The sequence below is a fragment of the Heptranchias perlo genome, chromosome 4, assembly GCF_035084215.1.
Source record: "Heptranchias perlo isolate sHepPer1 chromosome 4, sHepPer1.hap1, whole genome shotgun sequence".
Taxonomy (NCBI): Eukaryota; Metazoa; Chordata; class Chondrichthyes; order Hexanchiformes; family Hexanchidae; genus Heptranchias; species Heptranchias perlo.
The window spans coordinates 37,834,903-38,056,786 of NC_090328.1; the positions used below are offsets into that span (position 1 = coordinate 37,834,903).

At 42.1% G+C, this 221,884-nt stretch overlaps 1 protein-coding gene and 1 long non-coding RNA gene across 2 annotated transcripts; one reads left to right on the forward strand and one right to left on the reverse strand.

Moving 5' to 3' along the window:
• Window positions 1–1,551: 1,551 nt before the first annotated feature.
• On the forward strand, window positions 1,552–179,644 carry LOC137320871 (versican core protein-like). Its single transcript, XM_067982803.1, has 17 exons — window positions 1,552–1,881; window positions 4,581–4,758; window positions 17,973–18,048; window positions 32,145–32,549; window positions 43,622–43,796; window positions 46,526–46,653; window positions 51,987–52,280; window positions 64,967–68,536; window positions 126,311–131,941; window positions 134,834–134,950; window positions 137,110–137,223; window positions 155,042–155,200; window positions 161,031–161,113; window positions 173,537–173,681; window positions 175,593–175,775; window positions 178,246–178,385; window positions 179,313–179,644. The coding sequence occupies exons 3-16, from the start codon at window positions 17,979–17,981 to the stop codon at window positions 178,368–178,370; spliced, it is 11,199 nt and encodes a 3,732-aa protein (XP_067838904.1). The 5' UTR covers window positions 1,552–1,881; window positions 4,581–4,758; window positions 17,973–17,978; the 3' UTR covers window positions 178,371–178,385; window positions 179,313–179,644.
• Window positions 133,581–141,096, reverse strand: LOC137320872 (uncharacterized). Its single transcript, XR_010962658.1, has 4 exons — window positions 141,024–141,096; window positions 138,679–139,059; window positions 138,214–138,276; window positions 133,581–133,997 (listed from the first exon to the last, which is right to left on the reverse strand). It is a non-coding gene; the product is annotated as an uncharacterized lncRNA (long non-coding RNA).
• Window positions 179,645–221,884: the final 42,240 nt, after the last annotated feature.

The following is a 221,884-nucleotide window of genomic DNA, read 5'->3' on the forward strand; positions in this document are numbered from 1 at the left end:
TTGCGCTTTCTATCACAATACAGTGCGACATTACAAGGGTAGGTACAAATTTAATCGGGCATCTGATATTGAATGTCCTTAAGGATGGTGTGCGGCTAGTCCAATTTACATTTCCAAAATCATTATAGTTGGATTGCTACATTGGAACCCAGCAGTTACTGTAACTTGTGTGTGTTACGAGCTGGCTCTCAGTCTTAACCGCAGTTTGCAACCCATAAGTGATGATTACGTTTTAATGAAATTCTTTGTGTTCACGCGGAGGTTCGTGTTAATATTGCTACATTGATGTTTCTCTAGTCTCGGTGTTTAGGAACCAACCTCCGACAATTTGTTGGAAAATATAATGCTCTTTCCAAAATCTCGGGGTTTACACCTCTTCCCTGCACTGATTCATTCTAGCTAGAAGTTGGGAGGTGCCTGGCTGTGCTAGTTAGTGGTGTAATTCACGATTGGGAAGGGTATACTTCATTTTGTACGCATTGTGTTCTGATTGTTTAATGAGCCCAACCGAACTTTAATATTAATTAAGGGGACATAAATGGTGTCTGCGATGTTTGTATTGTATTGTATTGTAACATTTCTCACTAGATAACGCGTGTGGGGCGGCAGCGGGAACCCGTTCCAAAGGGTAGGGATGTGGAATCTACTGCCCGTTTACATACAATCCAAATCAGATATTGATCTTATGCTGAATGGTTTAGTTCTTTCAGTATAAATCAGCTCCGACAGTTGCACCCCACTGTGGACACTCAGTTGTATGTAATAAAAGTGAAATGTTATATTTAAAACCACAAGCTCCTCTTTGAAACTACCCTTAATCGTTTCGCAGTTTACCAGACTATAAATTAATTTGGAAGATTATGCCTTTCAGAAACACCGACGAAAATCCATTTTAAGAAATCTTTTTAACCGGTAGCTAATTATGTCTGTTAATATCAGGTGCTGTCTATTATCATTTCAATGTCCGTCGGCAGCTTTAATACTGCTTTGCACAGTTAACTCTATTACCAAGGCGATACGCAGTCAGACACAAAATCTTAATTTGCTATGTTTAACAAACAGTTTGACAATAACTCGACAACAACCGGTTTCTACCCTTAGTACCTGCTGGGCAACCCCAGCTCCTTTGAACGAAAAGAAAATCGGAGGAGGAGATGGTGAGAGGCTGATACCTAAATGTTCATTAACCTACACAAGATGTTCAGTGAAGCCATACGATGAGAAATAGGAACCGCTTCCTGTGCTACCTGCACTTCCCCGGTTATTTGCGGGCAGTCAGCCCTATCACGTCTCACCATTGGCTATAAGTGGTGCCGTTCTTTTTTTTCACTTATTTAAACACATCTTTGAGGAAATGATAGGCCAGATGCATTTCATCAGAGATCAGATATATCAAAGAGATCTCTTCATGGGAAGACGTGGCCTGCTGATTTAGAAAAAACAGCAGACTTTATCTAGTAGACAATGTCCTTTTAAGGGTTAAAGGTGGCCGTGGGAGTCTTTTCATCAATTGGCTCTTTGTAATTCATCAGAGATTCAAATGTCTTTTTTTCCGGCAATCCAGCCCCAAAGACATGGGGGCCCCTCCTCTGCAGTGCTGACGGAATAATGATAGGTGTCAAATCCCGCATTTGAACTTGCAGCGATTTAGATTTTTACTTCTTTTCCCCCCTCCGGCTGAGAGCAGGCACTGTTACCCAAGATTAAACCCTCTGCACCGGGACGAGTCTTTAAAGAGCGACCGGGGAAGTAGAGCCCGGGCTCGCATCGACACAGTAAGCATTTCTCAACGACCGGTTTCAGCAAGACCTACTGCAATATTGGTTCTGGGACTATAAATCACGTTTTTAAGGACTTCCTTGTGCATTCGACCTCTGCGAGGTAAAGTCGCTTTTTTAAAGAATAACCCGATTGTAACTCTATTTTGTTGGTGTTCTGTACACGGGATATTAATGGGTGAAATTGATGTAAAAGTTGAAACGGCTTTGACAAAGGCTGCAAGTATAAGAGATAACAATTAAAAGGGGAAGTAAGTATTATAGATAACTATTAAAAGGTGGAAATGAGCCGAACATAAGAGATGTCAGGAACGGATATGAAGAGAATTACACAGGAGGTTGACAGGAAAGGGGCCGATGAACGAAAGAGACAGGACAAGAAGATGTCAGAAGACTGAGGAGAACCAATGCAAAACATGAAAGAGCATGAGTGAGAAAAATGAGGAGGCAGGAGTGTGCGGGTTGTGTGAATGCGAGCGTGTGTCTGACTGTGTTTGTGAATGAGTGTATGTGGTGCGTGTGAGTACTCTGTGTCTATGTATATGGTGTATGAATGAATGTGTGTGCAAATGTGCATGTGATGTATACGGTGTGAATATGTACGTGAATAAGTGAGTGTATGTATGAATTCATGTATATTTGAATGAATAAGTGTGTACGCATGTGAACAGATATGCATGTATGTGGTGTGCGTGTGGTTGCGGTTGTGGCGGATGGGTGTGTGGGGTATTGACTAGAGTACTTTTAAACATTTGTGAAAGAGTATGGAAATAAAAGGGCAGAGAAATACAAACGAGGAAAAGAAAGAATGGCGATTGTATTTAATGTTTCAATCTTGGTCCATTTCTTGTGCGGTCTGGTGTATGGAAAGGCGAAGACAGTTCCTGGATAGCGTTGGCTCTGTTCAGAGTCACTTAGGGAGGAGGGGGAGGAGGAGAGGAGAGGAGGGGGGAGGTAGAATGCAAATGGAAATGTGATGGATGCATGGAACGTCGAGTCCGGTGGAGAGTCTCTTTAGCAGAAGCTTTCAGAGAGGGTCACTGGAGCAAACGGACCCTTGCAGCAACCAGCAAATTCTTTTGATCATAGGACAAAAAAAGTCCCTTTCATTACTACTGCATTGTTTAACTTTGGCAAAACAAACCTCAGCAACACAGCCATGGGGAGAATAAAACATTTCGTATTAAATACATTTCAGTCATCCATCCACTTGGTAAATGGCTATTTATGTTGGTGCACACATGCGGTTCCTGGTGGCAACGGAAATTCTAACTGAATACATTGTGCGAAAGTAAAACCAGTTTCAAATAAATCCATTTTGTTCAAATTCGGGCACGGTTCGCTGAACAAAAGGCTGTTGGGCGGATTTATTTGATTTTCCCCCTTAAATTTGAATCCAATACAGCCTTACCAGAGCTAATTAAATATGCGATTACAGGAGGATACTGGGCACGGTTTCAAGTTGTACAATAAAACTTTATTTAGCATTATCTCACGAAACTTTTCCAGACAGAACCTATACATAATTAACAGGATTCAGGGTTTAAAAAGGAAACGTGACTCAGTTGGAAGAGTTATCTAATTGAGATTTTATCATCCATAAATGTTTGGGTTTGGAAATTATGTATTCCGACACAATTAGGAAAAAAAATTACTCCTAAAATTTGCATTGATCGCCAGATGTTCCTGTAAACGGTGTCGGTGTTACTGCGTGAGCTGAGACCGTGTGTGTAACATCTGAGGAATGTAGTAAAAATCTGAACCGTGTCCAGCTTCTTAAACTGTCTCTCATTCTGTGTAACATTGTCTTTCTGACACCCAGACAACACTGGGGGTGAATGATCAGCAAAAGCGGGTAAAATTCCCATTAGAATGCAAATCAACATTAAAAGAGCACAGAACGGCGTCTCATAGACAGCAATGGGCAGGACTTTTAATAAGAAACCTCAGCATCTGAGAGGCTCATTAAAACTAAAACTAATTTCTTTGTGCAACTTCATTACTACAAGTCTCCCAAAATTCTTTCAGCAAGGTTTCCGACGGTGCCATTCATTGGGTTGGTGCTGGGTTGACACGAGCGCGGTAGTGTGTACGTCAGACTTGATTGCCTTTTAATAACTCGGTTCAGACGGTGTCTAGGAGTTGCAGAGGGTCCGGGTTATGGTGGCGTGTGGCGCCCCCTCATGGGCAATCCGCAGCTGCTCTCCGGATTCGCACTGTCCGTAAATTAAAACACATGCATAGCTTAAATATAGAAATATTAAGCCTAATTTGTACTTTTTAAAATCTTTTTTTTATAGATGGTACATCTTTTAAAATAAAAATGCAGTGATCAAGTCGGAAAGTCCAGAATTTCTCAACACCATGACTGGATAATTTCGTGTTTTTTTTTTACAAAAATCGCTTTTTAACGAAATATTTTATTAATGCTCAAAGTCACATGAAAAGTGTGAGTTTAAAAAAAAACCGAGGGTGAAGAGAGGTGAAAAGCCTCTCTTCACAGACCCCAGTGTGAATCAAATGTAATTGCCCGTCTTTTACAAAGTCTTTGATCTAAAGGAGCCGCGCGAAGGCAAATATGCCGGAGCCTTGGTTTGAACTGGACTTTCCATGTATTGCTTTCTTAAAAAAAACCTTCTTATCAATGTTCAAAGAGTGTCGAGTGACACCCGCGCCAAAAAATCACTGACCGACGGTATCCCCCGTGCTTTCTTCCGAAAAGAACAACGCCCCTCTCGGGTGACAAAGCGATACATCACGGTGTCTAATCGATAACGTTTCAATCAATTGTGTCTGTTTCAGTCTTCTTTCCTAATCCGGTTGGCAACGCCAAACGTTTGAAGAAACTGGTGGTGCAACCAGAGGATCACCCTACAAAAAAAAAGAGCCAGTTCGGGACAGGCGTGTAATCGCCTTGTCGGCGGTGCCTGAGGAAGAAAGAAGTTAGAAATCCCAACATTGGTTTCGGATCTGGTTTCAGGTAAGTGATTACAGATTTCAACATAACAAAACCCAGCTGTTAATCCAGCAAAACCTGTAACTATTCAATGCAAAATTAAATACATTCTGCGTGGGAGCACGCTTTGCAATTGTACATTAACATGTACAGTGGGAGCGTTGTATTATATTTAGGATAATATATACTAGAGTGTGCTACAAGCTAGTAAACGCACTCATGGATTCAGATAATGCCATAAACCACGCGTAATGGCTTAAAGTAAACTCCGCCTGTGCTATTCTACACGTATTTGGTGTTCATGGTGGGGATGAGCTTATTTTAGTTTTGTCAAGTTTTTCTCTCACCAGTAGCGCATGTTTTAGCGAATTTCCATAATCAATTCACATGGCATGAACTTTGGTGATATGGTACCATATGAGTTGAAATGAAATGCTTTTCTGCAACGTTATGTGAATTGCAGCGATATCGGGTTTTATCTTGGCGCGCACACACAACACACACACTGGATGTGACATAATCTAAATGTGCATTTCCATAATAAATCATTTGAGGAAAACCAGGTGACACTATCTCCCATATATATTACCTGGTCCACCACAAATGATTTATTATTGACGTAAGTTTAGATTATGTCATATCCAGGCCAGCTGTGACATGCCAGGGAAAGAGAAATCGGCATCATACCATAAGTCCTTTTTATGGTTATAAAAATGCATTTATTGAAATAACGATGAAAATTATTTTATTTTCTAATCATTATTATTAAACTGTTAGGGACCACCAGGCGTAGGGAAGGATGATGAGAGACAGTGGTTGCTGGATTTATACTCTGCCTTCCCTTATCTATGTTTTGGTATAGAAACAATTACTCTTAGCTACAGGGTAAGGTTGCATATGGTAGGAGGTGTCAGAATATGGATTTCTGCTAGAAGAATATGATGGTTTACAATAGAAGTATCACCATGCTTTGTAGTTGTTGGATGTCAGCCAATGCTGATTGCCAGCACTCCGCTGAGTGGTTGGGTCATGTTCATTGACACGAGTAGACCCACAGATCTGTGATCAAAGTGCTATTAACTGGTTTCCTGTTATCATCCAACACAGTTGGCCATTTCGGAACTTCCTGCTAATTCGATAGTCTGCTTTTAAAAGGGAAAAGGGTGATTAAAACCCATTCCAATGGTTTTCAAATGTTTCTATGATCACCTGTCATTATTATGTCCTTTGATTATTATGATCTGGGAGACACAAGAGTAACATGATCCCACTGCCCCCCCCACCTTTCCCAGATGGTACTGATCCCAGTCTATTAACCTCCTTGACTGAATTTAGCTTCTGTATACTCTGCTCTGTTAACACTAGCACACACAGAGCTATTTAACCCATACTAGGCTGATCTGAAACCTCAGGAATCATCAGCTATATTGTGCAAGTTACTTATTTTTAAAATTAATATTTCCACTTTTCTTCCCTTTAGTTTCTTCCTCTCAAGACTCTGACTCCTGCTGTGTACAGTTCCATAGGTGCTGGATGACCTCTCACCAGAGTGGGCATTCTTCATGTGTGGACTTAAGACATGGAGTGTTGGTAGGCTGTTTGATTGTGCAAGGCATCATGGCCTTTGCCCTCACCTGACATCTGCACATACACAACAGGGGTCACCTGAAAGCAATCAGGATCAGGAGTCCGTGCTGATTTCTCCCCTGTACACCCAGGATCTGAAACTAATTCCTGCTTTGGTTACTCATCACGCACCAAAAAGTTGTACCTGTGGTATTCCTGTCTATATGGCTCAATATCTGTGCTTACCCATTGGTACCCTTGCATCCCCAGCTTTGGACAGAGGTACATATACCTCGCTTTAGCAAAGGATTGGTTGTATGCGGAAGTTCCTCCTCTCAAGGTAGGTTGTCATACCAGTCCGTATATGATTTTTAAAGGCCTAGCTAACTGTAATGCAGGATAATACTTCAGAAACACCCCATCACATTGTTTTGCTTTACATGGTACTGCATGCTACTGTGATCAAGAGCCAGCATAACCTGATTGGCTACACCTGCTAAGGTGCCACCAACCATATCTGCATGTATTGTTGCACCTATCAGGCAGTGACCGTGGGGAAACCATCTTCATGGCTCTGGGCCAACAAAGAGGCAGATGTAGAGCTGTGCATCTGCTGCAAGGACACCTGCAGCTAAGATGGAGCATTGGGCTAGCACAACCAGTGTTGCTAACTATCAGCTGCAGCCTCCAATTTCTTTCCTTTAAGGCATGCGGAAATTTTGACAAATAGGGATGGTGCCCTGGAGTAGAAAGCAGGGCTACCCTCCTTGCAACCATTTCATGCTGTACCAACTTCACTTCAGGAGCCATCAAAGAGGGGGTTAGGTGCTAGGCAACTGATGTCATTTGTATGCTGACCCATGCATGCACATTGAGTTTCATTTCCTTCACGTTTCCTTGTCACTTCTTAGCCGTATCTCCCTTCAGCCTTGGCAAGGCCTGCCAATGGGTTGAGATACCTTTTTGAGCCTTTCAAAGGCTGTAAAACATTTTCTTTCCAAATTCTGACACTTTTTAATTGCCTGTAACCCTTTAAACTTCACATACATGCAATTTTCTTCTCCCACCACTAGTGTACCCACTGAACACGTCCAAATCGGGAACTGTGAAATTATACATATGGGCTGACCCGTGAAAATTGAGTGTTGTTAGCACATTACCATTCTGACAAAATTACCATTGGTTCTTAACCATTTAGTGTGTATTTGGAGGCTGTTTGATTATGGAGAGCATTACAGCTATGCCTGATATACAATATGTGCACTTTCCATCGGGGTCACAGGGTAAAGGTGAGGGGCAGGAGCCATGGCTGATTTCCCCCCCCCACCCCATGCCCTAGCTCAAATATAATATAACAAACTACGCCCCAACACTGACCCAGCTGAGGTCAGCAAGCACAGAACAGGGATCAAATTAAGGACCGTTGATTTGTATGGATCAGTATCACACATCTCAATACATTCACACACTGAGTTGTTTAAACAGCTCTGCTTTATGTGTTTAGCTGTAAAGCAATGTATGGAAGTTGCTAATGTTTTGAATTTTTAATGTCTAAAAGTTGCTTAACCACCTAAAATCCTAAGTGATATAGGTTCAGGAACCAGCCAGCCCATTGTTACAATGACGGTGCTATGTGCTTTTAATAATCTACATTTTTAAAAATATGTTACAATTTAATTTACACGGCAATCAATCAATCTAGCTCCATACACACCAGCTTTGTATTTCTTCATGTTGGAGGCTGCATATTCAGTGAATTTCACATCTTAAACTGGAGCAGTATAGAATTATCGCAAAGCTACACTGGAGACAGTGAATTCCAGTAGGAGTCGTAAGAGTCCTTATTAATTTTCACTTTGATCAGGCTTTCTTTTTAAAAGGAGCATCTTTCAATATTGCAGAGTTGAGAGCTCAATACAAGTTGTCAAATAGTGTGCCCCGTGATGTAGAATCATAGAATGATACAGCACAGAAGGAGGCCATTCAGCCTATTGTGCCAGTGTCGGCTCTTTGAAAGAACTATCCAATTAGCCCCATTCCCCACAGCCCTTCAAATTTTTCCCCTTCAAGCATTTATCCAATTCCCTTTTGAATTGATTCACTTTGTCAGCTAATACCGAGTACTCGGCTCCTTGATAGTGAAAATTGCTTCTTTTTGAAAAGTAAATAATCTAATTTTTTTTTAATGAAAAGTCCCTTCTGAGCACATCAGGACTCCTTGATTTCAATACAGCTTTCTTTTGGGATACATTTGCGATAACATTTTGGGATACAGTTTGAGATATGACGTGTGGTAAAGTATAACATGCTTGGGAGGAAGTAGGTGACTTTGGACCTATGGTTCCCAAAGCTCTCCACCACTGGGGGTTTTCCTCATGTCATGTCTGTCTGTTGTGGACTAACTGACAGAGATTGATTGCTATGATTAGTGAACAACTCCATTGTCGCTGTATCATGCGACTACCAGGATGGTAGAAGGCGAACTGGATGGACTTTGGTCTTTTTTTGTCTAGCAATTCTGTTTCTGATTGTATTTTAGTCCAGTGTGAAATCCATAAACCTTACTGTGACTTCTACAATTTATAAGAAAAACACAAGAAGGTGCATTCAGATTCAAAAGAAAATAATTATAACTATATTGGCAGCATGATTACAATTTGTAACATGTATAAAAACACACATCAGTGGTATCAGGGATTACTATCATCACACAGTTGTTACAGCAACATTCCGGTGGGTGAAATAGGATGAGTTCATTGAACTATGTTTCTTCTGCTGTTGAGCAGCTGAGTGCTCAACTTTTTAAAAAAAAAACATTTTTTTAAATTGTACTTCAGTCAAAATGATTGGATTTTATTGCATTTTGCAGAATTTTCAGATGTAGGGAGGATGAAACACCACAGCTGAGCTCAATATTGTTCTAGCAGGGTTCACTGAAAATCAATCAGGAGCGAAAACCTTAGGACAAATTCAACAAATCTCCACTCTCAGCACTCAATCTCACTAAACAGGAGTGCAGGTCAGAGAAACTGGGCTTAGGTGTTATAGCCTAATCTCCAGCTCATGTACTGTTTAGCAAGGCTTCATACCCGGAATGCAGCCTTGCTGAATTTTCCCTTTTGGCTATTTTCCCATTGCTAGCCCAGGAGGCCAATCATAGTGGTCCTATCTCTGCTCCAGCTGATCTTAGCTATTTCAGCACAGATTGGGAATCAAATCTGGAACCTCCCAGTTTACATGGCTCTGCTACACAATGGATTTAATTTGCTGAGCCATTGGGGAGCCTAATATTAGCTATTTGATGTAAAAGATTAATATTGGCCCTGTTAAACTAGCACTGTGATAAATCTAATATTTCTTTTGGAGCTGTTGCAGAGATTGTCCAGTGGTGACATTTTCCTGGATCCTTTGATGGTTCAGTGTGCTGTTGTGTCTTACAGGTTCCAACCCTGTGCTGTCAGTTGATCTGTTAGGATCTGTTAGGCCTCGGTTTGATGTCCCATCCGAAAGACGGCACCTCCAACATTGTAGCATTCCCTCAGTACTGCACTGGAGCATTGGCCTGAAATATGTGCTCAAGTCACAGAATTGCACTAATGTTGCATTGTACAAAAAGTTAGCATGCAGCTACAGCAAGCAATTAAGAAAGCAAATGGCATGTTGGCCTTTATTGCAAGGGGGTTGGAGTACAAGAGTAAGGAAGTCTTACTGCAATTGTACAGGGTTTTGGTGAGACCTCACCTGGAGTATTGTGTACAGTTTTGGTCTCCTTACCTAAGGAAGGATATACTTGCCTTAGTGGCGGTGCAGCAAAGGTTCACTAGATTGTTTCCTGGGATGAGAGGGTTGTCCTATGAAGAGAGGTTGAGTAGAATGGGCCTATACTCTCTGGAGTTTAGAAGAGTGAGAGGTGATCTCATTGAAACATATAAGATTATGAGAGGGCTTGACAGGGTAGATGTGAGAGGTTGTTTCCCCTGGCTGGAGAGTCTAGAACTAGGGGGCATAGTCTCAGGATAAGGGGTTGGCCATTTAAGACTGAGATGAGGAGGAATTTCTTCACTTAGAGGGTTGTGAATCTTTGGAATTCTCTACCCCAGAGGGCTGTGGATGAGTATATTCAAGGCTGAGATCAATAGATTTTTGGACTCTAGGGGAATTAAGGGATATGGGGATCGGGCGGGAAAGTGGAGTTGAGGTCGAAGATCAGCCATGATCTGATTGAATGGCGGAGCAGGCTCGAGGGGCCGTATGGCCTACTCCTGCTCCTATTTCTTATGTTCTTATGATGGCAGTAGGGATGCTACAATCGGCTTGAGTCTAGAGGGGGGAAAAGAAACAACCAGTGTTTCCACTCCTGATTGCTACCCAATAATCCTTGCTGTAAAGTGACAATGTGTAGACATAATGGAAATAAAAATCAGGAGAGATATAAAATGGGCTGCTGACTCACTTGGTGTAAAATGGGTGATACCATCGCACAAAGTCAAGATCTACCCCATGGTGAGAATACGAGTAGTTTCGCTGTAATGTCCCACTTCCTGTATGATCTAATAGCCCATTAACACTTACTGTCTAGAATAACATGTAGAATTGCTATTGAGTTGAGATGCTGGAGAGTTGGTGGGGCCAATGAAGCTGTATGCATGACTCAGCACCTTCTGGAAAGAGGGAGAGAAAACATAATTGGAAAGAAAGATATCGTACTTCTTGCCTCTCACATCTATATTACACAAATAAGGAAGTGTGGAATGACATGATTAATTCCACACCTTAGGAACATAGGAATTGCTAGACGAAAAAATTAATCTACAACAGGCCCAAACATGACGTGACAAAAATCCCAGTGATGGAGAGTTTTGAGAACCATAGGTCCAAAGTCGCCTGTTCCTCTAAGCGTACTACACTTACCACGTCATGTCTCAAATTACTCATACTGTATTCCAAAATATTTTCTGATGTTCTTTAGATGCTTAGAATCTTGTTATATAAATATGGCTATTTATCTCCCAGGTTTTTAATTATTTTGTCTACTTTTATACCCATCCCTCCCCTGCACCACACATTTCCTGTCTAAAAGGGTAGGAGCTGTAGAGGAGCTAAGAAGATTTTAGGTGTCTATGAACACATCATTAAAAACTACTGTACAGGTACAAAAAGCAATCGAAGAGGCCAATCATAGGAATGTTAGCCGTTATCTCAAGGGGGTTGGAATACAAAGTGAGGAAATGGTGCTTCAGTTATACAGAGCCTTGGTCAGACCCCATTTGGAGTACTGCGTTCAGTTTTGGGCACCACATCTCAGGAAGGATATATTGGCCTTGGAGGGGGTGCATCACAAATTCAGCAGAATGATCCCAGGGCTTAAAGGGTTAATTTATGAGGACAGATTGCATAAACTTGGGTTTGTATTCCCTTGAGTTTAGAAGGTTGAGGGTGATCTAATTGAGATGTTTTAAAAAGATAAATTGATTCAATAGAGTAGCTACAGAGAAACTCTTTTTCTCTGGTGGGAGAATCCAGAAAAAGGGGCATAATCTTAAAATTAGAGCTAGGCCCTTTAGGTGTGAAATCAGGAAGCATTTTCTCACAAAGGGTAGTGGAAATCTGGAACTCTTTTCCCCCCCACCCCCCCACCCCCAAACAAAAAAGAGGCTGTGGATGCTGGAACAATTGAACTTTTCAAGACTGAGATCGTTAGATTTTTGTTAGGTAAGGGTATCGAGATATGGAGCAAAGGCATGGAAGTGGAGGTACAGATAAGCCATAATCTAATTGAATGGTGGAACATGATTGAGGGGCTGAATGGCCTACTCCTATTCCTGTATTTCCTTCTTGAAGTGTTAACTCTTTGGGGTACGGATCCACATGGACCAGTCACCCTCCGATATTTCACCAAGTGGCCAAAATAATGTATACACCTCAATAGTGAAGTTTGGCAGAACTATCTGATCATTGGAGGGGGGTTCACAATTCAATGTCATTGTTTCCTCACCAATGTCCAAAGACATGCACAATTTCAGGAGTGGGAACCTGACTGATTTTCCTCTTCCTAAACTAGGGGCTGTGGCAAATTATAATGCTTCACCTCTGCCCTCACTGACACCAGCTACCTCAGCAGCAACCTCGATTCCAACTTGGGAGTACTCGCTGGATAAACTTTGAGCTATTAGGGGGATGCAGTACGTGCTGTTCAATCAGTCACTTAAGAGTGGGCCTCTGATTTCCTCCTCCTTTCTTTTAAGGAGAGACATAACATCCTCCCTTTGCTAACTATTCTGGATAGACCAACTAAGAACAGGAGCTTGCCACGTGGCAACTCTAGGTAAAAGCCCCAGGTTCCGAAAGAGGAGAACTTTCATTTATATTGTGCTTTCATGCTGTCTGTCCATCTCAAAGCATTTCATGCAATTAATTGCCTCTTGACTGTTGTGTTCTGATCCACAACCACAATATACCTTTCATTATTTTCAGACATTTCAAGTTTTGTGCAATGGTAAACTGTTTACGTTCAAAATTTTCCAGAGAGGTAAAATAAATCTTGGTTTTGGCAATTATATATGTTCCTTTCGCCTGTTTCCATTCCTCTAGTCTTCCTGCTTTATTCACTTTTCCAGCTGAGAGAATAAACTGGAGACCTGTCACTGCCGTGTTCCAGACAATTGCAAGAACAGCCTACATGCTGCACTACCGTACTACCCTGTCATGGTCCAAACCTTAAACATTTGAAATAATATGTATCAACGGCTATTAAAGCACCATTAAAACATCAGGAGGTTGATGCATTTATTATGGTTATAGATGTTTCTGATTTCCCTACATAAAATATGGTGATAATTGCAATAAAATATAAAAATAATGTCTAATCGCAGCTAGTAATCATTTAATTGCTGGCGTCATGTGAAGCACTCTAGGATACCTTTCATAGCGCACCCTTATAATAAATAGGACATCCTAATTATTGTTCCCATTATAGAAACTCTTTCAGCTATGTGAAAAAGAATCATAACTCACAAGTGCCTATTGCGTTCGTGACTTGTTGTCTTTTCACACTCGTGAATGAGTTCCCACAACATTGCCATCGGTATGGTGTCACAAACAAACTTCCCATTACATCTTGGTAGAGGTTCAAAGGTCAAATTACTGCTTATTCTTCAGAGCGCCCCATACTTTCTTTTGTGCCGATATACTGAGGGCTTTTCATGAACTAGTCTGGCATTAATGTGTTCCCGTGTTTGTTTTTCCTCCTGTGTCTAAAACTGATAATATGGTGTCCTCTGTAAAAGTCCAATAGATGGTTTTCAACATCTGAGTTCTTTCTGTGAGCTGGCATCATTGTAGCTGCTCTTGGACATTACAGAGCAAACACAATTCAAGATATTGTGGTTTCTTAGAATGTTAAGGGACATCAAAGTTTGACATCGGTAACTTCAAATTTCAAAGCTTCTGAATGATGCAAAGGTGCGCGTGCACACACACACGTTAGCAGCCTTTGTGTACCTGGAAGACCAACTCGGGTTCAAGTATACCTTTAGAATGGACCCACTGTCTAGTGGGTAGATTACCTTTCAGTCAATTACATCCTCTGGAGGTGGTTACATATCAAATTGAGATGCCAAGCTCACTGTCATTATTGTTCATTAGCTTGGTAGAAGAATGGGGTCTGCCCTGGGTGGTTTGGTGGAGCAAATAGAACTTGTATAGCACCAGGTTACCTTGCCAAATCTTTAATCAGGGGTGTCGGTAACAAATTTAAAATGGTATACACGTCCAAATGGCAGCCCACCTTACACCCTCTGCTGCATATATATATCTAAGGGAGTTTGGGATCATACCCTAGAAGATGTTGAAATTTTACATTAAAAATGGTGCTCTTTGATTCATTATTGCTCCACAATTAATATTTTTAGTCTCAAAAATTTATAGGAAAATTAAGTGACATTTAGATTTATCCATATTCAATAAAACAAGACCATCACTTCCCCAAATGCTACCTCATCTATCTCTGTTCTCCTTTTACAGAGGCAATCCCCTTTCCAAATGTCTCTCCCCTTCAGAGAAGTACTCCCCTCCTCTACCCTCAAAACGCAAAGGCAATCCCCTCCCTCTATCCATCTTCTCGATTTGCAAAGCTATCATGAGAATTCTCAGCCACAACAATGTTTAATCACTGGACCAGTAAAGAGTAGGAGCAGAGAGTGCTGCTGATAGGTGGGATGGGCAATAGTGCTCATTTTTGTCACCCGTGGGAGTTAAAAATTGTACCCACATGCATGGACTGTGTAAGGGCGCCTGGCTACACCCATGTCTTTAATGCACAAATGGGTTTGGGGGGGGGGTGGGGGGAAGAAGCTGAAGATGGGAAGCTTATCTATGGTTACATTTTTATTCTAAATCTTTGTCTCCATGTAATATGATGCTGTTCTAACATGATATAAAGACATGCATCACATTCTGAGAATGTGTATATGACACCATTCCAACAGTGTGCTTTAAATTAGTTCCAGCTTTAAAGGGTTCTCTGATTTTATAATTTGGAGCTGGCAAGCAATACATTAGGAGGAACATCTCAGTTAATCCCTTTAAGTCCTATTATAAATTTTGACAGGAGTTTTGTTCTAATGTCTAATCTCCTGTCGGAGATTATTAATACTATAAGAAGAATAATTTTTATGAGGTAAAACAGTTTTGCTTTCCTCTGTTTTAGTAGAGGTATTGAAATCATCTGAATGCATTTATCTTTAGTCTTCAAGTAATTCAAGAACACCAGGAATCTTAATGTTCTCCTAGGTATGTATGCGTTGGCAGCATTGGTAAACTATTAAAATGTGAAGCACTCAAGTTACATGCAATTTTCTCAATATTAAATTACAATATGAAATTCATGGCACATCCTTGCTTCCTTCAGCAACAGCAAACTACTACAGATGCTGCAAATTTGAAATAAAAAAAAGATTTATTGTTTCCTTCACCCTATTTCTAGTCCTATACTCTTCTAACTCTGGTTTTCTGCCACCTCCCCCCTGCCACCCTCCCTAAAGTCATCATGCCCTGCGCCCTTCCTAAAGCCTTCTACAATCTTGAAAACCGTCTCAAAATCTACCTCTTCAACTGTGCCTTTAATACTTCCCCTAACCCCATTTCCAAACTGTGACTCGGTGTCCGATCCCCAATTTGTAAAGCAGCTTGCAATCTTTTGCCACATTAAACGCACTACATAAATGCAAGTTGTTGTTGGATTTGTGTCAGAAGTAAAATAGCCTTGAAAGCATGTAATTTGGTCTGTCTGTCCTTGAGAATGTGGCTTTTGAGGTTTATAGCCAAGCCTCCAGCAAATGTGGTATCCTTCCTTTCCACTTTTAAGGTGAATCTTTTATGCTCCTCAGTTTTATTTAAACCAGCCAAGTGGCCAACACATTGTTGTGTTTATATGGACAAAGGAACAGTTCCTTTTGATAAATGCTACTTAAAGAACTGGAATATCAAAATAATTTGTCTTTCTAATTTGCATTGTATCATTCTGTACCTAGCCTTTAACACTTAGAAAAAGCCTTTAGCTGTAAGTCTGCTTGCCCCACTGTACTTGCTTAGAATGCAATATATACTTGCTTTTAAGTTGACCTGCCCATATGGTGATCCCCAAAGTTCTAGCCAAAAAACTGAAGGAAAAAAAATCCCATGACCTGCATATAACATCTGGTTCAACATTACTACAGTACACAAACAATGAAATCAATATGTAGAATGGATTTTGATGTCTCCTACTTTGCTGGATTTGGTTTTTGTACTTGTAATCCCATTCCCAGGACTCCCTGCAGATTTGGCTGTCTCATTAATCTTGGCCTATGGATTTGAGAATATCTGCCAGCTGATAACTGGACAACTGATATCATTGGTCATCTCCAGTCACCAGTGGCTTAGTTCTTCCTTTCCTTCTTGCCTCTTGGAGATTTTCAGGCAATTGCTTACAGATTGAGTTATGGGTTGGGGTGGGATTTGGGCTTAGTGGGGAATGGGGAGCCAGCTATCCTTGTACAGTGCTGCTGCTGGTTTGACTGACTAGCAGTTGGTCCTGGTTGCCAATCTCAGTAGAAAATATTTTTTTATATTAAAAAAAATCAACATTTAAATAAATGTATATGTATCATCAGGAGGGAAACCAGCCTGCCATGATTGCAATCCCTTCTCTTTCTTCCCTTCTGCCTGCCTACCTTCCTTTCCCCCCCACCCCCCACCCCTGCCTGACTCTCAGCATTTGATCAAAGACCTCCCTAAGTTTCAACATTTGAATTTTGGCACCAGAAAATACTGCCAGCCATTATCTGGAGGGTACAAACAATTTAGGGGAATTTCAATGTCAGATAAGAGTGCTGCCTGTGCCAGGGGCACTGAGGTCAATTTTAGCACCTGAGATCAGCTAACTCAACATAGACTTGCAATTGAATTTAGGATCTTCCTGTATGGCTCAGCTATTCACTGGATAAACTCGCTGGATCAGATTTTCTTGTTCCTGCACTTGGGCATATTGGATAGACTGGACGCACTGCATAGAGGGAAATCAGGTGGGGAGCATCGAGTGCTAGTAAGGGAGCCTGCCCAATTTTTTTTTCATCCAATTAGTCTCCCAGGTACAATAGAAATATTAGTTCACTGTAATAGTTCAAATTAAAATTCCAGCCAATCCTGATGATTTTTTTTGGTTATGGAACTACAGGCTATATTTTTCAACTAGTTTTCTACACTTTTTCAGTACTGCACTGAACATAGTTAGCAGAAATTTGGGTGTGTTTTCTGTTTTATACTGCTTGACTGGATTGGAAATGAAAGCTGAAATGTTTATATAGAATGTTTACATAATTTTTTTTGTTTGTGTTGAGAATAATCAGACTGAGCACAGGCTGGCTGAGATAGAAGGTCAAATTCATCAGTCACTTTTTATATTCTTCATTTTGGCAGGAATCCACACATATTGATCAAATCTTAAACACATGTACATTTCAAGATTGCTTTTTTTTCAAAGATTGTTTTTTTAATTGGTTAAACATTTTCTAACTAAATAACCTATTATTTTCATGGCCGCAGTCTTATTGCCTGCTACTCCGTCCTGTTATGATATCACACTGCTGTCATCAGGGTATCTACACTGGAAACTTGGCTGTATTTAGTTGACAAAGCAGGGAATGCCTTTTAGCCAGTTAGCTTTCAGTATTCAAATCAATTGTGACCGAAGGAGGAATCACTCGACTAGGTTGGGGGGCCCACAGAAACATACCTCACGTATTGGCCCACACAACAGAAGAACTGACTGTGTGGCAATTTCAGTGAAGTGCCTTTCAAGTGTATTCAACTGTTTTTCCCACTTCTTTCAGGTTTTGATTTATTTTGTACTTTGTAGTTCAGCTACTTGTCTTCTATGACCAAAAAGTTTAAAACTTATCTTACTGTTTGTTATCTTGGAGTTCGCAGTGTAGTGAGAGTGCTCACCCCTTACAGTTCTTTGTTCCTAGAAAGCGAGTAGTCACACACCACGTTCACTTTCATGAGGCAGATCATGTAGCTATCAACATTTTTCCAGACTTCATATGATGTGTGATGTTCTCTGTTACAGTGTTAATTGTTTAGAAGGGAATTCTGTGCAATCTGACAGACAATGTATTTTTTGTTCTCTTTAGGTCAAAATGATATTACATTTAATACATATCCTGTGGATATGCTCCACTTTGACGCTAGCATCATCAGTGCATTCAGGTAAGACTGCATTAGCTCAGTGTGCTCTTACTCTGTCCTATATTTCTGCATTGTGTGCATTAAATTTAAAAGATCATTATGCAACTCCAGTGAATTTAAAAAAAAAGTAATTATGCATCTGCAGAAGTTCCAGAACCTAAGGATCTATTATTTTGTTCTTTGCCATCTTTTCTTGATTGTAATTGTAATCAGTTTCAATTACCTTAGCAAGCAACTTGGAAGCCTTCATTGTATGTTATTAACTTAAGCACCAAGGCTTTCTGTGTGAGGTTTCACTATGCTCAATATGGTTAAGTTTAAACCTGCATAAAATCATTGATAACAAGTTCTTTGTTTCAATAGTTTCTCCCCCCCCCCCCCCTCAGTTTTGTCACTTCCTGAAGGTGCTGACTCATGGTGTCGTCTTGTAATTTGCACAAATCACCATTTTTCATGTGAGTCTAAACAGAGTGGCAGCTATTAGTTCATGGGAGGCATCACAGCCGAGCCCCATCCTGTCCTCCCTAACATTCACTGATGTCATCGTTCAGCAGGAATAGGACATTGGAATTGCTAGATGAAGAAACACCAAGGTCCATCTAGTTCGCCGTCTACCATCCTGGTAGTCGCATTGGAGTTGTTGACTAATCATAGCAATCAATCTCTATCAATTAGTCTAGAGTAGACCCAGAAATTACATGAGGAGAACCCCAGTGGTGGAGAGCTTTGGGAACCATAGGCCCAAAGTCACCCTTTTCCTCCCAAGCATGTTATACTCACCACATGTCTCAAATTACTCGTATACTGTATCCAAAAATATTATTCTGGGATCACCAACACTAATCAATACCAGGATTCCTTAGTGATCAGTTGTAATAGCCTTGCTTCCACCTCAGCCAAAAACAATAGCTAATATTAAAAGTCCATCTGTCTCCTCACTGGAAGTGGATACAAAATAGACTATGGGCCAGAAACCGCGCAGAGCGGCGTGACAACGGTCACCGCAGCTAATGCAAATTAAATTAACGAAAATATTACGGGCTCTGTGGCGTTGGATTGCTTAATTGCGCACATTTTTTTAAAGTTCGAAATCAAATTTGTGCCTCTGAGCAGCATGAGTTGACGCACATGAGCCTGCTCTGCCATTTAATGAGATCATGGCTGATCTGATTTTTACCTCAACTGATCTGATTTTTACCTCAACTGCACTTTCCCGCCCTTTCCCCATATCCTTTGCCTCCCTTGCTGATCAAGAATTTGTCTAACTCAGCCTTGAATGTATTCAGTGACTCAGCCTCCACAGCTTTTTGGGGTAAAGAATTCCAAAGATTCACGATCCTCTGGGAGAAGAAATTCCTCCTCATTTCCGTCTTAAACGGGCGACCCCTTAGTCTGAGACTATGCCCCCTAGTTTTAGATTCCCCCATGAGGGGTAACATCTTCTCAGCATCTACCCTATCGAGTCCCTTCAGAATCTTGTATGTTTTAATAAGATCTCCTCTTATTCTTCTAAACTCCAATGAGTATAGACTCAATCTTTCCTCATAAGACAACCCTTCCATACCCGGAATCAACCTAGTGAACCTTCTCTGAACTGCCTCCAATTTCCATCCTTAAATATGGGCATCAGAACTGTACGCAGTACTCCAGGTGTGGTCTCACCAGCACCCTGTACAGTTGTTGCATGACTTCCCTGCTTTTATACTCCATCCCCCTAGAAATAAAGGCCAATATTCCGTTTGCCTTCTGGATTAACTGCTGTATCTGTATGTTGACTTTTTGTGTTTCATGTACAAGGACACCCAGATCCCTCTGTACCGCAGCATTTTGTAGTATTTCTCCATTCAAATAATATTTTGCTTTTTTATTTTTCCTCCCAAAGTGGATGACTTCACATTTTCCCACATTATATTCCATCTGCCAAATTTTTGTCCACTCGCTTAACCTGTCAATATCCCTTTGCAGACACTTTGTGTCCTCATCGCAACTTTCTTTTCCACCTATCTTTGTATCATCACAAGACACTCTGTTCCTTCATTCAAGTCATTGATATATATTGTAAATAGTTGAGGCCCCAGCACTGAGCACTGCGGTACCCCACTAGTTACAGATTGCCATTTTGAAAATGACCCTTTTATCCCAACTCTTTGTTTTCTGTTATTTAGCCAATCCTCTATCCATGCCAGTATATTACCCCTAACACCATGAGCTCTTATCTTGTGCAGTAATCTTTTATGTGGCACCTTATCGAACGCCTTTTGGAAATCCAAATATACTGCATCCATTGGTTCCCGTTTATCCACCCTGCCCGTTACTTCCTCAAAGAACTCTAATAAATTTGTCAGACACGATTTCCCCTTCATAGAACCATGTTGACTTTCCTTGATTGTATTATGAGTCTCCAAATATCCTACTACTTCCTTAATAATGGATTCTAGCATTTTCCCAATGACAGATGTTAGGCTAACTGGTCTATAGTTACCTAATTTCTGTCTCACTCCCTTCTTGAATAGGGGTGTTACATTTGTGGTTTTCCAATCCGCTGGGACCTTTCCAGAATCTAGTGAATTCTGGAAGATTATAACCAATGCATCCACTATCTCTGTGGCCAATTCCTTTAAGACCCTCGGATGCAAGCCATCAGGTCCAGGGGACTTGACAGCCTTTAGACCCATTAGTTTACCTGGTACTTTTCCTCTAGTGATAGTGATTGTTTTTAGTTCCTCCCTCCCCTTTGACCCTTGATTTTCTATTATTATTGGTATGTTATTAGTGTCTTCTACTGTGAAGACAGATACAAAATATCTGTTCAATTCCTCTGCCATTTCCTTGTTTTCCATTATTATTTCCCAAGTCTCATCCTCTAAGGGACCAATGTTTACTTTAGCTGCCCTCTTCCTTTTACTGTCAGTTTTTATATTTCCTGCTAGTTTACTCTCATAATTTATTTTCTCCCTCTTTATTATTCTTTTAGCCATCCTTTGCTGGTTTTTTAAGTTTTCCCAATCTTTGGACTTACCAGTAATCTTTGCCATGTTGTATGCTTTTTCTTTTAACCTGATACCATCCTTTACTTCCTTAGTTAGCCATGGTTGGTTCACCCTTTTTGTGGAGTCTTTCCTCCTCACAGGGATATATTTTTGTTGCGAGTCATAAAATATCTTTTTAAATACTTGCCACTGCTTATCCACCATCATACCATCTAATCTGTTTACCCAGTCCACTTTAGCCAATTCCTTTATAATTGCCCTTATTTAAGTTTAATACAGTAATTTCAGACCCAAGATCCTCGTTCTCAAACTGGATGTGAAATTCTATCATGTTATGATCACTGCTTCCCAAGGGATCCTTTACTTTGAGATTATTAATTAATCCTGTTCCATTACCCATTACCTGATCCAAAATGGCCTGTTCCCTGGTTGGTCTAAGAAACAGTCCCGAATACACTATGAACTCCTCCTCAGGGCTATTTTTGCCAATTTGATTTGTCCAATCTATGTGAAAGTTAAAATCACCTGATTATTGCATTACCTTTTTTACAAGCCCCCCTTATATTTTGCCCTACAGTGCAGTGACTGTTAGGGGGCCTATATACTACTCCCACCAGTGATTTCTTTCCCTTGCTATTTCTTACCTCCACCCAAATTGATTCGACATCTTGATCTTCTGAGCCAAGATCATTTCTCACTATTATACCAATTTCATCCTTTATTAATAGAGCTACCCCACCACCTTTACCTTTTTTTTTATCCTTCCAAAATGTTAAATAACCCTGAATATTTAGCTCCCAACCTTGGTCACCTTGCAACCACGTCTCTTTAATGGCCATGAGATCATACCCATTTGTTTCTAGTTGTGCCGTCAATTCATCTATCTTATTACGAACGCTGCGCGCATTCAGATAAAGAACCTTTAATTTTGTCTTTTTACCATTCTTTCCTACCCCAGCCCCATTTGTTACTGCACTCTTATGTTTGTACGCTCTGTCCCTTCCTGACACACTCTGTTTATCATTACCCCCATCACTTTCCTGTACTACTTCCTTGTCTTTTCTCTTTATCAATCTAAACTTCGCCCCACATAAGCCCCCCCCCATTTAGTTTAAAGCCTTCTCTACCTCCCTAGTTATTCGGTTTGCCTGAACACTGATCCCGGCATGGTTCAGGTGAAGTCCGTCCCATTGGAACAGCTCCCTCTTTCCCCAGTACAGGTGCCAGTGCCCCATGAATCGAAACCCACTTCTCCCACACCAATCTTTGAGCCACGCATTCATCTCTGATCCGATTTACCCTGTGCCAATTTGCTCGTGGCTCAGGTAATAATCCGGAGATTGTCACCTTTGTGGTTCTGCTTTTTAATTTCGTCCCTAGCTGCTCAAAATCCCTCAGCAGAACCTCTTTCTTAGTCCTACCTATGTCGTTGGTACCTACGTAGACCACGACAACTGGATCCTCCCCCTCCCACTCCAAGTTTCTCTCCAGCCTTGAGGAGATGTCCTTAACCCTGGCACCGGGTAGGCAACACAGCCTTCGGGCCTCTCGCTCTTGGCTGCAGAGAACAGTGTCTATCCCTCTAACTATACTGTCGCCTACGACAACCACATTCCTTTTTACTCCCCCCACTTGAATGGCCCCCTGAACCATGGTGCCGTGGCCAGTTAGCTCATCCTCTCTGCAGTCCCTGCACTCGTCCACAAGGGCTGCAAGAACCTCGTATCTATTGGACAAGTGCAGAGGCTGAGGCTCCTGCAATGCTACCTCCTGGATCCCGGTACCTGCCTCACTCGCAGTCACACCCTCCTGTCCCTGACCATGTGCCAATTCTACAGTATTTAGTCTAAGGGGCGTGACTGCCTCCTGGATCAAAGTGTCCAGGTAACTTTCTCCCTCCCTGATGCATCGCAATGTCTGCAGCTCGGACTCCAGCTCCTCAACTCGGAGCCGAAGTTCCTTGAGCTGCAGACACTTACCGCAGATGTAGTCGCCCTGGACAAAACTGTCCAGTAGCTCCCACATATTGCAGCTGCAACACATCTCCTGCCCTGTCATAACTATTTTATTTAATTGATTACTACAATGCCAATCAAATTATTTTTAGGTTGAACCAAGTACTGGCCTTGTTTAATTTATTAAAAATAGTTAGTTTTATGCTATAAGTTATTTAGCCCACAGTCCTAAGAAAGAAGAAAACAGAAGAGATACTCACCACCAACCACCTATCTGCCTTACCTGTGAAGTCACACTGCAGTTTGCTTTTGTTGTTGCTGTGACCCACTCTCGGTTCGCTCCTCTCCGCTGACTAACCAAATGTACCCCTTGCTGCACCGAAACCCCTCACTCACCAAATTCCCAATTATAGACTCTGTCGAAACCAGACTCTGTCGATAGCTGCGACTCCATGTTCCCTCACTCCCTGAGAATAGACGACACGCCCACAAAATGTCAGGAAGAAAAGTCACGCCCACAGATTCAACCTGCTTTGCTCAAGCAGGCAAGCAGACTTCATTCATTTTAAGTTAGCATTCTGAATGTCATTGTAAATACAAATTTTAATTTTTTTTAATAAAAAGTCAAAGAAATAATTGAATTAAAGAGACAGAAGAGAAAAATAATTTTTTTAATTAAAATTTTTTTTTGATGACCAAATACTATCAAAATAAGAAGTAATATGAGACTCCACATTTTAAAAATGTAATTATTAGTCGTTTGGCAGTCATTAAGAATAACCGCACTTTTAAAACTTAGTTTAGACCTTCTATTTTTAAGCGAACCTATTTGGTGGCTTAATTTATTACTTTCCAGCTGGGCAGATAAGCAAGTTTACAATTTTTCAATGATTTCTCTGATTGCAGCGTATGATGGCCCTTTAATTCGTTATTTCGGGAGCAATTTTTAAAATTCGTTCGTGGGATGTGGGCATCGCTGATGAGGCCGGCATTTATTGCCCATCCCTAATTGCCCTTGAGAAGGTGGTGGTGAGCCGCCTTCCTGAACCGCTGCAGTCCGTGTGGTGAAGGTTCTCCCACAGTGCTGTTAGGTAGGGAGTTCCAGGATTTTGACCCAGCGACGACGAAGGATCGGCGATATATTTCCAAGTCGGGATGGTGTGTGACTTGGAGGGGAACGTGCAGGTGGTGTTCCCATGTGCCTGCTGCTCTTGTCCTTCTGGGTGGTAGAGGTCGTGGGTTTGGGAGGTTCTGTCGAAGAAGCCTTGGCGAGTTGCTGCAGTGCATCCTGTGGATGGTACACACTGCAGCTACTGTGCGCCGGTGGTGAAGGGAGTGAATGTTTAGGGTGGTGGATGGGGTGCCAATCAAGCAGGCTGCTTTGTCTTGGATGGTGTCGAGCTTCTTGAGTGTTGTTGGAGTTGCACTCGTCCAGGCAAGTGGAGAGTATTCCATCACACTCCTGACTTGTGCCTTGTAGATGGTGGAAAGGCTTTGGGGAGTCAGGAGATGAGTCAATCGCTGCAGAATTTCTGGCCATATATGCTTCCGAACAATTTTGCTACAAAGGTGGCAACTAACAGCACTCTCCCAGCTATTATTTCTTTACTGCTTGTTTTTGTTTTGTTTGACTGCACCTCGATCATTTGGCCGGTTTTTCTCATCACAGTATTGACCCTGTTGCATTCTATTTGGCCGTTTAAAACCTAGTTAGCTGTCTGCACAGCATTAGTTGCAATCATGCTGCTTATTATTTAACTTCCTAAGGAACAATCCTTGTTAATATGCCTCCTCGAAAATATAACTATATAAAACCAGCAAATTCCCTCAAAAATGGGTCAGGTGTTTTTCAGAGATAAAGGAATGCTTTTATAGTATTCAAAAACAAGTCTCTATTAAAATAGAGACAAAATTCTCCAAAGGCCAATAACCCATGAAAACTGAGAAAAATATGGGACTGATTAAATCTTTAAATCCAGGGCCTCATAAGACTCTCCTTGTGTGGCTTTAAATAAAATCCTGATGACATTTCGATAATATCTTGCAGTGGGTTATTTGGTCAGATCAGAAATGTAGTGATTTTTATGATTTTAGGGATTGGGGTAATGTATCAGTGGAGAGATTTCATTAGTAATTGGCAATCGGAAAATTTGTTGCATACTCTCTCAGATTGCTAGCTACTCAGTAGCACCTTTTGATCCCCAGTTACTCTCTCTGTTTAGGATTGGTACAATCTTGTAATCCACATTAACACCAAGTGTATCATATAACACTATTGATTTTGCTGAATTATGAAGTTTGCCAGACAGTGAGGCCTTGAGGACCAGGTGGCCTTGCATTGCCAGCAGCATGCATCACCCGATTAAACCTTATTCTTTGGTATTTAAATAGAATTCAGGTGGGCTACTTTACCGCCATACAACTTGGAATGGTTGAAAAGAGCTGACCATCCTGTCTGCTCCTTTCAATTATCAGAAGTCTCATAGTCAGCTGAAGGTTAGTAATCCATATAATTGAGGATACCAATGCAGAGCTTTTTTTCCCCAAAATGGACAAGAATACAAGTAGGTAGTGGGACTACATTACCTGTTCACATTACTGATTGCATTTTTAAACAGTAATGTGATGGTTGGTGCAGCATCACTGGGCGTAAATGACACTGACTCCAGATTTTAGAAACTCCCTGTTTGCCTACTTCAAATGATATTTTCTGCTGCCTGTCTTAATTTTCTCCTGCCTTTAAAACAGAGTAAAAGCCCTCTTCTTGCCCATACATTTTTTGGTCAGTTAAATATTACAAGATTGCTCCATATGTAGGTAATTTTACTACTTCAAAAAAACTTGTCATAGTAGCTAGAATAAGGCAGATGTTGGAAAAGTACACACATTTTTATATTCTAAATAGAGCAATATTGAAGTTTTTAGATGGAATGGTGTTAGATATTTCACAGTCCAGTAAAATTAATTTAAATATTTTAAGGGCTGGATTTTCCTCGTGCACTTCCCGCAGTAAATCTGCATACAAATTGGTCGCCAACCTGCTGGTGCTGTACTGCTGAGAACCAGCCCAATTCTCCTCACTGCATATTCATGGTGGGCTCCAGGTGCTATTCTCCCTTGGGGGTGGGGGAGGAAAATCCAGTGCTGCTGCTGCAGCTAAAGGGGCCAAGGTAGATATTTTGTGCCTGAAACAATGTTGCTCAATGCAGTGTCTGAGACAGGTGCTTCTTCGGGGCACTGAACCCACAATTTTAAAGAGTCTTCAGTTGAAATGCTACTGTCCGTAATCCAGCAAACAAAGACTCGGCTTTTAGATCCCGAGAGAAAAAGACCCACGAAAGGCATGATCTAAAACCTGTGGAAGGAGGTGGCCTTCGCACCTGACCCCAATGAAAAGAACTTTCTGAGACCTGGGGGCATGATTTTTACTTGGAGCTGGGAACTCAGTGTGTGGGTAGATTTTCGCGTGGGAAACCTGGAAGTGAAGTGAGTGTGTCAGGATCGCAGATTCTGACACAATCTCAATTAAAGGTAATTATTTTTGCTTCCGGGTTTCCCGTGCGACAGCCAGCCAGATTGACAGGCTGTCTGGCTGTCGGGAGAGAGGGAAAGGTGCCGGGAATCGGAGGGGAGGGAGGGAGTGAGAGTGGGCTGTGGAGGTTGGGTGGGGGGAGGGGGGAGAGACATCGTTGCAGGGTGTGGGTAGACCGGTCGGGGATTCCAATTGTGGCAGGTAAGCTTGTTGGGCCTGGAGGGAACACTCCTCCTCCTGACCCTCAAGCAGTGCAGTAAAGACATTTATGTCATGGATCGGCCCTTCTCGCCTCCTTTCATCTGATGAGATTCAGAAGCAATGCGAAACCCGTGTAGATGAATTTATATTAATTTTTTTTTATTCGTTCACGGGATGTGGGCATCGCTGGCGAGGCCAGCATTTATTGCCCATCCCTAATTGCCCTCGAGAAGGTGGTGGTGAGCTGCCTTATAGAATCATAGAATCATAGAAGTTACAACATGGAAACAGGCCCTTCGGCCCAACATGTCCATGTCGCCCAGTTTATACCACTAAGCTAGTCCCAATTGCCTGCACTTGGCCCATATCCCTCCATACCCATCTTACCCATGTAACTGTCCAAATGCTTTTTAAAAGACAAAATTGTACCCGCCTCTACTACTGCCTCTGGCAGCTCGTTCCAGACACTCACCACCCTTTGAGTGAAAAAATTGCCCCTCTGGACCCTTTTGTATCTCTCCCCTCTCACCTTAAATCTATGCCCCCTCGTTATAGACTCCCCTACCTTTGGGAAAAGATTTTGACTATCGACCTTATCTATGCCCCTCATTATTTTATAGACTTCTATAAGATCACCCCTTAACCTCCTGCTCTCCAGGGAAAAAAGTCCCAGTCTGTCTAACCTCTCCCTGTAAGTCAAACCATCAAGTCCCGGTAGCATCCTAGTAAATCTTTTCTGCACTCTTTCTAGTTTAATAATATCCTTTCTGTAATAGGGTGACCAGAACTGTACACAGTACTCCAAGTGTGGCCTCACCAATGCCCTGTACAACTTCAACAAGACATCCCAACTCCTGCATTCAATGTTCTGACCAATGAAACCAAGCATGCTGAATGCCTTCTTCACTACCCTATCCACCTGTGACTCCACTTTCAAGGAGCTATGAATCTGTACTCCCAGATCTCTTTGTTCTATAACTCTCCCCAACGCCCTACCATTAACGGAGTATGTCCTGGCCCGATTCGATCTACCAAAATGCATCACCTCACATTTATCTAAATTAAACTCCATCTGCCATTCATCGGCCCACTGGCCCAATTTATCAAGATCCCGTTGCAATCCTAGATAACCTTCTTCACTGTCCACAATGCCACCAATCTTGGTGTCATCTGCAAACTTACTAACCATGCCTCCTAAATTCTCATCCAAATCATTAATATAAATAACAAATAACAGCGGACCCAGCACCGATCCCTGAGGCACACCGCTGGACACAGGCATCCAGTTTGAAAAACAACCCTCCACAACCACCCTCTGTCTTCTGTCGTCAAGCCAATTTTGTATCCAATTGGCTACCTCACCTTGGATCCCATGAGATTTAACCTTATGTAACAACCTACCATGCGGTACCTTGTCAAATGCTTTGCTGAAGTCCATGTAGACCACGTCTACTGCACAGCCCTCATCTATCTTCTTGGTTACCCCTTCAAAAAACTCAATCAAATTCGTGAGACATGATTTTCCTCTCACAAAACCATGCTGACTGTTCCTAATTAGTCCCTGCCTCTCCAAATGCCTGTAGATCCTGTCCCTCAGAATACCCTCTAACAACTTACCCACTACAGATGTCAGGCTCACTGGTCTGTAATTCCCAGGCTTTTCCTTGCCGCCCTTCTTAAACAAAGGCACAACATTTGCTACCCTCCAATCTTCAGGCACCTCACCTGTAGCTGTCGATGATTCAAATATCTCTGCTAGGGGACCCGCAATTTCCTCCCTAACCTCCCATAACGTCCTGGGATACATTTCATCAGGTCCCGGAGATTTATCTACCTTGATGCGCGTTAAGACTTCCAGCACCTCCCTCTCTGTAATATGTACACTCCTCAAGACATCACTATTTATTTCCCCAAGTTCCCTAACATCCATGCCTTTCTCAACCGTAAATACCGATGTGAAATATTCATTCAGGATCTCACCCATCTCTTGTGGTTCCGCACATAGATGACCTTGTTGATCCTTAATAGGCCCTACTCTCTCCCTAGTTACCCTTTTGCCCTTTATGTATTTGTAGAAGCTCTTTGGATTCACCTTTGCCTGATCTGCCAAAGCAATCTCATATCCCCTTTTTGCCCTCCTGATTTCTCTCTTAACTCTACTCTGGCAATCTCTATACTCTTCAAGGGATCCACTTGATCCCAGCTGCCTATGCATGTCATATGCCTCCTTCTTCTTTTTGACTAGTGCCTCAATCTCCCGAGTCATCCAAGGTTCCCTACTTCTACCAGCCTTGCCCTTCACTTTATAAGGAATGTGCTTACCCTGAACCCTGGTTAACACACTTTTGAAAGCCTCCCACTTACCAGACGTCCCTTTGCCTGCCAACAGACTCTCCCAATCCACTTCTGAAAGTTCCTGTCTCATACCATCAAAATTGGCCTTTTCCCAATTTAGAATTTTAACTTTTGGGCCAGACCTATCCTTCTCCATAGCTATCTTAAAACTAATGGAATTATGATCACTGGTCCCAAAGTGATCCCTCACTAACACTTCTGTCACCTGCCCTTCCTTATTTCCCAAGAGGAGGTCAAGTTTTGCCCCCTCTCTAGTCGGGCCATCCACATACTGAATGAGAAATTCCTCCTGAATACACTCAACAAATTTCTCTCCATCCAAGCCCCTAATGCTATGGCTGTCCCAGTCAATGTTGGGAAAGTTAAAGTCCCCTACTATTACCACCCTATTTTTCTTGCAGCTGTCTGTAATCTCCTTACATATTTGCTCCTCAATTTCCCGTTGACTATTTGGGGGTCTGTAGTACAATCCTATCAAAGTGATCTCTCCCTTCTTATTTTTCAGTTCTACCCATATAGACTCAGTGGGCGAACCCTCGGATATATCCCCTCTCACTACTGCCGTGATGTTCTCCCTAATCAAGAACGCAACTCCCCCTCCTCTCTTACCTCCTGCTCTATCTTTCCTATAGCATCTGTACCCTGGAACATTGAGCTGCCAGTCCTGCCCCTCCCTTAGCCATGTTTCAGTAATAGCTATAACATCCCAGTCCCATGTACCCATCCATGCCCTGAGTTCATCTGCCTTGCCCATCAGACTTCTTGCATTGAAATAAATGCAGTTTAATCTAGACTTCCCTTGGTCTTTGCCCTGCTTTCTCAGACCATCTGTCCGGTCATGTTCTGTACACTCTCCCTTACTGCCTTTTGTTTCTGTCACCACTTTATTTCCCACTGACTTCCTGCATCGGTTCCCATCCCCCTGCCACATTAGTTTAAACCCTCCCCAACAGCACTGGCAAACACTCCCCCTAGGACATTGGTTCCAGTCCTGCCCAGATGCAGACTGTCCAATTTGTACTGGTCCCACCTCCCCCAGAACCGGTTCCAATGGCCCAGGAATTTGAATCCCTCCCTCTTGCACCATCTCTCAAGCCACGTATTCATCTTAGCTATCCTGTCATTCCTACTCTGACTAGCCCGTGGCACTGGTAGCAATTCTTGAACCGCTGCAGTCCGTGTGGTGACGGTTCTCCCACAGTGCTGTTAGGAAGGGAGTTCCAGGATTTTGACCCAGCGACAATGAAGGATCGGCGATATATTTCCAAGTCGGGATGGTGTGTGACTTGGAGGGGAACGTGCAGGTGGTGTTGTTCCCATGTGCCTGCTGCTCTTGTCCTTCTAGGTGGTAGAGGTCGCGGGTTTGGGAGGTACTGTCGAAGAAGCCTTGGCGAGTTGCTGCAGTGCATCCTGTGGATGGTACACACTGCAGCCACAGTGCGCCGGTGGTGAAGGGAGTGAATGTTTAGTGTGGTGGATGGGGTGCCAATCAAGCGGGCTGCTTTATCTTGGATGGTGTCGAGCTTGTTGAGTGTTGTTGGAGCTGCACTCATCCAAGCAAGTGGAGAGTATTCCATCACACTCCTGACTGGTGCCTTGTAGATGGTGGAAAGGCTTTGGGGAGTCAGGAGGTGAGTCACTCGCCGCAGAATACCCAGCCTCTGAGCTGCTCTCGTAGCCACAGTATTTATATGGCTGGTCCAGTTAAGTTTCTGGTCAATGGTGACCCCCAGGATGTTGATGGTGGGGGATTCGGCGATGGTAATGCCGTTGAATGTCAAGGGGAGGTGGTTAGACTCTCTCTGGTTGGAGATGGTCATGCCTGGCACTTATCTGGCGCGAATGTTACTTGCCACTTATGAGCCCAAGCCTGGATGTTGTCCAGGTCTTGCTGCATGCGGGCTCGGACTGCTTCATTATTTGAGGGGTTGCGAATGGAACTGAACACTGTGCAGTCATCAGGGTGGTGAGGGAAAAGTGGCTTTGCAACAAACCCTACGCACACAATGTCATTTATATGTGGCAGGGCAAGGGTGCAGTTGCCAAAGATGTCCGCCTGAGCAGAATTGGAGGAAGGTTGTGTCAGAATCTTTCTCAGTAGGAGACCCACCTGCCCAATTTTTCTCCATTGCCTGCCCCAGGCTTGCCTGAAAATAGGCAGCCAAATGGATGAAAGTCCAGTCCTGACAAATTCTTTCATTGAACTGCAATCTCATCTGAGATCAAGATGAACAGAATGAAATTTCACTGGAATAGAGAAAATTTAAATGGGAACAGTTGCATACAATACATTTACTACAATCAAGGTTTACTACAATCCTCACTTCAGTAAAACATTGGCTAAGATAAAAGAGACATTGAAATCAGTAAGAAAATTGCGGATGTCTAAATTGAAGTTTCATATTCATTATATGAGTATCTTAATTGGAGATTCAGGGAGGCTTTGTGTGGATAGATTCACGGCAATTTTAAAATGTAATCAGTATACCACTAGGCTAACTTTCTGGACTATCTGTGAATTTGTGGTTTAAAAAGAACTCTTGAGAAATAAAACACACACACATTCATCAACTTAAATCTAGGTTTTCAAATTGGGGTCCATGGTTTCAAGGAAGTTCTTCTCAGCTGTTTTCTGTATTTGGAACTCACTGGCATAGTGGGGGAAATTCTAACTCTCCCTGCCCGGCAGAAACCGGCCAGGGTGGCAATTAGAACGGAGGAGGTACTTACCCACTCCGTTCCCGCTCATAGTTATAGGCCCCCCTCTAGACAGTACATTTGACCACAATACCTGTCATTTTCCCATCCAGGCAGATGCACTGCCACTTTCCTTATTCCTATCGGATAAAAGGAGCCTGCCTCTGGGAGCTCAGATGAATAGATTCGGTTAGGATCCATCTGTTTGTCATTTTGTCACAGACAGAAAGACAGGAATACCACCATATAGATTTTTTTTCAAATAAGTGAGGTAGAAAATGAGTATGATTCCTGTTTCAAGGCAAAGGTTCTGTTTTTGTAGGGAATGTTTTTGTAAATTCATCTAGTTCCGAATTTAGTGATAATTCTTTCTTGCTTTACCCTCAGCACATGGTATTGAGAAGATGATGAGAATGAAGATTAAGAGGAACTCCCCTGTGAAAGGCTCTCTTGCTAGCTTTGTGTCTCTTCCTTGCCACTATTCAATGCTGGCCACACCTTCACCCTCCAACCATTCTTTCCAGGAGTTTCCTCGAATCAAGTGGACAAAAATAGAGGAAGAAAAAGATGGAAAAGTCAAGAAAGAAACCTTAATTCTGGTGGCACAGAATGGTGTGATAAAAATTGCTGCTGACTATGATGGTAGAGTGTCAGTGCCCAAACATCCACAGAGTCTGAGTGATGCAACGCTGACCATTTGTCGACTGCGAGCAAGTGATACTGGTCTTTACCGCTGTGAGGTAATGATCGGCATTGAAGATGAGCAAGACACTGTCTCATTAGATGTTACTGGTAAGTTTCTATACGCCGAGTAATTTTCAACTAATGGATTACCAGTTGTAGTGACATTGAAACTTGTCCAATGGCCAATTATTGGACTGACATCTTGCTTTTATTGATAGCAGGTCTTCTGATACAGGTTTTGCTGTGGCACATTTATTCATTTAGGGCTGACTTGAAATGACTACTACAGAAAACTGGTCTATACAGCTGGTCAAGTTTCACTATTAGCTTTAGATTAAAAGAAACACATACCTGACCTAGGAGCGTAAGGTTGTAGCGTTTGTCACAATGTTATCTCTTATCAACTTAATCCAGGACATGAGCACATAAACTGGTCTGACACTATAGTGCAATATTGATGGATGCTGTGCTGTTGGAGGTGACGTTCTTTGGATGAGACATTAGGTCGAGATCCTGTCTGTTTATTGTGGTGCTTAATTCCTATGAAACTAATTGAAGAAGAACAGAGAATCCTCCAGGTATCAAAGTCCTCCCTCAACCAACACCACCACAAGAATTTGCTCTTTGTGAGATCTTGCTGTGTACAAAAAATAGCTGCCTTGTTTAACATCTTAATAGCAGTCCCTACACTTCAAAATAATTTGTTGTATGTGAAGTGCTTTGAGACTTTTCTGAGAGATGTGTTAAGGTGCTATATAAATGCAAGACTTCCTTTTGTAAATCTGTCACCATTGTTAAATTTTTCCTCCTCTTGAGTGCATGTTTTTTCTGGAAATTAGTTCTGCTGATGGCAAAGGCACAACATTTTAAAGATTATAAAAGAGACATAAGTTGGAAACTGCTATAGTTCAGTTTGGGAGGAGAAGAAAATCAATTTGCCATGATCTCTACGGTACAGTTTTAATCTGTGGAAATGTGTAACTGGAAGAATGGAGGGAAATGCAAGCTGTCACCCCAGTATTTGTATGATGATAATTGTATGGTGTAGTCAGAGATTTCTTTTCATTAGTAGCAACAACTTGCATTTATATAGCATTAGGAGATATTAGGAAAGGTGAACGGAAAGGAATGGTCACATAAGTGATTTTAAGGAGGAGAGGGAGGTGGAGAGGCAGAGAGGTTTGGGGAGGAAATTCCAGAGTGTGAGGCCAAGACAACTGAAAGCGCAGCCACCAATAATGGAGTGAAGGAAAGGGGGATGAACAAGAGGCCAGAGTCAGAAGAACAAAGGGATGAAATGTTGGGTAGGGGGTTTTAGGTCTGGTGATGGTTACAGAGATAGGAAGGGGCATGTCCATAGATAGATTTTAAACATAAGGATGAAAATTTTAAATTTGGGGGACTGGGAGCCAATGTAGGCCCATGAAGATGAGGGGTGATAGACGAGCAGCACTTGGTATTGGTAAGGACATAGCCAGCAGAGTTTTGGATGAACTGAATGTTAATTGTATTCAGGTGGTGTCAACTGGGGGCTCTATTGTATCCTTTTTTTTAATGAGAGCTTATCTGGGGTGTGGTATGTGTAAGAGGGATCTGTGAATAAAGGCTTGAAAGCAACTGAAGACCAGGCTCTAGTATCCTTCGCCACTTGGCTATCCAATTTATAACACTGAAGTCTATGGAAGTTGGAGGATAGGAAGCTGACCAGGTTATTATTGGAATAATCAAGTCTGGAGGTGATAAAGGCATGCATATGGGTTCAGTTACAGAAGGTGTGAGGTAGGAGTAAAGGCGGACAATGTTACAGAGGTTGAAATAGATAATCTCTGAGGGAGAGAATGTGGAGTCAAAAATTGACCTCTGGATCAAATAGGACACCAAGGTTATGAACAGTCTGTTTAGCCAGAAACAATGGCTGTGGAGGGTGATGGTATAGGTGGTGAGGATATAGAGATTCAGCTGGAGGCTGAAAACGATGACTTTGGCAGAGAGTCGTGCCTGCCACGAGGCTGACTCCGTAACAGGGAGTGTAGGCCAAAGCACTCCCTCCCTGCAACTGTTTTCCGTTTTTCCCACAAATCCACCTCACAGTTTGTTCTGGATCTCACACATGGGCCCGAGGAATCTCTTTGATTTCATGAATGGGCTCTTTGCATATGTGTAATGTGCTTTGGGTCTTTACTGTCATTGAAGAGAAATGAGAAAATTGCCCTATGCCCAATTTCTGGTGGACTTCGTCCAGACTGAAATTGGCATCCACCACGACCCCCATGGTCTTCTGTATTCTAGGAATGCCCATCGACAACTTGTGGTTATTGGGATCAGGTCTATTAGATGCTTAAATTTTAGAGACATCAATGCTAAAATCCCCTAAATCCTATCAATATCTGGTATAAGTCTTTGTTGACGACTCTGCTGGAAGCCCTGTTGACATTAAAGCCTATTGGCCAGAATGTCCCAGGTTTGATCCCTGGTCTGTGTTGAGTTAACCAATCTCGGTTAGGGGAGCAGTTGGAATATTACAATTGGTGTGGGTACTCCTTTTTGTTCGGGAGGAGGGTTACCATTCTGATTGGTCTCTGATGTTGGCAAATACATGAGAGATTGTCAAGGGGACGATTTCCCTTGTGAGTTTTGTATGCAATAAAATTGTAAATCTGTTTATAAAGAATGAGCTTATGATTTTGTTGTACAAAGGAAATCTTCCTCCCAGAAGAGGAAAGAAAAAGGCTTTGCCATGATGGCCTGTTGGTGATTTTCTGCCAATGTGGTCTGGCGGCTCTGGGAAATCAGCAGGGGAGCCATTCCGTCGTCTCGCCATGATGACTGTCACTTCCAGGATTTAAATTGGAAGTGACCACAGACATTGAATACAATCATCCAAATGTGGGAGGACAGATTCAAATTGGGTAATAATGGTGACGTGAATTCATATGTCACATTTTCCATCCTTACTGCTATACCAACACTGGATGCAAGAAAAGTTAGCATGTTACTGACATCTGGCATCGTTATGGTGGGTGGGAGGGGATTTAAAATTTAATTCCAAAGGAGAGGAGTCAATTGTATTCCAGTATCCCCCGCTTTAATAGTTTTTTTTTAAAAAGCGGTCCCTCCTCTTCAGCTGCCCTGGGGACAGCGGGCCGTGCTCTACTGCTACATGTGCCTGAGGCCTAACCCAAACCCTAATGCAGCTACCATTTTTCTCCAATCTACACTCCCAAAATCTGCTCCCGAATGCAGGTGGGACTCCCCCCTACCAAGGAGGTAGTTAAAATTATGAAAATGAAGCTGACCTCAAACATTTTCTGGGATCAATGGCAGGGAAGACAGGTGGGCACGAAACCAGTCGTGTTGACATTACGCTGGCTTTATGCCAAGGCAGACAATCTTGCCTTCGTGCTCCAGAATTAAGTATGAAGAATGGCCACTTGGGCGACGTACCAGAGTGCTGCTAGAACCTGTATACCAATGTGAGTCAAGAGATAAGGGAAAAAAACATTGAAAGCAGAACAGACCTAACTTATTTGTCTTGCTAATTTTCTTCTGCTTTCTTGTGCTGTTCCTTGCCCAAATGGCCATTATTCATGTGCGGACTTAACAACGATTGATGGCAGTTAGTTGACCACGGAGGCATCACAGCTGAGTCTCATCCTATCACCCGACATCCACGCGTGTCTATTTTGAAGTTAGTTTATGTAGAGGGTAAACTCTGTACAGTGTAAGAAAGACTTGCATTTTTAAAGCGCCTTATCACATCTCTCAGATATCCAAAGCACTTCACATACAAGAAATTACTTATAAGCACAGTGACTATTGTTAGGGGACTTGTAAAATTATTAAGTAGGAAAATGTAGCAGCTATTTTATACACAGCAAAAGTTAATCTGCTTTTTCTTGGTTTTGATTGAAGAAATTATGTTGGCCAGGACACCAGGAGGATACCCTGCTCTTCTTCATTAGATCTTTCCTATCTATCTGAACAGGTAGACAAAACTGCAGTTTAATGTCTCATCCATTGCCACTCAGTACTACACTGGAGTGTTAGCATAGATTATATGCTCATATCCTGGAGTGGGGTTTGAATCCACAACTTTGAGTCAGAAAAATGTATTGCCAACGGAGCCGAACTGTATTTTAGTTTTATGTTTATACAGGTAAAGGATAGAAACATAGAAAATAGGAGCAAGAGTAGGCCATTCGGCCCTTTGGGCCTGCTCCGCCATTCAAAATGATCATGGCTAATCGTCTAACTCAGTGCCCTGTTCCTGCTTTTTCCCCATATCCCTTGATCCCTTTAGCATTAAGAAATATATCTATCTCCTTCTTGAATACATCTAATGACTTGGCCTCCACTGCCTTCTGTGGTAGAGAATTCCATAGGTTCACCTCCCTCTGAGTGAAGAAATTTCTCCTCATCTCGGTTCTAAATGGCATATCCCGTATCCTGAGACTGTGACCCCTGGTTCTGGACTCCCCAGCCATCGGGAACATCCTCCCTGCATCTAGTCTGTCAAGTCCTGTTAGAATTTTATATGTTTTGATGAGATCACCTCTCATTCTTCTAAACTCGAGTGAATAGTCTGTTTCAAAAACTTTGTATAGTTTCCCACCCTAAAAAAAGATTTCCTTTGGCTTGTTTATGTTCCATTTTTTTTGTCTCATGAACCCTTCCAGCTCTTGCGATGGACTGAAAGTATAGTAGGGTAGAACTTCTGTCTGGCTGAGTGGCCTGTCATTGACTCAGGTGAATTTCCCAGGGTTAGCCTCATGCAACTTTTTTAGGTGTGCACCTGGTGGTGTACGTGTCTGTGAGCTCGCCTCTGGGGGTGGGGTAAGTGGCTGCTGCTGTAGTAGTCGGATGCCTGCAGCAGTTTAAAGGGTAGGTAGTTTTCAGCAAACATAAAATGCTGTTGTCTCCGACAACCAAAATAAAATTTGCTGCCGTAGAGAGCAGATAGAAGACAGAGATAAAAGAGACAGAAAGAAAAAATTAAAAAAAAAAATATCCAACAACAATTAAAATCTGAAGGGATGAGACTCCACACTTGTAAAAGTAAATTTTCAACACCAGAGAGGTTGTTTGGCAGAGGAGATCCCATGATCAAGAAGGCGCCAGATCAAGTAGAATCAGCTATTACCAGTATAAGCTTTGCTGATGTAGAGGTGGATCATAATGCTGGCCGGAAACCGGTCTAACACCTTTTTCCAGCAGAGTGAAAACTAAATCTCAGTGGACATGGTGAAAAGGGCTATCCAAGTACCTGGGCACATAGTGCAAAATACCATCAGGCTGACTGCAAGGACAGGTGAAGGAACCTCGCCGTGGCAACAAAATGTCTTTGTGAAGAAGGTTCTTCTTGTGGTTTCAAGGCTGCGGACATCTTCTGCCTGGAATCAATCAATCTGCGAGGAGTGGATACTTTGACGTGACCTTCAGGGACATCGTAGGATGCCAGAAGATGCTCCAGGCCTTCAAGGAGAAGGGGAAGGAAGTGCCATTGTCGCTTCTCACTGTTGAGCCGCTCTTCAGGCTGCCACTGGAGAAAGAACGGATGCTGACGGTCCACATTTTAACCTACATGTGTCTGTTGTGGATGTGCTGATGTACCTCAGGAGATATGTGGATGGAGCGGATCGGAGCATCAATATTGAGGACAAGTTCGGGATCTGGACAAGCAAGAGAAGCATCAAGGCGACGCGAGGGTGGTTGCTGGTGGAAATATCGCTCACCTCCCAATAAGCTTTGCGATTGGGACGAGTCGTGGGTGTGTGGTGTACTGGGGCAGCCCAGAGTGTGTCGCTCCTGTGGCAAACCTGGGCATGATACAGTCTCCTGGAAGGTGGTAATCTGCAAGAAGGAGGGCCACCAGATACTGGACTGTCAGGAGGCCAAGGAAATTTAATTAATTAAATAAAATCTGGAATAAAAAAACTAGTATCAGTAATGGTGGCCATAAAACTACCGGATTGTTGTAAAAACCCATCTGGTTCACTAATGTTCTTTTAGGGAAGGAAACCTGCAGTCCTTACCCGGTCTGGCCTATATGTGACTCCAGACCCACAGCAATATGGTTGATTCTTAATCGCCCTCTGAAATGGCCTAGCTAGCCACTCAGTTGTACAATCTCGCTACAAAAAGTCACAATAAGAATAAAACCGGACGGACCACCCGGCATCGGACCACTAGGCACCGGACACGACAAAGGCAAACCAAGCCCCCAGTCGACCTTGCAAAGTCCTCCTCACTAATATCTGGGGATTTGTGCCAAAATTGGGAGAGCTGTCTCACAGACTAGTCAAGCAACAGCCTGACATAGCCGTACTCACAGAATCATACCTTACAGCCAACGTCCCAGACTCTTCCATCACCATCCCTGGGTATGTCCTGCCCCACCTGTCCCAGAGGTGGCGGTACAGTGATATACAGTCAGGAGGGAGTGGCCCAGGAAGTCCTCAACATTGACTCTGGACCCCATGAAATCTCATGGCATCAGGTCAAACATGGGCAAGGAAACCTGCTGATTGCTACCCTCAGTGCTTCCTTCAAGTGGTTGAGCACAGAATGTACTCTGGGTGGGGGACTTCAATGACCATCACCAAGAGTGGCTCGGTAGCACCACTACGGACCGAGCTGGCTGAGTCCTGAAGGACATAGCTGCCAGACTGGGTCTGCGGCAGGTGGTGAGCGAACCAACACGAGGGAAAAACCTACTTGACCTCATCCTCACCAATCTACCTGTCGCAAATGCATCTGTCCATGACAGTATTGGTAGGAGTGACCACCGCACAGTCCTTGTGGAGATGAAGTCCCGTCTTCACACTGAGGACACCATCCAACGTGTTGTGCGGCACTACCACCGTGCTAAATGGGATAGATTCAGAACAGATCCAGCAGCTAAAAACTGGGCATCCATGAGGCGCTGTGGGCCATAAGCAGCAGCAGAATTCTATTCCAGCACAATCTGTAACCTCACTCCACCATTACCAACAAGCCAGGGGATCAACCCTGGTTCAATGAGGAGTGTAGAAGAGCATGCCAGGAGCAGTACCAGGCGTACCTAAAAATGAGGTGCCAACCTGGTGAAGCTACAACTCAGGACTACATGCTTGCTAAACAGCGGAAGCAACATACTATAGACAGAGCTAAGCAATTCCTCAACCAACGGATCAGATCAAAGCTCTGCAGTCCTGCCACATCCAGTCGTGAATGGTGGTGGACAATTAAACAACTAATGGGAGGAGGAGGCTCCATGAACGTCCCCATCCTCAATGATTGCAGAGTCCAGCACGTGAGTGCAAAAGACAAGGCTGAAGTGTTTGCAACCATCTTCAGCCAGAAGTGCCGAGTGGATGATCCATCTCGGGCTCCTCCCGATATCCCCACCATCACGGAAGCCAGTCTTCAGCCAATTTGATTCACTCCGCATGAGATCAAGAAACGGCTGAGTGCACTGGATACAGCAAAGGCTATGGGTCTCGAAAACATCCCGGCTGTAGTGCTGAAGGCTTGTGCTCCAGAACTAACCACGCCTCTAGCAACACTGGCATTTACCTGACAATGTGGTAAATTGCCCAGGTATGTCCTGTCCACAAAAAGCAGGACAAATCCAATCCGGCAATTACCGCCCCATCAGTCTACTCTCAATCATCAGCAAAGTGATGGAAGGTGTCGTCGACAGTGCTATCAAGCGGCACTTACTCACCAATAACCTGCTCACTGTTGCTCAGTTTGGGTTCCGCCAGGACCACTCAGCTCCAGACCTCATTACAGCCTTGGTCCAAACATGGACAAAAGAGCTGAATTCCAGAGGTGAGGTGAGAGTTACTGCCCTTGACATCAAGACAGCATTTGACCGAGTGTGGCACCAAGGAGCCCTAGTAAAATTGAAGTCAATGGGAATCAGGGGGAAAACTCTGCAGTGGCTACAAAGGAAGATGGTCGTGGTTGTTGGAGGTCATTCATCTCAGCCACAGGACATTGCTGCAGGAGTTCCTCAAGGCAGTGTCCTAGCCCCAATCATCTTCAGCTGCTTCATCAATGACCTTCCCTCCACCATAAGGTCAGAAATGGGGATGTTCGCTGATGATTGCACAGTGTTCAGTTCCATTCGCAATCCTCAGATAATGAAGCAGTCTGTGCCCGCATGCAGCAAGACCTGGACAACATTCAGGCTTGGGCTGATAAGTGGCAAGTATCATTCGTGCCAGATAAGTGCCAAGCAATGACCATCTCTAACAAGAGTCTAATCACCTCCCCTTGACAATCAACGGCATTAACATTGCCGCATCCCCCACCACCAATATCCTGGGGGTCACCATTGACCAGAAACTTAACTGGACCAGCCACATAAATACTGTGGCTACAAGAGCAGCTCAGAGGCTGGGTATTCTGTGGTGAGTGACTCAACTCCTGACTCCCCAAAGCCTTTCCACCATCTATAAGGCACAAGTCATGAGTGTGATGGAATACTCTCCACTTGCCTGGATGAGTGCAGTTCCAACAACATTCAAGAAGCTCGATACCATCCAGGACAAAGCAGCCCGCTTGATTGGCACCCCATCCACCACCCTAAACATTCACTCCCTTCACCACCGGCGCACTGTGGGCTGCAGTGTGTACCATCCATAGGATGCACTGCAGCAACTCGCCAAGGCTTCTTCGACAGCACTTCCCAAACCTCTACCACCTAGAAGGACGAGGGCAGCAGGCACATGGGAACAACACCACCTGCATGTTCTCCTCCAAGCACACACCATCCTGACTTGGAAATATATCGCCGTTCCTTCATTATCGCTGAGTCAAAATCCTGGAACTTCCCACCTAACAGCTCGGAGAGAGAACCTTTACCATACGGACTGCAGCAGTTCAAGAAGGCGATTCACCACCACCACTTCAAGGGCAATTAGGGATGGGCAATAAATGCTGGACTTGCCAGCGACTCCCACATCCCCTGAATGAATAAAAAAAAAAACCTTTATAAAGCACTGGCTGGGCCTCAGCTGGAGTGTTGTGTCTATTTCTGGGCACCACACTTTAGAAAGGCTGTCAAGGCCTTGGAGAGGGTGCAGAAGGGATTTACTGGAATGATGCCAGGGATGAGGGACTTCAGTTATGTGGAGAGATTAGAGAAGCTGGGGTTCTTCTCCTTAGAACATAGAAGGCTAAGGGGAGATTTGATAGAGGTGTTCAAAATCATGTACGGTTTTGACAAAGTAAATAAGGAGAAACTGTTTCCAGTGGCAGAAGGGTCGGTAACCAAAGGACACAGATTAAAGGTGATAGACAAAAGAACCAGAGGCGAAATGAGGAAACATTTTTTTATGCAGCGAGTTGTTATGATCTGGAATGCACTGCCCAAAAGGGTGGTTGAAGCAGATTCAATACTAACTTTCAAAAGGGAATTGGATAAATACTTGAAAGGAAAAAAGTTGCAGTGCTATGGGGAAAGAGCAGGGGAATGGGACTAATTGGATAGTTCTTTCAAAGAGCCGGCACAGGCACGATGGGCCAAACAGCCTCCTCCTTTGCTATACCTGATATGATAGCATGATCTGATGAATTAGGTGGGTTTTTCCATTGTCTGGAAAATATATCAGATTCAAAAATTGGTGGGGATCCAGCATAACGAGTCCCCAGCCCATTTTCCACATCCACTAGCACAAGTACCACTATAGAATCGTCATAACTGTGAATGAAAATCTTCTTGTGCCTTGTTCAAGCTGCAAAACAGGGTTGGTACAGGTTACAGACATCTCTGTATTCACCTTCAGTAATCCTCTGTGATCAATGAATAGAACTGATGAACATACATCAGAACTGAGCTAGGTTGATGCTAGGGACAGGCAAACCCAGAACATAAACCTGCCCCCATTTATTTGAGGCCATCTCTGGAGCTGCTAAGAAAACATTCTTTCTCAAAGGAATGTAGTGCTACTAGGGATTAAATCACATTCAAACAGTGGATTGTGAGATGTACATAGTGACTGCAGCAGTTACGAGATTTTAGGACTGCGCAAATGTGATTGAAACGACCCGGGTAGTCCTAAAATTTGTTATGGCTGCTGTTCATTTTGCACAGTTACTGACTTATCACGTTACTGTCACACAATTATTTATCAACTATTGCTGTGTTTCTACAGGTTTGGAGCAATTTTTTTCATTTCTGGTAAATGTCAAATATTAATTTCAAATGTTCTAATATGTATACCTCCCTCCCTTTGTTTCATGTAAGCACTGACTCATAGTTTCAATTTCACTGTTACTACCCACTCCATTATTATGCCCATGTAACTATTTTCAAGTGTAAGACAGTGAGGGTTGGCAGCAGGCTCTTCGAGCTTGGATGAGCAACACACAAAAGCCAATCCTTTTTCCCCACGTCTGCATTTTCCAGTCACTGGATGGTGAGCTGACTTTTCCTCTCCATACTCCAGGAGTGCTGAGGCTAATTATAGTTCCCGTAATGTAGCACATGGCTAAAATCAGCTGGGATTGAAACAGAGAATGGGTTCTCCACAACTTAGGCTCCACGTTGGGCAGAGCATTTACCAACTGAGCCATTGGGCAGCTTAGCATGGAATTATGACCAATGATCTTTGTAGACTCTAACCTGCTAAAGACGTTTTTAATCTGCTGTCCAAAAACGCCTGCCAGATGGCCTCCAGCACTGCTGATCCTTCTTACTGACCTTGAAATCTTTCAAAAAAATGTACCTGTTTTTAGGCAGGAGGGGGCTGCCAATGGCCTTTTCTCCAGTCTTCCAATTTGAGGAGGCTGAGCACAGCCTCTCCAAGACCCACTTTCATTGTGCCTTCTACTGTTCAGGCCTCCATAATGTGAAAGCGGGGACCATGAAAAATTATACTGGAGGCATTCTGATGTCACTTCTGTGACATTTACTGCCCACAGCTAGGGATATGTGGATTGCAATGTTTGTGGACATCCAAGCAAATTATATTTCTGGAGCACAAAGCAGAGGAAAACTGGCAGCTCACTCTATAGGCTTGCCATGACAAATGCCCATATCGTTGTGGTGACAGAAGGTTGATGCCAACTGTAATACTATACCCCAGTATGAACCACTGCCTTCAAAAGAGAAAGGAATAAAAATTGGGAAGGAAGAAAACAAATGCAATTGCTTTTGATGTGTTTATTCAGAAGTTCCATTCCACCCACAGGTGTTATATTCCATTATCGGGCAGCATTCAGCAGATATTCACTGAACTTTGAGATGGCCAAACAAGCTTGTCAGGATAACAGTGCCACCATTGCAACCCCCGAACAGATTCAGGCCTCGTATGAAGATGGGTTTGATCAGTGTGATGCTGGCTGGCTTTCCGATCAAAGCGTCAGGTAACAAACCCAATGTTTGTAAATTGTTAAAACCACAGTTTAGATATATAGCTTGAGAGCACCTGTAGGTCCCATGCCGTTGCAATCCTGATTAAGTAAGGTCTACTATCCGTTTGTTGGTTTTGAGCTGGATACACTTCATTTGCCTTTATATTGGTGTGTAAAGTTTAACTTGTCCCCCATTGCATTTATAGCTGTTAAAATTATGGAATAACTCTAACACATCAAAACAACCAGCTATTTCTCAGTTAAGGGATGTACATGAAAACCAATGTTAGCTACTACTTTGATGATTCTGCCAATATTGCTATGCAAGTGTCTGCTTTGGGATGAGAGGGTGCCTCAAGGAGCTTTTAAATTAGTGTTATAATAAAATCTGGTTTTGGAAGAGTGCTGCTGGAAGGCCATTTATTTTCTCACCAGATTGAGAACATGGAGACTTGTTTTATGCACTTGTGCAGAGTGTAATAATATAATTGTCGCTCTCCATTTCAATCCAAGCATTTTCAATCAGCAGCTTTGATGGTACTGATTTTATGATGGTATTGATGTTGTGATGTTTGATGAATGAAATTGGCTGTGCATATTTAGTGGGCCAGAAGTGGAGCCAATGGATCCAGTAACAGCTCACAATACCCACCAAAAGGTAGCTCCTTGCAGCCACTGGAACATTCTTGCAGGTATTTCAAACACAAAGTAGAAAAAATAAATTAGCGTCTTATTTCATCTCTCAGGACTTCAAAATGCTTTATATCCAAAGAATTATCTCAAAGTGCAGTCACTGATACTATGTAGAAAAACGCAACAGCTATTTTGCATGTAACAATGTCCCATGAACAGCAATGTGATGAATGATGAGGTAATTTATTATTGGTGCTGTTGGTTGAGGTACGAATTTTGGCCAGAATATTGGAAGAAGCGCCCTGCTCTTCTTTTGAGTCGTGCAATAGTAAAAGTACTTTTTATATTCCCAGCTTTGCTGACACACTTGCCTCAGAAGGTTCAAGAGCCACATCACTACTTGAGTATATAATCAGGCTGATACTTCAGTGCAGTACTGAGGAAGTACTGCATTGTTGATGATACTGTGTTTTAATTAAGCAATTAACCCAAGGCCCTGTCTGACTGTTGAGATAGATGTAAAAAATCCCATGACACTTTCCAAAGAAGAGCAGGTCTCCTACAAAACAGTGACTACACTTCAAAAGTAATTTATTGGCTGTAAAATGCTTTAGAGTGTGAAAGGTGCTATATAAATGCTAACTGTTCTTCCATCCTTCGGAAAAGATCTAACCTTCACTGGGTGCCTCCCTCTGATGGCTCCATCAAAACTGCAAACTCAGTATGGGTGTAAACCCACATCTTACCACTGCATAACACTGTGCATTACACTGTCCTTCAGGGGTAATATATAGGACTTATAATTTTCTCAGTTTTTTAGGTATGGTAGTGTAGTGGTTATGGTACTGGACTAACAATCCAAAGCTCAAGAGGGAAATGTTAACCCCCAAGAACGGGAGGGTTGGGGGGCAGGGGGGAAGTTAAAATGAATGATTTTTCCAGCGCAACCGCAACTTGGCACCAGCACGACTACTTCTGAGTTTAATGGAGGAGCATTTGGATGTCTGTGAGTAACCTACTCGCCGGAGGCGGGTCCCTAATTAGTGCGGGCCGGTAGTTATCAGAGCAATTAATGTCATTATGAGACGTTAATTAGGTCTTTTTAAGTTGATTTTACAAGATCTTCAAATTTAACACAGTTTCTCGGGGCTCGTGAATCTTGCCAGTGAAACGAAGGCGAGAAGGGCCGGATCCATGAGGTAGGTACCTTTATTGCACTGCTTGTGGGCTGGGAGGAGCAGGAGTGCTTCCCCGCTGCTCACCAAGCTTATCTTTTAAAGACCCCGCGATCGGCCTTCACCCCACCCCCAACATCATGACGTCCGACTTCCCACACTCCCGCCCCCCCCCCCCCCCCTCCGTGATTGTCCGCTCCATACAAGCCCTGAAGACTCCAATCTCTCCCCAACCTTCCCCATACAAACCCCAAGATTCCGATTTCTCCCTGACCTCCTTAATACAAAAACCCCGAAGACTCTGATCTCTTCCTGGCTGCTTTCTCGCCCGACAGGCAGTCAGCTTGTCAATCTGACTGGCTGCCAGGCGCGAAATCTGTTGAAAAATTTTTAATGACGTCCTAACATCAAAATCGTCACAACGTGCAGGAAACCCTTGCTTCAGGGTTTCCCGTCCAAAAATCTTCCCCCTCCACTCTCTTCCCAGCTTTGAGTTAGTATCCAGGCCCATGAGTCCAGATCTTACCAATGCAGCCTGTGAAATTAAATTAATTTGATAATTCGTGGGCTAGTACCAGCAAAATGATTAAGAAAGTTGCTGGATTGTTGTAGAAATCAACTGGTTTGCTAATGTCCTTCGGGGAAGGGAAACTCCCACCCCTACCTAGTCTGGCTACATGTGACTCCCAAACTTTGTGGTTAATTCCTAATGCCCTCTGAAGTGGACTACAAACAATTGCTATTCAAGAAGGCATTCCACCACCTTCTCTAGGGTTGAGCAATAATGTGGCCTTGCCAGTGTCACGCACATCCTGAGAACAAATTATAAAAAAGGTTGACAACCTTTGTGATCTATTGTTTAAGATTGTTAATCAGTTATTTGCTGACTAATCTATAGTAGTATCATACAGTGATCTCTCTTCTGCTTCTTAGATACCCAATCACCAAGCCTAGACCTGGCTGCTATGCAGATAAAAAGGGGCAACCAGGTGTCAGAACATATGGAATACGAGACCCCATTGAGACATATGATGTTTACTGTTATGTGGGAGATATAAATGGTAAGATGTTTTTGTAATGGTTGGATTTTTTTGTATTAATAATGTTTTGTTGTTGGAAAATGTGAAATAATACTTCAAAAAGGTACAAGGGCTCCGTGGAGTCAGTGGGGTAGAAATTCATCTGGGCCCAGTGAATTAGTTTTGAAGTGTAGTTACTGTTTTATAGGCAAAGCTGTTCTTTTAAAAAGTGCCATGGGAATTTTTGCATCCATCTTAACAGTCAGACAGGGCCTTGGGTTAATTGCTCAATTGAAAGATGGTATCTTCCAACACTCCCTCAGTACAGTAAAGCACTACCCCGCTGGAGTAATTGATAAGTCTTTTGCCCGAGGCCTGCCCAAAATTGGGCCTTTGGCCTCATCTAAATAATGTGGGTGAGCTGCTGACGCCTCTCATTAACTCCACAGACAGCTTTCCCATTTCAGGCAACCAATTTCTGGCCGCTTGCCTTGCTGGCGAGAGTTTACTAGTACATGAAAATATGGGAGAGTGACTCGCTATATTTATGCTTTTGAAACTGACACCCTTAACTGGATGGAAAATTTGCAGGGCCAGAGTTTATGGAGGCAACAGAGGGTGAATGGGTGTCAGCTGTACTCCTTTAATGTATAAGAGCCTGTGGTTTTGTTTTTTCCTTGCTATATCTTCCTTCTGTTCTATTCCTCTCTCATTCTCACTCCATTCTTTATTATTCCTGGTGCTTTCCATTCTAGTTTCATTTCATGAAGTTCCTTGAAATGAAACCAGTAAAGCAGTTCTCTCTGACATGCATCGTCCAAATATTAGATAGTCTTGGTGGATGATTACTAGTTAAAGTAAATGGGAACTGCTACGAACTTGGTCTGGACAATCAGGGTTTACTGTTGTATAAACTGAGACATTCATTAAGCTTCCTTCTGCTGCTGTTATTGATTAAGCTAGAGTATGAGCTATTCAGTCGTTTGCTATTGATTTTGGTCACTCATTCTTCCCAAAGTGCTGATTTAGCAGAATCACGTGTCATTTGGAATCGAGCACATGATTGTATCATGCTGAAAGTAAATTAAAGCCATCAATCTGGGCCATAGCATTAACTCATAATCACTGTGATGTGACCCATTTAGTTGCAAATTATAACTGATGATGGATATAGTAATTTTGTTACGATTTCCTTATAAGACTTTATTTTAAGAATAACAAGAGAAGACTTTCTTTCTGAATCTTGTAAATGGCACATGTTAACTGTGTTTTACATGCTCATTACAGCTTGTGAAGAAAGAGGGGGGATTCATATCACTTGGCTTGTCATGAGGCTGCTTTCAAATGGCAGCATCTCTTTAGGCCTCTTTTGGTAGGATTTTAAATCTCCAGTTTCCTGAAACTTGAAAACGTGATTAGCATTTTTATTTAGCCATAAATATCAACAAGAATCACAATGTTATAAAAAAAGGTATGACCGTTTTCCTGATTCTTCATCTCTTTGTAGTGAAACTTTACGAAACAGTCACTTCTCGCACTGGTCAAAATAAATCTTTTCTCGTTTATATTACTTCTGTCTGGTTTGTTCAATTCTATGGTCATTTGGGTTAATTAGTAAGTTTGGAAACTGGAACGCCTGAAGTAAAGAGCCATTTGGTTCAAATTTGCTACTTTAGAAAGGATAACACTTTATTAAAAAATTAGATTTTTCCTCCACCTCCTCCATAATCCCAATGGCTCAGTAAGTAGTAAAATCAGATAGGCCACAAAGATCTTTGGTTGATCCCTGTGCCACAGACCCTCCAATACCTCAAGACGTGTGGTCATTCATGTGTGAGCCTTAACAGTGAATATCGGCAAGATGTTTGGTCACATGGGGTATCACAGCCAAGACGTCTTCTATTCTCACATGCATACGTGCTTCTAACAGTGGTCGTTTAATAGTGACCAAGAGTGAAAATCCGGGCTGATCTTCCCCTCCCTAACCCAGGGGCACGCGACCAAGCGTAGCACGCATACACTGCTCCGGCCAAGATCCACCAACTCGGCACTGTGCGTTGAATCAAGCAAACCTGCGAGCTTCCTGTTCCATGTAGCTTCATTAATCACTGGATAATCTCGCTGACCCATTGGGGGAGAAAGCTAGAAGTTCTTCATGACAATGCCCACATTAAGTGGTGCAATATGTACACAACAGGAAAATACTTGAGATTCTTTCACTTGTTTACTGATGATTGTGGGGGATACAATATACATCTTTAGATAAGGAAAAGGGGCTGTCTCAGCCAGAGTCAACATACAGCCCATTGTTGGCGGCAAGTGAAAACATTGTCATGGTTTCCGATTCCATTCCCCATATTAGCTTAGGCAGAGCTAAGGTCCAGAGAAGTTCCAGCAGGCATGGGACTGTCTAACTAAATTTCACATTTGCTGCCATAGACATGTTTTTCACACTTGGAGCTTCAAGATTTCAAGTTCTTACTTACCCTCTTTAATCGAGCTGCAATATTTTACCAACTGCTATTTCCTCTTTCCCCACCCCCCACACAAAAATGACATTTCTTCAAAGGTTGTGAGAATTCTGCCTTCCCCCGAATCAAACTCAAACTTTGATAAATCCTTTGCACACAAATTAGGGAAAGGTTCGTTAAATAACTTGCAAAACATTAGTTCTCCCGCTGATAACAGCACGTGGAATTTGAAAGGATAAGGTCAAGTGCTTGTTATTCTGTGTTTGAATTGCTGACTGTGCTGTTTCAACTAAATGTAGGATTTAAATGTGAAAGAAATCCTTATGGAGCAATAATATTTCATTTGGTTTCCAGTCAGTGTTTTCTAGTGTATTTATAATAAATTTTTAAAAATCGATTCAAGGAATGAAAACTCATCCCCACATTCGATATTTGTGAGGGAGCAGTATTCAGCATGTTTCTGCAGGTCACTTACACATTAAAATGCTTATTACGGCTTTGGAAGTTTTTAGATTTGATCCTCGCTCTGTGCTTTCTCACCCCAGTCTGACAGTTTGAGCTAAAGTTGCCTTTGAAAAAAATCAACCAAGATTCCTGTTCCTCATCACTATACAGTGAGCCCTGAGCCCTGCTAGAAAGTGTGCGCACATAAGGTGAGAACAGGATTGGACTCGCCTGTAATGACCCTATAAATTGACCAACCTGCCAACATTCACTGTCCAAGCTCACATGTGAAGAACGAGCCATTTGGATGAGGAACCTGAGATGGCTGCAGTACTTGTGGAATTATACCCTCCCCAGCATGAGTCAGGACGTTGAAGGGGGAGAATTAAAAAAGAAAATAAAAGGCTTATATTTCCCCTGTGGGTGCTAAGGATTGAAGTTGAGTTTCTTAAAGTTAAATGATGGTTATCACTTCTAATAAATAAGATGCATGCTTCAGTAGTAATTGGTACTATTGGTGAAAATAATGAGACTGTGCAGCTGGGCCCATTTTTGAATGGATATATTTTCTGTCTGCATTGGATGACAAATTTCCTTGAAATATTTGACTCCTTTGATGATTGAAATAACAAGATTGTTATCATTAATTAGTTGTGGCTTCAAAGTTTGATATTTGTCTATATCACAGCAGGTTACTTTATGTATTTGTTTTATGTTTTATTATTTGAATCTCTTTGTTGTATTCTGCCTCCTTAATATCTGGTTACAAGTTGACCTGACTCCTCTCCCATAAATCAAATGTTGTTTTAGCACAGATTTTCTTACACAGATTTGTGCTGTGTTTTGGGAGTTATGATGTAATGAGTTGTACATAGTAACAGACTAGCAGTGGTTGTGCTATGGCAAGGGGGAAGTGGGTATGAGCTCCAGGGCTGTCTGGCACTTCTGATTATTTGCTTGAGTCACCTGGATAAATTTTTAACTTACTGCCATTGTGGATTGGCAGCCTGTTTATAGAAATCGCCCAATTTTTAATTTCCATCAAAATCAAAGTGATAAGTTGAAAATCTACCCCGCTGAATTTAGTTTGCAATCTGCCTGTTACATGGAGAACCATTTGGAGGTGAAGTGCCCTACCTCTGGGGACAAAAGAAGAGGGAGGTGAACGTGACTGGGTGGAGGAACCAACATTTCCCCAATATTTATATAAAAAGAAAAAAAAGCTGTAAATTTTGAAAATCTAAAATGAAAACAGAAAATGCTGGAAATACACAGTAGGTCTGTCGGCAAATGTAAAGAGAGAGACAGGTTAACGTTTTGGCCACTGACCCTTTGTTAGAATGTTCTGACCAAGGGTCAAAGCCCGAGATGTCAACCTGTTCTCGCTTTACAGACCTCCCAATACAGTGCTTCTCATAAAACACATCCCTGCTGATCAATCACAAAGCAGATGGCAGTCATAGGAAAGTCGTCAGTGACCATTCTGTGCTCTGTCTTGGAGGAGGACTGTGATGGTGAGCCAATATCATAGGGCAAAAATGGAGTAGATATGAATGAATACTTCAACAGATTTAACTTTAGCAGACTTTCCTTTTTCAGGCCTAGGCACATTGGATTGCTTGGACTCAAACATGAAGGAAGATTGGACAGGGAGGACTGCAAACCCATAAGCTCCTCCCTGCCCAATTTCTCTATATGCTGCATCTAGGTGATCCAATAAGCCATATACAGGAACTGGAAAATCTCCCCCACTGTTTGAGGTAATAACAAACTCTATGAATGAGATCTCTTTGCAGATAGTTCCTGGATACTGATGAGACAGAATAGTGGCAAAGCTGCCTCCTGATGGCTCAGTAGGTAAAGGCACTGCATGGTGTGGTACTGCACCATGCAGACAGGAAGACCCCAGTTTTGATCTCTGGATTCACAGACATTTAACCTTTCCCTTTAAATGTCACTGCTAGGTACAGTAACGACTGCCAGAATTCGGGAATGATGTGGAGATGCCGGTGATGGACTGGGGTTGACAAATGTAAGGAATCTTACAACACCAGGTTATAGTCCAACTGTTTTACTTGAAAATCACAAGCTTTCGGAGGCTTTCTCCTTCGTCAGGTGACCTTCGTGGCTCACCTGACGAAGGAGAAAGCCTCCGAAAGCTTGTGATTTTCAAATAAAACAGTTGGACTATAACCTGGTGTTGTAAGATTCGGGAAAGGGGCTAACTTAAATTGATCTTTTTTGACCTTCAAATATTACTTACAAGGGACAAGCATAAAACCAGAAGAAGAAAACAGAGCAACAAAAATGTTAACCTATTTATTAACAAATAGTATTGGAAAGAAATAAAACCTCCCAGGGATTTCGGCAATTTAGATATCATTAGTTTGCTCAGGAGTGTCATTTCTTAGGATGTGGTTACCAACTTAGACTGATTTTTTTTCTCCTGTTTAACAATAGGGGATGTATTTCATGCATCAGCACCAGGAAAGTGGACGTTTGCGGAGTCGCAGCTGGAGTGTAACCGTAGGAACGCGCAGTTAGCCACCACTGGCCAGTTACATGCCGCATGGAAGCAAGGTCTGGATCGCTGCGACTATGGCTGGCTGGCAGACGGCAGTGTACGTTATCCAATTGTCTACGCCAGGAGTCAGTGTGGAGGGGGCCTTGTTGGAGTGAGGACCAAGTATCGATATGACGACAGGACTGGATTTCCAGATCCTAATACCAAATTTGATGCCTACTGCTTTCGAGGTAAATTGTTTAAAAATAACAAAGCTGGTGCACAGCATGTAGGATGGAATAGGAGGGTAAATTTTGTAAATTCATGTTCCCAGTGTGGAGCTTCGCTTGCTGGGAGCACATATTGGAAACACGGACCTGACAATCAGCGAGCCCCATCTGATTTACTGTCCCATCAGTTCCTGATATGCACTCCTGGTGGGTGAAGCTCTGTGCTGGGAGTGCGAGCTTATAAAATTATCTCTAGGATGTTATGCAACATGTAGGAAAACTAAATGGAAATGTGAAAGTAACTGATCTCCTACAGCATTGCCGATGGATTTATGTGGATTGGTCTCTTGCCTCGCCCTGCTGCTCTTAGTAAGTGGTGCTCAGGGTGTTGTGATTCTTTGGATTGTGGTCTTTCTTTCTGCAATGTGATTGTTGAAGAGACTCTACATCACAAGTTTACACAGGTACAAAGGGGACAATTTTCTTCCGGCCCCTACAATGGCACAACTTCGGCAGGATAGAACTTGCACCTGCCCCAAGCTTGCACACCTGACCAGGCCAATTTCCTGGGGTAAGGCCCACTGTAGTATTTTCGGTGGGCTCTTGGGGATTCCCGTCTGCATCAGGAAACCCATCTGTGCAAAGGGAGGGAAATGGTTGCTGTAGGTATGGCCTAACTCCAGGGAAGGTAGACGATAATTAAGTTTTGTTTTAGTGGCGTTTACAAAACATGCTATTCCTAGCATCCAGTGCTACAGTGGGGAAAATAACAGAAACTATGATCTATTCCTAATACTTGTTCTTCTTTTTAATATGCCTGCCCATATTTGACAGATGTATTTACGCTTCACTTTGCTTCCACTGGGAAATTGTGGAACTGACTGTGGGTGATGACAGAGTGGCTCTCCATTCAAATTTCTGCCCCCACCTAGGAAATCATGCCCTAAAATCTTTAATATTTATTTATTCTTCTTTGTGACCTCATTATTTGATTCAGACACTAATGAGAAACATCAGAAGCAGCAAATTAATTTCACATGTGTGTGAATCTTTGTCTCTGCCTATATAATTTGACGCTGTGTGTCTCAATCAAATTTTGTTTAATAACACTTCTGTGACGTGCCTTGGGATGTTTTGCTATATTAAAGGCGCTATGTAAATGCAAGTTGTTGTTGCTCCATCTTTTTAGCTCTCTACAACTTTGTTTCTCTTCTACTTTCCTTTTTCTCCTTTTATCTCTTGCCTCTCTATCCCTTTCTCTCCTGTCTTCCTCTCCCTCTTTTCTTTCATGCTTTCCTATCGCCTTTCTCTCTCAATTTACTGGGACACATTACACAGAGGGGAGCCTTTGTACGATTAATTAAAACCGAGTGTCTATTGACACCACCGTGTCAGCCAGTGAGTTGGAGACGGGGCGGGACTTACGGCAAGACTTACAGCAAACAAGTTTATTTTACGGTAAACAAAGCAAACAAAGTCTATTTACAGAGTCTATTTAAGAAGAGTCTCTAGGAACTGCAGTGAACAGAACTCATGCATGACTGAAACTGCAGCAACTTCTCCCGATTAAAAGCATCATGATGTCTCCAGCAAAATGCAGTGAGTGGAGGATAGTCACATAATACAAATTATGTGCATAAACTCAATCCCAGACACTTACAGCGGTGCGATCTCCAGGCGTGATTGATGGGGGAATTATCCAATCATCTCCATTCTGGCTGGCTGCATGTAGTGACACCACTATTCCCAATTAAAACTGACCTGAAAGAGAATTTGATTGCAAAATAAATGTTATTTTGTTTAGGGGGGGAAAAAAGTGCATGTGCTAAATGCTCTTCCTCTGCCATTAGTTGTGGCCAGCAGCTTTATAAATACTCAGTTGGAAAATGCATTTTCCAATGTGGTCCTCAGCCATCCAGACCAGGAAAATCCTAGATTTGATTCCTTGTCTGTGCTAAATTGGTTAGTCTCAGTTTAGGCAGTAGTTGGGAGACTACAATTGATTTGAGTGCCCTTGGTAGGGAGGGGCTCAATCAGGCATTGTTAGAATTGGAATACATGCTAAACCTTTGTAAATCACTGGTTAGGCCTCAGCTGGAGTATTCTGTTCAATTCTGGGCACCACACTTTAGGAAGGATGTCAAGGCCTTGGAGAGGGTGCAGAGGAGATTTACTAGAATGGTACCAGGGATGAGGGACTTGAGTTACTTGGAGAGACTAGAGTCGCTGGGATTGTTCTCTGCAGAGCAGAGGTGGTTAAGGGGAGATTTAATAGAAGCGTTCAAAATCATTAAGGGTTTTGATAGAGTAAACAAGGAGAAACTGTTTCCACTGGCAGAAGGATCAGTAACCAGAGGACACTGATTTTAAGGTCATTGGCAAAAGAGCCAGAGACGAGATGAGAATCTCTTTTGCGCAGCGAGTTATTATGATCTGGAGTGTACTGCTTGAATGGCTGGTGGAAGCAGATTCAGTGGTAACTTTCAAAAGGGAATTGGATAAATACTTGAAGGGGAGAACATTGCAGGGCTATGGGGAAAGAGCAGGGCAGTGGGACTAATTGGATAGCTCTTTCAAAGAGCCGGCACAAGCACGACGGACTGAATGGCTGCCTCCTGTGCTATAAGGTTCTATGATTCTATGATATGTAGATGTCAGATTAGAACAGGATCAGGCTTGACTGATCCCTTCCATTATTCGTTCAGTTTCTGACATGTATGCTCTAGGCTAACGCTGCTTGGCTGAAACACCTGAGGCATCTGGCACCTGTGGAATTATAGTCCAGCACAAGGAAGTGCTTTCAGGAGAGCAGAGAAAATTAGAGGGAACGAAGAAAGCAAGTGACCTTGCAGTGAATGAAAATGGTAAATCTGAAGCAGAATTTGGTCGTAATGACATTCTTCAGTTGACTGATACGCTGGGCACAAATCCAAGTGCCTGAGATCACCAAGCTATTCAACAAAAAAGTGCCACACAATGTGAAAAGTTGCACAAGACTAATAATGGAGTGTTAATGGCTTCCAACAAAAAATTGTCCTGTTGCAAGAAAATAAGTCAAAATAAGGTCAAAAGCTTTCATTTTGTTCAGCTGTTATAGCTGTTACCAGCCCTGGGGTGCCTGTTAGCAGATGAGGAACAATAATGGTCATAATATCTTTGCAAATGATGTGACTGCTTTATTACAGTACAGAGGGCTAGCCCTCCACAAGTAAAACCATTTACTAAGAATGAAAGCTGAAGATTAATGGTTTGGGTGTATAATTTCAGAGATAAAATAGAAAGGGCCAAATCTGGAAATATGAATAAAACATACAGTGTTAGAGTTGCACAGCACCTGAAAGAAAAAAGCTAGGTTAATATTTCAGCTGTAACCCTTCATGAGAACTATATAACTTCCAGTTTAATTTGATAACATGGTGCATGGCACTACCTTTTATCAAACTAAATACATGTTTGAAAAATTACAGGGCAGACTTTCCTGTGCATATTGGATTCCCTGGGTGCAATGCATAGAGGAAAATCAGGCGGAGAGGAGCACACAACAGTATGGGGCCCACCTGATATTCATCTACGTGCTGCATCCAGGTGATCCAATATGTCCAGGCATTGGAACAAGAAAATCTGCCCGTACACGTTACAGGGGTGCCATCTTCATTTAAAAAAAATGCTTGACAAACCTTTTCATGATTGTTTACCAACTTAAGTCACATTGAAACTCATCAGCTTGCTGTTTGACCACAACATTGTGATGAAAAAGGTAAAAGGTGTTTCTGGCCCTTCTGTCCAAGCAAAATGATCTGTTAAACAGTTTTTCCTGAAGCCTATGTTGTTTTAAAAGTCTGGTAAAGACCGACATTTTTAAGGTTTCAGGTGGGCTTCTTTAACCTTTACCTTCCTGAGCAAATGGAAATTTCGGAGAGTTTGCACGCCAAGTTTCTGCAACTAATTCTTTAACTTCTGGGCTCAGTGCTAGATTTGTTGCTTTGCCGCTTCAGGATCCCTTTGGCAGAAAGAGCAAGAGGATGTAAAAGTCATATTTGCTTTTAACTATCGCTGTCATAAATCAAAATGGTTGATCTGCTTTCATGTAAGGATAGGATTTGTTAAATTGGAACATAAAAGCACATTGTCAATGAACTCTTTCAAGTAGGCAGGTACTACTGCTCTGACCAGCGTCTGTGGAACACATGTTCTTCCTGTTTTTCAGAATTATGTCATTTTTTTAATATATCTCTACAGAGTTGACTCGGACTGGTGCCTGTACAGTTTGTTGAATAATGAGACTTAACTGTATGAATGCTTTTTAAAAAATAATCAACAAAAACTTCAACTCCATTTTCTGATTTTGTTTTCTCACTATCATAATTCCGTCCCTCTTCCACTTCACGTACCAACGAAGAGAGTGGGCACTGCGCACTTTCAAGATCTCAGCAATGCTGCTCTGTAATCAGCCACTAGGAGGTGCACAGTGTTATCCTTAGATGATTGTCAAGCCCTCTGATTTTTAAGAAACAATTTGAAGATGTTGGCACGTGGAATCCCTGAGATATAAATCCATAAAACTGGAGTGTTCAGAGTGTGTGTAGTATACAGCAGCAGAGCACAGGTTTGTTATGGCGATGACATAAAACAATGTATCCTGTAGGGTCTTTGCTAATCTGCACTAAGGCTACGTAAATAGCTTTTCTCTGTGTTTAATAGGTCAATCTCCAGCTTTTGCTGCTCATTTCCAGATACAGCTGCTTTTCATTATTTTAGCATCTACCCCCACCGCCCCCCCCATTGTATCTTCTAGTAGCAGTCAGTGATGTAAGATGTGAGACAGATTTTTCCCAATAAAAACCCATGAATTTACTAACTCTCCACATCCAATTATCTCACCAACATCTGTTTACATGAAAAGCCTCTTTGTATTTTTAAAAAACTTTTCATTAATCAAACTAAGACAGAGACTTTTTTTTTAAACAGCACTGGGAAAAATATGTACTAGTCTTTAAAGGCTGCAATGTCTAATTTTTGATGCACTCATGATTTTTTCCAGTCAGACTATGTTTAAAAATAGGCACCTTTCTCACAAATTCAATAAGAAACTAACACACTATGAGCTTTGCCTTGTGTGAATTAATGGCACGTTGCTGATCTAATTAAGCAAGAGGTGAGTTGTTCGCTATGATGGTGAGAGAAAGGAAATCTATCGATATATGTGGGTATATATTATTTTAAGAATCCAACCTTCTCCCTTCCCCTCCTGAAGGCCCTGACTCTGTACTTGGGTACAATTCCACTGGTATTGGCTGTCCTCTGGTACCTTGCCCAACTAACCACACTTCACATAAATGTCAGCAGATTATTTGACTGTAGGAAGGAGTATCAACCAAAGCCAATCCTATCCGTACCCAACACCCACTGACTAACAAATGGGATTAGTCAATGAATGATGATCAGGAGCAGCAAACCTGCTAATTTTTTTTCCCCCCACACTGGGCTACCTTAGCAAATTGTATTAGCCCCACTACTGCCTGGGCTGAGATCAGCTGATTAAACACAGACCAGTTATCAACCCCAAGACTCTCGTGGTTTCCAGGCAATGATCCTGGTAGTTACGGAGCCCTCCAGCACTGACCCTGCCAGAGTATGTGGGGTCAATGGTGGGCTCCTTATTTGCATGGGCCTGGAGGCTGCCATGCCACTATGGGTGCATCGAGCGCGCCTTCCCTCCCCATTCTGCCAGAAGCTCCAGCACCCGACTGCCAGCCTCCGCTGGGTAAGGGGGCCGAGCCTAAAGCTTACCTGAGCTTTGCGGTTCCAAGCCACTTCCCTTCCCTAGGCTCTTCCTCCTCTCCCACATCCCTACGGTGGGGCTGACTTCCGCTCTTATGCTGGGTCCCTCATGGGCCAAGGGAAGTGGGAACTTCCAGCAAAGGGAGTCCCCGCTCCCTTTGACAATGTAAGAGCCACAGATGCCTGGGACTTCCCAACTACGGTCAGGATCCAGAGTATCTGGTTCCCAACCTTTTTTCTGGGTGATTCCGCTGGACCTCTGCCCAAGGTACAGCAGGAGTCCAGTGGAAATGCCAAGGAAATTTGACCCCATCAAGTCTGCAGCTGAGAGTGCAGACTTGTTCATAAATGATTCTGCAAATGTAGCCTAACACTCACTTTTAGGATGTTATTGTACATGTGGAGGTGTGAGGACAACACATGTTTAAAGTGATGTGGGGTAGGCAGCCCCTTATTGTATATCTGCTCCTGCTTAAATCCCTGGCCAGGTAAAATGGAGCTCTGTGAATAATTGTAAGCAGACACATAAGGGATAATTTTACGACTTCACACTCCCAGCAGGGAGCCTTGCTCCCCGAGAGCTCACATTGGAAATTCGGACACGAGCTGGACGTGATTTTCCAAACATTTAAATTGCAGCACAAAGTTGGAAAATCACCCCAATAGTGGTTTGCTCACTAACATCTGATTGCAGTTAATGCTAGCAGATTTTTCCTGTTGGCTCTGTGATCTCTCAAAAGAAAAATCAAAATGAAAGTTTTAAAAAGTTCCCAGACTGCTTCATGGAAATGAGCTCACACTTTCTGCCGAAGATCCTTGGGGGCCTTCACACCCAAACAATTCACTCACAGCCAAAACTGCTTTGCATTGACAGGTCTGTGTAGCTGGCCTATTAAAGACGACATCTCAATGACAATCCAAATGTATCCTTGAATGATAAATGGAACAAAAGATTTTACTTATTTGATCCACATGGAAACCTTTTTGCCTTTTAAAAAATAGTTCTTTTATGTAAGACCCAAGTAATGAAATATTTAAAATATTTGACTGCGTTCTTGGCTACACCTTGCTATCTTAATCTTACAAATCTTCGTAAGCCTTCTATGTTAATTTTACCGTATTTATACTAAAACAGTCAAAGGAATTTCTGTAAATGTTATTTAACACTACAGGTACAAAAAATGTATTTTCTATAATATGGTTCAGTCCCAGTCTGAGTAACTATTACAGGTGTATACTGTACTTCACCAAAATATAAATAGCCTGCCACCTCCCTCCCAGCTCCACTGGCATTGTTGCAAACTTAGGTTGTAATTTGCGAGTAGTTTGAACTGGAGTGGAGTAAAAAGAAAAAGAAAGACTTGCATTTATATAGTACCTTTCACGACTTCAGGACGCTATACAGCCAATAAAGTACTTTTGAAGTGTTGCCACCGTTGTAATATACTGATGGTTATATACCTGTCGCTAACATTGGTAATTGTTGGAGCAATTTGAGGTGCCGAGTGGATGATCCATCTCGGCCTCCTCCCGATATCCCCACCATCACAGAAGCCAGTCTTCAGCCAATTCGATTCAATCCACGTGATATCAAGAAATGGCTGAGTGCACCGGATACAGCAAAGACTATGGTCCCCGACAACATTCCAGCTGTAGTGCTGAAGACTTGTGCTCCAGAACTAGTTGCACCTCTAGCCAAACTGTTCCAGCACAGCTACAACACTGACATCTACCCGACAATGTGGAAAATTGCCCAGGTATGTCCTGTCCACAAAAAGCAGGATAAATCCAATCCGGCCAATTACCGCCCCATCAGTCTACTCTCAATCATCAGCAAAGTGATGGAAGGTGTCGTCGACAATGCTATCAAGTGGCACTTACTCACCAATAATCTGCTCACCGATGCTCAGTTTGGGTTCCACCAGGACCTCTCGGCTCCAGACCTCATTACAGCCTTGGTCCAAACATGGACAAAAGAGCTGAATTCCAAAGGTGAAGTGAGATTGAAGTCAGTGGGAATCAGGGGGAAAATTCTCTTGTGGCTGGAGTCATACCTAGCATAAAGGAAGATGATAGTGGTTGTTGTAGGCCATCATCTCAGCCCCAGGACATTGCTGCAGGAGTTCCTCAGGACAGTGTCCTAGGCCCAACCATCTTCAGCTGCTTCATCAATGACCTTCCCTCCATCATAAGGTCAGAAATGGGGATGTTTGCTGATGATTGCACAGTGTTCAGTTCCAATCGCAACCCCTCAGATAATGAAGCAGTCCGTGCCCGCATGCAGCAAGACCTGGACAACATCCAGGCTTGGGCTGATAAGTGACAAGCAACATTCGCGCCAGACAAGTGCCAGGCAATGACCATCTCCAACAAGAGAGAATCTAACCACCTCCCCTTGACATTCAACAGCATTACCATCGCTGAATCCCCCATCATCTACTTCCTGGGGATCACCATTGACCAGAAACTTAACTGGTCCAGCCATATAAATACTGTGGCTACAAGAGCAGGTCAGAGGCTGGGTATTCTGTGGCGAGTGACTCACCTCCTGACTCCCCAAAGCATTTCCACCACCTACAAGGCACAAGTCAGGAGTGTGATGGAATACTCTTCACTTGCCTGGATGAGTGCAGCTCCAACAACACTCAACAAGCTCGACACCATCCAGGACAAAGCAGCCCGCTTGATTGGCACCCCATCCACCACCCTAAACATTCACTCCCTTCATCACCGGTGCACAGTGGCTGCAGTGTGTGCCATCCACAGGATGCACTGCAGCAACTCGCCAAGGCTTCTTCGACAGCACCTCCCAAACCCGCGACCTCTACCATCTTGAAGGACAAGGGCAGTAGGCACATGGAACAATAACACCTGCACGTTCCCCTCCAGGTCACACACCATCCCGACTTGGAAATATATTGCCGTTCCTTCATTGTCGCTGGGTCAAAATCCTGGAACTCCCTTCCTAACAGCACTGTGGGAGAACCTTCATCACATGGACTGCAGCGGTTCAAGAAGGTGGCTCACCACCACCTTCTCGAGGGCAATTAGGGATGGGCAATAAATGCTGGCCTTGCCAGCGACGCCTACATCCCATGAACGAATAAAAAAAAGTCACAAAATAGAACTATCACAAATGAATCTTAATGTTGCAACATTAAGATTCATGGTGCCAACACTAACATCATACAACTGCTTAGAAATATCCATACTCCGCAAAACTATTATATACTTTCATGCTCAGAAAGGAGATGAAAGGTCTAATTTTTTTTAATGATTTGTTTTTCTGGAGGTAAGGTTCATCGAGATGTGAGAAAGGTACACCAGCCTATTTTAAGCAAATAGAGAGAGCACCAAACATGCCTCAAGTTGCACACAGCCAGAAGAATATAAAGGGGCTATTTCCATGATCGGATGCTGCCAGTGAGGACAGGTATTTGCAGTGAGCGCAGGACAGAAAGTCTCAGACTGCAGGCCCACGTTTTCCCGACATGCACTCCGTGCGAGTACAGCTCCTCACCAGAAGTGGCTAATTGCATAGTAAGCCCTAATTTGTAATGGTAGGCAGGTAAAATTTCCACAAGGCTACATGAGGTTTTCTGTAAATCATAATGTTGGGTATGAGAAATGTTCATATTCTGCTCCATTTGAACTGTGAAAAATCTCCCAACGGCACAATAAATCCAGATTATGTCACTCCAAACGTTTGTTTTCATTAGAAAGAGCATTTTGAACTATGTAACATTGTGATGAACTATTTGCAGTGGTAGCATATCAATGATTCAGACTTAAATGTAGGGGGCATAATTAAGAAGTTTGCAGATGATACGAAAGCTGTGTGCTTGATAGTGAGGAGGAAAGGTGTAGGCTGCAGGAAGATATCAATGGACTGGTCAGGTGGGCAGAAAAGTGGCAAATAGAATCCAATCCGGAGAAGTGTGAGGTGCATTTGGGAAGGGCAAAAAAGGCAAGGGAATACACAATAAATGGGAGGATACTGAGAGGTGTAGAGGAACAGAGGGACCTTGGAGTGCATGTCCACAAATCCCTGAAGGTAACAGGACAGGCAGATAAGGTGGTTAAGAAGGCATACGGGATGCTTTCCTTTTATTAGCCGAGGGATAGAACATAAGAGCAGGGAAGTTATGCTAGAACTGTATAAAGCACTAGTTAGGCCACAGCTTGAGTACTCTGTACAGTTCTGGTCACCACATTACAGGAAAGATGTGATTGCACTCGAGAGGGTACAGAGGAGATTTACGAGGATGTTGCCAGGTCTGGATAATTTTAGCTACGAGGAAAGATTGGATAGGCTGGGGTTGTTTTCTTTGGAACAAAGGAGGCTGAGGGGAGATTTAATTGAGGTGTACAAAATTATGAGGGGCCTAGCTAGATTGGATAGGAAGGACCTATTTTCCTTAGCAGAGAGGTCAATAACCAGGTGGCATAGATTTCAAGTAATTGGTAGAAGGATTAGAGCGGAGTTGAGGAGAAATTTTTTCACCCAGTGGGTGGTAGGTGTCTGGAACTCACTGTCTGAAAGGGTGGTAGAGACAGAAACCCTCATCGCATTTCAAAAGTACTTGGATATGCATTTGAAGTGCAGTAACCTATAGGGTTACGGACCAAGAGCTGGAAAGTGGGATTAGGCTGGGAGGCTCTTTTTCAGCCTGCACTGATACGATTGGCCAAATGGCCTCCTTCTGTGCTGTAAATTTTTATGATTCTGTGGTGGTGATGGGAGCTATCTGAGATGATCAACTAAGATGAGCAGACAACGATATTGGCATAAAGTTGAAGCATATTGGCTTATTTGTAATTTTTCCTATAGCATATTGGTACCGATATGCTAAATAAGCCAATTGGCATCACTGATCTGAATGAGGGAGAGGGAAAAAAGCTTCAAAATACAGCATGCCTTAGAACTGGAGTCTCTATTTTCTTTTCTGTGTGCTATTGTATCAACGAGTTGACTGTAATAGTGCCACAATTAGCTGCAGCAGTCCTGCTGAGGCTGTGGTTACCTGAAATGCACACTTGGCCTGGAAACACGCCTCCTCCTGCAGTTAGGGGTTATCCACACATTAGAACTAAATTATCAGAAGAAAAGTAAAAAGCAACTGTCTCAAATTAGCACCTACTTATGATGTCACACAGAATGTAATATTATGAAAATATACAATGTTATGCAGAGGTGATGTTGAAAATGTTTATTTTTGTGACGAGTGGTTCATTTTGACTTGTGCCTGATCATGAGTTAATATTCTGTGCCAAGAGCAGCTTTGTCTGACTTGAATTACGATTTTAGTAGTTTTGGAGCCAGTCTAAAAAGTCAGGAAATGGCAGGTTTAAATATAAAAGGAAATAAGCCAACTCTCTGTTTTATATGCTTTTTAAAGAACTTTTCAAAATGAAATCTAATTATTATCATTAAGTAAATGTTCACACATGATTCATTTGAATGTTTTTATTAGAAACACATTAATGCATAAATTGCTTCATGTTGTACTGTCAAAGCTGGTAAAGCCTCATTGTAATGCTGCAAAGATCTACGATTATTCAAACAAAAATTACATTCTGAAGCACGTTTCAAAATTACCCCAGTTTCCAAATCACATTACTTATGGATAAAAATCACTTAAAGATTTGTTTCTTTTACCTTGACAGCGATTGGCCAACCTTCTAGGTGTGACCAGGACCTTAGGCTCCATTCTGCCTGTGATCCTAGACCTGGTTGCCAAACAGCTTTAAAGATAATCAAGTAGACCATCAATGTATGTTCAAGACTGCAGTGCTCCACAATGGACTCCTTTGTTTGCATGTAAATCCGAAATAAAGGTTCTCTATTTATAAAGAGGAATTTAGCGTTCAATACTTCATCCAATTTGAAAATATTTTGGGGGTGAATTTCTTTGGACTTCTCCCGTTCTGCTGGTGGAACTTCAGTGCAAACCCCATTTACATGCAGTGGAGTGGAAGAACCCTGAGGAAATTCACCCTCTATATTTTATCAAGTGACTGTTGGGAATGACTGTGAGTGGTCAGTTTGTATACTCATTGTGCTGACCTTCCAAGTTTTTGGCCTTGATTCTTGCCAACTGTAGAGTGAGCGACCATGGGCAAAATGCAGAAGTCAGTACCATGACTATTCAAAGGACACACTTCCTGTTCTTGTCCCCGATATAGTGGATTGTTGTTGAAGTGGGGTTTTTTTCTGGTGGAAAACAGGCCCTATAATCATAGAAACATTTTAATAGGCCAGTTTTAGTAGGAAATGGAGCACGATTTAACATTATTTAGTAGGTCTGAATTTCCACATGGTCCCGGCACTTACACTAGGATCGTCCCCTCCAGTGCTGACCCCACCAGAGTTTGCGGTGTCGGGAGAGGACACCCAATTTACATGGGGCCTGAGTAGCCCACGCCACTAATGGTGCATCTCGAGTTACAAAAGAACATAAGAAATAGGAGCAGGAGTAGGCCATCCGACCTCTCGAGCTTGCTCCACCATTCAACAAGATCATGGCTGATAGTCTACCTCAATGCCTTTTTCCTGCACCATCCCCATATCCCTTGATGCCTTTAATATCTAGAAATCTATCGATCTCTGTTTTTAATGTACTCAATGACAGCCTCCATTTTTCTGAGACTGTGATCCCTGGTTCTAGATTCCCACCTGCCCCATGCTGACAGGAAGTCTGACCTCTGCTGTTGTGCCGAACCTCCGCTGAAGATTTGGCAGGAGTCTGCCAGAGCAACTGTGGAATTTCAGCATTTTTTTTGTTGAAGGATTAAATGGAAGAAAGTAATGGCTTTTAAAGTTTTTACTGTTGTTAGCCCTATGTAAAATAGAATATAACCCCAAAGTAGTATGTTAGAAGCAAGTTGTCAAAATTCTAACATTTTCTTTTTATATGTGTTCATAGCTAAGCCTGTAAAGAAATCAACACCACAAATAACCAGGGACCCGAAGGTGGTTCATGAAGCTGCAACTAATCTGACTGTTCAGAAGGGAGAACCACCTGTCATGTTCATTGATGGAGATTATGAAGAAAGCAGGAGGCCTGATTCAAATCTTCAAGAAAGTGGTCAGATAATTGTCCATTTAGCCACTGAGCCTACACCAAGTGCTGTAGTGACTGCCAGGAATCATCTTGTGAAAGTTGATATTCAAAAACTTGGAGAGGATGTTGCCACACATAGTCACAGCGTGGCTCCAAGCATTAAAGCAAGGCCTAGTGATGAAGCCACTGTAAAAATATCAATGGAACAAAGTATGAGCACAGAAGTACCTGCCTCTATAGACGGTGTGAAAATTTCAGTTGGGGAAGGTGAAGTTGGATTTGAAGACCTGAATAGAGATATAGTCATAGCGACAACAGCTTTACCTGCCTCATTCAAACCATCAGTCACACAAGAAATTCAAAGTATAAGTACTCCTGCTAATAAGGAAGAAATAGTTCATCCCAGCATACAAACCATGTTAGCACAAATGGATATTGTAACAGATGAAGATGAGAAGCTGGAATTATCTGTAACTACCAGCACTGTGAGAATGGAAACTGCAGAAAAAGACACCCAGACTGTTAGACAACAAGAGATCAAGGAAGAACCCACCAGCAGCACAATACCTATAGTCAGTGATACTGCGAAAATAACAGTAGAAAATGTGAGTGGGAGTGCTGAGTCAATGGAGGGAGAGGGCCCTAAGACAATGTTATCAGTGGAAACCACATCATCAGCAACCACTGGCAAACTGCAACTAACAGAAGAAACACACATCACCAGTATTTCAGTGTCTCATTCAGAGGTTGAGGGACAAAAGCTGGAACCTGAAAAAGAGACTGAGAAAATAACAGCAACCGCTATTGTTGTAGCAGCCAGCATTAGTGAAACAACTTTGAAGACGGATGAAGTTAAAATTGAAACCTATGAGAAAATAGAAGTAGTTAAAGATGATGAAAAATCCATTACGTCACCAGTAGTACCAGTTTCAGTGGTAGATGAAGCAGTTTCTGCAGAACATCAAACTAGAACAGACTTGCCCCCTATGTTATCTCATGACCATAGTTATGAACCAAAGAAAGAGCGGGACAGCAAAAAAGAGGTGTTGATGCATTCGATGAGTACCTCCACAGCAGCCACTGGTATCATTACAATTCCATCCATAACAGCTGAAGAGAAAGAAGCCAAGCATATTGAAAAAGTTACATTGACAAAAGTTGTATCAGAAATCAGCCCACCAACTGCTGCATCTGTAACTGGGACTATTAACACAGTGGTAGCCCCAGGAACTATAAGAGCAATAACAATTGAACCAGGAACCATTAAAGTCGAAGCAGCAACTATTTTACCATCAGCTTTTTCAACAATAAAACCGACAATCTCTGTATCTACACAAATGAGCATCGATGAATCTGAAGGAACTTCTGTTCTGTTACCACATACCAGTAAGATAGATAACACAGAACTACATTTGGAAGTTGAACCCTTTTCTTCAGGGATGGTGTCCAGTGGAGATTTTGAAGGTGCAGGCATTAAGGTTATTCATACTGAGTCAACTAAGGTTATTGAAAAATCAACAATTCATTCAGTTACCTTAGAACCTCGACAGTCCACTTTTCACCACACAGTTAGCACACCAGAAAGTACTGTAAAAGTCTTATCACCAAAATATATTGATGAAGGTCCCATGGATGAAGATTTGACTACTAATCAAACTAAGGTCATTCAGGCACCTGCCCAGTCAATTAAGTCTGGCCAGATAGAAGAAACTACTGTTTCTGAAAGATTATCCTTGGGGGTTCCCATAAAGACAGATTTACAGGAGACCAGTACGTATGAGGCCAGTGGACTTGGAGAGCCAATCATAACTGAAGGTCCATTGATTCAGGAAATTCAGACAGTCTCAGATGTAGATAGACATCCAGAAAATGGCACAAAATATATTGATCAGGTAGTTTCTATAAGTCATCAAACACATGCAGACAAGGAGGAGCAACCAGAATATGTAAATAATGGCATACATCAATCAGCGACCGAGCAAAGTGTGGTGCATACTGTTACTGTCTCAAGCTCTGAAGTAGAACCAGATGTTTCTGCTGTTGAACCGGATAGCAAAGTGAATGTCACAATTCAGTTACCACAGGCTGAGTCAACAGCTTCTACTGCGCCAGAGCCAGTTATCACAGTTCTGAGTGCTCAAACAAAAGTTGTTGAGGAAAGTCAACAAGACTACTTCTCTGTATCTGATAAGATTACATTTGAGGTTCCTTCACCAGAGAGAGGGGAGAAAAACGACACGTATGATACAGTTGCAACCATACAAACATCGGAAGCAAAAAGTGCCGGTCATATTACTACAGTGATAACTCCGCAGGAAATATCAATAACTGGCTTTGTGTCTGTGGATAAAACTCTGCCAGTAGGACCAACACAAATAGATTATGAGGGAACAAAAGTTGTGCCCATAGCTACTCTGCCACCTGAATTCTTACTTCCTGAAAGTTCCACTGTAGCAAGCCACCAAAAGGAGCTAGTAGTTAGCACTGTTGAAAGGATTCAGTTTGAACCTGTGAGCGAGGAAGGTAGTGCGTTGGGTCAGGACACTGATTTACATCCACCCTCCCCATCAACATCAATTTTTCCTGCAGAAGTTGAGAGTGAGCCAGAGAAAGCAATATCACACCACCTTGTCTCAACACAGGAGACCACTTCAACCCCTGAGATTGAAATGACCACTTCTTCAGATGATATTGAGAAGACTCCTGATAAAGTAAGCTCAGTGATTACTGAAACACCTAAATTGGAACAAAGGATTACAACTTCCCAGACTGAATTACATGTTGCTTCCTCATCCATACAGATAGAAGAGACAGAGGGGTCAGCCACCATGGAGAGTCCTACAGCTATACAAGAAGCAAATACAACAAGCTATCTAACATCAGGATCTACTGATACCAAAATAACAACCACTGCATCCATCACCACAGCACAGGCTACTGTAATCTCAACAACACCTGGAATATTGTCAACAGTTACGGCTCCTTCTGCTGAAATTAGACCTGATACAGGTGCTTTTGCGACAGAACGTGAAATTAAAACCACAGTGAAACCTAAGCGTTTAGTAACCAGTGTATCTCCAATTATTATTGAAAATGAGCCCGGTGAGACCACATCCGAAGAGACTGTAATTATTGGTGAATCGGTTACCCTGCCTCCTGATATCTCTGAGGTTGATATGACAGGCAAAGTATCACAATTGGACATTGATCTCGAATATTTCACAACACCATCATCCAGAACAAAATTGGTGACGACAGCCTTTAAACCATCTCTTGCATACTCTAAAGCTACTCAAAAGGCTGTGGAGAGTTCAACATTTTCCACTGTTTCATCATCAGTTACAGCTTCTTCCCCAGCTGCAGTAGATACTGAGAAACAGCAAAAGCCTATGGTTAACGCTACAGTGCAGAAGAAAACATCAACTGATCAAGGCAAGTTTTTTTTAAAATTTGCTTTTTAAAAAAACATGTATATTTTTGCTGTAGTTAAGATAATCTGTTATATCTATTGAGGGTCAGTTGTTTAAATGTTATTGGGGATTAGTGGCATTATAACTTTGCAGAACCTCAACCTCTTACCCAGGGACTATTATAGTGGTGGTTGATGCTATTTAAAATACACAGAAACCCAAGAGTGTCGGAAACCAATTTTACTATGGCCATTGTACAGGTGCTACGTTTGTTAGTGTGCCCCTATGGTTTGAAATAGTTTTTTGTACTCTACCAGCAGAGTGCTCTGGCTTTTGCCTGGTTGTTGTTCTGTTATTAAGTGTGTGAAGACAATTGTTAAAGTGAATATAATCTTTAAATTTGAGTGAGTGACTTCTTTGTAGAGTGATGGAAGCAATTGTTTTGGTTTCAGTACAGTTATCTTTCTCATGTGGATCTGAAATCTTCTCTAAAAGCCACTAATGCTGAATTAGATCATCTAGGCTTATTTGATTCAACAATGTTCCGTCTTGTAAAAGGACCATGTTAAAGCAATGTTCTAAATATCAGCTTGACTCAATAGTAGCACTCTTGCCTCTTGAGTCCAAAGGTGATGGATTCCAGCTTCAAAACAGGACTTGAGTACATAATTCAGGTTGACACTTCAGGCCCATACAGAGCAAATGCTGCGCTGTTAGAGGCGGCATCTTTCAGGTGGATGTAAAAGATTCATGGCACTTTGAAGAAGAGAAGGGACTTCATTCCACCACCAAACAGAATGGCATAGCTCGTCACTCATCTCATTGCTGTTTGTGGAATCTTGCCGTGTGCAAATTGGTGGCCGCTTTTCCTTACAAACAGCAGTGACTACACCTCAAAAGAGATTTATTGGTTGTGAAGTGCTTTGGGATGTCCTGTGTGTAAAAGGTGTGGTATAAATGAAAGTTCCTTCTTTCTATAACTATTAAGGAATGGTGGGCCTGAAATTCCTTATGCTGCGATCCCAGCACTCATGGGGTGATTATGCCTGGTAGGGACCTCCAGCACTGACCCCACTGGAGAATGTGGGACGTCCTGTAATTTGAACACCCATGGTGGGCACACGTGCCACTGCGGGTACATCTCTGTTGCAAATCACCCCACACGTGATGGGAAGTCCAGTGCCAGCTGTCGCCTGGGGGTGGGATTTGCCAGGTCCCATCCCTGAAAGAAGAATAAATGCAAGGAGGCTGACACTAGCAACATATTAGTTTAAAAAAAAAGTCTTTCTTTGTGAATCCAGGCTGCAACCCAGGCCTGGAACCTTAAGGTGGGTTCCACTCCTGCTGAACCCGCGGTCAACACACCTCTGCTTTCTTGGTGCGCCATCCTCTGATGATGTATCAGGCCTCTGACAGGCTGAGGATGTGGGTTCTCCCGGTATAGGAATTCTGCGCCCTCGGTCCTGGCCTCTCTGCATGAATGGTGGCCTTGTTTGGGGTGAGCGAGGCCGTAGCAATCTCGGATGCTAGTATGGGACCCAGCTTAATCGGGCTTGGCAGAGTTTACAGCCATTACGGAGGATTCCTGCTGGAGTTATGGCAGGTGCCTGCGGAAGGGCCGGGCAATTTCAGAGCCAATGTCCTAGTGCAGTCTAGCCAGAAAATTAAAGCAAAATATGTTCCAGTTTAATCAATGCCAATGCATTCATATTTATCTGTTCCTTTCAAGAGGATTGTTATGTTATGTTCCATTCTTGTGTGCAAAATGTTCCATTTCTAATGTTACAGTAATGTATCTTTTCAGTGTAATATACTAGTTGCCTTTTAAATTGTGAAATTAATGTCACTATCATTTATCTTTTAGTGGGAGATAACTATCATTACTAAAGCAATTTTACTTTTCAATGCATTTCCTGTTAAGAAACCTATCTAGATCTATAGTGCTGTATCATCTTTATCAATACCGGGCAACCATTGTTGGATTTTATTTTCTCTAACATTAGTATTGACTCTAATCTGAGTTGTCGTCATGTTTCTTTTCCATATTTGTGCATTTGTCGTCCTGAACATGCCCAAAAGATAGGGTCTGCTTTAATAGCTTGGAGATTGTTCAGTGACACCGGCTCTAGAGGTTTATTTTTAGCTTTGAGTCCTTAATTATGATGTAATTGAAAATCAATATCTACTTTCATTTGCACAAATCTTACAAGATTTTGGCTCTGCCCTGCCCATTTTGTTCTTCAAATAGCTGGTCACCAATTTGGAGGGTTTCTTTTAATGACAGATGATGCACAAATATGTAAAACAAGAGAGAATTGAGTAGATCCGGACCACAAAAGATGAGGAAAGTTTTTTAAAAAAAATGTTTAGTATTGGTCTGCTCTGTAATGGGGTTGAGGGGATGCAAAAAATATTTCTCTGGGAGGTGAGGTGGGCACCCCTCCCTCGGGTGGCAGGCAGGAGCCAAAGTGTCTGGTACCATAGGGCTAGTGGGCACCCAAGTTGCACTTATAATGGTAGTGACACAGGTGTCTGCCAGCCCTATGTAAGTGAGGTGGCCTTCCTAATACCCACATATTCTGGTTGGATCAGCGCTGGAGGGTGGAGGCTGGGTGCGATCGTGACACGACTGCTGTGATTGTGGCCAGAGGATTTTAGGGGCAATTATGCAGGCAATGTTTGGCCCCCTTATGTGCTCAGACTACTGCCATAGAAATTTGGGGTGCCAGGTTACTAGAGGGCTGGTCTCTTCTGGCCTAGAAAGAATCAGGGCTGGGTTGCAGGCAAGCGTCTCATGAGTACCTTTAGGTCTGCTCTCCTACAGATCAGTGGCCATGCTGAGCCAGTGCCCAGTACCAATAACATGGCAGGAATTTATTCAGGTAATGTTGCTGTCTCACAGAATGGCAGCACGTGTGTGCCCTTCCGCTAGCCATCTCCAGTGCCTGTGCACATGGTGGGAAGGGTGTAAGGCCAAGTAGCCAGTGCCCGTGTGGCATGAATAAATGTTTCAACCAGCAAAGGGCTGTTTTTTGCCTCCTATTCAGATTGCTGCTGTTGTTCTTTGGGAAAATGTGGGTAGGTGTGCTCCTACATTCTATCATAGGTGGGTACCATGTGTAGCAATGGTAGTGCGATGTCCCCAATGTGCCTTGTCTGAAGGTGGCAGGGGATGACTGGGAGGGGGAAATGGCAGGCCCACAGCGAAATGCAGAAAGGTAGAGCCTCTCGAGTGTAAAAAAAATCATTGGATAAAGAGAGATATTCATTATGTTTTGTTGCCTATAGAAGAGACTCTGCCCCCTCCGTCATTCCCACTGCTGCTGATGCCTCATCCATGGCTTCCTTCACCTCGAAGGCTCAACTATTCAAATGCTCTCCTTACTGCCCTCCTAAGTTCCACCCTACATAATCCAGAACTTGTCCAAAACTTCCATCTTGCACTAAATTCTACTCCCCCACTATCTCTATCCTCACCAAACTTCATTGGCTCCCCATCCCCCAGTGCATTGAAAATCCTTGTTTTCATCCTCAAGTCCTTCCACAACTGTGCTCCTCCATATCTCTGTAACCTCTTGCAGCTCTGGTGAGATTTCAGCCATCTCAGCCCCACACTCTGGAACGTTCTCCCGAAACCCCTCCACCTAGCTACCTCTCTCACTTCCTTCAAAAGCTTCCTCGATAGTTACCTCTTTGACTATGCTTTCAGTCACTTCCCTTAATTCCAATCCCATCACCGCTTGGTGAGGGGTTTAAACCTATTTTAATTACCTTTAAAGGTGCTATAGAAGTGCCAAGTTGTTATATGTAGTTGCTTTCCACTTATTTTATTTTATCATTGTCTGACAATTTTGTTTTCAGAAAATGGTACTGCTTTACATAATACAAAATATCTTGCTCTGTGTTGCTGCTAAAGTGACTACAGTGTAAATGTTGTTTGAGCTTATAATTTGCCTGTACCAAGGATTTGGAAAAAAAATACATGAAGTTGTTTTAATTAACATCACTTAAATCTGAGAAACTGTTTCAAGTTTCACCAAATGATATCAAGACTTAAGTCAAAGAGGATTATATGATCATGTGAACAGTGCTTCTTTTGAATTCTTGTACTACGCCATTAGTTTGTACTCTATATGAGGTCCGTAATTTAATTCTTCAATCTAACCAGCACGATCTGTGTGACAGGTCATACCCTGGAAAATAAGTGTTGTATTAATATTCCTCTAATCAGACCATTTAGCAACCAAAGAGCTACGTTCTGTTTAACATTAAAGTAAAATCAATTGTACTTTGCTAATTGAGAGTTCATATTATGCAAGAGTGGGCCCAGGGTAGTTCTGGGAATGTGACATTGACAATGACTGTAGCAAACTTTTCCAAAAACAACTGATTTCTCATCAGTTATTGCGATACGAGGGATCATTTGGCATTTTGGATTCTGCTTTTGATCAGACTTTGAGGAGACTTAATAATGAATCTCAAATCAAATCAAGTCATGCAGGGCAAATGATAAGAAATTGCTAGATTCCGTCATAGTTGATATTTCACACAAGTGGTACTGTTAATTACTGAAATGTAGTCTTCCATAGGTTGTGCTCATTGACCTTCAATTTTGGAATATTTTTGAGTAATTTTAATGGAAGAGCTAAAAGATAAACTTTATGTGCAAAGGAATCTTTACTTTTTAAATTTACATTGTCGAAAGGGACTCAGAATGTCCTTGTCCTATAAAGAGGAAAATGGATATGGCACTGTAACTTGGATCAGTTCACCACGAAGTAGCAAAACAAGGAAGCCAAGACTTTTATTGGGACTCCAACAAAAATATATTCATGGAAAATTACAATGACAGAGTGGATGAATTGTCTATTTGTGGTCTTTAGAGAGTGATCTATACCCATCACAAATCAAAGCATTCATCAATACAAGGGCTGCCAGGGGAATAATGAATTAACAAATGCTAGAAGCTTTTTGATATATACAGATTCATGCAGTACTTTGGCTACATCTGGTAAGACCAGATACCTGTTAACACATATTTAATCCTTTTACTAGTGCAGATTTACCATTTAAGTTTGAACAAACTAGACCCCAGATGGCATTACCCTATATTTCTGGTTGCTAAGGAGTAGATTGTACGCATTTGTGATCCAAGAACATAAGAAATAGGAGTAGGTCATACGGCCCCTCGAGCCTGCTCCGCCATTCAATAAGATCATGGCTGACCTTCGACCTCAACTCCACTTTCCTGTCTGATCCCCATATCCCTTGATTCCCCTAGATTCCAAAAATCTATCCATCGCAGGCTTGAATATACTCAATGACTGAGCATCCACAGCCCTCTGGGGTAGAGAATTCCAAAGATTCACAATCCTCTGAGTGAAGAAATTCCTTTTCATCTCAGTCTTAAATGGCCGGTCCCTTATCCTGAGACTATGTCTCCCAAGTTCTAGACTCTTCAGCCAAGGGAAACATCCTCTCAGCATCTATCCTGTCAAGCCATCTAAAAATCTTTTATGTTTCAATGAGATCACCTCTCATTATTCTAAACTCCAGAGAGTATAGGCCCATTCTACTCAATCTTTCCTCATAGGACAACCCTCTCATCCCAGGAATCAATCTAGTGAACCTTTGTTGCACTGCCTCTAAGGCAAGTATATCCTTCTTTAGGTAAGGAGACCAACACTGCACACAGTACCCCAGGTGTGGTCTCACCAAAGCCCTGTATAATTGCAGCAAGACTTCCTTACTCTTGTACACCAAACCCCTTGCAGTGTAGGCCAACATCCCATTTGCTTTCCTAATTGCTTGCTGTACCTGCATGTTAACTTTGTGTTTCGTGTACAAAGACACTCAAATCCCTCTGAACACCAACATTTAATAGTTTCTCACCATTTAAAAAATATTCAGTTTTTCTATTTTTCCTACCAAAGTGAATAACCTCACATTTCCCCGCATTATACTCCACCTGCAGAAAGCTTCAGCCATCAGAAGTCCATATTTGAGATTTACCACTGATCTTTGTGTCCAAATTCCTAATATACACTCCTGGCAGGCAAAGCTCCAGAATAGGAGGGATAGTTCATAAAATCCCTAATGTTTCCTTTTTTGGTTTAAATAACACTGTTTTACATCTGTGTGACATTCTGGGTTTGAAAGGAGCAGAAACTGTGTGTAACTCAGTGGGAAATTTAACAAGGTTATCAAATGATTAGCAATACTTAATGGGCAAAAAAATTTGACTTTCAAAATTAAATCTGCAGCCAGACCTTTCTGCCATTGTACCTTATTACAACCTAGCTAGAGGAGTTCAAGAGTAAGACCACAGGGAAAGGGAATGCGACTATTAGCTTAATTTACCTTGTAGAGGTAGAGACATCTTCCATGAATTCAATGAAACTGTTTTTATTGAGAAATCTAGATAAAGGGCCAAGGCTCATAGTGCAGGATACATTTGAGGCTAAAAATAGCAGGCGAGAAGAAAAATTGATGTGACTAGGTGATGCCAAGCTTAGCTTTTAAAAACCTGTAAATTGAAGGAAGATGGTCAGATGGTAAAGGGAGATAAAAAGTTCCACGGGCTTGAGGTATGGGAAACAATGAGTTAGAATAGGAAACTTTGTGATGAGTCTTTTCTGCATTAGATGTGGGGGAGGGGAGCGAAGAAAGAGTGTGTAGGATGACATATTTAGAATAAGAACATTTCAATGAGTTATAACCTTTAATACTAACAATGAAATAGAGAGATAAGTGTGGTGACTTTCTTAAACTGCAGCTGATTTCAGCAGTGCTCAGACACTTGTTCATGTAAATCACTAAGTTAGTTATATCTAACAAACGCTGTGGTATGATTTTGTCAGCGCTTGGTTTCGACCGCGAAGGTGGCAATGTGATCGCCACGCACGCCCGAACTGGGAGGCCTGAGGCCGGCCCAAAATTGGAAAAGAAAATTGGGTGCCTTGTAAAACAGGCTGCCAATTCGCTATGAGCCTGTTTCGCGCTACTGGTGAAGACCAATTTCGGCCCCTCCCTTTTTTTGTTCCTAAAACTGTGAAAAAGCACTAGTACGGTAAAACTGATAGCTTTGAAGGGCTTATACAATCAGTAAAATTTTCATGCTGTTGTATTATCGATACTGGTGTATGCCACTACTAATACTTAGACTTCAGCTGGGACCCAAGTACAGCTGCTGCCAACTTTTGGCATCCAGTGTTAATGCTGTCTACTTTACATTATTTGGCAGCAACACACCACTAATATCACTATCTGTCAATGGACTAATGCTGATCCTAAAATGTTGACAAATCGACTATTATGCTGTTCGACAAATCCCATGGGAACCAGATACTGTTTATCCACCAATGCAGAGTAGAAGTGTCTGCTGGGAGGACCATGTGCTGGACGGCTTGATTAAGAACTCAAGGTTCTTGGATACACCAACAAGATGTATCCTGCTAGTCTTGCATGTATTTATATTTCATATTTTATAGGCCTGAAGGTTTGTTTTTAGTAGTTGCCTCATTGGTGAATAATTAGGCTTTATAGTACATGCCTATGCAGCCCACAGACAAAAGGTTGGGTACCCCTGCCTTATAGTGGAGATATAACTATACTTTTCACATAGATGCAAAGCAGTTTCAGGTGCACATCAATACAAAATTGGCAAACTTGTGGATCAGGTAGTGTGAGATCCCTGTTTCAGTTGAGGATTTCTCCAACATCTCTTCATGTAAATAGCTTGATAATGTCTGCCTAAGTAGACTGAGTCTGCTACAAACTGCAACATGGATATTTATTTTCTGCCACCCTGGGTTATGGTAAATTGCTTACTTGCTTACAGAAACTGTCAGACAGCTACTATGTGTCCTGTCAATTTGGATGACTGAACATTACACACATTTAAGACCATCCTATATAGGCTAAAACAAAAAAATATATACTTGCATGAGAGGACTGAAGCCAGTCCACAAGGGGTTAATCTATCTTTTCAGAATGCTGCCTTAAGTATTCTTCAGTGTCTTGGAATGGAGCAGTTTCTTTAGATGCATCAAATGAGCCTTGTCTTGCTTTTGGTGGAACAGTACAAAGTCTTAAAGTTCACCTTTTTGGCATGAGATCTTGTGCCTCAAACACCCATGATATAAAGTCTGATTCACCCTCGGCAGAACTGCTGAGCACTGAAAAATTCAGATATCTTGCAACTTCTTTTCCTTTGAAGTCAATCAAGCGTGATCAAAGGGGAGTGTCATGAAGACGATTAACTGGAATGTTTGAGAAGTTAAGCACACAGTCTCTAAGACCTGAGCATTCAACGTCTGCTACAGCCTTCCATAATATATTTCAATCCATATCTGAATAAAAGCACCATTATCTTAACTGACTCCTAGCAAAAGAAGTTTGCTCTTTCTCGCAGCTTGCCTGTGTCCCGTCTTTTATTTTGTATCTAGCAAAGGAGTAGCTTCCCTTTTAAACCTTTAATTTGAATGATACAAAATCAAACACCGAAATTCTTGTTTTGTCACAATCCACTCCTGGAAGCTGTTGCACTGGATCAAGTACAAAGTACCCAGGTGGTTGATTGGATCATTTGGCCATTTTTTAAAACACATTTTTAATGTTAGTAGGAAGCTGGTGCTCCAACCCTGTGCTCTCCTAACGTTAAAAATTCTATGCACAGAACTTTTTTTTTGTTGTTGACCTCAAAATGACCTGCAGCAATATGCAGTATAACTGCAGCCTTATTTACCAATAAAATGAGTCATTGCAGTCTCACTCTGGTTCTTGACCGATACTAGACATCAGCTGCTGAAATCCTCATTCATGCCTTTGTTTCCTCTAGACCCGACTATTCCAATGTTTTCCTGGATGTCCTCCAACCTTGCACCTTCTGTAATAATGAGCTCATCCAAAACTCAGCTGCTCATATCTTAAATCTCACCAAGTCCCGTTCACCCATGATCCCTGTGCTCACTGACCTATATTGGCTCCTAGTCCGCCAACGTCTCGATTTTAAAATTCTCATCCTTGTTTTCAAATCCCTCCATGGCCTCACCCCTCCCTTTCTCTGTAACCTCCTCCAGCCCTACAACTCTCCGCGATCTCTGCATTCCTCCAGTTTTGGCCTCTTGTGCATCCCCGATTTCCGTTGCCCCACCATTGGCAGCCGTGCCTTCAGCTGCATAGGCCCTAATCTCTGGAATTCCCTCCCGAAACCTCTCTGCCTCTACCTCTTTCTCTTCATTTATGATGCTCCTTAAAACCTACCTCTTTGACCAAGCTTTTGGTCACCTATCCTAATATCTTGTTTCGTGGCTCAGTGTCAAATTTTGTTTGATTACGCTCCTGTGAAGCGCCTTGGGACATTTTACTACATTAAAGGCACTATATAAATGCAAATTGTTGTTGTTGATTACCTTTGAATTGGTAAGCAGGCTCAGAGGCGATCAGACAGTGAACATAGAGGAAAAATTCATTTCATCCAGCTGCAGTAGATGGTGCTCTTCTGATGTTAACTTTGAGCAGCTTTCCCCCAACTATGTAGAAAAGATTTTGTGTCTGTATCTGCCCAGTATCTCAGGACCTGTGAGCGTTCAGTGCTGATGCTAATAGAGTGCTTACCGCATTGTAATAGTAGTCCCAATGTCAGTAGCAGTGCAGAGATATGAACGACACCTTGTACACAAGCTTTGCTGCAGGAGTTCCTCAGGGCAGTGTCCTAGGCCCAACCATCTTCAGCTGCTTCATCAATGACCTTCCCTCCATCATAAGGTCAGAAATGGGGATGTTCGCTGATGATTGCACAGTGCTCAGTTCAATTCGCAACCCCTCAAATAATGAAGCAGTCTGAGCCCGCATGCAGCAAGACCTGGACAACATCCAGGCTTGGGCTGATAAGTGGCAAGTAACATTCGCGCCAGACAAGTGCCAGGCAATGACCATCTCCAACAAGAGAGTGTCTAACCACCTCACCTTGACATTCAATGGCATTACCATCGCCGAATCCCCCACCATCAACATCCTGGGGGTCACCATTGACCAGAAACTTAACTGGACCAGCCATATAAATACTGTGGCTACAAGAGCAGGTCAGAGGCTGGGTATTCTGCGGCGAGTGACTCACCTCCTGACTTCCCAAAGCCTTTCCACCATCTACAAGGCACAAGTCAGGAGTGTGATGGAATACTCTCCACTTGCCTGGATGAGTGCAGCTCCAACAACAATCAAGAAGCTCGACACCATCCAGGACAAAGCAGCCCGCTTGATTGGCACCCCATCCACCACCGTAAACATTCATTCCCTTCACCACCGGCGCACTGTAGCTGCAGTGTGTACCATCCACAGGATGCACTGCAGCAACTCGCCAAGCTTCTTTGACAGCATCTCCCAAACCCGCGACCTCTACCACCTAGAAGGACAAGAGCAGCAGGTACATGGGAACAACACTACCTGCACGTTCCCCTCCAAGTCACACACCATCCCGACTTGGAAATATATTGCCGTTCCTTCATCGTCGCTGGGTCAAAATCCTGGAACTCCCTTCCTAACAGCACTGTGAGAGAACCTTCACCACACAGACTGCAGAGGTTCAAGAAGGCGGCTCACCACCACCTTCTCAAGGGCAATTAGGGATGGGCAATAAATGCCGGCCTCGCCAGCGACGCCCACATCCCATGAATGAATAAAAAAAAACACCATCAAAAGAGCTGCTCTGTGAACACTTCCAGATGCAGCACTGTCCCCAACAGCAACGTAGATAGAAACGTATCTTAACCATCGAGGGCAGAGCTGGCCATGTTATCTGACCACTAGGAGCCTTTTTTTTCATTCATTCATGAGATGTGGGTGTCATTGGCAAGGCCAGCATTTATTGCCCATCCCTAATTGCCCTTGAGAAGGTGGTGGTGAGCCACCACCTTGAACCACTGCAGTCCGTGTGGTGAAGGTTCTCCCACAGTGCTGTTAGGAAGGGAGTTCCAGGATTTTGACCCAGCGACGATGAAGGAACGGCGATTTTTTTCCAAGTCGGGATGGTGTGTGATTTGGAGGGGAAAGTGCAGGTGGTGTTGTTCCCATGTGCCTGCTGCCCTTGTCCTTTTAGGTGGTAGAGATCAAGGGTTTGGGAGGTGCTGCAGTGCATCCTATAGATGGTACACACTGCAGCCACTGTGCGCCGATGGTGGAGGGAGTGAATGTTTATGGTGGTGGGTGGGATGCCAATCAAGCGGGCTGCTTTGTCCTGGATGGTGTTGAGCTTGTTGAGTGTTGTTGGAGCTGCACTCATCCAGGCAAGTGGAGAGTATTCCATCACACTCCTGACTTGTGCCTTGTAGATGGTGGAATGGCTTTGGGGAGTCAGGAGGTGAGTCACTTGCTACAGAATACCCAGCCTCTGACCTGCTCTTGTAGCCGCAGTATTTATGCCTTAGCAGCGTAGCCCTCCCTACAGGCCAGTGAACCAGTTTTGCAGTCACTGTCTGGCATGTACTTAACCCAACTGCTAAGGATATACAATGACCAGATGAACAGTTACAAAAGCAATTGTGTAAGTCCAACTCACACGTCAGCATCTGTCTTTATGTAGTTCCAGCTGTATTGGAATCTGCCCAGCAATAGTAATGGGCTGGTTTCGACAATACTTGGGCTGGTTTTGCAGAAATGTTTTTAAAGCAAGTCGGCAATATAAATGCAAGTGAGAAACGAAGTTCCCATCTGGAGCACACTGTTATTGTTCACATTGATATTTTTTAAAAAAATCTCCCTTTCTCTTCCTAAAAAAAGGATTTATTTAAAAAGTAGCTTTCTGGTTCAAGGGATGCTTGCTTATTGAATAAACAAAATAAAAGTGAGGCAAAGGAGGAGATTGCGGGGGCTCTGACACATATATTCAGAACCTCTCTGGCCACAGGGGATGTGCCAGAGGACTGGAGAACCGCTAATGTAATACCATTATTCAAGAAGGGGAGTAGGGAAAAACCGGGGAACTACAGGCCAGTGAGCCTAACATCAGTGGTAGGAAAATTATTGGAAAAAATTCTGAAGGACAAAATTAGTCTCCACTTGGAGAAGCAAGGATTAATCAGGGATAGTCAACATGGCTTTGTCAAGGGAAGATCATGTCTGACTAATTTGATTGAATTTTTTGAGGGGGTGACTAGGCGTGTGGATGAGGGTAACGCAGTGGATGTGGTATACATGGATTTCAGTAAGGCCTTCGATAAAGTCCCCCACAGGAGACTGGTCAAGAAGGTATGAGCCCATGGAATCCAGGGTGCCTTGGCACTTTGGATACAAAACTGGCTTAGTGGCAGAAGGCAGAGGGTGATGGTCGAAGGTTGTTTTTGTGACTGGAAGCCTGTGGCCAGTGGGGTACCACAGGGATCGGTGCTGGGTCCTTTGCTGTTTGTGGTCTACATTAATGACTTGGATATGAATGTAAAAGGTATGATCAGTAAGTTCGCTGATGATACAAAAATTGGTAGAGTGGTAAATAGCGAGGAGGATAGCCTCAGTCTGCAGGACGATATAGATGGGTTGGTCAGATGGGCGGAACAGTGGCAAATGGAATTTAACCCGGAAAAGTGCGAGGTGATGCACTTTGGAGGGACTAACAAGGCAAGGGAATACACAATGAATGGGAGGACCCTAGGCAAGACAGAGGGTCAGAGGGATCTTGGTGTGCAAGTTCACAGATCCCTGAAGGCGGCGGAACAGGTAGATAAGGTGGTAAAGAAGGCATATGGGATACTTGCCTTTATTAGCCGAGGCATACAATATAAGAGCAAGGAGGTTATGATGGAGCTGTATAAAACACTGGTTAGGCCACAGCTGGAGTACTGTGTGCAGTTCTGGTCGCCACACTACAGGAAGGATGTGATCGCTTTGGAGAGGGTGCAGAGGAGATTCACCAGGATGTTACCAGGGCTGGAGCGCTTCAGCTATGAAGAGAGACTGGGAAGATTGGGTTTGTTTTCCTTGGAGCAGAGGAGGCTAAGGGGGTACATGATTGAGGTGTACAAAATTATGAGGGGCACAGATAGGATGGATACTAAGGAGCTTTTTCCCTTCGTTGAGGGTTCTATAACAAGGGGACATAGATTCAAGGTAAAAGGCGGGAGGTTTAGAGGGGATTTGAGAAAGAACTTTTTCACCCAGAGGGTGGTTGGAGTCTGGAACTCACTGCCCGAAAGGGTTGTGGAGGCAGGAACCCTTACAACATTCAAGAAGCATTTGGATGAGCACTTGAAATGCCATAGCATACAAGGCTACGGACCAAATGCTGGAATATGGGATTAGAGTAGACAGGGCTGATGGCCGGCGCGGACACGATGGGCCGAAGGGCCTCTATCCGTGCTGTATAACTCTATGACTCTAATATTTACACTAGTAAAGATATGATGCAGAAATTCCATACATATGTTCAGGAACTTTGTTTGTATACTCTGGAATAAGAATTTAGGAAAGAGATAAAATTGTCTAAACGCAATTGTGTCATGTCAGAAAATAAAGGCAACGTAGCCAAAAATTGATGAATGGCTTGTGAGAACTCCGGCTGTTTTTAAGTGGTCACACAATGAGACATTATCATTGTTTTATCAAGACCACATTTTTACTATGGGAAGTTTCTTTAATGAGTGATTCTGTTTATTTTTTTAACTTGCTGATAAATTCAGTCTGTTCCATTTTATATAATTTTAAAAAATAAGTTCTATCAGGAAAGGTATATAATCCTTACCTATTAAACTAACAAAGATGACTAATAGCATCAATTTACTGGGAGAACTTCATGGATGTGTATAGTTTTGCTGTAGCATTAACTATAGCAGTCTAATAGGAAATTAAAAGCAATTTATTTTCATTTTGAAATGTTGTTATACTACATGAATGCACTAACTGTTGAACATGTTTTATCTGATATTAGAAGTGGATCATTCCGCCTTTGTATATAATCAAAAGTACCCAAATAAACTGAGCAACAGGAGCATGAATTATAGCTATGTAAAAGGCATTAGGAACAGCCTTATGCAGTGGAAATAGCACCATGACCAGTATGAAGCCTAAATCTCACAGGCTTACAATTAATTTAACAACCAGCTGATGTTTTTTGTCTTAACACATATCTATAATATATTAAAAATTTTGCATATAATACACACTGCCTGTAAGTGTAACATTTATTTCCTGTAGCACTTTTTTGTCACATTATTTCTGTCACTTGTCTGTCCTGCCTGTCATTATGGTTAAACTTACCTATTTTGTATACCTATCTCTGATTGAGGTCCTAGTTCCATTGCCAATTCATGGTTAATGCTGCGCCACCCATCTGACATCAGTAAAAATCAGGTCTCTTGTCTACACACTCCCACCTGCCACCTTTCCTGCTTGTGAGCCCTTCCAAACGCTGGTGGACTTTCCTACCTTGCCGCTCGCTCCTGCCGCCTCTGTGTTTGCAAGCCTCCATCTTGAGCGTCCATACCTTCCCTCATGCTCGATGCTGCCAACCAACCACGACAAGAAAAACTCGATAGTTGCATTCTCGGCATGACCCACCAACCAACTTTTTAAGTTTGTTAAATTGCTTACTGCACTAGTAAAAGTGCAGTAAAGGCATTAAAGGCCTTCAAGCTAGTTCCTGGGTCACAGGCAGGAATGCTGGTGTAGAGGTTTTCCTCTTGGGACAAGTTTTCACAAATAGAAGTATAAGCACACAAAGTATTTTAAATATATCAAACAGACTTCCCAGAAATGGGAAAGTGCCCTTATAAAATTTAAGGGGTGGTGGGGGGAGGTGGAATTCATGGATGGTTAGCGTCTTTAATCTCCTACAGTTTCCCACCCAAAAGTACTACCAGTAGGAGAAATATCACATCTCAGATGCCTTCCAATACTTCCACATCTTATACTCAACCCCAACCCCAACCCTCCCAGACCCAAGACACCCCCCTACCCAATACCCCTCTGCTCCCCACACCACCTCCTCCCACTGCCCCCAGACCCTGGCACCACCCTCCCAACAGTGCAAAGCCACATGATCTCCCCTCCCCTGCACACCTCCTACCTAACTGCAACCTGGAAAATCTGGCACAGCACATTGCTTTGTCCATCCCAGTCACATAATTTAAATCTGAAAATACCATTAACATTCCCATAATATTTTGTAATAAAACCACAATTTCACTTATTCAATCACCATAAACCAGGGACCCTGATCATATGTTGTACGTCACATAGCATAAACCTTGCATCCTCCGAGTCATGTGAGCAATACCACGGGAGATCAACTAGTATTTATAAAAAATGACATCTTATGCATTGACAGTGGTGACATTTCTCAGTACTTCCCCCCCCACTTCTACCTCCACCAACTTTCTCCCTGCTGTGCTGGAGGCAGTGATCTGTGTCATGTTTGGAATCAGAGCTATATGCAATCCTGTTCTCATTGAACATCCACATGCTGAGTACTTTCCACCAGATGTCATTGGCTAGTGATCAAGTATCGAAGCTCTTGCTGAATTTTCCTCTCCTTAGCCCAGGCGCTCAGGCCAATAAAAGCGCCTCTATTGCTGTCTAGCTGAGATTAACTAATTCACTGCAATCCAGGAATTGAATGTGAAAACTGCCCGGTCTGTATGGTTCAGGACACAAACGCATCACACTTGTCTTTTCATAGCTTGCCCATTCTATGGTCAGGTCAGCTCATCATAAGGACCTAGATTTTGGTGTCTATCTCAACGCCCCTTCATTCTCCTACAGAGTGCTGGCTGATTCTGCATCATCTCTGACTCAGAGATAATCGAATAGATTTTCAACTTGTCTCTCGGGCGTAAAACTGTTGTTGTGGATGGGCTTCAAGTTATGCAAACCACCTGATTTTCATTTCCTGTGATCTCAATAGGAATAAAAATTGGGCAGTTTCTATAATGGGTGCCTGATCTCCAACTCCAGCTTCGTGTACAAGCGACAAATTTAAAATCTACCCTAGTGCTTTAACTGATGCACTGCACGCTCAACCTCTTCACGTACATCTTTAGCTCTTCCTTTACAAAAATGGCAACTGATATAAATGTTAGAAGTCATCAGTTGCTGCTATAGTGCGTGTGTTAATCTTTGACACATTTACACACAAGATGATGAAGACTTTTAATATTATTAGAAATCAAAGACAATATTGCAATATTCCACAATTGACGTTCCCAATCCCCCCCCCCCCTGAACTTTAGTCATTTTTTCTTGCATAGTTTTTGGGTGGCAATTGAATACAATTTATTTTCATTTTGAATTGTTACTAAACGTCATGAATGGACTCATTGAGTTTATTTTATTTGATGTAAGAAGTAGGTCAGTTTCTGCTCATAAGCAACAGGAGCACCCAAGTAAATAGAACAGCTAGTAACAATAGTGTATTAGAAGTAGAATAATAGTTGCCTCGGAGAATGTTATAAGGCTGTGTCACAATCAGTGGGTTCAGATGAAGCCATAAAACACAACACAGCAGTTTTGTAACACCCATCCAAGAAAGCTCTTTGTTTGTTGTAATGAACTACCTTCCAATTGCCATTTGTGCCAATGTTTTCCTCCACCATTGCCAACTTTTGCCAGTGGGACACCATCATGTGACAGGAAGAAAAACTGAGAGACTTATTTATTGCTGTATGTTATCAGAATATTAATTAACATCTTCTATACAGAGAACTGCTGATGGCTGGGAGTATGTTGTAATAGAGGAACATTTTTGGGGGCTTTGGATGATGTTACAAGCTGCAAGAATGAGGAAGTTTGCAAATGTGATTCAAACCGCCCAGAATATGTAATACCCTTGTTTGCACTCCAGCTTTCTGTTATTGACTATTTAATATATAGAAGTCATCAGGTGCTTTTACTATTAGCGATTTTACACAGTTTTAATTTTTGCTTTTGTAGATGCCAGATCTTCTAAGAAGTTACATCACAAAAACAGGCCATTCGGCCTTACCAATTCGTTTTGGTGTTTATGCTCTATGCAAATAGTTCTAATCACAGTTAACAATCCTATTCCCATATTGCTTCAGCCCTTTTTTTCTTCACCTACCTATCCAATCTAATCTTGAATGTTGACACAGTTTCTGCCTCAACCACTAACCCTGGAAGTGACTTCCACAACCTCAGAACTCTGTGTGAAGATGTTTCTCCTGCCCTCTGTTGTAAATCTCTTGAATTTAATCTTGTATTGATAGTTCCTCATTCATAACCCCTCAACTATTGCAAACAGTCTGCTTCTATCTTCCGTGCCCCATCCTTTCATAATTTTAAACGCACCTATTATGTTGCTCCCTAACCTGCGATGTCCAAATGAGAAAAGACCCAGTTGTTCAAGTCATTCCACGTATTTGTATTTCCTCATACCAGGCAGCATCCTAATGAATCTGGGTTGTACCCTCTCTAAAGCCTTAATATCTTTACTAGGGTGTGGAGCCCAGTACTGCGCACAGTACTCTAACTGAGGTCTTATTAAGATTTTATATAGATTCATCATTTACCTCTTGGCTTTTATATTCTACACCTCATGCTGAAACCCAGAATCCCTTTAGCTTTTTTGATAGCCTTATCAATCTGAGGTGCTGCCTTTAATGTTCTGTGAACCTGTAACCCCAAATCCCTCTGCTCTTCCACAACACTGAGCCTACTTCCATTCAAGTTATAATTACTGCTGTTTTTTTTTAACTGAAGTGCATCATCTCACACTTAGTGACATTGAATTCCATCTGCCACTTTTTAGCTCCCCTCCTTATCAATATCCCATTGCAGTTTCCTTTGGTCTTCTATGGAATTATGTTCTTAACTGGAAAAGAGATGGTTGAGAGGTGATAGGATTATAAAAGGACTAGATAAAGTAGACCATGACCAGCTGTTTCACTTTGTCCAGAACAGTAGAACTAGAGGACACGGCCTGCGTTTGAAGGGAGGTAAATTCAAAACTAATCTACAGAAACAATATTTCAGTGAGCGAGTGATAAATCTATGGAACAGGCTCTCTTGGGAGGCAGCGGAAGCTGATAGTATTGATTCATTCAAATGCAAATTAGGTGGAGTTCTTTCGGAACATAATATTTTGGGATAGAGTAAAAAAGTCATTTGAGACACAAGGTAAGTGCAGCAGGCTTGGGAGGAACAGGTGACTTTGGACCTATGGTTGCCAAAGCTTCCCACCACTGGGGGTTTCCTCACCTCACGTCTGGGTCTGTTGTAGACTGATTGATAGAGATTGATTGCCACAATTAATTAACAGCTCCATTATTGTATCTGGCGACTACTAGGATGGTAGAAAGTGAACTAGATCGACCTTGGTCTTTTTACGTCTAGCAATTCCTACGTTTATATGTTCCTATATGACACTGTTCCTATATGATTCGTGGTCATGCCACTGTATTGAGAGGAATTTGAGGTAGGCTCCTGCAATGTTTCAAGCTGCATTATATGAAGAACAGTAAATATATGTATTTGTATCTGCATCCATCAGAGACAGATAGTCATAGATGCACTGCTGCCATTTGGTATATTCCTGGTGGTGGTAAAGTGTGTGGTTTTGCAGCAATGGGATAACTCTGCTCTGTGTCCCCAAGCTAGCTGAAATTTTAAAAGTTTCCCTCTCCTCATCACTGCCTGCCTTCCCTTTAAATCCTCTCCTTAAAAAACCCATGCTTGACTCTTCCACCCTCACCACTTATCACCCCATTTATAATCTCCTTTTCAAACACGTTGTCACCTCCCAGCTTTTGTCCACCTATCCTGAAACACCTGCTTTAAATACCTCCAGTCTGGCGTCCACACTTCTCAACACCAAAACGGCCCTAACCAAAATCAAAATAATATCTTCTGTGATTGTGACCGTAGTGCCTTATTATTCTTTGTCTACCTCAATCTCTCTGTAGCGTTTGACAAGATTGACTGCACCATCCTTCTCCAATGCCTCTCCTTCATGTGATTACCCTTCCACATCCTACCTACCTGAATATAGCCAGTTCATCTTTAGCAATAGTTTCTCTTCCTTTGTACTATTACCTTTGGAATCCTGCAAGGATCAATCCTTGACCCCTCATTTTCCTTATTTACATGCTGCCTGCCAGTGACATCATCCTCAGGAATAAGGTCAGCTTCCACATTTATGCTGATGACACCCAGCTCTACCTTTCCATCACCTATCTCGACTCTCCTGACTGTCGTTATGCTGTCAGATTGCTTGACTGACATCCAGTTTTGGATGGGTCATAACTTCCTCCAGTTCAGCATTAGGAAGACCAAAGCCATTGCCACTGATTTCTTCACCCTCCCTGGCCAGTGTCTCAGGCCACATCAAACTGTTCACAATCTTGACGTTCTGTTTGATAATGAGCTGAGTTTCAGACTCTTTCCATCATAAAGATCACTTCTTCCTTCTCTGCAACATTGTCTGGCTCCATTCCTACCTTAGTCTCCTTGCTGCTGAAACCCTTTTACATGACTATGTCACCTCCAGTTTGACGACTCCAATGCTCTCCTTGTCGGCTTCCCATCCTCCATAAACTTCAACTTCCAAAACCCTGGTGCATGTATGCTGTCCATCAATCCTATCCTTACTGATCTACATTGGCTCCTCATCCTCCAATGTAATAAATTTAAAATACTCATTCTCATCTTTAATTTCCTTCCTGGCCAAGCCTCAACCGATCTCTGCAATCTTGTCTAGCCCTGTATTTCCCTTCTGAACACTCCTCTTGCTCCAGCCCTTTGTGCATCTCCCCTCCTTTCAACCAAACTTTTGGTCACCCCTCTGAATCTCTCCCTTCCTGGGTCAGCATCTATTTTCTTTACACCTATCTGTGATGTGCCTTGAGTATTTGGCTGGGGCTCCTAGGACCCCAAAGGCTAGTGCGTTTATCTGTTCCTGAAATTTTAAAAGTTTCCCTCTCCTCATCACTGCCTGCCTTATTCAACCCTGACCACTTATTTTTCAGAGGTGACATTTCAGTGATCCCAACAGCATAGTCACCATTGTATTCTCTGTAGTACTGAGTTCTCTCTTGATTCTTATCTCTGTAACCTTCATTCCCATTCCTAATCAAATATTTGTTCAGCTCTTTTTTGCAGGAGTTAATCACGGCAACTCCAGCTGCTTTTGTTGGGAGTTTGTTTGAACTGTGCAAGAAAGCACTATTTAAAATAAAGATCAAAATTGCACAAAGAAAAAATGCGTTCCATTCTGTTAAATAATCCCTTTAAACCAAGAAAGAGATGGACAACTGAAGACTGTGGAATATCTGGTAACTGGATTAACTGGTTACATCAAAGCTTAGACCTGCACCTATTTTAGCAGTAAATGCATTTCTGATTTTCTTCTTCTTCCATTGTTATAGGAGCTGAACATATTTGACACCAAACTAAACTAGTGCAAATATACAAGTAGATAAATAAATATACCAACAGTATTTTGTAGAGATCCGTATTTGTGAATCAGGTGTGAATAGTGTTGTGTAACTGCACATTTGTAAATGCATATTATTGCACACATAAATCTACAGACAAAAACACTTTCTACAAGGTGGAAAAGTGACTTAAAAAACACAAGAAAATATCAATCAGCCAACAGAAAGCTTCTTAAAGGACACACATAATGAAGACTGTGTTTTGTGCCTAGAATTTGTAAGTTAATGTTTATGTCTCTGAAGAAAACTTGGAGTAAAATGCATTCTGCCTAGATGAATTCTTCATCTTTGTCTATAACTTAAACACGGAACTGTCCCAGTTTTCACCACGAGTCAGTAAATGTGTGCGTCCTCATACTTAAGGATACATCCCAGAGTTTACTGCTTTCCACTGAATTCTGCAAAATTGGCCCAAAATTACAAGCCTGTGTCCGAGACAGCAGCTCACTCCATATGTTCATTCTCAAACAGATGGGGTATTTTATTATATAATTACAGTAATTTGTTGATGTAAACTAATCACAAACAGCGACAAAACAGCCCAATGAGTCAGATTTTGATCACAGCTACAGAAAATCTCAGTTACGTCTCTTAAATGTGTTGCTAAGTTACTGTTTCCCCCCCCCCCACCAAAAAAAAATGAGACATGTTGCATCGGATTTTCACCATTACAGAAAAAAATGAATCCTGCTTTGTTAATTAAATAAACACCCAAGCTATATGTCTGAAGGTCCTATACTGTGCTCAAAATGAATTCACAAAAAAATACAGCAACTTTCTTCTGTGGTAGAGACCAATCAAGTTGTAAGAGTGGAGATTAAGAGCTCCATGTGTTGAAAGTGAGGGGCACTAATTGCTGGATACTAATTAGTCAGTAACCTAGATTGCAGGAAAATCAAAGGAAAACTTTGAGGCTTTGAAATATTTTATACATTGCTTTTCTGTAATTTGTTTTCTGTGTGATAAATTCTGGCAACCATTCTTAATGCTGTCAATGATATCTGTAGAATAACTGAAGAATATGCTGATAGGATTAGATGAAGTGGGGTGGAGGAGGCTCATGTTGAGTATAAACACCGGTACAGACCCGTTGGGCCGATTGGCCTATTTCTGTGCTGTAAATTCTACGTAACTGGAGAATTTGTTTCAAGGCAATAATGCAATGAAGGGTTCAGATGCCCTTATAAGATGCAGGGGAGGCTTTGAGCATTTTGTACGTGTTGTCTGAAATCAAATCTTCAGTTACTACAGAGCTTCTCTCACGTACAATACATGTAGTTTTGTCTTGATTAATCATTTTTTCCCTGCGCAAGCCATTGCCACATGGAAACATGTTCTGTTACTCCCTTTAACTCCCTCCAACTTTTATAATACTCTACATATGATTTTGTTACTGAGACACACAAATCCTCACTCACTGATTTTCAGAGTTGCTTTCGATCCCCTTGGAGCAGTGTGATACAAACTTGCTAATGAGGTTATATCACTTGCTGAACCAGGGTTGTCGGAACATACTTACTGATGTGAGGTATTCTACTGACTATTGACATCCAGGAACATTTCCCAATTGTCTACATTCTCATCAACCAGCAGGGTGAACTTAATGAAACACATGGCCCTGTTGTAGTTGTCTGTCAGAATCCTGTTGCCAGACGACCTAATACAAAACAAAAAAGCAAATGCTATCGATATTATGGATGGTGGAAGGCTGTTGCAACTTTTGCAAGTTATTTATTGCCTTATGTATATTACAGTATGTTATTGAGTGCTGTAAATGATATGCCATGAAAAACAACGTGCAAAACATCAGGGAAAATACACCTTTAAATTTGCTGGCACTGTGCTCAATTTGCTGGCGTAAAATGGGCGCTTAAGGGTCCAGTATGGTGGGCAGCATGCACGTGCTCATTCCATGTCAGAAGTGCGCCGCCTGCTTTTGCATATGCAAGTCGTGGTTTTAACGCCTGAATCAGGCCCCTTTGCCAAATTTGTCCTCTGGAAGTTGCCACTCAAAAGGTAAGTTTAAAGTTTTCTACTTACCTTATTGTGAAGCCTGGAGGAGCAGGAGTGTTCCTCCCGGCTCCACATTAAAACCGCTGTGGGCTGCTGCCAGCCATCACTCAACACTCCACACCCCTCCCCAGCCCCCCCCCCACCCTCCCCCCATCGCACCCAATTGTCTTCCCTCAGACTCTCCTGAGGCCCTCGGCTGGAGTCTGAGCTGGCTGATCTTGCTACCTCCCGCAATTGCAAGCTGCCTCTGAGGCTGCAAATGGTGCCTGCAGTATGCTGGTACTATCCCAATGAGGCTGGTGGACCAAAAACGGGTGTCATGAGGGCTCATTTTTACTCCAGACTGTTCAGCAATCAGCAATAACTTGCATTTACCTAGTGTTCTTCATTGTAAAGGAAAACATCTCATCACCTCACAGGTAGAGGTGGACATTCAGCAGGAAAAGGGAGGAAAAAGTTTGGGGAGGCAGGTTTGTTGCAGTAATAAAATAAACACAGGAAGAGTTAAACATTCTTCAATGCCATTCTGAATCTACCACTGCATTAATCTTGGGTTTTCAGTCGAAGAAGGACTCAGAGGGTAAGAACCCATCCCTGTTTCCCTGTCTAACCTCTCCAATGTGAGCCTCGTAAATTAATTTAATAGCAAAAGTTGACCCTGCAGTAAAACCTCAAAATGCTTCATTCAACAGATGGAACCTGATGAGTGTAAGACAGCTATTGTAGAAAGGGGGACTGTGCAGGAATTCTGCAGATCATCCAGTGATTGCTTTAGGGGCTGCGTGGGTCAGCGGATTGAGTAACTACTTTTGTGCCCTGGGTTTGCCTTCCACTGGAGTGTAGCTACATTTTCATGCTTGAGGAGGCTGGAATTAGTGTAAATTTCCACATGACTCCTCTGGTTAATCGACTAAAAGAAGTGGACTTTTTTTTAAGGGCTCAGAGAAACAAAAGGAACAGTATCCAGGAGCTCTGTGGCTACTGCTTTGAAGTGCTCGATTCTGACAAGCAAAACAGCAGCATTAAGACTTGCTGCTGGAAGTTTCACAGCTTTACGGATAATGCAGCCCAGGTGTTGAATAAAAATTCCTGCTCGAGGCCAGACCACAACAAAACTTCCTGCAGCTTTAATTCATTGTGCTAATAAAAAGGAATGGGGTCAGCAGTCAGTAATATTTCTTTTGTTTAAATATGTAAACTTTTACTCTCCGATCTAAGCTAATTACTGATGGTCAACCTGACTGGAGACAATTATTACCTCCCTGGAGGCAATTATTACCTCCCTGGAGAAATTCCCGGTCTATCTTCTGCCTCATTGCCCATCCTCCTGATGCATCAGCTTGATTCATGCAATCAGCTTTCATTTCATTTTAAGTTCAAATTAGGCCCTGGTGAGAGCTAACCGTATCACTTCAACAATGTACCTTTGTTTCACTCCCACAGGAATACAATTTAGAAACCTCAAAACTGTCAACAGAATATCCCATTCTGCTCTATGTCAAATTTGGCCTGTGCTAATTCCATACTCTTTGGGGAAGCAACTGTTCTGCAGTCGCACCAGATGCGGTGCAAGGGTTACAAGATTACTCAGGTGCCCACAGTGTGAAGGTGGCATTGGGTTAATTACAGACTCTCCAGACTTCAAATATATGTTAGTAAGTGTCCAAAAACATAAGAGTAACTGGTTAATTTTAAAGGATGGATAACAGTTTAGAGATTCTGGTTCAGGCCTCTCATTAACTTTCAAGTTGTTCTGTGAAAAAATTAGGACAATTTCCTGACACTGATTGAAGAGCTGATCTTAATTCTGGAGCAGAGGTAAAAAGAATTAGAATGTACAAGCTACAGGGTGAGGGAGAAAATTCACTTTTTTTACAGTACAAGTGACGGATTCCAAAGTTACACTATTTTAGTTTGCTTAGAAATTACATATCTTACTAATAGCTCATTCTAATTTATATATTCTTCCCCACTAACATCTGTTTACAGTTCTTGTGTTTAAATAGCTGAGGTTGAGTTGATCCAGGCTTATTTCTGACTGCAGTTTGCTGCACTGCAGCCGTACTGGGTAGCCACCAAATATCTGAAGTGTGTTCGAGCTCCTGGTGGAATGTAAAGATCGCAGCAGTTCCTGCTCCTTTGCCTTTGTCAACATTACCACCTCAAGACCCCTCCAGTATGTGCACCCCAGCACTTAAATCACTATAGCTCACGACAAATGACAAATGCCTTTCAGCATCCAGAAATCCAGTATCAAACTGCATTGTGTTTTGACTAATTACTGTATAATTACATATGAAGAATAGCACTTAGCTCTATTTAAATGACTGTGTGTGCTCTGAAATAAAGCTGCCCTCACATCCTGCCTTCCCCTAGGACTTTGAACAGTGCTCCTTGCAAATACAACAGGCTTGCTTACTTTGGTAACAAAAGAACAATGTTGGACCACCTGTGGAACTTAAGTTACACAATGGTGACTCCAGACTAATCCTTCTTTGTGCCCTTAACACACACATCAATGGCGACATTATTATAGTGCTGGATATCATCAAATATCTTCACGGAACCAGGTGGCTGCATCATTACAGATACAATATTCTTGTTCAGAGTTCTTTCTGTATGGGTCGGTCAGATGCAGTACGTTACTGAAGTTTTATGTTAGTTTGAACAGCTCTATTCAACAGCCTGTGCCAAAGTCACAGGTGAGGGCTTTCTTCACAAATTAGCCGCTGATGAGATTCCACACTTGTATGCTTTGTTCTATTTATGTTACTAGTGAAAAAAATGAACATTATTTGTCTTCAATTTTTTTTTCGTTGGCTCACAGGTAAGCCAACAGTGGTGGTGGTGGTGGAGAAGAGGATCAAACAAACCTCCAACTTCCCAAATAGAGCTCTGATTTGTCTTCTAATCATATCAGTCTTTGCTTGCTAAGTTCTAACTGTTGCTGTTTAGAGGGTTGGGCTTATACCCTCACTCACTTTAAGACACTTTTCTCCCCTCACTTCTTCTTTGTTGCCACTGCACTAGGGTTGCCAACTCTGATTGGATGTATTCCTGAAGGCCCCCGCCTCCAACTGCTCCACATGGTCAAACAGCCTTTTATTCCCCATCTCCAATATTTTTATAACTAATAAATAAAAGTGTTCAAAGAAAATGGGGAAAAAAAACACTTTTTTAATGCCCCTATGATTTTTCTCCCTGGGTTGCTGGCAGCAGTGTACTGGAGATTAAGCTTCAATCCCTGGAGACTCCAGGACAATCCTGGAGGGTTGGCAACCGTACACTGCACATTTTTCTAGGTGGTAGTTGGCTGATGTTGTTGTAGTTTTGCAGGTGTAATTTGGCAGATGAAGTGACGATAGAACAGCTATCTGTGTAGACTGCAATAATAGGCAGGCAAAATCAGGTTTCCAAAGTTAGTGCGCAACATTTCAGATCAGTATGTATTTTGAATCTTCCACATAGTTTACCTGCCTGTGTCTGCCCAGTAAATGAAGAAAATGATCTGAATCAGACCTGCACTAACATTGTAGTTTGGAGTTTGATATATTTATATTCTGTATTTCAAACACATAATTTATATATACTATTAAAGAATCTCCTGAGGCATTACTTGAGTTGAAGAATGAGAGATAGCGATGTAAGTGTGTTTTTGATTGGCTCAGATTTTCCAGGAACCATCAGAAAAGCATGACAGATTAACTATGCTATGGGCGCATTTAAAGTGCGATGCCTGTTATATGCAATGCTTTCAATATGTTAATATATAGATAACATATTAAGCCATAGAATGCCAATAGGCAATTGCAAATCCCAAAACAGGTTTTAAAAAAAAGGAACTGCAGAATACCATAATAACCCAAAATCAATATGTGACACAACATTTATAAGAAGAGTTCTCTCTGGGATATATCCTTCCTTTCTATCCTCCATCAATGGGAACATATACCCTATATAACACCCATAGCGTGAGAGTCAGCCATTTTGGGTATTCCTTGTATTTCAGTGTCATAAACCCCGACTTCAACTACAATGGATGAGGCAGTTCCCTTGACAAACACACACTATGGGCTAGCACTGGGTAGCTGCACTGTGTGGTGTGTTACTGAGCTAAATAGACTAGAAGGCTCCAGTGGGATAATTTTACGAGTTTGCACTGTTGGCGGGAAGCCACACCTATTGGCCCTATATAACAGGTGATCACTGCCATTTTTTGTTAAACTGTACCTCAGCAAAAACACATTCAGCAGAGGCAAAAATTCTATTAAAAGTTACTGGAGATGATTTTCAGACTTCCACTGTTGGCAATTTGTAGTGAAATTGTAAATAGTGCGCAGTGAAAATGTTCCCCTGAGGTTGATTTTAGTAAGAAAGGGAGCAGATTGGCTTCTTGTCGCCAGAATTTGGAGTAGAATCCAGTTCCCCAAGGATTTGCCTGTTTTTACACTCCAGCCATTTTCTGGTAGCGGGGGCTATGGGCGGATTATCCCACTGCGCTGTTACGTCAAGGAGACCTCTTGGGTGAAGTTGCCAGACTACTGTGGGAATTCCATCCTTTATGCCCTTAAACTATCTCAGTGGAACTCATGACAGCTCAGAGCGGGCGTGAGTCCCTTTGAGACCTTGTGAAATGCACCTAATTTTACCCAGATTAGTTTATTGTTCCCAGAGGAAATCAATTACTTTCTGCCTCAGGGCAAAATGTCTCCTTACAGAGCCAAAGGCTCCCAAGTTTATTTTTATCATCAGTCCAGCATTGGAAGGTAGTGAGGCGGTGGGCCACTCCACCTTGCAATGCCAGATCGAGGCAGGTGCCACTGAAGCGTCCATCTGACCAAGTAAATTACATCATCCCCACAATTTGGGGCAGGATTTACTGCTTACTGCAAGGACGAATGGGAGTTCCACTCTTTCTCGGATGAAGCAGCCCTGAGGAACTTTGGGCCCAGGATCTTTAACATCCACTTGAACAATCTCTTCGCTTAATATTTCACCAGAAGGATAGCACCACTGGCAATGTTTAGTACTCTCTCAGTACAGTTTTTTTGACAAAGGCAAAACTGCTGCCAACTGAGCCAAGCTGTCACTTAAAATACAATTGTAAACAATTTTCCAACACCAAGTTATAGTCCAACAATTTTATTTGAAATTCACAAGCTTTCGGAGGCTTCCTCCTTCCTCAGGTGAATGTGGAAATGAAATCCTCGAACCCTTCACATTTATAAATCACAGAATAATACCTGGTGATTACAGAAGTCTTTCCAACTGCCCGTTGCCAAAGCAATCACAGTGTGCAGACAGAGAGATGATACCTACAGGGCCACCGAATATACAAACAAACAAAAAAAAACAGAGAGAGAGGCAGAAACATAGAAACATCCGGAAGGAAGAGAAAGACAGCAAATGACCCGTTATATTAAAAACAGATAACTTTTGTTCGCTGGTGGGGTTACGTGTAGCATGACATGAACCCAAGATCCCGGTTGAGGCCGTCCTCATGGGTGCGGAACTTGGCTATCAATTTCTGCTCGACGATTTTGCGTTGTCGTGTGTCTCGAAGGCTGCCTTGGAGTACGCTTACCCGAAGGTCAGTGGCTGAATGTCCTTGACTGCTGAAGTGTTCCCAGACTGGGAGGGAAACCTCCTGTCTGGCGATTGTTGCGCGGTGTCCATTCATCCGTTGTCGCAGCGTCTGCATGGTCTCGCCAATGTACCATGCTCTGGGGCATCCTTTCCTGCAACGTATGAGGTAGACAACGTTGGCCGAGTCACAGGAGTATGAACCATGTACCTGGTGGGTGGTGTCCTCTCGTGTGATGGTGGTATCTGTGTCGATGATCTGGCATTTCTTGCAGAGGTTACCGTGGCAGGGTTGTGTGGTGTCGTGAACGCTGTTCTCCTGAAAGCTGGGTAATTTGCTGCGAACGATGGTCTGTTTGAGGTTGGGTGGTTGTTTAAAGGCGAGTAGTGGAGGTGTGGGGATGGCCATAGCGAGGTGTTCGTTGTCATTGATGACATGTTGAAGGCTGCAGAGAACATGGCATAGTTTCTCCGCTCCGGGGAAGTACTGGACGACGAAGGGTACTCTGTTGGTTGCGTCCCGTGTTAGTCTTCTGAGGAGGTCTATGCGATTTTTCGCTGTGGCCCGTCGGAACTGTCGATCGATGAGTCGAGCGTCATATCCCGTTCTTACTAGGGCGTCTTTCAGCGTCTGTCGGTGTCCATCGCGTTCCACCTCGTATGAGCAGACCCTGTGTATTCGCAGGGCCTGTCCATAGGGGATGGCCTCTTTGACGTGGTTAGGGTGGAAGCTGGAAAAGTGGAGCATCGTGAGGTTGTCCGTGGGCTTGTGGTAGAGTGAGGTGCTGAGGTGCCCGTCTTTGATGGAGATTCGTGTGTCCAAGAAAGAAACTGATTCTGAGGAGTAGTCCATGGTGAGCTTGATGGTGGGATGGAACTTGTTGATGTTATCGTGTAGTCTCTTTAGTGATTCTTCGCCGTGGGTCCATAGAAAGAAAATGTCGTCGATGTATCTGGTATATAGCGTTGGTTGGAGGTCCTGTGCAGTGAAGAAGTCCTGCTCGAACTTGTGCATGAAAATGTTGGCGTATTGGGGTGCGAATTTGGTCCCCATGGCTGTTCCGTGTGTTTGGGTAAAGAACTGGTTATCGAAGGTGAAGACATTGTGATCCAGGATGAAGCGGATGAGTTGTAGGATGGCGTCTGGAGATTGGCTGTTGTTGGTGTTGAGTATTGATGCTGTCATCGTGGGGGATACAGGTGTAGAGTGCCGAGACGTCCATCGTGGTGAGAAGTGTTCCTGGTTCAACTGGTCCGTGGGTACTGAGTTTTTGTAGGAAATACAGTGTGACATATAGATGTCTGGGGCACCTTTTAGCTGTGTTCAGAACTGTTTATCTGCCATGTATAAGCAGGTTTGGACAAGAAATGAGGACATGTTACAAACGCAAGATTTTTATAGTTAGATTCAGAAAGTGCAGAAAATTTTCAATATTTGAATTTTGCAGAAAAATATAGAATTTGTTTTTTTTAACATAGAATTTCTTTAAAAATAGTTGATTATGTGGTGTTATAGCAGACTGTATTCTATAACCTGAATTTCCAGTGTGGTGTCCAGTCAATTGGCTTGGTCAATGCAGGTTTCAGAAACCTCTATTTACATGAAAGCTTCCATTGTCATGCATTGGTATACACAGAGTGTGATGCACCAGCAATTTAAAAATAGCCAGGCTGCCAGAGCCATGTACTGTTATAATGTTGTTCCATGCTTTTTGTAACACATGAAGGGATAAGCATTTGTTTAATGTGCATTCTTCTTAGTCTCCTACCTGTCTATTAATGTAGTTTTTCCTGCAGCAAAATAAAAAATGTAAACTCAGTGCAGCAATTTATTTGTGTGCAATATGTTCTGGAATCTCTATCATTTGGGAAGGAAAAGAAAACTGCATCAATTCTGTCACAATGACGTCATCTGCAAATGACCATGTTTATGTGAGACAAATGATGCCAAATGTCAGAAAGCTGCATCAATAAGATTCAGTTGTGATAATCCCACTTTGAGAACCTTAATAGTGCTTGTAGAATGAGTACAAATCCTCATGCTGGTGATTTGTTCCAAATGGTCTTTCACTGAGAAAGGCCTCAAAAGTCTCCCTCCAGCCTCTGGCGCTTGTATAACTTATGGATCTTTGACCCGAGAGAACAAACAACTGTAATGTACCACCACAGGTGTGACTGTGCATATGCACTCCATTAAACCCTCAAATACGCTTCTGCATCTTTTATGGTCAGAGGGCTGTAAGGAAATTACTGTTTACAACCTACAATTTCCACCCCATTTACCGGTGTGTGGAGCTCTGTAAAATACCAATATCATTTTGGAGAAATGTTTTGCAGACTTCTAAATCTGTAATATTTAGAAATAAGTAAGCGGCAGTATAGCAAACCGATTATGTATAAAATTATGTGTTTCATGTAGCATTACAGCTGATCTTTGAGATTATACTCCCCAAAGTATTGATGCATTCATTAACTTAGAGGCAGTTCTGATGGGTTCAAAAATGGCTAGCAATGAATAGTCAGTAAAGTTATTGTTGAACCATAAATATAATATATTTTATTTAGCTGGTGTCTGAGAGCTCAGATATAATCTTGTTGAAACTTGGAAAATCAGTTGAAACCAAGGAAGTTAGCAGTTTTAAAAAAGGTCAGAGTTGGGTGAAACTTGGTTTTGCAATTAGTAAAAATGTAACTTGTTTAGTTTGATTTCCATATGTAAGGTTATCCCAGTAATAACAGAGATTTCTTGTTTCTTATGCATTTGTTGTTCCCCAGTCTGCCTAGACTATCATCCCTTGTGCCACAGACTTGGCTGAGGTTCCTTTAAACTGTTCTGAATTTGAGTCCCTTTAGAGAACAGGTGTTCATCTGCACAACATCTCCCATTACAGGTGCTCCTGGTGGGTGCCAGGAACGGGGTCAGTCTGGAGGTTATTTGAGCAGAGGAGCGCACTGTGAATTCCGAAAAACCAATTCAAGCTCTGCATGTTGGAGAATTATCACTGGGGATTTATACAGCTTCCGCTGCACAGTGTTTGACTGGTTGCCATAAAAACTGCCCACCCACCTTGAGAGATGGCTTAAAAGTTCCTAAAACCAGTTGTACAATAATGATTTCCCCAAAAGGACCAGTGAGGAGGGGGTGGGGGGAGAACTGTTCTGCAAATCTTAACAGCTTTCATTTGAAGCAGTAACTCTACACAGATTGCAGTCTGTTAAATTTTATTAGCAGCTCCATAACTTGACGTGGAACCAAAAGCCTGGCCAAAAACTCAATGTAAAATGCAATGAACACAGTCAAGCAGGTTTACAGTTTTTTCTCAAGGCAGTTAGGGTCAGATTTATACACAGGAGAGTGAGTTTTTTTTTTATTCGTTCATGGGATGTGGGCGTCGCTGGCGAGGCCAGCATTTATTGCCCATCCCTAATTGCCCTTGAGAAGGTGGTGGTGAGCCGCCTTCTTGAACCGCTGCAGTCCGTGTGGTGAAGGTTCTCCCACAGTGCTGTTAGGAAGGGAGTTCCAGGATTTTTACCCAGCGACGATGAAGGAACGGCGATATATTTCCAAGTCGGGATGGTGTGTGACTTGGAGGGGAACGTGCAGGTGGTGTTGTTCCCATGTGCCTGCTTCTCTTGACCTTCTAAGTGGTAGAGGTCGCGGGTTTGGGAGGTGCTGTCGAAGAAGCCTTGGCGAGTTGCTGCAGTGCATCCTGTGCATGGTACACACTGCAGCCACAGTGCGCCGGTGGTGAAGGGAGTGAATGTTTAGGGTGGTGGATGGGGTGCCAATCAAGCGGGCTGCTTGAGTGGTTCAAGTACAGAGTCACCCAGTGGCAGTTTAGAAGACAGCTATGTTTTGGGTCTTCTGGAGTCTGGGGTTGGCTGCATGATATGTTGGGCACTGATCACGTTTAGATTGGCTATGCTGGAAAACCAACATTAGTTTAGGGCTCGGGATAGGCTGCGTCCTGGCATCCAAATTCACAAGAATTATGTAAAGAATACAATAAAATAAAACTCGAAAGAATTCTGAATAGAGAAAAAGAATTTCATAACAGTACCATTGACGCCCCAATTTAGCTGAATATGGCAATTTTGGTTTTTTTGTTAGAATGATTCCTGTGATGGCAGAACTGACATATGAGGAGAGATTGGGTCGACTAGGCATTTATTCACTAGAGGTGATCTCATCGAAACATATAAAATTCTAACAGGATTAGACAGACTAGATGCAGGGAGGATGTTCTCGATGGCTGGTGAGTCCAGAACCAGGGGTCACAGTCTCAGGATACGGGGTATGCCATTTAGAACCGAGATGAGGAGAAATTTCTTCACTCAGAGGGTGGTGAATCTGTGGAATTCTCTACCACAGAAGGCAGTGGAGGCCAAGTTATTAGATGTATTCATGAAGGAGGTAGATATATTTCTTAATGCTAAAGGGATCAAGGGATATGGGGGAAAAGTGGGAACAGGGTACTGAGTTAGACGATCAGCCATGATCATTTTGAATGGCGGAGCAGGCCCGAAGAGCCACATGGCCTACTCTTGCACCTATTTTCTATGTTTCTATGTTAATGGTTGCTTTCTCAAACCTCCCTTATTTAGCTATTTTTAAATAAATGTTTTATTTGAAGAAATGTCCTGATTTCAAGAAAACTTTAGCAAATAAATTTGCTTGTATAGCTATTTACCAAATGTGTCAGTTTGGTAAATGTATGGGTCATTTGATATTTAATATCTATGTTAGGGGAAAAAAAGTGATTTGATGGGTGTTGGCCACTTTCCAGTTCTTTTCCCAAGTGACTGTTCTTCATGTATGATGCTAGATGGTGAGTGTTGACAGGCTATTCATTGTGAACTCACCCAACATCTACACACATGTACTTTCTAGCAGAAAGCCACAGATAGCATTAATGACCAGGAAGCCTGGTTGATTTGCTTTTCTCCTACTGTCCCTATTGGTTTATTGTTGCACTCCTACTGCTGCTCTAGGTAAGATGAGCTAACTCAGACTGGGACCTTGCTGGTTTGTAACGACTTAGATTCATACTGGCCTCATTTACCCCCTGAACTACTGGGGAAACTTTTGGGAAGTTGGTGTCTGGGATTCCATCTTCCTTCCAGGCTAGTTTGGGGTTCATTCTCAACACTGTTGTGCTGCAAACCCCACATCTGGTCAATTACTAAGACAGCTTACTTCAACCTCTGGACAATAGACATCTACACCCGTACCTTATTCTCACCTCCACAGAAACTTTAATAAACACCTTCAACACCTCAGTTTCTCTAATGCTCCCCTCACCAGCTTCCCCAGCTTTGCCCTACATAAAGTCCAGAATCTCACAGCCAACATTCTATCCTGCTTGAAGTGTTGCACACCCACTAGCTTTGTCTTGCTGATCTCCACTGGCTCCATTCGTCCAGGATATATTGATTTTAAATGGCCTCACTCCCTCTACCGCTATGATCTACTCCATTCTTATGACCCCAGCGCACGCAGTCTGCTTTTCTGACTCCGGTCAATTGTGCGTTCCCCCTCTCTTCCACCATTGATGACCGAGCCTTCGGCTAGTAGGTACTTTGGTCGTGATCACTGACCTCTATTTGAAATCACCATTATAGGAACTGCATGGATTACTTCTGACTTAAATTAGGCCTATTCTAAAACAATGAGAAAGTTCCTTACATATAGGTCTTTCCAATCACAGTTTGCGTTTCTACACATTTGGGAATAAAATAAAGTTGATGTTTAATTTTAATGATTAGGAGATAGATTTCTTTGGCAACAGAGTTCCCATGTATAGCTAATCACAGTCCTGTCCAATATGAGCCAGGAGCAGCAGACTTGCTAGCTCTGCATCACCGTTACTGTTCAGGACACGTTACTGGCAGATGGTGGGAAAGATCCTGAAAAAATTTACTGTGGAAGCCAATGGGAGAATAAAGAGGAGCGAAGTCTGTTACAGAGGACATTATGCACTGGAAAATTGCTGAACTTGGTCTAGCTGTGCAGTCCATGTTATAGAGCTTCATGGAATTAGAAAATGTAGCATGTTAAATCAAATTACAAAAAACACATAATAATCGACAAAAGAAAGGTTTCAGTAATTTTGGATATCTATCACTGCTTTACCAGAAAAAAGGTGTCCAAAATCTAGATTTATAAAACTTGAGTTGTCCTTTATGTCTGTTTGTTATCTCAATGGTCTTTTATAAACTATGTCACTGTTAATGTAGTACCAATCACCTGGTGACCAAAGACCAATCCTTGCTTTTCCATTGGAGACTCCAGCCCCTTTGTAATGAGCTTCTCTGGAATTCATCACTCTTGCTCTGAGGCTTGCTTCTCTCTGGCTGTTCCTGCTTTATGTAACTTTATCCCACTCCTTCTCTTTGGTCTCTTGATGCAAGTCTCAGCACTGGCCTTGTACCTCCCCCAGCTTTAGCACCAGATACATTGCTTCCCAGCTTCAAGTGTCACCTTCGCCCTCAGCCCACCTCTCAGTTTTCAGTCTCTAGTAGACGTAGCCCACTCCTGATTAAGCTCTGACATTTCATTATATGCATAATGGACATTTGAATTATAATTTAAATTACAGATGTGAAAACTATATATTTTTGGATTAGCTTTATTAGGTTGATGAGGGACATAGAGTCATTGTATATTTTAATTCATCTATATAAATTAATTTAAGATGTAGCCTGTTTGGTGCAAAAGTGCCACTTTTAACTCAGTGAAATAATTAATTGTCTGGGAATAAGCCATTTAAAAAAAAAAATTAGTGATAATTGTACAATCATTATCTATTATAATAAAAGTTATACTAATAATAGCAGTTGTACAATCATTAGCTATAAAAGCTTGTGGCCATTTCTGGATATAGCTATCTCACTGATCTGAGGTAACTACATAATTATGAATGTATTATTGGTCATGTGGTGACCAGGGACCAATCAACCATTCCATACACCATGTTCCTCTCCTCATCCAATTCCAAGCCCATCAAAGTGCTCCATTCCCTACTTCTTCCCTGCCCCTGCCCTCAGGAGTTTCTGTAATGGTCACACTCTTCTGAAGCATGTTTGAGGATTGAGCTGATGTCCAAGAGAAGAACCTTTGTTACCAGGGAGAGAGATTATTTCTGTGCTATAATGGGTTGGAGCTCCTGAGTCTGCATTCAGATCTCTATGGGATGTTAGAGGAAATGGAGTGAGGCATAAAGAAAGAGAAGGTGAAACAGGGAGAGAGAAAGCAGGTAGGAGAAATACAAAAGAGGAAACAATATTACAGAAAAGGCACTTACGCATTTAATGCTTCTGTAGTTTGGATCGTGGGACGCTGGTGTTTGTGTGCTGGCTCTCTCTGTTTTTAAGTTGCTAAAACTGGCTCCCTTATCTGACGACACACAGCACATTGGTCTCTCACAACTTGAACCACAGAAGCACTCAATATAAAAGCACCAAAAGAGGAGGGGGGAGGAGGAGGGGGGGCGGAGAACGAGTCAGAGAAGACAATGAGAAAAATTGTGAGAGAAGCATACAGAAAGAACGAGGGAAAAAGAGTTTTTATATTGCAGCCCCGTCTTGGGAAACTGAGCTAACTATCAGGCACCCACATTTGTCTCTATATTATGCATCTGATCTTCCTGCAACCTGCGACGTGTGGGGCCCACTATTCAATGCACGTATTGATTGTGCATGTACACTGACCAAAATGTCGTGCACAATGTAGTGACATCAAAACCTCGCTACAGAGAGAATAGCATGAAGGCATGATAATGCCATGTCGTAACAATGTCACCACCACTTCCATTGAGGAAGACCAACTGCAATCAATAATAAACAGGTCCTCCAGGTCACTGATCTTAAAAATCCAGCAGGTTTATTTTGATGTGGCTGCCAACTGCGAAGTCCTTGCATTAGCAGCTGAAGACGTACATCTGAAAGCCACTAAAGACAAAAATTGTTGGGGAGACGGAAAGATTTAGAGAGTGAGAGACAAGCATAGAGACAACTATAAGAAGAGACACCATTTAAAAAAAAATTCTGAGTCACAGAAGATCAACTACTGTTTAAAAAAGTACTTATTCAGTTTTTAGCAGATACAAAATACATGAATTTTTATGTTTAAAAAAATACTTCTACCTTTGTCTTGACCAAGTTTTTTTAAATTACTGAAGTGTTAGTGGTTTGGTTTTTAACATTTGACCTCAGCAGGATATGAGGCTACATGCTGTGAATTTTCTGCTAATTCAGCACTCAATTCCAGCACAGGTACAGAATATAAAAGAGATGTGATATCCATTTTGTTTATAAAGTCTCTGTGGTAGACAGCTTCAGGCACATTCTCTGCTGGAGTATATTAATCTTTTACTGAAAACAAACTTAAATATGAATGAATTAGGTCTTACACAATGGCCTGTCAAAGGAGGTGAGGGTAGTGGTAGCATGCAGTCATACAGGAGGCCCCAAACTTTAATTACACTATGAAACAAAAAACTTCCCAGTATCTCAGGACCAACAGAAAGAATTGCCCTCAGGCAAAAGAAGCAGTGTCAATTAAACATCAATCAACAGATTAATCAGCCAGTCTAAATGATCCTATTCTTGACGTTTACTTTTGAAAGTCCCTTATTCATAGATTGTTTGATGCTAATGAACCCTTTGTCTCATACAATGTGTGTTTTAAAATAAATTAAGCAATGTTAGTTCATTACTGGCCTTTTTACCATGGACAATTCAGTCAAAAGGGATGCAAATTGAAAAATCATTAACATATGCTATAGGTGGCCTTGCAACCCCCCCCCATTTTTTAAAATCATTGCAGATGTTTTGAATTTTAGGTCTTGAGGGCTTAATAGTTGATTCTTTGGCCATCCTGACTGGTGTATTTGAGCCATACTTTGTTACTGATCTTTTGGTGTTGGCAGGCCTCCAACACATCAGTCTCAATGTACACTCCTCTGCTTATCTGTAATCCATTTGGACAAACCATGCAGGGTCTTTTTGCAAGTGAATCAACTTTACTTGGCCATCAGCAAAGAGTGCAATTATTCTTTTAACAGAACCGGATTGTTTAATATATTTTAGACACAATCGATTCACTATTCTGTTAGGAAGTGTTAACCCATTTTATGTGAAAGCTCATTATCTGACTTGCACCATTGGCCACACTCAGCTTGTCTCCCGCCTTCTGTACACTGATGCCATTGTATATGGAAATCCTATTACCGAATATTCCAGCTTCATGAGGGTCTCCCAGGCAGCTTTGATATTGGTGGTTCCAATATGTTGAGGTTTTCTCGGAATATATTTTTAAAATTTAGTACTACTTTACTGAATCAATAGACCCCTCAATTTTTTTATTCGTTCATGGGATGTGGGCGTCGCTGGCGAGGCCAGCATTTATTGCCCATCCCTAATTGTCCTTGAGAAGGTGGTGGTGAGCCACCTTCTTGAACTGCGTGTGGTGAAGGTTCTCCCACAGTGCTGTTAGGAAGGGAGTTCCAGGATTTTGACCCAGCGACGATGAAGGAACGGCGATATATTTCCAAGTCGGGATGGCGTGTGACTTGGAGGGAACGTGCAGGTGGTGTTGTTCCCATGTACCTGCTGCCCTTGTCCTTCTAGGTGGTAGAGGTTGCGGGTTTGGGAGGTGCTGTTGAAGAAGCCTTGGCGAGTTGCTGCAGTGCATCCTGTGGATGGTACACACTGCAGCCACAATGCGCCGGTGGTGAAGGGAATTGAATGTTTCGGGTGGTGGATGGGGTGCCAATCAATTGGCTAATCAGAGATACAGCTCACTAAAACTTCCGACAAACGGCCGACACTGGGGGCACCTGAGTTTTGGTGCATGCAGTACTTTTGAGTTTGCTCGATCTTTGTCTTTATCATACTGATCACCTTATCAGTATGCCTGTGTGACTCACCTCATTCAATTGTTAATGAGTATTGACACCATTGGCTACAGAATGTTTACTAAACAACTCTGTGCTACTGCATTAATAATGTTACTGGCACAAATAGGAGTTCACAGTTGTACCGTAACTACTATGATAAAAATAGAAAATGCTGTAAATGCTCAGCAGGTCAGGCAGCATCTGTGGCGAGAGAAACAGAGTTAATGGGCTCGATATTAGGTGGAGCTGCGGGTTCGCGGTGGGGGGGGGCGGTGATTGGGCGCATGGGTAACGCGCCCAGTGAAATCAGTCTGCCCCGCGCGCAATCGCAGCCTAATTGGATCCACTTACCTTGTCTTCCGGGTTCCCCACTGCTGAGCTGTGCGTCGGGCGGGCTGCGCATGCACAGTAAGGTCTGTCAACTGGAGGAGCTCTATTTAAAGGGGCAGTCCTCCACTGACTGATGCTGCAACAAATAGGAAAAATTAAAGCATGGAGCAGCCCAGGGGGAAGGCTGCTCCCAGGTTTAATGATGCCTCACTCCAGGTATCATTGGATGGGGTGAGGAGGAGGAGGGGGAGGACAGAGATCTTCCCCCCGGCGGGCGGGAGGAAGCGGCCTGCCTCTGCCACCAAGAAGGCCTGGCTCGAGGTGGCAGAGGAGGTCACCTGCACCACCAACATATCACGCTCCTGCATACAGTTCAGGAGGCGCTCCAATGACATAAATAGGTCAGCCAAAGTGATTACACTTACTCATTCCCCTACACTCCGTCTGCCACATCACCACCCCCACCCCACATCTCCTTCTGCACTGCCAACACTACTCTGTCACATCACCCCTCACACCCACTCAAACCTCATCTTCATCTTACCTGCACTTACTTACCTCGCCAGTACTCATCCCGCCACTACCACTCAACCCAATCCTCATACAATCTCATGGCTCTATCTCATACTCACCCTCTCATGCATCTCTTCCACGGTCAGCCTCACTCAACCTGCCACTACCTGTGCTGCAGCCACAGGGCATGCATCACATATGTGCAGTAGAAAGCGTAAGGCAAACGTGTTGTGAGCATGAAGGGGATGCACAAGGGTGTTTGAGGGTTTGTCATGGTTTTTACTTATATTTAATTTCTGACCAACTCACATTATATATTATATTGGCACCACTACCGCCACGTCTTTGCGAATCTTGTCTGGTTTGTGCAATAATGCCCTTTCCTGAGGATCACAATGAAGACCCACACCTGATGCCACCCATTGTGTCACTGCAGAGTGGGTGTAGGTGTATTTGCAGGGCTCTTTTGTGCAGACGACTGAGAGACGTCGGCGATGTCCCCAGTGGCACCCTGGAAGGATGCGGAGGAAAAGTTGTTGAGGGCAGTGGTGACGTTGACAATGACAGGTAAGAAGATGGTGCTCAGGCCAGCCGGGAGCAGCCCGGCATGAAGGAGGCTGCAAATGTCCACGACTACATGTCGAGTGACTCTGAGCCTCCATGTGCACTGCTGCTCAGAGAGGTCCAGAAAGCTGAGCCTCAGTCTGTGGACCCTGTGGCGAGGGTAGTGCCCTCTGCGAAGCATCTCTCTCTGCGGTTGCCCTCCCTCCTGCTGTGCAGGTGGATGTGTCACATCCCTGTGTTGTGGAGCTCCACGTGTCAGAGGTGGACGGCGTGGCCGGCGGGGCTGGTGATGCTGTTCGCCCTCCGAGGAGGTCATGACTGCAGCTACGGCGGCCCCCATCCGGAAGATGTACATCTGAGTGGATCCGCAAGGTAGGTACATGTCTCTGGACCCCGGGGTAAGTGTGCAAGATTGTGAATTTGATTGTCAGGAGGAGGGTGGTGGAGACAAAACTTTGTCCCAAGTGACAGAGTGGCCTCCTGCAATGAGTGAGGGTCTCCCCCCCCCCCCACCACCTGTCAAATGGACCTTTGCAGCTGCCACAGGCTGATGGCTGCAACACGTCCATTTCAACTGGGAGTGTTTCCCCCAGTACGGGAAACAGTCCCAGTTGTTTCTAAAATCCCACCCCTCCTGAAATATTCCCTTAATCAGGTCTGTTAACGACCTGAAATAGCAGAATAAATACTGTTAAGTGGCACCCCGTTGGCTTTAATTGCCTGTGGGAGTCCCACATGCGGGGGCTGCGCGCGCACGTCAGCGCGTCAGTGGGGAACCCGGAAGTGGGCGGGTTGGAGCCGGGCTCCCGACCCGCTCCGGGATTCCCCGATTTTCGGAGCCCCCCCCCCCGCCAGGAACACACCCGATAGCGGGTGCTAATATCGGGCCCAATGTTTCAGGTTGAAGACCTTACGTCAGAGCTGGAAGAAATAAAGATTTAAAAGTTTTTAAGCAGGGAAAAGTGGGGGGGTTGGGGGGGTGGGCGCGGTGGCAGCGGGCACGGGGGCGGGGGCGGAGCGCAGGGCGGGGGAGGAAGGAACAAAAGGGAAGGTCTATGATAGGGCAGGAGTGATTAAATAACAAAATGGATGATGGTGCAAGGCAAAGGGGTGGTAATGGGACAAGTAAAAGAACAAAAGATGGATCCAGAGGAGCTGTAAATGGCAACAGTAGAACCATTACCAGTACCTGTTGCCTGAAAAAATGGGAGCAGTGTTTATTATCTGAAATTATTGAAATTAATGTTGAGTCCAGAAGGTTGTAAAGTGCCTAATTGTAAGTTCCTCGAGCTTCAAATGAGCTTGATTGGAACAGTGTAGGAGGCTGAAGTCAGAGTGGGAGTGGGACGGAGAATTAAAATGGCAGGCAACTGGAAGCTTAGTGCCATGCTTGCGGACTGAACGGAGGTGTTCATCAAAGCAATCACCTAATCTGTGACTACTAACAGGGCTTCTGTAACTGAATGGCATAACTGAGGTTCATTTGTAGTTCTCGTTTTCTTCAAAGAAGGCAGCATGTGAAAATAATGTCCTGCAAAGTACTACTTCACAGTCTTCCATCTGTTTGCAGTAATAAAGTAGTGCATAACTGTATTTAATTTTTGCTACATCCTGACTGGCTTTTGAACAACACTGGAGTATAGTATGTTTTTTTTTAAAGAGATTTTTTTTCACAAAAAGGATGAAAATAATCCAATACATTAGTGACGAAAAGACGATTGAACTGGACAGGTTTAGTAATTACCAGGAAAGGGAAAAAAAAGCACGTGTCTCTCTCCTGTGTAACTCAGGTCTGTGGCTACTCTTTAAAGAATTCTTAAGAAATCAAAACAAATGTCTAGAAGAGTTAAACATTTTCTGTTAACAAGGGCATAGCTTTATATTTCATGACCTGATTTTGAACATTTTTGTGATTTCATAGGGTTATTTGTATAATACATTTGTTTCTGCAATGAGCTTTATATTTAAAATATATATTTTTAATAGAGGACTGAGTGGCCAAACTGTTCCAGTACAGCTACAACACTGGCATCTACCCGACAATGTGCAAAATTACCCAGGTATGTCCTGTTCACAAAAAGCAGGACAATCCAATCTGGCCATTTACCGCCATAAGAGATCATAAGACCATAAGAGATAGGAGCAGGAGTAGGCCATTCGGCCCCTCGAGCCTTCTCCGCCATTCAATGAGATCATGGCTGATCTGATTTTTACGTCAACTCCACTTTCCCGCCTTTTCCCAATATCCTTTGACTCCCTTGCTGATCAAAAATTTGTCTAACTCAGCCTTGAATGTATTCAATGACTCAGCCTCCACAGCTTTTTGGGGTAAAGAATTCCAAAAATTCATGACCCTCTGGGAGTCTACTCCCCCCATTAGTCTACTCTCAATCATCAGCAAAGTGATGGAAGGTGTAGTCGACAGTGCTGTCAAGCAGCACTTACCAATAACTTGCTCACCGATGCTCAGTTTGGGTTCTGCCAGGACCACTCGGCTCCAGGCCTCATTACAGCCTTGGTCCAAACATGGACAAAAGAGCTGAATTCCAGAGGTGAGGTGAGAGTAACTGCCCTTGACATTAAGGCAGCATTTGACCGAGTGTGGCACCAAGGAGCCCGAGTAAAATTGAAGTAATTGGGAATCAGGGAGAAAACTCTCCAGTGGCTGCAGTAATGCCTAGTGCAAAGGAAGATGGTAGTGGTTGTTGGAGGCCAATCATCTCAGCCCCAGGACATTGCTGCAGGAGTTTCTCAGAGCAGTGTCCTACGCCCAACCATCAGCTACTTCATTAATGACCTTACCTCCATCATAAGGTCAGAAATGGGGATGTTTGCTGATGATTGCATAGTGTTCAGTTCCATTCGCAACCCCTCAGATAATGAAGCAGTCCGAGCCCGCATGCAGCAAGACCTGGACAACATCCAGGCTTGGGCTGATAAGTGGCAAGTTACATTTGTACCAGACAAGTACCAGGCAATGACCATCTCCAACAAGAGAGAATCTAACCACCTCCCCTTGACATTCAACAGCATTGCCATCGCCGAATCCACCACCATCAACATCCTGGGGATCACCATTGACCAGAAACTTAACTGGACCAGCCACATAAATACTGTGGCTACAAGAGCAGGTCAGAGGCTGGGTATTCTGCGGCGAGTGAGTCACCTCCTGACTCCCCAAAGCCTTTCCACCATCTACAAGGCACAAGTCAGGAGTGTGATGGAATACTCTCCACTTGCCTGGATGAGTGCAGCTCCAACAACACTCAAGAAGCTAGACACCATCCAGGACAAAGCAGCCCGTTTGATTGGCACCCCATCCACCACCCTAAACATTCACTCTCTCCACCACCGGCACACCGTGGCTGCAGTGTGTACCATCCACAGGATGCACTGCAGCAATTCGCCAAGGCTTCTTCGACAGCACCTCCTAAACCCACGACCTCTACCACCTAGAAGGACAAGGGCAGCAGGCACATGGGAACAACACCACCTGTACATTACCCTCCAAGTCACACACCATCCCGACTTGGAAATATATTGCCGTTCCTTCATCGTCGCTGGGTCAAAATCCTGGAACTCCCTACCTAACAGCACTGTGGGAGAACCTTCACCACATGGACTGCAGCGGTTCAAGAGGGCGGCTCATCACCACCTTCTCAAGTGCAATTAGGGATGGGCAATAATTATTGGCCTTGCCAGCGACCCCCACATCCCATGAATTATTTTTTTTTTAAATGGCTCTACATACTGTCCTTTAATGACAAAGGCTGGGCTTGAAACCAGATAGTCTGATAGGATGAAAGTCTCTTTACTTTGCTGCCTGTAGGGGTCCTAAGTGTAATATGTTTGGCCAGTCTTACCCTAGTTCCTGTGCGTTGGAATACACAGCATAAAATTTCCCATACAGCAACAAATTGGCAGCAATAGAGACCACAAAGATAGTTGGCTTAGGAAATGGAAATATTTGCATTTGTGTGGTAGCGAGTGCTCTTCTAAGGTTGGAGTTGAGGGACGTTGTTCAGCAGAGTACAGGGAACTTTGCTCTTGTAGAAAATTTTACCTGAGAATGCTTAATCCTGACAGTAGGTGCCCAATTGGAGAAGTGTGCTATTTCCCAGCCCTGGCTCCTAATCAAAAAGTAACTGCAGTGGCAGAGATCCTTCTTTGTTGTTGACATAAGCATAGTGAGAGAGAGAAAAAAGCAAATTATTTTTTTAAAAGCTGTCTGTGGACTTGTGACATTTGCCTTAAGGCAGCTTCCTTTTCAGAACGTGATAGTTGTTCGTCTGCAAAGGAAAAGAATCAACCACTTGTGTCTTAGCTTCTCCCAGTAGTCCCGTGGCCAGTTCCTGCTCATCTTTCAATGGCAAGTTTAAAAAATTTCCAACACTGGCAAATTGCAGTGACTGCAACTCGACCGCTATTTTCCTTTGCCCCTGGTGGCAGTAAGATTGACATATATGAGGCGTTAACCATAATTTCCGTTGAATATTTCCGAATGAAGCTAGACATTTACGGGTCACTGAAAGTGCTCTGAAAATAGCAGTGTGACATTACACAAGAAATACATGACACCAGTGTATGAGTTTTGTTTCCGTTGCAAGTACCTTAAAAGTCAAGCTCTCTGCTTTTACTAAATTATTTCCAGAAATGGTCTTAAATTTGATAGTGAGTTCTATATTGTTGCAGAAGGAATTGATGTCCGTTTAAAACTATAGACCACCTCCTCTGAAAGCTATAGCAGTGTGAATCAGATAGGTCGCTTGTCTGTACTTTGACATGATCGACCAGGAGGAGACTATACGGTCTGCATGCTTTCATCCCTAGGTGAAGTACTTGACCACTGCACAGCACTATCTCCAGAAACTTCACAAAGAAATCGGAAAGTGTGTTGAGGACAGCTAAAGATTAAATGCTAGTGAGTTTTGAGATTTGAACTCTTGACCCTTTGGGTTGGGTGTCTTGTGGCTCTGCCACAAGGAGCTTCTGAAGCACCAAAATTCCAGGCATTGTTTCCAGCCTGGCAATTGGTATCACTTACAGGTTCATCAAATTCAGGTTTGATCAGAGCTATCAACATTGGATGAATCCCAGATGTGAAGATTTTCACTCGCGAACTGTATACCAAGTGTCATCAATGCATTCTTCTCTCCTTTTTTAAATAAAATTAAGAACTACAATTTTTGAAATTTAGAAATAAAGACAGTAAATAGCAATCTATCAGTAAATGAATAGAGAAAATATAGGTTCACATTTCAGGTAGAGACACTTTAATAAGGGTATTATAGTCACCGCAGGTTTAGTCAACGGTTTTCACCACTGCAATCAATGTTAGGACAGCCCTAGCTCCATAGTAATGTCTTACTTTCTATCATTTACCAGTAAAAGAAAGAAATGTTAAGGTGGGAATTTCTAGCACATTATGCAGGAGCTCGAAATACTGAGTTGGGAAGGGAAGGGAGAACACAAGACATCGCAATCTCCCATATGACACAGCTGCCAAATGCAGGATAATGGTGGGCCTGGGTTTTATCAACCAGAGTAATTGTTGCATACACTCGCTGTATTATTGCAAAGCTTTCCTCAATCAATGGGACTTAATGAATACTTGCAAACCATCAGGTGTGGTTTAGATATGATTTTTACAGTTGTTAAACATGACTTTAAAAGTGTGTTTTTTGTATGGAAGACCGTGTCTTTTTTAATGTTTCTTTTTTAAAACTTTCCAAATTGTGGCACTCTGCCACCGTCTTTCATAATCCATTTACTTGCAGGCAAAAGATTCTGAACAATATGGCAGCTTTAATGAGTTAAAAATAACCTTTTTACCCTGGTTCAATTTTTTCCAGCGTTTTTTTCTGACTCCTCTTCTTAACAGCAGCACTTTTGCACTTTTCCTTATTTGGCTATTTGTCATGAATGCATCCGAACTGTGAGTGTCATCAAGTGATAAGTGGATGCATCACAGCTGACTCCAACCCATTGCTATCTTAATCGACTGTCCACATACGGCCACTTCCGTTATAGGCCACTGAACGACGATGAGATTTTGAACCCAAAGCTATCAACACTTGAAAAATCTCAGGGCTGTCTCTGAAAATCAACCATGAAGCATCAATATTTGAGGGAATGGGAGATTGAGAGGCATTAGTTTTGGGGACTGGCCAGATGGGACTGCAGTGTCTTTGCTGGTCTTCTGCTTTCCTATGTCCCTAAAACAAGAAAAATAACTGACAATTAGCAGCAAACTCTGACAATCTCCCATGTGAGACTCCTGCCCAATCCTGGAGAGTTAATTGGCCTTTTAAAAACCGACTAATTATGTTTTTGCTCTTTTTCCATCGCTTCCGTGAAGCAAAAATGCTGGGGAGACAATTGGAGTGCTCCAAATACCAGGTTTCCTGAAATTGGCTAACTGTGCAGAAAAAAAGGGCATCAAATGTGGGGTCTTACTAATCCGTCCACTGAAATTTCATTAGCAAGGAAGAGTTTCTGTCAGATATGGAGGCAATAATGGGTTAAACTTGCTTTGAACAGTGAGATTTATTGACAGGTTAAGTCACCAGTCAGCCATTTCCTCCATCTGAATCAGAGCCTGAGGCTCTGTGGAAAGAGCTGATGTGATTATCTGGGAATTGAGAACTGCACAGTGGAGCCTTTTCTGATGTTAGGGCTTGGCAGTGTCCTGTTACAGAGCAAACATGACTTTAAATTTAGCCTCAACCCATCTGACACTGTGCATTGCATTACTTTTTCCTCCAAACTTTATAGGCATCCAAACATCAGGTTCGGATTTGCTCATAGTTCAAGTGAATCTGTACAAATTGCTTACATCATTAACCATATTTGTATTAGAGATGATTTTTATCTTGTGTGCATTTTTGTCTCTTCAATTCATTAAGTATTAAACTATTGACCTGTATAGGTGGCTATATGTAATTGAGGTCCCTATAATTGGAATAATGAGAATGAGCAACATTCTTCAGAGATGAGACCAAGGTCTTGAAGTTTTGAACAAGTCAGCATTGGATTTACAGAGCAGTTTGTCCAAATGATTAAAAGGCTGCTGTTTTATATGAAATCACTTACATTATGATTCAGTGTAGGTTAATCTAATAGGTTCAGTATTTTTTATTATTTTCATTCTTTGACAGTGATGTGGTATATCTGTAAAACGTTCTAAACCATTTATTTTGTCAATCTCCATATTTGTGGCTGAGTGACTATACACAGGAAGGGACTATACACAGAGAAGCACTTGATAGAGAATCAAAATATCAGGCAAAAAGACAAATATTTCCAACCGAACATTTTACTTTGGTGTCTAAAAACTAAACAATAAAAGCAGAATTAAAGAAATGTGGAGCTATTTCCTAATTCACTATATACTCTAAACAAGTTAGGGAATTGTCATTTTGTTTTCCTTTTTATTGGGGAGAAATACCATGCAGCAGTCATGAAAGGATGGATGGATAGATAGATAGATGAATGCTAATTGGAAGTTAAAATTAAATGATTAAATTTAAGCATTAAATGATTTTGTCTATTTTGTGATAACTTTTGACCGTTTGCTTTGAGAGGCAGCTACATACTCTAGTTCATTTTCATGGGACAGCCACTGAAGAATAAAACAATCCTTTCTGTGGGAAAGTATGGCACACTGATCCTCAATGTCATGGAGGAGGATTGGATTCAGGTTTGAGCCCTGCTCTGCTTAATTCCAGATCTGAGTCATGGTGGGAGGTGATATCTCCTAGTGGGGGAGCAAAGATCAGAGAAGAGAATTATACCTGGGTAGTCCCTTTCGCCTAATAGTAGCTGGCAGTCTGGGAATTTTATGTGTGCCAGCACTTTCAGTTTCTGACACAGAAGGAGGTAAAAATTACAGGGAAAAAAGAAACATGCCTCAAAAAACCTTTCTGTAGGTAAGTTTAAAATAACTCATAAAATAACAGTTACATGGGAAAAGCTCACAATTTTGAGACTTCCTTAATAGTACTCCTTTAATTAAAAATGTTACAGGATAAATATTACAGAGTGAGTAGCAGTGGTACAGAAATAGCATCAAATTTATGGTACAGATGTGTTGGGAACTCACCTCTGCGTACAAAGTGTAGAGTCAGGTCTGATTGCTGTTGGTGACAATCAATGGTCAGAATACAAAGACAGTTGAGATCGAGGCCTAAATTTTAGCTCGAAGGCGATGGTGGTGGGGGGGGGGGTGGAATTCCTTACGGGAAACCCAGACGTATGGGATTCCCGGACATCCTTACGATTTTGATGTAAGGACGTCTTTTATTTTTTTTTGTCAGTTTCCAACCTCTCAGGCCACCCTGATTGACAGGCTGGCCTCAGTCGGAAGGGAGAAGAACCCGGAAGTGGATGCAAGAAGGTAAGTCTTAGATGGAGTGGGGGTAGGGAGTCATCGGGGGGGGGGGGGGGGTCGAAGATCGTGGTGGGGGGTCGTAGATTGTGGAGGGGGGCACAGTCGCTGCAGGTAACCTTGTTGGACCTGGTGGAAGCACTCCTGGTCCTCTGGACCCACAAGCATTGCTATAAAGGCACATTCTAGCCTCTTACGTGGCGTGAAGTAGAAGGCCGGGGAATCTTGGCCTCTAGGAGTTAAAAGCAAAAAAGCTGTAAAAATAGAGGTCCGTAGCCTCCTTGAAAGCTTTTAGTGACCGACCCGCCTCCTAATAGCGGGTTGGTCGCCCACCCCTCGTCCCGCCTCAGTTAAAACCAGAAGTGTGCGGATTGGGGGCGGGTTTTAAATTTTAACATTTTTTACTACATCCCCCCCCCCAACCCCTGCCCCCAACCCACCCGTTTTTCTGAGTTAAAATTTAGGCCCTATTCTTTTGTTTTGATTCTCTCTCTCACTCACTCACACACTATTTTTCCTTTTGAGGTCTTGCCACTATTAAGTCTACCATGTCTTTAGCTGTCTAATGGACCGCTGACATTCCAATGATATATAGAAAGAATCCATACTCGCCCAAATGGGTAGCCTAGAAATGTAATAAGAAATAAAGGTTATTGCATCATTGGTGTTCTGCCACTAACTGTCATATTTAGTAAATGCTATATTCTGTTTATAAAGCATATCAAAGACACGAGCTCCACCACTTCAATCCAATTTTGGATTCTTGGAAAATTGAGTTTTACTAGGCTTAGATTCTTACATTGAAAAACATGCTTCATGTTTCCATGTGATCTTGCTCAGCAGACCAGTGTGGGCTTTCATTCTCACTTTTCTCCTTGGTGTAAATTGGCTCTAATGAACATTAGTGAAAGACAATTTTTGCTTCAAACCTTTTTAAAGTAATAAAGAAATAACTTACATTTATATAGTGCCTTTCACATCCTCAGGATGTCCCAATGCACTTCACAGTCAATGAATTACTTTTGAAATGCAGTCATTATTGTAATAAAGGGAAACATAGCAGCCAATTTGTGCACAGCAATGTCCCACAAACAGCATAGTGCTTTTGGTGGTGTGGTGGTTGAGGAATAAGTGTTGGCCAGGACACTAGGAGAACTTCCCAGCTCTCCTGACTGGTACCATAGGATCTTTTATGCTCATCTGAGAAGGCAGACGTAGCCTTATTTTAACACCCCATCTGAAAGGCAACATCTCCTCAGTGCTGCACTGGAGTGTCAGCGTGGATTATGTGCTCAACACTCTGTAATAGGGTTTGAACCCACAACCTTCAGACTCCCAGATGCAAGTGCTGCCAGTGAGCCAAGGCTGACACCATGTCCAGATGCTGTAGACCTACTGCCTGGAGTAGCACCTGCTGTGAATTGTGCACTTCTGATATCCTCTGGTCCTCTACCCTTTTATCCTGCACCTGCCTCATGCAGTGATACTAAGCAGCACAGAAGAGTCAAAATAGGAGTTTTGTACTCGAGCTCAGATCTAGCATGAAGTGATCTTAACAAACAAGATGTTTTCAAATTATCACCACAGCAGAAAAAGGACTGAATAATACTGAGATGTTCTCTACCTGACAGCATGAGTGTAGTAGTCATTCACAGGTGTATGTAATGAGGCAGGAGGAGGAAGAATGGTTAGGAGCGCCCAGGGTATAGGAGGCGCACAATTTACAGCAGATACTACTCCAGGCAGCAGGTGTCTGCAACAATCAACCACCTGGGCCGGGAATTTCCTCGGGGCTTCTCCCGCTCTGCTGCCGTAACTTTGTCTCAGCTGCGGCGGAACCCCCGTTTACACAAGAGAAGCCCCGAGGAAATTCCAGGCCCAGGACGTGACAGAGAAGCGATGCATCAAGAGCCCGAGGCTCAAGGGGGAGGCTGTGAGTGAGGTGGGTCATTTCAGCTGCAAAGAGCTACAGGGACCGTCAGTTATCTACCAAGCATTCTAAAACAGCATGAACAACATTTTCAAGGTTTATACTAGTTAAGTCACTTATTAGCAGCTTTAGAAACGTTAAAGGTTAATTATTGTAGGCACATTGAGTGTTAATTTTTTTATTGCCTCTAATGAAATTGCATTCTCAAGACTTGCATGTTGCTACAATTTAATTGGCAGGCTGTCAATTATGAAAAATGGACATTGTTTCTCTTTTTCATAAAAAAGAGCAAAAATATGGGCCATTCTTTTCGATGTGTGCACCAAAATCAAAAATATAATGAGATTGTAATATTTAGTTTATGCAAATTTCTTACAGTTCTGCAGCTTTATTTCTGTTTTATAATATCTAGCATTGGAAATCTAAACTAAGTTATTTTGTTAATATTGTCTGATGCACAATTGAGTTGAATGCTGATTAACGTACAACTAGGTTGCCAAGAAATGTTATTACTGAATTAGGATTTAGATGAATTATTGGTGAGTCTTGATATCACAGCCCAATCAGTCAGGAATTCAATCAATCATTCAGTCAGTCAATCAGTCAGGAATTCAATCAAACTGTAGAAGCCACTGAACAAAAATGCAGATTTGTCACAAATAGGATTAGATTTCTGAAATGCGTGGCTGACTCCATGTGAAATTTGGGGGTGCTATCATTGTATTTTTTGTTCTGAAGATGAATTAGGGAATATTTTGTGCTTGGATTAAGAGTCAGTATTTATGTTGATATGCTTGATTAGAAACGGTCACAGTGAAAGTCATAGGAGGTTGAAATCACTGATATTAGTAATGAACGCATTTATAAGAGATTCTTCTCTCTGCTTTTTTAACAAAGGGTTACCGGCTTCATTAAAATAGCAGTCAAAGGAATTCATATGAATCTAATGCCATACTAATAATGTAAACAATTTTACAACACCAAGTTATAGTCCAGCAATTTTATTTGAAATTCACAAGCTTTCGGAGGCTTCCTCCTTCCTCAGGTGAATGATTTTCCACATTCACCTGACGAAGGAGGAAGCCTCCGAAAGCTTGTGAATTTCAAATAAAATTGCTGGACTATAACTTGGTGTTGTAAAATTGTTTACAATTGTCAACCCCAGTCCATCACCGGCATCTCCACATCATACTAATATTGCACAGCATGATTTCAATCTAATAGTTTGGTGTATTGGAATGCTGTACTTGGAGCAGCTGAACTGAGTTGATTGCATTTTAACCATTTAAAAAGAAAGGAATATGATGGATTATAGTGAGAAATTTAAATGAAAAGGCTGCCTAGTTTTCAGCACCTGGGTGATGTATCTGAATGTATATTATTGAGATCAGGTATACCCTAAGGGGTAAATTTTCACCTTCATTGCACAGATGGTAATGTGGCGGATTTCAATGGGATGAAATCAGGCAGGTTTTATAATGGGTGGGTGATCCGGTCTGCTGAATCACCGCCCATGTGGAGAAGATGGAAGTTTGCCCCTATATATCTTGTATCGTACTTTTCTGTTTGCTATTGCTCCTTTGGAAATCATTCTGTAAATGTAAATTAAATTTAACAACTGATTTCTCATGGTGTACTACCATCATTATAATCAGGACAGATAACTCTCACCCTGCCCAACAGCTGAACAGAGCGTAAGATCAGCATTAACCAGGGAGCCCCAGCTTGCACTACCCACATAGACATCCCAGAAACTACATGCCGCCCAAATATTACCCATACTCAGTGCTCAGGGAGCTACCAGACCCATTGTTTAATCTAAGCTTCCACCCTCCAACCAAGAAATAGCCCCATAGAGGCAGAGGGCAAAGCCGAGGTACTAAATGAATACTTCGCACCTGTCTTTACCAAGGAAGAAGATGCTGCCAGAGTCTCAGTAAAGGAAGATATAGTTGAGATACAGGATGGGCTAAAAAATGATAAAAAGGTACTAGAAAGGCTGGCTGTACTTAAAGTATATAAGTCACCCGGTCCGGATGGAATGCATCCTAGGTTGCTGAGGGAAGTAAGGGTGGAAATTGTGGAGGTACTGGCCATAATCTTCCAAACATCTGTAGATACGGGGGTGGTGCCAGAGGACTGGAGAATTGCAAATGTTACACCCTTGTTCAAAAAAGGGTGTAAGGGTAAACCCGGCAACTATAGGCCAGTCAATTAACCTCAGTAGTGGAGAAACTTTTAGAAATGATAATCCGGGACAGTATTAACAGTCACTTGGACGAGTGTGGATTGATTAGGGAAAGCCAGCATGGATTTGTTAAAGGCAAATCATGTTTAACTAACCGGATAGAGTTTTTTGGTGAGATAACAGAGAGGGTAGATGAGGGCAATACAGTTGTTGTGTATATGGACTTTCAAATGGCATTTGATAAAGTGCTGCATGGTAGGCTTATCTTCAAGATTGCGGCCCATGGAATAATGGGGGCAGTAGCAACATGGATCCAGAATTGGCTAAATGACAGGAAACAGAGTAGTGGTGAATGGTGTTTTTTGAACTGGAGAGAGGTGTACGGTGGTGTTCCCCAGAGGTCGGTGCTGGGGCCACTGCTTTTCTTGATATATATTAATGACTTGGACTTGGGTGTACAGGGCACAATTTCAAAATTTGCAGATGACACAAAACTTGGAAGTGTAGTAAACACTGAGGAGGATAGTGATAGACTTCAAGAGGATATAGACACTCTGGTGGCATGGGCGGACACGTGGCAGATGAAATTTAACGCAGAAAAATGCGAAGTGATACATTTTGGTAGGAAGAACGAGGAGAGGCAATATAAACTAAAGGGCACAACTCTAAAAGGAGTACAGTACCAGAGAGATCTGGGGGTATATGTGCACAAATCGTTGAAAGTGGCAGGGCAGGTTGAGAAAGCGGTTAAAAAAGCATACGGGATCCTGGGCTTTATAAATAGAGGCATAGAGTACAAAAGCATGGAAGTCATGATGAATCTTTATAAAACACTGGTTCGGCCACAACTGGAATATTGTGTCCATTTCTGGGCACCACACTTTACGAAAGATGTGAAGGCCTTAGAGAGGGTGCAGAAGAGATTTACTAGAATGATTCCAGGGATAAGGGACTTTAGATACGTGGATAGACTGGAGAAGCTGGGGTTGTTCTCCTTAGAACAGAGACAGTTGCCAGGAGATTTGATGGAGGTATTCAAAATCATGAAGGGTCCAGACAGAGTAGATAGAGAGAAACTGTTCCCATTGGCAGAAGGGTCAAGAACCAGAGGACATAAATTTAAGGTGATTGGCAAAAGTTACTACTGTAAGGGATTGTACAAACTGTAACACAACTTTTAATACTGAGCATCAGTATCTATATGTGCTGACCCACCTTGCAATGACTAGACTCTGCCTTGGGGAATTTAGATTCATGAGATGGAGTTGAGAAGTGCCCTGACCAGAAAGAAATTCCATTGGAAAACTACCCCCAATATGGTATAAAAACTGAAATTGCTGGAAGCACTCAGCAAATCAGGCAGCATCTGTGGAGAGATAGAGTTAATGTTTCAGGTCAATGACCTTTCATCAGAACTCAGTATGGTATAGTGGATGGTGGGAATAATGATGACCTACCTGTTTGGCAGTGGTGTTGAATCATTAAGTAGTGGACATCCCACTCTAGGAGGATCTTGTGAAAGGCTGCAGTTTCTGTAACTACTAGAGAACATTGGGGTCTATTAGCAATATTATTAGTCTATGTAGCTTACCAGGGAGCCCCAGTTCCCAGTAATGAAATAAAATGTTTTAATTTAAAGTTTTTGATTGTACAGGCCAAAAGTACCAATACTATCTTGGCTTCAGTAAATAATTAAAAGCAATTTGTAGCCATTACTCTTTACACAGCATGTCAATTATCCACTACAATTATACAGCTGAGAACTATAATTTCAGCTAGAGGTGCTCGTGATCTGACGTCTTCTTTGTACCATCTAATTTTCTTCACAGCTGTACTAAGGCCATGTAGTTGGGACATCTGAAAGGAAAAGCTTAGCCAGATCAGAAATGTCCTAAGGCAGAATAGGAGAGGCATGAACAAACAAGCCCGGCTCATAGGTTTTTTTGTGCGGAACTATTTGAAGCACAGAGAATCAGCTCAATATATGTACCGTTTGATAACAAAGTTCAATTGACATGATTATTTTTTCAGTTCTGAAGAAGGGACCGCATCTGAAATAAGTTTGCCTGTTCTCTCCACAGATGCTAACTAAACTGCTATTTGCTTCCAGCATTTTCTGTTTTTGTTTTCTAGCATCTGCAATATTTTGCTGTTTACTTGTTCAGTTTAACTATTTTCCCTCATCCATTATACTATTATGGCAAAAAGGTGTATGTGTGCCTGTGCTTTTAATCTGTGCACTGGAAGTAGGCAAAACAGGTTAATTGGAGTACTCAGTGCTGTTTTCTTTATAACGTGACATAATGGTGGCTCACATGTGGCTCTGTTCAATGTCTTTCCTGATTTTAACTGTTAGAGGAACATTTTGGCACAGCCTGTTTTATAGGCATTCTTACTCTTTTCTGCTTGGATGCATAAATTTGCATCATTTTCTTTGCTTTACACCTGATTGACATTTGGGAGGGGTTTTCAGGGACATTTTCAGAGCTTCCTTGACAAAAAAGCTTTAAGCTTTTTTCATATTGTTTGCAGTCGGAAAGGAAGCTCAACATTTCTTTGCTGCTGTTAACTGCTTGACAAACATCTATTATCTTCTGACTGGTTGAGAAATTGAGGTAAACACAAACAAGTGCCCCAGCATTCTGTAAGATAAATAACTGAAGATAGATTTCATCATATTTTCTTTATTAAATAGTGTACTACTGAAACTTGACCTGGTCAGCGTTGTCAACATTTGTGGGGCAATTTTATAGAACCATAGAATTGTAGAAAGGTTACAGCACAGAAGGAGGCCATTTGGCCCATCGAGACCGCACCAGCTCTACGCAAGAGCAATCCAGCTATTCCCACTCCTCCGTCCTTTCCCCGTTGCCTTGCAAATATTTTCTTTTCAAGTACTTATCCAGTTCCCTTTTGAAGGCCATGATAGAATCTGCCTCCACCACGCCCTCGAGCAGTGCATTCCAGATCCTAACCACGCGCTGTGTGAAAAAGTTTTTCCTCATGTCACCTTTGGATCTTTTGCCAATCACCTTAAATTTATGTCCTCTGGTTCTTGACCCTTCTGCCAACGGAAACAGTTTCTCTCTATCTACTCTGTCTAGACCCTTCATGATTTTGAATACCTCCATCAAATCTCCTCACAACTGTCTCTGTTCCAAGGAGAACAACCCCAGCTTTTCCAGTCTATCCATGTAACTAAAGTCCCTCATCCCTGGAATCATTCTAGTAAATCTCTTCTGCACCCTCTCTAAGGGCCTTCACATCTTTCGTAAAGTGCGGTGCCCAGAACGGGAAACAATACTCCAGTTGTGATCGAACCAGTGTTTTATAAAGGTTCATCATGACTTCCATGCTTTTGTACTCTATGCCTCTATTTATAAAGCCCAGGATCCAGTATGCTTTTTTAACCACTTTCTCAACTTGCCCTGCCACCTTCAATGATTTGTGCACAAATACCCCCAGATCTCTCTATTCCTGTACCCCTTTTAGAGTTGTGCCCTCTAGTTTATATTGCCTCTCCTTGTTCGTCCTACCGAAATGTATCACTTCGCATTTTTCTGCGTTAAATTTCATCTGCCACGTGTCCGCCCATGCCACCAACCTGTCTATATCCTCTTGAAGTCCATCACTATCCTCCTCACCGTTTACTACCCTTCCAAGTTTTGTGTCATCTGCAAATTTTGAAATTGTGCCCTGTACACCCAAGTCCAAGTCATTAAAATATATTAAGAAAAGCAGTGGTCCCAGCACCGACCCCTGGGGAACATCACTGCACACCTCCCTCCATTCCGAAAAACAACCGTTCACCAATACTCTCTGTTTCCTACAATGAGCCAATTCTGTATGCATGTTGCAACTGCCCCCTTTATTCCATGGGCCGCAATCTTGAAGATAAGCCTAACGTGCGTCACTTTATGAAACAACCTTTTGAACATAAGAAATAGGAGCAGGAGTAGGCCATCTGGCCCCTCGAGCCTGCTCCGCCATTCAACAAGATCATGGCTGATCTTCTACCTCAAAGCCATTTTCCCGCAACACCCCCGTATGCCTTGATGTCTTTAATATCTAGAAATCTATCGCTCTCTGCTTTGAATGTACTCAATGACTGAGCCTCTACAGCCCTCTGGGGTAGAGAATTCCAAAGATTCACCACCCTCTGAGTGAAGAAATTTCTCCTCATCTCAGTCCTAAATGGCCTACACCTTATTCTGAGACTGTGACCCCTGGTTCTAGGCTCCCCAGCCCAGGGGGAACATCCTTCCTTCATCTACCCTGTCGAGCCCTGTAAGAATTTTGTATGTTTCAATGAGATCACCTCTCATTCTTCTAAACTCTAGAGAATACAGGCCTAGTCTAATCAATCTCTCCTCATAAAACAATCCCGCCATCCCAGGAATCAGTCTGGTGAACCTTCGTTGCACTCCCTGTATGGCAAGTATATCCTTTCTTAGATAAGGAGACCAAAACTGTACACAATACTCCAGGTGTGGTCTCACTAAGGCCCTGTCATTGTAGTAAGACATCTTTACTCCTGTACTCAAAGCTCATATACGCCACATTAACTGCATTCCCCTCATCTACTGTCTCTGTTACCTCATCAAAAAACTCTACCAGGTTAGTTGAACACGATTTGCTTTTAACAAATCCGTGCTGGCTTTCCCTAATCAATCCACTCTTGTCCAAGTGACTGTTAATTCTGTCCTGGATTATCGTTTCTAAAAGTTTCCCCCACCACTGAGGTTAAATTGACTGGCCTATAGTTGCTGGGTTTATCCTTACACCCTTTTTTGAACAAGAGTGTAATATTTGCAATTCTCCAGTCCTCTGGCACCACCCCCGTATCTAAGGATTTCACCGGCCTACTCTGTTGGCGGAGAGCTTCACCGGCCGGTGGCATGTATCAGAAATGCTGATACGTGCTGTCCACAATTTTCCCACTTTTAAAATGAATGGTGTGAAAGTCTGCTTCTCTGAAGGTCATTGACTCCTTGCTGGAGAACAGTTCCACAGGCACTAGTTGCCCCCTTCAGATGACTGCCAAGTTAGCAGGCTGTTTGATTGTAGAGAGCTTCACAGACAAGACTGATCCAGTTCTCAACTGATATCCACACACAAACTTCTGGTAGCGGATGCTGGATAGCAACCAGTATCGTTTGCCGTGTAGCAAAATTGTAAACCTGTTCTTTAGAAATGGATTATGATTTTACAGCACACAGTGTACAGAGGAGATATTTTCTCCTTGTCCAATGATTAACCTCTATTTTGTTGATGTCAATTTCTGTCAAAAAAGGGTAGTGGAAATCTGGATCTCACCTGCAACCCCCACCCCCCCACCGACCCCCACCCCAGAAAAAATAGCTGTTGAGGCTATGTCAATTGAAAATTTAAAAACTGAGATTGAGAGATTTTTCTTAGGAAAGGATATTAAGAAATTTGGAACCAAGGCGGGTAAATGGAGTGCAGATACAGATTAGACATAAGAACATAAGAAATAGGAGCCATTCAATAAGATCATGGCTGATCTTCGACCTCAACTCCACTTTCCCGCCCGATCCCCATATCCCTTGATTCCCCTAGAGTCCAAAAATCTATCTATCTCAGCCTTGAACATATTCAACGACTGAGCATACACAGCGCTCTGGGGTAGAGAATTCCAAAGATTCACAATCCTCTGAATGAAGAAATTCCTCTTCGTCTCAGTCCTAAATGTCCGACCTCTTATCCTGAGACTATGCCCCCTAGTTCTAGACTCTCCAGCCAGGGGAAACAACCTCTCAGCATTTACCCTGTCAAGCCGCCTCATAATCTTATATGTTTCAATGAGATCACCTCTCATTCTTCTAAACTCCAGAGAGCCATGATCTAATTGAACGGCAGAAGAGAACGGCTGAATGGCCTACTCCTGTTCCTATGTTTCTTTGTCTGTAGCTCACGTGTATTTTTTGTATTTAGTTTCAGGGCTGGAACCAGAAAAATCCAAAGCAGAAATCATAGCTGGCAAAATTACTTCTACCGAATCAAGTTCATTATCACACGATCAATCAACTGAAGAGTTGACACCTCTTATAGGTTCCAAGATTCACATAGTACACATTCACATTGATGTGGCTGGACAATCTGGAATAGAAGGCAGTGGAGGAATTGACTTGCATCAATTTGAATTTGAAACACACGCACCAACAACAGCCACAATACAGGATGTCCCTCCATCACTCAGCTTTATTAATGGGAAGAGCCAGATGGAATTTGACCCCCCATACAAAAAACTAAATGGGGAGGAGGCAAGGGGAGACCAAGTGGAAAGTGTATCACCCACCGTAAGTGGAATACAAGGTATGGATATTACGGAACAACACAGCGATAGCAAGGCTCATTTAACGATTGGAAGTGAAATTGCTGGAACACAGGAACTAGGAATCTCCAAGAGACTGGAAATAATTTCTACTGGCAAAGAACTTGCAGAAACACCTGAAATTTTAGGAGTTACAGAAGAGCCAACAAAAAATCATTCTGGGGTAGAAGGTAGTTTCAGTGGAGAACACTGGATCATCTCATCAGTTACACAGGATGCCCACTCAACCAGAGAGGATCAAAAGAAACCCAGAGTAATTTCAGTGATGGAACCATTGGAAGAAAAGCATCAGCCTCATGTGATTGTTGCAACTGCATCAACAGACTTTGATTCACATACAACTGGAGTAAGGATTACAACAGATGAAACAATGGTCTTACTAACAGAAAGGGCAGAAGTCTCAGCGTCAGCAGAAATTGTTATTCCAACACAAAAAGCAGAAAAGGGACTGCATTCCATTGAGACTGAGGATAGCACATCACTAAAAGGATTTGGTAGAGAAGAGGTTGAGAGTTCTGGTGAAGGATATGAGACAATTAGTAATGTAGTTTCAGACACTTTGAGGGAAACATCTACAGAAACAGTTATTGTAAAGAAACCAGAAACACATTCAGAACTTTCTGAGAAAATATCAATACTAGAAACAGCAACACCGACTGAAACGTATACATATACAGTGCTCACATCTACTCCATTTACAGCTGATGAGGGTTCTGGTGGAGAAATGGCTGGCCCAGTGTCTGATATTAAGTTAACTGTATCCAGCATCACTGTGTCATCTCTAACCGAGCCAGCCCAGATAGATATTGGATATCAGCAGGCTGTTCAAGGGACTGTTCCAGAAAGTATGCAAAAAGAAACCAAAGATGTGTCAGTGACAGAATCATCTGGCAGTAGAGATAGCGAGTCATCAAAGCAGGAAGAAAGTATAGAGTTAGAAGGTTCAGGTGAAGTTTCTAGCAGTGAGTCTATTAGATTATCACTTACAAGTGTGCCTACTTTGATTGGTGAGCAGGAAATCCAAAACACATTCATTTCAGTCACAACAAAAGCAGTGGATGAGGGAATTCCACATGTTGTTGTGCCTGGAACTGACAGAGAAGCTGGAGTATCCACCCTGGCAACCATGGAGACAACCACAAAGATGGAAAAACTGACAGAAAAAGTACATATTAGACCTTCTGAAGAATCCAAAAAAGCAGAAGCACACATCCTTCCATTTTCAGATATGGAGAGTTCTGGTGAAGAACAAGTTGTCCGGATAGTTCCAGATGTTTCTACTTTAGAAATGAGCAGCAGCATAGTTCCAGTGACTAGCAAAACTTCAGTAGATGAGGAAGCTCTCTATACTGCTGTTACAGCTGCTTCCGAGGGAAAGGCTAGAATATCCACATCTGGTTTACCAGAGACAAATTCGGAGATGGAAAAATTGCTGGCAAAAGTACATACACAACCAGCAACGATTTTGGTTGGTGAGAAAGAAACCAGTTATACATTAGTTTCAGTCACAACAAAAGCAATGGATGAGGGAGTTCCCCATGTTACTGTTACACCGGCAATTGAACAAAAGTCTCGAGAATCCATATCAGAAGCAACAAAGGCGACCACAGAGATGGAAAAACTACCAGATAAAGAGGTTCCAGAGCCTTCTGAGAAATCTCCAGCAATTGAAGAATCCAGAGAAACAGAGAAAGAGTCGCACAAACAGCCTTTTCTTCCAGATATGGAGAGTTCTGGTGAAGAAGTATTTAGCATCAGACAACCTGTTCGGATAGTTCCAGATGTTTCTACTTTAGAAATGAGCAGCAGTATAGTTCCAGTGACTAGCAAAACTTCAGTAGATGGGGAAGGTCTCCATACTGCTATTACAGCTGCATACGAGGGAGAGGCTGGAATATCCACATCTGGACTACCAGAGTCAAATTCAGTGATGGAAAAACTACCGGATAAAGAGGCTCTGGAGCCTTCTGAGAAATCTCCAGCAATTGAAGAATCCAGAGAAGCGGAGAAAGAGTCGCACAAACAGCCTTTTCTTTCAGATATGGAGAGTTCTGGTGAAGAGGTATTTAGTACTGAATCAGCTGCCAAACTATTCACAGAGGTTTCCATTTCAGAAATGAGTGGCAGTGTAACATTAATGACTACCAGAATTCCAGTAGATGAGGGAGTTCCCCAGGCCGCTGTCACACCTGCACTCAAGGAAGTGATATCTACAAAGGCAAAACTATCCATAAAATCCTCATCTGAAGAGTCCACCACATCAACAAATGAGACAGCCACAGAAATTCACTCTTTGGAAGTTGAAAGTTCGGGAGAAGAAATTTTCAGCACTGCAGCTGCAACAGAGGAATATGCTGAAGAAAAAGAACGTGAACAAAACCATACTTGCACTCGAGATGGAGGATGCAGTGAAAGTGAAGAAGGCTCAAGTGAAGTGACATCTGACAGTAAAATGCAGAGAGCTATAGAAGAAGGCATAAACACAACTGCTCCATTACATGAGCAGGAGAGTTCTGGTGAAGGTATTCAAAGAATACAATCTCTATTAGAAGGGGAAGTTCAACTAACTACAATGGCTGTACATGAAGAAAGAACTGATGTGTCCACATCAGAAGCACTGGAGAAAATTGAGGTTACTGATGAACCACAATCAAAACCATTTGTAGAATACCCTAGGCAGTCATCAACTCCCAGGGAACAATCCATAGATGCTGATGAAGAAAGCAGAAGAACAGTCATTCTTTTTACTGAAGAAGAAAGTTCTGGTGAATTACCAGAGATTAAACTTGACTTCAAATTTACTACTACTGTTTCTGCTCTGACTAATGAAGTGTTATTAGCAAAAGAACCTCAAGTGTCTGTTAGTAGTACTCATATAAAGGAAATCTCACCGGTAACCACTGAAACTCCTGTTTCAACAGAAAGAGCAAAGGACAAATTTCAACCTAGGATAGTTCATACGGAAGGCATCAAAGAAGGTGAAGAAATGAATTATACACAACAAACGATTCATAGCACTGCAAGCAGTCAAGTGGATCATAAAAAAATTGAAACGTTGCTCAAAATAGTTAAAGCAGAGCTAAATGAAACCCAAGAGAGAACTGTAGAACATTATGGCAAGACAGGAACACCACCCATTGTCCTTGATGAGGAAAACGACTGGTTGCCAGAAGATAAAATTATGGGTAGAACTCTTATACCTCAAAATTTTAGTGTAATTTACAATAATGGTAAGGAGAATGGAATCAGTACTATAGAGGAACAGGAATTTGGAGCTACCACAGTATCAGATTTTATAGCTGAAAAGGAATTAAGAGATGTAAAAGAAGAAATTGAAGTAAAAATTGTTGAAGTGTCTCCAACGCATTTACCAACTCACAATGTTACAAAAAGATTGGAAATTGTCCAAACTGAGGCAGTGAAGTACAGTGTCACTGAAGTCTTGAATAATATGCTTGAGACAGATGTTGATGGATCTGGAGATTTATCTTCACCTTTGATCACAGTAACACCTGAACAAAAAAGAATAATCAGCACAGCTGGCTCAACAGTTTCCTTAGATAAAATTGGAAAAGACATGCATGAACCACAGACAGGGAATGACATATTGCCATTATTTACAAGTACAATTTTACCACAACAGGTTGCAGACACCTCTCTAGAAACTGCATCCATTTCCCCCACTGAAGGCACCAAGGAGAATGTGTCACATATAGTTCCAGGTAAAGAAGAGGGTGAGATATATACATCCACTGTACAGACTTCTTTAAAGGATTTAGATGGTCCAAGTACAATTTCAGAAAAATCAATTACATATCAAATGGTCAATGATTCAAAGGCCAGTTTAAGTGTTCTACCTGCTGAAGGATACATAATTCGTACGGTAGAATATGATAAAAACATTGAAGTCTCACCAGTGTCCAATTTATTCCAGGAGGAATTTTCTGGAGATGATATTACAAGTACTGAAGGTAAAATATTTAGCCGCTTGCCAGATAAGACTGCACCTTCTACACAGACTTCATCTCAACTTGATCTTAAAACGACGAACACAGAAAGTTTACCAACAAAAGCAACTTCTGTGTATTCTCCTGAAGAGCGGGTTCTTGGTTCGACACAGATACCTACGGAACATGCTGATGTATCTTCCAATAACATTTTCTCATCATCTGCACAAGTTACAAAATATGGAGAAGAAAGTATATCAATAGAGCTATCTGAAAAGAAGCACGATGAAGAGTTTGTGAATATTGCGACAGCACAACCAACAACACAGGGAATTAAATTGGAAGAACTGGAAAGTTTGCCTTCACTGTCGACCTTTGCCAATGTTGTTACAAAAGAAGAGATAGAAGCAAGTGAGATAATTATACAACCAACCATTAGTCACAAAGAGTTTTCACAGACAATGGACAAGAGGACTGAGGAGAGTGTCGCTAATGCAACATCTTCATTGGAAATTGGTGTGAAATTACAACTGGTAGAAAGTTCTGCAACACATTCAGTTCCTATCAAAACATTTGAAAAAGAATCAGTCGTACCACAAACAACTGCTTACCCAAGCACTGAACATGAATCCAAAGGACATGGTGAAGAACATCTTATAGGAACATTACTGCCACCAGATCCACACGGTGCCACACTTGGAGATGTCGAGGTTTCACCATCACAAAATATTTATGTTGAAATTTCTAAAGAGACTGTAGTTAGTGTTACACCTTTATGGCCATCTACAGAACAAAAGGCTGAAAAGGATATTACAGAACCTGTCAGAGTCACAACAGTATCATCCTCTTTAAACGAGAGCTCTTCACAGGAACTGGAATTACTTGTTAAGGAAGATCTCAAAGATACAACAGTAGTGTCACTTCAAACAGATATAAAATTAGAAGAAGTCAAGGCTTCTCCTTCAATACCTACTTCATCTTCTGTAGGACAATCTCTAATAAGTGGCACTGATGTCCATACAGATGTTCCTCCATCATCAACGCCTGACAGACCAGAAGACTGGAGGTCTGCACAAACACCTGAACAATTGATAAAAAGTACTGATGATTCTGGTAAAATGATCCTATTTTGGGTACAAACTGACATCAAAACAACTGAAACAACACTGACATCGACAGCTCATTCGGAGACCACTGCTAAAATTGCAGTTTGGGATTATAGTGAAACTGGTGAACAAATAATTGATGGTGAGCCAGATGATGGGGAGACTGTTCATATACCAGGTATGAAATATAAGTCAGAATACTTCTTCCTCCAGGTTTTTAAGCTCAAATGGTGATGCAAAGAAAAATAACTGTGTTGAGCATCCGGTATATTTTGTGTAAATGTCATATTACTTTTGTTGGTAATTTATATTCCCAAATGTTTTTACTTTTAAGGGACACTTTCTAAATGAGCACTCCTGGGGCAGAGCCTCACCCACTGGGAGCACAGATTGGGAAATGGATGGAAAATTGGCATTTCACCCATATTTTCCTGATAAGTGCTCCCAGCAAGCAAGGCTCTGCACCAGGAGTGATTATCATTCAAACTCTTAGTTCCTTCAATGGAGAGATTTTAGTGGCTGTCTGGAATGCTCTGCCAGATAACAAAACAAAAATAGAGTGCAGGGAGAATTGGTCTTGCCCCACATAAGCACATCTAATATAGTCTAGGTGTGACATTGATGGAAACTGTAGAAGAGCCTATTAATTAGATCTGTCTTGTAGGAATAATAGTTTTAGCTTTAAGGTGGTTTCTAGGTTTTTTATGTGTGAAGCCAAATTTAGCTTTTGCGTTGTCCTACATAAACCGATTAAATTACAGGGACTCAATTAGCTATTGACTCACTAAGACAATATCTAAGGTTCAACAGAACAAAAAACTGAAAAAGCAGGAAATACTCAGCAGGTCAGGTAACATCTGTGGAGAAACAAAAGTCAGTCAGCCAACGTTTCAGATCTAAGACCCTTTCTTAGGACTGCAAGATGGTACAGAGGGACAGCATTTAAAAAGGAACAGAACAAGGAAAAGGGGGAAAGGAAAAGAAAAAAAAAGCACACACAGGAAAAGAAATAGAATGAGCTGTGAAGTGCTTGGGTGGAGAACAGGAGATGACTAAATAGAAGAAGTGATATTAGCAGGAGACAAAAGGAGGCATAATGAGAGAAAACAAACAAATAAAAGACATATAAGACACAGGGAGTGTGGGATAGGTAGAAAGGGAAGCATGAAAAACTGGCAAAGCAAAGCAGACTCCAGTAGCCCGGGAGCCTGGTGACAATCCCGCCAGTAGTGTTTAGACATCCTCAGAAAGGTCGGCACACATTTCCCATATTGTCAGCACCAACTGCCACAAAGAAAATGGAAGCTTTAGTTAAAGTAGGAAGTTGTTAAAGTCAGTGTTAAGACCAGAGAGCTGCAAAGTGCCTAGTAGAAAGATGAAGTGCTGTTTTTCGAGCTTACAGTGAGCTTCATTGGAACAGTGTAGAAGGCCAAAGATAGAGAGGCCGGAGTGGGATGGAGAATTAAAATGGCAAGCAACAAGGAGCTTGAGATTGCATTTGGGAACAGAACGGAGATGTTCAGTAAAGTGATCACCTAATCTTTATTTGTTTTCCCTGTGAGCCGCAAATACAGTATACTAGGTTTGAAATGAACAGTACGCAGTTTGATGTAATAATAACTTTATTACACTAATTCTACATAATCAACAATAAGGTGATTGTTAACTTAATTATAACAATAAAGGTTTCAGAATTACAATAACATAGCATTAACTGTTCATGTTAACTAAATATAACTCAGCTTAGAATTACAGTATCATTTGTCTTATTTAGCTTCAATTTAATATAGCATAACAGTAATATTCAGTTTTGAGGATAACACTATATGCTTGACAAAGTTAGCCCTTTTCAGTAATGGACAGCAATAAAGTTCTTCAATCTATATCTAGGACTGTATTTACATAAATACATTGGCCAGATAGCAGTTTAACTGCTATATCAAAACAATTCTGCTTTTGCAGTGTATTAGTTTAAGACTCAAGGATACTCCAGCAAATCATCTGTAGTCTTCTGGTTTGTTGTCTTTAACTATCACCGTTTAAATACTTACACTGTTACATTATAAGCCGTTGCAACCAAAGTGAGTCTGTTAAACTCAAGAGTTTGAACGTAACACAATATTCCTGGTTACAGATATTTTTCTCTTTCAAACATTTCCTTACTTATCCTCCTGCTTTTGTCTTCTAAAATATATTTTCTTTGACTTCTGCTCAACATTTCTGACTGCTGAATTCTGGGGAAAGAACATTTATGTCATAGCAAGATTAAAATATTACTTCAGGCAATCTGACCCATAAAATCACTCATCTCTGAAGTTAGAGTTTCTGCAAAAGCTATGCAAGCACACTTGTCCAAATACTTTAGCACTCAGCTATTGTCAATAAACATCTGCTGTTAATAACTAACCAAATCTGTAAAAGAAAGAGTTCTTTATTAGTTCAAACACTTTGATTATCAATGTCTCTCAAGGAGCAACAGTTTCTGAAACCTTGTAAAACATTTATAAAGATGTTAACCCTTTAATGGCAGGTTGACTGTAGCTTTTCCTACAGTTTGAAGGCCGTCTTTCCTCCTGAGTTATAGTCCAACAAATTTATTTTAAATTCCACAAGCTTTCGGAGGCTTCCTCCTTCCTCAGGTGAATGGTGTGGAAATGTCACACCATTCCACACCATTCACCTGAGGAAGGAGGAAGCCTCCGAAAGCTTGTGGAATTTAAAATAAATTTGTTGGACTATAACTTGGTGTTGTAAAATTGTTTACAATTGTCAACCCCAGTCCATCACCGGCATCTCCACATCATGGCTTTCCTCCTGAGAGCAGAAAATATGGTACTGATTTGCAGAAGTGGGATTCCAATAAAGAGAAACTGAAATTAAGAAACGATCTTATAAAAAGTTCAGTACACTGAATTCCACCCAATATATACCATTGGAACTAATAGTAGCATGTGGCTGTGATTATTGATGATGTAGTTGTTATTAGACCCTATCTGCAACATAAAGGAAATATTCTCAGGCCAAAATATAACCATACTTATCCTGTACTTCATGCTTTCATTTATCATAGCGCAAGTTAACCCATGTAACGAAAACCCATGCCAACATGGAGGCAGTTGTTACCTGCGAGAAACTAGTTATATTTGCACCTGTGTGCCAGGATACACTGGGGAACACTGTGAAATAGGTAAGAGCAAAAGTAGACACTGTGACGTTCAAGTGATGTACCATGCTTTCCAATATTTTTATTGGAAGAGTTTCAAGGACATTTGCTTGGAATGCGAGCATTATAGGAACGTTATATTTTAATCATAGTTTCAGTAGATGTGCTTCCTCACATAATGCAGCAATCCGATGCTGTTTCCAATAAAACATGGGAAACTGCTCCAGTGCATTTCATGCATACTCTACTAATTTTACCTGAAGTACACTCTCAGATCTAGCTTTCAAATGCCAAACTAGATGCAGATGTTATAACTGATGCTACGAACCTTGACCGTGGGAAACAATTCAATATATCCCCCAAAAATTGTAAAATTTATATCCTGGAATGTTCAAAAATATGTTTTCCATGTGTTTAGAACTCCATTCCCCAACCAGTAGATGTTATGCTCACTATAATATGGTAATCCTCACAAATATACTCATTATATTTAAGCAAGATTTTGCCTTGTGTTTCCACCCATGTTCTGGTGGATCATTGATGGACAGGGATGGGGAATCAGCCGAGGAGCATTTCCACCACCTCGCCACTGATTGGTATCACTTCTGAGGATTTCCCCTAGAAGTGATGTCAGCCGTTGAATACATCCTCCCGAACTTAATGATGCAGTGATGTAATTTACCATCTTTTTGCCACAAGGAATGGCACGATGGTTCTGGTGTCTGGTGCTGTGTGGGAGGCAATTTAATAAGGCTGTCTAAAGGAGTGCAGTTGATCACAGGGCTGTAGCTTGCACTTCCACACCCCCGGGAATTATAACATATCTTCAAACCTTAGCCGCCCTCTCACACTTCCCCAGAGGCAGCCGACCCCATTTCATCGCTGCAGTCACCAAGGGCTCGTAAGCAACCATTTTCCACCCTATTCAAGATGGGCTGCTTAGCACAGGTAGGACTCCCACCAGGAACCCATCAAATTATGATAATTATGCTGACCCTGAAAATCCCACCAAGATTTGCGGCAGCCAATTTGGGCAGGGGCAGACCCAGCATGCTGACCTGCCACCAAAGTGGAAAATCCCGCCTTTTGAAGTCTACTAAGTCGCTTTATATAGGGGAGCAGTTACATTAATTATGTAAAATCTGCCTGCAAGGAGAATTAAGATATTAATGTTTCTATAACAAAATGGAATAAAATCCTGTTTTTCTCAGGACCGATTTATTATTGAGAGTCCAATTGAACTTTCTTTCTATTATTAATCAGTCTACCATTACGTTGTTTATGGTTAGGTAGAGGAAGTGACAACTTTTTGATGTGTTTGTTGTAACTGGCTGAGGGAAGTTAGGGTGACTCGTCTGGTACAAACAAGAATAACAGGTGCTCATGTAATTCATTTAAAGAGGTAACAGCGCCATCCTCTGGAAGAAATAATAGCATTTTTAAAGATGCCACCACTGGAGGAACAATGGACTGGGAGTGTTAAGTTATCCATTGACTTCAAAGGACAGAGGACATTACAGTGTTACCAACTCAAAGATTTTATATGTAAAATATAGATATATTTCAGATGCAGGGGAATGCAACTATTGTATTATTTATATAAAAAGATCCAATGCAGAGTCAATATGTGTTTCAGGATCCATTTCTGCACTGAGCCAGATATTATGTGCCTAAGACATCCATTTAATAATGGGGGCTATATCTGAACTGTCCCTTTTATGGGGGTGCAAAACATCCAATTGAAGACTTGGTTTCCTGGAAGATGTTGTGTCTGGCACTTTGAACTTTATTAGTTACAGTATTTGCTGTGGGTTTCAGATTTGTCCCAAATGAATCTGAACTCTCAATCTTTTGAATGGTATCAGTCAGACATAACGCTAATTTTTGGAGCATTTTAAGTGCTTGTTTTTGTTTATATGAAGAAACAAAGAAATTCAGTAAAGACTTGTACAGTAATGCTATCCTGATTAATTGGAGCTGCTTCCAGTTTTCAGGAAATTGGACCAAACCATCAAAGAAGCCACTTCCTGGTTTACTCTTTGAAGAAGCATGTCCAATCCAACTGGTTTGCTTTAATTACTGGCTGCTTTAGTTCTGGTGGGCATAGCAAAACATAGCAATTGTGAAAGCAATGCTTGGTTTAGTAACTGCTAACCAAAATAATCCGCTTGTATTTCATTCAGATATTGATGAATGCCAATCTAACCCTTGCCGTAATGGAGCCACATGCATTGATGGTGTCAACTGTTTCAGTTGTGTCTGCTTACCAAGTTATGGTGGTGCTCTGTGTGAACAAGGTAAGCCCAAAGATTTATTATCTGAACAACCCCAATTGCTTGGAGTGTTCAAGTGGAGTAACCAGATCAGAATTTTTCACATCTGTCAAACTAATCCATTTTCCATCTGCAGTAGTGGGGTCTTGGTGATTAATGACTATTATTATATCACTATGATGGGAGAGAGGGAACAACAGCCATACAGCAATTCATCATTTTCATTTTCATCATGATGATGTTTTTATAACACCTTGGCATGTTTTTTGACACAAATTACAACATCTAGCCTAAGTGCTTGGCAAACAAGCAAAAGCAGCTTGCCAAGTACTTTGCAATAATGGCTATGCCACTTTAAAGCCTGAGGTAGGTACAGATCATTAAGTCAGCAACACAGTTGTGCAATGTGTGCCTTACATAAAGCCTGATCCCTAACCCTAAGAGTTTTAATTGAGCTTTAATAGCTTCGTTGGTGAATGTAATATATCCAATGTGGACCTGAACCATACAGACCCGGAAGGTCTAGGTTTGATCCTCAGGCTGTGCTGAATTAGCTGATCTCGAGTGAGTGGCATTAGGGTCTTTTAATTTACTCAGCGCACCTAAGCTTGGAAGGAAAAAAATAATCAGTTTGGCTTCCTGCTCCTGATTGTTCTCAAGTGACATTTGCGGAAAAGTGGATGGAACTATGGACTGTGATCCTCAGAATGTTGTCAAAAAAACCCTGTAATTCCATGTAGTAAAAATAGAATTTGATTTATTCAGTTATCAAAAGCCAGTGGTTCTAATCATAAATGGACAGAATCATGGAATGCCATCCCCAAAACATTAGTAAAGATCCTGGAATCCAATTGAACCCAAATTTGTCTCAGTCACCAGTTAACGCAAACCAAGTCCTTTGGGATGTTTTACCATGTTAAAGGCACTATATAAATGCAAGTTGTTATTGCTGTTGTTAATGATCAGTCTCAGCTGTGATATGCCCCCACAATCGAATCGTCTGCTGACACTCACCGTCTAGGCTTACATTGGAAGAATGTCCACTTGGATGAGGTCTTTAATGAGTACCTGTGAAAACTGGTGAAAAGATATACTTAATAAATTACTTTAAAGACTGGGACATTTTACATTTGAATCTTATTGTTTCTACAATATTAACTGAGATCCAAACACCGCACTATAGTCAGTCTCTGCATAATTTGTTAGCTGCAGGTGTGCTATTAAGCAATCTGTGAACAGTTAAGTGAACTAGTGCCAATTTTGTAGTTGAAATCATTCTCTTCAATGTAATTTAAATTTTAAAATATTATGTGGTGGTGCCAACAGACATGCTGCAATGCATAGTAATTGCTTTAGCACAAAAATCCACTCTTAGCACTGACATAAAAAGTGGTTGTAGAATGAGACTCAAAGTATGAAAAGAGCCGCATTATCCACAATTCAGCTCAATGAGAATGAATATGCGGCCAACACACTTACTGACAGCATATAACTTCTGCAGACAGGAAACCTATTTGATTCTTCAAAACAAGTATAAATAAGTCTCTTGCTTTTGAGGACATCCATCTGTGTAGATTCTGGTTTTTGAACCTTTGAGTACAGAATTTCTGTTTGCATCGATGCTTCACATTCATCACCATGCCCGTTCTCAGAGGGTTAAATATTCTGTTAATCTGGTGATGCCATAACTACAATGAGTCAATGATGCATCAGGATTTCCATCTTCCCATAGGGTGAGGTTGCCAATATTAGTTAGACAGTCCCTGGGCAGACAAGGCTCGCGAGTGAAGGATCCCTTCCCACATTGCATAAGTGTGTCTCTTAGCCAAGGAGTGACACTGATGGTATCCATGGATATGGCTGCAAAATTAAACAGAAGAACTACAACATCAAAATGCATGTATATATGAGTTATATTTGTATGTTAATCTGTTCTTGTTGATCCAAAATTATGAAAAAAACAATAACTTCTTACCTGAGAAGTTGTCTGTTTTCTTAGCAGTAAAATCAAATGTAGGATTGTAAACTCCATTTATTGTTTGCCAGCTTTGGGATATAAATTAGCTCAGACTTTAGGACCCAGCGGAACTTTCTGGGCAAAGCATTACATGCCAGATTTCCACCACATCAGACAAAAATGTATTTCAAAGCACAGACATAGCTGTCTGGTGTGAGGATACGACCACAGAAATGGAAGTCATGACAAATAAAACAGGATCTATACCTCAGCACCACATAGATTGTGATAAGTGGCTTTTGGAGGTTATGTTTCAGGGGAAAAGTAGGTTTCCAAATTTGAATTGTGGCTGCAGATGTTTATCTAGGAAATGCATACTATGTCTGTTAGTCACATGTAATTCAAAATTGTAAGAGTTGTTCTAAATATGTAAGAGTCCTTTTATGGCAGTAAAGACATTAGTCCTGACTGCTGCTCTTCCTTTGTCCAATTTGTTGGTTCACTTACTGTAAAGAAGAGAACTCTATGGGTTAGAACTGTACTGATCATATTAAGCACCCTACCTGCAGATCACATCCATGAGTTTAATTTTATAAACAGTTTTTTTGGAAAATAAATATTATGCTTCAAAATATTTGTATTCACAGAGTTCCTTTGTGGAGTCCTGTTAATTTAAAGAAATCTCCTCAAAAGAGTAGCCCCTACATTACATTGGCATCGGTGCATTGGTCTCTTTAGGGACTGATTACAGGTAGTGTCCTGTCTCTACCTCACTAAAACATAGCAAATGCTTTGCAGAGATGAGGCAAGGAAGAATAAAACTTGTAATTTCTCTCGAAACAAACCAATGCAACGGAGTAGTCACACCCTAGGATTGAACTTGCACTTATAAAGCACATTATCATGCCCTCAAGACATCCCAAAGGACTTCCGATCCAGTGATTTCTTTTAAGCGTAGTTGCTGTTGTTATGTCAACATCTAGGCCCACCTGATACACTCCCCGGCCCATCATACATGGCTGCCATGGTAATCACCTTTTTAATTTCAAATAGAATAAAGCAAACTAAGGCCAAAATTATAGTCCGTTTGATGCCCAGAAACCAAAAGGTTAATGGTTATGTTCCAATTTCACGATAAGTAGGCCAGTTATTGTGCCGTTAAAAAAAAACTTTAAATTCTCAGCACACGAATGCTAATCAGTCCAAAATTCATCATGCTACAATATCATTAGTCCATGTAAATGATGGCAGTTAAAAGGGACCACACTGAATATATGAAATATTGTCTGGTAAGGATAAGATAAAATCAATTTATTACTTCCAATTATGTCAAAAAAGTACGAATCAACCAGGAGGCGGGTCGGGCCTTAAAGCCTTTCAAGGAGGCTTCAGGCCTCCATTTTTTACTTATTCCCGATTTCAACTCCGGGTGCCGGGATTCCTGGGCCTTCTGTTTTTCGCCTCATGAAAGGAGGTGAGAAGGCCCAAGACTAACAGGTAGTTGCCTAGAAAGGTACAGCTTGTGGGCCCTGAGGAGCAGGAGTGCTTCCCCCAAGCCCAACAAGCCTACCTGCACCAACCACCCCCCCCCAACATTCCCCCCCCCCCGATCACGGACCCCTGACCCTGATCCCCTGATCCCAATCCTTCCCCTCTGACCTCGCTCGATCCCTCGACCCCAATCCTCCGACCCCTGACCCTCCCACTCAACGATCGTGGACCCCCGATCCTGGTCCCCCCTTAGACTGACCCCCAATCCCATCCCCCGTGACTTGCGACCCCCGTGCTCACCTATGCCCGCCTGTGCCCCTTGCCCATCCGTATCCTCCCCCAAATCCATGGGGGATTGACTTATCTGCAGACTTACCTGAAGACGTCCTCTCCCTGGCTGGTCTCCCGTCCGACTGAGACCAGCCTGTCAATCAGCTGGTCAGTCGGACGGGAAACCAACAACAAAAAAATAAAAGACATCCTTTTATCAAAATCGTACGGACGTCCGGGAAACCCGTACTAATGCGTTTCCTGACCTCAAATTGACACCCCCGCCCCCTTCCCGGCTCTGTTTTAAAATCACCATGTGCTTTGATGGGATGAATAACTTTTTCTCATTGCCCAACTGAACATTGCATGTAGTTGTACTGGAGCCTCTAAAAATGTAATCATTAAGGAACACTGGTTTGTACCAGATCAGAAACATTGTGAAATACTTACACTGTACATAACAAAACAGATTTTGATTGAACTCAGAGCCACTCTGGCCTACAATGTAACTATGATAAGTTTTTTTTTTAAAGTACATTTATAACTCTTTTTGTTCAATTATTTTCTTAGTAGAACCCACATAAAATTTACCATTGAACATATGTGCTAATTATTGTTGGTGTGAATTCATGCCAGCTAAATATTTCACGAAAGTCAACAAAATGTGGTTGTGAGAGTTTAAAATGAACCAGATCTGAATGGACTGTCAGGCGATGATTAAACAATGATCAGGTAACAAATGAGCAGATATCCATAGCTTCAATCTGAGTTATATGTACTATGCAGAAGAGGGCAGAGTGAGAGCTTCTGTCTAAATTTTACCCAGACTTCATAAAGCCCTGATTTCAGAATGATGCGGGAAAATTCTACGTGCTTATTCCAGAATCCTGTCACCTGAGGGGAAGGGAGTTCTATGTTCAATTATTTCTTTTTCAAAAACTCTGCCGGTACAATGGCCTGCTTACCACTATCTAATAGAAACAATCATCCTAATCACTAGAAAATGAACTAAATCGATTGGTGACAGCTAAGGAGTGCTGTGTGCAAATGTTTGTGTGGACGTTACTGGAGCTCTGCCTACCATGGCAGTGTGAGCAAACAATGTAACTTTGGCTGCCTTCTCGCACACTGTTAAAATGCTGTTGATACTGCCTTGGTAGGCATAGTGTAAAGCCATAAATGTGACCTGCCAGGTCATTTGTACCATGATAACATCAGCATGTAATTACCTTGGACCATTCAGTTAATCCTTTAATCCCCTAACACCTGCTTTAGCCCCTTTACTTCTTTTGTTTTAATTTTCTTACTTGCTCACCCATCTGCTTTTCTTTGATCTCCCTTTTGTGTTTGATTTCTTGTTCTGTTTCTTCATTGGTTTATATAATGATTATAATCCCTCACGGTAAATAAATTGGGCTGTGAAGGCACTGCACTGATCGAACCATAGACCAGAATGAGCCACTGTCTTGAGGAGGAAGATAATTGAAAAAGAAAATGAAAGAGGGGAGGAAACACAGGCCAATTAAGGATAGCGGAATTCAGTTTTGTTGACAAATTGGGTATGATCATATGATTGATCGTATACACTAAGAAATTTATACCAAAATAAATACAGTATAGCCTTTACTCCACAGCAAACTCTGTTATGAAATCTCTCCTGTGAGTAAGAAACTAGTATTGGCTCATGAGTGTCTGGTCTGATGATAGTGGGCACTTCTCCCCCATGAGTCTCTGGCCAGGAATGCCAGTGTGGTGATTCGCCATTGCCAATGAAGAGTCCTTTCTTTTTATGTTGCAGCCTTTGGGTCTGATCTCAGAGTGAATCTACTAGAGTTGCTCTTAGAACAAATATAAATGCACTATAAGTGTCACACTCAGTGCCTGTGACTGCACAGGAGGAGCAGTTCACAGACTTAAAAAAAGAACCAAGACGTTACCTTGTCGGTTTTAATTTGTAATCAATAGTGCTTGGTCATTCATTAGCAACCAACCATACAGACTTGTGCTTACAAGAACAGCATCCTCTATGTGGGTGTTAAATCTACCCAGAAATAAGCTCCTGAACCGTGAAATGGAATAAATGGCTGAGGCCAGACACTACAATGCATATAGTTCCTTTCTTCTGTGGCAGCACTGATAAATCTATCCTAGGACACCTATGACACTGTGGTTTTCTAAAATCTATGAGGAAACTGTGTATTTATGCCAACTTTTAAAGGGTTAAGCTCTGAGGACCATATCACTTTGTATGCTGCTCCTTAAAAGAAGCTTTATTCACCAGCCCTATCTTTGTCTATATAAAATTCATTTTTAAAAACAGTTGCCGTAAGTAATGGGTTACTTTTAAATAATTGTCTGTTTCAACTATCGTAATGAGTTTCCTGCCTGACTTGATTGGACCCACATGGTCTGTCAGTCCACCTTAAATTAAGTGGTGGCCTAGGTGACCTTCAGGCACTGTTCCATTACCTTAAACAAGCTTGTGTGTGTGACAGGGCTGACCAAACTTTATTAACGTTCACGGAGCATCAAATCACACTAACTTGCATTAACAATACAGCTGCATGCTTAGGACCCACTGCCAACAAACTGACATCTTGATTAAGCAAACGCTTTCTCACAGCTGCATCTCACTTTCTTCAAAAAATGAGAACTTCTCTTATTCTGGTATGTAAAGATGGGTTCCTTTACATCTTTTTCTGATAGTGAATCGAGCCAAATGGGTAAAACTTAGCAAAGTTTGCCTCGTTAAATATTCTGCTGCTCTTCCACTTTGCAATGGGGGAGGTTTTCAAATCCCAGTGAAAAGTCTTGGGCGATGTTGTAAAGTCAGACATCTGTTTAATGTTTGAAGAGAAGAAATTTCTGCCTATTTAAGCACACAGCTCTTTGTAATTTTAAAAATCCTATAAAACTAACCTGGATGTACTGGTCACTCTACCCTAATAAATTAATAATTTGCTATTTTTGATAAAAGTAATTATCCCTATCAATCAGTCCACTTTATGTTTAAAAATGAAGAACTGAATAATGAATGTTGTGCCAAATATGAAACTGCTTCCTAAAGAATCACCCATTTTATTGAAATCTGCGGAAAATATTTCAGTGAGCGAGCATTCAATCTATGGAACAGACTCCCTAGGGAGACGGTGGAAGTAGTTGGTATTGATTCATTCAAATGCAAATTAGATACATTTCTTTCAGAAAATAATATTTTGAAAAAGGTGACTTTGGACCTACAGTTTCCAAAGCTCTCCACCACTCCGGTTTTCCTCGTGTCATTTCTGGGTCTGTTATAGACTAATTGATAGAGATTGATTGCTATGACTAGTCAACAACTCCTTTGTCATTGTAGTATGCGACTACCAGGATGGTAGAAGGCAAACCAGATGGACCTTGGTCTTTTTTCGACTAGCAATTCCTATGTTCCTAAACCTCTGTTCAAGATTGCAGATAGTAAGAATGACTGACATGCATGTTGCAGCAATTAGGGCAGAGATGTACAAAATGTACCACTTGGCAGTGTGCCTGTTGATGCTGCTAACATGTCATCAGATGTTGCTGATGATCTTTAGTTTGTTTCTATGCTGCTTGTTTAGGTCACTTTTTAAAAATGTTGTTTTTGGGATGTGGACAATGCTGGCAAGGCCACATTTATTGCCTGTCCCTAGTTGTCTTCAGAAAATGGTGATGAGCTTTCTTCTTGACCTCCCGCAGCCCATGTGGTGATGGGGCTTCCGTGATGTTAGGTAAGGAATTCCAGGATTTTGACCCAGAGATGATGAAGGAACAGTGACATAGGTCCACATCAGGATAGTGCGTGACTTGGGGAGCATTTGTGTTCCCATGATGTTGCTGCTCTTGTCCTTCTCGGTGGTAGAGGTCACAAGAACGGGAGATGCTGTCCAAGAAAGCTTGGTGAGTTGATGCAGTGCATGCTGTAGATAGTACATACTGTAACCACAGTGTGTAGGGGGTGGATATTACATTCAGTGGCAGGGGCACCAATCAAGTGGACTGCATTGCCCTGGATGATGTCGAACTTCTTGAGTGTTCCTGTGGCTGCATCCATCAAGGTGAGTGGGGGGTATTCCATTAAACACCTGTCAGGCAGAGAAGATTGGGCTTTTCTTCTTGGATATGGTCATAACCTGGCATTTATGTGGTGTAAATGTTATCTGCCACTTATCAGCCCAAGCTTGGATGTTGTCCAGGTCCGCTACAGGCTGGCATGGGCTACTTCATTATCAGAAGAGTTGTAAATGGAGATGAACACTGTAGAGTCATTGGCTAACGGCCATACTCTTCATGATGGATGGAAGACCATTGATGAAGCAGTTGAAGATGGTGGGGCCAAGAACACTGCCTTGAGGAACTCTTCAGTGATGTCCTGTGGCTGCGACGATTGGCCTCCAACAATTATAACCCTCTTCTTGCGATTAACAAATAACTCCAGCCACTGGAGGGTTTTCCCATTGACCCCCACTGAACTCAGACTTGCTAGAGCTCACTGGTCAAATGCTTGATTCTGTGAGCAATTACTCTCACCTCTGCTTTTGCATTTAGCTCTTATGTCCATGTATGGATCAAGGCTATGACAAGGAGACCATGTACTGACTCCCTGCCTTTGCACTACTAAATCTGGCCCAATTATTGAGTGGAGTTTAACTAGTATCCAGTGCCACTAAGTACTTGTACTCGTATTCTTTTTCAAAAATATCTCTGTACACACACTATGTATGTGTGCATGTTAGAAATTGTGTATTATATATATATAGCTCCCAATGTCAGGCAAAAAACGGACCAGAAACATTATGTAAATTAACCTGACCCCACAAAACAAGGCTGGGGTCAGCACACAAATGGTCAGGTGGGTTGTAATAACACCGTTCGACTAAAACCCAATTGAAGGCCTGATTGGAAAATCGGCTCCTCAAATATCAAGGGTTTTTTTTTTATTTGTTCATGGGATGTGGGCGTCACTGGGAAGGCCAGCATTTATTGCCCATCCCTAATTGCCCTTGAGAAGGAGGTGGTGAGCTGCTGCCTTGAACTGATGCAGTCCGTGTGGTGAAGGTTCTCCCACAGTGCTGTTAGGTAGGGAGTTCCAGGATTTTGACCCAGCGACGATGAAGGAACAGCGATATATTTCCAAGTCGGGATGGTGTGTGACTTGGAGGGGAATGTGCAGGTTGTGTTGTTCCCATGTGCCTGCTGCCCTTGTCCTTCTAGTGGTAGAGGTCGCGGGTTTGGGAGGTGCTGCTGAAGAAGCCTTGGCGAGTTGCTGCAGTTCATCATGTAGATGGAACACAGCAGTGCCGGTGGTGAAGGGAGTGAATGGTGGATGGGGTGCCAATCAAGCAGGCTGCTTTGTCCTGGATGGTGTCGAGCTTCTTGAGTGTTGTTGAAGCAGCACTCATCCAGGCAAGTGGAGAGTATTCTATCACACCCCTGACTTGTGCCTTGTAGATGGTAGAAAGGCTTTGGGGAGTCAGCAGGTGAGTCACTTGCCACAGAATACCCAGCCTCTTGTAGCCACAGTATTTATGTGGCTGGTCCAGTTAAGTTTCTGGTCAATGGTGACCCCCAGGATGTTGATGGTGGGGGTTTCAGCAATGGTAATGCCGCTGAATGTCAAAGGGAGGTGGTTAGACTCTCTCTTGTTGGAGATGGTCATTGCCTGGTACTTGCCTGGCACGAATGTTACTTGCCACTTATCAGCCCAAGCCTGGATGTTGTCCAGGTCTTGCTGCATGCGGGCACGGTCTACTTCATTATCTGAGGGGTTGCGAATGGAACTGAACACTGTGCAATCATCAGCAAACATCCCCATTTCTGACCTTATGATGGAGGGAAGGTCATTGATGAAGCAGCTGAAGATAGTTGGGCCTAGGACACTGCCCTGAGGAACTCCTGCAACAATGTCCTGGGGCTGAGATGATTGGCCTCCAACAGCCATCTTCCTTTGTGCTAGGTATGACTCCAACCATTGGAGAGTTTTCCCCCTGATTCCCATTGACTTCAATTTTACTAGGGCTCCTTGGTGCCACACTCGGTCAAATGCTGCCTTGATGTCAAGGGCAGTCACTCTCACCGCACCTCTGGAATTCAGTTCTTTTGTCCATGTTTGGACTAAGGCTGTAATGAGTCTGGAGCCGAGTGGTCCTGGCGGAACCCAAACTGAGCATCAGTGAGCAGGTTATTGGTGAGTAAGTGCCGCTTGATGGCACTGTCGACGACACCTTCCATCACTTTGCTGCTGATTGAGAGTAGACTGATGGGGCGGTAATTGGCCGGATTGGATTTGTCTTGCTTTTTGTGGATAGAACATACCTGGGCAATTTTCCACATTGTCGGGTCGATGCCAGTATTGTAGCTGTACTGGAACAGCTTAGCTAGAGGTCACTCATGAATCATGGTCACTTGGATGAGGCATTGGTGGAACTGTATCCCAGCAAGGATTCAACACCTTCAGGAGAAGAGGGGTGGAAATTAGCAAGAAACAAAGAGTAAATACTGGCAAACATTCACATATGTCTGAAACAGAACTACTATGAGGTATCTTGTTTTCACTGGCCCTCAAAATGTGAAAAATAGGCGCTGGGTTCTGGCCAATTTCAAGCCAAAATAAACCTGTTTGTTAGTACAAGGATAATGGGCCAGAATTTGCTGTTAAAATAACCATGAGGCTGATGTGTTCGCCGATATTTATGCGCAAATGTTACAGGAACTTCAGGCGAGGGCAAATGCATGGTTAAACATAGAATCCAAAAGTTGCTGTCTGAGATATGTTGCTCCGCCATTATCTTCACGAAAACGGCATCTCGCTGTCTGCCTCACCATTAAAATGCATTGAACGGCGTGAAGTTGCTGTATTTGCACGGTAGATACGAACTAAACTCGCCACAGAAAGTTAAGTCAAGTCATTTCAAGTCTAAATACCTTTTTAATAATGCAATAAGTGTTAATTACTGCCAGTCAATGTCTCTGGCACTGAAAATTAACCATTATAAGTGTGGAGCCTCATTCCTTCAGGTTTTAATTGTTGGAGATTTAAAAAACAATTACAATTTTTTAAAAAGTTTTTTTTAACTTTTCCTTTCTGTCTTTTTTCTCTCTCTCTTAATCCAATCTTTCTTTCCCTCAATCTTTCTTTTCTCTTTCTGTACCTGATTTGACATTGAATTCACCCACTCCAATTTACACTTCCTCCTCAGTCCATGCGCTGGTAATTTCAATTCTTCAATCTGATTAGTTAGGGAGGTCCCCAGTTACTTGCTCTGTTCACTCAGATCCCAGATGCCCTGTAGAGGGCACCACGCCATTTCCATCTCCCACTTCCAGCAAAATATCATCACGATTAAACGGGCGAGGGCAAGTCTAACTAACGGTGGATGCCATCGTTGCCCTTCTACAGCAAATTCTGAGCCAAAATTAGCACTCCAACAGCAAAACATCAGTTTTATTCAAAAACCAGGGAAGTTCCAGGTGTTGGAAAGATTGATTTTTGTTGTGAAAGCACTATATTCAGTAACCTTAAAAAGAATGGCAATAAGGTTAGGATGACATTTGCATTAATATATAAATAACATCAGGGATGAATTCCTCTGTGTAACAAAATTGTAAACCCATTCCTTATAAACGGATTTGCAGTTTTGATAAACATAGCACTAAAGGGATATGAGTTTAATCTTTGAGCTGCATTTGTTCTGGATGACATTACATTCCCAAAACTCTTCCCACAATGTTTTAATTTCTGTCCGTATCTATTTATTTTTCATTTAAAAAAAAAGAACGGCATATCCTAAAAAGTTTCTAACATTTACCGCAGACACATTTAGCCTGCCTCTCTTCCCCAGTGCGTAGTTGGTAGCCTGCCCTCTTTAGACATGGCTTATGGTTTCTCAGAGTTACCACAGGCTTTACTGTTACACTCCACTTCCTTCCTGTGAGATGATGAAGAGGTCCCTAAACGGGCTCAGGCAATAAATCTGAAACCTCCGTTGGGGAAGGGGAGGGGAGAATGCTCTGTTCTTAGGAATTACTTTGTGCTTTGGAGATAAAAGAACGAGGCAGTCTCAAACACATTGGGAAATATTTCATTCAGGCAGCAGAAAATTGTTCCTAAAATGTTCTTCTATGAAAGCAATATGCATAAAATCAGGATCTCATGGAAATTAGGAATCCTTGGCCTTTGAGGGAAAACTGACGGAACATTTTATCAGCGGGAACAAAGCTTTAAAATTAAATCTGTGTCAAAGTTTATTATTTCGTTAAAAAAGCTTCCCATTTTTAAGCACCTTTTGATCATGGTCCTGGAAGTGATTTTACAGATTCACATTAAATTAATTTGACAACAACCATTTTGCTAACTGCTGTTGGAATATTAGATGAATTAAAAATTTTATGCAGTTGTGCAGGGGGATGGGGGTGAACTGGATCGGGCGCCGGTTACAGAAACAGACCACTGACCCAGAACACCAGTTTTACACCCGGGCGGCAAGTTGAAAATCTGCCCCACAATGTCCAGTCTGTGCACAACGCTGGCAGTTCATTTCCAAAAAGACGCAATCATTCAACTGCTCTGACATGTAATCAGACCATTTCCGTCGGGGAGAGAGTATTATGAAGCGTGTTGAATACAGCCAACAGAGAAATAGAGCTAAATTACATTGCAATAAAGACATTAACCTGTGATAGACTCATATTAAATAACCCTGTCCCACAGAGTTAACATTTTAAAATTCATTCAAAATAAAATCACATGGAAACATTATTGGAACAGTAAAACTCTCTTTTGAATTGACTTTAAGCTAGTATCAGTAATATCTCCACTCACATTGGTAGGATTATAGCTAAGGAATCCAGAGGGTGATATTAAACATAAACTCAAAATGGGTGGGAAGTTGACGGTGCGTCTACTGCGTCCTCCCGAACCCTTCAGTGGGAGGGAACATAGGAACAGGAGTAGGCCATTCAGCCCCTCGTGCCTGCTCCGCCATTTGATAAGATCAGGGCTGATCTGTGATCTAACTCCATATACCCGCCTTTGGCCCATATCCCTTAATACCTTTGATTGCCAAAAAGCTATCAATCTCAGATTTAAATTTAGCAATTGAGCTAGTATCAATTGCCGTATGCGGAAGAGAGTTCCAAACTTCTACCACCCTTTGTGTGTAGAAATGTTTTCTACTCCTGAAAGGTCTGGTTCTAATTTTTAGACTGTGCCCCCTGCTCCTGGAATCCCCAACCAGCGGAAATAGTTTCTCTCTATCCACCCTATCCGTTCCCCTTAATATCTTATAAACTTCGATCAGATCACCCCTTAACCTTTGAAACTCCAGAGAATACTCTCCTCATAACTTAACCCTTGAAGTCCGGGTATCATTCAAGTAAACCTACGCTGCACTCCCTCCAAGGCCAATATGTCCTTCCGAAGGTGCGGTGCCCAGAACTGCTCACAGTACTCCAGGTGCGGTCTAACCAGGGTCTGAACCATTTTCAGATTCGGGCCTTATTAGAATACAGTCAGCAAGCTGCCCGCCACTCAATGAGCACTAGAAGGCAGCCTGACGAATTGGGGGAGGGGCTGAAATTCAGCAGCTCCACGAGTGAGCCGAGCCAGAGAGGGAGGCGTCTCTGGGGGAGGGGAGCCTACCCAGCTGGCTCTCAGTGGGCTGCAGTGTTTTTATGGGGCCAGGTAGAACATTCCTGCTCCTGTTGGTGCCACAAAAATGACCCCAAAACATGTTACAGGCTTTTTCGGAGCAGCCTCCACCAGTGATCCCTTTTAAGGTGTGCTGGTTAGGCCACTCATCACCTGGCACAAATGGGCAGAGATTGCTCGGCCCATGCTCCGTCCATTTGTACTTGAAAGTTGCAAACAAGATCCTACAATCAGTGTAGGACCCTGATTTTCATATGCATGGGCATCCATGAGGCACTGTGGGCCATCAGCAGCAGCAGAATTGTATTCCAGCACAATCTGTAACCTCATGGCCCGGCACATTCCTCACTCTACCATTACCAACAAGCCAGGGGATCAACCCTGGTTCAATGAGGAGTGTAGAAGAGCATGCCAGTAGTGGCACCATGCGTACCTAAAAATGAGGTGCCAACCTGGTGAAGCTACAACTCAGGACTACATGCATGCTAAACAACGGAAACAACAGGCTATAGACAGAGCTAAGCGATTCCACAACCAACGGATCAGATCAAAGCTCTGCAGTCCTGTCACATTCTGTCGTGAATAGTGGTGGACAATTAAATACCTAACGGGAGGAGGAGGCTCCGTGAACATCCCCATCCCCAATGATGGCAGAGTCCAACACATGAGCGCAAAAGACGAGGCTGAAGTGTTTGCAACTATCTTCAGCCAGAAGTGCCGAGTAGATGATCCATCTCGGCCTCCTCCCGATATCCCCACCATCACAGAAGCCAGTTTTCAGCCAATTCGATTCACTGCACGTGATATCAAGAAACGGCTGAGTGCACTGGATACAGCAAAGACTATGAGCCCCGACAACATTCTAGCTGTAGTGCTGAAGACTTGTGCTCCTGAACTGCCCGTGCCTCTAGCCAAACTGTTCAAGTACAGCTATAACACTGGTATCTACCCGACAATGTGGAAAATTGCCCAGGTATGTCCTGTCCACAAAAAGCAGGACAAATCCAATCCAGCCAACTACCGCCCCATCAGTCTACTCTCAATCATCAGCAAAGTGATGGAAGGTGTCGTCGACAGTGCTATCAAGCAGTACTTACTCACCAATAACCTGCTCACTGATGCTCAGTTTGGGTTCCGCCAGGACCACTCGACTCCAGACCTCATTACAGCCTTGGTCCAAACATGGACAAAAAAACTGAATTCCAGAGGTGAGGTGAGAGTGACTGTCCTTGACATCAAGGCAGTATTTGACCGAGTGTGGCACCAAGGATCCCTAGTAAAATTGAAGTCAATAGGAAACTCTCCAGTGGCTGGAGTCATACCTAGCACAAAGGAAGATGGTAGTGGTTGTTGGAGGCCAGGACATTGCTGCAGGAGTTCCTCAGGGCAGTGTCCTAGGCCCAACCATCATCAGCTGCTTCATCAATGACCTTCCCTCCATCATTAGGTCAGAAATAGTGATGTTCGCTGATAATTTCACAGTGTTCAGATCCATTTGCAACCCCTTAGACAATGAAGCAGTCCATGCCCACATGCAGCAAGACCCGGACAACATCCAGGCTTGGGCTCATAAGTGGCAAGTAAGATTCACTCCAGACAAGTGCCAAGCAATGATCATCTCCAACAAGAGAGAGTCTAACTACTTCCCTTTGACATTCAACGGCATCACCGAATCCCCCACCATCAACATCCTGGGGGTCACCATTGACCAGAAACTTAATTGGACCAGTCATATAAATACTGTGGCTACAAGAGCAGGTCAGAGGCTGGGTATTCTGTGGCGAGTGACTCACCCCGTCTTCCCAAAGCCTTTCCACCATCTACAAGGCACAAGTCAGGAGTGTGATGGAATACTCTCCACTTGCCTGGATGAGTGCAGCTCCAACAACACTCAAGAAGCTTGACACCATCCAGGACAAAGCAGCCCGCTTGATTGGCACCCCATCCACCACCCTAAACATTTACTCCCTTCACCACTGGCGCACCATGGCTGCAGTGTGTTACATCTACAGGATGCACTGCAGCAACTCGCCAAGGCTTCTTCGACAGCACCTCCCAAACCGGCGACCTCTACCACCTAGAAGGACAAGGGCAGCAGGTACATGGGAACAACACCACCTGCGTGTTCCGCTCCAAGTCACTCACCATCCTGACTTGGAAATATATCGCCGTTCCTTTATCGTCGCTGGGTCAAAATCCTGGAACTCCCTTCCTAACAGCACTGTGGGAGAACCTTCACCACAAGGACTGCAGCGGTTCAAGAAGGCGGCTCACCACCACCTTCTCAAGGGCAATTAGGGATGGGCAATAAATGCTGGCCTTGCCAGTGACGCCCACATCCCATGAACGAATTAAAGAATTAATGCAAGTAGACCTTCCACCATTTCAGAAAGGAATGCTGGCTGCCCATTTCAATGGGTGGCTGCTGTTTCCCTGCCATTTTGTTACTGCTGGGCACCTTGTAAATGGATTCCAGCAGTTGAATGTCACCTCCCCTCCCAAAGTTTTTGGTGTGTATGTAAACTGCTAGTTACTGAGGGACAGGTGTTATCTGGTATTATAGCAATGAAAGAAAAACAGTCTAACCCCAAAAGAGTTCTCAAGTCAGGAGCTTTTTTTTTATCACAATGGCCTGTTGTGCGTAGTTGACTTTTAACTGTTGTCTGATGTGAGCTAGCAAGCCATTCAGTTATATCAAACCTGGCAACTAGAGATGGGCAATAAATGCTGGCCTTGCCAGTGATGCCCACATCCTGAGAATGAATTTATTTATTTATACGCTAATAATCGCATAATATAATTTCGAGGAGAGTGAGTTTTAGGACAAGACTGAAACAGCTGACTTAAAATGCAATGAGCTAAATCTTACTTATGAGGGATGTGTTAGTTATTGATTTGTTGTCACAGGGACTGTTTCCTATCTTTTGGTGTTCGGAGGTTGAAGTTCAGAATACAGTCATATTCTGCCACAAAACAAATAAACTGAGCTGTACTCTACCTCTTTATTTGATTTATCACATCTAATCTCTATTGAAAGAAAGCTGGAGACACCTTATGGGTGTTGACAAACTCAATTACATTTAGTTGTTACCAATTTTCTTTCTTATGCCTCTTCTGAATGTATTGATTCCTTCTGGTGTTTAGGTGCCAGGCATCCTCAGTACCTTTTCTGCATAATTTTTCATGCACGAGCCTGGGCAGATGAGTCTCGGCAGCATATATGACCATAGAGGGTATCACCGCTGAGCCTAGTCCTTTCCTCATCAGAAACCCATCTGCACAAGTACTTTCCAGCGGGGTGGGGTTCAATAACAGGAACTGTGCAGATATTGCCGTCCCTACCAATAGACAATGAGAACACCTGTAGTACCCTTAATGCCACCTCTGCTGAGATCAGATAAATCAGCACTGCACAAGGATTGGATCTGCCAATAGAGTCATTAGGTGAACCTTCAAACTCAATTCATTTTTTTGAAAGAGTTTGCCTGAAAAATTATTTTAAAAGAAAATAAACTTGCATATAAATATTTGAAAGTGACAACATGGATGTTTTCTCCCCAACATCCTTTTTTTTCATGTCGCAGATAAAATAACATTTGCATTTGAGCTGCACTGTGTGGGCCCATTTTCCCCGTTGATGGCCCAGTTTGGATGTATCTCTGCAAATGTGTGACAGAAATTGATGACAATGACCTAATACTCACACTGCCTGAAGCACTGCAAGGCACAAGAAGTGCACTCAGACTAACACATCCCTCATAAGTAAGATTTAGCTCATTGCATTTTAAGTCAGCTGTTTCAGTCTTGTCCTAAAACTCACTCTCCTCGAAATTATATTATGCGATTATTAGCGTATAAATAAATAAACGGGTTAGCAGCCCAGTTAAATTAGCAGAGTAAAGAGTTGAATATTAATGTGTTAAGTATTCATACACAAATGTTCACACAGCATAATTTCAAGGCCAGTGTGTTTTATGTAATCTCAAGCTTGGTATTTTACTGGCTTTTCTTAAAATCAGTATTTTAACTGCTTTTGTTAAAGTTGTTGTGATTAAATAACAAAGCAATATTATTTGTTGTGCTGTGCAAGCTTTTTATGATGTAGATCAGAAATGGGCCATACTGTCCTTTGAAAGCAACCATTATTCCATTGGCCCTTTCCTTTGAATGCTAAAAGGCTTTAGGGACTTATGAGATTTCTCCTGACACAGCCAGAAAATTGAGTTTCTTTCATCACGTTTTAATGCTGTTGTATGGAACTATGGGATATTTGAAGAAACCGAATTAATTTATTTCACTATTTAAATCCCCTTTCAGTACTTGGATGGTTTGTGTCTTTCTTCTGAAATGTTATCCTACATACAATGCAAATGTGCTTTTGCTGTGCATCGAGTTATAGGAAAAGTCTGGAAATGCATTGTCCTGTTGATTGAGGGGTCTGTTGATTTGATTGTCAGATACGGAGACCTGCGATTTTGGCTGGCACAAATTCCAAGGACACTGCTACAAATACTTTGGCCACCGACGGGCTTGGGAAGACGCGGAGAAGGAATGTCGCCTGCAGGGCGCTCACTTGTCCAGCATCCTCACACATGAGGAGCAACTTTTCGTGAACCGTATGTACCGTGACAATTCTGGAATGATTCCAAAAAGAATATGCACAGCAGAACTGATTGTATTTTCATCCGATAACAGAGTTAGCATGGGCCTGACTGCAGAGTCCTCAAAGAGTGAATACATAAATGTGGGTTTATGTATCCATGTACCCAGACATTAGTGTGGGTAATGGAAGCAATTAAATCTGGCTGTTGCACTTCAGCTGATCTCAACTGTTTATAATAGAAGATTGGCTATTAAAAAAAACTAAAATTCTTAAACACTGAAAATCTGAAATAAAAAGGAAAAATGCTGGAAATGCAGATCATCTAACATCAAAGAAAAAGAAAGGTTAATGTTTCGAGCCAATTCTGATGAAGCGTCATATCCAAAATGCTGACCTTTCTCTTTCAGATGCTAACCAACCTATTGGGCATTTTCAGCATTTTCTTTCTTTACCTAAGAGAGATTGGGTTTTTTTCTTCCAGGTAATATTATTCTGTAGTAGTAATGAGAGCAACGATAAGCAACTTTTAATGTTACAGATCTATTGTGATTTCCATGCAAAAGGGAAATAGATTCAAGGCCACAGCCAAGAGTTTTGATAAGCTCAAATATGGAAGTACAAATAAAAGATGAGAGGAAATACAATGTAAGATTGTCCTACAGATACAACTGTTTGGCTTTGTAAAGATTACATTTTCTTCCTGTTTTCTTCTTTCAGAGGTTGCTTGCCAGCACACCTCCCCCCCTCATCTGCATGGATGCAATGTTCTGGGTCATTGCCTTCCTCATGACGGCTGTCAATGCAGCTCCATTGTCAGCCAGCAGGAGGTGTGATTGAAGTAGGGCCAGCTGGAGCATGTCAGTGATCTTTACTCCCTCAGAGGGAGCATCACACTTACACACATGCTCCATCTGGCAGCCCAGTGGAGATCTGACAAAACTCAAAACTGACTGAGGTGAGCACATCTGAGTGGTCAGCAGTTCTGAGACTCAAATCACCAGGAGACCATGGATCAGAATACATTTTATTGGAGTGATTATTCAGTCCATGATTTTGAGTCTTTTAGTATTTCGTTGTCAATATCAAGGCGGTTGAAATTCCACTGAAAGACATTTTAGTGCATAGGTTAATGCAGGCATAAAATTCTCAACAATCTTAGTTCCCAGTACATGTATCTTTTGTGGATGTAGTATGTAGTATGTCACTAGGGTTGATACGTGCCATATACCTGTGAGGTAAGGTACAGATGTGTTACATCCACTTTTTAAAAATCAGATCCCAAGCAAAGATATATATTTTCATTTGTTCCATACCTGCAGTTGACAAAAGTCAGAAGTATGATATGGAGTGTGAATAAGAGTAGACTGGACTCCTCAAATATATATTCTTTTTAAAAAAAATGAACATCTAACAATCTCTAAGCCACTTCATACATTAAGACTTTAACGTAGTCCTGATAACCACGATGTGAAATAGCAGATAAGTTGCAGCCTTGGTAACTTATATGTGGAATAACAGAGTTAGCATGGCCTCATAACCAGTATCTGAGAGTTAGCACGGCCCTGGTAACCAGTATGTGAATAATAGAACTAGCACGGTCCTGATAACCAGTACGTGAATAATACAGCTAGCATGGCCCTGATAACTAGTATGTGAATAATAGAGCTAGCACAGCCTGATAACCAATACGTGAATAATACAGCTAGCATGGCCCTGATAACTAGTATGTGAATAATAGAGCTAGCACAGCCTGATAACCAATACGTGAATAATAGAACTAGCACAGCCTGATAACCAATACGTGAATAATAGAACTAGCACAGCCTGATAACCAGTATGTGAATAATAGAACCAGCACGGTCCTGATAACCAGTACATGAATAATAGATCTAGCACGGTCCTGATAACCAGTACATGAATAACAGAGCTAGCACAGCCTGATAACCAGTATGTGAATAATAGAACTAGCACAGCCTGATAACCAGTACATGAATAATAGAGCTAGCATGGCCCTGGTAACCAGTACGTGAATAATAGAGCTAGCACAGTCCTGATAACCAGTACATGAATAATAGAACCAGCACGGCCCTGATAACCAGTACATGAATAATAGAACTAGCACAGTCCTGATAACCAGTACATGAATAATAGAACTAGCACGGCCCTGATAACCAGTACATAAATAATAGAACTAGCACAGTCCTGATAACCAGTACATGAATAATAGAACTAGCACGGCCCTGATAACCAGTACGTGAATAATAGAACCAGCACAGCCCTGATAACCAGTACATGAATAATAGAACTAGCACAGTCCTGATAACCAGTACATAAATAATAGAACTAGCACAGTCCTGATAACCAGTACATAAATAATAGAGCTAGCACAGTCCTGATAACCAGTACATGAATAATAGAACTAGCACGGCCCTGATAACCAGTACATGAATAATAGAACTAGCACAGTCCTGATAACCAGCACATAAATAATAGAACTAGCACAGTCCTGATTACCAGTACATAAATAATAGAACTAGCACAGTCCTGATAACCAGTACATAAATAATAGAACTAGCACAGTCCTGATAACCAGTACATGAATAATAGAACCAGCACGGCCCTGATAACCAGTACGTGAATAATAGATGTGGAGATGCCGGTGATGGACTGGGGTTGACAATTGTAAACAATTTTACAACACCAAGTTATAGTCCAACAATTTTATTTTAAATTCACAAGCTTTTGGAGGCTACCTCCTTCCTCAGGTGAACGATGTGAAAATGGAATAATAGAACTAGCACGGTCCTGATAACCAGTACATGAATAATAGAACTAGCACGGTCCTGATAACCAGTACATGAATAATAGAACTAGCACGGTCCTGATAACCAGTACATGAATAATAGAACTAGCACGGTCCTGATAACCAGTACATGAATAATAGAACTAGCACGGTCCTGATAACCAGTACATGAATAATAGAACTAGCACGGTCCTGATAACCAGTACGTGAATAATAGAACTAGCATGGTCCTGATAACCAGTACGTGAATAATAGAACCAGCACGGTCCTGATAACCAGTACGTGAATAATAGAACTAGCATGGTCCTGATAACCAGTACATGAATAATAGAACCAGCACGGTCCTGATAACCAGTACATGAATAATAGAACTAGCACGGTCCTGATAACCAGTACGTGAATAATAGAACCAGCACGGTCCTGATAACCAGTACATGAATAATAGAACTAGCACGGCCCTGATAACCAGTACGTGAATAATAGAACCAGCACGGTCCTGATAACCAGTACGTGAATAATAGAACTAGCACGGTCCTGATAACCAGTACATGAATAATAGAACCAGCACGGTCCTGATAACCAGTACATGAATAATAGAACTAGCACGGTCCTGATAACCAGTACATGAATAATAGAACTAGCACGGTCCTGATAACTAGTACGTGAATAATAGAACTAGCACGGTCCTGATAACCAGTACGTGAATAATGGAACTAGCACGGTCCTGATAACTAGTATGTGAATAATAGAACTAGCACGGCCCTGATAACCAGTACGTGAATAATAGAACTAGCACGGTCCTGATAACCAGTACGTGAATAATAGAACTAGCACGGTCCTGATAACTAGTATGTGAATAATAGAACTAGCACGGCCCTGATAACCAGTACGTGAATAATAGAACTAGCACGTCCCAGATAACCAGTACGTGAATAATAGAACTAGCACGGCCCTGATAACCAGTACGTGAATAATAGAACTAGCACGGCCCTGATAACCAGTACATGAATAATAGAACTAGCACGGTCCTGATAACCAGTACGTGAATAATAGAACTAGCACGGTCCTGATAACCAGTACATGAATAATAGAACTAGCACGGTCCTGATAACCAGTACATGAATAATAGAACTAGCACTAACTAGTATGTGAATAATAGAACTAGCACGGTCCTGATAACCAGTACGTGAATAATAGAACTAGCACGGTCCTGATAACCAGTACGTGAATAATAGAACTAGCACGGTCCTGATAACCAGTACATGAATAATAGAACTAGCACGGTCCTGATAACCAGTACATGAATAATAGAACTAGCACTAACTAGTATGTGAATAATAGAACTAGCACGGTCCTGATAACCAGTACATGAATATTAGAACTAGCACGGTCCTGATAACCAGTACATGAATATTAGAACTAGCACGGTCCTGATAACCAGTACGTGAATAATAGAACTAGCACGGCCCTGATAACCAGTACATGAATAATGGAACCAGCACGGCCCTGATAACCAGTACGTGAATAATAGAACTAGCACGGTCCTGATAACCAGTACATGAATAATAGAACTAGCACGGTCCTGATAACCAGTACATGAATAATAGAACTAGCACTAACTAGTATGTGAATAATAGAACTAGCACGGTCCTGATAACCAGTACATGAATATTAGAACTAGCACGGTCCTGATAACTAGTATGTGAATAATAGAACTAGCACGGCCCTGATAACCAGTACATGAATAATAGAACTAGCACTAACTAGTATGTGAATAATAGAACTAGCACGGTCCTGATAACCAGTACATGAATATTAGAACTAGCACGGTCCTGATAACTAGTATGTGAATAATAGAACTAGCACGGCCCTGATAACCAGTACATGAATAATAGAACTAGCACTAACTAGTATGTGAATAATAGAACTAGCACGGTCCTGATAACCAGTACGTGAATAATAGAACTAGCACGGCCCTGATAACCAGTACATGAATAATAGAACTAGCACGGTCCTGATAACCAGTACGTGAATAATAGAACTAGCACGGTCCTGATAACCAGTACATGAATAATAGAACTAGCACTAACTAGTATGTGAATAATAGAACTAGCACGGTCCTGATAACCAGTACATGAATATTAGAACTAGCACGGTCCTGATAACCAGTACATGAATATTAGAACTAGCACGGTCCTGATAACCAGTATGTGAATAATGGAACTAGCACGGTCCTGATAACCAGTACATGAATAATGGAACCAGCACGGTCCTGATAACCAGTACATGAATAATGGAACCAGCACGGCCCTGATAACCAGTACGTGAATAATAGAACTAGCACGGTCCTGATAACTAGTACGTGAATAATAGAGCTAGCACGGTCCTGATAACCAGTACATGAATAATAGAACTAGCACAGCCTGATAACCAGTGTGTGTATAATAGAACTAGCACGGCCCTGATAACCAGTGTGTGAATAATAGAACAAGCACGGCCCTGATAACCAGTACGTGAATAATAGAACTAGCACAGCCTGATAACCAGTGTGTGTATAATAGAACTAGCACGGTCCTGATAACCAGTGTGTGAATAATAGAACTAGCACGGTCCTGATAACCAATACATGAATAATAGAACTAGCACGGCCCTGATAACCAGTATGTCATTGATAGAGCTAGCACAGCCTGATAACTAGTATGTGAATAACAGAGCTAGCACTGCCCTGATAGCCTGAAATGTGGAGTAACCAAACTAACACAATTGTGATAACTATCAAGGAGCTTTCACCTTAAGGAGAGGAGGAGGGGAGAAAAGTGGTAAGAAAATAAACTACAAAGAAATAAATTCACTGTTGTATTAACATGGAAAACCCAGAAAGATTAGATGAAAGACATCCAGTAGTTTAGATTTCTATTTGAGATCTACAGAACAGGAAATACAATTCATATATATAAACTTCCTGATTTTCCTAGTTTAATCATTGCCATACATGGAATTGCTATTAAATACATCCTTTCTTGTTTTGTCTGCCCCATAGGTATTGGCCAGGACTATCAATGGATTGGCCTAAATGACAAGATGTTTGAGCATGATTTCCGTTGGACTGATGGAAGCCCTCTGGTTAGTCTTTGAAAGATTCATTCACTTTTATATCTCTCAGATGAGAAAGCCCTAAGGGATCCATGAACAGGCAGTGTGGGCTAACCACAGGCTTCTAGACAAGTGATACCACTGTTACATTTCATTGTTATGAAAACTGCACTGCCAATTTACACTACTGTACCAGATGGGTTAGCGCCGCCAGTAAAAGAGCACACAAACTAATTTCTTATGACTATGTAAAACATTTGTATGTTAATATCACACAGTGTAATTTCTAACTAAGCAAGAGAGTTCATGTAAATTGCAATCTCTGGTTTGGACTTTACTTTGTATGATCAGAAATTTGGATATTAATTATTTGAATTTGTGGACTACACACTGTGTGTAAATGAAACTGCTAAAGAGCAGTTTGGGTACAGAAGCAAAAGTAAGATCCCATGCATCTGCCTACTAGACTGCAATGGTTTAGGCAGACATACTCACTGTATTGCTAATAACATCTACCCCCTCCCAACACAGATACATAATACACTAGATTACCAGAAATTGGTCAGAAATATATGCAGCAAGAGGGCCTCTACTTTCTCACAAAAGTGTGTGGGCTCAGACAGCCATGAACCCAGCATGAGGCCGTCTCTACCTTCACCTCCCAGACTGTCGAGGATTAAAAAACAAGAAAAGGCTATAAGGGTGAGGAATTCTCACAGCAGCGATAACATGTGCACAGTGACACTAGGATGGATACCATCTGAAAATAAATTGGCCAAAATAATTTTCTTAATTAAATTAGGAGGGCTCAGTTTGGACTATTCTTTATGCTCAACCCTAATAGCAAAGCTGCATCATTGGGAATAGTACAGCAACATAATGAATCAATACCATTCTTCGTATAATATATGCTTCGGATACCATTCTTCATGGCTGTTCATCCCAGAATTTGATTGTGAATCAGCAATACCAAAATAGATATAAATTAAGAGTTACAGTTTTACTGAGTAACGAAGAGCCAGAAGAAACTCCACCATTGACACTTTAACATGTTGCTAAAAAATAGGGCTTCCCATTACAGGGTGGAACATCAAATGATTGCCATTATTAAAAATTTGATGGACATATGTTCAGAACGTAATTCTTTTCTTTAAAGATTCTTTGCACTTCCATGTAAAAGACTGTGACTTTACACACTATGTTTGAATTATTAACATTGTTTGACTATATAAGGTATTTCAGTGTAAAAATGCTACTTTCATTTCAAGCCTGTTCCTGAATACAACCCAAGAAAGGTTCAGTACTTTGTGCCAAAGGCTGTTGGTAATCTGGCGGAGATATTTTTAGGTTTTCTGTACTAAGTCATTCCCAGGGCCTGTTGCTGAGGCACACAATGTGCTCCAGAAGCAGTTGCTGATATAATTAAGCTTTTGTGCCGAGGTGAGTCACCTCTGCATGTGGTAAAGTAGTTTAGATCACCAATATTGCAAGTGTAAGTTGAGAGACTAAACTCCCTAGACATTGCACAGAACTGGCATATGTGACAGGTTTGACTCACTGAGACTAAACCTAGTGGGAGAAGTTCTGAGTTAGTTTGTTCAGAAAAAAAAACCTCCTTGATAGTATGTTTGCTTTTGATGCAGCACAATTGGTCTAGTGTGGTTGGCCAGTCTTAGCGTTGTGCAATGATGACTGTATGGAAAATTAATAAAGAGTCCCTCTAATCTGAGTTATATTACTTAGTTAGTTTCACACTGGCTGAAAACTGTTAAAACCTTTGATAGAAATACAGCTTCTTTCACTCTTTTAATAACCTTTTATTATTTGGTGCCACAATCACTGCTGTGAGAGTTACAGAGAAATTGTAGAATAGAATCTTACAGGACCCTTGTAAATTTTTCTTTTTCAAATATGTATCCACTTCCATTTTAAAAGCTAATATTATTTCTGTTTCCATCATTATTTCTAACAGTCCAGGTCCTATCTACCCTCTGCATAACAAAAATTCCCTTAACCGCTCTTTTCATTCTTTTGGGCTATGGTCTTAAATTTATATCTTCTAGTTACTGACTCACTGATCAGTGGAAATTGTTTTTTCCCTATTTATGTTAAAAAAACCAAAATAATTTTGAACACATCTATAGGATCTCCTCTTGACTTTCTCTGTTCTAATGAAAAGAGTCCCAGTTTCTCTAGACTCTCTTCACAACTAAAGCCTATCATCACTGGTATTATCATAAATTAATATTAATATGAGAACAACAAAAATAATACTTTTTTTCCAAGTTTTCTCCACTTTTTTCCTTGAAGGCACTAATTTGTATTGACTACACTTTAAAATAGTACTTAATTGGCTGTAAGACACATTGGGACCTCCTGAGGTCGTGAAAGGTTCTATAGAAATGCAAGTTCTTTCTAACAGTTCCATAGATGTCAGTAACCCTCCAATTCCCTGTGGCCACTCTTCACTTAGGAGTCTAGACAGTATGGACAGGCTATTTAGCCATTACAGAGGCGCCCATCCTGCCCTTACCCAACACCCAATTATTTTAGTGGAGGTGGGGTTACATGTATAGTGAGCCAGAACTCTGGGTGATTTACCCCTGCTTAGCCTGCCACTTGTAATATCTCCACTGCTGCCCAGGTGAGAATAGCTGACCTTGGAACTGTCCAGCTCAGTACCACATCATGTAGTGCTTTTATCAGCTGAGCCAGCAGAGGAGTAATATAACCTTTTGATGACATTAGTTAGTAAATATTAAATGTGAAGGCTAGAGTTGCCCAGGCCTTTGCACAACACTGGCCTAGTTAACTCTACTTTCTCTCATAGCCAGATCCTTGATACTATAATTGTATAAACACACATTCAGCAATCAGTTCCCCAATTATATCGTGGCCTTATCAAACAGCATTATCTTCTTCTTAAACTATTGGCTCAGACAATTGAATGTGCTAGCAAAAATGCATTAAATGTGACAGGATGTCGATGTTGCATTAATTATGTGTTCCTCAACAAATTTGAAAAAAAAACTTGGCCCTGGAACGAACAAACTAGGGTGAAAGGACCTTTTGTGAATAACACATCTGCTGAAGTTCAACTTTCACCAGTGGCCAGAATAGCAGTTTTTCTTTTAACTTCCAATCTTCCTCCCCTTTTCCTGTGTTCCGAGGAAATGACTCTAGGTGGGTATCTGTTTCATGGGTGCCAGCAGGTCTATGGCATCTGGCTGAAGTGGCCATTTTTCAGCAAACTATTCACCTGTGAGGGCATCATAGCTGAGCTCACCTCACACACCTTCCAACAGGGTTCACTGACATCATCCAGAAACGGGAACCCTTCCTAAACCAGCAGTCCAACTGCTGCCTGGCTGAAATCAGGTAACTCAGCACAGACCGCTCGGATTGCACACGGGTGCTTTTGGTCTATAAGGTTTGTCATCCCACAGTGTACTACGGTTTTTCATTTATCTGTTCTAGGAACTGAACTATCTAGGAAAAAAAAACTCCCCAGACAGATGAGAATAGCCACTTAAAATGCTGTCCATTCATCAACAAGCTACATATTAATTTTAGGCCCTTTTCAACCAGGCAGTTATGGCTGGGAGCCTGGGTTGTGTTAAAAGTGTATTTGTCAGTAAATAAATCACTGCAATAAAATCTTAATTAGATGGAAGTGACATTTACAGGCAAGCAGTAACCTTGAACAGTTTTCAACACATATTTGAGATACACCAGCTATCAGCATGTATGAATCTACAGTATCCATTTTTCATGGAATAATTATCTCCTGATAAGTTAGCAGTTAATAGAAAATTGGAAATTACCTAAATGGTGTACGTTCTCTGGCTGTAGGTTCCAGCAATCATAAGCTGGTAGGCAGCTCCTCATGGTGGAGCCTGTCAGAAATGCATTGCTGAAAAAGCTCAGCTGTAGCTTGCATACAATAAGGGAACCCTCTAAGTCACTGCAATAATTCCATTTTCAGGTCAGAAATAACAAAGTAAAAGAATCAAAGAAAAAAAATAATTGAAGCACTTCCACATAGCAAAAGTGAGCCACACTTCACACAACAATTCTATATAGTAATATTTGTTCTTCATATTCTGAATGTTTGAAGAACCAGTCAGAGAATGTGTAGCATATACTTTAAATGTTACATTTTATACACAAATCAATCCTTTATTGCAAAGCGCCATGTTCAGTCATAATTGTAGGCAGACTTGTCATAAAAACAAAAAATCTGGTGAGGCACCATTTTCTGAGTAACTTTGCTCAATATGTCTCAAACAAAATGGTACATTACATTGCAGCATTGTTCCAGCAGTTGCAGTATTGTGAAAAGATCAGCATGAATTCCAGTTATCTTGTCCACTTCTAACAGAATTATTTCCTTCCACATCCCACAGTGAACAGTGGGACAGTTTTCAGCAAAACCAAATTTCCTCTGTTCTGTGGAGGGGGAGCAGTGCTAACGTGGCAAGGAGAACTCAGGGAGGCCAAGAGCTAGGAAGGCATGTGGCTTCCTGTGCCCGGGGCATAATAGCTCTAGCTGTGGGGAATTAATTAAGAAACAAAGAATTTGCATGAAAATTAAATATCGGGAGTTTTATTTTTTAGGTGACCCCTTTCTTTTGTTTAATTTTTTCTTTTTGGGTGGGTGAGTGGGGGGAAGACGACTTTGGATTTCAGTGCCATCCTGTGAACCAACGGCATCAGGTTTCACCTTCACTGATGGATCGGCCCGTGTTACCAGGGTATTGTCCAGCAGCCCAGCTGAGAACTCGCGAGTTCCACTCAATGGGGACAGCCAAACTCCAGCGATTGACAGCTCTGCGACTTGAACCTGTCAACATCTGTCTGGAAAGCAGGCAATCTGCATCAACGTGGCCTCCCTAGTGGATATTACTGACAGTGAAGGACGGGAATGCACAATTAAATTGTGATAGGATCCTGGTGCCCAACAAAAAAATTGATTGCTCCTAATTAAGGTTCATTCCCAAGTAAGAACAGGTGTTAATGGTAGAGATATTTAATGAGATGATTCTCATTATAACAGCGGGAGCCTTCTCTGTCACACCACTGCTATTATGGCCTCTTGTCAAGTACACCATGCTGTGGTTCATAGTAAATTAAATGAAACACTTTTCTGTAGTCTTCTGTTGTTACCCAGCACAAACTATAATGCTTAATGACCAAACACACTGGGTATTTTTCAGTAACTTCCTCCCTGTTAAGATGCAGTTTCTTTACATTTACAAAACAATTATGTGCATTCGTTAAAGTAGGAGAAAAAAAATCATTTTAAAAGGAAAATCATTGGGGCATCCGTAATTGTCATCTGATTTGCTTATATCCCTTCTTCAAACCATACTGTTACAAGGTGAACATTGATCATTTTTATTTTATATAAAATATACATAATTAAAGAATGCACATGGAACATTCACTACCCTCTCCTGAGAATTATATGCATTTTTTTTGAAAGTTATGAAAATTTATGGATGACACCCAAGAACAGAGGCAGATATGCAGAACTCGATTCTTAATTAGTGACTGAGCCAGTGATAAATCCATTAATGAAACCAGCATCTGTTATCATTGAGACCCCACTTAATGTATTTCTCTGAAGTTAATACATTTATGCTTGAGAGACAGCAGATGGAATCAAATTTTCACTTTATGTATCCTTAAGTAAGAACCAGTTTACTCAGTCTGTTCAATGCTTAAAAAATATTCAGTTGTGCCAAGTCTGTTAACATGGTTTGCACCAGGTGCAGAAAGAATAAGGAGACTTCTCAGCCTGGAAATTGGATCACACCCGAATTGAGACACGATCCCGGTGCACATGTTGCATGCATCTAATGAGGCCGGTGGCAAGACCATGGCAAATTGATCCACTGGCCTCATTATATCATTCAGATAGTACTGGCAAGCTGCGGGTGCCATTCGCAGCCCCAGAGCCAGCTCGCCAGTCTTCGGGGGTGGGCAACAAGATCGGACATCTCGATTGCTGGCCGAGGGCCCCGTGAGTCCTGGGGAGTTGGGACGAGTGAGACGATTAGTGGCTGGCAGCAGCCCGCGATTTTAATGTGGAGCCTTTAAACTTCTGGGTGGCAGTCTCCAACAGTCCCTTTAAGGACTGTTGGTTTGGCTGCTCAGCGTCTGAAGAAACTGATCACAGCATGCACAGCACATGCTGCGGTCATTCGCAAACCAATCTCTCTAAGGTCCTGAAAAAAAGCCCCCGATTTGCATATGCAATGGTCCTAATGCTAGTTTCAAGCGGCACTCTGGATGCCTACTAAGCAGCCCTAACCAATATAGCAGACGGTGCACTTTTGGCGTGGAATGAGTGCCTGCATTCCGCTTGCCACATTGGACCCTTAGGCGCCTGTTTTATGCCTGTAATATGAGTACAGTGTGATCGAATTTCTAGGAGTTCTGTTCATTGCTTAGACTCTTAGATGAATCAACTGCAGCTAGCTGAATTGTGGATGCTGTTATATCGCTACTTTCGCATTGATACAATGGGTTTCAGGTCTATGTTAACACAAAAGCAGGAGTATAGCGCGTGAATCAGGTCCTGATGTGATTGCCAAGCACACTGAAATTGTGAGGTGCTAGACCCCCCCCCCCCCGACTTGAGTTTCACACTGGATGTAGTATAACCCATTCTGGTGTGAATCCATTTGGTCCACTAAACCACCTGGGGATTGTTTACATTTAGAACCAAATCTTGACTTGTCATTTTCCTGTACCCTCTGGTAGTCTCAGGGTTAAAAGCTGTCATTAGTCTAATCGCCTTGGGATGTTTTATTACGTTAAAGGCACTATATAAATACAAATTGTTGGTGTAGTTTGCATGCATCTTGTGTAAACCAGGTTGTTACTGAATGATTGGTTTAATTGAATATGTTTGAATCTTTTGGTGTTTTCAAAACAGATTTCCAAATAAAGGAAACAGTAACTAAAATTGGACTTAAAGTTAAAACTTAACTATTCACCATCAGACACCCGTGCATTACACTTCAATTTGAGAACATGCCTCTTTTGCCGAATTCATGGCACTCATTTTATTAATATGGTGTCCAGAAGACATGTTGCAGACAACTCATCCATGCTCCATTTAAACTGACATTTTACTCGCATGCTAATGAGTCATCTTGTCAGCATGATCCAAAACCCAGGGCATGGAAGCTAATATTTATAACTATTTTGTGAAGTGTCATTTGTATATTGCTGCTGTACATAGAATTTTACAGCACAGGATCAAGCCATTTGGCCCAACAGGACTATGCCGGTGTTTATGCTCCACACGAGTCTCTTCCCACCTTACTTCATCTAACCCTACCAATATATCCTTCTATTCCCTTCTCCCTCCTATACCCATCTAGCATTGCCTTAAATGCATAGAATCATAGAATCATAGAAGTTACAACATGGAAACAGGCCCTTCGGCCCAACATGTCCATGTCGCCCAGTTTATACCACTAAGCTAGTCCCAATTGCCTGCACTTGGCCCATATCCCTCTATATCCATCTTACCCATGTAACTGTCCAAATGCTTTTTAAAAGACAAAATTGTACCCGCCTCTACTACTGCCTCTGGCAGCTCGTTCCAGACACTCACCACCCTTTGAGTGAAAAAATTGCCCCTCTGGACCCTTTTGTATCTCTCCCCTCTCACCTTAAATCTATGCCCCCTCGTTATAGACTCCCCTACCTTTGGGAAAAGATTTTGACTATCGACCTTATCTATGCCCCTCATTATTTTATAGACTTCTATAAGATCACCCCTTAACCTCCTACTCTCCAGGGAAAAAAGTCCCAGTCTGTCTAACCTCTCCCTGTAAGTCAAACCATCAAGTCCCGGTAGCATCCTAGTAAATCTTTTCTGCACTCTTTCTAGTTTAATAATATCCTTTCTATAATAGGGTGACCAGAACTGTACACAGTACTCCAAGTGTGGCCTCACCAATGCCCTGTACAACTTCAACAAGACATCCCAACTCCTGCATTCAATGTTCTGACCAATGAAACCAAGCATGCCGAATGCCTTCTTCACCACCCTATCCACCTGTGACTCCACTTTCAAGGAGCTATGAATCTGTACTCCTAGATCTCTTTGTTCTATAACTCTCCCCAACGCCCTACCATTAACAGAGTAGGTCCTGGCCCGATTCGATCTACCAAAATGCATCACCTCACATTTATCTAAATTAAACTCCATCTGCCATTCATCGGCCCACTGGCCCAATTGATCAAGATCCCGTTGCAATCCCAGATAACCTTCTTCACTGTCCACAATGCCACCAATCTTGGTGTCATCTGCAAACTTACTAACCATGCCTCCTAAATTCTCATCCAAATCATTAATATAAATAACAAATAACAGCGGACCCAGCACCGATCCCTGAGGCACACCGCTGGACACAGGCATCCAGTTTGAAAAACAACCCTCTACAACCACCCTCTGTCTTCTGTCGTCAAGCCAATTTTGTATCCAATTGGCTACCTCACCTTGGATCCCATGAGATTTAACCTTATGTAACAACCTACCATGCGGTACCTTGTCAAATGCTTTGCTGAAGTCCATCTATTATAAAAATATAAATATTTAAAACCACCTTTTGAAATAGTTCTATTAGTTGGTTATACTGCTGATTCACAGTGTAAACCTTGCTTTATCCTTAACAAAGGTCAATTATGGACACGTCACCCAATTTGACCCAGTCAGATAGTTTAGTTTGGCTTCATTTAACAGTTTGCATCGTTTTAGGAAATAGCTAGGCTCTTGAGGAGATATAATCTGTGTTAATAGCTTTCCAAACGTTATGGTTGCAGGCATTACTTGCCAATTTTTTTCCCTAAGGCCTAAAGTTCGAAGTTAAATATAATGCATGAAACCATTGTAACTTTGTCTTTTGCATATTCTATATCTATTCCTAAATTTGGATGAGTGGAACAAGGGATAACTAGGGTATAATCTGTTCCAAGATATGATGCCTGTATGAATGAAGCATTTCCAAAAGCTGGAAGTAAGGTTTGGTGTAACTATATAATACTGGACAGTGAATATTATTTCTAATTTTTAGGATTCCAAATGTTTGTTCTTCAGATATGACAAAAGCTAAGGAGATTTTCAAACTGTAAGATTTCTGAAGCCCTCCACGTACTATGAAATAATCAAAGTGCATTTTGCAGCCAATGCAGATTTTACTTGCTCAGTCACTGAAGTAATGGCCAAACCTACATTTCAATCAGTGTTCTGTTACCACAATCTCATTCTTCTTCTGTAAAATAGAATCTGGAGCAGCAAATAAAATCTGCGTTAAGTACTATATACTGCTCATGCTGACAAGTTGTTTAAACCATGATTACGTTTGGTGTCTACTTAAAGCGCAATCCTGTTAAACTTTAAGAGGGTTCCTCTGTCTGATTTGACATGCCTAACTGTTCTCACCCCCTACTCATGGGAATATTAATGGCTGAAATCTACTATTAGTGGCTTCAGGCAACAGCCCATTCGTTCTGATAATAAGGTTCATTATTGGCAAAGAAGACTATTTTATATAAAACAATATTTGTGTTTAATAATTTTATAATATGTTTCACTGGATAAACATTGTAAAGGAAAACTTTGTTACAGTACTTTCCATTTATAGATATATAGAGTGTATCAGATGATATATATCCCGTGTAAAAAGTGTACTAAAAAGTGAAAATCTGTGAAAGGAATTTACTGTTTTGCAGAAAATCCTAAATTGTATCCATGTAAATGATTCAGACGACAAAATCTTGCTAAATTTAAGCAACATGGCTGGAATAGCCTTTTAATGACTTTATCAGATTTGGCCCAATTTTGACAAGGCGTTACAGTCTGATTCAATGTCCTGGCACTTAGTACAGTCTAGTAACACCCACACAAAGTATCACCGCCAAGATCATTTAGAACCCATGTTTGAAATATTACCATGAAATCTCAATGCTCTCAGAGACATTGTCCTCATTTTAAAGCTGCAAAACCACACAATATGTATTTTTAATAAATTTTCTGCGTGCTTATTAAAATGATGAGCTGCTGAAAATAAGTAAAATTGTGAAAGAAAAAAATCATCTTGGCATTGGAGATTTGAACAGCAACAACTTTCACTAATATAGCAGCTTTAATCTAGCACATGTCCCAAGGTGCTTTATAGGGAGCGGGATATTACAGAGATGGAGTTGGGAGGAGGTGGTGGAAGCCATAGATGAAGATGAGAGGTTCTGGAAGGCTTTTAAAGTCGTATTTTATCAATTTAAAGATGCAATTTATCCAGAACATCACTTCCTGCATCATAATCTGTATTAAGTCTCATTCACCCTCACCGTTTGCCCACAATTTTGATTTCAAAATTGTCATTCTCATCTACAAATCCTCCCAACCTCATTCCACCCTACTTCTGCAATATAGCAAGGCAGGTGGGTTTAGGAAGGGAATTCCATACAGGGATGTGATGTATGAAGACTCTGAACACTGACTGTTGAGTGGTAGGGAGGGGAGTATATACAGTAGACTGAGATGAAAGAATAGAGGGAGCAAGCTGGGTTGAAGGGTGTTGCAGAAGCAGGGTGGAGTGAGGCTGGAATGATTTGTAGAGAATGAAGATTTTGAAATCAAAATGATGGGGAACAGTTGAGATTGGTGAGAATGAGGTGACAGATGAATGGGACTTAATACAGGATATTGTGCAGACAGTGATGTTCCGGATAAGTTGCAACTTTAAATTGATAAAACATGATTGAAGGCAAGACAGCGTGATTTGACATTGAAATTCATAGATTAGGGACTGAACAAAGAAATAAAGAGAAAGGCTTTATTCAAGATTAAAAGAAAAAAAAAGACACAAATGCTGGAAATTTTAAATCCAGTTGTAACTTATCTTCCTCTGCTGACTGATGTCCTGCACATTTCCAGCATTTTCTACTTTTATTTAAGTACTTATTTCATTTTCTTTTCACCATAAATGCATGAAGGTCACATTTCAGGATGCTAAAGTGTAAATCAATGCAACTACTTTGCCTTTCCTTTTGTCGTGGCACATGTGATGTTCAGCTGAAGTCCTTATTCGTACTGTGCCCTGATTCCCATGAGTTGCATTCTGATATTCTTATGATTTATAAATTATGTTTTCTTAATCAGCTTTAACTGTAAAGGAAGTCATTAAAAAATGCCTCTTTCTTTATGGTGAAGATCAACATTTGTATTTTAGCGAGAAAGCATAGAGGGTACTGATTTCGATCAGATTCAGAATATTTATTCGGCAGCACAAAAAGATGCTTTGTGCGACCATGTAAAGCAGAAAAAAGGCACCCATGCCAACGCAAGCCAGAGGAATAGAATTCAGGCCAAAGTGCTCATGTGGTGAATTGTTACCTCTTGGCACACGTGCACTTTGTCTATTCTATCAGTTCTCTTATTACATTGTACCACATGTAAAGGTAAAAACAGGCATTTTCAACCAACACCTAAAAAAAAGATGATTGTGCGATCTTATTTTAAAGTTGTCCAAATAAAATGTTATTTTCAAAACTTCATTAGTTTAGTAAAATATATATTTCAGAAATGTTTTTAAAAAGCCTTAAGTGCATAAATAAATATTAAAGTCAGTTCGAGACCATGGCAAACATCCAATAAAATCAAATGAGGAAAAGAATTCCTAAAATATGTGATCACTTGCCACAGGATAGAGGGCAGTTAAACACTGAATTTTATACTACAAGATACAAGAAAGGCATTCAATCTTGTACAGGATATGAGTCAGGCCCTGAGTCCTTATCGTATCAGAAGATGGGGCATCGGGCTCTGTATCCTGATAGCAAAGAAACGTGGAGCAGATACTGAAACCTTATAGCACTAGACTGTAGGGTAGTCAGGTATTGAACCTTATAGCACAAGAACATGGGGTAGTTGGGCTCTGAATGCCTGCAGAACAGGAATATGGAGCAATCCAGCATTGAATCTAGAAGAGAGCATAAAGACCTTTCAATGACATGTTCCACTTTGGCAAACTTTTTTTTTCTTATTATTATCCATATTACAATTCTAAATGAAATTACACTACCTTTCAACACAAAATGTTACATGTAGGCATCTACCTAGTCTACTTACACTTAATTCCTGTATTGAGTACAAGTTTGTTATAATTAGCATATAATTACACTGACATTAGGCATGTGTGTGATGCTAGTATCAACATCACAGCAATTATAATTCAGAAAAATGATTGCTTTTGTCTAATTGTAGTTTTTGGCATTGAGCCTTTAAATCTAGTCCCCTTCTGTACCACTGACAATGCTGAAAATGTTATGTCAGTTCCGAGCACTGTGTTGCACAGTCATACTGATTATGTGATGAATATAGTTACGAATCTACTCAATTCCTTTAAATTGTCATTTCTGTTTCTCGTACAGCAATATGAAAACTGGCGACCGCACCAGCCGGACAGTTTTTTTTCTTCTGGAGAAGACTGTGTTGTTATGATCTGGCATGAGGACGGCCAGTGGAATGATGTTCCATGTAACTACCATCTTACCTACACATGTAAAAAGGGCACAGGTGAGGTCTGACGCTTACTGCATACAGTCATCGCAGCCCCCATAGATTTCTCACACATGTCCTTGGACATTAGTGCAAAACCCCATCAATAAAAACGCGTAGAAATAAAACATATGCGAACTGCGATAAATAGTAAAGAAGTATGAGGATAAATTTTCTGCTTCTGCACAGCGGGAGCACATATCAGTAAACTGTGTTAATTTTAATGGATGGAAAGTCACGGACTAGAGATACGTAATGTCCTGCTGTGCACTTTGGGCAAGCCCCCAGAACACAAAAGCAGAAAATTTACCCTATATTCCATTAATTATGTTCCAAATACTTTTCACACACCCCTCCGCCACCACCCCCCACGCCCCTCTGCCAAATTTATCCCCTTCCTCTTGAAGGCATTCACTCTTGACACAGCATGGTTCCCTTGGACACTCGTACAGTCATCCCAGTACTTCAACCAACTGTCTATTCTTCATGTGTTGGCAGGTTATTCAGTTGTGGGAGGGTGCTGCAGCTGAATAACCTGCCAACTTGACATTCATGCCCACTTTGCAGATGGGATTACTGGATAATGAGCAGGAATAGAAACTGTGATCTTTTTGGGTTCTTTCACTCTTTTTACACTGGATAATTTTGGCCTCTGTGTTTCATACTACTTTCAGTACTAAGCATTAGCTCCATATGTCTTAGAGTGTTTGCACATGCTCATTAGGTAAAACGTCGTAGTGTACCCAGGATAACGGAGAACCCTTTTTTAGATTACTTCAGCTGCTGGTTCTATCCCACGTCTCCATGACTTCAAAATTAGTAGAATAACACTATATTAGACCTTGTTTTGGACTTTAACACCCAAATAGTTGTATTAAATAGAAATAGAAGAAGCAGATTTTAGCAATATTGAAACATTTCTACTGTAGTTGTTAACTCCTTGTATGGTAGAAAATAATACATGGTTTTCAACTTTGTACCAAAACCATGTTATAAACACCTTTTCATTTATTGGTTCTTTAGTTCTTTCCTCACCAACTATGGAAGTTGTCTTGTGTTATCTAATTTTCTCCTGAAATTCCACTCAGCCTATCTTGAAAGGCTCCAGATCAAACTCATTGAAAAGGGCTGACTGAGACATACCTCCGAAACAGGGGCTTTGTGAATTTAAAGAACCTTCTATTAAGTTCAAAAAGCCCGAATTGGTTCTGTGCCTGATTCTCCGATTGGCTCTCCCACTAGATGCAGCATCTTGGAAAATTTTCCCTGATATATATTCCACAGTACAAACTAAAACTTTGTTTTAGAATAAAGCCAATCCTTTCCATAGAGCAATCTTTGGGAGCTATGCAAAAAATGTATTGTGGCAAGGGGAATGTTATAGACAAAGTCTATTAATGAGAGTTATAAATAATGTGTGAAATATCAGAGGTTGTGGTATATTGAAGAGTGTTGTAGTCAAGGTATTCTATTAAACTGTGCACAGTGATAAATCTTTTTTACTTTACATGAGGATATTTTTCTTACCGGGGGGTATTTTTCTGGGTAATCTTTTGCCATTTTGTTGTAATTTATCTCTGTTTTTCATCCACTTGGCCTCACACCTTGTAGCTGAGAGGGCTGTTGCTCATGACAATCTCCTCTGATTTTATCTCCTCCTTGCTGGGTGATGCCACAATCTCCATTGAGCTCCTCCATATCTGAGGCAGCCCACATCAGGAATTGAACAGAGCATGACTTGAACGTGTGTCTGTCCATGCTCTTTAGCACTGAAATTTAGTACACCAATACTGTACTCAGTAACCAAATTAAATGGGCTATAATTTAAAGAGACTATCATTACTTTGCACAATAAGAAGCAAAATTATTCCCACTATTAAGACATCTTCATTGATGTTAACATGTAAAGACATTTTTTTTGTTGTTTAGTTGCCTGCGGTCAACCTCCTGTTGTGGAAAATGCTAGAACATTTGGAAAGATGAAGCCTCGATATGAAATAAATTCTCTGGTCAGGTACCACTGCAGTGATGGCTTTATCCAACGCCATTTTCCAATCATTAAGTGTCGATCCAATGGATACTGGGATGAGCCAAAAGTTGCCTGCTTAACACGTAAGTTTTGCCAGTATTTGGTGAGAGAGGGGAGAGGAAAATAGAAAAGGAAAAGAAAAGGTAGAAAAGGGCCCTGTATGTCTATGTGGTGTTTGAAATATTTGGGTGTACATTTCCAGAAAAGATAATTCATTGGACTATCCTTGCCTGATAGCTTTCTGGAGCAGTGTAAGCATTGAATAGAGATCAAATGCAAGATTTTAAAAATCTTTATCAATTCTTCCCTGTTATAACTCCATGCCATTGTCACACTATTCTTCAGTGAGGTGTTCTGGGTGTGACTTGTCCATGGTAGTGGTTAGTTCTGCCTTGTGATCAGTTGACATTAGATATGTTCTCTCACAGCGTAAGGATAGATAGCCTTTCTCCACTGAGACAAAGTTCTTCTTATCCCAGAGGTCCTACATTTAGCAACCAGGCCAAAAACTGGCCGATTCACACAATAGCCAATATCATATTTGTCAGTTGATGCCATGACCCAGGCTCGGGGCCCTTGGAATGGGCATTCATTCTTGTACCAAAAGAGATACCAGGTCACCTTGAGATATCAAATTAAAAATATTCAACTATCTGGAAGTTTCTAGTTTCTTGAGGCTTGTTAAATCTCTTTCTGTTGTGGTGTGTTAGTTCACACAAGATGATTTTTGGCCTGAGTGGGCAGTAAAGAAACTATTGCCTAACAGAAAGTTGATTTTTTTAATCCATGCACTAATGAAGTACCCAGGACTGACAAAAGAGCAGGTCAGCTACACTGACCTGCATTTTCCTTTCATCTTACTCATTTTAATTCTTTAAGTATGATTTGTAGCTGACTGCAAATGTTGGTTTGGAAACTTAACAGTGAAGATGTATGGTTGAATGATTCTGTCTGTAGGGTTTCCATATTTTGACATAAATAATCTGCACTAAGTAAGAGTCATTTGATAATCTAAGATGACATAAAGGAACCAAAAGTAATTAAACAATGCTATTATATTTAATTGTTTACATAAGTGTAACTAAAGTGCTAGTATTGTGGTAGGTTAAAATGTTAAAACAAGAAAATGTGCTCTGTAGAATTGATAAGTTAGTTGAAATATTACAATAAAGGTCTCTAAATGTGTAGTATATTTGCATTTGCCTTCAACTAAAGTGACGTAGTTCAAACTGAGAAATACAAAAAATATAATGACATATATTTATGATGGAACTGTAGCCTGCCTAAGCAGTTGTAGATTTCACTAGTGGAGATAAAAAGAAAAACTGTAAAATGTTAGAAATTTTAAATAAAACCAAAAATTTTGCAAATACATACAGGGTCTGTCAGCATCTATAAAGAGAAATCATGGGTTAATTTTAAGGGTGTAGATTCTTTGACTTCTTGATTTTTCTAGTTTTGTTATAGATTTCATTAACTGGCTCTCAAAAGCTCACAAGCCATTTGAGGTACTGAATCCAACATGTACTTCTGTCACCACCAGGGCTACACCATTGCGTCCCCCTTGTAATTTATTCTGGGAAAAATAACCACATTGAAGCCATAGCCACCAGTATTTTGGGCTTTAAAGTTTTATTCCGATAATTCTAGCTCCAAAATAAAATTAATATTTAATATTATTTTTCCAGGCCAAAATTCTCTGGATAATTTTATAGGATGTTTGTCGTTTTGTCGAACAGCTGAAGAGCATAAGTGGGTCAAACGCCTATTCTCCTTCCCAGAATCCACTGCACCACTAATGGTCCTTGGTGGAGAAAATGTAACATGACAAGTTGAATTCTCAGCATTGCAGAAAAACATTTTCAAAAGGCTTGACAAAATATTTTGTTAGGAGTGACCGATTAAATCTGACAATTTTAGAAATTAGTATTTTACCTTTAAATACATTCCGCAGCTCTCTAGTCCAACAAATGGTCACTTTCTTTTTCAGACTGATTTATAATTTGACTTTTCTTCCAATAGGAAGATCCATTTTATAAGGCTTGAAAATGGTTTAAAATTAATCAGGACTGCAACTTTCCTACTATGTTCTTCTGAAGATGCTGACTCATGCTGGGATGTGGTTCCATGGCCATCAACTCCTTATGGTACCTTGCCCCAGTAGCCATTCTTTATAGATAGTGAGCGCCAACAGCCAAGGATGACATCACAGCCAATCCCAATCCTGTCTGAGTCCAATGTCCATGGACTCTCACTTTCTAGCAGGAGTCACTGGATAGTGATCCGACCTAGAAATTTAGCTGATTTAACTCCTCCTTTGCTCAGAGGTGCTGCGTCAATTTGTAGCAATCCCAACTACCACATAGGCTCAGCAAATGCCAAGGATTGCACATAGGATTTGGTTGTATGGTTCAGTACCACAACAGGTGGTGCATTGGCAGAGGTGATTTTTAATGACTTTAACCCAAGGTGTTGAAATACATGGAAATGTTTTAGGCCTTTCTGCCTTGATGTGGTTTTATATAATATATATTAATTTTTTGTGCTTGATAGCTTCCACATATCAACGAAACTCCCCGAGGTATACTCACGGATTGTACCGAACAGGAATGAGAAGTTCAAAAGACCCTGTCAGACACCGTCATCGCTGGATCAGGAAATTTCGTTCAGGGCACTGACCACACCATTGAATGGTGGGAAACTGTTCCTCGCAATTAGAGCCAAATCTGTTCCAAACAGTGCCTGTAGTAACAAATTGGGGAGGGGATTTTTTTTTAAAAAAACATGTAGGCAGAGATCAAACAGCAGTGTCTTCAAATGTGATAATTAAAAGGATTGCAAAACATTCATTTCAAAATGATTTGAATAAGTTAAAATAAAAAGAAACTGTGGCCCTGTTGCTTGTTCATCCAATCCATGGTTCAAATACTGCAGCAGACATTTTACAATTCTCATGCCATTCAGTAATATTGTCTTCAAATATTGGGCAAACCTTTTATTTATATGTGCATAAACTGCACGTCTTTCTGCAGGAGTATTTTAACCCTTTAAAGTCTACCTGAGCATTTTTGCACCTTTTCTCCATCTTTTAATGTAATTAGAGTTTTCCTTTATTTACAGCATATGCAAGTAGTTACATTCTTTTCAGCTGTTTCTGAAAACCAATCATAAATTGCCATTACATTCATATTTTTTCACAGTACCAAACTAATTTTGAAATATATTGTTAAAATTAAAAAATACATTTCACTATTTATTGCATTCATTTCAGCTATGTGATAAAATGATCAGCTGTGCTTTCAGTGCCCCCTAGTGGATATTTTAACATACCTTCTTGCCACGTTTTACGTTGTTGCAAGTACCTGTATGGAGGGAATTGAAGGTATTAATGTGCTGTTTTGTTTGTAGTAATCTGGTGGTTGCACAAGCACCATTTTGATTGCTGCTCCAGATACACCATTCTGATCTCAATAGTAAGCAGTTTTAGGTGACCAGAGAATGGGAAAGGTTATGGTGCATTAATGTGAGTGAAAACAATTTTTGCAGAGCCTGGATGATTAATTGTCTGATTCAAAAACATTCAACAACTCTCTTCCTCAATCAATCTTTCACTTCTACAGCTACAAGACCCCTGTGTATTGTAATTCTAAGGATGAAAGGTGGGATCAAGCCCAGACAGAAACTGCATTGTCAAGCTGCTCTTTAACTCACCTGGATACAAGCAATCAGAATAGCAAGTGCAAAAAGGACGCTACATGACCTTTCCAAAAGCCAATTGGTTCTTTCTGAGGTCAAAGTGCTAATATATTAACTTTCTCAGATATGACAGCTTTTTGCAGCCCTCACTAACCACACTACAATATGGAGCTGCTGTTTTCTAAGGGTGAATATAAACCTTTTTTTTGTAAAAAAAAAACAAAAAAATAAAATAAATTAATTTTTGTATATATAACCATCTTAGTGCATTTTTAAAAATGAATGTTTATGTCTGAATGTGGCAGCTGTATAGCATATGTTGATGACGTGTGGCCATTTAGTTTAATTCTTGGGATTTTATTCATTTGCTTTAAAAGAATGGGATAGAGAAGAATTGAACTATATATTTTTGTAACATTTTTGCTGTTAACCCTTGGACATCTGTATAAAGCACCATGGGCTTTTACAATTTCCATTGTGGGAATAGATCCAAGTACTTCATTTTGACTCAAATTTCAAGGCAATGTATTTTACATTCTCATGGTCTAATTTTCATTCAAGTCTGTGGAAATGAGTGGCAAGATTGTATAGAAACAATTTACAAATTATAATGAGGAGCCAAATCTCATTGATTTAAATTCAATCATGGAGAGATTTGGGGGGAAAGAAGTCAATGAAATAATCTGTAAATCCAAGGGTTAACATGTGGTAACAGCAAAACAATGTCCGAAAATTAAAACTGGTCTGGTCAGCAGCAAGATTTTCATTGCAGTAAATTCATTTCTAAAAAAATACGCTGGTTGCTGCACCCATTTCTGTCTCCTCTTTCTTTTTATAAACAGCAACAAAAATCACTCTGTATGATTTTTTTTCTCTCTTTACAATGCACATAGAACAATACTGTATTTATATTTTAACTTGTATAGTGTATAATGTGAACGTTTGGGTTTTTGTGAATGAAATACTGAAAAACTTTTGTTACTTTTTTACATGCTCTGGTTCACCAAAGAAACCAAAAAAAAATCTTGATCATGCTGTTTTCTATTTTCATGCATTAGTCCTACTGATAGAACTGACTTGAAGAGCATTATTAAAAAAACTGAAGCCGCTGGCTATACTGCAGCTTGGGGACACAGTGGAGCTTGTTTATTTTCTCACATACTTTAGGGTTGCCAATCCTCTAAGATTGTCCTGGAGTCTCCAGCAATTAAAGATTAATCTCCAGGACACTGCTGTGAGCAACCCAGGAGAAAAATCATACGGGATTTTTAAAAATTGTGTTTATTTTTCATTTTCTTTGAACACTTTCATTTACTAGTTATAAAAATATTTGAGATAGGAGAAAAGGCTGTTTGACTGACAGTCAAGAATCATCCAATTGGGTAATAAAGATTCTGTTCACTTTCCAATTAAAGTGGGAAGGTGGTGTCCTGTGAAGATGGACTTGTTGGGTGACCAATGGTGGGGGGAAGCCGTTGAAGGCGGGCGGTCATGTGATGACTCTTCCGGGAATACATCCAACCAGTGTTGGCAACCCTAATCTATTTGTTATCATAAATTTGAAAAAACGCACACTATTTCTCTCTCTGTTTGTATATTTCACATGGTTTTATGATATAACACAGTCTGCTTTATAATAGAACAAGAGCTCGTAAATCCAACCAAATACAATGTCCTCAACTAGTCTGGGTATGAATTATAGTCTAAGCTGATCTTTCAGTCAATCCTTTGACCTGAACATCATATACCATTCCTTCTTGCGGTTTGTCTATATTAGAAATCCTTGTAAAATTGTCTTTTGTAGAGCATTGCTGCTTTAAAACATTCCTATTCCCTAACTCTTTCATACTAGCAGTGTTGTGTGTTGCTCCTTTTTCTTTGGTTTTAGTTTCACTCCCTCACATTATCCAAGCAATGTGGCCAGGAAACTAATTGACCTTGAACATCCTCAGTGATGTTTATTTTGCGTGGTAATTCACCTGCAGTACTAAAAGTTCCTAAGGTTTCCTGTTGAAGGTAGAAATTATAAATAATTGGTTGTCTTTGGTTTTGCCAAGTAGTCATGAAATGTCTTATTATAGCTCATCTATGACTACATGATTTGGCAGCAAGCTGCTTGAGCTACTATCCAAGAAGTTCTCTCCATGTTCTAGGAATTGTGTTTTCTTATCAATTATAAGAGATCTCGACAGGAGCTGACATTTATCAGTCTTGCTTTCAGAATTCTCTTGGAGCTCTTTCCTTACTGACTCAAAGTGTAATATCTTCTCGGCAGGGGGAAAATCAGATTCAAGATGGATGTTTAACCCAGCAACATAATATTCTTTTGAGGCTGTGCCTGCAGTGCTCATCACCATTGATATTGGTGAATGCTGCTTCTCAGACAAGTTGGGAAACTGCATATTCATGGACTTGAGGTGGAACATCAATAGGTTTGAATTCCATGTGATGGACATAATATTACAAGAATTTCAAACTCTACCTCAGATAGACAAAACCACAGTGACCTAATTTCTTGAGTAGTCCAAATAAAAAAGAGCAAAATAAATAACATTGCAAAAGCAAACTATCAACAGAAAAATAGCCTAGCAATTGTTTTTTCTAAAACCTATGTCTGTATATATAGAAATAGGTAGTAAATGTCTTCCATTTCTGATCGTGAATATCTCCTGTCAAGTAAAGCTGGTGGGCACCTCTGGGTTTCTTCCAATCAGATATATGGCCCATGAATTCGATGATCTCACCTGCCTGAAAGAGATCAATCAGGATTGTCTGCAATGATGGCTAATTTTACACTTCTCAAGCAGCTAATGAACAACTTAATCAACATTTCTTATGAAAGATCCATAAATATAACTGTACAGGGAGGAAATTCGAAGGCTGAAGCAATAGCTGTATGAAATGTTCACCAACCCATTTTTTGACCCTATGAAAAGCAGGTTGACCTTTATGAGTCAAATGAGTTGTCCATTAATCAAGCTTGTTGCCAGGCTTCCTGGACAAGGATTGCTGAGCACATTAATGATGAATCAGAATCCTAAAGGAGGTTAGGAAAAGTTCCATGACTTGAAGATAACTACAGCAATGTAAAAATGGAACTGCAAACACTTCATGGTTTATATAAACACATATATATTGCACTTCAAATTTATGCATCAGATGCCAAACATCCTTAATCCCAACAACGGATATGAGGAGCAAGTTGAGTGCAGGGGGTCCAAAGGAGCTGCAAATTCTGGCAAGACCCAGAAATATCTTGTTTCCATCCAGATGACTGCACATGTGCCTGGGGCTGAGAGGAGGGATTTCCTGCACTGGGAGTTTCCTTGACCCTGGCCTCCCTACTGCCCAGTGACTGGATACTGGGATGAACCTAGCATACTGGACGACTTAATGAGGGAAGTGGGGCCCACCTGGAGGTCCAGGACCGGAACCTGGTTTGGACCCCCCCACCCCCCCCATGAAATTGTCAGGAACCTTTAGCGATACTGGCCTTGTTATAAAAGAGACTGGTTGGGTGCACTGTGGAAAAACATCAGTGCCAGTGGTGGCGGCCATTGCATTTCCTCTTCCAGCGGGCACCCAAGGTGCGACCACATTGATGTGCATTCCTACTGAGGATAATTTAATCAACCTCGCCCTTAATCCAGGTACTTTGGCGGGGTCAGGATCAGGGATTTATGCCGGTGAAGCAGTCTGGGGTTTTTCTGACAACGGTATATTTGAGCAAAGGAACATGGGTCACTGAACCATAATTACAGAATTCTGGAAAACCCAAAGTGTTGATATGGGAATTTTGGGAAGCCCAGGTCCTTAGAAAGACTGAAGGCATGGAAATTCTCTTACACACAGACCAGCAACAATTGTCTAGTTGAGGAACTCTAAGGTTTCTGAGACGACAAAAGTGTACCACCTTCACCCTGGTAAGCTGATCAATGGGACAAATCTGGCCGTACAATAAGCACAAAGGACTTATAAGGAAACATCAAAGTCGGGTATATGGCCTCTGAGTGTTGTTAGTAGCTACACAATGTTAAAAGGTGAGAACAGGCCAGAAAAAGAAATTTGCATTTCTATATAGCAGCTTTCACATCCTTGGGATGTACCAAAGCCAGTGAATTACTTTTGAAGTATCATCACTGTTGTTTTGTAGGCAAATGTAGCAGCCAATTTGCTCAACAAGATCCCACAGGCAGCAATGTGGTAAATACCCAGTTGATCTGTTTTGGTTGAAGGATGAATGTTAGCCAGGATGCTGGGAGAATTCTGCTGCTCTTCAAATAGTGCCATGGGATTTTTTTAATCCACTGGAACAGGCAGACGGTCTGGATTTAACATCGCATCTGAAAGACAGCTGTTCTAATGATGCAGCACTCCCTCATTATTGCACTGAAGTGTCAACCTAGATTACATGTTCTTAAGTCCCTAGAATTGGGTCTTAAACCCATGTCCTTCTGTCTCCGAGATGGGAGTGCTAACACTGGGCCAAGTTGACACTGTTATAAAGTCCTGTTTTGCATTAAACTATAAAAATTGATCATCATAAGTTCTGCCATAAGCCTATCAAAATTGTTTGGACATTGAGGTTTGAGCGTGGAGGTGGTGTTTAGATATAATGAGGCATCTTTTGCCTCCTGCTCACTCAGATTTGGCAGGCAAGCAATCAACAAGCAACAATCAGATGGCGGAAAGGAGGGAAAGATCAGAAAGAAGTAAAGAGCCTTGGGAACTCCTGTTTTAGAAGCAAAAGAAGTATTTAAGAGTTGTAATTATAAGGTTAACCAAGGTTCAGTGTTTTAACAGACAGAAGTAAAACTTGGAAAGTGTATCATCACTATAATGAACTGCTTACATCTCTCAGCATGGTATGAAAGCATATATATGGTGTAGCAATATAGAGAAATACGTAAGTGTAAAGTTCGCTGAAACATGAAAAGAAGAAGATTGAAGAAGATAACAACCACAAATATAGGGGTATGGTAGCCTACAGATAATGATACTGAACTAGTAACCCAGGGGTTATGAGTTCAAATCCCACCGTGGCAAGTTGAGAAATTGAATTCTATAAATCTGGTAATTTGTGGGATGACACCAGGAAAAATTACCATGAAAGTTGCCGGATTATTGTTAGAATCATTTTCTGTAGCTATCTTGCAAAGGTAACTAAACATGATCTCTACCAAAACCTCAGCTTGGCTAGCTAAACAATCAAAAAGACTGCACAAAGATGTGTCATAACCCAAGTATGGTTATGTTGCCCAAGAAAGGATGATTTGAGATTGTATCACCGACTCAGAGTCTGAAGATCCCTTCATTTCAATGTCTGAGTATTAGATTCCTGATATTAACCCATAAGTTCAAATCTCACTGACTTCATTTGTACAGCATTGATATATTTGGCACATTTCAAGGCTTTGTACATTTCTTCCAATTGTACTTAAGGCAAAGGGTCACCCAAAATGATCTACCAAGAAAATACTATAATCCATATTCATAGCAGCTTGATTGGGTCTGACAGCAGGAGTGGGAGTCACAATGAACAGCATTAGTTGAATTTGACAGTGGGTTCCTTGGCTGACAACAGGGCCCATTTCTGAGAGTGGGGGTTGAGTTGGAAAAGACAGCAGGATCTTCAACTACACACCACCGAAATCAGTTGGACTGCTTCTAATAGTGTTCCACTGAGACTTGGAACCTTTGACTTTTGCTCAAAAACTAACACCAGGACTACATGAAAATATCACCTTTTTCCAACCTATCCTGAGGAAAGCTCCAACTGTCCCTCTCTAAGTGACTTCAACATTCCAGGCATTAAACAGTGAACAAAACCTTTAGAAAGCTTTTTTCTTACTGCTTCTGTTACTTGCCTGTCAGCTTTTTACCCAATGGAGGAAAGCACATATAAAGCTAAAAAAAAGCACACATTGCATTTACAAAAATTATCAACATTCCTCACCTGCTTACTCATTTCTCCTTTTACGTAACACATTTTATAGCATTAGGAAAATAGAGGGTAATATTTTCCAATACCCTGAGCCATTGGTGGAGCCTCATCCACAGCGACGAGCTGATTGGAAAATCGTAGATGCACTGCCGCAATTTTCCACTGAAAAATGTACAGCAGTGTACCCTCACTTTTTCCATTCAGCTGTCAGCTGTGGGTGAGGCATCGCCAACGGCAACAGTAGTATAAGATCTCAGGTCTCAGAAAATTTTGCCCATACGTCCTTGAGTTAATTTGCAGACTTCCGTACTTGGCACGTGTTTAAGTTAACTTTCTGTTCCCTGTTCCAGCATAAACTCTGCTGAATCATTCAATATTATCTCTTAATATTTGATGAAATGCCCCTGTGCTGCCACGCAAATTATACCACATCAGCTCTTGGTCCGCAAAGGATCCATCATCGATCCCCTCCTCTTTCCCATCTACATGGTATCACTCAGTAACATCATCCGCAGACACATCTTTCAAATGCAAACAGATAATTCCCAGCTCTATCTCACTTGTCTCAATCTCTTCCCTCAACTGCCTCTATGCTGTCAGACTGCTTGTTCAACATCAGGTCCTGGATGAGTCTCAACTTTCTCCAGCTCAACATTGGGAAGACTGAAGACATAAGACCCAAAATTTCGATGGCTTGGGCATAAACCCAGAAGATTTATCAGAATTAAGGAAGAGTAGATCTGATGGTTTTAGACTCCACTGAAGTTCTGCCCTCAATTCCATTGGAAGTGAAGGAGGATATAAAATGTAGCCACTCTAGCAAATGATGGATTTAGGCCAGGAGGAGAGTGCCAGGCCTAAATTTTGTTTTATTTCAAACCTAAGATACAGCCATCTAACTCATTTCACTATTAAACAGGGGTAACTTAGAACAGGTCCTGAGGAAGTCTGATGCTACAATCTTAAAGATGAATTGCTGTGTTTCATTGTGTTGTTTGATAAGAGACTCTGGGCCTGAAAATCCACAGGGGTCGCTCTGCTAGCAGAAGAGTGGTGGAGCAGAACTCCCACCTGCCCTAGCACTAGCTCTAGGCAGCAAACTCCATCACTATTCCCAGGGACAGGGTCATTTGCACGGTTAGGACAGGCTGTCAGCACCTACAAGGATATTTTGGCAGCTTCTACCCCAACTTGACCTTGGGAAAAGCATGATAACTGGAAACCAGCAAAAGATGACCAAAAAATTGATGAAGAGGAAGAAAATAGAATATGAAAGTAAACTAGCAAGAAATATTTGAACAGATTGTAAGATCGTCTACAAGTATATAAAAAGGAAGAGATTAGCGAAAGTAAATGTGGGTCTCTTAGGGGCTGAGACTGGAGAAATTATAATGGGGAATAAGGACATGGCAGAGACGTTGAATAGATATTTTGTGTCTGTCTTCACAATAGAAGATGCAAAAAACATACCAGAAATAATGTGAGGAACTTAAAGTAATTAATATCAGTAAAGAAAAAGTACTGGAGAAATTAATGGGACTAAAAGCTGACAAATCCCCTGGACCTGATGGCCTCCATCCTGGGGTTCTAAAAGAGGTGGCTGCAGAGATAGTGGATGCATTGGTTGTGATCTTCCAAAATTCCCTAGATTCTAGAACGGTCCCAGTGGCTTGGAAGGTAGCAAATGTAACACCGCTTTTCAAGAAGGGAGGGAGAGAGAAAACAACCATCAGTCGTCAGGAAAATGCTGGAATCCATTATTAAGGACGTGGTAACAGGGCATTTAGAAAATCATAATATGATTAGGCAGAGTCAACATGGCTTTATGAAAGGAAAATCATGTATGGCAAATCTATTAGAGTTTTTTGAGGATGTAACTAGTAGGGTAGATAAAGGGGAGCCAGTGGATATAGTATATTTGGATTTTCAAAAGGCATTCGATAAGGTGCTACACGAAAGGTTGTTACACAAGATAAGGGCTCATGGGGTTGGGGGCGATATATTAGCATGGGTAGAGGATTGGTTAACGGATGAAAAAAAAGAATAGGAATAAATGGTTCATTTTCAGGTTGGCAGGCTGTAACTAATGGGGTGCTGCAAGGATCGGTGCTGGGCCCTCAGCTATTTACAATCTATATTAATGATTTTGATGAAGGGACCGAGTGTAATGTATCCAAGTTTGCTGATGATACAAAGCTAGGTGGGAAAGTAAGCTGTGAGGAGGACAGAAAGAGTCTGCAAAGGGATATAGACAGGTTACGTGAATGGGCAAGAAGGTGGCAGATGGAGTATAATGTGGAGAAGTGTGAGGTTATTCACTATAGTTGGAAGAAGAGAAAAACAAAATATTTATTAAATGGTGAGAAACTATGAAACGTTGGTGTTCAGAGGGATTTGGGTATCCTTGTACACGAAACACAGGAAGTTAACATGCAAGTACAGCAAGCAATTACGAAGCCAAATGGCATGTTGGCCTTTATTGCAAGGGGGTTGGAGTTCAAGAGTAAGGAAGTCTTGCTGCAATTGTAAAGGGCTTTGGTGAGACCACAGCTGGAGTACTGTGTACAGTTTTGGTCTCCTTATCTAAGGAAGGATATACTTGCCTTGGAGGTTGTGCAACGAAGGTTTATTAGATTGATTCCTGGGATGAGAGGGTTGTCCTATGAGGGGAGATTGAGTAGAATGGGCCTAAACTCTCTGGAGCGTAGAAGAATGAAAGGTGATCTAATTGACACAAGTAAGATTCTGAGAGGGCTTGACAAGGTAGACGCTGAGAGGCTGTTTCCCCTGTCTGGAGAGTCTAGAACTAGTGGGCATAGTCTCAGGATATGTGGTTGGGCATTTAGGCCTGATATGAGGAGAAATTTCTTCGCTCAGACGGTTGTGAATCTTTGGAATTCTCTATCCCAGAGGGCTGTGGTTGCTCATTCGTTGAGTATATTCAAGACTGAGATCAATAGATTTTTCGACTCTAAGGGAATCAAGGGATTTGGGGATCGGGCGGGAAAGTGGAGTTGAGGTCGAAGATCAGCCATGATCTTATTGAATGGTGGAGCAGGCTCAAGGGGCTGTATGGCTTATTCTTGCTCCTAATTCTTATGTTCTTATGGAAGATTCAGGTGCCTAAATAAGATCAGGGCCTTCCTCCAGTGGACTCCCAATGTTGCCTTCGTGAATTTTGGTGGGGTGCTGTGTCATCCACAGTTTCTTCAGAAAGGATTGGAAATTGAGATTACTGAAAAGCAGATTAAGTCAGAAACTGAGCCACCTGAGAGAGAGGAACTGAAACATAAGGATGACACAACAAGCCAGAGACAGCTGCTGGGAGACAGCAACAATACAAACTCATCAGAGAGACTTTCAGTGATCATAGTACACTAATGTAGTAAGCAGGATGCTCCACATAATTTAAATGTACAACCCTACAGAACACTTCATTAATCATTAAAACCAGAAATCTCATGAGGATCTCATCCACAAACACCTTTCACAATTTCAGTGAAACTTTATGTTTTTAACAGAAATATCATCATCATTATAATGATATTTCTATTAACAAAGATGAGATAAGGGTTCTGACCTTGTAATTTTTTGATCTTTCCTCATCTTATTCCAACTTCTAAGTGCCAACTGAGGGTTTTGGGTCTGAGATGTCAATTTAAAATTATCACTAGGAGAGTGAGGAGAAAGGTTAGGAAGAATGTCGTTATGCAGAGGTTTGATGGATAGTGAAATCTTTTGCCACAGAGAGTGGAGACTGGTACTGCTGTCTCGATGGAGGGAAGAATCCTTGGAGCCATTTCCTGCTCTCTCATTAGGTAAGGGATCAAGATATTGGGTGCTAATGATCTTGGGTGAACAGACCTTATGGAAGTGCTAATATCCCATTATCCCTGGGAGAGAGTGTACCAAATATCCTGCAAACCCTCTGAAATGATGCTCTGGAGATCTCAGCGTCAAGTAGATATTGCTTTCTCTATTCCCTCCATCCCAGTCAAAGCCTGCCACTGGAGGTGATGACCTGCCTCCAAGCCTCTGTGTTCTGTGGGCCATAAGCAGAAGTTCCTGCAGCTGCCACCCATTCCAGGCTGCTCTGCATTGTTGAGGAGCCCTCTCTGATGTTTCTGCAAAGGAAAGCATTGAACTCTTCCACCAACTCTGATTTTTGTTGCATATTTTCAGGAGAGGCTTTTTAGTGCCTTGAGTTTGATACTCCTCCTGGCATCCTTTTTGTCATGGTAGGACCCCTGAGGTCCAAATGTTCGTTAGCCAAGGGCTACTATTTCCTTAGTCTCCACCCAGGAACTGCCTCTTCCTCTGGCTTCCTTGTGTGTTATGCAGCACCCAATGTCCACTCATCATCCAAACTATCTATATCCCCCAGTGACACTATCTGGGCTGGTGAGTGTGAACGAGAGGGTGAATGATGGTGTGGGTGAATTTCTGTTGGCTGTCCCTGCTGTTGAGGGTCCTACCATTCGGTCAGTTTATCTCTCTGCTTCCCTCCTTCCCTGCTTCCAGCTTCTTTGCAGAGAAAAGCACAGAGAAATACAATGAGTTTTCTGCTATCTGTTGTCTCCTTACTATTCTGCTCACAAGTGAATCTCCTCAAAGTATGAGTGTCAGGAAACTGAAATCTTTTTTTGATATCTGCACGTTGGCACTTGTTCTGCACAAACTAACTGTGGACACAGGACCTCCTATGTTTCCTTCCCCTATCACTTTAGTTGAGTGAGATTCCAATGTCTCTATTGCCTTCTCCACCTGTTGGGTTAATGGATGAATCCTCCTGTAGCTTGTCATCCCCACAAATTATGTGCAATTTTTTCCTGCAAGAGCACAGAATGCTTGTTACTTTCAGTCACAGACTGGCTTGTGTGACTATAGGAGAGTCTGTATCTCTTCCCTTGGCAAGTTTCCCTAGAGGAAATAATTCTTCAAAAGGCATGCATGCATTGCAGGATTCTCCAATGATATAATTTCATTGTTCTATGTGATTTAATTCACAGGGTTATACCCTTAAATTGTTGTTGCACTTTTAGGGTTAATATCAGTTTGTAGTTTGTTCAAGTTTAAAATATAGATACACAGCAGATTGCTATCATCACACTTACCCTTTCTGATCTTGTGAGGTTTCAAACTTCTCCCTATACTGGAGGAAGGTCCTGGGTGGGGTGATGGGGGGATTAGGAAGCACTCACTGCCTGCTCTATCTCCTTCCACATTGCCCTGGGTGCTGTGGTAACAGGTCTCTTGCCACCCATGTAGCTAAATTGGTGACTTTGATTTGTCAGGTCACCCAAAGTGGGACTTTGTGATACTTTAAGATATTTATAGTCAGACATCATTCACCTAAATGGAGTTGTAGATGCTCTTGAAAGTTTTGGTAAGTTTTAGAAAGCTTTTTGAAGGAGGTTAAAAGCCTCAAGCAGGCCTTTGAAAGTTAAGAGGAGAGATTTTCCTGGGTCTGCACCCAGATGACCCGGATCGATTGTGAATATTGGAAAACTGGGCGGGTTGAAGCACATGACTATAAAAGAACACACCAATTTTCGTTCCACTAATTCCTTCCTGATTTTCCAATACTTGCTGTGGCCAGCCAATGCAGTGTGACTGAGCACAGACCCAGGAAAATCTCTCCTAAGAGATTTTAAGAGTGTAAAGCTAGAGGCTCCAAGATTTTAACAGTGCCTCTGTAACTTTGTCCCGAACCCACCAGAATGGTTGTAACTTAGTATATTCAGGTCCTGGTCACAGTTTCTGGGATCACCTTGTGGGTTGGAGCCAAAGGCCAGCTATTGGCATTCCCCCCCAACCCCGTGAACTTTGGTGGGGTCAGCAGCGGAGGCCAACGGGTAGGAGGATCCAGGCAGTTTTGCCAACCTGCGGATCTCCGGAGCCAAAAGGTTTCGGGAAGATTAAATGGTTTTAAATCCAAGTAGAGAAAGTAAAGTTTTAAAAAAATTCAATAGCTAAGTATGTAAACACACAGAGAAAGTAAAATGCAACAACCAATAGAACAAATACAATAGTGTAAGATTATCTAAAATTAAGAGAAGATAACTGAAGTAAGAAGATGACACCATAGATGATGACTTGTTCCAGATGTAATTCTGAAATAAAGCTAGAACATTCCAGAACTGACAATGCTGCAGCCAGCCTGCCAACCAAGGAAAAAAAGTTATCTGATTGTATGCTTACTTCAGCAAATGACAGCCTCAACATTGGAAACCTACCAGCGATACCTTAAATATAGACTGCGAGCTAATCTTGAGTGGTGCCAGGGTAAAGGACATCACTGAGAAGGTGCAGAACATTTTTAGGGGGGAAGGGGAACAGCTAGAGGTTGTGGTCCATGTGGGAACCAATGACATAAGAAGGAAAAGGGTTGAGGTCCTGCAGTCAGAGTTTCAGGAGCTAGGGAGGAAGTTAAAAAACAGGACCTCAATGGTAGTAATTTCTGGATTATTCCCAATGCCATGCATTAGTGAGTATAGGAATAGCAAGATAAGACAGGTTAATGCGTGGCTGGAGAAATGGCGCAGGAGGGAGGACTTCAGATTCCTGGGGAATTGGGACCAGTTCTGGGGCAGAAGGGATCTATTCAAGATGGATGGGTTGCACCTTAACAGAACTGGGACCAATGTCCTCATGGGGAGGTTAACTAGTGCTGTGGAGGAGGGTTTAAACTAATTTGGCAGGGGGTGGGCACCAGGATGAAACATTAGAGAGGAGAAACAAGGTGCACAGAGGACTGGGAGTAAAGAATAATTATGAAATAGGAGGGATCAAACGGGGGGCAAATGCAAGGCAGTCTACAGGCCAAATAATGGGAAGGAGATAGAGAAGCAAATTTGCAGGAAAATTACAGAAAGACACAAGAACTATAGAGTAGTGATAATGGGGGATTTCAATTATCCCAATATAGACTGGGACAGTAACAGTGTTAAGGGCAAAGAGGGGGAGGAATTCTTGAAATATATTCAAGAGGATTTTCTTGATCAGTGTGTTATCAGCCCAATGAGGAAGGAAGCAGTGCTGGATCTAGTTCTGGAGAATGAAGTAGGGAAAGTGGAGTAAGTTTCAGTGGGGGAGCATTTGGGGAACAGTGATCATAATATAATTCGGTTTAGAATAGTTATGGAAAAGAACAAGGAACAATCAAGCTTAAAAATACTTAACTGGAGGAGAGCTAATTTCAGTGAGTTAAAAAGGGATCTTGCCTTGGTGGATTGAATTCAAAAATTGGTAGGCAAAACAGTAATTAAACAATGAGAGGCCTTCAAGAAGGAATTGGTTCAGTTACAGAGTAAACACATTCTAATCAGTGGGAAAGGAACCGCATCCAAAGCTAGAACGCCCTGGATGACTAAAGATATAGAGATTAAAATGAAACAGGAAAAGGAGGCTTATGACAAATGTACAGTTCATAATACAGTAGAGATCCAAGCTAAATACAGAAAGTACAGAGGAGATCCAAAAAAGGGAACAAAAAGGGGCAAACAGAGAATAAGAGAATATATTAGCTGCTAACAGAAAAGGGAATCCAAAAGTCTTTTACAAACATATAAATAGTAAAAGGGTAGTCAAAGGAAGGGTGGGACCGATTAGAGACAAAAAAGGAGATCTTCTTGTGGAGGTAGAGGGTATGGTTGAGGTACTAAATGAATACTTCTCATCAGTCTTCACTAGAGAAGAGGATGTTGCTAAAGTAGCAGTAAAGGAGGAGGTAGTAGTGATAGTGGATAGGATAAAAATAGATAAAGAGGAGGCACTTAAAAGGTTGTCAGTATTCCAAGTAGAAAAGTCACCTGGTCCAGTTGGGATGCATCCTAGGTTACTGAGGGAAGTAAGCATGGAGATTGTAGAGGCTCTGGTCACAATCTTCCAATCCTCCTTAGATATGGGGACGGTGCCAGAGGATTCGATGATTACAAATGTTACATCCCTGTTCAAAAAAGGGGAGAGGAATAAACCCAGCAATTACAGGCCAGTCAGCTAATTTCAGTGGTGGGGAAACTTTTAGAGACAATAATCCAGGACAAAATTAATTGGCACTTGGAAAAATATGAGCGAATAAATGAAAGTCAGCTTGGATTGTTAAAAGAAAATCGTGTTTGACTAACTTGATTCTATAATGAAGTAACGGAGAGGGCTGATAAGGGTTGATAATACAGTGGAGAACCAAGCTAAATACGGAAAGTACAGAGGCGATCTAAAAAAGTGAATTAAAGGGGCAAAGAGAGAATATGAGACTATATTAGCGGCTAACATGCAGTTGATATTGTGTATGTGGACTTTCAAAAGGCATTTGATAAAGTACCATATAATAGACTTGTCAGCAAAATTAAAGCCCACGAGATTAAAGGGACAGTGGTAGCATGGATACAAAATTGGCTAAGGGACAGAAAGCGGAGAGTAGTGGTGAACGGTTGTTTTTCAGACTGGAGGGAAGCATACAGTGGTATTCCCCAGGGGCCAGTATTAGGACCATTGCTCTTTTTGATATATATTAATGACCTGGACTTGGGTATACAGGGTATAATTTCAAAGTTTGCAGATGACACAAAACTCAGAAATGTGGTAAACATAGTAGAAGAGAGTAACGGACTTCAGGAGGACATAGACAGACAGGTGAAATGAGCAGACACATGGCAGATGAAATTTAAAGCAGAGACGTGTGAAGTGATACATTTTGGTAGGAAGAATGAGGAGAGGCAATATAAACTAAATGGTTCAATTTTAAAGCAGATGCAGGAACAGAGAGACCTGGGGGAGTGTGTACACAAATCCTCGAAGGTGGCAGGACAAGTTGAGAAGGCTGCTAAAAAAGCATATGTGATCCTGGGCTTTATTAATAGATTGTAAACAATTTACAACACCAAGTTATAGTCCAGCAATTTTATTTTAAATTCACAAGCTTTCGGAGGCTTCCTCCTTCGTCAGGTGAACGATGTGAAAATGAAATCCTCGAAATGAAATCGCATTTATAATTCACAGAACAATGCTCGGTGATTACAGACAGTTTTTTCAACTGCCCGTTGCCAAGGCAATCAGTGTGCAGACAGACAGGTGTTACCTGCCAGGTCTCAGAATATACAAATCACCAAAAAAAAACAACAAACAAAAAAAACAGAGATAGAGAGGTAGAAACATAGAAAAGACAGCAACTGACCCGTTATATTAAAAACAGATAACATTTGTTCGCTGGTGGGGTAACGTGTAGCATGACATGAACCCAAGATCCCGGTTGAGGCCGTCCTCATGGGTGCGGAACTTGGCTATCAATTTCTGCTCGACGATTTTGCGTTGTCGTGTGTCTCGAAGGCCGCCTTGGAGTACGCTTACCCGAAGGTCGGTGGATGAATGTCCATGACTGCTGAAGTGTTCCCCGACTGGGAGGGAACCCTCCTGTTTGGCGATGTTGCGCGGTGTCCGTTCATCCGTTGTCGCAGCGTCTGCATGGTCTCGCCAATGTACCATGCTCTGGGGCATCCTTTCCTGCAACGTATGAGGTAGACAACGTTGGCCGAGTCACAGGAGTATGAACCATGCACCTGGTGGGTGGTGTCCTCTCGTGTGATGGTGGTATCTGTGTCGATGATCTGGCATGTCTTGCAGAGGTTACCGTGGCAGGGTTGTGTGGTGTCGTGGACGCTGTTCTCCTGAAAGTTAGGTAATTTGCTGCGAACGATGGTCTGTTTGAGGTTGGGTGGCTGTTTAAAGGCGAGTAGTGGAGGTGTGGGGATGGCCATAGCGAGGTGTTTGTCCTCATTGATGACATGTTGAAGGCTGCGGAGAACATGGCGTAGTTTCTCCGCTCCGGGGAAGTACTGGACGACAAAGGGTACTCTGTTGGTTGTGTCCCGTGTTAGTCTCCTGAGGAGGTCTATGCGATTTTTTGCTGTGGCCCGTCGGAACTGTCGATCGATGAGTCGAGCGTCATATCCCGTTCTTACTAGGGCGTCTTTCAGCGTCTGTAGGTGTCCATCGCGTTCCTCCTCGTCTGAGCAGACCCTGTGTATTCGTAGGGCCTGTCCATAGGGGATGGCCTCTTTGACGTGGTTAGGGTGGAAGCTGGAAAAGTGGAGCATCATGAGGTTGTCCGTGGGCTTGCGGTAGAGTGAGGTGCTGAGGTGCCCGTCTTTGATGGAGATTCGTGTGTCCAAGAAAGAAACTGATTCTGAGGAGTAGTCCATGGTGAGCTTGATGGTGGGATGGAACTTGTTGATGTTATCGTGTAGTCTCTTTAGTGATTCCTTGCCGTGGGTCCATAGAAAGAAAATGTCGTCGATGTATCTGGTGTATAGTGTTGGTTGGAGGTCTTGTGCAGTGAAGAAGTCCTGCTCGAACTTGTGCATGAAAATGTTGGCATATTGGGGTGCGAATTTGGTCCCCATGGCTGTTCCGTGTGTTTGGGTAAAGAACTGGTTATCGAAGGTGAAGACATTGTGATCCAGGATGAAGCGGATGAGTTGTAGGATGGCGTCCGGAGATTGGCTGTTGTTGGTGTTGAGTATTGATGCTGTCGCAGCGATGCCGTCATCGTGGGGGATACTGGTGTATAGTGCCGAGACGTCCATCGTGGTGAGAAGTGTTCCTGGTTCAACTGGTCCGTGGGTACTGAGTTTTTGTAGGAAGTCTGTAGTGTCGCGACAGAAGCTGGGGGTTCCCTGTACGATGGGTTTCAGGATGCCCTCGATGTATCCAGAGAGGTTCTCACACAGGGTTCCGTTGCCTGATACGATAGGACGTCCGGGTGTGTTGGCTTTGTGTATCTTTGGGAGACATCAAGTTTTTACAGAGCTGCAAGAAAGCAGACAAGATCCCGAAAGGACTCCAGATCACGAACCCACTCAGGTCCACATACAACTCGGATTACGCTGAGAGACTCTGCCGCCGTACCTCTCGCACACTCCGCAACCATCTCATACACCAACTCTACAGCAGACGCCACAACCTCGAAACCAAGATAGAGTCCATACTCTGAACCTGTACTCAGGACACAGCAGACCAGCTACGTTATACCACCAAACAGACGAGGCAACGGAACTACGCTGCCTACATGAAAACCAAGAGCAGGAAGCTTGAGAAACTCGGCATCACCACCAGCATCGACCAAGCTTCCCCTGGTACCACGGTTGCAACCACAGGGAAGTCTATCGTCAATTTGTCCGACCACACCCTTCAACCAGACGAAATCGAAGTTCTCAACTGAGGGCTCAATTTCTGCCCCACTACCAAAATGGACCCCACTAGTCTCGCGGCGGACACAGAGGAATTCATCAGGAGAATGAGGCTCCGGGAATTCTACCACAAACCCCAAGATTTCAGCAGCGAACCCAATGAGACAATCGACGATCCGGAACAGCAGACAGAGGGATCCGCGGTACAGCAACCGAAGAGGAAAGAGTCAAACTGGACTCCTCCGGAGGGTCGCTGCCCTCAGCTGGACATGTATGCTCAAGCTGTCAGGAAACGCGTCAATGCCAGATTCATCAGCCGCACTCAGAAGACAGTCCAGAATGTCACCCGAGCACAACGCAACGCCATCAACGCTCTCAAGACCAACCGCAACATCGTCATCAAACCAGCGGACAAAGGAGGAGCCATAGTCATACAGAACAGAACGGACTATTGCAAAGAAGCATACCGACAACTGGACAACCAGGAACACTACAGACGGTTACCCGCAGATCCGACCAAAGAACACACCCACCAGCTCAACAAACTGATCAAGACCTTCGATCCAGACCTTCAAAGCATCCTACGCACTCTCATCCCACGTACTCCCCGCGTGGGAGACTTCTACTGCCTCCCAAAGATACACAAAGCCAACACACCCGGACGTCCTATCGTATCAGGCAACGGAACCCTGTGTGAGAACCTCTCTAGATACATCGAGGGCATCCTGAAACCCATCGTACAGGGAACCCCCAGCTTCTGTCGCGACACTACAGACTTCCTACAAAAACTCAGTACCCACGGACCAGTTGAACCAGGAACACTTCTCACCACGATGGACGTCTCGGCACTATACACCAGTATCCCCCACGATGACGGCATCGCTGCGACAGCATCAATACTCAACACCAACAACAGCCAATCTCCGGACGCCATCCTACAACTCATCCGCTTCATCCTGGATCGCAATGTCTTCACCTTCGATAACCAGTTCTTTACCCAAACACACGGAACAGCCATGGGGACCAAATTCGCACCCCAATATGCCAACATTTTCATGCACAAGTTCGAGCAGGACTTCTTCACTGCACAAGACCTCCAACCAACACTATACACCAGATACATCGACGACATTTTCTTTCTATGGACCCACGGCAAGGAATCACTAAAGAGACTACACGATAACATCAACAAGTTCCATCCCACCATCAAGCTCACCATGGACTACTCCTCAGAATCAGTTTCTTTCTTGGACACACGAATCTCCATCAAAGACGGGCACCTCAGCACCTCACTCTACCGCAAGCCCACGGACAACCTCACGATGCTCCACTTTTCCAGCTTCCACCCTAACCACGTCAAAGAGGCCATCCCCTATGGACAGGCCCTACGAATACACAGGGTCTGCTCAGACGAGGAGGAACGCGATGGACACTTACAGACGCTGAAAGACGCCCTAGTAAGAACGGGATATGACGCTCGACTCATCGATCGACAGTTCCGACGGGCCACAGCAAAAAATCGCATAGACCTCCTCAGGAGACTAACACGGGACACAACCAACAGAGTACCCTTTGTCGTCCAGTACTTCCCCGGAGCGGAGAAACTACGCCATGTTCACCGCAGCCTTCAACATGTCATCAATGAGGACAAACACCTCGCTATGGCCATCCCCACACCTCCACTACTCGCCTTTAAACAGCCACCCAACCTCAAACAGATCATCGTTCGCAGCAAATTACCTAACTTTCAGGAGAACAGCGTCCACGACACCACACAACCCTGCCACGGTAACCTCTGCAAGACATGCCAGATCATCGACACAGATACCACCATCACACGAGAGGACACCACCCACCAGGTGCATGGTTCATACTCCTGTGACTCGGCCAACGTTGTCTACCTCATACGTTGCAGGAAAGGATGCCCCAGAGCATGGTACATTGGCGAGACCATGCAGACGCTGCGACAACGGATGAACGGACACCGCGCAACAATCGCCAAACAGGAGGGTTCCCTCCCAGTCGGGGAACACTTCAGCAGTCATGGACATTCATCCACCGACCTTCGGGTAAGCGTACTCCAAGGCGGCCTTCGAGACACACGACAACGCAAAATCGTCGAGCAGAAATTGATAGCCAAGTTCCGCACCCATGAGGACGGCCTCAATCGGGATCTTGGGTTCATGTCACGCCACACGTTACCCCACCAGCGAACAAATGTTATCTGTTTTTAATATAACGGGTCAGTTGCTGTCTTTTCTATGTTTCTACCTCTCTATCTCTGTTTTTTTTTGTTTGTTGTCTTTTTTTTGGTGATTTGTATATTCTGAGACCTGGCAGGTAACACCTGTCTGTCTGCACACTGATTGCCTTGGCAACGGGCAGTTGAAAAAACTGTCTGTACTCACCAAGCATTGTTCTGTGAATTATAAATGCGATTTCATTTCGAGGATTTCATTTTCACATCGTTCACCTGACGAAGGAGGAAGCCTCCGAAAGCTTGTGAATTTAAAATAAAATTGCTGGACTATAACTTGGTGTTGTAAAATTGTTTACAATTGTCAACCCCAGTCCATCACCGACATCTCCACATCTTTATTAATAGAGGCATAGAATACAAAAGCGGGGACGTTATGCTTAACCGTTATAAAACACTAGTTAGGCCTCAGCTGGAGTATTGTGTTCAATTCTGGGCACCGCATTTTAGGAAGGATGTCAAAGCCTTAGAGAGGGTGCAGAAGAGATTTACTTGAATAGTACCAGGGATGAGGGACTTCAGTCATGTGGCGAGACTGGAGAAGCTAGGGTTGTTCTCCTTAGAACAGAAAGGGTTAAGAGGAGATTTGATGGAGGTGTTCAAAACCGTGAATGGTTTTGACAGAGTAAATAAAGAGAAACTGTTTCCGGTGGCAGAAAGGTCAGTAACCAGAGGACACAGATTTAAGGTGATTGGCAAAAGAATGAGAGGTAACACGAGTTGTTCTGATCTGGAATGCACTGCCTCAAAGGATGGTGGAAGCAGATTCAATAATAAGTTTCAAAAGGAAATTAGATAAATACTTGAAAGGAAAAAATTTACAGGGCTATGGGGAAAGAGCAGGGGAGTGGGACCAATTGGATATCTCTACCAAAGAGTGGCACAGGCACGATGGGTTGAATAGCTTCCTTCTGTGCTTTATCATATTATGATACTACAATGATACTATGAAGTCTGCACTGTATTATAAGCTTGAACATCATATACAGTGATGTTAACTGTTACTGAGCAAAACCCAGCTAACTTTGAGATCTGATACCCAAAATTAAGTTTATGATATCGATTCTGCTGATTGATATTAATTATCAGTTTACTTTTACTCTGGCCACCAAAACAGAATCTTCTGATGGAATTAATTACATTATTTTTGATATCACCTAAAGTAATGTTAACAATTCATCTCTATCTCTAGCTTATTCTTTGACGCCTCTGGCAAGTAAAAGTTAAGTTGTACTTTATTCAGTGTTCGCTTGGTCAATAATCAATATCTTTCATCCCAATTTTCCACCCAGGTATAGCCCCCATCTTCGCTTCCTCAAGTCCAAGGGCCGCAGGTTTTTTTATTCGTTCATGGAATGTGGGCTTCGCTGGCGAGTCCAGCATTTATTGCCCATCCCTAATTGCCCTTGAGAAGGTGGTGGTGAGCCGCCTCCTTGAACCGTTGCAGTCCGTTTGGTGAAGATTCTCCCACAGTGCTGTTAGGAAGGGAGTTCCAGGATTTTGACCCAGCGACGATGAAGGAACGACGATATATTTCCAAGTTGGGATGGTGTGTGACTTGGAGGGGAACTTGCAGGTGGTGTTGTTCCCATGTACCTGCTGCCCTTGTCCTTCTAGGTGGTAGAGGTTATGGGTTTGGGAGGTGCTGTCGAAGAAGCCTTGGCGAGTCGCTGCAATGCATCCTGTGGATGGTACACACTGCAGCCACATTGCGCCGGTGGTGAAGGGAGTGAATGTTTAGGGTGGTAGATGGGGTGCCAATCAAGCAGGCTGCTTTGTCCTGGATGGTGTCGAGCTTCTTGAGTGTTGTTGGAGCTGCACTCATCCAGGTAAAGTGGAGAGTATTCCATCACACTCTTGACTTGTGCCTTGTAGATGGTAGAAAGGCTTTGGGGAGTCAGGAGGTGGGTCACTCGCCGCAGAATACCCAGTCACTGAACTGCTCTCGTAGCCACAGTATTTATGTGGCTGGTCCAGTTCAGTTTCTGGTCAATGGTGACCCCCAGGATGTTGATGGTGGGGGATTCGGCGATGGTAATGCCGTTGAATGTCAAGGGGAGGTGGTTAGACTCTCTCTTGTTGGAGATGGTCATTGCCTGGCACTTGTCTGGCGCGAATGTTACTTGCCACTTACCAGCCCAAGCCTGGATGTTGTCCAGGTCTTGCTGCATGCGGGCTCGGACTGCTTCATTATCTGAGGGGTTGCGAATGGAACTGAACACTGTGCAATCATCAGCGAACATCCCCATTTCTGACCGTATGATGGAGGGAAGGTCATTGATGAAGCAGCTGAAGATGGTTGGGCCTAGGACACTGCCCTGAGGAACTCCTGCAGCAATGTCCTGGGGCTGAGATGATTGGCCTCCAACAACCACTACCATCTTCCTTTGTGCTAGGTATGACTCCAGCCACTGGAGAGTTTTCCCCCTGATTCCCAATGACTTCAATTTTACCAGGGCTCCTTGGTGCCACACTCGGTCAAATGCTGCCTTGATGTCAAGGGCAGTCACTCTCACCGCACCTCTGGAATTCAGCTCTTTTGTCCATGTTTGGACCAAGGCTGTAATGAAGTCTGGGGCCGAGTGGTCCTGGCGGAACCTGAACTGAGCATTGATGAGCAGGTTATTGGTGAGTAAGTGCCGCTTGACAGCACTGTCGACAACACCTTCCATCATTTTGCTGATGATTGAGAGTAGGCTGATGGGGCGGTAATTGTCCGGATTGGATTTGTCCTGCTTTTTGTGGACAGGACATACCTGGGCAATTTTCCACATTGTCGGGTAGATGCCAGTGTTGTAGCTGTACTGGAACAGTTTGGCTAGAGGCGCGGCTAGTTCTGGAGCACAAGTCTTCAGCACTGCAGCTGGAATGTTGTCGGGGCCCGTAGCCTTTGCTGTATGTAGTGCACTCAGCCATTTCTTGTTATCAAGTGGAATGAATCGAAATGGCTGAAGACTGGCTTCTGTGATGGTGGGGATATCGGGAGGAGGCCGAGATGGATCATCCACTCTGCACTTTTGGATGAAGATGGCTGCAAACAATTCAGCCTTGTCTTTTGCACTCACGTGCTGGACTCTGCCATCATTGAGGATGGGGACGTTCACGGAGCCTCCTCCTCCCGTTAGTTGTTTAATTGTCCACCACCATTCATGACTGGAAGTGGCAGGACTGCAGAGCTTTGATCTGATCCGTTGGTTGTGGAATCGCTTAGCTCTGTCTATAGCATGTTGCTTCCGCTGTTTAGCATGCATGTAGTCCTGAGTTGTAGCTTCACCAAGTTGGCACCTCATTTTTAGGTACGCCTGGTGCTGCTCCTGGCATGCTCTTCTACACTCCTCATTGAACCAGGGTTGACCCCCTTGATTGTTGGTAAAGGTAGAGTGAGGAATATGCCGGGCCATGAGGTTACAGATTGTGCTGGAATACAATTCTGCTGCTGCTGATGGTCCAAGGCGCCTCATGGATGCCCAGTTTTGAGCTGTTAGATCTGATCTGAATCTATCCCATCTAGCACGGTGGTAGTGCCACACAACATGTTGGGTGGAGTCCTCACTGCGAAGACGGGACTTCATCTCCATGAGGACTGTGCGGTGGTCACTCCTACCAATACTGTCATGGACAGATGCATCTGCGACAGGTAGATTGGTGAGGATGAGGTCAAGTAAGATTTTCCCTCGTGTTGATTCGCTCACCACCTGCCGCAGACCCAGTCTGGCAGCTATGTCCTTCAGGACTCGGCCAGCTCGGTCAGTAGCGGTGCTACCAAGCCACTCTTGGTGATGGACATTGAAGTCCCCCACCCAGAGCACATTCTGTGCCCTTGCTACCGTCAGTGCATCCTCCAAGTGGTGCTCAACATGGAGGAGGACTGATTCATCAGCTGAGGGAGGGCGATAGGTAGTAATCAGCAGGAGGTTTCCTTACCCATGTTTGACCTGATGCCATTAGATTTCATGGGGTCCGGAGTGAAAGTTGAGGACTCCCAGGGCCACTCCCTCCTGACTGTATATCACTGTATCACCACCTCTGGTGGGTCTGTCCTGCCGGTGGGACAGGATGTCCCCAGGGATGGTGATGGAAGATTCTGGGACGTTGGCAGAAAGGTATAATTCTGTGAGTATGGCTATATCAGGCTGTTGCTTGACTCGTCTGTGGGACAGCTCTCCCAATTTTGGCACAATGCCCCAGATGTTCATGAGGAGGACTTTGCAGGGTCGACCAGGCTTCGTTTGCCTTTGTCGTGTCCGGTGCCGAGTGGTCCGTCCGGTTTTATTCTTATTATGACTTTTTTTAGCGAGATTTTACAACTGAGTGGCTTGCTGGGCTGTTTCAGAAAGGTGATTAAGAATCAACCACATTGCTGTGGGTCTGGAGTCACATATCGGCCAGACTGGGTAAGGACAGCAGGTTTCCTTCCCTAAAGGGCATTAGTGAACCAGATGGGTTTTTACGACAATCCAGTAGTTTCATAGCCACCATTCCTGATACTCGTTTCTTTAATTCCAGCTTTTTATTTAATTGAATTTAAATTTCCTCAGCTGCTGTGGCAGGATTTGAACTCATGACTCTGGATTACTAGTCCAGTAACATAACCACTATGCTACCGTACCCTATCTGGGTATAAAACCTATTTGGTGCACAAATGGCTTAGTCATCCATTATCAGATCTGGCTGAATCACATCAAGCTCTACCAGGCCTCGCTCCCCTTTGCCAAATCTGTTCATTACTATAGGATCACTTTGGAGAGTAAAGACAACCCCCGGCTTCTTTTCTTCACTACCAACCATCTCCTTAAACCCCACTCCCCTACCCCCTTCACTCTCAACTCTAACAACGAGTATGAGGAACTCATGAACTTCTTTGTCACCAACGTAGAGATCATCTATTCAGCTGCCACTGCTGTTTCTCACACTTCACTGTTCCCATCAAAATAAACCTCCCTCCGCCCTAGCCCTGAACCCCTGGCTTGCTCTAGTTTCTCTCGCATCTCCTCAATGCTCTTTCCGAGCTGATCTTGTCCATGAGCTCCCTTGACTACATTCCTACTAAACTGCTGACTACTTAACTTCCCTTCATAGCCCCCACACCCGCTGATGTGGTAAATGGTCTCCTCTCCTCAGGCACTGTCCCCTCCTTTTAAAACTACCTTCACCCTCAAAAAACTCACCCTCAACTCTTCTATTCTTGCAAACGAGTGCCTCATCTCCAACCTCCCTTTTCTCTCTTTCAGTGTGTTGTCACCTCTCAAGTCTGTATCCATCTATCCCAAAAATTACATTTTGAATCTCTCCAATCAGATTTCCACCCCACCCACGGTATCAAAACAGCCCTTATAAAGTCAGGAACTACATTCTTTGCGCCTGTTACCATGGTGCTTTTTCCATTCTCTTATTCCTCTACCTCTCTCCAGTCTTTAATGTGGTTGACTACACCATCTTCCTCCATTGCCTCTCCTCTAATGTTCAACTCAACAGGACTGCCTTCGTTTGGTTCCACTCTTACCTATCTCATTATAGCCAGAGCAGCTCCTGCAATAACTTTGCTTCCTATCCCCTCACTGTTACTCTGGATTTCCCCAAGCATTTATCCTTAAGCTCATACTCTTCCCTTGGTGACAGCATCCATAGACAGCATCTACGTATACACTGAGGACACCCAGCTCTAACTCTCCAGTCCCTCTCTCGACCCCTCCACTGTCTCTGTGCTGTCAGATCGGAGTCTTGGATGAACCACAATTTCCTCCAGCTAAACATTGGGAAGACCAACACCATCATCTTCAGCTCCCGCTACAAAATCTCTACCTTTGCCACTAACTCCATTCCCCTTACTAACTACTGCCTCACGATAAACAAGACTGTTTGCAACCTTAGTATCCCATTCATCCCTAAGCTGAGCTTCTGACCCCCACATCCTCTCCATCACAAGACTGCCTACTTCCACCTCCGTAGCATTGCTTGCCTCCATCCACACCTCAGCCCAACTGCCAAAGAAACCTTCAACCATGTCTTTGCCAACTACAGACTCGAATATTCCATGGCTATCCTGGCCGGCCTCCTATCCTCCACCCTCCATAAACTTCAGCCATTCAAAACTCCGCTGTCCATATCCTATCCCGCACCAAGTTCCACTCACCCATCATCCCTATGCTTGCTGACCTACCTTGGCTTTCCATTTCCCCAACAACTCAAATTTAAAATTCTCATTCTAATGTTTAAATACTATCACTGCCTTGCTCTCCCTATCTCTATAAGCTCCTGCTACTCTACAACCCTCCCCCCCACCCCCAGATCTCTGTTCCTCTGACTCTGGTGTCTTGTGCGTTCCCTTGTCCCTTGATCACACCATTACCGGCTGAGCCTTCACTAGCCAAGGCCCCGCACTCTGAAATTCCCTCCCTAAATTTCTCTATTTCCCCATTTCCCTCTCCTCCTTTAAGACCCTCCTTAAAACCCACCTCTTTGACCAATCTTTTAATCATCCGTTCTAATATCTTCTTTGACTCAGCATCCATTTTTTGACTACATCTCTGTGAAGCTTTGGGAGATTTTTCTATATTTAAGACACTATATAAATGCAAGTTGTTGCTGTTGTTGTTTATCATAGTGGGTTATGTGAGGCACTTCAAAGCAAGCTAATTTAGGCTTCATATATGAAATCCAATACATAAGTGGTAAATTTGATTTGATTTTCCGATAAATAATATCATGAAAGTGGTAAAAAATTAACTGATATATCTTACATATTGAATTTTTAAATACCATTTACTATCAATTTCCACCTGACATGGTGAGCTTATTGACAGTTTAAGTAATGAAATTGCTAGTAATTTGTGAAGGGAACTGATTGTAAAATAGACCAGTCATCAAATGAGACACGTGATAGCCAATGAAAATCACCATTTTAAAAATTACTAGTAGAGCTGTTGATCGTGTTAATTTTTTTAACAGTTAGTACATTTGAAGAATATCAGTATTACATTTATCACATAACACTGTTATTGGTGTCCGTACGATTACATCACAGCACGATTTTAACAGCAAGTCCAATGTTTCAGATACAAAAGCACAAATTCAGACAATTAGAGATTTATCTAGTTAATTACATGATGTATTCACAGAAAGCTGACATTAGGCCAAGTCCTAGATCAACTTGATTGTTTAAAAGGAAACAGTCTACTTCAAAAAGATTTTGGCCAACCGTTACAGTTCATTTGCCAAACACTCAATGTATTAACACAATCCAGGTTGAAACACATCACTGAGTCACCAAAAAACTGTTGTATCATTTGCACTTGATGCTAATGTGATGAACAGATTTGCACCACTGAAGTAATACGTTGGTCATATATCTTCAGCTGCTCAGCATGTGGTGTTTATATACTGTACACAAGTGTAGCCTTTTAAAAAAATATCGCAATATTATCACAATGCCTCCATCTAGTGGTCATTCCATGTGGAGGGATTTTCCTGCATTACAATTGCTAGTGATTTAAGCAATTCTTAGGGTGTGGGCGATGCTGGCAAAGCTGCATTTATTACCTGCCACTAATTGCCCTGAGAAGGTGGTGGTGGGCTGTCTCCTTGAACCGCTGCAGTCCTTATGATGATGATACTCTTACAGTGGTGTTGAGAGGGAATTCGATGAGTCTGGCGCAGTGACAATGAAGGAACAGAGATGTATGCCCAAGTCAGGATATGTAATTTGGAGGTGATGGTATTCCCACAACATTGCTGCTTTTGTCATTCTCGGTGGTAGAGGGCGCAGGAGAGGGAGGTACTGTTGAAGTAACCTTGATGAATTGCTACGGCACATCCTGTAGATTGTACAGCCAGCAACCACAGTGCAGCAATGATAAAGGGGGTGGATATTGAGATTGGTGATCGAGTGAACTTCTCTGTTATGGCTGGTGTCAAGCTTCTTGAGTGCTGTTGCAGCTGCACCCATCCAGATGAGTGGTGAATATTCTATCACACTCCTAACTTGAGCCAGGAGACTTTGAGTCTTCAGGAAGTGAGCTGCTCCTCACAGAGTACACAGCCTCTGCCCTGCTCAGGTTACAGATTGCCACGGTATACAATTCTGCTGCTGCTCATTATCCACAGCACCTCATGGATGCTCAGTGTTGGGTTGTTCGATCTGTCCTTAGTCTGTCACATTCAGAACGGTGGTAGTACCACACTACATGGGGACAAATGTCCTTGCAGGGAGGTTCACTAGTGCTGTGGGGGAGGGTTTAAACTAATTTGGCAGGGGGATGGGCACCACAATGTAGCATTAGAAAGGGGAAACAAGGTGCACAAAGGATTGAGAGAGACAGATCGCACTAGAGTAAGAAATAATACAGGTATTAGGTGGGATCAGACTAAGAAAGAATATTGGAAGGTCTAAGATAGGTTTAGAGTACATGTGTGTAAACGCGCAAAGCGTGGTAAATAAGGTTGGTGAGCTGCAGGGAATATGGTGTTGTGGCGATAACGGAGACCTGACTCAAAAAAGGGCAGGATTGGATACTAAATATTCCTGGATACAAGATGTTCAGGAAAGATAGGGAAGGAACAAAAGGAGGGTGGTGGGATGGCAATATTGATTAAGGAGAATATTGTAGTGCTGGAGAGAGAGGATGTCTTTGAGGGGTCAAGGACAGAATCTATGTGGTTAGAGTTAAGAAACAATAGAGGTGCCATTACACTACTGGGTGTATTCTATAGGCCACCAACTAGTGGGAAGGATATGGAGGAGCAAATTTGTAGGGAAATTACAGAGAGGAGCAAGAACTATAGAGTAGTGATAATGGGGGACTTCAACTATCCTAATATAGACTGGGATAGTAATAGTGTAAAGGGCAAAGAGGGAGAGGAATTTCTGAAGTGTGTTCAGGAGAACTTTATTGATCAGTATGTTTCCGGCCCAACGAGGAAGGAGACATTGCTGGATCTAGTTCTGGGGAATGAAGTGGGTCAAGTGGAGCAATGGTCAGTGGGGGAACATTTAGGGAACAGAGATCATAGTATCATAAGGTTTAGATTAGTTATGGAAAAGGACAAGGAGCAAAGTAGAGTAAAAATACTTACTTGGCGAAGGCCAATTTCAGTGGGTTGAGAACGGATCTGGTCTGGGTAAATTGGAATCAAAGATTGGCAGGCAAAACTGTAATCGGACAATGGGCAGCCTTTAAAGAGGAGATGGTTCGGGTACAGTCTAGGTACACTCCCATGAGTGGGATAGGAAGGGCAACCAAAGCCAGAGTTCCCTGGATGATGAAAGAGATAGACAGTAAAATGAAGCAGAAAAAGGGGGCGCATGATGGATGTCAGGCTGATAATACAAGTGAAAACCAGGCTGAATATAGAAAGTACACAGGAGAAGTGAAAAAGGAAATAAGAGTGGCAAAGGGAGAGTGTGTGAATAGACTGGCAGCTAACATAAAAGGGAATCGAAAAGTCGTCTATAGGCATATAAATAGTAATCAGGTAGTAAGAGGAGGGGTGGGACCGATTAGGGACCAAAAAAGAGATCTATGCATGGAGGCAGAGGGCATGGCTGAGGCACTAAATGAATACTTTGCATCTGTCTTTACCGCATCGTTCACCTGAGGAAGGAGGTAGCCTCCGAAAGCTTGTGAATTTAAAATAAAATTGCTGGACTATAACTTGGTGTTGTAAAATTGTTTACAATTTACCAAGGAAGAAGATGCTGCCAAAGTCACAGTAAAAGAGGAGGTAGTTGAGATACTGAATGGGCTAAAAATTGATAAAGGGGAGGTACTAGAAAGGCTGGCTGTACTTAAAGTAGATAAGTCACCTGGTCCGGATGGGTTGCATCCTAGGTTGCTGAAAGAAGCAAGGGTGGAAATTGAAGAGCTGCTGGCCATAATCTTCCAATCCTCCTGGGGGTGGTACCAGAGGACTGGAGAATTGCAAATATTATGCTCTTGTTCAAAAAAGGGTGAAAGGATAAACCGGGCAACTACAGGCCAGTCAAATTAATCTCGGTGGTGGAGAAGCTTTTAGAAACGCCAGTCCGGGACAAAGTTAATAGTCACTTGGACAAGTGTGGATTAATAAAAGAAAGCCAGAACGAATTTGTTAAAGGCAAATCACGTTTAACTAACTTGACTGAGTTTTTTGATGAGGTAACAGAGAGAGTTGATGAGGGCAATGTGGTCGATGTGTATATGGACTTTCAAACGGCGTTTGATAAATTGCCACATGATAGGCTTGTCAGCAAAATTGAAGCCCATGGAATAAAAGGGGCAGTGGCAGAACGGATACAAAATTGGCTAAGTGACAGGAAACAGAGAGTAGTGGTGAACAGTTGCTTTTCTGACTGGAAGAAGATATACAGTGGTATTGCCCCGAGGTTGGTACTAGGACCACTACTTTTTTTGATATATATTAATGACTTGGACTTGGGTGTACAGGGCACAACTTCCAAATTTGCAGATGAAACAAAACTTGGAAGTGTAGTAAACAGTGAGGAAGATAGTAATAGACTTCAAGAGGACATAGACAGGATGGTGGAATGGGCGGACACATAGCAGATGAAATTTAGCACAGAGAAGTGTGAAGTGATACATTTTGGCAGGAAGAATGAGGAGAGGCAATATAAACTAAATGGTACAATTCTAAAGGGGGTGCAGGAACGGAGAGACCTGAGGATATATGCAAATCTTTGAAGGTGGCAGAACAGGTTGAGAAAGCGGTTGAAAAAGCATACAGGATGTTGGGCTTTATAAATAGAGGCATAGAGTACAAAAGCAAGGAAGTTACGTTGAACCTTTATAAAACACTGGTTCGGCCACATCTGGAGTATTGTGTCCAATTCTGGGCACTGCACTTTAAGAAGGATGTGAAGGCCTTAGAGAGGGTGTAGAAAAGATTTACTAGAATGGTTCCCGGGATGAGGGACTTCAGTTACATGGATAGACTGGAGAAGCTGGGGTTGTTCTCCTTAGAGCAGAGAAGGTTAAGAGGAGATTTGATCGAAGTGTTCAAAATCATGAAGGGTTTAGATAAAGTAAATAAAGAGAAACTGTTCACATTGGCAGAAGGGTCGAGAACCAGCGGACACAGATTTAAGATAATTTACAAAAGAACCAAAGGCGACATGAGGAAAAACTTTTTTACGCAATGAGTAGTTATAATCTGGAATGCGTCGCCTGAAAGGGTAGTGGAAACAGATTCAATTGTAGCTTTCAAAAAGGAATTGGATAAATACTTGAAGGGAAAAAATTTGCAGGGCTACAGGGAAAGAGCGAGGGAATGGGACTAAGTGGATTGCACTTTCAAAGAACCAGCACAGGCTCGATGGGCTGAATAGCCTCCTTCTGTGCTGTAATGATTCTACGATTCTATGATTCTATGATACATGATAGAGCATGTCCTCACAGTGGAGATGAGAGTTTGTCTTCACAGGACTGTGCGGTGGTCACTACTACCAATGTTATTGTGGAAAAATATGTTTGCAACAGGCAAATTGGTGAAGATAAGGTCAAGTAGGTTACCTCCTCTTATTGGTTCCCTCACCATATGACACAGGCACAGCCTGGTAGCTATGCCTTTCGGGACCCAGCCAGCTAGGTCGGAGGTGGTACTATAGAGCCACTCTTTGTGGTGGACATTGAAATCCCTCACCTAGAGTACATTCTGTGCCATTCCTTCATTCAGAACTTCCTCCAAGTTATGTTCAACATAAAGGAGTACTGATTCATCAGTTGAGGAGAGCAGTAGGTAGTGATCAGCAGGAGGTTTCCTTGATCTTGTTTGACCTGCAACCATGAGATTTCATGGGGTCCAGTCAATATCAAGGACTCCCAGGGCCACTCCTACCTGACCATGTACCAAGGTGTCCTGACCTCCAGTGGGTCTATTCTGCTGTTGGGACATGACATACCCAACAATGGTGATGAGGAGTCTGGGATGATAGCTGATAGATGTGATTCTGTGAATATCACTATATAAGGCTGCTGCTTGACCCGACTGTAGAACACTTCTCCCAACTTGGGCACCAGCAGCCCCCCCCCCCCTCACCGCCCCGATGTTAGGGAGGAGGACGTTGCAGGCTCTAATTGGTTACAATTGGAAAAGTATTATCCTGATACGATGCCTGGATCATTGCCGATAGATCCGCTTGCATCAACTTGGCTCAGTAGGTAGCAGTCGCTTCTGAGTCAGAAGTTATGGATTTGAGCCCCACACTTTGAACGTCTGATCCTTGAATTTCTGTTGGGCACTCCTGATTGTCCACTGTAACTTTGGTGGAAACCCCAAAGAAACACTGTAAAAGGCTGTTTATGTCATTTCTTTGGGGTTTCTGCTGAAGTTACGACAGATGATCGGGAGAACTTGCATGGAAGTTCTACCCCATAATCTAGACTTACAGTCTAGTGCACTTTGGGGAATCCAGACTGATGATGACAGACAACTCTCTCCTGTTGCTATGTGTTGTCCTTGGGAAAATTGTTCAAATGAGTGGTGTAGGCAAACAAGGCATCTGAGGCATGCATGGTACAACAGTGCATTACAGGCTGTGAGATTTGGCAGATATTTGCCACCTACAGCTTGGCAGAATTTCAAGACAGTTGTTAGCTTGACAACCACTGACAAAGTGTTCATGTGCTGGAATTGTTTTCTGTGCCTGGTTGCAAATGTGCACAGTTTTGTGATTGTTGCCTTCAGGACTCAGAATATCTGAATGCAGGAAGTCTCAGACATGTCCACATAAAGTCGACTGACCCAGACATGTGATAACCTAAGGGTGGAATCCAGTTAAATGCCTAAGGATGTGTAGCATGTCTCCGCTGATCTCCTCCTCCATTTCTGCCAAAGCCTACAAACACAGAGGGATGACCAGAGCGATACTCATATAGGCATATCCCTGTGCAAACAAGCACATCTAACAAATGGAGTGCACTTTTCAAAAGCTGTCTTAATACAATTGACAAGATCACAAGATAGTTACAAATGAGGAAGGCCATTCAGCCCACTTTAGTTCTTCCATCCAAAAAAGATCCTAAAGTTCTCTCATTTCAGCATCAAAATTTTCCTTTGTCTCAAACAGTAAAATACGTTTCCATACGGGTTAACTAAATACAGCAGATACTGAGAAAACACAAGGTCCTTTTAAGAACCAGGAACCAAAGTGAGGGAAAGAGCTTCCTTTCCATTGCCCATTGCATGGTATTCAGGTATTCCAGGTGCATTATGTAGTGCAGCACTAATTTAAATAATTTACAAAGGCATAATGAGCTTTATGCACAACAGATGCACTCTGTAAGTCTCGGCAATCCCTAATGCAGGATCCCATTGCCCTTTTTGCACCATTGCTATGGGTATCAAAGATTGCATTATCAGCTCCAGTATTTAATGGTTGACGTACCATGAAATAAAAGACGCCATTAGGCACCAAATTACTGCAAACCTTGGCACACCAACCTGTCAATGACTGAAGACACCTGCCTCAGCTTGCTCAGGGTCAACAGGGAGTCAGTTGCAGATCTTTGCCATCTGTAGCAAGGGTATCTGAAGTCAAGTTGCAATACAGGGACAGCACTGCCAGTGGTTGGCAAGGCCACTACTGCCCTCAGCTGTTATTCCCAGCTGACATTGCAATATCATCTAATGTGCTGCTCATGCCTAAATCAAACTGGTGATGGATGCTTTGATCAGCATAGTTACGATTTTAATTTCCTTCCCCACAGGATAACTGACATGACTGCCCAATGTCACTGCACAGCAGAATTCCCCAATATTCAAGGAACCACAGAGGGCTGTCATATGCTCAACCTGATGACTATCCTGGGTGTTAGCAATTTACCATGGGGTCAATTTCAACCCCATGCACCCAGCAGGAACCAGGTGGAAAGTCAGTCAGCGGCACATTAATAACATAAGAACATAAGAAATAGGAGAAGGAGTAGGCCGTATGGCCCCTCGAGCCTGCTCCGCCATTCAATAAGATCATGGCTGATCTTCAACCTCAATTCCACTTTCCCGTCCAATCCCCATATCCCTTGATTCCCCTAGAGTCCAAAAATCTATCTATCACAGCCTTGAATATATTCAATGACTCAGCACCCACAGCCCTCTGGGGTAGAGAATTCCAAACATTCACAACCTTCTGCATGAAGAAATTCCTCCTCATCTCAGTCTTAAATGGCTGACCCTTTATCCTGTGACTATGCCTCCTAGTTCTAGACTCTCAGCAATGGGAAACAACCTCTCAACATCTACTCTGTCAAGCCCCCTCAGTATCGTATATGTTTCAATGAGATCACGTCTCATTCTTCTAAACTCCAGAGAGTATAAGCCCATTCTACTCAACCTCACCTCACAGGACAACCCTCTCATCCCAGGAATTAATCTAGTGAAGCTTCGTTGCACAGCCTCTAAGACAAGTATATCCTTACATAGGCAAGGAGACCTAAACTGTACACATTACTCCAGGTGAGGTCTCACCAAGGCCCTGTGCAATTGTAGTAAGACTTCCTTACTTTTGTACTCCAACCCCTTGCAATAAAGGCCAACATGCCATTTGCTTTCCTAATTGCTCGCTGTACCTGCATGCTAACTTTTTGTGTTTCTTGTACGAGGACACCCATATCCCTCTGAATACCAACATTTAATAGTTTCTCACCATTTAAAAAAGATTCTGTTTTTCCATTCTTCCTACCAAAGTGAATAACCTCACATTTCCCCACATTATACTCCATCTGTCACCTTCTCGTCCATTCACTTAACCTGTCTATATCCCTATGCAGACTCTTTTTGTCCTCTTCACAGCTTACTTTTCCTCCTAGCTTTGTATCGTCAACAAACTTGCACTCGGTTCCTTCATCGAAATCATTACTATAGATTGTAAATAGTTGAGGCCCCAGCACTGATCCTTGTGGCACCACACTAGTTACAGCCTGCCAATCTAAAAATGACCTGTTTATCCCTACTCTCTGTTTTCTGTCTGCTAACTAATCCTCTTTCCATGCTAATATATTACTCCCAACCCCATGAGCCCTTATCTTGCGTAGCGGCCTTTTATGCGGCACCTTATCGAATGTCTTTTGGAAATCCAAATATACTACATCCACTGGTTTCCCTTTATCTACCCTGCTAGTTACATCCTCAAAAAACTCAAATAAATTTATTAAACATGATTTCCATTTCATAAAACCATGTTGACTCTGCCTAATCATATTATGATTTTCTAAACGTCCTGTTATAACTTCCTTAATGATGGATTCCAGCATTTTCCCGATGACTGATGTCAGGGTAACTGGCCTGTAGTTCCCTGTTTTCTCTCTCGCTCCTTTCTTGAATAGTGGTGTTACATTTGCTACCTTCCAATCTGCTGGGACCGTTCTAGAATCTAGGGAATTTTGGAAGATCACAACCAATGCATCCACTATCTCTGCAGCCACCTCTTTTAGAATCCTAGGGTGTAGGCCATCAGGTCCAGGGGATTTGTTGGCTTTTAGTCCCAATAGTTTGTCTAGTTCTTTTTCTCTACTGATATTAATTGTTTTAAGTTCCTCACTCTCATTTGCCCCTTGGTTCCCCACTATTTTTGGTACGCTTTTTGTGTCTTCTACTGTGAAGACAGATACAAAATATTTGTTTAATATCTCTGCCATTTCCTTATTCCCCATTGTAATTTCTCCTGTCACAGCCTCTAAGGGACCAATGTTTACTTTTGCTACTCTCTTCCTTTTTACGTATTTGTAGAAGCTCTTACAATTTGTTTTTATATTTCTTGCTAGTTTACTTTCTATTTTCTCCCTCTTTATCAATTTCTTGGTTATCCTTTGCTGGTTTCTAAAACTCTCCCAATCCTTAGGCTTACTACTCTTCTTGGCAATATTATAAGCCTCTTCTTTTAATCTAATACTATCCTTAACTTCTTTAGTTGGCCACAGATGGTTCGCTTTTCCAGTGGAGTTTTTATTTCTCAATTAGATGTATATTCGTTGATAATTCTGAAATATTTCTTTAAATGTTCGCCACTGTTTATCTACCATCATATCTTTTAATCTAATTTCCCAATCTACCTTCCCAACTCGCCCCTCCTACCTATGTATTTGGCTTTATTTAAGTTTAAGATTCTAGTTTTGGACTTAAGTATGTCACTCTCAAACTCAATGCGAAATTCTATCATATTATGATCACTCTTCCCCAGAGGATCCTTTACTATGAGATTACTAATTAACCGTGTCTCATTACACAAGACAAGATCTAAAATAGCCTGTTCCCTGGTTGGTTCCATGACGTATTCTTCTAGGAAACTGTCTTGATTGCATTCTATGAAGTTGTCCTCCAGACTATCTTTGCCAATTTGATTTGGCTCGATGAGGCTTGACGTGGCCTCATTCTGAGGTGGACGGGTGGGATTCTAATTGAAACCAGTGGTGCCGAAAACCCATTGGCAGCTAAAGTCCACCCCACCCCACCCCATGTTTCTGCTACAGTGGTTTGGTGTGTGAAGCCTTTGGAATGTATGAGTTTGGTGATGCTTTCAATAATATGTTACGGCTGGAACCCTGCTGGGTTAAGGGTATGCAGGAGGTGCAATGAAAGAGCTGTAAGATTATGTGAGCATTTTGCATGGGTTCTTCCCCATCACCCCCACCCCCCCGCCCTCACCATTACAGAAAGGAAACAAATATTAAAACTATTTTCAGCCTTTCAAAATATCCCAACCCCTCTCCCACCCCACCTCGCCCCAAGAGCATGGTCTCTGCACCTGAGCCAACAAGCACAGAGAGTGTAATTTAGTAATTTAAATGGCCTGACCTTGTAAATCTGGTTGACAGTCAGCTTGTGGCCTACATTGCACGAGGAGTAGGGGCCCTGGCACCACTGTAATGAAGCAGCAGAATCAGCCCCAAGATTTGTTGCCTCCTACAGGAGAGTTACTGGGCTAAGGAGAGTTCATAATAGGGTAAATTATACATGGTCTGTGGAGAAAATGGTCTCAATGAACTAAATGGTATTTACTGAACCTAAAAGTGATGATGATACAAAGCAAAATTAGGTGATAATGAGACAAGCATAGAAACAAAAGGTAGGTCCAGAGAAAGAGTAAATGGTTACTGCAGAATAGCAGAGGATGAGGGAAGACAGGCCAAAGTGCTGCTCTTCCGCCCCCTTAGAGAGTCTGTGGACTTTTTAGTCTTATAACTCCTTATGCGTTTAAGAAAAACAGTTGGGCCTTGAAATTATGATGTGGAATACTAGCGTATGACCAGTTGTAGGAACATTATGAACAGGAGTAGGCCATTCAGTCCCTCGAGCCTGTTCCGCCATTCAATTAGATCATGGCTGATCTATACCTCAACCCCATTTACCCACCTTTGCTCCATATCCCTTGATATCCTTACCTAACAAAAATCTATTGATCTCAGTCTTTAAAGCTTCAATTGACCTAGCCTTCACAGTCTTTTGTTAACACCATCAGCTAAAATTCGTCTCTCCACTATTAGCAGCACATAAAGACATTGGGGGTGAATTTCCATGCGGGTTCTCCCAATCATCCGTTTGGGCGGAAGAGTTGCTGAAATCCCAGTAAAATGGCATAAAATGTGTTTATTACATTGTAATATGAACTAGTACTTAAAAATAATTCTGAATTGGGTCGTAGAAAACACAGTAAAGAAATTAATCAAAATTTGTTACTTATAGAAAACTTTTGCAAGAATCTTGTCTTTGTTTTTTCTCATGAAAATGCATAATTTCTAAGTACTAAGAATTTGTTTTTTTATGCACAATGTAGACATGCATCGTTGTATCTTGTTTTGTAATGTGATAACTACAGCGCTTTCACCAGTGCAATACAACATGCCATTCTGAAAAGTGTCCAGGTATTTATCTATAAAACATGTTCTCAGATTCTCAGATTCATAGATTTCTTGCTGCAGCAAATGCTAGCGTATGAAGTGGGTGTTGGTGCTCCTACATCACCCCCACTCTCCCTGCAGGCAAAGAAAGTGAATAATTCACGCCAGTGGATAATAGTTTCAGCATGTGCCATGTGCATAATAGAACTGATTTAATGCTAATATCTAGATGCACTTACTATAGTTCAGTTTTCTGACTGCAATATGTTTACAGCCTCGGATTACAATATAAAACAATCTTTATGTCCGGGTGAAAGATTATCTTTGTGACTTTGCTCTTGAACTGGACTCAGTGGACTTGTAATCAAACGTTTTGGCAAACAGCTAATGCCAGAAAAGATTATGAACTATGCCCAGTTCTGGCATGAAGTAGGGCATTGGAGGCCCACTTGTATTCTGGACTGTCTCAAGTTTAATGTTTCAAGTCCCATAACATCTGTTGGAGCCACTGTAATGGACATATCTGTGATAAGTCCTGCAGTGAAAAACAAACCTTTGGCATACAAGAAATTTACACAATTTTGCCCTTTTCATTTGAACTTCCTCTCAACTTCATAAAACAATGAACCGAGTCAAGATAATTTGATGACCATGAAATTGACTTTCTGTAGCATATTAATGATATATAAAGAAAAGTAACGTGCACAGCCCAGCTCTGGTATTCAATTAAGCTGAATATTTTTTGTCTTCTTCCATTTTGAGGGTACAACAATGTTAGAATGGTCATCTATCCTAGGAATATAGGAACATAAGAACAAGAGTAGGCCATTCAGCCCCTCGTGCCTGTTCCGCCATTCAATTAGATCATGGCTGATCTGCATCTTAACTCCATCTACATGCTATCCAAGCTTTCTAGTATTAAGCCTTGCAACTTTACAAGCATTGCAAGGATAGACTTTGGCGTTTGAAGTCAAAATGGAAATAAAATACGGCAGGGTCAGCATTAGTGTGGTGAGGTGGGTGGAAGTCCTGCCCTGCTGCACTGGCAGCAGCGATTGTGTCTCTGAGGAAAATAGGCTTTAGTGTTTTATTTTCAATGCTGAGGAAACGGACTCAGTTATTGTCAAGAGAACCATTGCTCCACCATCTCTAGTTTGTAAAAGAGTTGTGAATTCTCTTTAGTTGTTAACATTCAGCTTCTTGGCTTGGTAATCTCATCTGATCTACAGGGGCAAATAAGGGGCAATGATGTTTGGAAAAATACAGTAGACCCTAATTGCTAGTAATCAAGTCTACCTGTCCAGTGATGGAACAGCATAATCCTATTTGGCAAACTTTAGAGCGAAGGACACAGAGCTCTGAATACTGTTCTGAAAGCTGCCATGTTGGTTCCTGGGAAAGTGTACATTGTAGCAGATATCATATGTGGAGTTTGTAAATTGTTCCTTGTTTATTGACTTACCTTTTTCCCTCTGAAAGGACAGTCAATGATGCAGACGGTGTCACTGTGCCAGTGATGACCTCATTTGTGTTACCTGAATACAGGCATCAATCAATATGCTTACCAAATTCTTTTCAGTGGCAACAAAATCCCTTTAAAGGAGTTGAAGTCATGCACAACTTTAAAATTTAAACTTATTGAGAAACCAAAGTGAAGGGCCCAATATGCAGGACACCATTAACATAGCAAAGTGTAAAAGAGAAGACAAGGCTGATTAGGAAGTATTACGCAGGTGATACCAAACTTGGATTTTTAAAGACTAAAGATTGTAGGTGGGAAGAAAGATTGTAGAAAGTGAGGAGTTCCACCGTTTTAAGATCTTAGTATAAGATGAGTTAGAGTTGAAGAATGTATGGAAAGAAAGAGAGAAAGAAATCTTAATTCCAACATAGTGATGATATAGGAAGGAAGAAGAATAGGTTGGGTGATGTAATTGGAAGTTAAAAGGAACAAGATAGGAAAATTTAGTATCAATAAATTGCCAGTGGTCAGGACAACACAGCACCTCCTAGCACCTTGCATTCCTTAGACCAATGTTTGCAAGCACAAGCACAGCTCCATACTTCTCCAAGGATTCAATGTGCTTGAGAAGGCAGAACTGGGTAAGTCACAGTGCACAGGAGAAGGTGGTACCAGCAGCAGAGGATGTGCAGGAACCTGCTGCCTGAATGGCCATATAGGTGATATCAATGACTCCTCTACTTTGGGAAATGTAGCAGTGCAGTGACATTGAGTAGCTGTGTCAAGGAAACGAAAGTGTTGTTTCAGCCGATCAATGTAGAAGTGATCTGTTTGATTCATGTGCAGCAGCTGATACTTCAGATGATCCCTATGTTGGCTTGGAAGGAGGCCTGGCAGAAAAGCTGTGGGTGTTGGTGACTTTGCTTGCTATTGGCAGTGCCATTGCTATGTTGGAAATTGACTACATGTGTTTTACAACAGATGGAACATCTGCGCAACTGGCTTGGCATAGATTCAGAGCCTGAGGAGCCAATTGCTCTCAATCACTGCCAGGTAGGTGTGCCAAGACCTACATTTATGTTTGGGTGTGGGCAGTCTGGCTGCGGGGCTCTTGTGCCTTTTGTCATCTTGCACTACTTCATCCATGCGGTTGAGTCATTTTCAAAGGAGCCCCCAACGTTCATTTTAAACTGTCCTGCCAACCAGCAAGGGTCTCTGTAGCTTGAAGTTAGATGGCTTGTTGCTCCATGAGCTGGATTGAACATTTATATTGTAAGAGCACCTTTACATGTCTGCTTTTTTTTGTTGCCATTTTCCTGTTCTGGTGAACTCAATTACAATGGGCTTCTTGGAACGTTTTAAACAGTAATTGGGTGTTTCTGTTTCCATAGAATTTTTTTGACCATATTCTGATGCCAAAATAAAAACCTATGGTAAAACAATCGTAAAAAAGAAAAAAGTGGAAAATGCACCATAAACATATATTTAAAAACACAGCAATAGAAAGCTACTGAAAGAAATAAAAATCTTCATTAAAAATGCTTGTGTCCCTTGAAGAGCTCTTCCAACCATGGAGGTTCTCTTCATGCTTACTGTGGATGGGTGGTTGGATACACAGCAACATCCTGTCATAAATGATGAAAAACCATGTGCCCTTATCTTTACATGTATATAATGAGCGGTTTTAAATATTAAAATAAAGCTCTTTGCGTATAATTTTTGCAAGAGAAATCTCTGGAGGTGTTAAACCCAAAATGACAAATCTTGGGCAATGGAATATCAATGGCTACTGGGCAGAATGAGCCATTGCCAAATTTGCCAATCTCTGCCCACCCAAGACACATCAGTAAAAGCAGTCTCCCATGAACAAATGGGGGCCTATTTTTGATACGCAACCAGCGTATACCTATAACCTGGGTGCAATGCAGAAAAAAAAGAGGTGGCGACTTATAACGCCAGATCTACACACTCTTTGCACTGCACGTGAGTTTCTCCAAGGAGGTAGCATCATCGTGCCTCCTAACTCGTTTTCCTGGGCTTCAGTATTTTGGAGACCCAAATGTCGCGGCACCCAGTTTGTGGGCATTACTGCTTGTGCCCAGCCCCCCTCAGATTGAAGGATTTGAGAGGTAATAGGCAGCAAAGTCTTGAAGTCAGCAGGATGGGCATCGGAGCTGGAAGCTGCCACACAGTTGCTTCTGGACAGACCCAGGTGGTCATTATACTCTTCTCCTTCACTAGCCTCTGTCAAGGGATGTTCATACATTGGGTAAGGTCAGGACCATCCAAATGACCTGAACCCAGACGTACAGGTGGATTACGGTCAGGACATGCAGAGTGCATTTAGGTACGCCCAGACGGGGGTGGAGGAAGAAAATAGGCCTCATTGCATCTTTGATGAAATGATGGGCTCACAGTTCCTCAGGATGACAGTACACAAGAATCATGCCTGCTGATGCCCTCCATCACTGATTAGCCGGAGTTTGCAGGTTCAGTGGGAGGGCATTTAACTTGCATGGAACAGGCAAGCACAAGTGCCACTGTGGACGCATCTCTAGTGCCCACCTGTGACATAGAGCCAGAAATACCAGTGCCTGCCTGCCATTGCGGAGGGTTGTTTCCCAGACCTTCCCAACCCCACTTCTCCCGGTATCTTTGAGGAAGAGGGATGAGCAAGAAAAATACCCCCAAAAAAACCCTCAATTTTCTTTGGGGCCCAAGTTGCTTCTCTGCTTTGGATCCCATTGATGGGGCATACTTTTGCCTATTTGGAGGCCAGTATGCCTCAACTCAACTCAACATACTCAGCATGCCAGCCTCCAGCATATTTTGGGTCCTGACTGAGCCAGTGGAGTGGAGTTTCCGCCGCACAACTGACAAAGTTATGGCAGTGGGACGGCAGCTGCTCCGAGGAAATTCCAGGCCCAGGTGTCTGCCATTTACCGGGAAGGGGAGTTGAGGGGGGGGGGGGGGGGCATGACGAGTTCAAGTTGTCATGATTCAGTATTTGCAAAAGGGCTGGAGTTAATGTGCCCTGTGGTCTTGTAATCTGAACTGGTTAGTTCCACACCAGCATTTAATTTTATAAACACCATCTGTAGTCATTCCCATTGGAGTGAAAGAAAACATTGAACTGACAGTGAAAAATTACAACGTTTTTGGAATTAATGTCTTAAATTGCTTGATTTGTGAAGAATTCAATAAGTGTTCCAAAGTGTTTTATTTCTATAGTATTCATGGATAATGGAACATTTATGCTCTCTTCAATTAACCAAACTTTGCAAACCCAATTCCTTACCTAGCATATTGCATGAGATGTTATTTTATTTGCATTAATCTCCTCCACATGAAATTTGTAATATTCTATATAATGAAAATAAAATGGAGCAAACCTAGTCTTGTCATAAGGGCCTAAATAACATCATGGCAGTAAAATGATTTTGGAAACCATGTCCAAGTATTGTTGAGGAGAGTAAAATGGCATCTGACTTGTCATATTGGTCCCAATATTCTTCTGATGTTTACGGGAAACATCCTGATTTTTTGTGGTGCTAAGCCCAGGAAAAATGGGTGGAGAGCCATTTTGCCGTTTTTCCATCTCCATTGCATTGTCCTGATGCTTCCACTGGAGTCCTACCGCTTCATTGTGTTTCAAAGAGGCCTTGCAAATAAAGGTCAAGTTACGACATAACAGCCCGTCACCAGTTTTCCTCAGTTCCTGCAAATCAATTACAGGCTGTTCCCATAATGGGGTATGCAAGGTTGCATCTGAGGGGCCATTCCATTTAAAGGGCCAGGCAGCAATCAGTGCAGCAGTCATTG

Coding starts and splice junctions, on each gene's coding strand:
- LOC137320871 (XM_067982803.1), top strand. CDS start 17,979: ATGATATTACATTTAATACATATCCTGTGGATATGCTCCACTTTGACG. Junction 161,114..173,536: donor GGACTGATGGAAGCCCTCTG/GTTAGTCTTTGA, acceptor TTTCTCGTACAG/CAATATGAAAACTGGCGACC. Junction 175,776..178,245: donor AAAAGTTGCCTGCTTAACAC/GTAAGTTTTGCC, acceptor TGTGCTTGATAG/CTTCCACATATCAACGAAAC.